The sequence below is a fragment of the Elgaria multicarinata genome, chromosome 1 (assembly GCF_023053635.1).
Source record: "Elgaria multicarinata webbii isolate HBS135686 ecotype San Diego chromosome 1, rElgMul1.1.pri, whole genome shotgun sequence".
Taxonomy (NCBI): Eukaryota; Metazoa; Chordata; class Lepidosauria; order Squamata; family Anguidae; genus Elgaria; species Elgaria multicarinata.
Genome location: NC_086171.1, coordinates 141,055,459 through 141,343,816, shown reverse-complemented (window position 1 = coordinate 141,343,816; position 288,358 = coordinate 141,055,459). Strand labels below are relative to the sequence as shown.

Sequence of the window (288,358 nt, the reverse complement as noted above, 5' to 3'; positions counted from 1 at the left end):
TTAGATCACAGATAAATATATTTAAGCCACAGTTTGAGCATCAGCCTCCAAAGGGGGACAACAAAAATATTGGAAGCCTGAAACAAAGCGTTTAACATCGTGCAAGTAGGTGCTGGACACCAATGTGAAGATTCTTGTTTCATTTTTCAAGAAAACATTTCAGGTCTGCAGTCCCATTATCACAAAGCGGTTCCATTATCAATGTAGATACTAAACAAATCTGTCTGAAGGACAGCCATCCTTCTTGTTTCTCTCTGTTCTCCAGTACTTAATCTTGCCGTTCTGAAGTAGAATCTAACATGAACATCCAGATCCAAATTGAGGAAATATGTATGCTGTTGTAGTGCATCAAAGAAAAGAACCTAATAACTGTCTTGCTGGAAAGGTCCATGTGGTACAGCACTTTGTTGAGAAGTGTCCAAAAAATGATAGCCTAACCTGTTATTTGACCCATCTTTTTATTCATCTATTTTGAATTTATACACCACTTCTTCTGCTCCAGTGGCTCCCAAAGTGGTTCACAATCAAGATCGAATACATAAATGAATCAAATATAATAAATAGTTGTTGACCACACTTGCTCAGGGCACATGCCTCTATACACATCTGCAGCTACTTCTTTTTGTTCAATAAGTAAGCCCTTTCAGAACACAAATGCCTGAGGGGGGGACTTAACTCATCGGTTTGGGTCACCTCTTTCCACTGCAAGCTGGGGCATGTTCTGCTGGAGGATATAAAAATATAAGAAGAGCAATGCTGGATCAGTCCAATGGGCCATCTAGTCCAGCGTTCTATTAACACAGTGGCCAAATAGCTGCCTCGTTTATTTATTTATTTATTTATTTATTTATTACATTTTTTATACTGCCCAATAGCTGAAGCTTTCTGGGAGGTTCATAAAAATTAAAACCATGAGGAACATAATAAAAACAACCAACAATCTAAACCCACAAGCAGGTCATGAGTACAGCAGCACCCTCCCACCCAAGTTCACCAGCAACAGGTGGACATAGGCATACTGCCTCTGATCCTGGAGATGGCACATAGCCATCAGGACTAGAAGCCATGGGTAGCCTTTTCCTACATGAATTTGTCCAATCCCCTTCTAAAGCCATCCAAATTGGTGGCCATCGCTATATCTGTGGAAGTGAATTCTATAGTTTAATTATGTGCTGTGTGAAGAACAACTGTCTGTCCAGTAGAAACTAGCAATTTTTTAAAAAAATACACTAGGCTGTTCACTAAACTTAGTAGAGTGGGCTCACAAGGTACTTGGAGAGTCAACCAAGGAGATCAGAGCTTTTTAATACACACACACACACACACACACACACACGTTATTGGGATACATAGCAGTTTAATGGTTAACTATTGAAGGTTGACCCAGAGGGGTGAGAGTGGGGCATGAAAAGTGTTGCCGCAATGGCCATGTACGCTGCACATGCTTTGGCTCTTGTAGGGAAGAAGGGGAAATGGTTCTCTTGGGCAACTGTACCGTACAGATCAGTACAATTTAAAAAATGACATTAAGAAAATCAGGAGTTTATTGACATATCAGAGCAGGTCTGTCAGCATGGAGTATTGTACCATAGGTTTTCTACCAATAAAAAATGGTTGAAGCTAACGTCACTAATGACAGCGGTGGTATCTGAAGCAAACTCTCTTCAGTGGAGATCGCAACCCCTGAGGTAGGCTCTAAGAGGATAAAGGTTAAAACTAGCATGTTGAACTTGTACGAGAAACAAATTGGTCTTCAGTAAAGATAAGCAAGAATTGGAGTTATGCACACTCTGCATTTTATCATATAATAGTAGAGTTGGAAGGGGCCTATAAGGCCATCAAGTCCAACCCCCTGCTCAATACAGGAATCCACTTTAAAGCATCCCTTACAGATGGCTGTCCAGCCGCCTCTTGAGTGCCTCTAGTGCCCACAACCTCCCTAGGTAATTGGTTCCTTTGCCATACTGCTCTAATAGTCAGGAGGTTTTTCCTGATGTCCAGCCGGAATCTGTCTTCCTGTAACTTGAGTCCCTTAGTCTGTGTTCTGCACTCTAGGATGATGAAGAAGAGATCGTGGTCCTCCTCTGTGTGACAACCCTTCAAGTATTTGAAGAGTGCTATCATGTCTCTTCTCAAGACTAAACATGATCAGTTCTTTCAGTCTCTCCTCATAGGGCTTTGTTTCCAGACCCCTGATCATCCTCAGATACCAGGCGAGCTGCAGTATCCTGACTGAACCACCCAGAGAGCTTTGGCTATTTTGTGAACTGCCCAGAGAGCTTCAGCTATTGGGTGGTATAAAAATGTAATAAATAAACAAATAAAATGAATTGAGCCATTCATGCTGGCAAAATGGCAAATGGAGGGATGGCCCAGGATGGAGACATCCAGCCCTCAAACTCTGCTGTACTTTGTATCTGGTACTTATTGATATACTGATTCTGAACTAGGGCTAGCTATGACAGCCAACATCCATAGGTAGACCTAACCTCCATGAATGTGTATAATTCTTTTAATCCTCTTCAAGAAGGCTCTGCAGACCTGGTTGGTTTTGCTGGCCTTTCCATAATCTGTGGGCTGCAAGTATTATGGGTGTTTTTATAGTGTCTTTATCAGATTTTATTGATACAATATTATTATTATTATTATTATTATTATTATTATTATTATTTATATAGCACCATCAATGTACATGGTGCTGTACAGAGTAAAACAGTAAATAGCGAGACCCTGCCGCATAGGCTTACATTCTAATAAAACCATAATAAAACAATAAGGAGGGGAAGAGAAAGCAAACAGGCACAGGGTAGGGTAAAGAGGCACTGGGTAGGGTAAAACTAACAGTATAAAGTCAGAACAAAATCAAGTTTTAAAAGCTTTAGGAAAAAGAAAAGTTTTTAGCTGAGCTTTAAAAGCTGCGGTTGAACTTGTAGTTCTCAAATGTTCTGGAAGAACGTTCCAGGCATAAGGGGCAGCAGAAGAAAATGTTAGTTTTTGCATATTTTTTGTATTGGTTTGTATCTTATATGCCGCCTTGAGAGGGTTCTGCCCATAAAGGTGGACCAAATATAATTTTAAATAAATAAAATAAAAATCCTTTAAAAAAGTAACCTTACAGGGTAATCCTCATGCTTACTCAGAAATCTCACTGTATTCCTTAGTGTGTTTAGGACTGCAACCTCAAGGGCCATTTTCATGATGACCTCAAGGCGGCTACTGCTAATAGAATGTGCAGTGTATCCCTACAAATGGCCAATTCTATGTGTGTCCTCATTCCTCCTATGACCACTTCTGCTCATGGTAGCAGTTTACCATCAACCAAAGCAGCTATCAACCTGGGAGCTGATTGTGAAAATGGAATCCAAGCCAGTGGCTGCCATCCCATTGTGGATAGGAAAATGTCCATGTGTCAACAGATGATTCAAATTGACAGCCAGATATTTAGAGACTATCTTTTTAGGTTTTAAGCATATCTTGTTATATGCTTTGTTGAGTACATGTGAAAATTGGTGGGGCGGGGACCCATAAAATTAATGACCAAAAGCTCCATTCTAAGTAAAAGTGCCCTCATGCCTTCCCTTTGAGCAAAACCCAACACTGTATGATCAGGCTTCCACTCATACAATGGGACTTGCCCTTACTTACCCTATAGCTTTTCCACCCCTCCCAAAATTTCCTCTGGCGTATCCCCTGAACCCCCACAGCAGATGTTGATGGTGCACAGGGGGCTGCAGAAGGGAGGGAAGTCATCACCCTCCTTGTTACTCTGACAGATGCTGCTCCGTCGGCAGGAGGACTACTTGGATACAACCCTTAATGCTTTATTTAAGCCAGCTTTATTTAAGCCATGGACCCTATAAAGAATCAAGGAAACAGATCTTAAATGCAATGTTGTGATTGGTCTAGATTTGTAATGAAAACGTATATTTTCTACAAATGAATGAAAACTGCAACCATTCTGACCCCTTTCCCACCCTCTTTTATTTCAGTGTAGATTGGGAGAGGGCACTGGGTGTAGTTTTTACCCATGCAGTCTAAACATGGGGCCACAACTCTAGATAGACATAAGCGGCTCTCCAGGCTGCAGGCAAATGCTTCCGTATCTTTTTCCTGTATCCATTGTGCTCTTCCAGTTGTCCAAACAGCCAAAACACGATTTCATTAAATCCGACACTGTGCTTTGCCCTCCTGCATAATGTAACATTTCCATATTTAAACTCACCTTCGGTGTAACTCATTAAATTTGCACTTGAGATATCATTGGCGAAGCAAGGAAATTCCCCTTTGCGCCATATACAGGAGAAGGGACAGATGTTAACCAAACACTAATATTGGGCTTTATGTCTTGCAAATGTTCACAGATTTATAAACAAATTAGCAAATGGATGAGGAGGTAAGGGATTGAACTGGGACACACTTAAACATGCTGGGAAGGCAGATTCAAGAAGCAGCCGATGTGTCCCAGAGTGCAGTAATGTAAAAAGCCATTTGGCGTGAATCGCAAAAAAAGCATCCAAGATTAACTTTAGGCACCTGGTATGTTATCATTCACGTGTGCTGTGCATGCAACGGACCGGGGCTGGTGGGGAATGGGCAGCGTACATGAAGCTCTCACCCATCAAATGGTTAATACGTAAAGTTACCCATCCAAGGAACAGAAAATGAAGGTCCTCACTTTGATGGACAACAGCTCAGAGATCCCTGATGTCCCAAAATATTAGGTTTCTCTTCTAATAATGTTGGAAATATTGCCTACTGTCACGATTAATCTGAGCAGCTGCACAGGCTGATTGCAGGCGACGCAGTCACACTGCAGCGCCGGGGTTGGTTTCCACACACCGTCAAATCTGCTACACATGGAGGGCTGAAGGGGAAGGAACTGTGATACCAGGTTTCCCGGTGGTTAATAGATTGTGACACGAGACAAGGAAACCTTTATTTTAAATCAAAAAACAAAAGCCAAATAGCACAACTTATGTACGTGCTTAACTTCTCTTTCTTCCCAACCATCCCCTCCCCCTCTCCCCCCCCCCCACTCCTGGCCCAGTCGCCTTCTTCTTGTTCTCCCTTTCTCAAGTGGAAAACATTCAAATGCTAACAACTCTTGGCTGGCATCAAGGGAAAATGGAGGTATTTGCAGATGTGGAGGAAGGCACAGAAAACATTTTTCAAATCAAAGGCTTGAATTATTGCATGGGCTTCAAGAAGTTTTGCAGGCAATGTAGACACACCATTGTGTATGGCCTAGAACAAGCCTCCCTTTCTTCGAGAAAGATGGCGGGCGGGGGGGGAACAACTCATCGTCTCTCACAGTCCAATCTGTATGTATCAGGGAGCTATCTATATTTTGAAATTCTTTGCATTGTCTGAGGTCCGGGTGTGCTGTTTTGGCCCAACAATGGCAACATTGATTTTAGAATTTTAGAATTTTGGTGCACAGAACAAACTGCGGAACAAAAACTGCCGGCTCTCAGTAGCACAACAACAGTGCTCTTATATAAACTGGCCTCTCCTTGCCATTTTTACATACTCGGGGATCAATACGCTTCATTCATCTGGCATTATTGAAGCCATTTAATACCCCCCCTTCTTTTGTTGTCAATAAAAAGCATTTCGCCGACAAAATTATGTCATCTTCCGCTCATTCAGTAGCAGCACAAGATAATTAGCTTTGTTGTCCCCTTGTAACAATTGGGCCTTGTTTATGAACTTACATTTATTAAGTGAAAGTATTTGGAAATGGATTGTACATTGAAGTTTGGTTGCCATGGGCAATGATCATCTTCAAAAAGCCGTGACCTCTCTGTTATGCAGCTAGTAACTAATTGAAATGATACAAATTACTCCGATTCTCTGTCTGCCAGTTTAGAGGCTGGTTCTGGTCAAGGGTCAAATGTGCTCCTATTCATGAAACTATGTTTGAAGTGGCTGCTGCCATAGCAAAGGGTATGGCAAGGAGGCTGTGACTCCTCTGGATGCTACCACATACTGTGGAAAAGAGTGTTGTGGTGTTAGTAAGACAATAAGGCCCGCAAGGCTACCTTTATTCAGCACATCAAAAGCTCTGCCTTGTCACTCAGCTTGGGCTTCTCAACAGCAACACTAGACACGGTCTATGGGATTAAGATAAATGTTGCATCCATGTGCTGGGTTTGGTATGAAAAGGTCCTTCATTACAGACTTAAGAAGTGTGTTGGGGGGTCGTGGAAATCATTCTTCATACAGCCTTCTGATTCAAATACTAATTGTTTCCTTAAAATGCAAGTTCTGAAAAATTTTGCCATATTAGGGCATTGCAAACATTACAAGAAGTACCCACAAACGAATACATGAGTGCCTTGCGCTTCTGCTCTTTGTGTTCTCACTGTAGAGTTCAAAGGGACACATGTACAATGGGAGAGGTGTAGAAGAAATGCTTGTATATCTCCTCCAAGATTATTGCAGGAATGCAAAAAGCACAAGTGCGAGGCCTTTACATATCTGCTTCTTGGTTCCTCTTGTAATGTCCAAAGCCACATTGAATCACTAGCCAGCTAGATTCAAGACTAGGATCAAACATAATGTCAGGGAAATAGGCAGGATCTAAACTTTTCAAATAAGCAAACAATTAATTAAATAAACATAAGAAAAGCTCTTCTGGACCTGACCAAAGGCCTCTCTAGTCCCACATCCTGTTCCCCACATGCCCATGTAGATACACATGAGAAGCCCACAAGTAGGTTATAAGGCCAATAGCTCTCTCTTCCACTGTTGTCCCTCAGTGACTAGGAGGGTGCCTTGACAGTGTCACTTTGCTGCTTGTTCCTTCAAGACCCCACGGCATTGCAGCTGCAGTGTGGGAGTGTCAAATCCCCATAGCAGTAGAGATGTGGGCTTTCCAGGCAGCACCGGCAGCCATTCAGCTCATCAAGCCCGTCCTTGGCCTGGCCTTTCCTCTCATCCCCCTGACCAACCATGGGCCTTGATCCCCCAGCCTCAACGCAAAGCAAGGGCACCACTGACAGACGGTGGTGACCTCAGAATAAATGAAAAAGTCACAACAAGTCAGCGACTTTTTAAGTGCACAGTTTTGGGCAGAAAGCCTGCGTTGGGTATGAGTTGGTGGCTGCATCATATAAACCACACAGCACCACTACGCAGCCACTAGGGGTATACAGGGCATATAGACAACCCCTGGGTTTCAGAGGCATGTTGCATCAGATCTTGGAGGTAGCAAACCGTCATCATGACTAGAAGCCATTATCCTTCAGGAATTGGTCTAAAACCCTTTGAAAGCCATCTAAGCTAATAAAAACATCCACATGGCACCTCACCAATTCTGACCTGGCATTTTGGTGCTAAAACAAAACCGCAGACAAAATCAACCACCAAACGAATATATGAAGTGACATGGAAGAATTTCAGTGTTGACAAATTTATTTATTTATTTATTATTGCTTTTATATCCCGCCTTTTTTCTTACAAGGAACCCAAGGCGGCGTACATAATCCTCCTCCTCTCCGTATTATCCTCACAACAACAACCCTGTGAGGTGGGTTGGGCTGAGAGTTTGTGACTGGCCCAGAGTCACCCAGTGGGTTTTCATGGCTGAGAGGTGACTAGAACCTGGATCTCCCAACTCCCAGTCTGACAGTTTAGCCACTACACCACACTGGCTCTACACCACACTATTTTGGGGCATGCAATGACTGCAGCTACAACAGCCTATCTTTCATTCTACATATATGACGGACAGTTCAGAAAAGGCTCAAGACTTAGGTGCCTTGCAGAGATCCGATGCATTTGTTGTATAGACTAGAGCATGCAATCCCTGAGTATATCAGGTGCAGATAAGAACATAAGAACGCAAGAAGGGCTGTGTTGAAAAGTCCAGCATTCTGTTCACACAGTAACTACCCAGTTGCCTATGGGAAGCCCACAAGCAGGACATGAGCTCAATAGCACCCTTGCAACAAAGCACCCCTCACTAAATTATTGCAGCATGAGCTTACATCAGTAACATCCTGTTTCACCAAAGGCATGATATTACTGATGATACCTCAAGCCACAACCAACCAGTCAGGTTCCAACATGCCATTATACGACTTTATTGTTTCAAATACAAGATAAGCAAAAGGTCAGCAACATATATGGTGCATCTTCCTTTAAAAAGAAAAATCCTGATGGGTTGTCAGTTCAAGAGTAACGATGCTAAATGTTAATCTAAATGAATCTGGAGAAGACGGCAATAAAAGTTAATAATTTACAGAGAATCTGTCCTTTAGGAAATCTTGAGTGAATGCAGGGAATTCTGCTCACAGGCATATTAAACATGGGCTAAAAGCAGCAGTTTACAAGATGCAGCATTACAAAACCACTAAAGATATTTTTCCTTTGTTTAAGCACCTACAGCTTTTAAAATGTCTGAATCTATCAATGCTATGATTGAAGCTACCCCACCACATGAACAAGTAAGACTCCTAACATAATGAAGATTTTCATTTTTGGATTTCCACATTACTTTCTGAAAGGTTTGCCCACCAAATTTCATTGGCTGCATGTTCTAATCCATGGGTAGAGTGTTAGGACAAATGTCCATGTCTTTTAACTGTAAGCAATGTGCCAACGTTCCTAGATATAAAAGCGCCTGTAGAAATGAAAACTCTCAAAACGTAAGTGCCTTCAATACATGAAATCAGTTGGCAAATAAATAAATAAATAAATAGTTTGAATAAGCAATGACCCTGTTCAGATAACATGCTAAGCCAGAGTGGGTAAGCATTTTGAACTAAACATTATGGCTTAGCGTGTCGTGTGAACCATGACTTAGGCCATGTCTACACCGGCCTTTTTTCCTGGGGTCCTCCCTATGCTGCCAAATGACACACAGGGGATCCTGGGAACAGGCAGGGACAACACCTCCATTTTCTCGGGATAACCAATACCTCAGTTATCCCAGTTTTACCCGCAGTCCTAGGACGATCCCAAGGATTGTGGGTGGTGTGGGTGCCCATCCTGGCTTCTTCCCTCCTCCCCACGAGTAGTGGGGGTCAGCAGAGGGAAGGAGTTAGGCCGGGCGGAGTCCAGGGACATTGAAGGTGGGGGGAGCGAGGGGGGCTTTTTCTTTCTTTTTTACTCACTTTCTGCTGGAGCGCAATTGTGCTCCCAGCTCCTTCCTTGGATGCTCAGGGAGGATCGTGGAAGCAGGTAAATCCACGATCCTCCCCCCTCCCTCCTTCTACACCCTTAAGTGTGGTGTGAACAATTCCTAACCTTGGTGGCTACATAACCAATGGTTTAAACACGTTCACTAACCATTTGTGCAAAAGGGTTAGTGGACTAGCATGTTGTCTGAATAGGCCCTATGTTTTAATCTCAGTGGGGTTGAACTTCCTTTCTGTTCATTTCCCAATATTTATTATTGTCAGAAGCACCACTGTAGATTGGACGGGGGAGTAAATGTTATGGTTTGGCTGTAATTGCAAAGCTTATGAGTTATTTCTGGTCACAACAAAATAATGTTTTGGTCTGAATTCATGAACTCTTAGAGAAACAAGCTACACTTATCTAACAATATTACGCATTTTTAACTGCTTGTGGTTTATTATTAAACATTTCTATGACTGTCATCACGCAGGGGGAAATTGTGTTTGCTTACTGCCACTTCTCTGCCCACACATTTATCCCTCATTACTTCTTCTTCTAAAAGAGGAAGTTAACAACTTTCATGTGGCCCATTCATTGGACCGTTTTGATCACACTGCTTCCCCTGCACACAGCAGGAGATAGCGGCAACTTCCGTCTTTAAAAATAAGTCAGACTTACTAGGTGTTTTTTTATCACACAAAGAAGGCTAGAAGGGGCAGGAGGCACACAGGAGGCAGACAATGTTGTGAGAGGGACCCACGAAAATCTGTGAGTGCCCAGTAACAAGTGTGCAATAAAACGCTCATCTGATGGAGCTCTAAATGAATAAATAGAAACTTATTTTACACAGCCAAGATTGTAATGCAGCTTATAGTCGGAAATAAAATCACACTTGTTTTGACTGCCCAGTATCCATTCAGTGCTTTAGCCATTCAGAGCCTTAACTTTTCCCATCCAAGGACTCATTACAATGCCATATCAGAGCAGCAGGTGCTATACTGCTGTCCATACTACAAAGTAATAACATAGTGAGGCCATAGATTACCACTTACCAAGTAGTAACTTGCCACAATAAGCAAACAGCTAAAGGGGGAGTTGGTCATGTAGAAACTCCAACTTCTTGGTGAGACTTTTACCACAGCCCCAGTTCTGCCAGAATTCCAATCATTAACATTGTCTGGTGAAACTGCCTTCATTTGGGGGCATATTTTACAGACTATGACTCCCTATGGAATTGCACAATTGCTGCTTCTTATACCCACTGATTTTCTGCTGTATTTCATTTCCATTTATTACATTTTTATCCCGCTCCATAGCCAAAGCTCTCTGGGCAGTTTACACAAATTAAAAATCATGGATCTCTTACAATCCATTCCTTAGATAAACATAAAAGGACAGACATTCTAAAAAATACCCTGTTAAGGCAAAGAAAGCAATAAAGTAAGTATAGGAAACGAAGAGTATGGATGGAGAGACTGGCTACTAGTCCTGATGGCTATGTGCCACCTCCAGTATCAGAAGCAGTAAGCCTAAATACACCACTTGCTGGGGAATATGGGCAGGAGGGTGCTGTTGCACTCATGTCCTGCTTGTGGGTTCCTGGCTGATAGCTGGTTGGTCACTGTGTGAATAGAATGCTGGACTAGATGGACCCTTATGTTCTTATGCATTGGAGTCTTAGGATATCATTTATATTCTTTCCAATCAAGTTAAGGGACTTCTGCATATGTACACCTATCTGAATAAAGAACCATATAAAAAGTTGCTGCATGCACAATTCCTTCCCCAGTCCAGTAGTTGCCCATATTATGTAGCACCAATATCTGAGGTTGCTTCCCCTTTGGCACCATTGTCTATTATCTGACCTAGACTGTGTGCATGTGTATATCTGGGAGAGTATGCAATGTTGGCCAAGCACCAGTGGAACATACCACTTGCACAATGAGGATTTAATACTTTGGATAAAAACCAGAAATGAGCAGAAACATTCTTTTCCAGAATGGGACAGGTCAGCAGAGCTCACATCATGGAGCTCCGCTGACCTGTCCCAATCCAGAAACAAGTGATTTCACTCTATTTCGGGCTTGCATTATGAAGGTATAAGTCCCCATAGCGTGAGTGATGGGCCCACTTGTGCCATAGAATCAGCAGGAGCACAGCAGCTGCATTGGATGCTAACCCTGGATTGCAGCTTCTGTCAGTACTTTAACAGTAATGACATTTTAAAGACATTAACATTTTTCCCATTCAAATTTATCTTGGACACTTCTCAATTGTAGCCGCACCAAGCAAGAATCTTTGGTAATTCTTTTTCATCTGGTCTACTCCAGTTGGTTTTTTCAGTATAGTCTTATGGTAGGTATTTTATTTCACTCAATGGAAGAAGGAATAACCAACCTCAGGATTTAAAAAAGAATATGGTCACATTTGTGGATGGAAAGATAAGGTACTTCCACAAATCACAAAACTGGGCCGAAATCAATTCAGTTAAAAGAGAGGATTTCTAGGTTGATTTCGGTATGAGATACAAATTGCTCCTCACTAAGAAGGGCACAACTCTGCAATCAAGTGAGTAGGGGAGTGAGGATTTGTGACACTTTGCCTTTGTCCAATCGTGGAGCTGTTCCACAGTTATCAAGGAACAACTGTTTCCATGCATCATAAAACCAGCCATGACTCAGAAGCAAATACATGATGTGTGAAAGTCCTGCAAGAGCTCATGAGCTGAGACACAGGATAATAAAACATAAATACATAAATAAATATTCCATGGAGGAGCAATAAGAGTTCAAGAACAATGAACAATGTCCTATACAATTCTCTGATAACCTCCAAAGAAGGTTGATGTTCTATTTGTTTGTGACGGGGAAATCCAAAAGCTGGGATTTTTCTCATGAAGAAATTGACTTTATATTACATTTGGAATGTGCTTCAATCCTCATTTTCAGAGATACCAGCATAGTTTGGTTTGGGTTTCCTGGGCAACCATTCAAGCTTGTAAAGGGATTCTGCAGGAGAGAGCAATGACATCTCCATCTTAAAAACAATCCTAGGGATTAGGGTTTTACTGATGCAGTTTCAATTAAGTTGAGCCCCACATTGGCCATCCAGACCCAGGTGAGGGCTTTGCACTTCCTCCTTTTGGAGAACGCCCAGAGCTCAAGAGGCAGATCATGTGCTTTGCATGTCAAAGGTCATATTTCAGTCCTTAGTACATCTAGGTAGGGCTAGAAAAGACTCCAGTCTGAAACTCTGTAAAGCCATTTACCAGTCAACGTAGGCAATGCTGAGCTAGATATTCCAATGGGCTGACCTGATATAAGGCAGCTTAATCTTAGCCTATCATAATAGATCTAGTATATCTGTACAAAGGGACTGCACTGCTGAGGGAACTGCACTGGCTGCCTATTGGCTACCAGGCCAGGTTTAAGGTTCTAGTACAAGAGTACAAGGCCCTAAACAAGTTGGGACGACGTTACCTGAAGGAGCACCTTCTCCCTTACCAACCTGCACGTTCACTGAGGTCATCCATGTGGAACCATGATATATTCCTGGTGGTTCACCCTGGATACATGGTCTGATTGGAGTACACCAGGAGAGACACACTAGAGGCATTCAAGAGGCAGCTGGACAACCATCTATCAGGTATGCTTTAGGGTGGATTCCTACATTGAGCAGGGGGTTGGACTCGATGGCCTTGTAGGCCCCTTCCAACTCTACTATTCTATGATTCTAAGAGTCTTCAGAGTCTTCCTATGGAATGCCCTTCCTTTGGAGGTCAGGTAGGCACCAATGTTGTATTGCTTCTAGTGCCTCCTGAAAAATGAGCTGCTCCAGGAAGTTTTCAATGAACGACTAGCTATGGTTTTACCAGTATTGGGGTATTATCAGAACTTTGTTCTTGTTAAAAAATGCATTTTTAATATGGTGTTGTTTTTTATTGATAGTCTATTGCTCTATTTTTTGTTCACCCCTCTGAACACTTTTTGGATGGGGAGCAGTACATAAACATAATAAATAAATAAAGACAAAATTGCCAACTCCACATGTAGAGTCCGTTTTGATGTTTTTGAATAGAGGTATTCACCAATAAAACATCTGTTTATTTGTCAATTACACTTTTGGCTCCATGGCTCTAAAATGCATTTAATCCCTAGCGGGAAATGAGTCAGCAGAAACTGGCTTGAAGGAAATAAGTTTTTGGGTATGTTCTGTTTGTATTATTGAATGGTGATGTTAGATTAGTTTGTGTGTGCGCTACTGATGCCTGCCTCTTTTGTAGACGTTGGGGGGAGGGTTTGATATAAAAGAAGAATATATTGATATAAAACTAAATTAGAATATAACTGCACTTAGCCCAACAGAATAACACGAGAAAGTAAATTTGGATACCTAAGGAGTATTTTAAAAAACACCTTAAATGGCCAAAATCAGCAGCATTTCTGTAAAATGCGTAGGAGAAGCAGAAAGCCTGAAACCTTAATGGCATGCTCTCTTCCTGCTTAATGGGAGGGCATTAGCGCCTACTTACTAACTAACAAGCAAACAAACACTAAACACTGAAAACAAGATAAACTACAGAAAAGGAAGCACTAAAAAGAATTAAAACACTTTTCATAAGGATTTTGGCTCTGGAGGGCAGTAACTGCTTCTCTCTCAGTCTAGTCCAGGATTTTTCAATCCAAGCTATCACAGGAGTGCGGAAGCAATCCACACTTTAAACATTACCCCTATACATCTTATCATGATGGACCATAAACTCTTAAAAAAAGACCTGACGAGTCTGTCAAGTCAATGATATTCTTTCACCCTAGCTTCCTGAATGCAGTGCCTAGGTGTCTCATCTGCAATTTAAAGAGTCCACAGGCATGTATTTACACAATAAAACCGTAACTATCTGAAAGAGCCATTACTGTCTATTGTGTACTGTGTCAACTAATCCCTCCCCTTCCCCTCCCTCCTGAGACGCTCTTCTTCATCTCTCCTGGAGACCCTCTTTTCATTTTCATTCCCTAGTTAGTTTCCTCCTCACTCCCCCTCTCCACTTCCTTCAAGCCCCTTTCCTTCACAATTATGCCCTCCAGGACAAAAGAGAGAGAAATCCTTCTTAATGAGTGAGCATGCAAACACCCTGGATCTTGAGTTGAATCTGAATCAATGTTCTTGGAAAGAGAGGGAATTATACCGCTGCTCACCTCTGGAAAGCATAGTGAGATGCCCCAGCCACCTTGTTCTGTTAGAATCCATCCAGGTTAAAAGCCTTCTCCAAAAGAACCTCTGTGTGTGTGTGTGTGTGTGTGTATATATATATATATACATACATACATACATACATACATACATACATACACATACACCAATTTTGGATCAATGGTGACAGAAAACTCAAATATGCTGTGTTCTTGAATCCATTAAATTTTCCATGGTTTGGGGCAGGTGGATGGGGGAAGCATCTATTGTCATGCAGAACTGTTGTGTGCATCGATTCTTTGCATTGTACCGATGAGTTAGTGTGTTTCAACCATTACATAAGTGACATGTTTATATTTTCACACACCAGTTTTTATGACATGATCTGTCGCTCATCAATCCAGGAGTTCAAGGTCAAACTGTATTTATTACCCCAAACCCCTGTTCTTCACAAAAGGTGTGTGTGTGTGTGTGTGTGTGTGTGTGTGTGTGTGTGTGTGTGTGTGTGAGAGAGAGAGAGAGAGAGAGAGAGAGAGAGAGAGAGAGAGAGAGAGAGAGAATTTTGCAATATCAATATTTTTGTTGGTAAGAGATGGTATGAAAAGTATCCTGAAACAAAGGAGCGAGTAAGGATAAAGCTTTGTGGGTGGAGTGGCCATATTTTGAAGATCCAACCAGCATTCCCAATACGACTATGGGAATTGTCCAGTCTCTAATGCTTCTTGTCCTGGAAGGATCCAAAAAGCTGTGTATGATCTACCATGTGTGCAGCTTTCCCTTCTAATAACAGCACCTACATATCATCAAAGGTTGGAGGATCCTCTAGACTGGCATTCCATAAAATTTGCGGGGTTAGTTTGTGAAAGGGGGGAAATGGTAATTTCCCTATCATACGTGCACCTAAGTGCTTTGTATCCCATCACAGGCTTTCCTGGATTTAAGACTACATTTATAAGTGACTGTCTGCCTGTCCATCTCTTCCTCCTGAACCACTTCAGCAGCCTGAGTAGGAGTGGTACCATCAATTAGCTCTCAGAGAAGGGATGGCAGCATGGGTTTGGTCTTCCTGTGACCTTTTTGTCTATGAAAAAAATCCCATAAATACCTCTTTTGGATAGGAACTATAAAAGAGATTAACATGCCTTTTTGATGTCGGCAGCAACTAAACCCATTCATGCTGTCTTCTTTTCACACCTATTTGCCCAATTATACCTCCCACTACTAATTTACAAGCAACCGTTGTACATTCCATGCTCCTAAGTGAAAGGGTTGCTTAACAACTGACTGCCCCTCACTCAGCACTGGCCCTACTATTAGGTAGAGTGGAGTATTGCCCTCAGGAAGCAGATGCTAGAAGGTTACAGCAAAGTGCTGGATGAGTCACTATGTGCCACATAGTCAGCCCTGCACCCCTAAGCTAGCCTGCTGCCATCAGGTGCGATAGAGGGAGCTATCCCATCATCAGTCCAATCAGCTTTTGTACACAGAATGGGAGGAAGTGCCTCCTCCTCCTCCTCCTCCTCCTCCTCCTCCTCCTCCTCCTCCTCCTTCTTCTTCACCTCAGGCAGAAAAAAAACCTTGGGCCACCTATCTCACTTCAGACAAAATTGTTCAGGTGAAGCAGCCTTTAGCCATTTCAAATAACAGTGTGCCATAATAAAATTTGGTACCACAAATTTTGTTGTTGTTTTCCTTCCACAGGCTAATACACCTACGCTTCTGGAAAATATTTGTTGTAATTCTATATTTGTTTCAACCATTACATAATTTGTTGTAATTCTATATTTCTCCCCACCTCCCCTCCTGGTTTGGTTCCTTTGAGATAATCTTCTCTTAGCTCCTGTTTTAATAGCATTAAAATCTATAGTATTGTGTGCTTGTATCAGGGAAGCATTTCACACTGATTGGCTGACGAACATTCAAATTGTTCAACTGAACAAAGTTGTTAGAATCCTGGTTGTTCGAATGAATGCAGTTCACTTTTGGTGAGGAAAGGAAAGTAGTATGCTTAGCTGGAATTAAAACCTAGGGGCAAGGGTAGTTTTATATAGCAGGCTGAGGGCAAGAATCATAACATAAGACAAGGAAAAGAATGAGCAGAAGTGAATGTGTGAATACTAAGGGCATGTCTAGATGGGGCGATATCATGGGGATCGCCCCGGGATCACCCCTGTGGGTCCACATGACGCACAGGGGATCCTGGGGGCAGGGAAGGATGATACCTCCCTTTCCCCAGGATATCACCCTACCCTTCTATCCCGACTTTTCCCGCAGTCCCGGGATGATCCCGAGACCGCGGGACGTGTGGCCGGGCATCCCGTTTTTGTCCCAGCTCCTCACGAGTAAACGTGAGGAGCCAGGAGCCAGGCACTCAGGAGCTCCATACCCATCAGGAGTGGGGTGGGGGGAGCGGGAATATTTTTTTAAAAAAACTTACTTTTTCGTAGGAGTGCTTCTGCGCTCTTTTCCAATAAAAAAACCAAAATGGAGGGCGTGGCATTCTCTTCCTCCCAGGATATCACACACCGCGTCTAGACACTCTGAGATGATCCCAGAAGCATGTAAGTCCAGGATCGCCCCACCTTCCTCCTTCTACACCACATGGTGCAGACATGTCCTAAGTCAAACAACAAGAAGCACAGGGGTACACACACAGCTGAGGAAAGTAGCTTCTCACATAATGACTTGTACTCATGTTGAATTACGCAAGTATAAAGTAAATTGCTTCCACTAAGAATGGTGCTCGTATATATATTATTTGCTCCTTCACCCTCCCTCACATAGGGCTCATCTACACCAAGCAGGATAGTCCACTATGAAGGTGGTATATAAAAGTCAGGAGCCACACTACTGCTTTATAGCGGTACTGAAGTGCACTGACAACTGTTGGGGCCCATGACACATCTACACCAAGCAGGATATAACACTATGAAAGTGGTATGAAAGCGGTATATGGTATATGTCAATGGGCCCCAACAGTTGTCAGTGCACTTCAATACCACTATAAAGCAGTAGTGTGGCTCCTGCCTTTCATACCTCTTTCATAGTGGAATAACCTGCTTGGTGTAGATGAACCCATAGAAACAGCAGCTGTAAAAGGATTTCCATTCCCCCAGCCTCACTTCTTTGAAAGAAACAAGTAGCAAGTTACACTTGCAATTTATCCAATGTGCATGGACTGTTTGTTGGTTGGTTGGTTGGTTGGTTGTTTTAGTATTTCCGAATATAGATCATTGTGCAAGAAGAAGCCACTTGGAATGGTGCAAGATTTAAGGGAAGCAGGGACACAGTTTTCAGGGTTTTAATCAAGCCATAAAGTGAGGATGGGAGGAAAATCCTCTTCTCTGAGCATTATCTAAAGACTTCCCTTCCTGTTCAAAAGTTGATAGTGTTATTAGGTCCTCGATCCATTGCATTATGGGAGGTGTGAATTTGTCCTTCCAATGTGATAGTATAAGTCTTTTGGCTGTCATAAGGGCTCTGAAGATCCATCTGCGCTGACCAGGTGTTAACGTCCAAAAAGCTGGTAGGTAATTTAGGAGGAGATACACATTATTCCATATTATAGATTGTTTCAGTACAAAGTTCATCCTTATTATAACCTCCTCCCAAAAAAGAGTAACTACGGGGCATTGCCAAAACATATGAGTTAAAGAAGCATTAGATGCATTACATCTCCAACAGTTGTGTAAGTTATATAGGCACAACTTGCAAGTGGATAAATACATGTAGCTTCAGCTATTGGGTGGTATAAAAATGTAATAAATAATAATAATAATAATAATAATAATAATAATAATAATAATAATAATAATATCTGGTCAGCTTTTCTTGAAACATTTGTATAACTCCCCCCTTTTTTTGTAATGATGGAAAATGACGATAATCTTATATACGTAATGTGTGTGTGGGGGGGTTTCTCTCATTTTCATGATGTATTTTCTGTTCTGTTTTGTTGATATTCACATTAAAAAAGGAGGAAAAAAGGACTTTCCTTCCTATGGCTACCTGGTGAACGTCTCACCAAGGCTTTAATAAGAATGACATTTATCCTGCTAATTTAGGTACCTGGGTAAACATATCTGGCCACATATTTCAAAGGAATTGACTCCTACAGAAGAAACAAAGGAAGAATCATACAATTCAAAAAACAAGAAGAAACAAGTAATGAATCAGCTAGGTATAGTCAGTTAGGGTCTGGGATTTCTATCTAGAGAATTAACTCCTGTACCGACTAACTAGGCACGATGCATGAGTACATTTTCTTATGGCCTTGCCTGGGGGTTGGCCTTTTTATGTCAGGACCCTGGCATTTTAAGCATATTTCTTTTCACATGGAAGTGCTTGCTGGTTTGAAAAATGGGTTTCCAAAACTATTTTTCTTCTGGATCTCTATTAATTAAAGCATTTCACTAAAATTCAAAGCGAGCTGAAAACAGACACAAAATTAAGAAGCAAGCATTAACGAAGCGACACCCAATCACACCTCCCAACAAATAATGATGGTGTGTTTATGCTGCATTACTCTTGTCTAATCTTCACATCTACTATAATTATTAACTACTAGTCCTAAAATCTATAGAGTTATCATTATTGTTATTATTATGAAACTCAATCCCATTTTCATGTCATAAAGATAAACCAAATCTCATTTCAATTAGTTGCAGCAGGAGGGAATGAACTTTAAACAGACATTTAATTTCTGGAAAAAAAATTAGGAAGTTCTTCATGGAAATGTTATGGCATTTTGAAACAGATTAATAGTTCAGTATGAACACATCCACCCTGCAGCGATATGACGGCTATACTGTGATCAGAAGACAGGTTAAATGAGCAAAGTCAGTTGATACCACTGGCTTGGATCTAATCAAATAGTGTTCATTTTTTATGACTTTTATCTATACTGTTTTCTTATTCCAGGTACAATTTAGAATTGTTACAGTGGGTGACTTGAATTGTGGCTGTAATCTATTTATTTAATTGGTTAACTGGTTTACAAGGATGTTTTAGTGTAACTAAAAGATTGGTGCCATGATATGAACTATCACAGACATATTCCTGTGTCCATTCAAGGATTTTCTGGCCTTTGATATGGTACAAAAGTCTACTTTACATACCCTGCAGCAAAATCCCACAGAACAGCCACTCCATGGAAGCCACTTGTTTTCACTATTTTTAAATTATTATTATTATTATTATTATTATTATTATTATTATTATTATTATTATTATTATTATTAAAAACACCCAAATCATTCATATCTATTTTTTTCACCTAGAGGATCATTCAGAAATATGATACACATGTCTACATCTCCACTTGGAGTATGAAATAGTACAATCCAAAATTTTGCAACCTCAGTCCACCACCTTATTCTGTATAATGTGTATAAGCTGCACATGGCAAACCTAGAGGTAGGAATGTGAGATGCTGGAAATTCTGTTCCATTTAAGCACACAGCATTTCTGTTCCAATAAGTGGCAGTGGACAGTAGTGGATTCCCCCTCCCCCCATTCAGGAAATATTTTGCACATTTTGGGGGTTTATTTTATTTATTTAGTTCCATCATTTGTGCAAATTGCAATTTGCCCAAATTTAAGGGGGGTCTTGAAATTTGCGCAAATTGTGTTCTATTTTTTTTAAAAAAAAAATTATTGGCAATCTTACACAAGTGTGCAGAATCGCAAGTCCGCGTGTCTGCTATGTAGTCCTGCAGAGGTATATTCCCATCTTGTTAATATTCCCATTTTGTCAGTTTCATCCTCTTCCCACACTACTTCCTGTAGCCTATTCCCTGCCTGTCAAAGAACTTGTCGATTTCATTCTCTATTTTAGTGCTTTCAGAGCAAAGGGTGGAAGGAACTGACAAGTTCTTTGACAAGTAGGGAATATGGTTCTGCAGGGATACATGAAGTAGCATGTGGAGAGGATGAAATTGACAAGGATATTGACAAGAGGGAATATGCCTCTGCAGGGTTACATAGCAGACAGGCACAAATTGAGACCATTAAAGAAACCACGGAAACCGTGTATTGGCTCAACACATCAAGTCAATGTCAGCAGGGGGAAATGGAACAAAATCCAGACAGCTGAACTGGAAAAATCCATTCTTTCACTCACCCACCTCCCAATATATATTTTTTACATTTTTTTATTTTTTTTTAAGAATAGAATTCCCATACAACTCTACCTGGAGAGGTTTTAGTTTGAGATAAGTTGCATCCTTGTGTGAAATATCCCCCACTGCTGGCTGCTTTACAAATTGCAAGTAATAGTGGTGGGACTTCAGAGTGATATGCCCATCCCAGTACAATTTGGATTAACGTTCCAAAAAAGAAGAAAGGTGCTACTCTGGTTTCTCTTCAAAACATACATACACACACACACACCATATTTAGTAAACCCTGTGCAGGTGTGTCTTAAAAAGTGAAAAGGATATATATATATATATATATATATATATATATATATATATATAGTGCTACGCACTCTTTTAGAGCTAGGCTTGGTCAACAACCCATCCTGCTCTTAATCTGAATGTAAAACCATGTCTACTGCCATCTCCATGGAAGGGATCAGACAGCACAGTTTAATAAATAAATAAATAAATAAATAAATAAATGTCTGCAATGAAAATAGCACTAGAAGAACTACATGAGAGGGCAGGCAGTGCTTTGTACAGAAGCTTCTGTGGCAGTTGCACATTACTAGAATCTGATTTACAAGATCTCCTTCAGGAAAACATGAGCTGCAACAATACATTTCAAGTCAGCAATAGTCCCCCAAGTCAGCAGGCAGATCTCAGGGAATCACTACAGGAATTACATTACTTTTTTTTTTAATGTCCTAGTCTTTATCCCCACTTCTAAGGACACCTGACACTAATGCTCATGGTCATTTATTCTGACAAATTCCATCAACAGAAACTACAGAGTAGCTCATTTTCAGCAATTGGGAACTTGGGTGGACTTTCCAACTCTGTTGATTGCAGAATCTGATTCCTCTAGCGGAAGACAGGTGGACTGTGTCCCTGTGCCCAGACACCATGAGACCAGTAAACACTCAAGAAGTACACAAGAGAAATACATCAAAGCTTGTGATGCATGTATTTTAAATTCATCAAACATTATAGTGATTCACACTCTTTTTTCTTAAAAACATTACTGACCACAACACAGAGAGATCCTTACGGTATGCCCAAACACTTTCAAACATGCAGTGTAGATATTTTTTTAAATTGAATGGCAGCTATCAAGCTTTGCAAATTTCTCAAGGATGGGATGCTATTCTTTTTTAAGTCTTTTGTCATCTTTTGTCATTCTTAGGAATCACAGTCTAAATGCAGAATAACGTTAATAAATTCAAAGTTTATGTTCAGGTATCTTTCTGGCATACAGCCACAAAAGGCTCCCTGTTCTAGAATTGTCCTTCCAGCCTAGAATAAATCCTGGAACAGATTAATCCAGCATATGTTGCAATACTGATTTTGATTAAGGAATACTGGCTTTGATCAAGGCTGTCGGGACTGCAGCCATTGGTCTTTCTCTCTCTCTCTCTCTCTCTCTCTCTCTCTCTCTGTCATGGTTCAACATGCCATTATTACCCACATTTCAATGAGTAAAGTTCACTTTGCATTTTGCTTTTTTAAAAAAACAATTTAAATGTGTTTTTATTCTGTTTTTATTTTATTTTATCTTGTACACTGCTCCAAAATTTTGAATGGGGAGTGGTACATAAATATTGTAAATAAATAAATTAAATAAATAAATCTACAGAAGGCTTAACATTTCAAAGACTATTTTCAAAAAACGATACTGAAATCTCATTTAAAATTTGCCATTTTTAAAGCGACTGTCTTTAAAAATGCACAACAACCTCAGTCTAGGTCTTTCAAAATCAAGAGATGATTCTGCTGTGAAGGACTGCATTATACTGTTTGAAAAGGAGATTATTCTTATGGCTTCCAGAAAGTTGTTCCTTCATTTTGATAAGAGTGAGAGCTAGCTTACAATGCAGTCAAGTACTGTTTTTCTCCCATGATTTAGACCTGGGTTACTGAGATTATAAAGGCTTATTTACTTGGGCTAATACCTAATAACTTCTGAAATCAGTCCAATGATTTTCTTCAACCGTGTGTTGCTGTACTATTTTACCTTCACAAGACAGAAAGAAAGAAAGAAAGAAAGAAAGAAAGAAAGAAAGAAAGAAAGAAAGAAAGAAAGATTATTGATATATGTGTTGGATTTCCCCCGATCTTTTTTTCTGCTGGGCAGGAAAAAAAGAGAGTTTTATGATACTTACAAACCCCGAAGCTCTAGTCACAGCAAATTGTGATTTACTGTAGTTGTTCAAATAAAATGGAAGGGAAAGTGTTATAGGCCTTGGAAACTACAGAGAACTGCCATTTAAACCTCCATGAAATTTCAAGGGGGAAAAGGGATCCTCCTGAGAATACATAAAGGAATTTCTCTTCTGAGAGAGGAAATGCATCAATAAAGAAAGAGGGTGAAAGACGGCACAGGTTTGTATAAAATGTGCATGTGCTAATTTATATGTATAGATGCAAACCTAGAAATCAACTATCATTTCAACAGAAATATAGGGCCTGTTCAGAAGACACCTTAAACCCTGCAGGTTGAAGCTTTTGGTTAAGCAACAGGTTTTAAAGTGTCTTGTGCGGTGCGTTTTGCTAAACCCTGCTCACTCACTAACCACAGTCGGACCGCGTGCAGTGGCTCTAAATGTGGCTTAAAGTGTTGCGTGCCACATTTTTGCTAACCCCAGAGCCTGAAGTGTCATCTGAACAGGTCCATAGTAGTGCTGTCCAGGTACTAATCATTGATGGGCAGCTTGAAACCCCTATTGTCCTTTCTTAGGGTTCCTTAGCTTGAAACTGAACTTGGACCGGACTGCCTTTCAAGAAGGATACCTTCAAATAGTGTGATATCCTTTGACAGACCTTCAAATAGAAGACTGCTTTCTGTAATGGAGAATACCTGGCTACTCTACTGTTCTTGACTGATTTCTTGAGCTAAATGAGCCCTTTCACAACATACTGCATACTTATTCATATTGTGAATGTGTCATGCATGCCCTTCAGAATCGTAATTAAGATAATGCTTTGTCAATTGTGTCCCAAATGCATTGTATCTGAAAATACCAACATTATTGATCAGTCTGGTTATCAGTTATATGAGATTAGCTGAGATAGTAGGCCCCAGAATGTGTTGCTGGGAGTTTGCTGCTTTGCCTTGTGGCCATTGGCATATGGGGTGCCTCAAGGTACCACCTTGTTTCCCACGCTGCTTAGTTTCAACATGAAACTGCCAGGAGAGGTCATCCAGAGATTTGGGCTTGGATGTCATCAGTATGTGAATGACATCCAGCTCTTCCTTTTTCTACTCCTACAATGAGGGAAGTTTTGGGACTGAGTGAAGGTCAACAAACTGAAACTTCATGAGCTACTGTTGGTTGGGGGTTCTGCTGAGCCAGGAATAGATGTACAATATAGTCCTATGGAGCACAGTCCGCATGACTAACGGGGGAGAGTAGACATTCACCTGCTAGAGCTGTCCTTGAAGAAAGTCCTGAAGCTTCTGCTTGTTCAACATGCAGCTGCCATGGTTTGTCAATCAGATCTTATTATACCAGTTTTATACCAGCTTCACTGCTTGCCAATTTGTTTCCAAGCTCTATTTAAGGGAGTGGTTTTGACCTATAAAGCCCTAAATTTATAAAGTAATCTCCTGGCACCACATTCTGGGTCCTAGTCTTTGAGCTAGTCTCATATACTGTGTTATCTGTACAGCACCATGTACATTGATGGTGCTATATAAATAAATAATAATAATAATAATAATAATATAATTGATAAACAGACTCATCCAGAGCTGACATTGTGGTCTTTTCAGAGCCTGATGAAAACCTTCGTATTCTCCTAGCCATTTTAGTTCTTTAGGTTTAGTTGTTTTTAAATTTGTTATTGTTACTTTTAAATTTGTTGCTTTTATGATCTGCCCAGTGGTATAGAAATAAATAAATTTCCTGGGACAAGATTATCTCAGGAATCACCTTCCTCTATATGGACCTACTGACAATTGTTCTCCCCTTCTGAGACCATCTTAGTTCTCCCCACCATCAGAAATGCAGCAGGTGGGAACTTAATACAGGTATTTTCATCTGAGGTGCCCAAGATTTGGAAAGTAGGAGGATAACCATCAAGTATCTATGTGTATTCTATCCATAGGTGCAAGACCCTATCCAAAACGTGGTAATAATTTGAAGAATCTTTCCTCACATTTATTGTATAATTTGGAGGTTTCAGCTCACCCTTGCATTCTAAGATAAGTTAACTTAGGCTGCAATCCTATACCCAACATACCTGGCGTAAGAGCCATTGAGTTCCATGGGACTTACTTCTGAGTAGATAGGTATAGGATTGCACCTTTAAGGAAGTTAACAGAAGCAAAAAGAACATAAAGAAGGCCATGCTGGATCAGACCAAGGGTTTATGTAGTCCAGCATACTGTTCACAAACTGGCCAACCAGCTGTCAACAGGAAAACCACAAGCAGGACATGAATGCAACAGCGCACACACAAACACACACCATTGCCCATGTTTTCCAAGCAACTGATGTACATAGGCATACTGCTTCTGATACTGTGGAGATAGCATATAGACATCAAGATAAGTAGTCATTGACAGCCTCCTCCAGGAATTTGTCTAATCCCATTTCAGCCACATGCAACCTCTGAAAAAACTTCCCTGAGAGGCCTTCTTGAACAATGTGGAATGGGTGTGTGGGCTGGGGGGGTGGGGGGGTGGAGGGGAATCACTCAAAATTAATTTAAGGCCCCTGCACCCTCATTCCACATTGTTCAGGTGAAGCTATTTGTGAATCTCAGGTATCCACCAGGGTGGGTGGAGGTGGGAGGTGCCAGGAACTTTCCTTCCATGAACTTCCTTAAATGAACTTACCTTAAATCCAAGCCAATGTTTGTCTTGCACAGGTTTCAACTTTGTAGTGGAGAAATGTGTAAAAAATTCTATCCTGTCATTTGCGAAGGACGCACATGTGTATTATTATTTTTTTACTGCAAATACACCTGAGCAGCTTTCACTGCTGTTCAATGCCCTAAGCCTGTGATTCTCAACCCCTGAAAAGAACTACTGAGCAGGGCACTCTGTGGAGTAATAGCGTCAGCTTTGACTGGGGGGATGGTGCTCACAAGAAGTTCTCCCGTATCTGGCACTGTTCCTGGAGAAGCAGTGGTGGTGGTGGTGGCTAGGAGCATCTTCCATCAACCATAAAATTCAAGCAAAGTGGCCACTGGAGTCCAAGAACCTTACACCAAGCATCATGAATGCTTTTAAATACTTTAGGGTCAATAATTTTGATGCATTGTTGACGGGGCTCCCTTGAACACAGCCTGGAAGCTTCAGCCACTACAGAATGCCATATCCCACATACATGAACTTTCTCTTCCCTGCGCTTCCTTGGGCACGGCCATGGGGAGAAGCTTGGAAGCACCTCTGGTTAATTTAAACCAGGGCTGGGGAACTTGAGGCCCAGGGGCCAAATCTAGCCCTCCTGGGGTCCTAATCCAGCCATCCAGAGTTCCCCAGATTACCATGCCCCCTTCCCCCTGGCTCTGCCCCCTTTCCCCCAGCCACCAATCATTTGTCGGTTTCCCAGATTTTGTGCAGTTTCTTCCCCATTCTAAAACATTAAAATGCCTCCCCCAAGGCTTAGTTACTGGCAATAAGAATTTTAAACTATAATACGCTGGTATTTTTTTGTATTTTAGGCTCCACCCTTTTTGACTTTGACCCCACCCATCGCAGGAATATGGCTCCTGAGGGCTTCTCTGAAAGTAGTTTCCTGACCCTGATTTAAGATACAGTTTGTTTAAATAAGCCGGGATCAAATTATGGTATATTATCCTGGCTTATTACCAAAGCATTATTTAAACTAACCAGTGTTCCCTGAGTTCAGGTAAATGGTTAACTATAGTTAGTGTAATAGCAGAAACAAATGCTCCAGATTTCTTCCATGTGGCCACACCAGATGATGAGGGAGGACCAGGGACTGCACAGCAGCCCAAGGCCTTTGCTAGACCAGGTGGGAATCTACACTGGTGTTATTCTAACGTTTTGAATGGGTTACTGTGACACACAGCATCATGTGACCCTGGGTCTCCAACGTTGCAAACGAGTTGTACTTACAGGTTCTATTTTTTAGTTCCAGCGTGGCTACAGATTCATGTGCCTCGTCCTACTGGTAATTCTCCTCTCCCTTTCTCAGAGCTACTGGGTTTGCTCCGCCCACTTCCTGTTCTCCTTCCTTCACCCCGTTTGCTATCTTATCTGCTACAGCAGATAAATCACACCAGCGTTATACTGTGCAATCACTGACAATTGCATGCAAAGGACTCAGAAGTTTTCCACCTTAGAATCTGCTTTGATTGTGAAGTAGTCCCATGCATCCAGCGTTAATTGTGCTCCTTTTGCAAAAGATTCGCCCCAGCCGCTGCTGTGAGCGCAGGATTAGGATTTTAAACAAATGTTTACATCTGCATAAGCTTCATAGATAAAGACACCAAAATTGGCACAGTAATAGATATTAGGGAGAGCTTTAAGCATACCAAATTTGAATCAAATTGGGTCATCCGTTGATTTTTTATGACTGTTTTTTTTTAACATTTCCACCCTCTTTGCAAAGGAGCTGAGGAGCGCTCAAAGGAGCGCTGTAGCTCCCTGCAGGAAAATTAACAAAGGTCCAAAGTCCAAAACTCATGACCAGCGGAGCTTAAATAGGGCTGTTGCTAAAACTTTTCAATTTGGTCTCCCATCCAAACTCTGACCAGACCCAGCCCTGCTTAGCTTAAACAAAGTGGCTGACTCCTACGCATTCAGGCAATTCCCTGGGACTTGTGTTAGGGTGTACTGGGAGGAGGTTTGTGTGTGCTTATGACTATTACCCTTCCAGCTAGGAATGAGGCAGGCAGTGGGCGGAGAAAACCCAGCAGCTCTCACAGAAGAGGGAGAACAACAGAAACAATTGAACCATGTGCCCTGAAGTTCCGTTGCAGCAAAACGTAAGTCACGCTAGTGTGTCCTGTGATACAGAGAAACGATACAGAGAACCACGTTAGAAAGGGACACTAGCAACGTTATAAGACTAGTGTAGATCAGGCCCAGGCTATATCCCAGGGTGATACCTGGGATCGTCCCTGTGCATCCAGATGACACACAGGGGATCCCAGGCTCAGGCAGGGATCAACCCTCCCTGGCCCTGGGATATAGCCTATCCCTTTGCCCCGCTTTTTCCCGCGGTCTTAGGCAGAGCCCGAGAGCGAGAGCGTGTGGCCCGTTTTTGTGGCTTTTCCCAGTTCCGCATGATTACTTGCATGGAGCCGGGAGCTGCGCCCATCAGGGGCAGCGTGGGGGGAGCGGGGAAACCCAATTATTTTTAAAAAACACCACTTACCTTTGCACACAATTGTTCGTGCACGTCGTCCCCTTTAAAACTACCAAAAAATGACAGGCACGATGGCTCTCTTTATGAAGTCACCTCACCTGACACGTAAATGAGGGCGACATCCCACGATACTTGCATCACGGGGTCTCCCCTCATCCATCACAGATTTACTGGTAGCTGTAGCAAAGGCCTAAGGCTTACTGATGCTTGTTCATGTCATTTTAAACTACAGTTTAATGTATATCCCCAAAGAGCTCAATATCTGTCCTTTGACAAGCTCTGAGTTGGGACGCTATTGAGAAGTGCCTGTTTTCGTCTCATTACCACAACACTGGAGAAATAGAAACAACACTGGTGGAACTTCTGTCTATCACAGAGCTCTGAGTCAAGGAACAAAAGTCCATCCTTTCTATAACCTGGCTATCCACCAATGGAGAAAAAAATCTCAAGTAGCTATTCTAGCCTTGTTAAAGTAGGGTGACCAGATACAAAATAGGGCAGGGCAACTGCAGCTTTAATCATTGTGATGAAGAGGGAATTTCACCAGGTGCTGCACGCATACAAATGACACCTGCTGAAATTCCCTTTTCTATACAACTGTTAAAGATACAGGAGCCCGGTCCTCCTTTCCATATGGTCACCCTAGTTAAAGCTACTTGGCATCATTTGCAGAGGATCAAGCCACATCTTTTTTTTACTGGCAAAGGGTTGGCTTTAATTACTGCATGGCAAGCAGAAATTCAATACGTACTGTATATCTTTTTTGACATGGAGATGTCATACTGGGAGTGATTTCTCTGTTAAATGTCTGCCTGTTGCATAGCTCTTAAAAAGACTTCTGCCACAACACTGTACCCACTTACCTAGGAGTAAACCCCATTGAACCCAAAGAGACTTACTCCTGAGTAGACATGTATCGGATTGTACTCGGAGTCTCTATCAGTAAATTTGTTGGCAGCCCACTTCCCAGACAATCCACTCCACTCTATTTACTTAGTGGAATAGCTATTAGGCAAAACAAATTATGATTTTATGGGGTAAAACGGAATATTTGTTTCCTCCAGCTTAAATTATGTCTTAAATAGTCTTGATTTACATGTAACAAGATTAAAGGCCCATTGATTATAAAAATATGTTTGTTGAAGTGTAAGAACTGAAGTTGTTTTATTTCAGTAACATTTTTACTAATCAATTGGCCTCTAATTATCCTATAATAACTCTTATTAATTGAAAATTAAATCTGGGCTCGAGTCACTTAATTTAAACTGACTGCGACAAAAGAGACACAGTTTCAACGTTAGGATAAACAAATCACTTTGAATAACAACTGTTTACTGTGCATTAGGCTGAAATGGCATTGGGCACAATCCACCATGAAGTTCTCCTCTACAAGCCTCATTGAAATAAATGGGAACTATACATCTGCATCCTTGCATGGCGTCCATCCATTCCAATGGAGTTTGCACAGGAACATTCTTAGCCCACTGTCTCTAACTGATAAAGCACAAGGATGCCTGGAGTCTCCATTACACATTCAGTTATTTGGTCGTATTTCACTTCATTTAAATATTGTGCATTTAAATACTGTGGCACAACATATAATAGATTTTGTATGCTATACAAAGGGGAACGTTACTGTGTCAGATGGGCAAACAGTTATCAATGGTGGGAAGGAGGCTGGAATAAAAGTGATGAGAAGAGTGTTACTAATTTCAGGGAGAGCTACAGAGGGTGGCAAGGTTGGGTATTTGCTGGGGGCCCAAGACCAGCCCAGGTCCCACCAACCTAACAATACCACTGTTTGCACTTTGCACTATCATAAGAACATAAGAAGAGCCATGCTGGATCAGACCAAGCCCCCGTCTATGTGACAACGGGATTGCTCCTCATTAAATATAAACCCGAATTTTGTTGATTTGAGTCTAGATAAAGGGCATCACGCTGCAGCAGCAGCAGCGATTTATTTCCTGAATTTTTATAGTGCAGTTATTAATGCACACGTGTGCATTATCGCATATACGATGATACGATGATACAGAGTAGAGATGATGGAAGCTATAAAGTTTATATGCGGAGCTCCACAGATTCATATAACAGACAAACCGGGAGCGGGGGGGAAGGAGAATCAGAGAATTCAAACTAAAAACAGCGCGAAGGAACAAGGCAGCTGATAGGTGGGACATCAGCCAATCACATTGTCCTATCTGCAAAACTCCGCCCACATGTCAAAATGCGATTTAACTCCCCCAAAGACACATAACCATAACGCGATGCAAATTCGGACATGATCCAAAAGTCGCGGTAAGTCGCAAATGTAAATATGCACATTATTGTGTTAAAAACCCAGCGCTACAGCGAATGGACAGCTGCGTCATGTGTCCTGGAATGCAAATATGCGCGTTTAGGTCAGGGCAAACAAGCGCAACAGATGTCATTGTGTGTGCTACGAGGTATACATGCATAAGAGGGATATAGTATCACAAAATGGAGGCGATTCTCCTCTTTATGGCAAAACGTTTCCCCACAACTTCTGACCATAGAGGAGGCGGGGCTGAGCAGAGAGTACTTCCCATTCCGTGTAACAGCTTCCTAGACCGTGAGCCCAACCAAGCACATGGGGTGAAAACAGCAGTTGCAGCAACAGGAAATACTATCAGGGAAGGCACAAAAGGAGCAAAGCACACTGGGATGGGCAAGTCAAGCATATCACCCCCATCAGATCTTAGTATCAACATCATTCTTCCCATATACAAAACTACAGTGCAACCACACAGGTCACCTACAAAAAGGATATTGTAGGTGCAGGAAAGCATGACCGAAATGATCAAAGGAAAGGCTACAAGATCTGGAACGGTTCCGCTTAGAAAAAGGCAAATACAAAGAGACACAGAGGTATAAAAAATTATGCATGATGTGGAGAAAGTGGATAGGGAGACATTTTTCTCCCTCTCTCATAATACTAGAGATCAGGGTCATCCCATAAAGCTGAATTGTAGGAGATTCAGGACAGGTAAAAGGAAGTACTTCTTCACACTGTGCATAGTTAAACTATGGAATTCACTGCCGCAAGATGTAGCAATAGCCAGGGCCGGTGCTACCACAGATGCCACTCAGGCGGCTGCCTAGAGCGCCAAGCTAAGAGGGGTGCTGGGCACAGCGCAGCACTCACACGCGTTGGCTGTGAGCCGGCCTGGCCCGAGGAGTCAGCTGGGCCTGGGCGGGCGAGATGGCGCCCTGCGCCCGCCCAGCCGAAGCAAAGCCAGGGACGCTGGGGTGGGGGTGGGGCAGCTCCACGTTCGGACTTCTGGAATGCGCCCGGAAGAGAGAGAGAGAAAATGTATGGGTGCATGGGGTCTTTGAGTGAATGCATGTGTTCATGCGCGTGTTTGTTTGGAGTGAGTGATGCTGAGTGTGTGTGTGCGCACGCGTGTGAGTTGGGGGGGATGATTTGGAGGTGATATTCCTATTAAATAATGCATTTTAGACCCATAGACGTTCCTTTCCAATTTGTTTGCTATAATTAGCATGACGTATTTCTTGTACTTTAAAACAAATTTAGCAGTTTCAAGTTTTGTGCTTCTTATTTTTTCCAGGAAACATATGTTCTTAAAAATCAAAGTTGGCACTTTGGGGTGGGGAGGGTGAAAGTAGCTCACCTTGCCTAGAGCACAAAATAGTCTGGCACCAGCCCTGGCAATAGCTACCAACTTGGATTGCTTTAAAGGGGTGTTAGGCCAAATTCATGGAAGACACGGGCTATCAATGGCTATTAGCCCTGATGGCTGTGTATTACCTCCAGTATCAGAGGCAATTTCCCCCCTCAATACTAGTTGCTGAAGAACATGAGAGGGAGGATGCCATAGTTTGCTCCTGTCCAGCTTGTGGGATTCTGAGAACAGAAGGCCAGACTAGATAGGCCTTTGATTTGATTCAGCAGGGCTGTTCTTAAGTTCTTGTATTTATCTTTGCTGTGCTTTTATATTGTATTTTATATTATGGTTTTATACTGTTGTTTTGTTTTGAATTGTCATAATAGAGCTTCGGCTATTGGGCGGTATAGAAATGCAATAAATAAATAAATAAAATGTCTCAGCTTAGTCCTCACACAACTTCTGAAATAGGCCGGCATTATTATTCCCCTATTATAGATGGAGGGAAAAGACTGCACCTGAACAATAGCAATTTGCCTAAGGATACTCAATGAGTTCATGGGGACCATTATGGATGTGACAAAAATGGACAATGTGTGCAAGTGTGATTCAGAATGTTTGAGCATACCCAGAGTACCACCAGTGGTCTCTTCAGAAAGGAAGGAATCCCATTTCCCTTGTTTTGTTTTGCCCCTGTTGCGCTAACTTGTCCATAGTTCAGGTTTGATTTGCAAACACATTTTTATAAGAGAGAGGGGGGGTGTGAGGGAGACAAGGGAACATATAGGGCCTCTCTTCGCAGTGCCACCATTTCCCTCCTATCCAAAGTTGTGAATTGTGTGTGGTGTCAAATTAAATTTCCCATGCCTCATGAGATACAAAGGCAAACTTTAATTCTTTCTCCATTGCACTTGTCCCTCTGCACACCGCCTTAGTAAATCATGCCATGGCTAGGCTGTGTCCCAGTCTTGCCACAACTGGCCTAAGTGCCTGCCCTTCACCATTTTTACATCATGATTCATATACTCTGCCTGCACTTTTGGACTGCTTGCAATTGCTCATGACAAATGGCTCTTCGGTGTACTCTCTGCTTTACCTTTTCAAACTGTTGCCATGGTTCAGAGATAAGTCAGCTAGTGTACACTCTGCTGCCTTATGGGAAGTAAATCCCCAACATACACAAAGAAATTGATCCAGCTGCAATGCGTTGGCAGAGTTCCTAAAGCATACAAGCCAGACCAAGATATTTTGGTGGGGCAGAAAAGCCAAATGATGCCTCAATAGTGCTAAAAATATAATAAAAAGGTAAACAATTGATAAGTTACTTCTTATTACTGATAGCCCCAAATCTGCCACGTATTTAGGCCGGTTCACCGTGCCTAATGTAGAGCTGGCCTTATCTCTCATTCCATCGCACTTCCTCTCCTGAATTATCAGCTTGTAGCATCCAAGGGGTATCCAGAGCAAAGATCTAGGGTATTCTGCTATAGCCACCTGTCAAGCATAATCTTATCACAGTTTACATCCATTGAACCATTGAGCATGGTCCCACTCCCCCATCCACACACTGACCTGGTTTGCATGTAATGACAACCCGTGGGTTGTTGGGAATGATTTGTTGTTGGGTTAACTCTTAGGCCTAATCTACTACCAAGCAGGATATTGCACTATGAAAGCGGTATATGGTATGTGTCAACAGGCCCCAATAGTTGTCAGTGCACTTCAATACCACTATAAAGCAGTAGTGTGGCTCCTGCCTTTTATATATTTATTTAGTTAATTAGTTATTGCATTTCTGTACTACCTAATAGCCGAAGCTCTCTCATACCGCAGTATTCTGCTTGGTGAAGATTAGCCCTGAGTTGTTTAACTCCTAAACAAACCAGAGTTCCTGGGTTCAGATGTCGTGCTAACAACCTTTGAATAGGACATAAGTTGTTATTTGAAAGCAGAAGTGACAAGCATGTCAAAGGCAGTGCATTCACTCACTCCAGCTAAATTTTAGCAAGCCGAGTTCCCCACTTAACGGGGAACAGTGAATTGTGAGGCGCGCTGGCCAGCAGTGAAGGGAGAAAGGCTGGTGGAGAGCAGTGGCACAGACCCAGCAGCAGCATCTCCTTCCCAGGAGGGGACTGCTGAGCCAATCAGCATGATGATGGGGTGGGGCAAAAGAGGTAGACCCAGCAGAGTGAGGTCTCTCCATTGTTCTGCCTCCAGTTCAACCTGAGGCTCCACAAGGCAGTCTTTCCACGCAGCTCCAGGATTGCCCTTGCTGACTTCCCCACCCACCCACCCACTCCTGGTAGCAAGATGCCTTGCAGTGGCAGAAGTAGTCACCAATTAATGGGGCTGGGAAGGAATTTTACCTGCATACCAATTGGCAAAGACTGTGCAGGCTTTTTGCTTTCTCCATTGCAAGATTAATTCCATAGTAAATAAGTTGATCTGAACTATCAGTATATTCTGTGTGGATGCTTCATTTTATAACATTTGTCACAACTTACATAGGTGTGACAGACATTGGGCTGGATCCATTGGTGAGGAGGAGCGGGATTGGGCTCTCTGCGCCATACGATGGGGATTCCCATAAGGGATCTCAAGGATGCGTCACCAAGACCAGACCAGCGTGGGGGCTGCGAGCTGGCCACATCTGGGGAGGTGGAAAGGGGTTCACAGTAGCAGTCTATGGTGTGGTGTGTCCCTGGCCGTACCATCCACCACCAGTGCCCCTGGCACGTGGGCCAGGAAGCGGAATTGGTCAGCAAGCGGGCTGGCCGATTGCAGGATCCAGGCCCTATGCTGCTGCCAAGCCTATTCAAGTGAGTCAATAAAGCTGTGGCCAATTCATTATCCAGCTATGCCTGTGTGTCTAATTTGTTCTCATCTCATCCCTTCGCCAACTGGACCCAATAAGTGGTGCTCACACAATTCGTGGGTTAAATGATGTTTGCATGGAAGAAGTCATTTTGAATAGCCCTGTCATGGAATCCAGTAATCTAGTAAAACAGCTTCATTTGAATTAATATGTGTGTGTGTTTGTTGGAGTGTATCTGGTGTCAAATTGTACCTTGATAGAAACCTGAATGTTATGTTTCCTCATGAAAAGATTGGGAGAAACATCAAAACTGTGAGAAATCACTTCTGGGATTTTTGAGAAACAAAATAAGTATCTGAGAGAGCTGGTTTCAATCTGGAGAAATCCAGTGTATTGGTAAAGATTTGGAGCCGGAAGATCTGTGTGAAGCCTGGGTGAGCATAGACAATTATTGATATGTTTATTTCTATATATGTTTTCAGCTAATTCTTTCTGGCTGACTTCAATCTTTTCGATGAGCTTTGATAAGGTAGGATAGACTAACAAACAGATCTTGCAAATTCTTTGGGACCCTGTCCTAAGCTTAGTCAATCACTTGTGCAATTCAAGGTGATTAAACTGAAGTGAGTGACATTATAGAGGCAAGATGCATTCACTTTATATCATACATACTTAGAACTGGCATCAGCTTAAATCAGATGAAGTACTTGACATAATCATTGCATTAGATAAGTCTACTGCATATGCCAGGCACTGCTCATATCAGTCACTTCTCAGGTCCAATTCAACCAGTATGCTGGCATTGTGTTTGCTATCAGGATTGGAAACCATATGGATGTGAAGATGGGTAATAAGTTGATTGTAGTTTGATTGTGATTCAGGCTAATTTTAAGCATGCCAGGTAAATTTTAGGGAAACAATGAGCCCTAATCGCATTGTGTTTCACACAAATGACTTAGCACATAGAGTGGCATCCAAGCTTTCTCCATAGCAGCCACACTATCGGTGAAGCATTTGAACTGGGCCTTAAACAGACAACATGAGTTTTGTCAATGCCCCTGGAAACTGGAGAATGCTCTTGTGGCACCTTAAAGATGAACAAATTTATTACGGCATAATCTTTCAAGAGCACAAGACATAGTGTATGTACTAGTCGTTTAGGTGCGACAAGAGACTTTGTTGTTTTGGCTGCTACAGAATGTCCTGCAACAGACAAAACAAGTGGGAGATCTATAAGGACATTTTCACACGTGGTACTGGAAATGTTTTGCGGTTTTCAGGTGGGTTTTTGTTTTGTTTTTTGTATTTTTCACGTTACCAATGGGAACGTAAAACCTGCTTGTTCAGTTTTGAAATGGGTGTCCTCTGTTTGGGGTTGGCATCAGAAGTGGGCATCATAGGGCACCTGCTGAAGCCCTCACGACAGCAGGGAGAGCCCAGTTAGAATGACCCTGTGCCCTTTGTTACAGAGGACTGTCCCCTATTTCAAAGGCATCCTCTATTTGAAGGACTGCATACAGTCCAAGTGCAATATAAAGATAAAGAACTATCAGAAAGAAGAGCTGGTCCTTGGAGCTGCTAATCAGCAGCCCCTGGACAGCAGATTGAGCAAGGCACCATCTTAATATGGTGAGATGTAATTAATATATATATATATATATATATATATATATATATATGCGTATGTACATTTTATGCAAATCTGTGTCCTTTTGGGAGGGCATTTTTGGGCAATTCACACATGGCCATCCAAGGCTAACAGCTGACCCCTTGCCAGAGCCCCCAGCCCTGCTCTCCCTTGCTGTTGCTGTCTTTCCACCTGCCTTCTCCAAGCATAAAAGCAATGACAAGAGCCAGGGCGAAGAGCATCTTTTCCTGCTCCTCCTGGACAATGATACGGATTGGCTCTAGAGCAGGGGTAGGCAACCTGGTGCCCTCCAGAAATTTTGGTCAACAACTCCCAGAATCCCTGATCATTTGACCTGCTGGTTGGGTCATCTAGGAAATGGTATTCCAAAGCCTCTGGAGGGCATCAGGTTACCAGAAGTATATCATGAAGAGAAGACCAAAAGATTCAAAACGCATAACAAAGGCCAGATCTACACCAAGCAGGATATAACACTCTGAAAGCGGTTTGAAAGTGGTATATGGAATGTGTCATGGGCTCCAACAGTTGTCAATGTCATTGTAAACCATTTTAAAGCAGTAGTGTAGATCCTGCCTTTGTTACATTAGTTTAATTGAGAACAGTCCATGCTGAGAACAGGCAATGCTGAAGAGAAACTGAAAGTACAGCTGACAGGCACTTCCTGGTATGGCAAGCCAGGAGGGCCAATACACTACATTGCCTACCCCTGGGCCTGATCTACACTAGTCTTATAACATTGCTAGTGTCCCTTTCTAACGTGGTTCTCTGTATCACGGGGCACACTAGTGTTACTTACGTTTAGCTGTAACGGTACTTCAGGGCACACTGTTCTTCCTTTCCGTTCTTCCTCTTCTCTGAGAGTAAGCAGAGCTACTCAGTTTGCTCCACCCACTTCCTGCCTCGTTCCTAGCCAGTAATGCATAGTCACAAGCACAGACAAATTCCCTCCCAAAACACTTTAATATCAGTCCCAGGGAATAGCCTGAATGCATAGGAGCCAGCCATTTTGCTGAAGCTAAGAAGGTCTGGGTCTGGTCAGGGTTTGGATGGGTGACCATATTGAAATGTTTTAGCAGCGCATAAGGGGAGGCCTGTTTTTGGCAGCCCCAGCTGTTGGGATTATTCAAACACACCATTGAAGCTCTGCTGGTTAGAGTTTTGGACTGGTAGCAGAGACTCTTGTTAATTTTCCTGCACGGAGCTACAGCGATCCTTTGCTTACCAGGAAGTGATTTGAGCGCTCCTCAGCTCCTTTGCAAAGAGGGTGGAAATGTTAAAAAAAAAACAGTCATAAAAAATCAACGGATGACCCAATTTGATTCAAATTTGGTATGCTTAAAGCTCTCCCTAATATCTATTACTGTGCCAATTTTGGTGTCTTTATCTTTAAAGCTTACGCAGGTGTAAGCATTTGTTTACAATCCTGCTCCTGCGCCCACAGCAGCGGCTCGGAATTAGGGAGAATCTTTTGCAAAAGGAGCACAATTAAGGCAGGATGCATGGGAGTATTTCACAATAAAAGCAGATTTTGAGGTGGAAAACGTCTGAGTCCTTTGCATGCAATTCGCAGTGATAGCACAGTGATTGCACTGGTGTGATAAAGCTTCAACTGCTGTAGCAGATAAGATAGCAAACGAGCAAAGCGAAGGAAGGAGAACAGGAAGTGGGCGGACCAAACCCAGCAGCTCTGCTACTCTCAGAGAAGAGGAAGAAGAAAATTACCAGTAGAACAAGGCACATGGATCAGTAGCAGTGCTACAACTAAGCAACAAGAAAGGGGACAACGAAATAAAACCAATAAGTACAACTCATTTACAATGTTAGAGATACAGGGTCACGTGACGCTGTGCATCACAGTAACCCATTCAAAACATTAGAATAACATCAGTGTAGATTCCCACCTGGACTACTATGAGAGAGCAAGTGCATGGAGAGCAAAGGCAGTGGCAAGGAAGTGGGCCTTGCTCAGGCAAGGGAGCCCACCGATGGTACCTTGCCCTAATGCCCACCAAATTGGCAATCGCCACTTTTTCTTTCTGTCCTACAGTAACAACATCAACACAAATAATGCTATGATCGACATTTAAGGAATCCTGATGTAGAAATGCCCTATATTCCACTTAGTAAGAGTAAAATCAGCAGGTGGCTCCATCCAGTGATTTTCTTGCTGTAACCAAAAGTCATTATAAAGATGAGTGTCTTTTCAGCTGTTCTCTGTAGCTATTTAGGCAGCAAGCCCGCAAACATTTTTTCAGATATAGCCTTTTGCATTTATTTAAATCATTTTTAATTGAAAAAATAGCATTTGTTAGCATCCAAATATATCCTTTTTATGGTGTTAATCTCATACATTGATATGATGAACTTTTTAATCACCAGTGTATATTTGCATTCTTGCACGACAAAAAATAATAATTTTGAGGCCAAAAGAAGTGCTTGTGTAAAACAAAATGTATCAATGTTCTTTCTAGAACTGCAGAAAATCCAACCTCCCTTCCACACAAAAAGAGAGATCCCCATTCTCTCCAAAGTGACAATGTACCTGTAAAAAAAACTTGAATCTAAATCCATTTCTTGTTTTGCAGACAACTTTAGCTGCCATTTGCAGATCCCATCAAACAGTGGTAAATGGTTCAGAGTGTCCACAGCCTCAGCCTATAAACTTGCATAGAACCGTATCCATATGTGTCATTTCAGGACAGGTTTCAGAACTGGCCAAAACATTCGAAACCCAGCCAGGCTGAACACAGTGCTGTTCTGGCTTCTCCCACCAGTTTTTCTCTTGAATGGCCAAACAAGGATGGGAGCATTGAAATAAACATGTCTCCACTTTTAGATAGACAGCCCAATCCTCACCATGTTTACGTCATATTGATTTCAATTGGCTGTTCTTCCAAATAACCAGGCTTAGGGTTGCAGCCAGCATCTCCACCGATGCTTTTTATTTTCTTAGCTTAGAGTTCTTGTTGTTTAATTTATATCCCACTCTCCCACTAAAAATGCGGCCAAAAGCAGCAAACAATAGTAAAATACAGATAGTAATAATTAAATAATACAACATGGAGTTTTATTATTTATGTGGTAGCCTTTGCCATGGTGGGAGAAGCTTAGGACAAAAAGATGCATTGATGTTCCTGGCCACAGTGTCACCTCATGTTCAAGTGTGGTCCTTTGGCCTGGCTTTATTCATGCCCATCTGTTTGTAAGGCACAGTTCCTGCAAGCTGGTTAGTCCCTTGGCCAGACCAGGCAGGGTTTACATGGGCAATCTCTGTAACATTGCAAATGACATCTGCTCTGCAAGTAGCACTTCTCTGTGCTACTGATGGTAATTCATGCCCTATCGCAGTTATACATCCTGTGTGCATTAGTAAAAGAGGCAAAGGCAGCAAAGCAGAAAAGGATAGGCATTTGTGATTGCCCAGTGTCCCCCCACAACTCTTGTGAAACTACAATGGGTCATCATCGTAGTAGCATCACTTGCTGGCCCTTCCACATTTATGGAACCCGTTTCTTCTGCAGGTTTGCCAGAGCCCTAGCCAGAGCAGATATAGTAATCCATGTAAAAACTTTCCATCAACTGAATGGAGGAAGGGTCGATATCTTAATTTGCCATGCTTTGGCTCATGTTGATTTTAATAATTGCACGGCTCAGAACTTCACCTCAACATGTGCAGAGGCGGGAACTGGATTGCAGATGCTCACAGCTGCTGGCCTATGAAACATAAATGTCTGATGAAACAGTCTTTTTCTTTGGTTGCTGAAAATTCTGCTGCACCCTAAATTGGACTGATAGTAGATTGGAATCTATGAGGAATGGGCATTGATATGAAATCTGCTACTGAAAACAAATTTCTAGCCTCAAACTATGCTCAGAGGCACCATGCTCTTTTATTCCAAGTGTATGCCTTGTCCACATGGCTCTAGGTGATGGACATTGAGATTCTAGTAGAAAACAAAGCCCATGTGACAATCCTGAATCTGCCCACCCTCGCCCTAAATAATGCTTTCAGTGCTATATTAAGACCCCTCAAGCCCCAAGGAGTTCAAGGGGACTTAACTGGGACTTAAACCCAGTTAAATGTGAATAGGACTGCAACCCTACAACACGATCCTCTGCATGTTTACTCAGAAGTAAGTTGTACTGTGTTCAATGGGCTGTGTGTACAGATAAGCAACCATAGGATGCAGCCTTTGTGTCCTTGCAGCATCTAGGGCAGGGATATTGAACCTCCTCAGGCCTCTAGGCCAAATATGGTCTGCCTGGAGTCCACATCCAGCCCTCCAAAGCCATGACCCCCCACCCACCCAATCATTTGGTGGTTTCCTAAAATGTTGAAATGCCTATTCTAAGGCTTAGCTACTCTGGCAGCAAAAAAATTAAGTTAAAGTATGCTGGTATTGGAGGGTATTTTGGCCCCACCCCTTTTGCCTATGGTCTTGCCCCTTTAGCCTTCAGCCCCACCCACCACCAGAATGCCCCCTCCTCCAAGAGCATCTCCAAAGTTGAATGCATTGCCCTGCTCTGGAGCGTTTTAAGTGCATATTCTTTTTAGTAAACCTTCCAACAGCCTTGCAAGGCAGGGTGTGATTCTGATCCCCAAGTTGCAGATGGGAACTGAGACTGAAAGCTCCATCACACCAGGGGTTAACACACTCCCCACCTTCGTGTTTTCATTCCTCAGTTACTTCCTCTTTTCAAGAAGAGGAAGTACACAACGAGCACGAGGCCCACTGAGTCCGCTGTTCTAATGGCGCTGCTTCTCCTGCACACAGCAGGAGAGAGAAGCAATTCCGAGTTTTAAAAAAAATCAGACTTAAAGAGGGGATTTTTTTGTCACGCAAGGAAGGCCAGAAGTGGCGGGAGGCAGACGACATCATGTGAGGGACCTGAGTAAACTCTGTGAGTGCCCAGTAATGAGCGTGCAATAAAACGCTCATTGGATGGAGCTTTTAGAGCATCATCAGACAAGAGTTTTATCCCACACTCGCGGCTGGCCACTTATGGATCCTCGTGGGTCATTTCGGCGATGCACTGATCCTGCTGTGCATTTCCCACTCCATTTCCCTGTTTTTGCATCTTAAAATAAGCCACAGAAAAGCCGACTTCTTTGAAATACGTTAGGATTTGTCAGGATGCCGTGTGCAGGAAACTTCCGCTACAAAGGGCACTGTTCCCATTGTTCTGTAGGGCCGCGTGGTCTCTGCACACTCACCCATGTAATCTGAGCATGTCCCCAATGCAGAAGTGAAGCAGGGAGCCGAGGATGTGACGGTAGGGAAACGCGATTTTGCCCCATCTGATGATCCTCAGAGAAACAGTCACTCACCTAAGCTGACCATCCTGGTGAGTCCCTAGCTGAAATGGCATTTGAACTGGGGACCCTCCCAGCTCACCCCGTTCACCACTACCCTACAGAAATTCTTTCCCCACATAACCTGTTGCAAAGCCTTTGGCTGCTACCTGCTAGATTCACTGTGAATTGTTCTGTTTAGGTCAGAATCATCCATTCATGCACATGGGAGGGGCAGGGAAGGGACACACAAAATGCAGACATTTTTGCACAGGTGAGCCAGGTTTTCCTCCTGACTAAGGGCAGGCTGACGAAGCCACTGGTGGCCAGAGTCAAATCATTCAGCCTCCTCTTCAGTTGCACATATTACCATGCCGGGAAGCAATCCAACATGAAAAGGCAGGCTCAAATATATATCACTCCACAACACAAACGAAAAGCAAACCCTGGCAGCTGCAGCCCATGGAGGGCTGTGTTTATGCCAATCATGGCTGCAGGTCCTGCTCTGATCAGAAGCACAACAAATTGTCTCTTCTGCTGATTCATATGGGCTGAGGATAGATGGAGGCCAAAGTGACAAAGACCATTGCTTGCATTTGAATTTCAAAGCAGAGGGGCAGAGCGAAAAGCCCGTGATGCTCAGACATAGGGCATTTTAAAACTGCATTGGTAAATTCCAGATTTCCTTCCCCAAACGTCGAGACCTCATTATTTTTTTAACGGTAGAAAATAGGTTGTAAATTAGGGCTGTAAATTTGGTCTAGATACAACCTAAAGTCTTCCCCATTCATCCACTTTTCCATTAATGTTTTAAAGTCCTGAACAAGATCTAAATTAGCAATATACTGTGTAAAAAACATGTGGTAAAGCTGCCCTCTAACAAATAAAAGCATCTCTAAAAAAGAAAAAAACGGGGGAGGTGGGGACAGAAACACCAACATCTTTATATTTCATGCACAGTAATGTGAGTTATTTTCCACTCGGCGTAGACTTTTTTTAAAACCTTTCTTTCATTTCCCCCTGATTTTTACAGTTCAATAAATATTTTCCCAAGCTCCACTTGTCAAACAAAAGAGTTTAGCCTCAGTGTTACTCCTCTGACAAATATCCTTATGGTGTTGCCCATGTGAGCCATTGATAAACAAATTAAAATTCTGTCCCAGCACAGAGCTCAGCTGGCCCATTTCATCTTGCGGTGTGGGTCTGTAAAGGTCTGGGTGTCTGTCATCCTTCCCTAACCTTGTCTTTGTCAAAGGGATACAAAAGCCTGCCCGCTCGGGGCCTTACGATACTGATTAGTGTGAGTGACAAAGTGGAGCAGCAACTCCACTCAGCCCTTCATAATAAATCTATCAAAGAGTAATAGAATTCCATCAATCCTGCACCATCCCCAAGGGTCGCTATGCTGGGATGGAAAGTGTGTTCCGTTGGGATTGTACAACTGTTATTATTCAATTACACTCTTTTCTTCCTAGTTAAAGACCATGATATCATTATCACTTAATGAATACATATAATTGGATCTGGACTCTATGTTTGGCTGATGAATACTGTTCACTATTCATTCAGTCTCAGCTCATCTTCTGACCATTTATTATAGACTTTTGGCTGAAAAACCATGATGACAAAGGGAATTTGAAATTAGCTGAGGTTTCATTCAATGCTCAGTTAGACACAAAGGCAAAAATACAATCCAGATGCCTAAATGAAGCTGAGACCACATGGAGAAGTTTTGTCTAACTTAATAGCCACTCGTTTATATAAAATAGGAAGACACATACACTTAATCATGTGGAGGTTGTTGGGGGTTTCTTCTCTTTTTTTCTCCCCCTCAAAGGAATCCCTTAACTTTGCAAAATACACAGCCTTAGAATTTTTCTACATCCCATCAGATTCCCCTAAAATAAAGCAATTATTCAAGCCACAATTAGGACAATTATTATATTCACAACTAGGCAAAACAACACACGTAAAACAACCACCACCCAGTAAATGTGATTCAGATCTCCAAAACGATTTGCTATTCCAAACACTATTTTATGGTGAATCAGCGTTTCAATTGGACAGAGCAGAGAGCTTTCAACAGAGTGTATTTATTACACCTTATCACAAGGCCATCATTAAGTTTCATCAAACAGTGTGCCCCCAAAGGAAACTCGCCCTCCTCTTCATATTGTTGGGAGTAAATGTAGCATACCTCCTTTGGATCACTGGTGAACAGGCCACCTCATTAATCCTAGTTAGGAGACGCTGCTGGGCATGTGGAGCAGCCAAATCCAGATGCTACCCACAGAGGCTCTCTAGGCAGTTAGGGAATCACAGAGTATCACCTCAAGCCTTCCATACATCACTTCAAATTAAATTTACATTAAGTGCTACTCCATCAGAGCTGAGAGAACCTGACATCTTTGGAAAATGCAGATGATAATCCATTAAATCCTATTATATACATGTCTTCTAATTTTACTTAAGCGGGCGCATACCAAAGTGTGAGTTTGTGTTAAAAATTAAAGACCCTCTTACTAGAACAAAAGACTTTATGAACTGTTGACTTTGAGAAGGTTTATTACAGGAACAGGCTATTCTGTCAAGACAAGTAGACTTTTTCTTTCATTCTTTCTCTTTCTTCCTTTCCCTCATTTATTCTTCCTTGCCGTAAAATTTCTGGTTAATCATTTGTTCCAGGGATCTGTGTCCACTTCGAGCTCTTTGTTCGCTAATGTAAGAATGCAGCTTCCTCAAGTTAATCAAATGTTATGAATGAAACAGTGGGACACATATTGTCTCTTTTTGCAATTAAGAAAATATTTACTGGCATCCTCCAAACTGGCGAGCGTAAGAAGATGCTATAAAATCATTACAGTGAAAACGCTAAGAATTTAATTACCCCATTACCACATATGTTAATCACTTTTTATTTTCATAGTTCTTAGTCACAGTTACTTTTACTTTGATGAGTCTTTCACTTCACAGCCCTAATTTTATATATATATAAAATTATTTGCAGTAGTTACATTTTTTTTCATTTAACTACTGTATTTTACATCCATGTTTTCTGTCTGAGTTACTTTGCAACTAAATTGGAAAATATCCAGAATTTAAATTAAGGATGATTATCCATTTACGGATAAAGAAATAAGTATTACAATGAACACAAAACTTATGCCCATATGCAATACATAGGCATTAATAGACAGATCACATAGATGCACATCATTAATTTGAATGCAGTTTTATCAGCACTTTTGAGTTTTAAATAGTGCCTAGATTCTCTGCAATAGTTAACTTTAAAGTCAGTGGTCTAAAATGTTTGCATTTGTCTGGTCTGTGCCAAGCAAGAACATTTTAGGTTTTCCCCAAGCCTTTCCCTGCATATATTGTACAAAACAAGGAATCACAAGATAAGCAAGAGTTCATTTTGAATCAGGCCTAGAGTCAGGCATGGTCACACATCTGTCAGGTCCCTTACACCAACCAGGGTCCCACCATTTTCTGAATCCCTTGAATCCAACTGCTGATACTAGGCAGTGGTGAAGAGGAGACTCATGATTCACTCTTAAAAAGCCCAAAGTTCAATCACTGGCCATAGCTAGACGGGGCAATATCCCGGGGCAATCCCCGGGTTCATCCCTGTGCATTCACATGACACACAGGGGATCCCGGGAGCAGGGAGGGATGATCCCTCCCTTGCCCCGGGATCTTCCCCTCCACTTCTAGCCCACTTTTTCCGTGGTCTTGGGCTGATCCTGAGACCGCAGAACGTGTGGACAGGTGTTGCGGTTCATCCTGCTCCTCGTGAGTAACTGCAAGGAGTCAGGCACGGGCCACAGAACTCCTCAGGAGCAATGTGCCCATCCGGAGGGGGGTGAGAGGGGGAAACTATTTTTTTTTTAAAAAAAATGACTTACCTTTTGCACACAAGCACTCGTGCACTCCTTTTTTAAAACAAAAACAAATGGCGGCTGCAATGTTACGTGCCATGTGTAGACCAGTGCAACAATCTCATGATCATAAAATCGTGAGATTGTCATGGTAAAAACCCCTGGTCTAGCTGAGGCCACTGTCATTTGACAATGTAGTATGTTGAACTGGGCGGGATCTACACCTTGAGCCAAATCATTACGATCCCATCATGGTAACACTCTATCCCTCTTGAGCATTTATACTTCGTAGGGCACACAATGACATTTGTTGTGGTATTTTGGATATTGTGGAATAAAAAAACAGGAAATAACACTATGAAAATGGTATAAGGAATGTGTAACATAACCCAAGAGTTATCAGTTCAGTTCAATACCTCTATAAACCAGTAGTATAGATCAAGCCCTAGATTCCCAATAAGCTCCACACTAAGTCAAAGGAGCTTTAATGCCTACATACAAGCAAGCATTTCCCCATGGAGATGGGCCCACAACATTATAGCTAGTGGAAAAGCTCTTGCTTACAAGTGAGGTATTAGCTATATCCATGCAAGAGCCATTAGATTGCACTATGCTTGACTGTTTCAGCAGAGACATAATATGTAATTGTTGTTTCACCTCATCCCTGTTAACTCTACACACAGCAAGGGAGCTTTTTGTGTCAATCAGAGCTTTCAGGTGCTCAAGGCATTGGTGGCTTAGGTTCTATCATATTGTTCCGGTATTTTCACCAGATGTGTCAATCAAGCATAACAGCCATTCCATACTAAGTGTTAGAAGTAGGCTACACTGCAGCAGTGCCAAAATAACTAGCCATCTTTATGCATGGGGCAGGCATAGATGGTATGTGAATGTCCAACAAAGCATTCTTGCATCAGGAGGCAACCTACAATAATTATGCACACCCCACTTTATAATAGTTGTGCATAGATGAATTCTATGAAGATTGATTCGATCCAGTTGTAAGACCCAAAGCCCCTCCTGTCTTCTGTACTTAACACAGTAGCACTTAATTAAACTTCAGAATACTCAGTAGCCTTCTCAGAGCTGATGAACACAGACAAATGGCAAACCCATTCCACTCATGTACCATGCACCTTGGTTCCCTCTAGTGGCTGGCCTATACAGAGACGTTACTGATTAGAGTTGGTCCTTGGCCAAAAATGGTGTATTACTGACTAGACAGATCAGTTTGCTTTGGGCTCATGTCAGATTTGCATGTGTGCAATGGTAAATCCACTCCATCCTGTTTCCACATTAATCTGACGAAAATAACATTACATTCATACACAAAAATAATGTATTTAACTATGAATTTTTGAAATTATTTTCTCACAAAATATTCATTTCTTAAAAAAAAATTCTTTCTCAGAATATTTATAAGAACATAAGAAGTCCCATGCTGGATCAGACCAAGGGTCCATCTAGTCCAGCGCTCTATTTGCACAGTGGCCAACCAGCTATAAACAAGGGACCAACAAAGCAGGACATGGTGCAACAGCACCCTCCCAACCATGTTCCCCAGCAACTGGTGCACACAGGGTTACTGCCATGAATACTGGAGGTACCACATAACCATCAGTGTTATTGATACCCTTTTCCTCCTCATTTCTAGATGTGTTTTTATATCCGTCTTGATATATTTTTCAGCCCAGAATTGCATCACAACATTCAGAGAATTATCCAATGAGATGAGATTCAAAGAGGACTTTTTCTAAAGTGATGTTATACTGAGTTCCCTCAAACATGTGGCACCACATTTTCACCTAAGAACCAGGAAATGCAAGGTTCAGCTTCATCCCAATAACACAACAAGCAGTTGCCATAGGTAAGAACATAAACAGAGCCCTGTTGCAATGTTGCATCAGACCAAAGCATTAGCTAGACCTAAGGTTTATCCCACGATTGTCCCGGGGTCATCCCTGTTCATGTAAATGACACACAGGGGATCCCGGGAGCAGGCAGGGACGACCCCGGGACGATCCCGGGATAAACGTTATGTCTAGCTAAGGCCCAAAAGGGATATCAAGTCCAGCATTCTGTTCCCATCAAGGCCAACCAGCTGCCTATGGGAAGCCCGCAAGCAGGACATGAGCACAATATAGCACCCTCCCACTCATGTTCTATTGGGACTGCCTCTGATCCTAGATATAGTCATCAGGACTAGTGCTGGGATTTGTGGGTTTGCAGGGATTGCTTATTGCAGACACAGTTGAATCTGCCTGGATAACAATCCTGCTCAAGGCTTCAGATTAAAGGTATCTGCCAAGAGAAACATATATTACAAACAAGCGGAGAGGCACAAGGTGGGAGACTGCCAAACAAGGCACGAAGGTAGGGATGGAAAGCGCGATTTGTTACTAGGCAGAGACCGGAAAGTGAGATTGCTTGCAAAGAGATGAGCAGCAGCATTTTAGGGCAATTCTTGATGCACAGCTCTGTAGCTAGACATTCCAATCCATTATAAAATTGCTCTCTGGGTTTGGATGACATACCAACCCACCATAGGTTAAAAAAAAAAACCTACAACAGACCATGGGTTATCAGGGTGGCTTGTTTGGAAAAAACAACCCATGCTGCAAAAGGCTGTCTGGGTTCACATGATATGTGAACCCATCATTGGCTGTTTCAGAAAACAACCCATTGTGGGTTGGCATGTCCTGCAAACCAAGTCATTGATAGCTTTATCCTCCACGAATAGGTCTAATCTTTTTTTAAAGCCATATAAATTGGTGGCCGTCACTACGCCTTGTGGTAGTGAATTCCATAGTCTGGCTATGCGTCATGTGACAATGTTCTTCCTTTAATCTCTCCTGAATCTTCCACCATTCATCTTCATGGGATTTCCTCAGGTTCTAGTATTATGAAAGTGGGAGAAAAACTTCTCCTCATTCACTTTTTCCACACCACGCATAATTTTAGATATTCCTTATCATGTCTCCCTTTACTCACCTTTTTTCTAAGCTGTCAAATGCATCCAGTGAATAATCATATTTTAATGAGGAGGAGGAACCCTGAGGCTGGGAGACAAGTGATTAACATAAGGTCAGCAATGGTTTTAAGCATAAAGTCCCATTTTATAGATGGGGAATACTGAGGCTCAGGTGTGCAACTTGCCCAGCCACTAGGTGCATAGGACTGCAGTCTTTTTGTTGTTGTCATATAGTACCTAGAGTATAGCTAAACAAATGGAAGTCAAAACCTTTTCTGACCTACTTCAAATCATCCAGAGATCTATCAATAGATCACAATCTACCACCTGCCCACCCCTGACTTAGGGTTCTTAAGGACAGATTAAATTCATTGCATTAAACCGTACTATGATCTTTACTAGATTCAAAGCTTCAAGAAATCATCCAGATACAGAGAAAAACAACCCCTCAGCAGAGACTGTTTCTCATTGCACTTCAACTAGTGGTGGAAGTGATTTTGGGAACAGGAAAGAGGAGGTTAAATTTCTGCCTTCGTTTTGTGTATTGTCTTCACAGAGCTAGGCAGAAAAAGTGAAATACTGGCCCATAATACCGAATAAGGTTCCATGTAAATTTTCCTAATGAGTGTCGGATCAGTATTTATATGGGCATAAAAAGTTATTTATTTCTTTGTCCCCATGAATGATTTATGGGCTTCGCTTGCTTTTTGCTTAATTTTAAAAAAGACGCATTTGGGGATTTAGCATAGACAGGGCATACAGCCTGGTTGGCTTTACATGTTTTATGCAAAAAGGCAGAGGAAAAGGGAAATACAGAGTTGAATATGCTTACAACTTCTCTGCTTTCATTTCTTTCTTAGAATGACTAGGTGAGTCTCGTGTTCGAGGTCTAACATAGGCCTGCTTACGCTGAAGTAAATCCCATTGATTTCAACTGACCTTACACTGGAAAAGATATACTTAAGAGTATAAAGTGTAATGTGTAGTTCTTATTTCAGGAAAACTGATTTCACATACTGCCAATGCCACCATGTTCTTTATTTTTGAAATATTGCTCTATCCCTCGTACTTTGTCTATGTTTTCAACAATGCACAGGATATTTATTGTGCAAGTATTTTCCATTAGGTTTTAAGTTTAGCAACATATGAAGCTGCTCAGACTCTGGATCCATCTAGACTAATATTGCCTACTTGGACTGGCAGTTGTCCTCCAGGGTTTCAGGCAAAGGTCTTCTACCTAACATGATCTCTTTTTAAATGGAAATGCCAGGGATTGAACCTGGGAACTCCTGCAAGCAAAGCATGTGCTGAGCAACAACAACAATAACGTGGGGGAGCACATTTGTATTAATGGAAAATTTAATGTATGTATTTATTTGTTACATTTCCATACTTACCAACACTGAAGATGAACTGAGCATTGGTAGCAACTTTAGGGACACTGGACAAACATTCCTGCATTGACTGGAGGCATGTTTTTGATGGTAGATATTTCATGTTTCCACATAAATGGTGCAAGTTCGTCTCGATCTACACTACTGCTTAATAGTGCACTGACAACTGTTCTTGAAGTGCACTGGCAACTGTTCTCCAGCCTTTTTCCTAAGCCTTTGATTCTGAAACTATGGCCCATGGACCAATGATGGTCCATAAGATGACAATAATAATAATAATAATAATAATAATAATAATAATAATAATAATAGAATGAACATTACATTTTCTCTGCAAACATTGATGAAGGCTGAATTACTGACCATTCCAACAGCTCTGAATAGTAATGTCTTGCCTCACAAATAGAACAAGCACAGCCCTAAAAAAGAAAAAAACAACAACTAGAAATCCAGAATGCAGGAAAGGCTGAGTTTAATTTGGAAGCCTTTTAAGAAACATCCCGTATGGTCAACCAAAAAGATCAGATAAATCAGAATACTGGTCTGAAATGCAGCAAACTTCAACCGCTAATTTTATTTATTTATTTATGAAACTTACTGCCCACGTTTGGTAATAATATACTCCCAAAGTGGAGTACGACCAATAAAACAAAATAAAACCATGGGCAGGATCTACACTACTGCTTTAAAATCGTTTATAACAGTTTTGCCAACTGTTGGGGCCCAGGACACACAACATATACAGTTTCCAAAACGTTTTCAAATGTTTTATCCTGCTTAGTGTAGATCTGGCCATCATGTCAACCAAATGGTGGAACAGTAACAAAGATAAATAACAGTTTAGACGGTGCTGCCCAAAACAATCATTCAAAACCCTGAGTGAACAGGTAGGTCTTTAGTTGGCATTGAGAGCTTGTAAGCTGAGACACCAGTTGTATGAGGAAAGAGAAAGTTCCATAATCAGGGTGCCTGTGTCAAGAATGTCCTGTCTGGGTTTGCTGGGTATCCAACTGCAACCATCAAGAAGGCATCCCCTCTCCATCTTAATATCCAGACAAGCACATAAGGGAGAAGGCACTCGCACCAGGTATTTAAGTCCCAAGCCACAATGTAGGGCTTTATATGTCAGCACAAGCTTGGACATGGCTCAATGGCTTACTGGCGGTCAGTGCAACACCTTCGGAAGTAGTGTAATATGTTCCTGGTAGCCTGTCCCATTCAGCACCCTAGCTGCACTATTTTACACCAAGCTGCAAGCTTCCGAGACAACCTCACAGACAGATAGCAATAGCCAAATCTTGAGTTTCCCAGTGCATGGACGATTGTGGCTAGGCTGTTCCCAAATTCTTCCTCCCGGCTCTGGTACTATCATAGACATATAGAGAGATCAGGTCCAGTGTAAGAGCCATTCTGATTCCCATTTGGAAGTATAGAAAACATATCTCATAAGTCTCTTCCTAAAGAGAAGTGCTTCAGCTCAGCAATTTGCTTGCTAGTACATTTGCTTGGTAGTACATGCAATGAAAACACAGAGCTCTGGGTGTACATATCCATTCACTTCAATAGAGGATGTGGTTTGATGTGCACACATAGGAAAAGAGTGGGCATGACTGCATGTGCAGCAACTTTGTGTGCATTGTGATGTGCACGTGCAGCTCTAGATTAAGCCAAGCAGCCATCTGACTGCTGAAACCATCAAATAACATTTTAAAACCAGGAACAGAAGTCTAAGCAACAGGACAGACTTTTTTTTTTTGCTTTCTTGGACAAAGGTGCTCTTCTGTCTCCTGCCTTTCAACCTAGGCTTGTGACTTGACCCAGAACACACACATCTTCCTTTTGTAATCAGTAAAGTTTGAGGCACTTTTGACCCAGTTAAGTTGTTCCCTCCAGCGTAATTATCATCACTGTGATAATCGTGGCAATAATTTTCAAATTATAGACTAATAAAACCTTTTAATTTGTTAGGATTCATTGAGGTCAGTTTTATAGGTTCCTTACGGTACTGAGAGCATAATGGCAATTTATTTTTAAATGTTATAATTACTTTTGCTAGTTATAAATGTATGTAAATAACTTTTTTTTTTAAAGGTATTCAATTGAAAACCCTGGTAGGTATCTAAGAATTTATCAGAATCTTAGTTTTGAGATCCACGGTTATGCTCTTTCACATGTCAGTTTACATTTTCTTTGATCCTATGTGGTTTCTTGTTGCCAAAGAGCAAGGAGGTCCTTTCACTCTAAACCTACTGTCAACAAATACATCCTGTATGAACCTGTACAAGGGCAAAGTCTCATTGACCCTGTTCAGAGAACACTCTAAGCCACAGTGGTTAAGCGTTTTGAGCTAAACATTATGCCTTAGTGCATTGTGTGAACAATTCCTAACCATGGTGGCTACAAAACCATGGTTTAAACACACTTACTAACCTAACCATGGCTTAGCATGTTGTCTCAACAGGCCCATAAATCATTTGCCTTTTACTTATAGTCACCTCCCATCTTGAAAAGGTGATTCATGCATATCTCAAAAACATGAGAGGGATGGAAAAATAGAACAGCCTTCATTCCTAAGATTCCGAGATTGCGTAGCTATTGAATGGGCAGGTCTGGGATCCAAAGAAATGCTGGCACAATGTCTGCTAAGAGTTTGGCAATCCATGCGGCCTGCTTGCTGCTGCCACATGGTATGTGATGAAGTAGCATATCATTTAGTGGGTGTTTCTGTCTCCACAGTAAACATATCCAATAATTTTTATGTAATACACCTTCAATTGTGGTTGGATGATATGTTCACCTGTGCTCTTAGGCTTCAGTGAAACTGGGACATCCTTAATTCTGATTGGATCTCTTGCATGTTCTTTCCCTTTTAGCCCTATTATGTGAAATCCTAATTTTCTTAGGATCTCCAAGTTATATTCCAGCATAGCAGAATCCCTTTGCCCAACTCCCCCTTACTGGTCTTGGCAAAACTCAACATTTTCACACTACGCTTTTCAAAGTTTGACTAATTTCCTTTAACCGGTTGAGCCAAAACCATGTCATTCTGGTTAAAATGTTCTCCTGTCTAAAGCAGAGGCAGGCAACCATTTTGGACTTGTGGGCACTCAGCTCAACCCTGATTCCCATAAACAGTAGATGAGATAGTAAACTCGCTTTGTATCACTTCAAACTGTAAGATGGGCATTCATGTCATTTAGGGCTCCCTAGATATATCAATCCTTGCATCCAGAAGACTAGATCTGAAAGGGAAAGGCCTTCTTTTGGCAAGCCACCTTGCTATGTGCAAAACATTTTTCTATGAAGGAGGACCATTAAATGATTTGAGCTGTCTACACACACACAACCCACCAGAAATCTAAAGTAGTACAGTCCAAAGGTTCAACAAGCTACAGTCAACATGGATTGGAATTTGGAGTAGCAGCAGAGCAATTACCTCCAGATCCCAGCAGTACTGGGCTCTCCTTATCCACCACACCAACAGTAACAGCTAACAGCAATTCATTGGCTGGCATTATGGTGTGATGGCTAATGTTAGGACCACCATCCTCAAGTGGTCTATTGAGGAAGGGAGTGGGCAGAGTTTTTTCCCCCAGTGCAGGCACAGATATGCTATTCCTATAGAATAGGGGTGGGCAACTTGGGGTCCTCCAGATATTTTGGCTTAAATCTTCCGTCAGCCTTAGCCAGCATAACCAGTGGTGAGGAATGGTGATAATTCCGGTCCAGCAACATCTGGGGGGAGGCACAAGTTGCCCACCCCTGCTAAAATGGCAGCACACGCACCACCACTGAGACTTTTGCTGCCCACTTCATTAGGTGCCAAGCTAAATGATGCCATGGCACAATGGGAGAAATCTGTATAGAGTGTATATAGATCTCTCCAAACATGGCAATGGTTGATGGAAGCTGCAGGCCAAAAATCAGGAGGGCCATAAGTTGCCCACCCCTACTGTAGAGGATGCTCAACTTGTGCCCCCCACCAGATGTTGTTGGACTAGAACTCCCATCAGCCCTTGCCAGCATAGCCAATGGTGAGGAATGCTGGGAGTTTTAGTCCAACAACATCTGGGGGAGCCACAAGTTGCCCACACCTGCAGGCCCATTATGTCTTAGGCCAATGCAAGCCGGCCTGCAGAGACAGCTAAAAATGGCAGCACACAACCCACCACTGGGACTTCGGCTGCCAGCTTCATTACATGACAAGCTAAATAATGCCATGGCATGGTGGGAGAAATCTGTATAGAATGTACATAGATCTCTCCAAACATCCCTGTCTTGTACTTTGGTCCCTGGAGAAAAATGTCGAGAAACAACAATGAAAATTAATCCCCACCCCATTGGCTTGCTCTCCTTAATAGGAAATGCCTACAGCTTACATTGAGCATTCTTTTGTTGGTGATTTCATGTTTTAATAATTATGCATAGAAAAAAATAACTGATATTTGATCCAGATAAACCACTGAAATGGTAGCATCTTTTGCGAGACACTGGCACCCCCAACGCTGCCATTTTTAATCCATGTATCTTGTTCTTGATCCATCTCCTTCCTGCTCATCCTTCCTCTTCCATGCCTTTTTATGCTGTTAACATTCTCAACACCCAACAAGGTAGAAATTGCTATAAATTATTAATCAATTTGCTTAAATATTAAGCTTTTCACCAACATTTACCCAGGATGGGGAAATTAAATCATTTTCTGCACGTGATCAGTGGCATGTAATTAAAAACAACAAATAAGAGTCACATTCCATAAGAGCATAATTACGTTCATGTGGGATGGCTGTAATTGAAAGACAGAAGATGTTTCATTCTGTATTAAAGAAGAATTTCTTTCAGTGGGTTTCCTGCAGCTCATTAGCTATTCCCTGGATGGTTCTCCTAAGTAATTAGATTTTAACAGGATTTTCAACAGATCAGAGCAATCTCAGTGGGTGCCAATAGGATACACTCCCTCTGGCCTTACCAGCAGGGCAACATGGATAACATCCAGACTGGGAGTTAATAGGGACCATTACTGGTCTCTCTTAAATGAGTTACATTAATACACTTAAGCTAAATGGCTCTGCATGTGATTAAATATTAACATCTGAAAAATATAAAATCATGATACGCAATCAAGTGCTGTTGTTTTAATTTCCCTCAGCATAGGGTGTGCACATGTTTCTTTCAGTTGCATATGTAAACGTTCGATAGATGGGGAGTGTTAAACTTTCAAATTCCACATGCACCATCTTGGCAAATTGTTTTCTGGGTCTGCTTCGTTATAACATCTTTAGAGCCAAAAAAAAATTGCTAAAGGAAAATGGTTACATTTTTAGAATTCCTTCACTACTGTGAGGGATTGGAACATATTTTTTCCCAAGGCTCTAATAAGGGATGTCTGCCACTACTGTAAATTAGATTCTATCACTGCCTTCATATGAGGCAGTGATAGAATCACTGCCCAGTAAATTAATAATGTTTCTGAGTATATATATTGAAAAACTTCATTTAACGATTTCACTAATCCCTCACTGTACTTGCCTGATTATACAGTGGGATGGTTAGGCAGGCTGACCGGAAGATTTTATACAGGAGTAAAGAAATGGGGCTTGATTCAAATGGGCATATATGCATACAAACTGAGGTGAGCTCCTATGAACTGAGGAATGTGTCTGAGCTGAAATTATGTTGAAGTTTCCCACTGAACTGAATCACAAATGTGCTTGTATGAGCTTATTTGTGCACAAGTGCATGGTGTAAACCAGAGGTCCCCAAATGTTTTGGCCCAGTGGGCATATTTAGAATGTTGAGAGAATATAGTGAGTGCTCTCACAAAATGGCAGCCATGGGGGCTTGCCCATTCATAAAATGGCTACCATGATGGGCCAATACACTCATTTCCCAGAAAGCAAACTGGTGAGACTAAGAGCTTTATCACACCAGCGTTATACCGTGCAGTCACTGCAAATTGCGTGCAAAGGACTCTGAAGTTTTCCATCTTATAATCTGCTTTTATTGTGAAGTACTCCCATGCATCCTGCTTTAATTGTGCTATAAAGGCAAAAGACTCACCCTATTTTGCTACTAGCTTTCGAGCATATCATTTGTTGTTTTCCGAGCGGCCACTGGGGCGCAGGAGCAGGATTTGAAGAAAAATTAAATAAATGCTTGCATCTGCATAAGCTTTAAAGATAAAGACATCAAAATTGGCACAGTAATAGATATTAAGGAGAGCTTTAAGCATACCAAATTTGAATTGGATTGGGTCATCCATTGATTTGTTATGATTTTTTTACATTTCCTCCCTTAAACCCATTTCCTGGTATGCAAAAGATCTTGCCACCCAGTAGCAACAACAACAAGGGCAACAGCTTAGTGCTGTAGGGGATAATTTGAGGGAAACAGGTGAAGCTCTGCTCAAGAACCTAAGTACATGGCAGAGGTGGGGGCTGAGCTCCAAAACAGAAAGGCATTCTTTTGAACATAAATAAAAATTGCAATGGAGGACAGCATGTCACTTTGTTATTTTTTAAAAAAAAAATAAAAAAAAATAAAATTCAGAAGGTACAGGAAAGCTGGAAGGCGCCAAGAGAGGTGTCCACAGAAACATTGTCCCCATGAGCACCCGATAGTGGAGAAGGCTTTTTGTAGTTATTTTGATTTTTTAGGTCGTTGTAGTTCATTTCATATAACCTTTTAAAAATCTTTTGTTAGACATTGTCACAACTTCAAGCCTGTTAGGTAGATCTGGGGATTTCTGTACATACATTTTCTTGCATGCATTTGCCTATGTAATCTTGGTGCCATAAAAGAATAGAAATAGTAGTGATTTCTTCCAATTCTATTCCTTGATTTACAGCACAATCCCAGTTATGTCTGCTCAGAAGTAAACCCCACTGAGCTCAATGGGACTTATTTCCAAGTCCCTTTGGACTCCATGAGGCTTACTTCTGAGTAGACATGCCTAGGATTGTGTTGCTAATGTGTGGAGACACACACACACACACACACACACACACACACACATACATATCCAAAGCAGCCTGTTGCATACAACTAAGACTGAGTTGGTAAATAAACAAAACATAGGGCCATAGCTAAGTGGTTCAATCCCTAGCGTTTCTAGGTAGGGCTGGAAAAAACCCTTCCTGAAATGCTGGAAAGCTGATGCCAATCACTGTTGACAATACTGGGCTAGATTAACCAATAGTCAAATTCCATATAAGGCACTTTCCTGTGTTATTATGTTCTGGTAAGCACAGAAATTTCCCACAAAAACTTTGCCACAAACTTCATAAAACAGCAATTACTGATAAAAGTTTAAACCCTTAAAAAAAGAAGTATTATCATCCATCAAAAGATGGGGGAGAGAAAACCTGGTGAATCTTCTCTGGAGGGAAGTTCCTCGGCTGAGTTGCAACCACCAAGAAGACCCTGTGTCTCGTCCTCATCCACCTGATCTTGTATGTGAATAGAACAGAGTCAGGGCCTCCAACAGAAATCTCAAGGCTAGGCAAGTTCATATGGAAGCAAGCCATTTCTGTCTGCAATCCTTTGGGAGGAATTACAATCTGCTGCATCTCACCAAGTCCAATAAACCAGAATTTGGCCCTCTGGGTTTTCCCTGATGTCCATGCCCTCTTCTGCTGGTCCTACCTCCCTTATCCCCACCCACACATCATTTGGTGGCTTTTCTGCAGTCCCCTTTCCCATTCTAAAAGGTTGCAATATCTATCCTAAGGCTTAGTTACTGCAAGAAAGAGCTTCAAGCTAAAATGTGCTGGTATTTTGGGTATTGTGGCCCCATACCTTTTGCCTTTGGCCCCTGCTGCCACCCCTGGAATGTGGCCTCTGAGAGCTTCTCGAAAATTGAATTATGTGAGGAGATATATTACAGGCTATCTATGGCTGCACCTGGATTTGGTGAGATGAAGCAAAGCCCCATTTCTGCTAATGGGTTACAGCCTGAGACCAGTCCTGCAGTACGTCCTACTGATTTCAGTGAGATTCACTCCTAGGTAAGTGTGCATCGCGTCGCAACCTTAGCCCTTAGCTAGACCAGGCTATATCCCGGAGTGATACCCGGGATCATCCCTGTGCGTCTAGATGATGCACAGGGGATCCTAGGATCAGGGAGGGATCATCCCTCCCTTGCCCCAGGATACAGCCCTACCCTTTGGCCCCACTTTTTCCGCAGTCCTGGGCTGAGCCCGAGACCGCAGAGCATGTGGCCCAGGAGCTGTGCCCATCGGGGTTAGGGTGGAGGGAGCAGGGAAAGTATTTTTTTAAAAAACACACAACAACACTCACTGTTCGTCGCTGGAGCGCTCCTGCACTGCTTCCCTTTACAAATAAAAAATGGCAGGTGCGATGCCTCTCTTGCTGAGGTCGTCGCACCTTACGTGTAACCGGGGGCGAGATCTCGCATGATTCACAACTCAAGGTCTCCCCTCCTCTCCCCCGGACTTTATGATAGGTCTAGCTAAGGCCTTAGAAGCCAGCATTTACAGTGCATAAACAGTGTAACCATCTCAAAGTCAGGCTTCAGCAATAAAGTGCTACGTGACTCTACACTCCATTCTGGGCATCTTTCCATGATCTTCCCATGACTCCCTATGTTTATCAAGGCCAGCTTAGACATTAGAACTGATGCACACACAAAAAATGTTTGTAGCATTTTAAAAAGTTCACTAAATGTGAGATTAGATTGGTATGGAGCAATTTAAAGTTGATTCCATCTTGTACAGGTAATACATACATCAGTTCTAAGCAGGGACTTGCCATCCTTACACAAATTGTACCAAAATATGGTACTCCTTTGCTTTTGGCTTTGCTTTCTGGTTATCATGGTTAAGATGCCTTTTAATAATGTGCAGCTTTTAATAATGTATTAGTTTTTTAAAAAATCCATTCTATGTATTTTATGGTGTTTGCATTTGTGTTGTACACGGAGAGGCGGGTAACAAATAAAATGATGATGATGATGATGATGATGATGAAGCTAATCTTCCTTTGATTATCTTCTTCTTGTAGAATAAACTTGGAGGATAAGGATGAAGATTCCAAATCCTGTTTATTACACAAGCAAGTGTATATACATCGTTCTATCTAGTCTGTCTAATATGGTCTAATCACAGAAACCAATTAATTTCTTTGGGTGTAGAATTTCAGGGGGGATGTTAAAAGAAAAAGAATGAGTCAGAATTCAATGGGGTTTCATTCTGAGTAGACATGTATAGGATTGCAATAAAACTATATATATATATATATATATATATATATATATATATATATATTCCCTTGAATGCATTTTGTATACATATTATAGGAGAAGGACAAAAAAGGTTTTCCTTTCCTGATTTGCTCAAGACTGTATTATAGGAGGGCTGTTTCTGAGAATCACAATTTTCACTGTGTAGGTTTTATTAGTAACACACCTTCTCTTCTGTCATTTATGATAAATAATGTTTATCGATGTTCGCTTCCATCAGTGAAATAAAGTGTCAAACAGCACATCAGCATTTGCCCATTTTCTTTGCACATTTCACGTGATGTGCTTTTTATGTTACATGGCTGATTAAAAATTTAAACATTGTCACCATCAGTGTTAAAATATCCTGCCAGCGTATCTCTAATTATGCTTATTCTGTCTGCTCCAAGCAGGGGCTGACATTTCTGGGGCAGGATTTAGCTGATGATAAGCAGTACAGGAACTATCCAAAAGCCACTACTTAGAGAGAAGTATTCTTGCTTTTGCACAATCTTAATTCACCATATATAGTAGCAGGTGCTGCGGAAACACGGTAATTGTTGGGCCATGGGGATTTTTATTTTTTTATTTTTTTCATTAAAATGGCACTTAAGAATGCAAGAATCTCATTCCTGGATCAGACCAAATCCATTTAGCCCAACCTTCTCTTTCTAACAGGAACAAGTAAAATGTCTCCAGAGGGCATCACAAGCAGGACATAAAGGTGACGGTCACCACCACCCCAACATCTGGTATTCAAAGATGTATTGCTTCTATACATGGAGGTTCCACTTAGGTTTATCAATAGCTAATTAGTTTTGATAGCAGCCTTCCTTACATCTGTAATGTTAGGTTATATGGCATGTTAATCAATACACAACAAAATAAGAACAGGAAAATGTCTCTTTGTTAGCTGAAGCACAGGACTTTCAGTCCATTTAATATGAGGTTTTCTCCTCTGACTCAAGGTCCTACTACAATCAGAGGCATGTCTTGCAGGAACCCACAAGACGACCTTCTCAGTGGCTGTTCCCAGGCTTTGGAATTCTCTGCCAAGAGAGACTGGGGAAGTTCCATCTCTGTTGTCCTTCCACTGGCAAGCAAAAACCTTTTTATTCAGGGAGGTGTTGAGGACTTTCAGACAGGAGGAAATCATATTTCCTTGCCATGGCTCTCTTCCTGCTGATCTTCCGCATATGAAACCAGCTGTAATTACATGGAGAAGAGAGCAGTGACCACGTGGACTGTACATTTGAATGAGACAGCACCCTCTTGTGGGCATTTTATAGCACAACCTCGCCTGCACACACCAGGAAATCCTGACATATCTCAGAAGAGTCGGGTTTCCTGAGGTTTATTTTTTACGCTGCAACTGGGGAAAGGATTGGGAAACACGCAGGTGGTTCACAGCATTGTCAAAATGACCCACAAATATCTGTGAATTGCCAGTCACGAACGTGCTATAAAATGCTCTTTTAAAGAAACCTGTTGATTTGGTGCTGAAGTGGATTTTAATTTGATGGGTGCTGTTATTTCTTTGTTATTGATGTGTTTTTATTGGATGTGCTCCTAATTGATAAGCTTTAACATTTTAATTATAACTTTCTTTTTTATCTGCATTTTCTTGCTAGCCTCCTTGAGCAGTATTTTAGTGGACAGGCTGGGCATAAACTTAATAAATATGTCACCTACATTGGTTAAGTTAATTGTCCAATAGAGGGGGGGAGAGATTGATTTCCAGTAGAACAATAAGGAAACACCTTTCCCCATCTGCATTATTCAAGGGAATTGACAATGATAATGAAATGATCATCATCCAGGAGTTGTAAAGAAAATACTAAGGCTGCAGTCCTCAGCACACTCCCTAAGGAGCAAGCCCCACTGAGTTCAATGGTGCTGACTTCTCAGTGAACAGTCTTCGGATTACAAAGGGTGAACATATGAAAAGGAGGACAGGGCTCCTGTATCTTTAACAGTTGTATAGAAAAGGGAATTTCAGCAGGTGTCATTTGTATGCATGCAGCACCTGGTGAAATGCCCTCTTCATCACAACAGTTAAAGCTGCAGGAGCTATACTGCAGCTATACTGTGACCAGAATTAAAAGAGGACAGGGCACCTGTAGCTTTAACTGTTGTGATGAAGAGGAAATTTCACCAGGTTCTCCATATATACAACTGGCACCTGCTGAAATTTCCTTTTCAATACAACTGTTAAAGGTACAGGAGCCCTGTCCTCTTTTTCATATGGTCACCCTAGATTATACTAAATATCAGAGAGGAACCCTGGCATTCCATCTCATAGACAAGGTGTGGGGAACCTGTGGTCTTTGACCATGTTGGCTGGGGATGATGGGAGCTGAAGTCCAACAACATCTAGAGGGCCACAGTTTCCCTACCCCTGCCACTGACCAAGAGGAAAGATGATCATTAGCAAAGGAAAGATTTTTTTGTAACAATGGCACTAAACATTATTTCAATAGAGGTAGGATGAGTCAAGATATAAAGGGTGTATCTGATGCTAACGGAAACTCTCTATTTATGTCATTCATTTTTTGAAGTAAATTGTTCCAACAGTTCATCCATGTGAAAACTGTAATTCTATCAAGGTCAGGGAGACACAAAGATTACCTGAGAATCACCTTCATTGCAGCAGGTAAATAAAGACCGATTTTTCACAGCATCCTAAGTAGGCACTCCATAGAACAGTTAAATTATGAACACAGCACATATGTTCCATATCATATCATTTACAGCACATTTTAGCATAGTAAGAATACTTAGGAGGAAACGGCGGCATCATTCACTAAATGCATTTCAATAACGTAATTTAGTTCATTAAAGTCAAGACATTTGCAGTAAATCAAAATCATCATAGGGATTGAAGAGAGTATACAGTTGTTTGTTTGAATAGTTAAGCTAGGCAAGTCAATTTCTTCTGAAGGTCAAGGGCGCAGTTGTTCCCAGTTTCTGTTATAAAAAAGATATTGCCTGTATCATAAGATAATATAGTATCATCTCAACAGGATCAAACAACTCCTCCTTTCCCAGCCCTGGTTGGTTACATTTTAAAACTTCCTCATGTAAAATATATTTAATTTAAAAAAAACTATTTGCATAAAACATTCTCAAATTGAGCCTTTTTTTGGCAAGGATTTGTTTCTGCAGTTTCACACTCTATGGAAAGGATATAGATTGCTCCTTAGTTTTACGATCAATTGCTTGGCTCATGGCAATACTGTTATAAAGGGGAAGATTTTCTTTACCTCTGTGACAGGTTCATTCTTGTTTTTTCTACCATAAGTGCACTGTGAGGACATATCTACTAACAATTTAACACTGTTGTCTTGACTCATACATATTAAAAAAAAAAGCACTAACCAGCTTCACTCAGAACGTGCTTTAGTTGTCACTGCTGCATGTGGCCAATGGCCTAATTTCAAAACCCCTCTGCAAGCTTTCAGTTCAGACCTCTGGCAAAAGCAATCTGTTACTCCCATAGCAGCTCACTGAGCAGGGAGAGAGAAGGAGACAGACAGAGAAGGGGGTGGCAGAAAAAGAGACAGAGAGGGAAGAGAGAAGGTGGAGGAAGAGAATGAGAGAGAGAGAGAGAGAGAGAGAGAGAGAGAGAGAGAGAGAGAGAGAGGTGGGTGGCAGAAAGATAGAGTGGGAGGGAGAGAAAAGGGGTGGCCCTACCAACATTTGGATCAGCCTCCACCAATCACTGGCTCCTACTTCACCCACCACTGGCATGTGGCCCCTGACTGATTACCCCTGAGGGAATGGAGCCCTTGACAGAAAGAAAGGTTGCCACCAATCACAGGTGCTTTGTAGGTAGTTGATCAAGACGGGTTCATGCATGATGCAGAAGAACAAGTGCCTCCCAGATAATATTGACTCGTGGATCACACGCAGGTTGAGATCCAAGAGCCTCCCATGGGTTGCAGACCTCACAGATTTCACTCTAGGTGAGAAAGAGTTGCTGAGAATGCCATCAAGTGGGAATGCCCACAAGAAACTAGTATCTTGGGGTCAAACTACATGATATGTTAATTGTATAGCATATAGTTGAATGTCATATCTCTCTCTCTCTCTCTCTCTCTCTCTCTCTCTCTCTCTATATATATATATATATATATATATATATATATATTTACTCTAGAGCACGTATGCATGGCTCTGGTTCAGATTGGGACCACTGCGCCCTGGGAGAGGAGGATGAAACCTTCCCATCACTGCTATTTTCCCTGAAATTCCCTCCTCCATGCTGCGGGCAGGGGGCAAATACTGTGAGAAGTTTGCAATATGCATCATCCAAGTTGTCCCAGCAGAATGGAGATGGAGGAAGAAGCGCTCATCTCTCTCTTTCTCACTGTTAGTTGTGCTCAGCAGAGGGACCATGGTCACCTTTCCCAGTATTTTACACAGGATTGGGAAGCTCTTTCCATTCAAGGTCTGCATAACCTTGAACAAAACCTTTCAGCAGTTCACATTCCAGCAGAGCCCAAAGTGTGGGGAGCTATGAACATGGTTCAATATGCAATAGGGGAACAGACAGGCATTTGTATTCAGCCATTCCATTTCCCCCATGGATGCAAGGTTCCCTCCATCAGCTTTGTTGCTGGGGACAGAGCAGTATTCCCACCACATGATAAGCCACTACCACCCTGCCTCCACATTCAAAATATTCAATATATAAGCCACGGTGGGTTGCAGTGATCATGCAAACCTGGTCCATGTCTCTGAATGAAGTGGAAGAAGGAAGCATGGGTTGGAGATTTTTGCTTAGTGGTGGGCATATAATGGTTAGCCTTAGGCTAGTAATAACTATCCTTCAGCCTTGATTTCCCACTGATAAAACTTGAGTATCATGACTTCCCTCACAGGATATTTGCAAAGAGGAACTGGTGCAGACTGCAGAGCACTTTAGACATCTTCAGGATTAGAAATTAAGAATATTTCATTTGTATCTGCAACAATCAGACAGTAGACTACAAATTGTGTATCTGTCTCTTAAATGGTTTTAATTTAAACAAACTGCCCTTCCTTCTTGCAGGCTGGGGTGCTTTTATTTCTCCACTGAATAAACTTGGCTAACTGGGATGCAAAAAGGACACACTTCCTGACATCCCGCATTCACAATAGGGGAGGTGAAGAAAACCATTTGCATTCAAAATGATCCAAGCTGGTGCCCCAAACCAGTGTACCCTGCATTCACACCACTGAAGACGTGCTAATCGATGGCTTCTTTTCCCCCCACACCTTTGAAGCTCAGCCAGGAACTGGTGGGCTTCGACAGTTGCATGGCAAAACCCCACAAAGGTTTACTCATGCTAATGAGGTTGCTGACACCTCCCCACTTTTCCAAGGCTGTTGTTGTTTCAGCAGACCACACAAGTCTGAGTGCATGATCCAAAACAATGCAATCAGTGGAGGCTGGTGGCTCCAATATTGTTGGGGTGGTGAATCTGCTCTGGGTTTCAGCCAGAATTCTAGAGGAGCTATCCAAGGTGCATCTACATCTTGGATAGCTTCTTTAGAGTTCTGACTGGTTCTGATTGAAACCTGGGGCAGATTCAACACCCCACTGACGTAGGAGCTACAGGATTACACTGAAAGCAATTTACACTCAACCTGTGATATTTGAGTTCGCCTAATAAAGGTATTATGCTATATGGATTTGGGATTTTGTTTTCTTTAGAGCCAACACAGCAGCCTTTGTTTGGTTTCATTGCTGTTGTTGTTGTTGTTGTTGTTGTTTGCCTGACTATTTTGTCTTCTAAAGCATCTAGGCCATCTTCCCACCCCCTCGGTGCCTTTCAGAGTTTGTGGACTACAGCTCCTATCATCCACAACCCAGCTGGCCAGTCGCTGGGTCCTATTGTAGTCCACCACAGTTGGAGGATGCTGGGTTGGAGAATGATGATCTAGGCAGGGAATAATACCTTGCTGCTTAAAGGCACAAAATCTGCTGAGAGGTTGGTCTGTTCAAGCTTCAATGAAATGAATGCTCACATTCACTTCAATGGGGTTTGTGCAGATGATTCCCTGGACTGAGCCTAGTAGCCACTGTTTACAAGAAGTATTGTCATTCCAAACTGGATTTTGGTGGCAAGATATAGGGTAATAATGTGGGCTATTACTCATTCTGAGTCCTTGGAAAGGGTGGGTCAATCGATCAATGCTTGAATTAGTACCTTTCTATATGTCTGCATAGTAGTTTCCATATTTTTTACATCAAATGGATTATGTATTTGTTTGCCTTCTTAAGAGTATATCTTAGATGTATGCCTTTTGATGTATATCAAAAATGTGGGACTTGGACAAAATAATATTCAGGCCCAACCGTTCAGCTATTCTAAAACGCTGCCAACTGAGAAAAATGGCTCCTAAATTGCCATTGAGTGTTCAGCCTTCAACCTGGGTCCAACTGTTGGCTTAGAGATGAACTGACTACACGTCAATATTCTGCAGTCCTGTCTGTAGACGGGACATTATAAGGGCCGATCTCACAAGGTTGTTAGGAGTGCAAACAAGGTAAAGATTATGAAATGCTTTAGCAAACCAGTTTACCAAATGAAGTATTAGCAAACATCATCATTACAGTCATTGTTGGTTATAATTAAAACTTGACGTTAGCGCCTAGACTAGACTGTGAGGAAATCGCCAGTTAGCAAGGCTATTTAGCAGAACACTAACAGCAGGAAACACACTCGAGACCAATAAGCTTCCCCATCTTCCAGGCCATTGGGGGTGAGAAGCTCTGGGCATGCACAAAGGACACAGATGGCAGCTAAAAACTCTTTTTAATCGACGCTCTGGACACAGCTGTCCTGGGATTGACAGCTTGCAAGGAAATGGTCCTGGTACAAATGACCCTGGACACTGATGAGATCCTGGCAGCGCTCACCAAGGCAGGAATGCCAAAGTTTTCAAAAGGCCGGATGGTTAGTTGGTTGCCAGCCCTACATAAGATCAGACTGGGGGGATGATGAAGGATTGAAAGAAATGCCTTGCAGGATTCCAAGACAGATAACCTGAAGAGGTTTGCAGGAAAAGAAGAAGACACTAGAAGAACACTCGAGAGCTGGTATTAAAAGTTACAAGAAAAGAAGGTGGAAAGAACAGCTCTTTCCTTTACTTGCTGTCCTTCAGCCTGACATAGCACATTGCCTAGAACTCAGACCTCAAATGAATCCAGATCTGGCTCCAATAGCTGCTAAAGAAAGGCCACAAGGTCCATTTTGGTGGGGCAATGGTCCAAAGTGTGGGCCTGTCACAAGTCCTATCATACAACATAAAGTCCAGTCATTTTGTTATGGTATAATGCAGGAGTGAGCAACTTGTGGCCCTCCAGAGGTTTTGGCCTACAAATCCCATCACCCCTCACCATCAGTTCTGCTGGTCACAAGTTGCCTGAACTCAGGGCCGGTGCCAGACTATTTTGCGCCCTAGGCAAGCTGAGCTACTTTCACACACACACCCAAAAATGCCAACTTTGATTTTTAAGAACATGTTTCCTGGAAAAAAATAAGAAGCACAAAACATGAAACTGCTAAATTTATTTTAAAGTGCAAGAAATACGTCATGCCAATTATAGCAAACAAATTGGAAAGGAACATCTATGGGTCTAAAATGCATTATTTAATAGGAATATCACCTCCAAATCATCCCCCCCAACTCACAGGCATGCGCACACACACACTCAGCATCACTCACTCCAAACAAACACATGCATGAACACATGCATTCACTCAAAGACCCCATGCACCCCATTCACCCATACATTCTCTCTCTTCCGGGCGCGTTCCAGAAGTCCAAACGTGGAGCCCCCCCACCCCAGCATCCCTGGCTTCGCCTCAGCTGGGCGGGCACGGGGCACCATCTCGCCCGCCCAGGCCCAGCTGAATCCTCAGGCCAGGCTGGCTCACAGCCAATGCGCATGAGTGCTGCACTGTGCCCGGCTCCCCTCTTAGCTTGGCACCCTAGGCGGCCGCCTGAGTGGCCACAGGCCCTGCCTGAACTGGTACAAAGCAATGAGTGGGAATAGACGCAGTCTAAATAGGTGTCAAGGTGCAATTGCAGACACTTTGGTTCTACCTGCTTGCAGTGCCAGTTTCAAGTTTGAAGGGATCCTGGGCAAAGAGCCCTCTGATGGGAGCCAGCCTCTGTTGGTGGGACCTGGCAGGCGTAACTGGTGGTGGTGAGCAGGGCTGGCAGCAGCAGTGCTCTGCGCAACATTGGGCAGCTGTGTCTAGCGGCCATGTCCATATCCCACAATGCCCTATGGCAATGCTATGTTGGTGGCATTGTGGGAAATTAAAATGGCAGCTATACTCAGCTTCCCATGATTATTGGAATGCCAAAAGAGTGATTATAGGGGGGCTCAGAGCAAATACCAGCAAGTACACTGGAGTGCCAGCAATTGCCCGTGGATACCAGGTGATGATGCTGACTCTGCCTGCTTGTGTAACCATGTGGTTTCCCATGGATATGCATTTCCTGAACTCCTGCCTACCTACATCCCAAGCTTCTGTTCTTGTCTGTCCCTGCTCCTTGAACCTCCCCATCACCTCTAGTTCCTTCACCTTTGGATGGATGCCTTCTGTTTAGATCCAGACATTACCATCAAGGTCCACCTTTAAATTTGGTGTTTGGTAGTACAGATCTCTCAGCTGTAAAAACAGATGGGAAAAGGTTGAGGGAAAGCCTGACTTCACCTCTATTTGCCTTCTGGATCCTGGTCTGGTAAAGGTTACTAATAACTCAGCCAGCTGTACCATTCTGATGCTTGATAGATACCAGTTGTGTCAAAGGGATACTATTATTTTGTACCAGTGCCACCCCCGCCACCCAGTTCACAGACTCTGGTGAGACACACATTAAATTTAGCTGGGGGAGGAGCTGGGATGCTTGAGTGGCAGCCATAGATCACGTGCTTTGCTCTGCGTGGTGAACAGACTGAATCGTCACCCAAACGAATGTTTAACAAAGCAATAAACCTGTTCAAGAAATAAATTAACTTACTGCAAGGTTTTGCTTTGAGTCTGTCTGTACTAGAGAAAAGGAGCCTAGTCATTAGGTTTATATACAATGTGGATGACCATACCGCATAGAAAATTAAGCAATTAGTGATCTAAATTCCAAGGAAGAACTGCCTGCTAGTGTATATTCCTGTGGATTTTGCTCAATTAAAATAGTTCACCGTCAGCAAAAACAATTTCTGCTCTGTAATGACATAATGAAATAATTATATGCAAGGGAGGACTTCTGATCTTTTTAATTATTCTATTCTTCATTTTTAAAGGGGCTATTTGAAAACGCACTCTTATAATTGATTGCTATAAATCAGTCAAAAGCATTCTTAGGATCATAAATATTCTAACTTTTAAAAGACAAAGAAATGCTAAATATTCAATGAAATCCTTCAACATTCAGAAAATTTAATCTAGGGTAAAAGGATAGAGTGCTCTTTTGAAAATAAAAAGTAAATTTGTTGTCCTGTGAAAAATGAAATATCTTGAATGTCAGTAACAGAAATTGAATTAACAAGAGATCTTTTTATTGTTTTTTAAGGTCATTAGGCTGTGAATTCTATAATTATGGAAATTGTCAGTCCAGTTCTGTAGAATGTTTGCTCCCATCCATAAGGTATTGGAATGTTCAATCAGTCTCTCTCGTGGGAAAGTTAGGTCATAACTGTAAGTGTACCAGCAAAATTGAATTAAGCAAAGAGATTTCATTAGTATTTATAGCCAGAAGGCATCTGTAAAAGTACAGGGCAAAGAAGTTATGTGGAAGTCAAAGGAGGAAAAAAATGGGTTTCTAGTGACAAAGGCAAATCTGAAAGAGATATAAATGCATAATGAATAAAGGCTATTGAATGCTCTTCTGAAGGAGGAGTTGCAAAGATGTCAAATATTGATTTTCTCCGGTATGCCTTTGGACTACATATGTAATTGTTTGGATTTGCTGTTTCATGATACAACAATATTTATTGTCGAAGGTTAAAAAGCAGGGTGGAAAACCACTCAAAAAGTCAGGAACGTGCTTCAGAATTATAATAATTTACCAACAAAGATTCCAGGAAAGGAAATGTATTCCTTTTCTGTAATTTAACTATTTCTAGAATAACATAACATATAAATCTTTTATTTTTATTTTTTTCTTAAGAGACACAGCATACCAGATAGCATGGCAGCAGCTGTTGTATGGCCTTGATATTGAAGATCACTGCCTTTATTGATTGTAAATGTCAATTCACACACAACAAATTTCCCCCAGTTTTATAGCATATGTGTGCCCACAAAAACATTTTGCGTGTGGGACTTGTGTTTGAACATCGGGATAACTGTTGTAACATAAGAAATACCTAGTAAATACTCTATTTTGTGTGTGTACAATACCAATTATAATTAAGAATTCCATAACTCTGAACTGGAAAAATGCAGTTTAATGGGGTTATTCACACAAGTTAAGGGAAATTATTAAATTCATCTCTCTACTAGTGCATGGACCAGAAACATTGCTCTAGAAGATTCTAGAGTCTAGGATTTGCTACCACACCTCTGCTAATTTTTTCTCCATTATTTTCAATAGCTCTTTAAAACTGTGTTGCTTGATCCCAAACAATGAGGTTTGCTATAAAAATAATTCATGTTCTTGGTAATACTTGAACTTAAAATCAGTAGAACTATTTGTAAGAGAACACAGGTTCAAAAAAGCCAAAACTGAATTGGAGGAAAAGAAGGCCATTTTTATTTAAAAATTCAAAAACAAAAGCATTGGCAAACTTTGTCTTCTTCTTCTTATATATCAGGTATGTAGAGGAAGTTATAAAGCATGGAAAACTGGGGCAGGTGGTGGGGAGACAGAGAAGAAAAATGTTTGTTGTGCATGCCACAACTGAACAAAGGAGACTAGTGGATCTAATTCCGGTAAGGTGGAGATTCCATTCTGGGTTTTAGTTATATCCAGCCAGAAGTCTAAAGGAGCTATCTAAGGTGCTAGACTCATTTTGGATAGCTCCTAAATCCCTGTTAGAATCTCCACCCCACCAAAATCAGATCCACCAGCCTCCCTCGCAACTGAAGTAATGCATATGGCTATCTAAAGTTGGTCCCCCATAAGACAGTACATGATCTAAAATTACCTAGCTTCATCACTGAAGTTATTTTATTACAGATCCAGTAGCCTTTCCTGATGTTAGTGCTACTCTTTTGAGGAAAAGGCATTTTTCCCAGCATTCAATTCACCAAATATTATTGGTAAAATGCAATTTCCCCCATCTCCACTCCATAACCAGTACTCCTGTTGCCATTGTATGTGATATGTGGACTGTCGTTGAACAAGTTTTGCAGGAACTTATTGGACAGTGCCCATAACATCATGAATGACAAATGACGTAAGTTCTACCTACCTGCCCATCAATGGCAATTTGTTCACTTCATAAACTGTTAATGTTGGTGGTTGAGCAATTCTTGCTGTGCTATTAAACCATGGAAGAGTTCATTTAGCAGTTTTGAACAAGAGAATAAAGTAATAATCATTAACAAAGCTGCTTTGCCCATTTAGTAAGGCCGCCATCATTTCACCCTTTCCAGTGTTACAGTGCTCACCTAAATGATTTTAGGATCAAACTATACAATACATGTAGATGTGTGTGTTTCTGTGTGTTTAATACATAGGGGAAAACAAAGCAGCCATAGGTAGCATTCTAAAACAAAACACAAGGCTCAGCTACATGCTATGCAATTAGCATAATGTGTAGCTTGGCTCAGAGAGAAATGCAGCTAGAAGAGTGATCTGGAGCAAATGACTTGACAAGAAAAGGTTAAACAGTTCTTCCACACTGTCACCACCACCACCACCATGTCCTCTGCTTGAGTAGAAGCCAAGAAAACCAACCATGGAACTACACAAAATGGCTGAGTTCAGATGACATGCTAATCAACTGGGCGGGGGGGGGGGGAGTAATAGGAACAGAATGGGAAACAACCATTGATTAGCATGTCGTCCGAACTCAGTCAATGTGTAGTTTGTATCTTAAGCTAGAACATTTACATCCCTCATTCTAATTTCATGCTCCTTTTGGCCTAATATTACCAAGAGATCTATCCCTCCCCAGCAGCCTATTGTGTGGGGAGAGAAGGTGGGGAGATAATATAAGAGAGGGGGAATGGAAGAAGAGAGGGGAAAGCGAGTTATATATAGAGAGAAGGGGTAGCCCTATTCACTTTGGGCTATGACCCTGCCCACCACTGGCTTCTGTCCCACCCATGCCACATTATACATGAGGGAATATAGTCCTCAACAGAGAGAGAGAAAAGTTCCCCAGCTGTGGTCTACAGAAAGAGATTTGTAAATTTCACCTTCTTGCTTAGTGAAAATGTCAAGACATTTCCAAAGCAATCCCTTTCAGTTTTACCATCATACTTGTAAAAAGTGACAAAACTCCACAGCAAGCTTTCTCCATCATTTATATCATGCAGGTAGGCTCTACATCCATAGAAAGGTAGACCTTGCAGTGCTGAAGACCATGGTACCCCGGCTTCCATCTGAACCAAGCAATCCTAGCTGATCTTGAATTCAGAACTGGGCCCTGTGGCAGGCCACAGTAGGGTCTCTGAGCTCCCAACCCAGCAGGGGAATTAGGAGGCAGGGCTTACAAGGGGACAGAGGGTTGCATCCAATATCAGTCTAACAGAAGTCCCACTCATTCCAATAGGTCTACTGTAAGTAGGACTAACACTGAGTACAACTCTTAGTAAACAGCCCATGTTATCAAGCCAGCACGAGATGGGCTGGGAGGACAGTGATGCCAAGTGTAACAGTACCCTACCCAAGCCCATTTCTCACCCCTTGCAGTAGCTGCAGGGACAATTGTAGGAATGGGTCCCAGCTGATCCTCACATGGCAAGGTAAAGCAGCAGAATTAACAGGTAATTCTTTTCCTGGAATGTTCTGCTTCAGGGTCCATGGAGTATTACATGTAGAAATGCCCCCTTGTGAAAAAAGACTCCCTGCCCACATTTGGGGGGGGGGGGGGAAACAGCAGTCCACTAAGACAACTAAACTCAACTCTTCTTTAACATACTCTTTTTTTTTAACCTTCAAAGAGGGTTTTGTATTTGGGGGGAGGGTTTGCAGGGCAGCATTTAAACAAGCAGCTCTTCACCTGCAGCCTGAAATGGTACAGTCCAAGTAGAGTGATTCTCCCTGATTTTGCAACATGCATGAACTGGGCCAAAGAGGACAAGTGGTGATGGTTGCCACTCCCACATTCGTTATAGGTAACTATGATGGGTTCTTAGCAAACGTAGAGGAAATTCTGGCATGTTGATGCTGGGAGAAAATGTGCCTGCTGCCACTGCCTTGCAGCACTTGGTGAAATCCCCTCTACATCACAACAGTTAAAGAGGGCAGGGCTCCTGCGGTTTTAACTGTTATGATGAAGAGGGAATTTCACCAGGTACTGCATGCATACAATTGACACCTGCTGAAATTCCCTTTTCTTTATAACTGTTAAAGATACAGGAGCCCTACCCCTTTTCATACTAGGCTGACCATATGAAGAGGAGGACAGGGCTCCTGTATCTTTAACAGTTATATAGAAAAGGGAATTTCAGCTGGTGTCAATTGTATGCATGCAGCACCTAGAGAAATTCCCTCTTCATCACAACAGTTAAAACCACATGAGCCCTACCCTCTTTTGTATCTGGACACTCTAGTATAGCTCCTGCAGCTTTAACTGTTGTGATGAAGAGGGAATTTCTCCAGGAGCTGCATGCATACAATTGACACCTGCTGAAATTCCCTTTTCTATATAACTGTTAAAGATGCAGGAGCCCTGTTCCCCTTTTCATATACCCAACCAACTAGGGAGCACTGGGGGCTGGGCTGGGATCCCAGGAGGGCCAAATTATCCCTCTGTGCCTGGGGTTCCCCGACCTTGCCTTAAAGACTAAGGGCAGGTTTATATATACCCAGGAGATGCTGTTGTTTTTGCTTGAAGAGACTAACAAGGGTCCTCTTCTGGAAATCCTTAATAGCTGACAAAGACCTGTCTCCCCCACCCCCCACTGCTCACCCCAAAAAACATCCTGGTAGTTTCACCTGTGAAAGAAAAGATGGCTTTAAAGCCCACAAATGCCTCCACTGTGCTTGGCCTGATCCATTTAAGTGGAAAGTTGTGTAATTTAGCAAGCCATCTGATCGCTCTACATTACAATCCTCCACATTCTCTGAGCCTGCTTAATCTTTCCTGCTTGTTCTGTTAGAACTAAAGAGGCTGGAAGTTTTTGGAGGCCTGCTGGCAAAATACAATGTTGCCTAAGCAAGCATTAAGCGATTATGGTAATGATAGGTATGCTTTCCCTAAATATAAGGTTCCATTAATCACACCAGATTGAGATAAACCTGTCAGTGGACAGAGGAAACCAGAAATCAAATACTGTGAAAGTTCTGACAGAGTGTTAAATAGAAACCCTTTAAAATGGAATTTAATTTACTGTGATATTATAGATATTTATGCATCAATAGGCAAGTGCAAATTGAGTTCAGGGGTCAGCTGTGGTGCTTGAAAAATAAAAGCCCAGAATGAAACAAAAGGTGACAGTTATCTGTGACAGAAATTAAGAGTTGACTAACCCAAATATCAATCTCCAGACTGATTAGGATTATGGGAGGCACAAAACTATCTTGTAAATCAGGGTTTGCAGGTAGGAAAACTACAAACGGGGTTCTCCGTTCTGTCAAAATCAAGCACATACCAACATTACCACAAGTGATTGGGAAATGAATGAATGAATAAGTACAATACAAATTAACACAGAAAGACACAATTTCCCTTCTGATGTGCAATGTTTCTGTAGACATGGTTGTGAAAAAAATATCCCTCTCTACTGATAGTAAACTTAGATACTTCTGATATAGCGGTAGCAGCTGGAGTGTTCAACTTTAGGCAGGAAGATCTAGTTTCAAATCTTTGCCTAACTAAGAAGTTTATTTACTGACCTTGGACCACTCCACTCCACCCACCCTGTGCTGCCATCTCTCTCTCTCAGCATAACCTACTTTGCTAGATGATTATGAGGATAAAATGGGAAGAAACTCCTGAGCTCCTCTGGGGAAGACTGGAATATAATTGTGAAAAAGCTGGCTTCCGCTGAAATCTCACCCAAGAAAAACAATGTTGCTGGATTTGATAGTGTAAGGGTGCAATCCCATGCATGTTTAGACATGCTGGCTGGGGGGAAATGGGACTTGTAGGACTTTTTTCTGTCTGAACATGCATATGATTGTGCACTAACTTAGGACCCAGTCATCAAGTAAGGAACATACATGTGAATGAACCATCTGTACAGCACCATGTACATTGATGGTGCTATATAAATAAATAATAATAATAATTGTTTCCATTGATTTCTTGATTTATATCACGATTTCTGTACTTGACTTCTATAGAATCATAGAATAGCAGAGTTGGAAGGGGCCTACAAGGCCATTGAGTCCAACCCCCTGCTCAACACAGGAATCCACCTTAAAGCATCCCTGAGAGATGGTTGTCTAGCTGCCTCTTGAATGCCTCTACTGTGGGAGAGCCCACAACCTCCCTAGGTAACTGATTCCATTGTCATACTACTCTAACAGTCAGGAAGTTTTTCCTGATGTCCAGCTGGAATCTGGCTTCCTTTAACTTGAGCCCATTATTCCTTGACCTGCACTCTGGGAGGATCGAGAAGAGATCCTGGCCCTCCACTGTGTGACAACCTTTTAAGTATTTGAAGAGTGCTATCATGTCTCCTTTTTTAAAAGTTTACTTTTTTCCTGTCACATGTGTGAAGTTAAATCAAAGTAAGGCAGTCTAGTGCCCTCTAGATGTTTTGGTCTATAACTCCCATAATCTCTTACCATTGGCTATGCTGGCTAGGCATAATGGGTGCTGTATTCCAAAATATAATGGGGACACCAGGTTACCCACTCCTGTCTTTTGTTTTATACTTCATCCACTGTTCAACTGCATGAAGTAGCCTTCCCCAATCTGGCACCTTCTAGATGTGTTAGACTACAATTCCCATCATCCACCACCTGTCAATATGTCTGGAGATTATGGGCATTGTAGTCTAACACATCTGGAGGATGCCAGATTGGGGCAGACTGGTGTAAAGAATCATTGAAGCAAAACTGTTGTGAGAGACATCAAGGTATTTGAGTGATGATATGGTGACCTATGATCTATGAAAAATAATCAAACAAAATCAAGCAAAGGAATAACTGAAACCTCTTGCACCCATAACCTGTTTCTGTAAGAAGCAGTCAAGAGACACAAAGCAAACCACTGTTAAAGAATTATCAACGTGAAAAAAAGCCTCTGGAGACTGGCCTATAAAGTCTCATGAGCAGGTAGGAAATAAAATATAGTTTCATGTTCAGACTGATTGCCTGGCATTTCTACATATAAGTCAATTATAGCCAAACAGGCATAAATCATATCATATTGACATGATAAATCTATATTTAATGTGACTACTTAAATCTAGATAAGTTGAAACACTTGTGTAGGGAGGGGGTGTCCTCCATAGGAAATTTATTATATATGGAATTGCAGCTTCACTCTTTCGCATCTCACCAAAATAGTTTGGACTGTAGTATTTACCATGTTAGAGTGTGTGACATAATTTGACAGTCAGAAACAGTCACAGAATACAGGGTGCACAGCTATCCTGTTTTAAAAGGTGGTAGAAATGATCTTAGAGTAAAAGGGCACCCCCTGAAAGATTCAACTACGCACAGCCAGCCTAGCAGGATGGAGTGAGCAGGTCAAAGCAGGTTTAGACTGCCTTTTTGGATATTGCTTTAAAGTGGTATTTAAATATTACATTTCCAAAGGATATAATACATTTTAATAACATAAATAAGAAGGATCCTTGCTTTTTATTACAAAATTGCCTAAGCTTTTGGAGGCAACAACATACTGATGCTGGAATTGGAGAAAGTCAGGGGAATATCAGTTAAAACAATCTCAGACGAAACAATCTAAGTTCTTAAAAGACAGTAATAGTACAAGTTATGCAGAATCTTTATAGTGTTAAAAGAAACCATGAATTCATACAGTCACATTTCTGTATGAAGTCCTGTTCAACTATCTCTTTCCCATGCATTCACACAATATGAACTTCCTTTTTAAAAACAAACAAAAAACAAAAACAAATGACAATCAGTAGTACATCTAGTTTATAAATTTTATAGATTTAATAACTTTTTTAAAAAAATTAAAATTTTAAAATGTAAAAATTTAAAATGTAAAATTTTATAAATGTATTTTTAATTATTTCCAAAATATTTCTAAAAATATATTGATATTGAAACAGATTTCAAAATGTGAAATGTTTCAGTATAAAACATTAGTTTCAGTCACCTATAAAAGATGTGCAACTAAGAATCTAGTGCCTGAATTTGCTTTTCTTTTCTTTTTTTCCTCCTCCCTCCCAATCCCCTTTTCTTTTTGTGTCATGTTTTTTTAAATTGTAAGCCTGTGGGCAGGGACTGCCTTAAGAAATATTTTTGTAAGCCGCCTTGAGAGACTTTTTGGCTAAAGGGCGGGATAAAAGTGCTAAAATAAATAAATAAATAAATGGGGTTTTTTTTACAAAAAAACCTTTTAAATCTATAAATATTTGTGATCATTTGTTTTGTTTTGGAGTGCTGTATCATGCGCATTGCATCACCTGCATATCGGTGACTTCGTTTTTTAATCAAATTTTTATTGTGAGTTTCAACAAAACAAACAAAAGAACAATAGAAAAATTAAAATTGCTAATATAGTTACATACTTTAAAGATTCTAAGAAAGAAAAACAGATTATACATAAACTGCTATAAAAGCAGATAAAATATCAAAATATCAAATATTGACCTTCTTAGCAGCAGGAACTCTGAGCACTGCAACATTGTGTCGAGGGAGAATAAACTAAAATTAACTCATCTTTTTTTTCTTTTGCACATCAAATGCTGACTGTACCGATTTGTACTTCATAATGTAGCATAACAGGAGGTGTGGGGGGAGAGATGCTGTTCTTCTTGCTTTTGTACTAATCTAAGAAATTCACAAATGTATGTAAAGTTATAAAATCTCCCAAAACATAGCATTAAGAACTAAATTTGGTCAACAAGCCTACATAGGACAGGGATGTGTATGTGCTCAACTAATTAACAAATGTACATATTGAAATTACAGTTAAACTTAGAGCTGGTTTGCATACATTTATTCATCACTTGATAAATGCATTATCAGCAGAGAACAAAAGGGCATACAAACTTACACAAAAGAAATGCAAGCAGACAATAAGAGATGCAACAAAGCATATCACTAACCACACCAAGGCCAACAATGCAGAATTCTTTAAATGTAACAGAAGTTGGAAACCAGCTAGGGAGGCAGTTGACTGTTGGATGACAATGGAGTTAAAGGAGTACTAAAGGAGGATAAGGAGATTGCAGAGAAGCTGAATGAATTATTTTAATCTGTCTTCATTGCAGAAGATGTACGACAGATACCTGTGCCAAAACTGATGTTTTTACGAAGGGAGTCTGAGGAACTGAAGTAAATAGTGGTGACAAAGATAAAGTTCTTGACCTTATTGACAAATAGAAAGCTAATAAATCACTTGGCCAGGTGGTATCTATCCTAGAGTTCTTAAAGAACTCAAATGTGAAATTGCTGATCTTCTAACACAAATATGTAACATGCATTTAAGATCAATCTCCATACCAGAGGAATGGAGAATGGCCAATGTAATAACTATTTTTTTAAAAAAGGGATCCAGGAGGGATCCAGGAAATTATAGGCTGGTTAGCTTGATGTATCTTCCAGGTAAATTGATGAAAATCATTGTTAAAGTTAAAATAGCAAGCATATAGAAGGAGTAGCTCTACTGAAAAAGGATCAACATGGCTTCTGCAAAAATAAGTCCTATCTTACTAACTTTTAGACTTCTTTGAGAGTGTAATAAACATGTGGACAGGGATGATCTGGTAGACATTGTGTACTTGGACTTCCAAAAGACTTTTGACTCTTCATAAGCCCCTCACCAAAAACTCCTGAAAAAAATGTAACAGTCAGAGAAAACAGAAAGCAGAGGGTAGGAATAAATGAAAAATTCTCCCAATGGAGGAATGTAAACAGTGGAGTCCCACAAAGATCCGTACTGGAGCCAATGCTTTTCAACTTATTCATAAATGATCTGGAAGTAGGAGTGAGCAGTGACGTGGCCAAGTTTGCTGATGACACCAAACAATTTAGAGTATTCATTTATTTATTACATTTATATACCGCCCCACAGCCGAAGCTCTCTGGGCGGTTCACAAAGCCTTTTAAAACAAAAAGGGGTTATGAAGGACTCCAAAAGGATCCCTCCAAACTTGAAGAATGGCCATCAAAATGGCAAATGTGGTTCAGTGAAATCAAATGTAAAGTCATGTACATTGAGACAAAAAAACTCAACTTTACGTATACACTGATGTGATCTGAGCTATTGGTGACTTACCAAGAAAGAGATATTAGGTGGAAACCTTGATGAAAATGTCAACTCAGTGTGCAGCTGCTGTGAAAATGGCAAATTCCATGTTAGGCAGAATTAGGAAAGGAATCAAAAATAAAACTGCTAATATCATACTGCCCTTATACAAATCTATTGTATGACCATACTTGGAATACTGTGTATAGTTCTGGTCACCACACCTAAAGAAGGATATTGTGGAGTTGGAAAAATTGCAGAAAGAGGCACTTAAAATGTTCAAGGGGCTGGAGCATCTCCCCTAAAAGGAAAGTGTACAAGATGTGGGACTGTTTAGTTTAGAAAAAAAAAAAGAGACATGATAGAGATATAAAAAATTATGCATGGTGTGAAAAAAGTGAATATAGATAAAATTTTCTCCCTCTCTCATAATACTAGAACCCAAAGGGGTCATTCCATGGAGATGGTTGGTGGGAGATTCAGAACAGATAAAAGAAAGTACTTCTTCATGCAGTGCATTGTTAAACTATGGAATTTGCTACCCCAAGAGGTAACACTGGCCAAAAAATTTGGATGGCTTTAAAAGGGATTTGGACAAATTCATGGAGGATAAGGCTATCAAAGGCTACTAGTCCTAATGGCTATATGCTACCTCCAGTATCAGAGGCAGTACATCTATGTACACCAGCTGCCAGGGCACAGGAACAGGAGGGTGCTATTGCACTCATGTCCTACTTGTGGGTTTCTCACTGGTTGGCCACTCTGTGAACAGAATGTTGTACTACATAGACCTTGGTCTGATCCAGCATGGTTCTTCTTATCAAGTTTGACTTGCCTATGTGAATCAGCCATTACATATCTAACACCAAAGATGGAACCTCATACACTGCTTTCCAATGAAGTCCATTTCCAAATCTAGCCTCGAGCCCTTAAGGCTGCAGTCCTACACACACTCACCTGGAAGTAAGTTTCGTTGAACTCAATGGGGCTTACTTCACTGAATAGACATGCACAGTAGCATTGCTCTGTAACTGGTGAGTAATGAACTGATGGGAAGACCATTGAAATCAGTAATGAAGTAGGCTACAAGGAAGCTTATTCCAGTTTGCCTCTGACTGTAGTCAACTTACAATGACCCTGTCCTCTTACAGAGAAAATGAATATTGCAGAGTCCTAGAGTCCTGCTTCTATATAGTTCTGTGTTTGCCTGCCTAGTTTCTAGGGTGGGCATTGTCCCTTGCTTAAGACGTCTGAACAACTTTGAAAAAGAAAATGCAATTTCTAATTCAAAAACAGTCCCAACCAAGAGACAGTAACCAGAGTAAGCATATGAAGCAGTGTCACCAAAACAAGCCACAAACCAAGATAAATTAAAAAGGAAACAGCAAGAAACCAATAAGCAATGAGTTGCTTTTACATCTTCTCAGAACATCTAGGCCTGAGGGCAATTTCAGAATGTGAAAGGAGGATCTGATGCTGCTGATGCTGCTGATGCTGCTTCCTCCTCTTCTTCTCGGGCCTAGACTGAAACCAGGATCACTCCAGCACTTCTCCAGTTGTGCAACAGCTGGTCTGTTTTGAAATCTATACCATCTCCTAATGGTTCTTAACAAACATTGAAAATGAGTGATAATCCATCGCCCTTCTTCCCCAAAGTATTATTTGCAATAATACTGCATGCCTTGACTCCATGAATTACAACTCTCACAGAGAGTTGGTGCTGTCTTTTGCTAATAATGAACAGGCTGACTTATTTTGGCAGTTGTTGTTTTTACCCTGCAATCCAGAAATAGTCCAGGTCAATACTAGACAATAGAGGAATCTACCTCCATATTAGGGCTGTGCACAGCCCCTACCCCACTCACCTAGGAGGACGATTCAACTTGGGCACTTCAGGGGTGCCTAGCTTACCTCAGCATTGAAGCCAAAGCAAGATTTACCCCACCAGAAGTGGGTATGCCTTATGGGTGCCTGGGTACCAGCTGTGTGGCCAACACTCAGGAAAGATGGGCTCAAGGCTTACCAGGAGTCCATGGGACTCTCCACTCCCCATTCCCCACTCACAGTCCCCTTGCCCCCCTCATCCCCCCAACCCACGGCCACTGCCACCAGGATTTACCTGTAAACCGTGTCCTTCTCCCAGAGAGCCAAGCAGCAATTTAAAGTTAAGTTCACAATGACTCTCTGTTTTTACTGTATCTATGAATGAAAACTATGACAGCCATGAAGTGGAATGGCCCTTTATGGCTGCCCTACTTTGTGGCGATAGATATAATAAGAACAGAAAGCCACCATAATCTTGACTTTAAATCACCACTTGGTTCTCTGGGAGGAACATGCATTTTACAGGTAAGTCCCAGCAGCAGTGGGAAGCGATGAGGGAGGACAAGAAGGGTAGGGAGAGAAGGGAAGGTGAGTTTGATGAGATCAGTGGACTCACCTGGACTCACAGCCAGCTTGTGCCACCTTTCCCAGATGGAGAGGAGCATCCCAGCACCATCCAAAATCAGCCCAAGATGCCCTGAGGCTTTGGCACCAATCTACTTCAGCCTTGGGGTGCCTGGGGCCAACCTAGTGCCACCTCGGATCCAGCTCAGATTCAGGGATTCTGCCCAAGGGGATGCACAGCCCAACCCTATATATCTGTTCAGAAAACTCTCCAGATCAGGAATGCACAACCTGCAGCCCATAACCACTCCTGTTGCAGCCTACAAACCCAGTGGCACCCCATCCACTTTTTTTCTGCAGCCCAGTTGATCATCATCTTTGGGCAGGAGAAAAGCTCTCACTTCCTATCAGCAACTGAGCTTTTGCCTGTTGAGCACTGGAAAAAGGCTGACTATCTCAGGGCATAGCAGAGAAAAGCTTTTATCTCCAATGATCTGTTGATCAGAAATAAGAGGTTTTCCTTCTATGGGAGAGACGGCAAGACCTGGAGGGGAAGCTGCTGACTGATTCAGACCTCCATGTTTATGTGTATACATGCTGTTCATGCTTTCTTCTGAGTAGACATGTGGAGGCTTGATATTAGGCATACTATTTGAAAGTGCTTCTGAATGAGTCATTCCTGCTTATTTATGAGTAGAGAAAGGTTCCACATCCTGCTAGTGGACAAAAAAGTTGTGCACCCCTATTCTACATTGTGAATCATTCATCCATAGAGGTCTTGTTAATGTGCCAAACTCTCTGCATACCTTCAGTAGCAATTGGACACCATGTTCTCCAAAAGGCCACCCTGTCTAGGCTGGTGGCTCCAATGTCAGTGGGGGGATGAATCCACTCTGGGTTTCATTCAGAACTACCCAGAACTCTAAAGGGGCTATCCAAGGTGCTGAACCAATTTTGGAACTAAAGTTCCACACCTTGGATAGTTCCTTTGGAGTTATGATTAGTTCTAACTGAAGCCCAGCGCGGACTCAGCACTCCATGGCATCAGATCCACCAGCCTCCACTAGGGTCACCTCCTCCCATCTTCTAAGATTAACCCGTAATGGTTTCTTCAGAGCTTTCAAACTGTCTTTTCTTCTTAATGTTCACCAAAGTCTAAACCTGGATGTCTTCCAGATGTAATATATTTTGTAAGGCAAGGCTGGTGAAGGAGTGTGTCCCTCTGGATGTTGTTGGACCACAATCCCCATCAGCCCAAAACAGCATAGCCAAGAGTGAGATGTGAAGGGAATTACAGACCACACTTCCTCTATCCCTGAGTTAAGGAGAGGGCAAGTATTTCATAACCAGGAAGAAGTAAAGGTTGGATCTGGGTAACCTCTTCAAACCCATGTCCAGTTATGAAGCTCACTAGGACTACAGTCCTATACACCCTTCCTGGAAAGTCAGTCCCACTGAATTCAGTATAACTGACTTCCATATAAACATCCATAGAACTGAGCTGAATGTAGCCTTGTGCAAGTCATTGAACAACTTCACAAGATTGTTGTGTTTTAACCATTGATTTCAATAGGACTTTAAGTGCAGCTGGCTTTCTCTGGATTGGACCCTAATCTATAAAAGTTGCAGTCCTTGGAAATAAGTTCCCATTGAACTCAGTGGGACACATCTGAGCAAACATGCATAGGATCAGAGTGGATCTCTGACTGAGGCTTTTGTGATAAGCGTTTTGAAGCAGCTGATGTTGTGTGCATGGAAATATTTTAACATGAGTTAATATTGATGGTATTGTGTCCATGTGTCCGTGTGTTTGTGTGTGTGTGTATTCAGAATCCTTCTATTTATGGACTTAGCATTTCAACACACGTTCTGTTCTGGGTAATAAAAGAAACCAAGGATGTTGTCCATGTGGCACTGCTACAGGCTTGAAAAAAATGTATTTGGGAACAACGCACACAAAGCTTCCATTGACTCCCATGGAAACAAGGGAACATGTGAAAGGGCAAAGCATTCTGCATTGGAACTTTGGCCTGCCACTACCAGAAGACTGTAGGAAAAGGGCCAGTGAAGATGGGGCGGGGGAGAGAGATTAAAGCCAGCTAAAGCTGACCTTGAAATCCCAGAAGGATATATAAGCATCAACAGTGTTGTTCACTTCAACACAGAACAGGGGCAGAGCTTATGCCCACACAAACGCTGAAATGTGTTTCAGAAACTCAACACGGGGAAGTGATTTTAAATTAAAAGTTGCCAGTAAGGAAAGGGTTAGGTGCTCGTGCTTTGCAGCCACTTTTCAGGTATAAAACACCCCTCACTAAAAAAAAAAAGTGAAAATAACATTGGGGTGGTTCACATGAAGACATGTACAGAGGATGCTACTCAGAATATTATCCATTTAGTCCAATATTGTCTGCTCTGACTGGCAGCAGCTCTCTTAGAGTTCAGGCAGAAGCCCTTCCCAGCATTTACTACACAATCCCTTTTTTTCTTTCCATGTACTCTACTACTAAGCTACAGCCTTCCCTTATGAGTATAGTCTCTCTCCAAATGTATAGGTCAGGAGTGGGCAACTTGTGGCCCTCCAGATGTTTTGGCCTACAACTCCCATCAGCCCTGACTGTTGGCTCTGCGGGTTAGGGCTGATGGAAGCTGTAGGCCAAAACAGCTGGAGGGCCACAAGTTGCCCGCCCCAGTGTAGGTAGCCCCTAACTGCAATGTATATTTCAATGTGTAATTAGCTCCTGATCACAAGTTCTAATGCCAGATCCTGAGTTCAAGCAAAGAGAACTAGTGTAATGTAAATGGTGATCAGGGTGGCCATTGGGTCAAATGCCACCTCAGCCATAAACACATCAGGTGGCCTTAAGGTAAGCCATTATTCTCCCAGCCTCAGTCCCTTCTCTGCTTACACAGGTGCTGCAAGGATTACTTTGATTGCATACATTAAGTAACTTGAATACTTGAAATGCATAAAGGCCATGCATTGTTATTATTCTGTGCTGCGCACATAAAAGCAAAGCAATTGATGTTCAGAACATGACTAGCCAGAAGACCCTTTTAATAGATCTTGCTTTTCCTTCAGCTTACATGGGGCCCATCAGTTTCCTTTCCAGGCATTGATTGGGTGCACACCTGCTTAGCTTTAGCCTTGGGGTGGGCAGACTTCAGGCTTGTAGGACCTACTTCATGTTTTATTAGAACCTCGAGATCCACCAATGGGAGCCTACTGCAAAAGACATAGAATTTGTTTTGAATATCACAACTAAACAGAGCCCACAGTCCTCAAAATCCACTCCTGGTTCCAAACATGCACCAGCTTTCTTCATTTCCACAGAATAATTTAGAACAGGGGGCCTTTTTGTTGCTGCTGTTGCTAAACAATTGGGAGTCAGAAATCCTTGCCAATCTACTGCCGATCACCCAGAGATCAACCAGCAAATCCAAATCTACCATCTGCCCACCACTTTGTTTTATCCAACCAGATGGTATCCAACCTTCTTAAACAATGTTCTGGAAAACATTATTATTATTATTATTATTATTATTATTATTATTATTATTATTATTATATATCCCAGGATCAAAGTAAAGGCTAGAGTATGTGGTCTTTTTTTCTTCATCTTTTATTACATTATATCATTCCAAAATAATGCTTTTGCTACATGGATGGCACTTATGCGCAACAATGGTCAACTCTTTCTATTTTATTATTACAGTGGAGCCTACCATGTCTGGAAGGCACCTTCCTTTTCATGTTCCCCAGCAACTAGTATACAAAAGAACACCGCCTCTGATACTGGAGGTAGTATATAGCCCTCATGACTACGAGCCATTGATAAATGCATGTCTTGTGAGTGACGTGGCAATTTGCATACTACTGATAACCTCCATAAACTAATTTGAAGAAAATTGTCACCTATAGTCATGTTGGAATTTTGCACATCTGGTTCACCACAAGGACATCTGAGTCTGGAGTGACAACAGTCCAACAGTTTTCAAGAAAGGTCAAACTGTTCCGGGGCTACACCACTTCAGACTGCAGGTAGAATTGTATGATGATTGAATGCATGCGTGTGTTCACACATTGTGTTGTATCCAATACAACACTATCGCTTATGTAAATTACATCACACCATCGTAAATGACCTCTAGCACAAGCATTATTGGCATTGTGCCAGAGGTCATTTATGCTAGCGCAACATAATGTATGCTAGCATTAGTGTCACACTTGATACTGTCCACACATATATGCATTCGGTGACCTACACATAGGTTACTGGATACAGGAGAAGGGTTCTAACTTGGCCTTCTTGCTGACATGGTAGTTTTCTCTACGTAGTGATTTTTACCCTAAAGGTACTGGTGTTCAAATATGTGACCCCCTTCACCAGCATCAGTAGTTTGAAGTGCCACAATCCAAGAACAGTTTTGCCACCTCATTTCCTGTTTCTATAGACCAGATTATGTTCCAGAAGCTGATATGTGGCACTAAATAACCCCACTGAAGGAGAGCCACTCTCAGCAATGCACAGAAACAGTCGTGAAGCATACATGTCACTTTTCATTTTTCGCTGCATTATGGAGTGATTCCTGCCCACTTTATTTAAGAATATGTGTTCGCATACAGGGATTTAGCTTAGACAAGATCAAACAAATTACAAATAAATTGTTTTGTTGTCCCAGTGTAGTGGTTACCCCTTTCGTCTCTCAGCAAGACACCACAACCATTCAGTCTGGCTTGAATTCCCACTCCCCACAATGAATTACTCTATGTGCCCTGTAAATCGATATTCTGTATTCAAATGCGAATTGTGCTGCTATACACAGAGCCAGCCCTTCTCTCTGCCCCAACACACCCATTGCATCCTAAGCACAGAGGCAGCAAAGTAGGAATAGAGATCTTGAGCTTTAGCTAGGGCTGTTTCTTTGTTTATTACGTTTATTACCTTATTGCACTTATTTCTCACTTTTATATACTGCCTTTGCTCCAAGGAGCCCAAGATGATGTGTATACGGGCTTCCTCTTCTCTATTTTATCCTCACAACCATCCTGTGAGGTAGGTTAGGCTGAGAGTCAGTGACTGGCCCAAAGTCACTCAGTCAGGTGCCATGGCCAAGTGGGGACTAGAACTCCAGGTCTTCTGAATCCCCGTCCAACATTCTAACCACCATACCACATTGCCTCTCAGTTGGTAACAACTGGCCTCTAGGACTGGGAATACAGCTGTGAACAAGGCTGCCTATAGTGGTAAAATAAAGAGTACAGTACAACGCAGGGAGGCATCAGTCATGAATGAGCATGAATGGTTGAGAGTAGGTTTCTACCAGGATTCAGTTCTGCTGTTGATCATTGTACTCAGCTAGTCCAGTCTGTGTCTATTTGACTAGGAAGAAAATCTTGTTCTCAATTCCAGTGATTCACTGAAGAATTTGTAGGACACGGGGGGGGGGGGCTGTTTGGCTCCCTACAAGAACCCTTCCTCCCTATATCTTCTCAAAGTCCTAACAAAACTCTTAGAAGTGCTTATCTTACAGCACAACATGCAACAGTTAAACTGATCTTTCCTCCTCTCCCAGCTCAGCCCCATGCAAAGAGAAAGAAAGAAAGAAAAACACCTGAGCTACTTCTCAGTGGATTGTACCCAATGATACTCCCTACTAAGATTTCTAGTTTTTTATGCTTACATCTTTGCATATATCATGTACAATTTTCTATTCTATATGGTGTCAGATTGTTATTCTAATTCCCTATTCACATTTTTATGTAATAGTTCTGCAATTTGACTTTTGTAAATAATCATAAAAAACTGTTTATTCTGACTCAGATCAGTTCCCAGCCACGTGCTTTATTAGCATTGTTTTGTTTTTGGTCCAATGTTACACCTACTTAGAAAAGAGCCATTAAAATGAATGGGACTTTTGTTAGACTAACATTGGATACAACCCAGTAAGTCCACGAAACTTTTCATGAGTGAAAGGACTTTAAAATCATCATTACCAGGATCCAAATGGATAGCAGCGGGGACAGTGGGCCGGTCCAAACAGGACATGACTGAGTTGGTTAATATGAAATCTTCTGTTTCGGTGGAGTGTGGAAGAGAGAAAGAGAGAGGACAGATAGACGATTTTCAACTCTTGCCTTGGAAGTGTCAGACGCCTTGGCTCTCAACCGCTTTGGCCCACGGAGGGCTATGCAACACACAGTCACCTTGGTTTTATTGCTGCTGGTGCCCATCAAGACTGGTGGGGCAAAAGGCAGCGCAGTTACTATCTGGCCAAGCCATAGGTAGCTGGAGCCACGGGTCACAGTAGGCAGAGTCCACATGATTGTAGGGTAAAAGTCAACAAAGCACTTGCAAACGCCCATTACGCAGCAGGGAACGGGGTGGTGATGCTAGCTGTGTTTGACAAACCCAGGCACAAAACAGACCAGCTAGCTGCAATTTAAAATCCCAGACAAAAATGGGTTAAGGCAAGCAAATCTGCAGCGAAGCTTACCCCAAAAGCTATTGCAGAGAAGGTAAAGTGATTTCAAAGTCTTTATTCAGTTTTAAAAGAATTCTCTTTCACCACCACCCACTACATTTTCCCCCTCACCCAGAGGGAATAAACAAAATGCATACAATTGCATAAACTTTTTTTAAGTGCTCCTTTTCTAAATAAATTTAAAAAGACAAAACAATCCGTATTTCTGGAAATCACTTGGTTTTAATCCGGCATGCTCCGATGAGAAAGAGGGGCTCCTTTCTCTTGCCCACATTGCTAAAACACTTATCGCTCTCTCACACACACACCAGTCCATGAGAAAAGCTTATGCGCTTCATAAACTGGGAAGAGTCAGAGGCTCAACGTCTCTGGCAGAGGCCCGGACGACAAAAGAAATCGTGGTATTATTATTATCAACCGCCTTGAGCGCCACCTTTTAGGTAGAAAGGCGGGATATAGACCCAATAAAGCAATCAACGAAGAGCGCTCCTTTTTGAGGGCTCCTCACGGGCACGGACGGACCCGCAGCCTAAGATCTCGCTCCCACCCTGTTTGGAAGTCTCCTACACACGGGCCACTCCACCCATAAAAAAATAATTTAAAAAATCAAGCTGAAGTTAAATAAATGTGAATGACTATTTCGCGCAAACATGTCAAATTCTTTTAAACTCTGGAAGGGAGGGGCGGTGGGGACATTAAATTGGCCCCAGTGGAGGCTGGTGGTTCCGGTTCCAGAGGAGCTGTGATTCCATTCTGGGTTTCGGTCAGAACCAGCCCGAACTCTAAAGGCGCTATCCAGGGTGCTGAACCTCATTCCCAAAATAGCTCCAGCAAGTTGGATAGCTGTATTTAGAGTTCTGGCTGGTTTTGACTGCAACCCAGAATGGAATCTCAGCTCCACCGAAATCGGAACCACCAGCCTCCACTGATTGGCCTACCTTCTTTTCCCGAGTCTCGAAAAGTTTCCACTTCGGGAAAGCGCCTTCGATTTGCCTGGGTTGGTTCCCCCTCGCTTTTCGTAGAAGCGGTGTGAATCTTACCAGACGCTCCCGTCTGTGCATCAAGAACATCAAGATCAAGGCTCCTGTGCAATTAAAACGTACGTTTAACTTCGTAACCGAGGCTTAGGCAGGTGAGCGAGCAGGTAGAGGGAAAGCAGAGGGGCCAGGTGCGCCCGATCGTCCCCAAATACGACACGATCATTAGCCTGGAATAACCACCACCACCACTCCTCGCTCTTTACCCACCATCGCGAACGCCTCTTAGAATCCCCAACTGACCCATAACCGAGCGTTGGGAGCGTGGCTACGTAGAATACGTACAGCCTTGAAGCATCTTTTCGGTACCCCGCGCGGCGCGTGAGTGCTACAAGCCGGACAGGAGGAGGAGGAGGAGGAGGAAAAGGCGGTGGAGGGGGATGAAAGGGAAAGAGAGAGGTTAATCCTGAATATATTTAAAACAAAGGCATACCACCACCACACACGTTTTCCTACTGGCCAAAACAAAGGAGGAAAAGTGCGCCCCAATCATTTTGAACTCGAATATAATGTAAAGAAAATGCAACAACTTTGCCACGTGGTTTAAAACAGACAGGAGACGGGAAGGCTCAGGATAGAGTTCTAAAATATTTGGAAAAGAGAACCTCTACAACTATAATGACAACAGCTGTCATCAATTCATGGGCTGAGTTCGGACGACACGCTAATCAACTGCTTTGGTGGGGGGGGGGTGTAATAGGAACAGAATGAGAAACAACCAATGATTAGCGTGTCGTCCGAACTCAGCCAAGGTCGGATTTGTAAACACATGCAAAAGGAAACGGAATCCCGAGCCGAGTCCAAGAATAATTGGGTCTCCTTTTCTTCTCCTGGAAAGAGGCAGTGAAGTTTTTCCTCCATCCGAATCAGCTGAAGTCGACGAAGGGCGTGTGATCCACGCTGGTTGCCGCTGGGACGCTTCCTTCAGGTGCATCCTCCTAGGAAAAGTACAGAAAAACAGCCATGAGTGATACAATGAGCACTTTTATCTCCATTACATAACGTGATACTAAAGGAAGGGGGTGAATATTTTGCCAGCCTTGTTAGAAGAATGGGAAGTTTGTATACCAACAAGATCCCCCTTTCCGCACCTGTTTATTTAAAGAAGCTTCCGAAACCACCAGTCTACATTTCAATCGAGGAACGTGTTTGCTATCTACAGAAAGCCGAACTTCCAAGTTCGTTTCCTTCCGTCGGGGGGGGGGGGGGTCGCTACGCATCTTCTGGTTAAATTAATATTGCAATTATGCAGGGAAAGGAATTAGGTTTCACTGGTGGGCATGTGAGAAGAACTATTTGCCAATCTCTTCATTTAATTCCTCTGCCTTCAGACACAGCTAGGCTGTTTCTTAACTGAGCATTTTACCAGGCTAACAATCGCCCTAAAATGTGAAACCTGCAAGGCATGGAAAAGGACACCTGCTTAACTACCCCGCAAGAACTACCAACACTACCCCGTGACACGCTCTGTAACAGCATCCGCACCACCCATGCGTTCAAAATGTGGAAACCACCCACTTGTACATTTCCATCACCCTTTAATCTACCTTTTAATCACCCTGCCGCTACACATGTAAGATCCCACATTGATACAGAACTTTAAGGAATCCTGTCTTTTAGTCGCGATTACGCCTCTTGATTCCAATCTCCAGTTCTCCCCATTAACAGACATTGGAAGTAGAGTAAATAAAACGCACCGTTTCCGGAGTGGGCAAACGGTGGGCCTAAATCTACTGCTAGATCTCTAGGTCGGACAGGATCTCCTACTCCCTGTGATAACAAAATAACTCCCCACCCCTTGCTATGATGAAGCACGCTTTGGGGTAATTCAGAATTGATTGTGGTATGGAAGTTGGAAGGATAGTGTGTTCCGTTCAATTTTGGTACCCCAAACGCATTCCCTGGGCTCCGAATTCTTTCGTTGTAAGCGTATTTGATTTTATTTCGGCACCAGACTCCGATTAGTGGATCTCAGGGTTCTAGTAAAAAAAACAAAAACAAAAACTACAGTGGATCTCAAAAGCCCACCCCGCTCGAAAGCCTATCTCGTTGCTCAGACCACAAGCATTCGTCGGCAAAGACTGATTTCAGCAGAGGCCTGGGATCGATTTCTCTACTGCAAGGTGGTGTCAATAACCTTATCTCAGAGGCTGCGATCCTAAGGTGTGCGTATTTATTCTGGAAGCCACTGCCATTACATTCTATGGGTCGCCTTTCCAAGCGAACGTGTTTAGGGCTCTGGGTGTTAGTCTAAATAATTAATCAATCAATCAACCTAAATATAAACAAGAGGAATGGACTCGCTCTAAAAATAACCCGACAGCTGCCATAATCCTTAACCTCCTCTTAACCGAGGCGAAAGCAGGTTCTCCAAAGTTTATCTCAGAGAGAGAGAGAGAGAGAGCGCAAATCAATGCACAGAGCCGTGAATTAGGCTGAGATGCTCCCAGGAGGAAGTTGGGCGCCTCTCTCACCTGCTAGCTAGGAACTTTCGGAAGACTCAGCCTGGAATTGACTAACCTGAAAGCCCTGCTGCAGAGCCTTTGTTTTAGATCCGCCCCTTGGGTGTCATAGAAATCGATGGGATCTGTTTCCAAGGAAGTGTTGTGGTTAGGCTGGGGATGCCAGGGGGAACCTTCGCAGTGCATTCCCATCCTATATTCCCATCCTATTTAGAAGTAAATCCAGCTAAGCTCAATGGGAATCACTCCCAGGTAAGTGTGTACTGCAGCCTATACGCACTTATCTGAGATTTGCGGTAGGCCAGCCAGGATCTCTTAACTCCAAATTATCATAAAAGGATAAGTGCGTTTTGCAACCTATATGCACTTAATGGAGTTTGCTGCCGAGGAGACATGCATAGAATTGCCCCGCAAATGTCCAGAAGCCAAAGGCATTTATTAGCGCTGATGAGATTTGGAATTAAACTTTCCTTATATTCAGACTACTGGGTTACAGGAACGGGATTATCTAACTTTAAAGTTAGGAAATGGAGAGGTGGCATCAACCAAACAAAATCAAGAACATTAAAATAAATGAATGTTCTCTTGAAGTTTAGTGACTCAAACAGCCACGATCCGTGGAATGCAATTGTCTGTGTGCACAAACAGGGTAGTGACTTGGAGCCATGGATTAGAAAGGCAGGTCTAACTCACTGACCTTGTTCTCACTGACTTATGTTGGATGTTTCTCCATGAACCATATAATCCTATGCATGTATACACTGGGCTTTACTCACTGGTTAATAAATTTGGGTTTGCAATTTAAAACGGGGAGGGGGAATCCTCCCTAGAGAAAATAAACATGGCAGGACAAGTCAAGAGTCTTCTCTGTGGTGGCGCCCTAGTGGTCTCCCAGGACAAGTCAACTTGATTTTGCCAACTTGATTTTGCCAACCAGGCAAAAACCAATTTTATTTCCCAGAGCTTTTAAAGGGTGATTTTAACTATGCTTTTATATTTCATGTAGCATTTATAATTTAGTGGCTTCTCACTTATTGATTTATTGATTTTGCATTTACATTTTAATTGTTTTATTCTTTTTGTAAACCGCCCTGAGAAAGGCAATATAAAAATAATTCTAATAAATAAAACTTTTTTGTAACATATTGGACTTGTATTTTATTTTAATAGCATGGACTAGCATTTGATCATTAGAACCCCCATATTCAATCTGAAGTGGTACAGTGCGACCCGGGTTTACAAACTTAGTGAAGGGTTTATGTCTCACTGGAGCGTAGAACTGATCTGGAAAAGCCAAGAGGAAAAACACATGCCTGCAAGCACACCCACCCCACAATACATCATCTCCAAACCATTTATTGGTGTAACAAAGAAGTTTTCTTTTTTTAAAAAAAACCACCCTCTATTAATAGTCGCTATTGTTGTTATTAATCTAATTATCATTATTAATAAGCATTTGTATAGACTCTCTGCCAGTGGAGACTGGTGGCTCCGATTCCGGTGGGGCTGTGAATCCACTCTGGGATTCAGTCAGAACCAGCGTAACTCTAAAAGACCTATCCAAAGTGCTGAACCCTACCCACCCACCCCAATCGGTTTGGCAACTTGGATAGCTCCTTTAGAGTTCTGGCTGGTGCTAACTGAAACCGAGAATGAATTCACAGCACCACCGAAATTGGAGACACCGACCTCCACTGCTCTATTGCTATATAGAGCTTTCGGTTCAGTGTTCCAAGTCCTTCATCATTACACCAACCCTGAAAAGTAGGCCAGCATTGTTATCTTTATATTGCAGACGGAGAGAAGACAGGGCCGAAAATCAAGAGAGAGTGGCTTCCTGATGCAATCTTAAACACACTTTCTCGGGAGTAAACTGTATCCAACATAGAAGGACTTCTTTCCAATACCTTAATAAGCTTGTGCTGTTTGGATGAAATCCTAAATGTTCTGACTCGATGGCTTAGCCTATTGTAGCAAAAAGAGCAAAGAGAATTGTGGCACCTTAAAACAGCCTCGCGCCCTTCAGAAGTATTGTACTCTAAATCCCATAATCCCCCGCACAGCATAGCTGTCCAAAGGATTATGGGAGTTAGAGTCCAATGAAGGACACGTGGCGCTGCCATAAATACTTGCACATTTATTCTGGCATATGCTAAGGAGCGAGTCCCTAACAACTCTGTTGGACTAACTTCTCCAGAGACATGCTGAGGAGTGCCCCGCCAGCCGCTAAGGAACGCCAGACAGAAGGAGAAGGGATCTCTGTCAGGTTCAAAGGCGTAGGACGCCTCCCTTGGGATTCACTGTGGCTGATGCGTTCGCGTGTCTAACGTCGGACGGACCAAGCGTTTTGCGCCATCACCAACTCCGAGCGATCAGCTATGTACCCTTAAGGACGAGAGAGACAGGGAGGGAGGGACACGCACAAGACCCCCCAGCCATCTCCGTGGCCGAAGAGGATTTGCACTTGGGTCTGATTTGCGCAACACAAAGGGGCAGGGGTGCAGCTTGGTAATTTTAGACCCTGAACTTAAATTATCTTTTGGGAAGGGGAGCTTTAGACGGTCATGCACCCAATGAACATTTCTCCACCCACTGCCACTCCGTTCTTTAAAATGGCTTCTACCTTCCTGATATGCAAGAAGAACAAAACAATTGGCAAGCCTGCTTGTTTGTTTGTTTGTTTTTAAAAATAAAGATTAAAAACTCCTGAGCATGTGCAGTTTTGCATTTTAAAGCCACTTAAATCCTAGCACCATCTTGACCAAGGGAACTCAACGGAGTTCGCTTGTGGTGCCCCATGCCTCATTACCTGCAGTTCTCTGGGTGGTCATTGGGGTGGGAGGGGGACAGAAAGTGCTCCCTCAAACGGTGATCGTTCGGGGCCCTGGACTCCCCCCTCCCTCCCCCAAGGCTCGGCCTTAGCTGCGCCACCGCAACGCGATCGCTGCCCCTCCGACTAAGCCGGCGTCAGGATCAAGCTCAGGAGCAAGTTCAAGGCTTCCGAACGCGCGCCCATCGCGGGGATCAGACTGGAGAGACGGTGGACCCTCTGTGTCTTTTGGCCCATCTTCCATCCTGATCATAGCGGTGTTGAGTTTTGTGTTTTGGATGGCTTGTTGTTCTTTTTCTTTCTTTCTTTTTTCCTTTCCTTTTTCTTTTATACTCCTGCCTCTGTGTTCCCCAGTGTTACCCCGGCCGGCATTTTGCGAGTGTGAAAGGGGGTTTTGTAAAACGGGACAGATAAAAATGAGCAAGAACATATTGTTTGACAGAGTGATCCAGGATGATAAAGCGCCCTCTCCAAACGGGGGCGGAGGGGGAGGGAGAGCGGGGGGGGGGCATGCGAAAATGGTGAATTCCGAAAGAGAGAGAGAGAGAGAGAGAGAGAGAGAGAGAGAGAGAGAGAGACCCAAGAGGTCTTTTCTTTTCTTTCGTAGCTCTCTGCCCGGAGGGGATCTGCGGGGGGGGGGAGAGAGAGGGGGGGTCCGGGCAGGATCACGTCCAAGCCGCTTCTTGCAATGGGGAAGTCATTTGTTTTGCTATCAAGACAGCTCCGGCCTGGGATTCTCTCCTGCGCCCTCTCGCCTCCCCCCCCCTCCCGGTCCTCTCCTCTTTTCTTTTCCTGACGGCGGATGAAAAGAACAATTTTCGAGAGAAAGACTCGTTTTGATTAAATCTGACATGCTGCTGATAACTCCATGCTAATGTGAAATAATTAACATAATAGCCATAATTAAAAGCACGCTAACAATGCCATAAATTTATCACAGAATTTTACTAGCTTTCTGCCCCTAACTGCTCTCTCATCGTTAATTAAACGTGTTGCCTTTTACAGAATGGATGTTTGTACATTTCCAGTACAAATATATCCGTTTTGGAAACCTCAGGAAGGGCATATTCCTTGTTTGCCTGTGCAACCCATCCCTCCCTTTTACTTAGTTTTATTTACCTATGATCTATTACGATTTCTACGGAGTTTTTGTTTTTAATTATAACCAAATCATCTCCTTTTGGTTTTGATTAAAGAGTTGCTTTCTTTTTAACAGCTTCTGTTTGTGCAAGCCCAGTCTGGATGCACACCAAGTTGTGTCTGCGGCCGTGAGAATGAAATTGGAGAGGGGGGGGAGTGCGGAAGAGCTTCGATTGGATCGAGGAGGCATTTTTTAAGGACACCTTAATAGCTGCCCTCCTTCCTCCACCCCGCCTCTCGCCTTGCAGGAAACCTGGAGAAAAACGGGGCTTCAAAAACGCTTCCAACAGAAGGCACAACCCGCCTTCTCCCCGAACGCCCCAAACACCTGGTCAGTTCCACGATGAGACCAGCGAAAGGCTTCCACTCCGAGTGCAGCCCCCGCTCTCTTTAAGCTTCCATCTTTCCCACATCTGCGCTTGGTCTATTTCTTTTTAAAAAGAAATATTTGTATTTCTCTCTTGGTTTGTTTTTCCATCTTCGATTTTCCTTGTGGGTATCCTTCATTAAAACACACACACACACACACACACACACACACACATTTTTATTATAACAAACCACGATAGAGAACTTATACAGGTCACGACAGCGATTTATACAACTAATTAGTGAAAGTAGTAGGGTTAAGGAGATGAAAGAGGACACCTTTGATTCCCCCTTCTCCTTAAAACGATTACAGCGAGAACGATCTTAGCCCAGCATTGCAATTTGTCCCCTCTTCCCCACCCCCACCCCCACCCCCACCCCTCTTTCTCCAATCCCACCTAGTCTCCGGGTTCATTTTTTAACTCGCTTCGTGGTCAGACACTCGCTTGGTCATATTAGACCCAAAGTGAGCTGTAATTAATTTCTCCTCTTCCATCATAAGTTGTTCAGGCTTCTCTCCCCCACCCCGCGCTTACCCTTTGATGCTAGTTATGTCTCTATCTGATTCCTTATCGATCTGGACTGTACAGTTTTCTTGCCTGCCCTTGCTAAATCTTTGTGTGTGTATATATCATACACATGCAACACCTCTCTCTCTCTCTCTCTCTCTCTCTCTCATACACACACACACACACACACACACACACACACACACACACGAATCTACTTTTACCTCCGCTACGGTAAGCATCTCTCCTTCAGACCCACCCACCCCCTGTTCCACCCCCTTTCGGTGGGGGGGGGCAGCAAACCTTAAACTCTTCTAAATAGGGTGGTTCCCAGCATCCACTCTGCGGAAGTTTACTTGTTATTATACAATGGATTTTTTCCCCCTCTCCCCCCCCCCGGCCCCGCCTCGCCTGACAACCTGGCTAAGCTTAGCGCTGATGATGGAAGACTTGTGGGTTTTAAGAGCGAACTTCAATTAGGCTTAGAACAGGATTTACTTAACACCCAGGCACTGTCAGATGGACTGGCCCGTGGCTTAGGCCCTTCCTTTCTTTCTTCCCCGACATCCCACCCCCTCTACAAATCACCAGGTCCTGCCTAATATTAACCTTTGGAGGCTGGCAATTCTTCAAGCGCTTTATTTTTATTTGGGGGGTGGGTGGGGGACCGTTTCAGTCCCGACTTTCTAGAATAAAAAGGGTGCTTTTCCGTAATTAACTGGACGAGCCTGGGGAAGAGAAGATGAGCCTTCAAACAAGACGTGGCTACGCCATCCAGGCTGACCCGCGATCGAGGTGGCAGGCCCCTGGCTTCCCCCACCCGCGATCCATCCCACCCGCGATCCAAGCTGCCCTCCGATCGAAATCCATTGCAAAAGGAGATGGGGGAAAGCAGAGCCGCGCAGTCTTAAAACTCCCCAAAGCTGATGCGATCTGCCAAAAGGGAGTCCCAAACTTCCTCTGCCTGGAAAGGCTCTTCTTCTCCCCCACCGCTCCCTTCCCTCCCTCCGCGCACCCCACCCCCACCCCTTCCGACTTGCGCCCTTCTCCCTTCTCAGATGGTAACACTGATTGAACAAGAGATTAGCACAATAGATCCCTAATCGAGGGGAAACGTTTCTTTTCACGCTAAGCACCGTAATTAATGGTATGAATCAATTAATTTGACTTTTATTGTGTCGAAAGAGAGAAGGGCGAAAAAAGCGCAACAAATGAATCCGACGCTTTTCAAAGTGGTTTTTAAAAGAAAAAAGAAAGAATGTCTCCCTTTTACATTTCCCTGAGAGATTTCAAGGGGACCGCAAAACAAACCGGACCCACTGGGCGATCGTGTGCGTAGATTTCTAGAGGAGAGAATTCTAATTCTCGAAATGGATGGATGGATAGATGTGGGAGATGTGTGTGTGCCGGGGAAACTCAGCCAAAAGTTTCTGCTCGTTTTTGCTTTTTTTTTAAATATATATATATATATATATATATATATATATATATATATATATATAACCAAATATCCAACTTTTGTTGTGCGTGTTTTAAAATGTCTTTTTGGATTGCACCTGTTCTGTGTTATTTGCATCTATCTATTTATCTACAGATATATTAAAGAAGTGTTTTTAGTCCAGATGGTGCAAAAATTAAAATTGGGCTCGTTTGTGGGGAAAGGAAAGAAAGAAAGAAAGTCAAGCTAAGCATCAATGATAGAACAGGAATGCCTAAAAATGGTGATATAAGGACGTGCACACTCCAGCCACCTGGAGTTTGGGACAGAAGCAGTAAAAAGTTGGGGAGGGGGACTTCACTTATTTTAATCCGACCTGCACCCCCTTGTGGATTGCGCCCAGGCAGGCATTTCCTTACTTCCTAAGAGATCAACATCTCAGCTAAAAGGTAACATTTCTCCATGGCCTTGATCGATATTTAGAAATAGTCAAGCTCCCTCCTTTTTCTTGTAGCAACTTTCCTTCCTCCGACCAAGGCAAAGCCTTCATTCTTCATAGCGCAATCCTATACATTACTCAGAGGTAAGCCCCACTGAGTTCAATGGGGCTTTATGCCCAAGGACGTGGGCCGCGGACGGGCAGCCCTTTGAGTTCTCTCTGAACAGCAGGTGATCAATGGGCGTGAATCAAAACCCCTTTCCTCTGCAGGGGACGCCCTTTCGATAAAAGGTGGCGATTTGCAAAACAAACAGGCAAGACAAAACGCAAAGCACAATATTTTCGGAAGGTCCAGCTTTGCTTGTTTTCACATTCCTGTTCCTACATCAGGTCAGATTTCACTGATCAGGCTGAGATGGATGGAGAAAATAGTCCAGTAGACCAGTCACCCCCAAACCTCACCCCCTGGTTGTTTTTTTAATTTTATTTTTAAAATATATATATATAGATATGAGTTTTCAAAGAGGTAAAACTCCAACGTCAAACCCTCTCGTTCAGTTCAATCCCATGAAACAGATAGCCAGATATACTTGCCCGCTCGCCCTCCTTCCCTTCCTCTTATGTAGACAATAAATCGGTCGTTTCTTTGCCTAGTGCCTTCGGTATAATATTCTCTCGATTTCTGTATTCATCGCTAGTTCCCCAGTTTAGTAACCCCCTTCTCTCCTGACAAGACCGATCCACATTTTTCTTCTCTCTCTCTCATCCCTCCCTTTCCTTTTTTGTGCGAGAATGGGGAAGAATAAAAATAAAAATCCTTCCAATAAAAACGTGGCTTGGTTTATTTGGTCCACTTTCAAATGTTCTCGGAAACAAGAGAGAAACAAGCGAGGAACCAAGGGCGGAGGCAGACGCTTTCTCACGTGTAATTCTTGTCGATATTCAGAAGCAACGGATCCCTCCTTTCTGACGATCAACATCCCTCCGAAATCACAGGCGATCGTTGCAACAATACACAGGATGAACAAACACCAAAACAGAACCACCCACTGAGCGAACAGTTTCATACTTAAAGCCAAAGTTATTGTTCTCCATTGAAATCGATCCCTCCTGACACCAGAAGAGGAAATCGACATTTGCAACAAACTTTGACTGCTCCTTCCCCCCCCCTTCTAACTCCCCCCTTCTCCTTTTGGAGTATGTTTCCTTAGCTTGCCTTGAACTGAAGGGAATAGAGTCTTCACCCATTTCCTAGTTTTGAATATGCTAATACGCAATTATTACATCGTTAACACACCGGCTGCAAAACAGTACCTATAATAATAAAGCCACTAGCTAAAGGTTTCTCTCTCTTCTTTTTTCTCTCCTTTTTTGCTATTTCTGTTTTCTCCCCACACCTTTTTCTTTCTTTTTTTCTTTTAGGGGGGGATTTTACGACTTTTTCTTTTATTTCTCCTTGCAACTGACCTAATAGATTAATCAATAGCCATTTTCTGATCTTCGTTTCCCAGCTGATGCTGTTGTTTGGGTTTGGGGTGGGGGGGAAACAACCACCATAGGAAAGTGATTTGCACATTCCAAAGTTGCTCTGGTACACTGTTGGGTTTTTAAAGACCCCGCTAGCGGGTGGCCCAGGCGGCGATTTATTGGGATTGTCTTAGCAGCGGCTGCACGGTTCAAATTTTACTCGGGCCGGTCTGGCAAAACTGGAGACTTCCTTTTGTTTTTGTTTTTCTTTCAGGGGTGGGGGGCAGAGCCTCCCCCAGTTGCAACAAACTTTTAAAAGATCGAATACCGCCTCTATTCCAAGATTAGCATTTTATTTTTTCAGCTTTCCTTTCGTTCGTAGTGGGATGAAGTTCGTAACCTAGATGGTTAGCATAAAGGCAAAGACAGAAAAAGAAAGGAAAACAGAGCGAAGGTTTCCCGTAGCAAACGGGCCTGTTTTGGGAGTCCCCTTGAAGGGGCTGAACCGCTGATCAAGAGGCTGTGATCAAGAAGGGGGCTCTGATCAAGAGGCTGAAGAGCCACCACTGTTGCCTCTTTGTTGACAATCCCATGAAACAACTTGAGTTTTGCATGGCTTGCCAGTGGGGCGCTGACGTCAGGCCGTCACGTGGCCCCGCCTCCTAGTATATCTTTAACTGGAAAGTAATCTATCAGGCAGCCTTTTAAAAAGGGACTTTCAAAGTGGCCACCGAGTTCCTTATAACGCCCGTTGATTCTCCGCCCGCCCGCCCGCCAGCCTGCCCTCCCGCCCTCTCTCTCTCTCCCTCTCTCTCTCTCTCTCTCTCTCTCGGCTGCAAGGCATAACCTCCCCCCTCCTCCTCCTCCTCCTCCCCCTTTCTGGGAGGAAAAAAGGGGGATACAGGATAGGGGGCAAAAAAACTAAAAAGAGGAGGCAAAAGAAAGAGAGAAGGGAGTCTGTTGAGAGAGGGTTGAAAGGAGGGCGATCCAAGCAGGCAAAAGAGACCGGAGGGCTGGAGGAAAAAGGCAGCGCTTGGAAGAGAAGAGATGGAAAGCCCGACTCGGAAGAGATCTAACCTGCAACAGCAGCGGCGGCAGCAGAAGCAGCTCGGATGAGTTGGGGACGGATCGCAGGTCGGGGAAAACGCGCTGTCAAGCTCCGCCGCGGCTCAAGGCGCTCCGAGCAGAGCAGCTCTGCCCGCGCACCGTCACACCGCCGAGGAGGAGTTCTGGAGCGACCCCAGATGCGAGAAGGAGCCTGTCGAGGTGTCTGAGCCGATCCCAGCTCTTTTCTCTCTCCCCCCCACCTCTCTCTCCCCCCCACGCCGCCTCCTCCTCGCCGCCCCGTCGTTGCTGCTGCTCCTTTAGCGAAGTGGGGGGAGGGGGAGAGCTCCTCGCCCTCCTCGCCACCCCCCTCACCCTCGCCACTGACGGCACGCGGAGCTCGATCCGGCCGAAAGACCCGCCTGGGAGACCGCTCCGACGGCCAGCCAACGCGGAGCTGAAGCGGGAGAGGAGTTTGATCTGGCCTCTGATGCCTGCTGGGGGAGAAGAAGGCGCGGTGGCCGGTAGCTAGAAGACCACGAAGAGGAGGAGGAGGAGGAGGAAGAAGAAGAAGAAGAGGGGGAGGGTGGGGGAGGGGGAGCCTTTTTGCTGCCAGCCCCGCTACCTGTTGGAGAAGGACCTTGGAAGGAGGGGGGATTGGATTTGCTCCCAGGTGTTTTTCGGAGCCCCCCCCCTCCAGTCCCATCCTCTCGCCGACTCTTATCTCCCTATTACCGTCACCATTCTCCTGTTTCTTCTCCCTCGCCCCTCGCCCTCGCACCCCACCCGCCCGTGCGCTGGGATGACCCTGTCCGGCAGCTTGAGCGCCAGCGACATGTCCGGCCAGACGGTGCTGACGGCCGAGGACGTGGACATCGACGTGGTGGGCGAGGGGGACGACTGCTTGGAGGAGCGCGGCGGCGGCGAGGCCCAAGGCGGCGGCGGCGGCAGCAGCAGCCCGAGCGCGGGGGCCGCGGCCACAGCGTCGGGGCTGCCCGCCGCGCTGTGCCTGGACGAGGCGGCCGAGCTGCTGATGGCCAAGGAGGCGGCGGAAGCGACGAGCTCGGGCAGCGGCAGCCCGGCGGCGGAGGAGAAGGGCAGCGAGGAGGGCGCGGCGGCGGGGTCCGCGCCGTCCGGGCCCGCGGCGGCGGCGGCAGCGGCGGCGGCTGCCTCCAGCGGCGGCAAGCCCAAGAGCAGCCTGGTGAAGCCGCCCTACTCGTACATCGCGCTCATCACCATGGCCATCCTGCAGAGCCCGCAGAAGAAGCTGACGCTGAGCGGCATCTGCGAGTTCATCAGCAACCGCTTCCCCTACTACCGGGAGAAGTTCCCCGCCTGGCAGAACTCCATCCGCCACAACCTGTCGCTCAACGACTGCTTCGTCAAGATCCCTCGCGAGCCGGGCAACCCGGGCAAGGGCAACTACTGGACGCTGGACCCGCAGTCCGAGGACATGTTCGACAACGGCTCGTTCCTGCGGCGCCGGAAGCGCTTCAAGCGGCACCAGCAGGAGCAGCTGCGCGAGCAGACGGCGCTCATGATGCACAGCTTCGGCGCCTACAGCCTGGCCGCGGCCGCTGCCGCCGCCGCCTCGGCCGCCGCCGCCTCGTCGTCGGGGCCCTACGGGCGCGCCTACGGGCTGCCCCACGGCGCCTACCCGCACCCGGCGGCCGCCGCCGCCGCCCTGCAGTACCCCTACATCCCGCCCGTGGGGCCCATGCTGCCGCCCGCCGTGCCGCTGCTGCCGTCCAGCGAGCTGAGCCGCAAAGCCTTCAACGCGCAGCTGGGGCCCAGCCTGCAGCTCCAGCTGGGCGGCCTGGGCGGCTCGGGCGCCGTCAAGGCCGAGCCCAGCAGCCGGCCCTCCTTCAGCATCGAGAACATCATCGGCGGCGGCGGCGGCGGCGGAGGGGCCGGCGGGCAGGCCGTCAGCTCGGCCGCCGCCCAGACGTTCTTGCGGCCGCCCGTCACCGTGCAGTCGGGCCTGCTGGCGCACCAGCCGCTCTCGCTGGCCAGGAGCACGGCGGCCATCGCGCCCCTCCTCAGCGTGCCCACGAACATGCTCTCGGGACAGTTCTTGCAGCCCGCGGCCTCCGCCACGCCGGTGCAGGCCAAGTGGCCGGCGCAGTAGAGCCGCGGGCCCGGACCCATCGACGCTCGCTCGCTCGCTCGTTCGCTCGCGCTCTGTCGCCTGTTTTTTAAACGATGATTCGGCTGAGAAACCATCGTGACGGTTTTCTAGCCGTCGATGGAGACCCGGGAGGCCCGACCGCCATCCGCGGCGGACTGACTGCTGCGCTTACGGTCACCGCGCCAAACCCTCGGCCGGGCTTCCGACGGCCGCGGCCAAATGGACGCTTCTTCGAAGCCCCCCCCCCAAAAAAACTGTCACGCTTCCAAAACAAAAACAAAACGGAATGCTGTCTGTCTGTACAGGTAAACCTCATACTCCACTCACGGCGACCGATTTGTACATATTTGTAACTGGGGAGGGAGGGGAAAGACGGGCTTTCCTTTGCAGTTTTTATTTTTTAAAAAACGGCCCACATTTGGAGAAAAAAAAAGAAAAAAGAAAAAAAAAGAAAAAGAAAAACGTTCAGGATTAGGAGGCCCGAACTTTCACTTTTGCTGAAGGTTCATAAACTCCTTGCTACTTTTTTCTTCGAAATAAACATCCAAAACGCACACCTGAGCGATGGGGAAAGGCATTTTAAATATGAAAAGGGAGAATTGAGGGGGTAAAGAAAAAAGAAGAAAATCAAAGGGGGGAGGGGAAATATCCCTGTCATTCTATTATAGAAGTCTGTTTATATATGAATGAATATATGTATTCTAAATGTTATTCCTTCGTGTTGTACACAGCTTTGTAAATAAATTTTTAAAATGGTACTTCGGGTGTTTACTTGCTAATCGCATGAAAGAAGGGTGCAGACTGGGGGAGTCAATGTCGCTAGGTCAGGTAGACCTCGCAGAGAGTAGCTTCTATTTAAAATCAGTGGGTCTTGCTCCCACCCAAACATCTCTGTCAGGAAGCTGGGATGCATATATATGCTGCCGACCTAACATTCCGATGCCTTAAACGTAATGTGTGGACGCAGGTCTCACGAATTCCGCTGGAAGACTTGCCTTTGAGATTTTTTCTTTCTAACATGTATAGACTTCGTCCTTCTTAAATGCTTTTAAAATTGCAGAATGCGAGTTTTAATTAACGGAGCACCTCTTTGGATAGTATAGAGACCTTAATAGCTCAAACCTACCTTAATAAAGAAACATGATCACGGAGGTCTAATTCATTGAGACCAAATGATCTCTCCGTGGCGGGGAAGGCCACAAACCCTTTCTAGTTGGACCCGGGCGGGGGTGGGAGGGTGGAAGAGTCCTATTAGGTGCAATCGAATTAAGCGTGTTTCCCTCTCCCACCCCCTCGTCCCCCAGCACCAGCACCAGCACCAATAAGCAGGAGCCTTTAATTCTTCACCCGGATTTCTTTTCTCCCCTAATTATGTGTTTCCAAGCTCGTTTGAACAAATACAGGATTCTGAACAGCCTGCCTTTATGTAATCTATTTTTCTCTCTCCTGCGATGCATGTATGTTGCGATTGTATCTCACTTAAAACTTCAGAATGCAGTTCTAGAAGGTTGATAACTAATTTCTTTTGAAATACAATCAAAGGTATTGGGGGCGCGCGCACACGACTAAGAATGTGATGTGGGAAATATGTTTTTTTCCCCCTGCCTTTAATTGTATGTCTAATAGGGTTTAAAAACAAAAACAAAAAAAAACCACCTCTCTGTCTATTCCTATATATCAGTAGCCTTGGAGACAGAGATCCGTGGCTAGAGAAATGAGGATATTCGGGTCATATTTTTGAAGTCCTGAAGGCCCTGGCATGGACTCGGAGAGGATCCCACCCTAAGACTGTGATAACGAATTTAGAATAAGCTTGTTGTCATTCTGCACCACGACCACCATCATTATCATCATCAACAACAACATTTTTTATCTAATTGTTTATCTATTTTTATTTATTATTAGAAGGCCGGGGCATCAACGAATGCGGAAACATTTTATTTTATTTTTATTAGGTCGGGGAAATAAGGGAATCTAAATATGCGTTTCCGTAGGCGCACGCACACACACGCACACACACACCTCCTCTCTCTTTTTGGAATGAATAAATAAACACCGGGGGCCTGCCAGTTCGGGAAAGAGCAGGATTTCTTCCTATTCAGACGCTCAGTTCAGGATCTCCGGGAAAGAACCGGGCCTTGGCCTCCTTTTTCCTCGGCGCCAGGGCCGGCATTCGCCTGGGAGGAGGCGTCCTTGCCTGGGTGCACAATTTGTTCTCCAGATCAACCATAAATATTATTCCACCCTAAGTAAACATTTGTACCTCGGGATATGTGGACGAAAATAAAGTGAGCTGCCCGGTGACGGCGAGAGGGGAGCGCTTGAACTTTATAAATAAGGACCTGCTAATCATTTGACACTCCGAGGCAAGCAGGGCGCCTCGTCCAAGGCGGCGATTAGGTATCAGCCGCTTCTCCAGCCAGGCCCCGCATGAGTCCAAGGCGGCTGCTGCCACCCCCCCTCTCCTTCCCAGCCCCGCTCCCTGCTTTCTCTCCCCCCCCCCCCAAAAAAAATCTCTTTTTACAAGGCGAGCAAAACGCATCTCCATTTGCCGGCGCGCTACTGCTGCCCCGGCCGCTGGCTGCTGGCGCTATTAAAGTCACAAGTTGTTTCACAGTTGTGTCTGGCTAATCGGTTTTTACACAAACAGCAAATGGTCCGCTGGCTTGTGCAAAACACGCCGAAGCCGCCTCTATATTTAGCCGATACCCCTGGGAAAAGGGGAAAGGGGGCTCTTCTTGCAGGCGCGCGCTCGCCGGCTCGCCCGAGCTGCTGAGCCAGGCCTTCGCCCTGACACTGGATAACAGGGGGCTCATTCCAGGCCTGATCCTTTGTTACTTATAAAATTACTCACTCATATTTCCGCGCATAGCTCCAATACCTCGCGGCCCTGCAAGGCTTTGGGTGGGTGCGCGCGCCCGGCCGCCCGCGCGCGCCCGCGTGTGTTTAGGGTCAACAGCAGCAGCAGGCTTGGATGAAAAGGGAGGAGGTTCGCCCAGCCACCCCCAAAACCCACCCCAAGCCTTGCCCTGCTTTATTGGGCATCATCTGGTGGTGCAGAGAAGGAGCGGGGTGAGGGAGGAGGAAAAGTGAGCCATCAACTTTCTGCCCAATTGGCTCGATTTGGCGGGGGGGGGGGACCTCGCGACTTCTCGGCTTCGTCCTTTTGTCTTCTAGCACGCGGGAGAGGGAGGCCGTTTCTCCACGCGGGGCAGGGGGGGAAAGCTGGATTGAGATCGCTCTTGGGACCCTGGAGGCCGAGGTTTTAGTAGGGGAGCGAGGGATATTTCCAGTCGCGACAGCAATTTTAGATGGATGGATGGATAGGGTTGGATCCAGATTTGGACAGGGAGGATTCGTTGAAATCAATGGGACTTACGCTAGGCACGATTGCCTTATGTCCCATTGATTTCAATGGGTCTGCTCTATGCACGATTAAATCTGGAGCCAATCCGTAGTGTGTATACCGATGAGTGTATATGTAGGAAAGGATATCCTGTCAGTGATAAACGCCTGATAGGTTCTTGATTTGAATCCCCAACTCTTCCCATTCCAAGGCCTCATGGCGGGTAACACAATACATCAAACCATCGAATACACACACAGAGACACACCTCCACCCCACAAACAATTTATTGCACTCTCGCCATGCCTGTTATGCATTTTTGTAGCATGGTACTCACATGGCCTCGGTCCTGTCCTGCACTCATCTTGCCTCTTCCCCTCCCTTTTACATCCTATTTTGGATTGGGGAAAGTCCGGTGTTTTTTCTCTCGGTGCGCAATAAAGCCGCTCCTCCATTCCATGTATTGCTGTCCTTGCGCTATATCGGACCATCTCATTTTTTGCTGTGTGTGTGTAAGGGCAGTCTCTCTGACAAAAGAGGAGAGTGGGGTGGTTCGCCATTCAACTACGCAACTGTGAAGGGGGAGGGAGAGAGTGCACCCAAACACCCCATGGAGAAGGCAAGGGAGGTCGCCACTGGGTCCCATTAAACTCTACGGTTCTTACTCCTGAGTAGGCACGTCTAGGTTTCCTGACCAGAACAATGTCGGCTTCCAGTTGCCATGCCAACATTGACCATAAACTTCTCCAAAAACTAATTGTAATACTTTTTCTTCACTTATATTGTTTAATATGATCTTAGGGGAAAAGCATAGTGTGTTGTTTTACCGTAATTGCACAGTTTCAGGCTGCCGTACTATTGCATTTGTGCAGAAATAAAAAAATTATTTATATATATATATATATATATATATATATATATATATATCTGCAGGAGGAAGGAGAACATAGGCGGCAGGGTGGGAGATTTCGCAGGCACAGTAGCGATACAGGTGAAAAGACGCATGAGCTGAAATTGCGCAACAGCACACAGACTTGAAAGTGCCCAACGCTAGACTGGCTAAGGAAACGGAGGGGGGAAACGCAGACTCATAGCGTGGGAAAAAGTAGGTGTGATGGAGGAGAGAGAGAGAGAGAGAGAGAGAGAGAGAGAGAGAGAGAGACTACCACTGTGGGACCTTGAGATGGGAAGGGCTAGGCATTCAAATTAAGAACTCACTCGGATATATAATCATGTGTTTGAGGGGAGGTAAATGGGGCTCCAGGGAGATGGTCAATGAGAGTTGTTTATAGTACAATCAAACATATTTTCATAAAATGTTAATATCCAAAGCAAAAAAAGAGGCTGCCAGGTGCTTATCATTCACCGGGCCTTGTTCCGACTTGTTCAAATGCTTAAGACGGATCCTTCCTATCAAATGCAGAGTGAATTCCATTAAATGGCCTTGGGGGGGTTTCCACGGGGATGGAAAGCAATGGTTAAGACCCGCCATTTCATTCAGGCAAGACGAAGAACCCCAATTGGTCACTGCTTGCCTTGTGGGTCACCTGAAAGGGGACTCGGAATTATTGCTAGGCGCATGGCATGGTTGAAAAGAAAAAGGATAAAAGAGATTCGGGGAGACAGAGAGAGAAGGGGCATTCATATTATTAACGGCAGGAAACCGGGATGCAAAGTAAAAGAAGAGGGAGGTGACAGACTGAGACTACTGGACTTTGGAGGGAAGCGGGCGTTGTAGTGGCGGAGTGGTGCCTCTAGGGGGCTTTCGCCGTGCGGCGGGATTTCTGGCTCCTTTGGATCGTTGCCTCTCTCCGGTCGCGTCTTCCCATGAAAACTGGGACAGGACGAGGCACGCCTCGTCGTTCATTCTGGTATCTTGGGGTAAACAGCGAGCGTTACTTCTCAGCAAAACAGATCAGGGAACAGACTGATATTTAAAAAAATATATTTATCTTTTTAGGATCTGGAGCAGCCTTCCCTAACCAGGTCCGGCTCAGATGTTTTGGACTACAACTCCCAGCATTCCTGTCTATTAGTCATGCTGGCTGGGGCTAATGGGAGATGAGGTCCAAACTATCGGGAGGGCACCAGGTTGGGGAAGGATGCTTTACAGGATAAAAAAATCTCTTGGGTAAATCTACTTGAAGATCAGCATCGCAGATAGTAAAAAATAATCATAGTTATTTGGCCTATTATATTTTGTGAAGATGAATAAAACAAGACAGATGGATATAGTTGGGTAGATATATGGATATACAAACAGATGAGAGAAGAGTGGAGTGTGTGCTATATATCAGAGTTCCCACCCTGGCATCCTCCAGATGTGTCAAACTACAACGCCTATCATCCTGAATCCAGCTGGATGGGGATGATAGGAGTTGTAGTTTGATACGACTGGAGGGTATCAGGTTTGGAAAGGCTTCTATAGATAGTCTGTCTCAAATGCTATAGAATGACAAAACAAAAGGAAATCGCGTTCATGGTCAGGGATTGACTAGGCTGTGATTCTCTTGATTTCAATTGGAATATGCTACAGTGGTTGGAGAATCTCCCCCTCCAACCTGAAAAAACCTAAGAAGTCATAAGAGACTTGGAAGAGAAAATGCAGGGGAAAGGGAAACAGCATGGGACCCATTCTTTGTAGACATCATCTTTTGAACATGAGAATAGATAGATTCCCAGGAGTTGCTTTCAAGCCAGCCAGCATATTGAACAGATTCTGGGGTTGTCTGATGGAGGGCTTTTGTCCCTGGGCTTGAACAGCTTGGCTCAAATGCCCACTCTGCCTTGATTTTGGTGAAAATGGACTTATGTAGATAGGTGTCCTTTGCTGTTGAGCCACTGCCGTGTAGTGGCTAGAATGCTGGATTGTGGACTGTAGGCCCACAGATTCTCTCAAAGAGCCATCTTTCCTGGCTTCTCACTAGACCAGTGCTTATTCTGCCAAACCCTTCAATATGATAAGCACTTAAATGGGAAACATGCATGTTCAAATTCACAGCGAACATGTGCCAAGGAGCCACAGCCAAGCAGATGTCCCTAAATTTGTTGTCTGTGCACACATTACATATTTCTTTATATTTTATGGCTTTGCTGTGGCAAACAGTATTGTAAGCATAGTGCCATGGGAAGCATGAAGCAGTTATGGAGGACTTTTCAAACAGACATTTTGAACTAGCCTAAGCGAGTCTTGAGTCCAAAATATACATATGCCCTAACACAAGGAGAGGGGCACGAGGTAGACCGCCAAATGTTTTAGACTGCAGCTTCAAGAAGCCCTGCTAGATGCTAATGTTCAGGAATGCTGGTAGTTGAAGTTTGAAACATCTGGAGATCTATTTTTGCCCACCCTGCCCTAATACATAAGAAAGATGCATGGATTATATATTCCACTTCATGCAAGGAGCAATTTTCAAGGGGGGTTGCAGCGGGGGAGGGAAGGAGTAACCCCTCCTCTCCACATGTTCTAAAGCCTCCCAGCTTGGTAATTAAAACTAGAAAAAAAATATTTCCATTGGTGCCATTGGGAGGTTTCTCCTAAGCTGCCATAGGGTGGAGGTGGGTCCAGGGGGATCACAGTTGGGGAGGGAAGAGTTCATCCCCCTTACCTGTACACTGTGCCCCCTCCATATGGCAATGAAGCTTAGAAAAGGAAATTGATTGACCACTGTGGCAAGCAGCATGCTGGACTAAGTGGACCATTACACTGATCTAGCAGGGCTCATATGTAAACATGTGTAAGATCATGTTGTAAAACAGTGGTGGGGAACATGTGACCCTCCAGATGTTGTGGGACTGCAACTCCCATCAGCCCTATCCAGCAAAGCCAATGGTGAGGGAGATAGGCATTCCAATTCAACAACTTCTGGAGAGCCACACATTCCCCATACCGGTTGTCAAATTATTATTATTATTATTATTATTATTATTATCATCATCATCATCATCATCATCATCATCTCAGGTTAAAACTACTCTTCCACTTTCTATCCAACATTTTAAAAAACAAAAGAAGCATTCCCATGTGCCTATTTGCTCCTGCAATAATGCAGGCAAGCTTCAGACTTTTGGACAGATACTTTACAGTATCATGTATGAAAAGGAGTGTTATCTTTAGTAACTGGTATAGATTTCAATACTATACAGAACTCCAAAGCATCTCAACTATGGGATGTACAATATAATACTACTTCAGTGGTATTGCATCCTGGTTAAGATCATGGGCTAAAAGTCCCCAATTGATTGTTCACTTCAATCATAGGCTCAGAAGATGCTTTTAGGGCCACTTTAGTGGGAAGAAAGTGGGAGGCAGGATTGCAGCATCAAATGAGCTGGGTGGTGGTGGTTAACCTGGCCTTTCTCAACCTGATGTTGTCCAAATGTGTTGGACTATAATTGCCATCATCCCTAGCCAGGAAATGAAAAAGAATGATAGGGAAAGAAAACCAAAAGGCTCAAAGCATAAGGCCATGTTGGCTGAGAATGATGGGAGTTATAGTCCAATACATCTGGAAAGTGCCAGGTTAGGAGAAGGCTGAGTTAACCCTTTTCTCAGCCACTGCAACTTGCCCCACCTGCCTATCTCTCCTCTTGCCGTAGGATTTCAAATTCATTTGCCTGCCCAAATTAATCTAAAGCGACCTCCTGTCACTTATTCCTAACCTTCTCATCTCCAATAAGTGAATCATAATAACGGCCTACCTTACAAGGCTGTTGCCACGACACAGGCTCTGAACAACAGGCCTGGCCACGGACACTCCCTGCTCAAGCGAAGCACCACTGCTTGATATGCCTGAGGCGAGGGACAAACACTGCCTTTCTCCAAACTATGTGGAGAAAGGGGTTAAATGGAGAAGGATTTCAATAATAAAATAATGCACTGTGAATTATATGTGCTGAGGTGAATTATTGTCAGAGTGGGGGTTAAATGTAAACAACTGCAGGTGATAAATGCCAAACAGACACGTGGGATTTTTGTGATAGTTAAAACAAAATAATTAAAATTTATTTTAAAAGTTCACAAGCTTTGTTTCAAAATAAAACATTTAAAAACCTTTTTGAAACCTCTCATCCAATCCTTTCACCCATTCACATACACGCTTTCCTGTCACACACACACACATTCACTCTTGAATTTTATTATCAGTATTGTTTATTTTACACAAACTGTCTATCTGTACACCCCACTCAAAAGACACCACTCTCTATACTGAACCTCAAGTTCTCCAGGACCCAAGTACTCTACACACCAAGAGCTAACATACTGAGCTAACACAGAGAGAGCTCAAGCACTAAAGGCTAAAGACTCTAGGGCTGTAGCTAGACCTAAGGTTTATCCCAGGATTGTCCTGGGATCAAATCTGTTCATCTAAGTGCCACACAGGGCATCCAGCGCTCAGGCAGGGATGAACCCGGGATGATCCTGGGATAAACCTTAGGTCTAGCTATGGCCTAAGAGTACCTAAAAGTCTCTCACAATCCCCTCAGTCATTCCCTTATATATCACTCCTCCCCACTCCTAAGACATTCTAACTCCACCCACTCAGGTCAACATTCTAAGCACCACAGACTTACCAATTGCAGACATGCATTAGGGAACTGACTTGTGGGGTGTAACGCCACAGCTGTTACTACTGAGACAAAAAGCTTTCAACTACAAATATATAATGAAGATACATAATGTAACCCTTTTGCCAAAGCTTAGCATGTTGGGATGCTAGGATGGAAAATGCCCTGGGAACACCACCTTGTACTCCATTATTAATGAAAGGTGTAAATGTAATGAATAAAAATGCTATGTTGATACTTGATTTTCTATCACTTATACAGAACTTTAATTTAGTACATTGCTATGCTACAGTCTTTATTATAGAGTTTACTGAATTACTTATCTAGGTAATGTGATTAATATTCCTGACAAAGAATCAAATGAAAGACACAACACTAGGGTGACCATATGAAAAGGAGGACAGGGCTCCTGTATCTTTAACAGTTGCATAGGAAAGGGGATTTCAGCAGGTGTCATTTGTATATATGGAGAACCTGGTGAAATTCCCTCTTCAACACAACAGTTAAAGGTTCAGGAGCTATACTAGAGGGACCAGATTTAAAAGAGGGCAGGGCACCTGCAGCTTTAAACTGTTGTGATGAAGACAGCATTTCACCAGGTTCTCCATATATACACATGAAACCTGCTGAAATTCCCTTTTCAATACAACTGTTAAAGATACAGGAGCCCTGTCCTCCTTGTCATATGGTCACCCTACACAACACTGGAGACATTATCCTCAAACTATTTGTTATAAGAAACTCTGTTACTGGAGGCATGTGCTACCTCCAATATCAGAGGCAGTAAGCCTATATTCACCAGTTGCTTGGGAGCATTGGGGGGAGGGCGGTGTTGCCGGCTGGGGAATGCTGTGAGTTGTGGGAGTTTTCTCTCTCTCGGTTTAAACATGAATAAAATTGTGCCCTTATGGTGCAAACTCCTTTATATATGTCTACTCAGAAGCAAGTTCCATTATGTTCAATGGTGCTTACTCCCAGGCAATTGGGTAGGTGTTTACAGCCTAAAATTTGGCTGGTACAGAAATGAAATAAATTAACTAAGATGTGTGTAAATGTGGGTGCTGGCCCTATTTCATAGTTTTGTTTGTCTCGAATTCATTCTACATCAGCCTTCCCCAACTTGGCGCTCCCTACCATGTGTTGTATTACAATTCCCATCATTCTCAGCCAGCATAGCTGGGGATGATGGGTGTTGCAATGTAACACATGGGGGTGGGAGATGCATCAGGTTGAGGAATGCTGCTCTAAATTGCCCTTCTAAGCAGGATTGAATAACCCAGAGAGAAATCCCAGCTCATGGCATTGGATTTCCCAGCGGAGAACAGTTCAGATCTTTCAACATCTTATTTACAGGGTTGGCCCTGCCATTAGGCAGTAGGAGGCAGCCGCCTCAGACACCACATTGTTGGCATCTTGAAAGAGCAGCCAATTGAGAGCTGTTACTTTGTTGTTGTTACATTTTGACTGCCAAAGAGGGGAAGAGGGGCTTATGGGATTTTCTCCCTCAGGTATCAAAATAATTCATTTGGTCTTGAATATAGCTACAGACCTTTACTTGCATGGTGGGGATGGGGGGCGGGGTAAACACCATTTGCTTCTTTGTCTCAGGCAGAAAAATGTCCTGAAAATGTCCAGAAAAATTGCCCTGACCAATCTAGGTTGTGGATGTGATCTACTGGGTCTATCACTGCTCTGCCTGCTTTTGTGCCCCACTGTGCAGCTAATGGGACCTGGTCCACTTGCTTGGAGTAGCATCTAGTGTTAGTTCTACATACAGTAAACCCATTGAAATTAATGGGACAAGTTAGTCATCACTAACATTAGATACTACCCTTAGTTCAAACACCTGTGCAGCAGAAGCTGGTAGCTCCAATTTCACACCCACCCAGCAACAAATCCTCTCCAAACCCTTTATTGGACAGATAAGGAAGATAAAAGGATGTACTTCTTCACACAGCACATAGTTAAACTATGGAATTCACTCCCACAAGATGTAGTGATGGCCACCAGTTTGGATGGCTTTAAAGGGGGAGGGGGCTGGATAAATTCCTGGAGGAGAAGGCTATCAATGGCCACTAGTCCTGATGGCTATGTGCTACCTCTAGTATCCAAGGCAATAAACCTATATACACCAGTTTCTGGGGGAACATGGGTCATAGGGTGCTGTTGCACCTGTATCCACTTCAGGGTTCCTGGTCGTCAGCTGGTCAGCCACTGTGTGAACAAAAGACTAGACTAGACAGACCCTTCATCTGATCCAGCATGGCTCTTCTTGTATTCTTATATCTAACACAGCAGTCTAAAAACCTCTAATAATAGTTGTTGTAATTATCATTATTATCATCATCATTGTCATCGTCATAATTATTAATAACTATTTGTATAGACGCTATACCAATGGAGGCTGGTGGCTCCAATTTCAGTGGGGCTGTAAATCTGGTTTCAGTCAGAACCAGCCAGAAGGAGCTATCCAAGGTGCTGAACCCTATCTCCCAAATAGGTTTGGCACTTTGGAGAGCGCCTTTAGAGTTCTGGTTGGTTCTGACTGAAACCCAGAGTGGATTCACAGCCCCACCGAAATCGGAGCCACCAGCCTCCACCGATTCAAGGGCCCGCTTGCTTGCAGCCCGCTGCGTCCCGCGGCTTGGCTCCCGATGGAGCGGCTACTCTGACTGTCGCCTGGGCTGCTGCCGGGCGACTTTGCTCGGTCCATGATTCGGAAAGGCGTGAATAAGAGCAAGTTGGAATGCTGGAGCGAGGAGGCGAGGCGAGCGCAGCCTGGCTTGGGGGACAGAGGGAAGAAAAAGAGCGCCAGATCGGGAAGTCGGCGACTGCCCGTCTCCGTTAACCTTTCGCGGGCTGGACGGCTCGGCTGATGGTCCTCTTGGGCGTTCCCTACCCTGCCACCGGCTGCGATGGGCGCGGGGCCTCAGCCAATCCCGCGCGGGGTGGAATTAAGTCGCCGTGCACCATCGTCATCATCCCTGTGTGTATGGCAGTGGTGGTGGAACTCTTAATAGAGAAACTCGCGAGCGAGGCAGGATGGCAAGAGAGGATCTTTTCTGAGTTGGCGGAGAGGAACACAAAAAATAAAAAATCTGGAGGCAGCAAGGAGAACTTTTCAATGCCGCTTGGATTTTAGAACTTTTTTGTGGTATGAGGACGGAGAACAAAATACATAAATTAAATAAATATGGGCTGGCAATTGAAGGGGTGGGGGAGAACGGTTTGATATGCTCCTTAGGACACAATCCCAGAATGGAGCTACACTACTGCTTTAAAGCGCTTTATAAGATTGTAAGCCTGTGGGCAGGGACTGTCAAGAAATACTTTTGTGAGCTGCCGTGAGAGCCTTTTTTGGCTGAATGGTGGCATAAAAATCCTTAAATAAATAAATAAATAAATATAACAGTTTTGAAAACTGTATATGGAGTGTGTCCTGGGCCCCAACAGTTGTCAAAACTGTTACAAAGCGCTTTAAAGCAGTAGTGTAGATGTCGTGCCAGGCGTGTTTAAAGCTCCATCCCACGAGCGTTTTATTGCACACTAGTTACTGGGCACTCACAGAGTTTGCTCAGGTCTCTCTGCTTCTCGTGAGCCTTCCACCCCATCTGGCCTTCCGTGCGCAACAACAAAAAACCTCATTAAGTCTGATGTTTTTTTTAAACTCGGAATTGCTGCTCTCTCCTGCTTGTGGATTCTCTCAGGGTTCCGTTCTGTCCCCCATGCTATTTCATATACATGAAACCGTTGGGAGAGGTTGTCTGGAGTTTTGGGGTGCGGTGCCACCAGTACACTGATGACACCCAACTTTACTACTCCTTTCCACCTAATTTCAAGGAAGCCGTTTCAGTGCTAAACCAGTGTCTGTCAGCAGCAATGGAATGGATGAGGGCAAACAAATTGAAGCTTAATCCAGACAAGTCAGAGGTGCTCCTGGTCAGTCAAAAGGCAGATCAGGGAATAGGGATTCAGCTTGTGCTGGATGGGGGTTACACTCCCACTGAAGACAGGTTCGAGGCTTGGTGTACTCCTGGATTCAGCCCTGAGCCTGGATGCCCAGGTTTCAGCAGTGGCCAGGAGTGCATTTGCACAGTTAAAGCTAGTGCACCAGCTGTGCCCATTCCTAGAGATGTCTGACTTGACCAGTGACACATGCCTTAGTTACATCCCGTTTGGATTACTGTAATACACTCTATGTGGGGCTACCTTTGAAGACTATTTGGAAACTTCAGCTGGTTCAAAGAGCTGCAGCCAGATTATTGACATGGGCTGGCTATAAGGAGCATGCAACTCTCCTGTTAAAACAGCTTCACTGGCTTCCTGTCTGTTTCTGGGCACAATTCAAAGTGCTGGTTTGAATAAATATAAAGCCCTATATGGATCGGGTCCAGGTTATCTGAAAGACCATATTTTCCCTTACAAGCCTGTCTGTACTCTGAGATCTTCAGGGGAGGCCCTTCTCTCAGTCCCACCACCATCACAGGCACGCTTGGTGAAAACGTGGGAGAGGACCTTGGCTCTCTCACTGGTGTGTTTCCAGAGGCAAGCTAAAAATTTATTGTTCCAGCTGGCCTTTGGGGAGTAGTCTGGACCTCTGTTTATGTGTAGTTTATATATTGGAATTTGTTTAAAATTATTTGTATTTTAAATGTTTTAATATTGTAGTATGTTTAATTTTTTAAATTTGGGTGTATCTCTATCTGTTTTAACTGTATATGTTTTAATTTGTAAAGCCACCTTGAGTCCCAGCATTGGGAAAAAGCCTAATAATAATAATAATAATAATAATAATAATAATAATAATAATAATAATAAGAAGAAGAAGAAGAAGAAGAAGAAGAAGAAGAAGAAGAAGATTGTACATTGATGGTGCTATATAAATAAATAATAATAATAATAAGATTTGCCTTAAGTGTCACAGAACCAACTGCATATGCTTTCCTTGTTTCCCCATCTCCACATCCCTCCCCTCTTGCTCTGTTGTCAAATTTCACACTGTCAACTCCTTGAGGCTGTCATCTTGTACTCTGTATAGTGCCATGCACAATAATATAGAACTAGTTATTATTATTTATAATTTCACATAGATTATTTCAGTAATCCTTACAACAAGCCTGTAAGAGGGGCTATGGTCATTATCCCCATATAGCAGCTGAGGTACTGAGACATGTTGGCTTTCATAAGACCGAGTGAGTTGACAATAGCTGAGTTAGGATTTGAACCAGCATCCTTCCAGCTCACAGCTCATTCCCTTACCCATACCCGCTTTCAAAGGCAAACTTCATGGATCTGATCTGTACACCTGTAGGAATCCAGAGGATTTCTTCACACATCATGTGTTTTAGGTGTAGACTTAAGTTGTTTTTGTTCTCTACAGTGGGCTGGATGAGCACCAATAGACAGAAGCTGAATCCTGATAAATGGAGGCACTGTGGATAAGTGGTTTGCTGGTCTGGGGATTTGGGAGTTTACCTGTTCTGGATGGAGCTGAACTCCCCCTGAAAAAACGGGTGCACAATTTGGGGGTGCTCTTCATTTCCATTAGAAACACAAGTGATTTCCATGGTACTGAATGCATTTTACCCATTTTGGCTGGTACATCAGATGCACCCATTCCTGGCCAGGGATAGCTTAACCATGTGATCTATGCATTGGTAAGCTCAAGACTGGACTACTGTAATGCTCTCTATGTGGGACTACCCTTGAGACTGTTTCTGAAGATGCAGCTAGTGCAAAATGCTGCAGTGAGACTATTAAATGGAGCCTTGCTACACACACATAACACCTGGGCTGAAAGAGCTGCATTGGCTGTCATTTTGCTACTGAGTAAAGTTCAAGGTATTATTATTGACATATCATGCCCTAAACAACTTAGGATCCCCCTATATAGACTCATTAAACCACTGCTATCTTCAGGCAAGGTATTATTGTCTGTGCCACATCTTGCAGTGTCACACCTGGCAACAATATAGCAACGGGCCTTCTCTGTGATTGTGCCCTCTGGAATGACCTCCACTCTGAGATATACTGACAATCATGTGCTTTCAGCACTTACTTTTTAGAGATACTTAATCGTTTATCCTGGCTTTTCCCAATCATTAATTTGTCTAAATGTTATTGTGCTTCTATAATGATGTATCATTTTATAATTTGTTGTAAACTGTTTTGGGTTTTTAAAAATCTAAGCAGCCGGTATATAAATATTCTAAAACAAAATTACAGAAAGGCCACCTTTTATTAAACTTGAAGCAGATATCCACTGAGTACTTAATTGATAAAATGAGGAGAGTTTGGACTCAAGCCTCTCGGGACTTGGAACACACGCAATCCCAGATTGTTGCTATTTGAGACACAAGTACTCTGTGCATACTCAAAGATACTGATTTATTTATTGTATTTATTGTTTGATTTTCCAGAGGGTCTTTAGAATGACATATAATAGGACTGGGAAATATCCTAGAACTGAATGGGGGAAAGTATTCTGTGAGCTTTGGATTCAGCAAGAGCCATTAGTTCTACTATCCACAACACAATGTGAATCAAGTGTGAAATATAAAAGCAGAATCCCCTTGATTCTCATTCTCTCTCTCTCTCTCTCTCTCTCTCTCTCTCTCTCTCTCTCTCTCGTTGCGAAATGTCTTGGTTTTGCTTTTCCACACAGACATCAGCTTTTGATACCAACTCCTCTTAACTGAGCAAAGGAGGCATGTCATGTCTAAATCCAAACCATACACATCTTATTTTTTCCCCAGAAGGACAACACTTAGGTTCTCTGGAATGGTTGGGTTTTACTAGCACTAAAACAGTTAGGGTTATGTACTAAAAAGATACAGAGTTTTGGTATTACATCCTCTGGAAGTATTTTAGTCAGTGAGTGTGTAATGTAGCAGGTAGACATGAAGTTAGCACGTCTTTCCAGACAGAAGTGGGAACAGCCTTTCCAGCCATAAAATGCACTTAACAATCTATTTAATAGTGGTGAGGTCCTTGAAAATGCAATATCCATGCTAATCCACCCTCTTTTTTTTCCTAAATCAGAAATGAAATAAAATAAAAATAGGTCAGTAAGGTAAAGCCTTCCCTCCCCACATTCAATTGTGATATTAAAACAACTTGAATAAACTCGATTAATTCAGCAGAGTTTGGTAAGCAAAGCTGAGACACCTGCACCTTCTTGAATACAAGGTTAAAATTAAATCCCCCCTTCAACCAAAATGGCAGGTGGGGGTAGAAGCAAACAGAAATCCATTCAACTTCTTTCAATTAACTGAAATGTTTTAATTCCCTTCCCAAATTATTTTTGTTCCATGGGAACAAAGGCTGCCATCCTATACAAGCTTACTGGGAAGTAAGTCCCATTGAATTCAGCTGGACTTACTTTTGCGTAAAGTTGAATAGAATTCCCCAACACCACCTTCTGGGTCCGTCCCTCCAGGAAGGAATGGAGCCACTGCAAAACAGTGCCTCCAAGTCCCATCCCAGTGAGGAGGTCCAGAAAGATACCATGGTCAATGGTATTGAATGCCGCTGAGAGGTCCAGCAGAACCAACAGGGACCCACTCCCCCTGTCCAGTTCCCAGCATAGGTCATCCACCAAGGTGACCAAAGCTGTTTCTGTCCCATAACCAGGTCTGAAGCCAGACTGAAATGGATCTGGATAATCCATCTCATCCAGGAATCCCTGGAGTTGGGAGGCCACCATGTGCTCCAATACCTTGTCCAGAAATGGAATATTGGAGACTGGACAGTAATTGTCAAATACATTGGGGTCCAAGGAGGTTTTTTTCAACTTAGGTTGTACTACCACCTCCTTCAGGCAGGGTGGCACCCTGGCTTGGTGGAGGGAGGCATTAACCACTCCACTTAGCCACTTGGCCAGTCCCCCTCTGGCTGCTTTTATGAGCCAGGAAGGGCAAGGATCTAGCATACATGTGGTGGATCTTACCTCTCCAAGGATCCTGTACAAATGGAAATGTATCCAATAATACTGGACAAGCAGGTGCCAAAGTTACATCCACTGGGTCTGCATCAACTATAGCATCCAAGTCAGACTGGATCCGAGTGATTTTGTCTGCAAAGTGCTGGTCAAATTGGTCACAGCAGGCTGTTGAAAGGTCTAAATTCTTTCTTGGGGGCCAGTGTGTAAAAGGCCCCTGACCACCTGAAACAGCTGCACTGGATGGCTCTTTGCAGATGCAATAGAGGCAACAAAAAAAGGTTTTTTTGTTGCCCGTATTGCCACAGAGTAGACCTTCAAATAGGCTCTAGCCTGTGTTCAATGGGATTCACTCCAAGTTTTCCTCCAATGTTACTCGCCATCTCAGTTGTTTCATCGCCGCCAGCTCCCTGTAAAACCAGGGGGCTGGTGTGGCTCCACTTCATGAGAGAGGATGCTCAGGAGCAATTGTGTCCACTGCCCTGGCCATTTCTCCATTCCGGAGATTGACCAGGGCTTCGACAGAATTGCCTGCGGAGGCAACAGGAAAATCCCCAAGAGCCTTCAGGAAACCATTTGGATCCATCAGCCACCTGGGGTGGACCATCTTAATTGATCCTCCACCCCTGCAGAAGTTCTGAGTACCAGCAAGTTTATGTGTGTTTAGACAGAAAAAAAATCCTACAACTTCCAGTATTCCCCAGCCAGTCATGCTAGTGTGGGAATGCTGGTAATTGTAAAAGTTGTTTTCTGTCTAAACATGAGTAGGATTGCACCCTTAGGCTTGATTACAGGCTTTCATTGCAGTACTATATGGGATCTAAGCAGATGGCTTCATGGAAGTGGGTTTTGAAGAAGGAAGATAGGTAGCGTCATGCATGTGTTGTGGGATCCAGTTCGAATCATAAGGAGCAGTAAGGGAGAAAATGACCATTTGAAGGAGCAGATCTTTAGGATCTGGAGAAGCAAAGTTCATAGGCAGGGATGTGTATGAATATGAGAGTAGAGAAGGAATGGAGGGCAAGGCCATGGAGGACTTTGAAGGTAAGAGCAACGAGCTTATATAGCATCCAGGAGCAGACAGGAAAGGATTTAGGGCCAGGATATCAAATGTTCACCTCCTCTGATAATTTAAATGACTTATAAATGAATTTTTTTAAAAAAATGTTAACCCCTTTCCTCCATCTCCTGTAGAACAGCCTTCTTCAACTTGGTGCCCTCCAATTGGATATCCTTGAACAGACCTAAGAAAAAGAAAGTTTCATGGCAAGATCCATCCAGTGTCCCCACAGCTAGTGAAATTAGTGACACAGAAGGGAAATCTACTGGTACAGTGGAGAGCCAGTGTGGTGCAGTAGCTAAAGTGTTGGACTGGGAGTCAGGGGATCCGAGTTCTAGTCCTCACTCAGCCATGGAAACCCACTGGGTGACTTTGAGCCAGTCAGACTCTCAGCCCAGCCTCCCTTACAGGGTTGTTGTTTTGAGGATAAAATGGAGAGGATTTTGTATGCCACCTTGGGTTCCTTGGAGGAAAAAAGGTGGGATATAAATGTAATAATAAAAAATAAATACATCAAGAGACGAGGATTTCAGTAGATGAATGCCTTTGACAGGGCCGGTGCCAGACTAATTTGCGCCCTAGGCAAGGTGAGCTACTTTCACACACACACACACACACACAATGCCAACTTTGATTTTTAAGAACATATGTTTCCTGGAAAAAATAAGAAGCACAAAACTTGAAACTGCTAAATTTATTTTAAAGTGCAAGAAATACATCATGCTAATTATAGCAAACAAATTGGAAAGGAACGTCTATGGGTCTAAAATGCATTATTCAATAGGAATATCACCTCCAAATCATCCCCCCCAACTCACACGGGCACGCGCACACACACAGCATCCCTCACTCCAAACAAACACAAGCATTCACTCAAAGACCCCATGCACCCCAACATTCTCTCTCTCTCTCTCTCTTTTCCGGGCGCGTTCTGGAAGTCCGAACATGGAGCCGCCCCACCCCCACCCCAGCGTCCCTGGCTTCGCTTTGGCTGGGCGGGCGCGGGGCGCCATCTCACCTGCCCAGGCCCAGCTGAATTCTCAGGCCCTTAGCTTGGCGCTCTAGGCGGCCGCCTGAGTGGCCTCTATGGTAGCACCTTTGAGGAAATCACATTCACTTAGTGGATTTTTCAATGATTTGCTCAGGATGCAACAGGATTGAGTTATGAATCTATCATCTAGTAATTTATCCATTAAGGAAAGACAGGTTTCAAATTTAGGGTAATGTTTTGTGCCCACTGCTATAGATGTTATATTTCATATCAGAATAAATTTATCTTAACGTATCTGTTATTTAAAACTTAGGGAATTCTTAGGCAGTAATGATTCCAATCCCAATTTATTCCATCTACATCAAATCCACATATTCAGGTTTACAAAGTAAGCAGAAGTCCACAGGCTTCGCTTCTGATTCTTCCGCCAATGTTATACACACAAAACACCATCCCCTGCAGGAGTACCCTCATTCAAATCCAGGCACAAACTGGGTTAACTGTTCACAAGATCGGTCTGTATAGCAGCCCATCCGTGGGACCTGCTTTGGAATAAATGCGCTCTGTTTTGAGAACACGGCTGTGAAACTTCCCGAATCTGAGGCCGGCGGGAGGAGAAACGAAAACGTCACGACGCGCGCGCGCGCGCGCCAACCGAACCTCCTGCGCATGTGCTCGCCGAACGAGGCGGGCCCGGAAAGCAGGTCGAGCGCGCGCACGTTCCTTTTCCCGCCTGTCAGTCTCGGTGAGTTCCAGAGTGTCCGATAGCGGGGGGAGGGACGGCGGAGTCGCGTTGAGAGAAATGGAGCGAGGGAAGTAAAGGCGGGATTGTTAGGAGCGCGCGAGCTCCTTGGAAGGGAGCGCGCGCCGGATCTGAGCGAGGCTGCTCCCTAGCTTAGAGCGCCCGCGTTTCCTGTCAGGATGGGCGCTTCTGTAGCTCCTTCGGGTTGGGGAACTATGGGCGGGTTTGGTTCCAGGCGAGCGACGCCGCGCTGGAGGTGCCGCCGCGCGTAAGACCAAAGGGCGGAGCTCTTCAGTGACAGTTCCCGGGCGACTTTGCGGACGGAGCGCAGCCTCACTCCAGTTCAGGAAGGGAAGAGGCCCGGCCCAGCCCACACGCAGGGTGCGGATGGGAAGAAGTGGTTGCCTACCACCACCACCCACCCACACACCTGTTATGGGGGGTGGGGATATGACTTAAAGGGATGAAGGCTTCACCTGCTGAAATTCTGCTTGTTGCACTTAAGAGCTCTGCCCAACAAATGAGCAACCCCAGCCGGGTTTTCCCCAATAATTTTGCTAGGTAAACTCAGCTCCAAAATCCGTTTGAACGGTAGGGTTCTGATCTGTTATATACAAAGTAATAAGATACTGTTATTTTTTTAAAAAAAGTTCCTGAGCATGTACAGAATTCATCCCCTTTCCCTACTGAGGCACAGAACATTCCCGCCCCTGCACACACACCTGGCAGCAGGGGAGAGGGCATCCCGATCGATCCCTCAGTGTGCCATTTAAACGGCTTGAATTCCGACACTTCTCTCTCTGTGGTATCAACCACGGGATAGCCGTTCTTCTGCTTTGTACATCTTATGTAAACCGCCTAGAGAGCTTCAGCTATGGGGCATTGTACAAATGTTAATAATAATAATAATAATTCCTGACAAACCATATTTTTTAAAAAAATTATGATATGTGAACCAGGCCATTTTTAAAAATTTCCATCTGAGGCAATTCCACAGAACAACACATCTGTCTTGCATCCTATACTTGATAATTTGGCCCAATGATTCTGTTGTCAAAAGTCTCTGAAAGAACCTTAAAAAAAACCTGTTCTTTTTACCCTCACTTGTTTGGCAATATCTTGTTTTCTAATTCTTAGCTATCTTAGAGCTATACTACTACTACACATTATGCAGAAGCAAACCTGGGTTTGCCTCCCAGTGTATACACACGCTGGGAACTGCAGTCTGTAATGACACCCTGACATACCTGTATGATGTACGTTTTGCAAATGCGTGTTTGTCACATTTGTATATACATTTTTAACTGTATACTTTAAAATGTCACAACAATATAGTGTGTGATGGTGATTCATACTTTTAAGCATTTGGGGGTAAACTGAAACTTGGTTCAACAGTCTTCCTCACCAGGATACCATTGAAAATGATAGATCCATTGTCAGTCACAGATCTAGAACTGGGCTGTATATATAACTTGAGCGTTGTCCTAAACTGTGTATCCATGTGAACAATACTGTGATCAGGGATAGAAAATGTTACACAACCCCTAGGGTGTTTGGAGCATACTTTAAACATTGCACATTTTCTACAAGAATACTTATGTGTAGGGAAATGGTTCAAAATCATTTTTTATTCAACCACTGTGATAATTGTATGCATTCTGTAAATATTTGCAGTCTTAATATATCTAGGTATTCTGGATCATATTTTTTCCAGCTTTCCTATGCTTTAGAGCATAGGAATCAACAGTATACCAACCACTGGTCAGTCTAGCTTAGTACTGTCTGCACGACCCTTTCCTAATGTGATGTCCTTCAGATGTATTGAACCACAGTTCCTGTCAATGGCCATGCTGGCTTGAGATGATGGGAGTTGTGGTCCTACACATCTCAGGGGTGGTGGTGGAAACTAGGTTGGAGAAAGCTGGTCTGCAGTGACAGGCAGCTGCTCTTGAGAGTTTCAGACAGGTGACTTTCCCAGCTTTACCTGAAGTTTTCAGGGATTGAACCTGGTACCTTTTGCATGTACTACTACTGAGCTATGGTTCTTCCCTGTATGCCAGCCTTTCCCAACTGAACGTCCTAGAGATATTTTGGACTGCACTGTACATAATCCGTTATCATTAGCCATGGTTGCAGGGTTGATGGGAGTTGTAGTCTAAAACAGCAAGAAGGTACCATGTTGGAGAAAACTGTTCTAAAGGAAGCGATGTTGAACTCTCACTCCCTGTGTCATTTTCTAGATGTAAACCAAACATCCTCAGCTTCTATTAATTCCACAGTGGGGAAAATCCACATACCTGTAGCATCTTATTTATTTTTTCTAGAATAGGGTTAATGGTTGCTTGAGGGGGATGATTATTTTAAATTAAGAAAATGATGAAGTGAGAAAATCCTCCCTCACATTGTTGCTGCATTAAAAATTGGAGTTCCCCCACCACACCCCCTTAGCTATGTTAAAAACAGGTGTGGTTTGGCCATAAATGATGCTGTTGTTCATTGTTATGGATGTAGACTTGCTGCATTTCCTGATTTGTAGTATCTGATTTGTAAAGGATTTCACATTCTCAAAAAAGAAAAAAAACACTTTGGGTGTGGGCCAAAAAATGGCAAAAAGCAGGGGTAATCTGTAGTTTGCTGCCAAAACTTTGACAGCAAACCACTTTGAAGGCTTATTAAGGTCAAATTTAGCTTGAAAAAAACAAATTTCAGAGGTAAACTGCCATTTTTACCTTTTTTTATGTTGCCTTGCCAAAAATACTACCCACAGGAAAGGGGGTCCAGGAGGGAATTGGCACCCAAGCAATCTAAAGTTGCCTACACCTTCTGTAGAGTAACATTAAGGCCTAGCCAGCTCAGAGAACTGAAACAGGGTGGATAGGGATAGGTTTGCTATCTTCTAATGTTTGTCAAATGTAAACAGGGTTTTTAAATCTTTGTACACATAGGGTTCTAGCTCCTTCTCTGATGCTTAAATCAGTGGAATAAGAAAATATCTTAAGACTGCAACCCTGAACACACTTACATGAGAATAACACATCAGTGGGATTTACTTATGAGTAAACATGCATAGGAATAGGCTGTACTTTTTTATTCTGGCTGTGATTCCTATAGACCCTGTTCAGGTGATTCACTAAGCCACAGTGGTAAAGCATTTTGAGCTGAACATTATTGCTTAGCATGTCATGTGAATCATGACTTAGTGTGTCGTGTGAGTCATTCCTAACCATGATGGCTACATAAAGATGGTTTAAACACACTCACTAACCATTTGCTGCAAAAGGATTAGTGGTTTAACCATGGTTTAGTGTGTTGTCTGAACAGTTCCATAGTCTAGTTCTCTGCTTGCTACAGATTCTATAAAGCAGTACCTCCTTAACCCCCTTCAAGTAATAGTGATGATTAAGTTTGCAGAACTGGGCTATTTATACACTTACAGAATTTATCATAGGTGCCTAGGTTGTTCCATTTTGTTTGACCACACCCAGGACTGTCCCATCTGTACTAGTGCCAAATTTAATCCACTCAACTATGTCTCTGTTTTATGACCAGAGACTTGTAGATAAAGGCCCCATTTCAGTGACATCTCTGGCTGCTGTAAAAGAGCATTTTCTGCTCTAAATTTTATTTTGTTGGATTTATTAATTGCTTTCAGTGGCTTCATCTTACCCATAGTAATCAAAAAGATAATGCTGGTTCAGTGTCCTGTCTTTGGGGTTATCCCCAGGGTCCAGAATTCTCAGTATGTAGAATTAAGGGCCAAAGTCTGAATTGTGTGACATCATTGTTTCTGTTCTTGTTTTAGGGTGCTTTCTGATGTGGCCTGAAGAGCAGCTATGGAAAAATGGAGTTTAATGATAATTACAGCATTACTAGGACTTGTTGTCCGTTGGACTGTGTCACTTGGTTCTTATTCAGGTAGGACATATTTGGAATGTGTCTATGCTAGTGTATAATGATGAAATTTCTTTTACAAGTTTTGATTGTAAAGATATGGTAGTTCAAAAATACAAAGTGTATAATAATAGTTGCATTCCGAACCATGAGTAGCCATTTTCTTTTCTTGACAGGACTACAAACATCAGCATAACTGTTACAATAAACAAAAGTTTTGTATTGCTTTCCCTTCCCTTGTTCTGTCTTCAAAGCACACCATAGCCAGGCTGGTTCAACGCAGTTCAGATTTGAGGTCTGAATGGCCAGAGAGAACCGCATTTGGGGTATTCTTTGTGTTTTCCTTATCATTCCTTTTCATTTCCTGTTTGGGGATGATGGGATAGTAGTCCATCACAGCTGGTGGGCACCAGATTGAGGAAGACTGGATTAGCTAGTTGAGATAAGAGGATGTAGTTAACAAATGAAATTAAGGATTACTGGCTCACTTTTTATGGTTAATAATAATTAACTTGAAATAAATAATTCCCAAATGGTGGTTGTTTATTCTGATGTGAAGCTTATATTATGATTGGGTACCCAAGATACCCACAGTGTTATCTGCTTCTATACATTGATTGTATAGAGAACTAGCTTGAATGCCCTGGAATTTGACTGAATTTAGGGCAATTCTATACTTTTTATACTTAGAGATCTTTTGTTCTTCAAGTGAAAACCTCCATCACTATAATAAAGAAGTACTGGTGAGCACTTTGAGGATCTGGTTAGTAATAACATTTAAAATGTTACTCTTTACAGTTTTCTCCTTTTCCTTCTCTTCTCCCCACTCAAAGGAGTGAGAGTATTGAATCATAATTCTCTTCTTGGAAGCAGTTCCTTATGTATATCCTGCACACAGTCTGCATAAGACCACCAACTTGAATTAAATTTAAGTAGCCTAATTACACAGAATAGCAATCCAAGATGATATATGAAATACAGAAATTAAAATAAAAGGACTAAAACGTTCTATAGTTGTTCAATTTGATATTTAAGTACCTACCACTAGAATTGAGATTCAAGTTCTTCTGACTTCCACCTATCACTTTCTCTCAATTTTTTTTCTTTTGCATCATGCATACAGATATATCCCAAACCAAATGGGAGTGGGTGCTAAAATTTTAATACATTCTGCCTAACTGTTCTTGCAAGGAACACATCAGGTGCTGAAATGCTTACTCTTGCTTTGTTTACTTTTATAACTTCTTGGAAATTAGTGATGTTAAAAGGACTTGCAATGTCTGATTCTAGTCTTGCTAATATTTTACTTTTCTGACATCAATACCATCTTGGTGTTGTTGTGATACTGGGGAGGACATTATAAACTTAAATCAAGAGGAGCCATCATTTGTTGGTAATTTGAGTAGATATCTCAATCCTACCAACAGTACATGTTGAATGCTTGCTGGTGAGTAATAACAGGTCTGCAGTAAAAGGCTCGAGTGATCAAATATCAAGAAATCCAGTTATCCATGATTGTCCCAGACCACCTGTTTCTGGCTGCCTATGTCCCTGCACTCGCTGAAGCAGTGACTCACCTGCAACCTTACCCAAGGGGTCCTTCTATCCAAGGAGTCTGGATAGAAATTCGATGTCTTTTTAACCAGTTTTTTAGTCTAGCCAGTAGGGAGAATCACAGCCATGCCTCCCCACCACACTTCCTCTTTGTGCCTATTGCCAATCCTTCCAAAAGAGTTGGTTGATACAAAATGGGTTCTGGACTCCTAGTGGCTCCAATTGGGAAGCACAGATATTGGAAAGAAAAAACTGGAAGTGTGTTGTGCTTAAGGCACTGGAAATCGGAAATATTTATTTATAGTATTTTATCCCTCTCCTCAGCCAAAAAAAAAGAAAAAAGGCTCCTGGAGCAGCTTATAGTCAATCAGCAAAGAAGATAGTCCCTGCCCTCAGGCTTTCAATCTAAAAAAGATGCAACATACAAGGAAAAGGCAATGGGGAGGGAAGACGAAAGAATTAAGTAGATTGTCAGCAAGGCTGGTGGGATGGCCCTGATCTACACTCTCATCTTCCAAAGGAGGGTCAGTCCAACTGGAGCAAGCCCTGATGTTCCATTTGCTTGCTCCAGTCTCCCTCGCTCCTTCTTACCAACAGGGATGATGATTTATTACATTTCTATACTGCCCCATAGCCAAAGCTCTCTGGGTGGTTTACAAAACATGAAAACATTAAAAACAATATACAGAATTTAAAACCATAAAAGCATACATCAGACAATATACACAAATACAACATACATCTAAAAACAACTTTGAGAATCAGCCAAACCTAAAAAAAGAAGAAGATCTGGATCAAGTAAAATCTCGTTACATGCTGCTAAAAGAGAAAAGTGTTGACCTGGCACCGGAAAGACAGCAATCTTGCAGAGATTATTCCATAACTGGGGGCGCCACCACTGAGAAGGCTGTCTCTCTTTTTGCTGTCTTCCGAGCCTCCTTCAGAGTAGGCAGCCAGAGGTGGCCCTTAGACCTTAGCATAGTGTACAGGTAGGTTCATGTCAGGGAGAGGCATTCTGTCAGGTATTGCAGTCCCAAGCTATGTAAGGCGTTATAGGCTAGTACCAGCATCTTTAATCAGACTCCGAAACATACAAGCAACAAGTGCAAGCGGGCCAGAGTCAGTATTACATGTCCAAACCTCCTTGGTAACATTGCTAACATCTGGCCACCCCATTTTGCACAAACTGCACCTTCTGAACAGTCTTCATTTGCCTAGCCCCAACTCTTGCAACTTCCTCAGAATCACAGCCCAACCCCTTTCAAACCAAAACTCACCACACGTGTTGACGGCTTAGTTTTCCATGCACAGCCGACCTCAGTTCAGACACTGAGCAGAGTGTTGGAGCTATTTCTCCCACATTTCAAATCCTGTCTATGGACAGGTATCTTATGGGTATCCCTGCATTGAGCAGGTGGTTAGACTAGATGATTTCTGAAGTCCCTTCGAACTCTATGTTCCTATTTCTTTTTGCTCTATGCCTGACTTACTTATTTATTTATAACATTTTTATATCGCCCAATAGCCGAAGCTCTCTGGGCGGTTCACAAAAATTAAAACCATAATAAAACAACCAACAGTGTAAAAACACAAATACAAAATACAGTATAAAAAGCACAACCAGGATAAAACCACCCAGCAAAATTGATATAAGATTAAAATACAGAGTTAGAACAGTAAAATTAAAATTAAAATTAAAATAAAGTATTAAAATACTGAGAGAATAAAAAGGTCTTCAGCTGGCGACAAAAAGAGTATAGTGTAGGTGCCAGGCGGACCGCTCTGGGAAGCTCATTCCACAGCCGGGGTGCCACAGCGGAGAAAGCCCTCCTAGTAGCCACCTTCCTCACTTCCTTTGGCAGGGGCTCACGGAGAATATGCCTAGGACTGTTCATCTTATATGAACTGATTTAATCTATATTAGAATTCGTAGAAGTTCCTTACTATGATGATTGAAATAATTTGATTACTGTTCAATAAAAAGCAACTTCTCTGTTTTTAAAAGACTTAGTATGTGCTCATTGGTACAAATCTGCCTAGACGCAGACAAGTGTATCTCTAAATATGTGTGTGGGCATGTGTTTGTTCAAAGATAATATTCATTAACGCAAGGTCCTGCATTATCCACTTTTTTTATTTTTTAGAAATCCTACCCCATAATTTCAAAGCTGTGAGCAATAATATACAAACAAAAGCCTAAATCTATTGATTTTATGAGAGATACCAGGCCATTTTGGCACATAGTAAGCAAAATTGTTATAGTAATGGAACTTAATATAGTGTGGTAGTAAATCTGGAAGGACCCATACCTGATCATATTCATGAAAACTTTTTGGTAGCTCTCTTCCTAAATATCCATTATAGAGGTTTCTCTTAAAGGAAGAACTGACCCATTTGAAAATCTTTTCTGACTGTCCTTTCTTGTCTGCTCTTAGTACTATCTACAATGGGACAAATTATATGCTTCTCTGCTGCCTGTGTGAATTGCTCAAACATAGATCATATGAAATAATTATAGATGGCTTTCCTATATATAAAAGAAACTCTTCAATCTCCATGAAGTTAGAGTCAATACCTTAGCAGAAATAAGTGTGTTCTTTCAATAGCTAATCAGAAGAGACAGGAAGTGAGTAATTTGTATACCTCAGTGTTTAATGTGATAGTACTACAATTGGATTGTTCTGTGGTCCTCATTTAAGAATAAACCCATGGAAGTTTTGCACTTATAAATACATGAAAAATTTAAAGTACTTCTGAGAAGAGTAGTAATTGGAAGGAAAAAATGGAGTGATTCATCTTTCAACATTTATAAATACTGGCTGATGGATAAAAGTAAGTACAGAATAATTCTAGTTAGCCAAAGTGGAGAATAATTCTGTAAACTATATTTAACTATCAAACTGAGCTGCAGCTTCAAAACAGATTTAGAAATAGGGACTTGGAAATGAAGTATATGACATTGCAAATAGCTGTTTATATAAGGACCAAAAGGGAAGAAGAAAACACTACTGGTTCACGTGACAGAAAGATAAGCGGGAATGTTGAAGGATCATGCTTCTAAGGAAGCCAGATATTGTGGGTTAGATTCAGAGGAGCTTGAAGGGAGTTCTACCCATGTTACAGGGCTTTCCCTCTACATCTCCTTGTGGCACCTGAAAATTGGCTCTTGAAGGTCGGAGGACTGGAATTGTATGAGTTTGGGGCATGGAGAAATGTTATGCCAAGGGGAAATCCCACTGACAAGGCACCTTAGGACCGAATCCTTTATGGGTAATATTTCATATTATTTAATAATATGAAAAAAAGGTTTGGTTTCTATATCTGGAACAACTGAAGATCTAAGAAGAATATTCCTAAAAGAAATATTCAGCAAATTGAAAGTTTCCTACTTCTAATACTACCCTAAAATATTGTATCTTGCCGAAAAAGGTTTATTATTGTAAAAGAACCTCTGATGCAGAATATTGGATATACATTTTAATGTTCATTTTCAGACTTGAGTAATTGAATGAATTAGTAGAGTAACAAAGAATAAATTAATACTAATAACAAAACTAACTAATAACAATGAATAAATTAATTTATTTTAGAATGTTTTTAGGATGTTTTTAGGATGTTTTAATCATGTATGTTATGTTTTTAATCAGTTTTTAATGTGTTTTATATACATTGTTGTTCCCTGCCTCGATCCAAGTGGAGAGGCGGTTAAGAAATAAATTATTATTATTATTATTATTATTATTATTATTATTATTTATATAGCAATAAATAAGCTTATATATCCCTTTTTTTTTTTAGGTGCAGGAAAACCACCCATGTATGGAGACTATGAAGCTCAAAGACACTGGCAAGAAGTTACCTACAATCTTCCAGTCAAACATTGGTATTTCATTTTGAAAATTTTATTTCCCCTCATATAAAGAAAGAATAATCTTGGAGTGCACATATAGAAAGCCTCTCAGGGTAATAGTACAATCCTATGAAGTTTACTCAGAAGTAAGTCCCACTGTATTCAGTGGAGATTAGTTGCAAGTAAAAGTGCACAAGATTACTATCATTTAGTATTCCCTTTACCATTCTTTAAATGACTTGGATCAAATTTTTGATTATCACATCTATTTATATTTATCTCAAAATATGTCATAATTATTAAATAGTTTAACATTTAATAACTGTATTTAAATATTTTGAAAATATTGGGCAGAGTAATCCCCAAAAGATGAAATAATCATATAACAATTCCTGCCAACTTTCACTTTAAAAGCCAGTGCCACTGAAGTATAGTAAACCTGTAACAAAATTATTTTATTTAATTTACAACATTTCTGTATCGCTCCACATCAAAGATAGATTCTGGAGTGATGAACATAAAATAAAACATACTTTATTCAAAAAGAATAAAATATTAAAACACCGTATTCAAATTGTTCTTTTAAAACAGAGTACCAATAAAATGCCAGTAAAAGCAGGGGCTGGTCAATTAAGGAATGTTTCCTGGAATAGGACTGTTTTCAGGAGGTGCCGGAAGGAACAACAAGTTGGCACCTGTCTGACCTCCAGGGGCAGGGAATTCCAAAGAGAAAGGGCTCCACAATGGCCCCATTCAGAAGACACCTTAAACCACAGCTTTAACCATGGTGGTTAAGCCAGAAAGATGGGCTGTGTTCAGAAGACACTTTAAACCATGGCTTTAACCACGGTGAATAAGGCAAAAAGGCTTATTCACTGTGGTTAAAGCCGTGGTTTAAGGTGTCTTCTGAACACAGGCTGGCTTTCTGTCTTAACCCCCATTGTTAAAGCTGTGGTTTAAGGTGTCTTCTGAACAGGGCCAATGAAGGCTCTTCTCTGGATGGACTCCAGTCCATGTGGAACCACCATTGTAAAAAATGTTCATTTTTCAAACATTTGAAAGATATTCCCCAGCTTGTCCAATTAAACAACCTTTTCCAACTCTTAATACAGAATTGTAATTGATGTGTCATTGCTGAAATCTGGAGTTGAGACAGTGGATTTTTGAATTTTTACATTTCTGGCCTTGCATTGCATTTATGTCCATGTCAGGCCCTTAGATAAGAGCAGTGCATCCCTCTGAGCCACCGCTTCTCTGTAGCCGATGTGGCAGTTTGAGTGTAATGTTGGGAACTAGACAAGATGGTTGACAATTGGTGTAACACAATCCCATTGACCAATTGGTGACCAAGAGCACAACAGGGAAATACCAGGCATGTAACAAACTCTAAAGGGAGAACTGGTACCTTGGATGTACTGAACATATAAAAGTACAAGATGGTTCAGGTTAGGATAGGAAAATGAAGTAGAGCATGACAGCAGTGGAGTTAATAATGGAAGTACAAAGTGATGCAGGAAGCAGAATTTATGAGCAAGGAATACTAGCAGAAGAGGCTGCCTGAGGAAGGAGAGCACCCATTATCAAGGCATTGTTTTATTCTCCAGTTATAATAAACTGCCTAGTCTAATAAACAGAATCAGCAGCACAAAATAAGCTCCCTTGCCATTGCTCCTCACATGGCCAGGTTGTAATTAATCTTTCAGTAGTGGACCTATAGGTAGAGCACGTAAGGTCTAAAGTTCAACCGCTGCCTGCGTCAGTTAAAAACAAAAGACAATTGCAAGGCTTGAAAGGCCTCTGTTGGGGAAGGTTCACCATCCTGGTGCCCTCCAGATGTTTTGGACTACAAATCCCAGCATTCCTGACTTGGCCTTGCTGGCTGGGGTTGATGGGAGTTGAAGTTCAAAACACCAGGAGAACCAGGTTGGCAAAGGCTGCAGAAGACAATATTGGGATAAATGGGCCTGTATTCTAACACAGTATAAGGCAGCTTTATACAGTAACGATAAACATTTGTGTACATGTATTTATATTCATTAATGAAGAACGTACATAAGCCATTGCCAAATTGTAGTAATGTGTTTATGTCATCCGAATGTTTGGATGGTATGGATGGAGGAAAAGGTTGCTTAAGAACCAATTGTTTTTGAAAGATTAATAAATCACTAGAATTTACAGCCAAGGAAATGAAAACCAATGAGTGTACTTGTTTGTCATCAAAACAGAAGATTACAATTAGCCAATACATGCTTCTAGTTTAATTTTGGAAATTTATACTTTGTACTGTATATTTTGCTGTATATAATAGGTTATAACAGTGTGGAAAGTGCAATGGGAAGTAATTTGGCTATGCTGCGTCATCCACTTTACTTGTGGCCTGGGTGCCATTTTTAGAGAGTTGGTCCCAAAAAATCTTTGCCTTTGGAGAAGCTTCAGTATTAACATTATTCACATATACTCAAATGATATTACCATGTACTTCACGTTTGCTCCCTTTGTTCAGCAGCAAAGTATATTAAAAGGGTAGGCAGTAAACTAGAAATGTGATTTGTATGTAGTTTTCATGCATGTGGTTTTTCTGAGCCAGAGGCGCAAATTTAAATCTTTCTGCCTTTTCTATCTTTCTTTGGAGCCCATGCATATATTTATCAAAGACAATCTTGACAGCATCTTTTCTATTGCCAGTTAGAAAAGTGGTAGTTCTTACCCCCCCCCTTTTTTTTTACATCTTAGTGGAATCGAAGACCAAATAAGAGCACAATGCATGATGAAGTGAGTGGGATATTAACAAGCAAATTGTAGAATATTAAAATGCTAATGAAGGGGTTAAACTCTCCTGGCATGAGAAATCTTGAATGGTGGGATTAAGGGGCAGAGATGCAGCTTTAAGAAATATGATTTATCATGAATTGTTCATAAGATACTTCAGGCTGCTTATAAGGTATTCAAGAAATATCATTTATTGTAATAAATGTCAAAAATTGGCTGCATTTGAGTGGATAGACTGGAAAAGCTAAGAACTTGCCCCTTGGCAATTATAAAATACTAGTCACTCTGTTTCACAGAGATTTAAGGTTCTGATGTCTTATTTTTGTAACTTTTATTTTCATTGAATAAAACCTTCTGCCTTTCAACTTGAAGATGTGGCTAGATTCTGACTGCTCTCCATAGAAACATAAGTACAGAAGAATCATATGAATGAAAATTCTTTGCCGTTACACTTTTCCTACTTCCTCTAGAAGTTACTTACTTTGGCTAGTTTAGAAGGCCAGTTTTGTTATTACTGATATGTTTGAGTAGGTTCATAACCTTTGTTGCCTCTTAGATACAGTTGTTGTTAAGGTGCTTTTAGTTTTTAGGAACTCCTCATCCGTCTGCTAGCCAACAGTACCATCTGGATATGCTTCATATGGACTAACCTTTTTCTCCCCCTGTGGTTTATGTTTGCTGACAAGAGCAAACATTCATTCTTCTTGAGCTCAGATAGCAATGGATTTCAGATTAATTATCTGTGACAATAGTTACTTAACTATTAACAATGATGCATGGTTAATATAACAAGACCATTAGCTTATTCACATTGTTGTTCTGCAATCTGCTGGTGGTAGAAATAAGGTTGGATCCAATGGTGTTATTCCGCTGATGGAGGAAGTTTATTTATTTTATTATATTTTATTTATTATATTTTTCTACCTGTAGCCCCCCATGAACCCTCAAAATCTGCTCTGCATGGCTGGGAACCCCTCTGGAGCAGATTTTCAGGTGGCACAGAGGGATGCAGGGGCGAAGAGAGAAGGAAAAAGACCCGTCACCCTAGCGGGCCTCCACTAGCACAAGGTTGGCTTTAACCCATAGACATGCTTACCAGCTCCTGTTCAAAGCTGATCTTGAGATAAGAAAAACTTCCCTGCAGACAGTGTAGTTTGAATACATTTCTAATCAGCCTCGTTTTGCATTCTCAAGTCTTCATTCCCTTTATGTTGCATAAATTTTTAAAACGTGTCATGCACTTGGCAGACTCATCGCCGGATTGGAAATGTCATCTCATCAAAATCACCCAAGGATCTTGTTAGTTGTTGATACTGGGGTACTTTGTATCTAGTTTAAGCTTACTGCAGAAGATTTCAGGAAAAAGGCTGGTTGAACTGAGGGAAAGAGTCCAAAGTGCATACTGCTGACTGGAAGAGAACCTTGCATCCTTAATAGAATATGTTGGAGAAGAACTAGTGAATCATGGTGTTTAGAATGATAATTACTAAAAGCCTTTTAGCCCAGTAGATTTTGGATTATTCTAGCTCTGTTTCCTAGAAATGGATATTTACTTCCCAGAACAATCCCATCTAATCATAGGCAGAAATTTTATATCCTCCTAAATCTTATTGCTTCCTCTTCCACCTTATGACAGACATTGGTAACTGTATCCAAGGTAACTATGAACTCATTTCTTTCTATTAAAAAAAGGCATCTTCAACAAAAATAGTGGGATGTTCTGGATTTTTTTAAAAATATATTTACTGTTGTATTGAAGCTGTCTATATTAACAGCAGACTTGCATATTAAATCTCTGACATTGACCCAACAACTTGGTTGTTTAACCCTTAAGCAAACCAAAGTTTCCAGGTTCAGATGTCATGAAACAACCAGGAGTGGTTAATTTCTGGGTGGTTTATTGAAAGTGGAAATGACAAGTGTAGGGGAAGTAATGTTTTTGCTCACTGTCATTTGGCCCTGCCAAACCATGATTTAAACATCCCAGGAATTTGTCACCATGATGTGCAAACCAGGTCATCAGATATGTTGAAGCTTTATATTGTTTCAGATTTTCATTTTGTTTTTCAGGTACTTCAACACCAGTGATAATAATTTGCAATACTGGGGCCTTGATTACCCACCTCTTACTGCTTACCACAGTCTCTTGTGTGCTTATGTGTAAGTTAATTATGTAACAATTCTAAAACAATTGTAACAGTTATTTTAAGTGCATCTTGTTTCCTAAAAGTATGAGAAAAATGAAGGTTGATTCCAAGGCTCTTTGCAAGCTTGGGAATTCTGAGATACACACACATATTCCACATACATGATAGGAATAGCAGCATATTTCTGAACACTTTTAAAGGGAGCCCCATGATGTAAATGTAGTAATCAGGCATCGATATTACCAAAGCATTGTGTCTTAGCTGGGAGAGATGCTGGTACCCCAATAGAAATTAGTAAAAGGTACTGCATGTTAAGTAAATCTGGATTTAAAAGCAACATTCATGCTATGAACCTGGACTTTAAGTGGCAGTGCACCCTCTTCCATAACTATCTGAGTCATCCAATGAACTATTCCAGTAATGTTGTACTACAATATATGAAAAGGAATTATTTTTTAGTTCTCTTTATTGCTGATCACTGTTTAATTACTATTGAATGAAGTAGAATCAAGGTGAGAAATTTGATCCCATGTGCATTATCTGTCTTGTTAATAATTAACTGCTGAGAACTGTCTACTTTTTTAATGTTCTTATACTTTGTTTTATAGAGCAAAGTTAATAAATCCAAGTTGGATTGCTCTGCACTCATCTCGTGGATATGAGAGTCAGCCACACAAGTTATTCATGCGTGGAACAGGTAGAAATGTTTTGATCCAATCCTATGCTTTGCAGTGCAGATGGTCCATGTGAGGGGTGTTTTTAGGGTATAAGGATGCAAGGAGAGAAGTAATTGCAATCTGGAGTGGCATCAGCCCCCTCACAGTAATGCTGATAAAAGAATATAGCAAAAGGGATTGTTTGAAGCATGGAATTAGGTTACATGGTTCTCAATGAGTTGCCAGGGATAGGAGCAGACACTTTTGCTTGAAATGAACTTGCTCATGGGCCCATTTTTAAGATCAACTTGACTGGAAGGCACAAGAGGCAAGGCTTTTTTGGTGGGGATCCCAAACCTGTCAAACTCCCTTCCAAGGGATATACATTTGGCTTCATCATGACAGACTTTTAAACAGGCATTGAAAACCCATTTTGGGCAGCTTTTAGGAGATATGCTAGACTGAGTTCTTTTATTATAATATTGTAGTTGTATTTTTAATTTTTATGTAATTTGCCTTGTGAAAGGCTTTGCCCTAAAAGATGGCATAGAATGTTTAAAATAAATTAATGAATTAAGGGCACTATAGTAATAGCTCGCCCATTTGACATAATGTTTTTGCTAATTCCTATAATACAAGACTAAACTTTAATAATATTCGGATGTTCATAGCAGTTATTAACTATGGCCCTTTGCTGGCATATAATCTTAAATGAAATACAAGTTTGGATTGACCGTGTTTAGTTCTCAATACCATGCAGATGCCTTTTTGTGCTAGTATGTTAGGTACTGAAAATGTCTTTGCGAGAGTTTGCTAATTTCAGGAAGTGGTATATGGAAAAAGTCCTAAAGTTAAGCAATATATAGGTTTGAGATTTTAGAATTTCATGACTATTTTCTATTACTTTTAAAGTGAAACAGTTTGAGAGGATGTCATACTAAGAACTCTTTAGTATTGAAGTCATGAAGATATATATTTTTAAAAGTCGCTGGAATGAAGTAGATGCTAATATACATGTGCAAAACCAAATACAGCGGATCAGTACTTTCATTATTATATTATAGCTTGTCCTAACCTCTTAAAACTTTCTAGTGTTACTATATATACAGCCATAAAATTCAGTGCTCACTTTCCTTTACAGCTAAACCCAATGACAAAAAAGACTATGATCATTTTCAGAAGAATGTTAATTGATAAGTTAATATACTGGTTAATGAAGAAAAACATGGACAGCAGTATCACAAGAGTTACTCTCTCATCTCACCCTATTGCCCCGCTCATGCTCTTCGCTCCTCTGATGCCATGTTTCTCGCCTGCCCAAGGGTCTCTACTTCCCTTGCTCGGCTTCGTCCATTTTCTTCTGCTGGCCCTTATGCCTGGAACGCTCTACCAGAACATTTGAGAACTACAAGTTTAACCGCAGCTTTTAAAGCTCAGCTAAAAACTTTTCTTTTTCCTAAAGCTTTTAAAACTTGATTTTGTTCTGACTTTATACTGTTAGTTTTACCCTACCCAGTGCCTGTTTACCCTACCCTGTGCCTGTTTGCTTTCTCTTCCCCTACTTATTGTTTTATTATGGTTTTATTAGAATGTAAGCCTATGCGGCAGGGTCTTGCTATTTACTGTTTTACTCTGTACAGCACCATGTACATTGATGGTGCTAAATAAATAAATAAATAATAATAATAATAATAATAATAATAATAATAATAATAATACTTATCTGACAGCCTAAGCAATACATTCAATTTGTTTATGTCCAGTCTTCCTTTGCTTCACAGGATAGAGTCCTGTAAAAATCCTTTAGAATGTGTATTGCTGATTATCTGGAGCATAATCTGACTCTCCTCCACACCATCTCTTGTTTTGGCCACAAACATTTCCATCTGGTCTCTAGTAATTGATTATATTTTAAAAATCACTAGAACCAAATTACCCTTGAAATGGTCTTTAATAATGCTCAAATCAACACGCCTGACATACCATTGATGTACAAACTAAGATAATGGATAGACATTCTTTTAACAATAGCCATTAAACTAGTGTATCAGGGTTACAAAATTCAATACAGTTAAATGTTGACCATTAGTTTTACACATTTTAGAAAATTCTCTCTTTGTGGCCTATGTGCACAAATAGCAGGCTCTGTCAAAGAAATTACAATATAGGAGTCTGAGAGATCAATCAAACACCATGGTTTGGCATTACATAAATGCACTCTGAGGAGCCTCACGCTCACACATCCCCAGTCGGTTCCTCCCTCTTGGCAAACCGTAGTTTGCCATTCTCTCTAATCTGAGCAAACTATGGCTTGAGCAAACCATAGTTTACCCACGAAACAGGGTGGCTCACAGTTTTGTTGGAACAACCTTTTATTCTTGGCCTTCTAAAATGCATTGAAAACCCCAAGGATCTGTATTGGAAACTGTGCTTTTTTTTTTTTTTTTTTTGGAAACTGTGCTTTTTATTATCATTATTATTATTATTTATTTATTTATTTATTTATTTATATAGCACCATAAATAATCTGAGGTTAGGGGTGAGAAAAGAGGTGGCAATGATTTCTGATCACCAAATTATTCAGGGTGGCTAAACAAAAAGGAACGGCTCCAAAAGAATTTCCCCAAACTGGGGAAATGGGGATTAAAATGACAAATGTAGTCCAGTGTAAACAAGTGTAAAGTGATGCATTTTGGGGCGAAACATCCTAACTTCACATATATGTTGATGGAGTCTGAGGTGACTGACCAGAAAGGATCTTCCAGTTATAATAGGTAGCTTGATGAAAACGTCAGCCTAGTATGTGTGGCTGCTGTGAAAAAGACAAATACCATATTGGCGATCATTAGGAAAGGAATCCAAAATAAAATGTCATAATTCCTTTATACAAATCTATAGTGTGACTACACTTGGGAGTACTGTGTATATTTCTGCTCACTGCACGACTAAAAGGATATTGTACAATTGAAAAAGGCAGAAAAGGGCAACAAAATGATCAATTAGCTGGAGGGACACCCTTGTCAAGAAATGTTTGGGGCTTTTTAACATAGAAAGAAGGTGAGTAAGGGGAAACATTGTTCTATGAGACCAGAATTATCACCTATAAGCACCAGTCCTATGATGCCTCTGGATCTAAAGTTTTGTAGAGTTTTCTTAGCTTTCAGGCAAGCCAGTTTCTGATATTAAAATATTGATGGTACTTTGTCTTAAATTTAAAATAGTAATCCCATAAATTCTTCGTGTCTTATATATAACACTTAGCTATTTGTAAGCACATAGCATTACTGCATAACAATTAGGCTTGCCAGAAACTAGTGCTTAGATCCTTAAATGCTCAGGCACTGAGAAAGAAGCAGCTGAATTGTTTCTCCTTTATATCCCTTCACCCACCTTTCCCCCTGCCTACTATAAAAGTATTATTGCCCCACTGCAGGTGGGGAGGAAGGTGGGAAAATGAACCAGTGGAAAAACAGAGTGGGGAGACCCATTGGCTGCAGCCTCTTTCAGCATCCTGCAGCATTTAAAGCATGGCTGTGGAATCTCTGGCCTGCCAGGCTGCCAGGGCTGGCCTGTTGAGCCCATGACCCCTCTCCCAAGCCCCATTCTTCAGAGTTAATCCAGAGAGGAATCTGTGTGTTTCCCTCTGCATCCCAATTGGGATGTTAAGGGGAAAACCCACTGTTTTCTGTTATCACTGATTGGAGATAAAAGGGGTCAGGAAGGTGTTTGGTGTGTTAAGAGCGCAGTCTATTCCATGTCCTCCCATGTGAACTGAATGACATCATGGGGTGGAGCCATGCCCCAGTGTCATCTGGCCAGGTGGGACATCTGGGCCCCCACAACCCAATTTTAATTCCCCACCCTGATTTACAGGTAGTGGGCCATATCCAATGGTCTTCTTCTGCAGACTCAAATAGTACTAGCAGAGCTCTACCGAATCTTCCCATTGCACAAGTGCTTCTTTCAGTCATACAGTATTACATTTATATCCTGCCTTTTTTCCTCTTGCAAGGATCCCAAGGTGGCTTACATAGCCTTCTCTTCATTTCATCCCCAGAAAAACACTGTGAGATAGGTTAGGCTGAGAGTCAGTGACTGGCCCAAGATCACCCAGTGAGCTTCATCGCTGAGCAGGGATTAGAACCCAGATCTCTCAAGTCCCAATCCAGCACTCTAACCACTACACCACACTGGTTGTGCATTACACTTGCACAAGTGATTGTGCATCAAGTAATGCTCAAGTGCGCTTGAGCAAGCAAAGCTTTAGTTGGATTCTTTTAGTTTGGAATTTAGTTTCTGCTAGCACAATGTCATTTGCACTAGCAGAATAACACAATTGGATACTGCCAATAGATACTACTTCCAGTTGAGGATCTGGTAACCCTAATAAAAGATAATAAATAAATAGTGGTTCCTGTGTTCTCTTGCAGCCATAAGATGTTTGAAAAAGTTATCACCTATAGAAAGCTCTAGTATTAGAATCAGGCTTGCTATTTTAAGTGCTTGTGTAGTCCTGAGTTGAAGAGTGTATAGTTAATGCCTGTATCTGTGACACATAATGGATGGCTTTTGTATTTTAAAATGTTAAAATATTCATTTTATATTTATTTCTTGCAGTTCTTGTTGCTGATTTGCTAGTTTATATACCTGCAGTAATTTTGTACTGCTGTTATTTAAAAGAGACTTCAACTAAGAAGAAGGTTGGTATAATTTTTTTCCACTTCCAAGTAAAACTTTCGTTTTTAGGCGGAAGGCATGAATTGAGTTAGTTTATGCTACAATATTAGAAAACATGTTCTGTTGATATAAAGTGGATAAGAACAAGTATTAGTTTATTTATGGTTAAAAACATTAATTTGGATCCCTCACAACAAAATAGACTGCTAGTAATGTACAAGTTGGGCTTATTTATATATGAGGATTGTAAAAGTGTAATATGCAGCACAATCCAAAGTATATTTATTCAGAAGTCCAACTGAGAAGGATCCAACAGTGTCATGGAGTTAGCACTATTGAAGTTGTGCAAGCATTGGTTTACACTAGCGTAACACCAGTAGCTAACGCTGTGACACTATCGGATCCTTCCCCTAAAGATCAGTAGAATTTAGTCCTATTTAAGATTGCACAGGACTGCAGCCTTATTTGTTATTTATTATTCAGCTTTTTATTCCACTTTCTGTTAAAAATGCCCTTGGCTGCTTACTGCATATTAAAACGTTAACGTACAAAATAACAGATAAAAGAGATGGCAGATAAAAATGATTCACAGATTAATATGCAAGAGAGTTAAAAAATAATCACACGACAGAAAGTTCATTGAAAAGGGTGTGGGGCAAGTTCTCTGGGTAGGGAGTTTTACAGCCTGGATGTGACCACAGAGAAAGGCTTTTCCCAGGCCCTAACCACATGCAATTCAAGTGGTAAAGGAGAGCCTCTACAGAAGACCTTTGAGTAGGCTTAGAGTGGAGAAGGGTCCTTTAGCTTTACTTGCACTTTAGACTCTGTTTTGTACAAGCCAAAGCTGGTCACAGATCTGGCTAAGGCTGGAGATTATGAACTGGAGGTAAATTCAATTCATGCTTCCAAATCCCACATTTAACATCCAGACATTTAAAATTAGAAATGAACTAATTGCACTATTGGCGGTAGTAAAACATAAATTGATGCAGTGATACACTGGACTTCAGCAATGCCTTGAATTTTTTTAGGTGGCAGAAATGAAATGTTTTTGCTAATACTGGTCATATACTCTTTCTGGGGCAAGATAAGCTATTACAAAATTGGCTGGGTTTTTTTTAGATGTTAAATGTTTATTTTTAATTCCTTTCCCAGATTTCTAGTTCTCTCTGCATATTGCTTTATCCAGGCCTCATTCTGATTGATTATGGACATTTTCAGTATCCTTGCATATTCTCTGAAGTCAGATCTTTACACTTTACCAATGCAATTGATTCTTTAAGACAACACTAATCTCTTTACTATACAGCGATAAGGGGTGTAATTTGTATGGCAAAGGAATGTGAATAGGAACGAATAATTCCTGTTTATTGTGTAAAATATATACAGTTTTTCACAAGATCAGTGAAAAAATACATTAACAGCACAACGCTAAACATGGTCTGCTCACACATTAATCTGATTGAGTTCAATGAGTAAAGTGGGTATAGGATTGCAGCTTTAGGCTACAAATTTATGCACATTTATCTGAAAATAAACTCCACTGAAGATAGAGCAACTTACTTCTGAGTAAATATGCTTCAGATTGCACTGTTAAGGTATGGGGGAATGCATTATATAGCTAAATATATCAAATACAGTTCTTATAGAATCTAGTGTTCTTCTCTTATGCACTGAATGTGTTGGTACACATTCATTCAATATGAAGTGGATGATAAATATGTATCTGAAAATGAGTTCAGTCTAGATGACTGAAACACAAGTTAGATGTGTGAAAGAACCATCACAGATAAAACACTAGATATACAAATCTGATATTACCAGACATTGCTTCACAATACAGTCCAATGGAGGGAATTGATAGGCTGTTTTGTGAGTCATCAGTCATTGTACATATTCCTGCTGTTTAAGAAAAACTGGTCAAACTGCCTTTTATCATGATATTTGCAGCTGCCTAAGGACAGACAATGAATTTCAGGGTGATTTTTATGTTAGCTTAGCAGTATAGAAATTGTCCATTAGCATAGCTTTCCTTGGGGCTCCAGTAATGTCAGAACAGGGGAGATATGTGGGAGGCACAGTGGTGTGGTGGATACTTACCAGGGTCTAAGAATCAGATCTGAAAACCCAGCCAAAATTAAGCACTTTGCAGTTACATTGATTTCTTCAACGGGAATATTAAGCATTGTTTAAACCTTCACTCAGATTGCCTAAATCTCTCCCGTTGCAATCAGTGGGTCCTCAGACTTTAGCTGGGTTATATCTACGGCATCGGCAAATCAATATTGGTAGCAGGAGACCATCTGAAGAAATCTCTTACTATTGTATATTCCTTATAATCTTGCTCTTTAAAGAATTTTGTCCTTAAAATAAAAAAACATATATAATTCTGTGAGTCTTGGCTTTGCTTTGTGGGGAGTGCTTTGTCTGTCTTATGATTTGGACGTTCTGGGCTCAATAGCATTTTGCTTAGCCATAAACTACAAGCAAATGGAGCTCTACCATTCTTTGCCCTTCTTCTGCTATCTGCTGGGAAAGTGCTTCAAGAAAGGCTTGATGGGGAAGGGGTGAGTATCTTTAAAATGGTCCTGGAATGCACTTAGGCAGGCTTGCCTTGGGAATTTGTGCATGTCATTCATTTCTCGATTAAGCTTTTGGAGAAGGGATTCATGTCATTATAATTCTTTACTCCCCCTCCCCCAGTAGAACATGTTTCGCCTAAGTCATTAAATAACATACTAAATAGTTTTAAGAGTGTCCATCGTGTATCAAAATACACACAACTATCTTTTCTCTTCAACACCTGTCATTAGTTAAGCACAGGTCACAAATGGACAACCAGATTTAGAAGATAAGAGTTTTGTATGTATTTTTTTAAAAAAACAACATAACAGTTTTCTTATCCCTGATCTCTGCTGGTAGATTTCTCACTTTAGATTTTGTACATGCATGTTTAAATCAGCTTTAAGTTTGAAAGTGCACAAACACTTTTACTTCTTCAGGGCTTGGATTAACGTATTAATTAATACATTAATGTATTCTTTCTCTTACAGGTTATTGTTATTAGTGAAACTGGGGTTTACCGTAGTTGTTTCTTTTACTCTTTGTTGGCTCCCATTTTGTACAGACATCAAACAAATTTTGCAAGTGCTCAGAAGACTCTTTCCAGTTGATCGAGGTTTGTTTGAGGTATGCCTCATGTCCCACCCACCCCCCACAAGCTTCTTGTAAATGTTTTATATTTTTAGCTCCCTTGAGAAACCTTCACTTTGACCCTTAGGGATTTCATGTGGAAGATACACCATAAGGCTAGTAATATGATCTGGCTTCTCTGACCGTCATTTCTTGCCAGTTATTTAATCCAGTGTTTAACCCCTAGCTCAGCTGGCATCTTCCAGGATATTATACAAATAGACAACATTTATCCCATCGGCAGATCTATAGTTCAGACGTACATTTTTCCATTCAAATGGATTCCGTAGTAATTAACAGTGTCCTTGCACAATATTATCTAAAGGATCTAAAAATGAATTAAATCCATTCTGGGTTTTCTTTTTTCTTCCAAAATAGTCATTGGATTGACACTTGAATGTTATATGCTTTAGAAGGCATTAAGAATCCCGATTTGCCATGATGGAAAGCTGCAACTTGCTTTGCTGAAGTAAAGCCCAAAGGTGTTGAGCATAAAGTAGATGGTTTTGTTATGGAAATGACATCTATTAACTGGTTTGCACCAGGGAGAGAGAAATAGTGATACAACTCTCTAGCAGACTTGCTTCTGAAAACCATTAGCATCCACAACAGTGGAGCTGGCACATTGGGTAAAAAATTAGGATCTTATTCCACTGTTGTATGTTGAGATGTTAAACAAAGTGTGAAGTATATAGATATTCACAAGCCAAAGAACTGTCAACCAATTTGGTGTATTTACAGGTGCATTTTATTGGGGTGGGTGGAATTGGTTTTGGGTTTTTTTTTTACACATTGCTAGGTTTTAGTGAAGTAAATCTATGTTTTATAATATTGCAGTGTGGTGTGAGAGCCAGTGTGGTGTAGTGGCTAAAGTGTCAGACTGGGAATCAGGAGATCCGGGTTCTAGTCTCCACATGGCCATGGAAACCCACTGGGTGTCTTTGGGCCAGTCACGGACTCTCAGCCCAACCTACCTCACAGGGTTGCTGTTGTGAAGATAAAATGGAGAGGAGGAGGAGGATTATGTACGCTGCCTTAGGTTTCTTAAGAGGAAAAAAGGCGGGATATAAATGCAATAATAAACTTTACACAATTTGCCCATGAAAGCCAAGAAATTTAGGTCTAGTGTTAGCTGAAATATTTTCAGAGCTGGCAGAGGAATGACTGATTTGGATATTAAGCTGGATAAACTGAGAAAACTGTCTACATAAGCAATATGCAGTAAGTTTAGACTGGGGTGCCTGTGACAAGTTCTTTGACTTGGTTCCCATTTACAGAGATGCCTACAAACGCTGATAGTTGTAAAACTTTGTTGGCTATTAAGAAGGCATCTTATATGTTTGTGGATGCTGCCAACCACTTGTCACCTTCAGCAAATTTGCAGTGTGTGTTCTGTATGCTTGTAAGTGAACAAGGAGGGATGGCTCAGTTGTTGGTAGTAGCTTTCTTGCTGTTATGTCTACACAGCTGTGATTCAAGCAGCTGTTTAGGGATGAGTTTCATGAGCATGCTAGCTGTGTGGTTACAAATTTAATTTGGAAAGTGATCCTAGCACAACTGCTAATGTCTTTAGACTTCTTGATTTATTAGGGGTTAACTCTGTCATTGCTAGCAGCTAGCAAGCAGAGCTAAATATGTTCTAGTAGCAGAATGTGGTAAAATATAGCGTAGCTTCACATTTGGAAAAAAAAGTTTCATGTTTCTCTTTTTTTAAAAAAAACACCCCGTGATAATGCTAGTTTATAGGTGATTTTATAACATTCATGATCTATGGGCTCCTGTATTAAAGAATGTACTTATGTTAATTGAAGGTTTGTTTTAATCAAATGTTGCCCATGGTTTTGAATCAAGGTCACACAGATACATTCAATCTCAAATCCAGATATCCATTCACACAAAAGGGCTTTGCCATTCAAGAAATAAATAATGCCCACCTGCAGCAAAAAATTAATGCAACATGTTAAATATATTTTCAGGACAAAGTAGCCAATATTTGGTGCACAGTAAATGTCTTTTTCAAAATAAAGGCAGCTCTGTCAGCAGAAACCCAGCTTAAACTAAGGTAAGTGAGAATAGAAATCCTGAGCTGCTTTCAATTTGAATTGCACTTATGAAATAACTGCGATAGAATATTTAAAAATAAGGTGAGATTGTTCAAAAAAAAGGATTGATTTCAACAGTTTGTAGTTTAGAGAACTTTGGCTATTAGGCAGTATAGAAATGTAATAAATAAATAAATAGTTTCATACTTCTGCTTTCTGCTTGTTTGTTTAAGAATGTGTTAGTTTACAAATTAGGACATTAAAAATAGGAAACATTACTTATTTTTCTTCAATAAGAATAAAAGGTGATCCATATCAACTATTCCTAAATAATTGAGATCTGATTCAATTTGGTTCAGGTATTTATGAACCCAATGTTAGTGAAATCAACATTTTTAATATGATAAAATTATTATTTTATTTTTAGCTTTGTTTTAACATTCCTGACCGTACTTCCCAGTTGCATAAAACTCACCCTGCAGCCTTCTCTCAAAGGATTTAAATACGGGTTGGTAAGTATATGACAAAAAATGTAAATTTAAAGTTTGTACGTTTTAAAATCAGTACAAAACCCCATCTTTCTTTTTCCCTTCTCCATTCCTACTATGCCTGGATAGAGAGGGAGGAGGAAAGAACAGATAAAGGGAAGGACAGTTCCACACACTAACAGTCAATACAGGCCCAGAACTATGAACTGTATGACCAAAGATATCTAACTCTCTTGTCTGCCATGCACATTTTCTTTTGCAACTAAGTCAAGAAAGTTCTCTAACCAGTGTTCCACTGACCTTGTTCACATTTTCAGTTTGATAGAACAACTGTATTGGGCATATGTAAGGACCCAAAGGATGTCCATCTTCTGAGTGGCCAATAGGTGCTCCATCTCAGGATGGACCAGTCTGGTCGCTCTTTTTTCTTGTCTGCACAGCAAAACACAGTGTTGTGGTATGCCTTCAGACTTCACAATTGGAGTCATCCTTCCATCAGAATTAACTTAAAGCTCTCTGGCTGTATCCTTCCCGCAAGGATTTCTTTAATTTTTAGTCACTATGTAGTTAACGTAACATGAAGTTTGATGCGGAGTCATTGAGTAAATTCTTGAAAGAGTACTGGGCCCAGGGACAGAGCCCTGCAACACTGTATTCCGGTTTGATGAGGAATTACTGATGAGCACTTTTTAAGTACAATTTTACCTGTCTGTAGTTTCCCAGATCATCTCTCTCTCCTCTCCCCTCCCCCTTCCTTTTGAAGATTGGGACAACATTTGCCTATCTCCTATCCATGTTTTCCTCACCTGTCATCTGGATTTCTTGTAGATGATAGACCAAGGTTCTGAGAGTATATCAGCAAGTTCCTTGACTACCCTAGGATGCATTTCATCTGGCCCTGGCAGCTAGGTATTTCCTGATCAAATCATTATGAATCTTGAACTAAAATCCTGACACCCTCACCAGTTACACTACTTATACAAGGTTGCACACTGTTCCTCTTATGGGAGAAGATGGAGGATTTTTCTGTTCCTTCATAAGCACGTTATCAATCCAGTCACTGAAATTATAGGGCAATAAATAATGGATATTAAGGAGAACCACCTCCCCATAGAACATCTATTATTGAGTGGTATATTTATTAATTTTGTTAATAAATAGGTGCGTAGGTGGTAGATTAAAGGATCAAGATCCATTAGTGGGCCTATTGGGAGCCTGGCACAGTGCAGTTGCCTCAGACTTGTCCCAGATCACCTAATAACTTGAGATGGCATCAATAAAACCCATAAGCCAGATTGTTAATACTTCCGGCTCAAAGAGTGAAGCCAGACCATTTTCATCACAGAGGCCTATTTTAAATCGTTGTTACCATATATTGGTGCCCTGGATGCTCAGTTGCCTGGCATATGGCTCATACTAACAAGCTCTGATAAACAGCCAACCAGATAATAAAGGCACCCTTACCTCTGTGCTACTAATTTTAAAATTTACCTATCATTAGATGTCGAGGCTAAGCCAAATAGTCATCCAAACACTATAAATAAAATGATGTGTTGTGCATGTTCATTAAGTACCATTTTGTATTTTTAAAGAGCATTTAAAAACAACACTTTATAGTAATCCTCCAGGAGCATGTAAATGGGATTTTTCAAATTACTTATTTTTCCCTTTTCTACAAATTGTAACATTAGGAAGGGAAATACTTTTAATTTTGTATTTAACAATTTCCCTTCAAAAGACACTCTTTACAGAAAAAATGCTGTTTGGATGAGAGTGTTCCTTTCTCTTGTGCTTGTTGCAAGATCAGTACTACTCTCTTTAAAAAAGAAAAGAAAAACATAGCTAGTTGCCAGATGTAGTAAAAGTTTCCACAATAGTTGTTTGAAGTGACTTAAAAAGGGACACATTTTTCTGCCAAATGTTCAGTTTTTCTGTTGCAGCTTAACAATATTTCAGACATTAGGAAGTGTGTAAAATATCAGTTTAAAATAAAGCTGAAAAAAGGAAAAAGTGGCCAAAAGCACAGTGAAATGTCAAGAATTCTGTGATGCGTACTTGCAAGCTGATATGAACAAGAGCTGCCCCATTTTCTTAAATATTGGGGCATGTTCCACCTGCTGCATGCCCTGGACAGCCCTAGATTGAGACAAATGTCACTAAACTTAAATCTCTCTGACTGTTGGGAGATACTGCTTGGGCTACAGTTTTTCAGAACTAAACAAATTGATTTTATTACAGTTATGATCCAGCACAGCATACCTGCCTTAACACACTAACCCATCCATAGTTACATAATAACTATGGATGGGTTAGCATGTTAAGGCAGGGACACACTTTTAAAACAGTAGCATAACAATCACTTATTTCAAAACAACCAGGACATCTAGAAAGGTATTCTTGATGGCTGTCCTACAGATGCCCAGTACCATGTTTGTATTTGAGTTCCTTAAATTCTTTTCAGCTTAAAAGTATTACTTTAATACTCAGCTTAAGCTTAAGTATTTCAGCTTAAAACATATTGGACCGCTACAAATTAACAAGCCAGGTGCAGTGGCTAAGGTGTTGGACTGGGAGCCAAGAGATCTAGGTTCTAGTCCCCACTCGGCAATGGAAACCCACTGGGTGGCTTTGGGCCAGTCACAGACTCTCAGCCCAGCCTACCTCACAGGGTTGTTGTTGTGAGGATAAAATGGAAAGGAGGAGGATTATGTACGCCGCCTTGAGTTCCTTGGAGGAAAAAAGGCGGGATATAAATGCAATAATAAAATAAATAAATAAACAAATAATGTGATTTTTCTGTACCACTGACAGCAGTTATTTTGCTCATGGACATTTACAGTGATGCTGATTTGGCGTGTTGATGTACTGCTATCTCACACTTATGTAGACCCATGCCACCTGGAGGTGCTCAAGTGGCACTCTATTTAAAAAGAGAAAAAAAAATTATGTGATACAAATCAATCCCATAACATATTCACAACTGAAGCTCTGCCTAGTTGAATCTAGAAGTGCCGCTGCTCTTTCACCATGTGTTTATGCAGTGACAATAACAAGTAAATAAATGTGGATATGAATTGTGATGTGTTTCAATCAGTTCTTGAAATCCTCAAATCTGAATTTTGAGAACTAGCAGCTCCTTTGACTTCTCTGTGTTTAAGACGTGTCCAATATTCAGGATTTCTGGTACTATTATGTAACATTTTTGGAAAATATAATTAAAAGCTAAATATAATGTTCATGCTAATTCTGCATTCAGTGAGGCCAATAAGGGGTTCAGTTTATATAGAAATGTCATAAAATGTTAATTTAAAATAACTAAAATTTATTTGAATTTATGTATTTTAAAGAACATTAGCTACCTTGAGCCTTTTGTATATGGCAGGATATAAACAATTCCTTGCTTCAAAACATGCTTGACTCTATTGGTCAGAGTTCTGGAATGTATTCTTACTTGTAGAGCAATACAGTTTTGTGTACTGACTTTTGCCTTCCACAGTATATGCATAATTAAGTACATTGGGCACAGTTGCTGAATAGCACATTCTTTACATGGTCCTGTGAAAGGAAATAAAAACAGCTCTTGTTGACTGATGTGTTAATACTTGTTAATTTTCTTTTTAAAAGATTAGCTGCGCATTATCCTTCTTTCTGTTCTCATTCCAAGTGCATGAAAAATCTATTCTTCTAGTTTCAATGTAAGTAGTATTTTATACTTAGAAAATATTTTGCAGCCATATCTGGAAATAACTGTCTGGGTAAACCGAAGTGCTGATACAATGGGACATGGGCTGTGATCTAGAATAAGGTATATCTTGTACTGGGACTAGTGCATTCTGTAGGCTGTAGAGATCTTGTTTTCTTTAAACCAACCATGTGGAAGTAGCATGAGGAAGCAGGAAAGTTGTGAAATTTGAGTATGCAGCCTATACATTAAAGCCCATGTGCTCAGCTTTGAGTATGGAGCAGGTTCCTATATCATAATGCTGTCAAGTCCTTTGGGATTTACTTCTAACTAAAGGGCAGATTTTGGCTCAACAACCTGGTTCAGATGATCATCAGGGGAAAAAATGGTTTCCCCCCATTCGTGCTGTTCACACGACCAGGATTACATTAATTACTCATGCCACAGGTTGCTGTGTTGTCGAAACCTGGCACACAGCACAGCTGTAGTTACTTTTCATCCACCCTACAAACAATGGCTTGCAGTAGTGGTTGTAGGGTGGATAAAAAGTTACTGCAGCCACACCGCACGCTGGGCTCGGACGACATGGCAATCCACAGCGCGTGTAATTAGGGTAATCCAGTTCACGTGACTGGCATACAGAGGATGGTGGTGGGGAAACAACCTATGTTGCATTGTTTTCCCTGCTGATCATCTGAACCCAGTCAATATGTCTTTCTACAGACCCACGATTATGTGAGCTTCATGTCAAGCCCTCAAGAAAACATTTTCAGTTATTCATTTGCATGTGTCTTGCAAAATTGCTCATGAAATACGATAAGGACTTGTAGCAGTAATGAGTGGGACCTGGAACAAAATGTTGCAGTCTAGAATGTACGTGTTCATTGTGCCAGCTAGCCATGCCTTCTTCTAGGAGACTCCATTTCATTTCCCTCACCCCTGTTTATTCCACCTCAATATGCACCCAGCCTTTTGTGGCTACTGAGCATGCTCAGTCCTCTTTGGGCTGTTTTGGATATTTTTTGTCCCCTTAGGTTTTTTCCCACCTAAGTTTTTTTTAAAAAAACTTCTGCAACATTTGAGATGCCCCCTATTGTTTCTCAGTGGCCCCATTTTGGTTACAATTTTGATGGTACCCACGAGCTGAGTTCATTATTAATATATATGAGTGCATTAGTAGAAAAGTGAGTTTTGTTAACACTTCATTTATTTCATTATAGTGCAAGTGTGATGTAGCAGCTCTGAAGTTAAATTAATTACAATATTACTTTGATAATGCTTATGTTTCTATTTTCTCCTTAGACCAGTCTGCTTAGTTATAAATGAAATTCCTTTTATGTCTATGTGGTTCCTACTTGTTTCCACCTTCAGGTGAGTCATTCTGAGTTGAGTTTACTGAAGAGTTTTTAAGACATGTTCTCCCTCATAAGTTGTTGGGCAAGTAACCTTAATAGAACACACGTTAATTTAGGTGTCTCTCTCAACAGCATGCTCCCCCTTCTCCTTAAGGATGGCCTACTATTGTCCTACATTGTGACAACATTGGCCTTTCTCACCGTGTGTGCAACTTCATTTTCAATATTTGAAAAGACTTCTGAAGATGATCTGCAGCTGAAAACGCTTTCCACTTTAATTAGAAGATACATTCCTTGGTTTAAAGCCTTACCAAAGGTTATTAAGAGTTTAGTAAGTAATTTTTACAAAAATATGTTCTTTAATTTGACTAAGGGGTACTTTTATTTGCCTGTTGTAGTTAAACATAAGCCACCATATAGAGTTGCCAAGCTTGCCATGAATTCCACTGTGTACAAATGCTGCTGCTGAAGAAACTTGCTGGAACATTAGCATTTTAAGCAGTTCTTCTGGGCATCATCTAACACTTCATAATTAGAACCACCCAAGTTGAACGATAAACCGGAATCTCCCATCACCGTGCATTAGTATTTCCCGTAATGCATGTTAAATGCACTGTCGATATTAGAAATCCTTTCCCCCTTGGAAGTTCAGTTCCTTAATGTGACGGTGTTTGCATCAATAGTACATAAGATGTCATGCTAGAGACACATTGTATTTACTGAAATACCCTCTGCAAGAGTGATGAAAACAGAGCACCTATGCAATGAAACTACTTATTGGATATTGTAAATCAGTAGTAACCAGTGTACCTTTCCCCCTCCCTTCTTTCAGTTCCTTGTCTCAATAACTCTGATGGGCATCCTGACTTTAATGAGTGCTACGTTGGATCCTCCACAGAGGCTACCAGATTTATTTCCTCTAGCTGTCTCTGCTGTATCCTGCTTGCACTTTCTATTCTTCTTGCTATATTTTAATGTCATTGCAATATGGGAACCAAGAGATAGCCGATATCAGAAAAAAACCAATTAATTTGATGTGCCAGCTGCAATATTAATGACTAAAAATGGGTGGGGGGAGCGGTAATATTTTCCATATGCCTATGTTTTAAATTGTTTATAATGAGAGGCATTAAAGTTGCTTTCATACATTCATTCATATATATATACATTCATTCATACATTCTGGGGGAACCCAGACAAAAATATTTACATGTCAGTTTGTGCTGTTTCGGGAAAGTGAATAGCCATTACTGAAATGGGGTTGAAATGAATTCTTTGTCCTTTGTATCAAATAAAAAGGAACCATAATACTTGATGATTTGTTCAAAATGGAAAGGCTACTTATACCCTGAAAACAGTTAAGGAACATCTTGGCGACTTGTACCAGTTTATTTTAAATGAACAAAATCACATTAATTTAATAATATGAGTATCAGTTTAATGCTCTACCAAGAATGAAATGTGTTGGAGATACAGAACTATATGTTACAGCATCCACTCATGTCTGTTGCCACTAAATGCTGTCTCTTATAACCTATTTGATTACATACATTAAACTGCCTTGTACAATATTTCACTATCCTCCATATGATATGCTTAAAATCATCAAGGCCACTGCACTAATATTCATGACTCAGTGTCATGGTTCATGCTTACATGACAGTCTTATTTCAGCATTAACCTCTATACTAGCTGAAGTCCATAACAAGAGTTCCAAGGTGCAATTGTGGCTAACATTTTTCATATATATCAACATGTAAACCTCAGTGATGGAGATCTACACACTTTATAGCCAAAATAACATTATCTGTCTTTGTATATATTTGCATATATTTGTATTCTAATTCAGCACTTAAAACAAGAATGTATAAGCAGCAGATCACCAAGACGAACTCAAATCCTGTTGTAAAGTCCATGTTTTGTAGCACATTCTTGTAATAGCTTTGACATTTCATAGTGCCTTCAGTTCAAATATAGGGAGAAGTTATTACGATACAATTGGGGTTTTGGGGCATTTTATGGTTATTTTCACGTCTATGTATCCCAGAGGATAACACTTAAAATATATATTCAGTTGGATCCACACTCAGTCACACTTAGAGTAGACCCACTGAAATAAATGAGACTTAAGTTAGTCATGTTTGTTTATGTACCATTGATTTCAGTGGCTCTACTCTAAGTATGACTGAATCTGGATTTATTCATGTATAAAAAAATTGGACCTAATTCTACAACCTGCTTATGGAAAAATGGGAACAACATATATGCATAATTGTTAGGGACACAAAGAAATTCTTGTTCCTAGCCAAAGATCCACATTCAACAAGCCTTAATATTCATTATATAGTCATTTTAAATAGATTTGGGTGAGGCATGACTGAGGCATTGCCACATTTTAGTGCAATATTAAACATATTAAGGCAATTAACACTTTTATCAGTACAGGCTTCCTAGTGCATGGCACCGCCACAGAGATTTATTCTTTTCTGCCATTCTGAAAATATATATATAGCCATAAGATAATGCAGTTCAGTCTGAATCTAGCTCTTTGCAAAACTCAAGCTGGCTAGTATCCTATGCAAGAAACCAACATTATGCATGCATGCATGCTATGACACATTATGTAAATAGACCCTAATGTATATCCTTCCCCTCTAGTATGAACAACACCTGAATATGGTTTAGCTTTATAAAAACAGCCAAGGCTGAAAACAAAGGTAAATTATGGTGGCTTCATATTAAAACATTGTACTTAGATATGCGGACTAGTAAACATGAACTTGCCATGGGTGAGATGCACTTTATTCCTTGCATCAAAGTGAAGAAAATTTTATACCAATAAAATTGGAATTGACCACCAAGAATACCTTTCAAGGCTGCAAGTAGACAAACCTGTATACTATATACATTATAATTGACTTGGAATATGTCATCTCAGCTTGCACATTTGAAAAGTCTTACAAAGGTGAAATGTGCTGAAGGAAGTTTCTTTGTACATATACCCTGCTGGATTATGAACTATGCATATAAAAGATTGATGCCTATTTAGTTCCATAGCCTGGATGTTTCCCAGTATTGGATCAGCAACTATGTACACTGTAGTTGGCACTATCAGCTTTAACTGGGCTATCACCTCTTTATTGGATGTGGCCCGAATCCAGCTGAACCGTCAGTGTTGACCATCTGTTGGATGGCTAGTTGCTCACAGATGTGTGCAAGTGAGTCTAGATTGAAGCTCCAGAATTCCTGTAGAATTTGAATTTATTTTTTATTGTAGAAGAGAGTTTGTGTTGAATGTATAGTATTGTAACACATATTAATGAGATCTTGATCCTAAGCGATGAGTTGGATCCAGAAGTGCCTTGCACAGAAGAATATGCAGTTCCACTCATGCAACAGTGTATGATTTCCACTGACTCACCGTTCTGTCAGAAGCCTTCAAAGCCATTTCCCACACTTCCTAAGGATCCTCAGTATTGGCTGGAGGGGGAGCACAGAAGGGAGGGGGGAAGACAAGTCCCATTCTGTAATAGATTCTTTGGGTCAAACCCCATGGACAGTATCCAATAGCAGGACTATTTCCCCACTGGTTCTGTCCCAATTCTGTTGAGCAAGTGGTGGGCCATGCCGACTGTGTTGTACAAGTGAGACCCACCACTTACACAAGGGAGATTTAGCACTTCCTAGGGCAATCCCCCAAATGAGTGGAAACATTCATTTCTGGAAGAAGGCAGGTTAGTGGAGCTCCCTTATGCAAGCTCTGCCAGCCTGCCTCCTTTCAGAAACGAGTGTTCCTGCTCATTTCAGGTTGCCTTGGAAGTACTTAATTGCTATTATGTGAGCAGTGCATAATATAAGCAACTAGGTGGAAGAGAATTGGGGGTAGGTGGGAGAGCAGCACTCAGTTGATTCCGTCCAATGCATTCTTTTGGATAAAAACTTTTAACAATGGGGGTGGGGGGAGAACAGCCATTGTTAACGATGACTCCAAGATTTAAGTTACCACCTTTTAGAAGCCCACATATGAGAGGCCTATCTACAGATGCCTTCCATGTTGAACAGTACCAAGCTTGACTTTGATATCCTTCCTCCTGAGAGGCATGGCTGCAACAGTCATTGAAGACAAGCCAGGATACGGAGTGATTTTAGCCTAAGTCACCTCACTTCACTCAGGGTTATATATCCATTAAAGGAAAGAAGTGATCACCTTGGGTCTCTAATCCTATTGGCAACCACATTTTATTTTAGTTCCAACAAGGGTTGAGTGGGCATTCACTGAAGGTAATTGTCATTCTGCCCAAGAACAGTTTGGTGAATTATTTCTAAGAAGCTGAGGCATTACAAGAATGTTTCAGGGAAGGAAAGAGTGTGAAACAGTCACTCTTGCTGACAGGGCAATGGTCTCATATTTCCATTAGCCTTTTCCCCCTTCTAGTCATCAGAAGACCAGAGCAAGTGTTCCCTAGCATATAAAAACATTAGTTTTATGTGTATCTCTTTTCTTTGTCCTTCAGATGGCCTTCAAGGGTGATAAAGTGAGAGTTATCTGATCTACCTTATGTAGAACTAGGAAATGGTTCTTAACAGCCCCAGCTGTTTTTGAAAAGGGAAAAAGCTTAGTACAAGTGAGCAAGAAGCAGTAGCTGCTTTAATAGCCTTAGGCCGCAATCCTATGCAAAACAAAAAGGGAGTAAGTCTTACTAGTAAATAAACATGCTTAGGATTGAACTATGATGTATGCTAACAACTGAAGAGGCAGTTCTGTCATTACAATAGGGTATTGCCATTGAAATCCTTGGAACTATTTCAGTGTAAATGACTAGCAATTACTTCTTAAAAGAACTGTCCCTGCTTTTCCTACTTTGAAAAACCTGATCCTAAATATATTTATTCTGAAGTAACTAGCACTCATTTTACTGAACCTTACAGTCAAATCATTAGTCTCTGAATGTAGCCTAAAGCCTATACTTCTGATATTGAAATGCCAAAGTAAAAAATGAGTCTATTTAATAACCTGTTAATAGAGAATGATCATTTTAATGTTTTATTGAATTACAAACAACAGTTGTGGCCCAGTATAAGCAGCAATGTCTGTTTCAAAATCAGCGCATGACTTTTCCACATAATCAAAGTATTAACATCTGCTTGATTTCAAATAGCCTCTTGCAGGAGGAGAAGGCACGTTTGCTCCCTAGGGTATGCATATGTGTGTGTACAATTTCCACCCATTTGTTCCCAACCCCATATCAGCTCCCCAGTGCATATTGTAGCTCCATTCACAGTTCTTCCAAGCCATCATTAAGAAAAGCAAATATACAGAAAAGAAAACCAAGTGCACATATAAAGCTCCACACTGCTTATCCTTAAATAGTTCAAGGCGCAATCCTACATGACCCACCAGTAAGCCTTATGCATATCCAGTGCAGAGCAGGAGACAATCCCCACTCAACAATCTCCTACTCTGCATTTTACCTAGATTGGCTTTTTCGCCTGTCTAGCTGAGGTGTTGTAGTGGGAGAAGGAAGGAGGCTGGAGTTGAGGCTTCGTGTAAGTCATCCTCTCCAGTCCCCTCCCATAGGAACGCCTCCTTTACCTCCTCTCTGGGCTTGCTTTTGTGACCTTGGAGAGGCAGCCAGCATAGTTCTTTCCATCCCATTTGGGAGGGGAGATTGGATTCCTGGGTCCATGGTCAGAGCACTGTCTTGAACCTTGGTTTCAGAGATCCGAAATAGCCTGTGGTCCCTCCCCACCCGCTGTCTAGAAGCTGTAGGATTGCTAGCTTTAGCTAGCTTTTTTATGTCAAATGTTTGAGAAAATACATGCTTTTACAAAGGTTAAAAAAAATCTGAAAATCGCCTAAATGTCTATTAAAAATCTTCATATTAAAATGTATTCAAAATATACTCTACTGTCTAAATGTTCAGGATACATAATACTTATTTAGGCGGAAATGTGAGATCATTTGCGGTTCTCAATATATACTACTAGTAGTTTCAATGAATCCCATCGCTGCAAGTACTACTGCACATAAATATTATTTTTTATGGGATTGAGTTAAGGTGTTCAGGCTTCACAAAGCAGAGAATGTGCAATGTTTCCTTAGCAGCAAAAACTAGACTTTTGTGGTATTTTGGGGGAACTTAAAAAAAGGCATTTGCAAATGCTTCATTTGGAACACAGAAGCCTTTGCTAGCAAAGAGAGATGGCAAATTTGCTTGCTTTTGGGTGTGCTGATAAGTTGCATAAACAACGCGCCCCAAGTTGGCAAGCAGTCTTCATTGTTTGTGGTAAAACTGGCACTTCTTCAAAGAAAGCATGGAGCATATAATTACTGTGAAATTTACAGTTTGTTTGAAGGCCTGGGAAATAGTGTCCACCCTTAAGTGCAGCCCTTCTTTCCCAAACATGAGGAAAAGCTCACTGCAGCATTTTACCAAGGTAGAGCAAGTACAGTGCCTGGTCACTAACAGAAGTAGTTCAGCTTGTACCGTTACATATTTGCATAAAGTAGCTCTGGCAAAGTGTATTATTTACATTGAGATTATCTGGTAGTGCAGATTGTAAAGTTTAAATTAGATGCAAGAAACTGTATCTAGATGTGCACCTGCCTAGTGCACTAAGCAATCCTTAGCTGGTATTTGCTGGGGAGATAGTTTTACAGGCGTTTCTTTTCAACCTTTTAAGTAGGATCAGGCAGTTGTAGAATCTTGCAACCAAGCTGAATATATTCTTCGGATAAAGCCTGTGAGGGTTAACAAAAAATGATTAAAATAAGCAGCAATTAGGCACCAATGTTACCGTTCAAATATACTATTTATTTATTTATTTCATTTATATACCACCCCATAGCTGAATCTCTCTGGGCGGTTTACAAAGGTTAAAAACAGTGAACGTTAAAAACGAATATACAAAAATTTAAAACCAACAAAAGCATAAAAACAACAGTATCCATTTAAAACAACTATTCTGGGTATTTATTCTGTTTACAATTAAAGACACATTCAGCTCTAGCTTTACTGTATATATACAGCACAAAAATAAAATACCCTACTTCCTTTAAAATGTGACAATGTATTGGATGTTACAATACAAATGTTTTACAATATTGTTTTAGCTCACAATTTAAGAGGGGGAAAGGCCACATGCCAACTTAACATTTCACAAGAGCAAAACATGTTTAATCAATCACACAAAATACTTTGATTTAGGAATAGCTGGCAAGTTGCTACTACTAAGAACCAATTAGAAAACTTCAGCCTTGGAAGGATTTATATTCTGAAAGGTAGGATAAATTACTGTAATACACACATGCATTCAATTACAAGTTACATGGTATCCTTGGGTTTGTATATGTTCTTTACCTTTCAGCAAACTCCGCTTTCTTTTTATAACTGTTTTTGAATAACTGGAAGTGATTTTTCTAAATAGAGATATATTCTGCTGATGAATGGAAACTAGTGGGAGGTTTGACAGAGATAAACTTTGCATACAGAGTTGAATATTTAAACATTTGTGGGGCAGTAAATGTGTTTCATCTTAAGGGTAAGAAGTAGTTTATCAATTGATTAGGCCAGGTTATGCTGGCCACAAGCTTTTACATGCATCAGTGGAGCAAGAACAATCAGCCACTGTTTTAAGAGAATTTTGGCTCCCATCGGCTAAGTCTTGAGGCTTCAGTTTGCTTCCCTGGCATGAACTTCCTACAGTGTTGGATCCATTAGCATCAAAAGACTTCAGGCATACCCAGTCAATGTGCACGTAGCACAGAACACCAGGGGAAACTCTACACATTAGTACAACTTACTTTTAGATATTTGTGCCAGATGTGTCTGCAATATTTTTATTACTGCGATCCACATTCTTGCCACCCACCAGGTCCCAGTGAAAATATTGGAGGAGCAAGGTACAGGCATTGGCTGCTGCCACCAAGAGCATTGCAGCAGTAACAACCACTAAATCACTCCATGGAGATGCCTCATACAGGTATCTGCCAATGGCCTGGAGTTCAGAGGTTTTCAAATAGCCACTACCAGGTTCTTCTGCTGGTTGCATCTTGTGGAGAGAGTCTCAGCTCTCACTAGTCTCTTTGGCCTCTGGAAGTCATGAATCAAGCTGCTGACTTAGAAAAATACCAAGCAGGCTGTGATTTGCAGTGGAGCTTAAGGAATGAGGGCTACAACTTTGGGAGAGGAGGTGGGCAAAGGGAATGAGGGGGCAGATAGGAACGACAGAAGCAGCAATCTGAGTGAAAGAAATCTGGAAAGCAAATGCAGAGGTGAGAGTGGCCTGTTGTGAGGAATCACATACTGATTTCAAACAATCAGCCAAATCTTTGTCTCAAGCAAAACCCTCTTCCTCATTATGTTCCTCATAATGGTAGAAAACCCATTAATCAAATCAATAGCTGCATAAATTTAATTAGGTAACCATTAATTGAAACTATATTTGGAAAAGATATCCTGCTGTCAAAGACAAAACTCAGCTCTAACACATGCCTGTTCAAAAGTATGTCCACTCAGTTCAATGGAGCTTACCCCCAGCTAAGTGTGCATAGCCTTACAACCGAACAATGCAATCTTATATCTACTCAAAAGTAATCTCCATTGAGTTCAATCAGATTTACCCCCACATAAGTGTGTGTGGTAGAATTGCAGCCTAAACCTCCTAAATCATTTGAAGTATCAAGAGATGTTACACACTGTAGCAAGGACAAAGTAGCCATTTCTGTCCTGCTAGCAATAAAAACAGCAGTATCATGGGTCATCTAAGGTTCATTGATTGACAAGAACAATTAAATCCAAAACTTGTAGTTCAGTTAATATGGAGAATGAAGATGTTTGGAAAAGCGAACACAAAGCTACCATCAGACACAACATATAGACATGGGTCAAGACTGCTCTCTTTAGAAGCATGAGGTACTAGTTCCAAAATAAAGATTAAATGAACCATATGACTTTTGTTATCAACTGCTGTGACAATTGCAAAGTGTCAGTGCAGTAAAGATCTGTAAAAGTGTAAACTCAGAAAATAGAGCCATACATTTTTATGGAATTGCCACTTGACAAATGTTTTAAAGCTTTGCTTGGGATACATGGTTGACATATCTGACAGACTCGATGAACTCTCCAAGGCAAGAACTATGATATCTTCATTATGCTTCAGAAAGTACAGAGTTGCATTAAAATATGCTATGGAGTAGCTCTATACAGCAGGATGATGTAACCATGTTTGTGCCCTACACATGCTGATCTTAAGGTACAGAGACCTACATGCTGTGGGGAACAGGATCATTCTACTTCCACACTTTGCCCTCCGTGAAAATATAGCTCAATATACGTAGGCCCAATCCATGCAATATGCACTCCTCCAATGCAGGGGGTTGGCATAGGGTAGGAGATCACATATCAGAACTACCCAGAGTGGAACAGTGCATAAATACTATTTTGTGACATCCAACTAATAGATGTGAGGCGGGCCTTGGACGAAGTCATGATACTGATCCCACACTGTGCATAGATGCACGTTCTGAGTTAAGTATGAAAAGGGTTTTGTAAATACGAGTACTTAGGCTGCAATTCTATACCAAATTGCCCAGGCTTAAGTCCCATTGAACTCAATGGGAATTACTTCTGCATAGATATGCATAGGATTGTTCCAACTAGCAATTCAGCAAATAACTTCTGGGGTGGTGGTGGTAGGCAAATACTGTAAATGACATAATTTTATGTAAGTACCAAGGCAAAAAGTACTCTAGAATAAAATAATCTGATCAAAACTTGAAGTAATCCTGCTTTGAAATTATCTGTCTTGAGCTCTTAAATAAATAGAATTCCCTAAGTTGGCAGAAAGAAAAATGGTTGAAATACTTGTGGACTTTGCTTTGATACTTGTCTAAAAAGAATAGAATGCACTTCATGTGGTAACCTCCCTGCAAATACTTGTAGGCACGGACGAGAAACACAAAGAAAAATCTTTTACGTTAAGTGTGTTCCATGTAGCCAATGCAAGGATGAATTACATTCTGACATACAAATTTACATCTGGATAAAACAAAGCCTTTTGTAAAACATTATCTTTGAACCAGTTCATTATCTTGACTGTGATACATTCTGGAGGTTAGAGAATCACCAGTTTGCAGAGATGATGATGATATCTGAGTTGCTTTTATATTTACAGCATTGAGTCACTTACATTCAATAAAGTGAACATCGGTGAAAATAGTTGTTTCCACTGTGAGTTATTAATCAAGGAACCAAAGAAATTTACCTCCACGTGTCTGCAATTTCTCACATAGCTTCCAATAAATGTATTTTGACTGTACTATTAATTACAGGCTTCACATTGATCTGTTAAAACATTAAGGCTTCCTCACCTTAGTGAATTAGGGATTTAAGGAACTCGAAGCTGTTGACAGGTTGGGAATAATCTGTAGAACAAAAACATTCACATGTTTTCACTAAACAAGAAAAAACATACCATTTTATAGTGTAGGGTATACTTACAATATAGAAGAGATATGACCCTAGAAGCAAGAAGTATTGGACACAATCTAACAGGCATTTGAGCCCTTTAATTTAAGTGGCACGTGGTCTTTATGTAAAACATAAATTGGCTTTAAACGCAAATAAATGCAAGTGTTAAAGATTCTACCATGTTAACAACTTATTACCAATAGTGGCCAAAATTGATACTTACCAAATGTTTTAGTGTTATTAGTTCCCCAAGCCCTCAGGACTGGGTTGGTTAAAAACTGAAATAAAGAAAACCCACAAGTCTACCACAACCTACCACTTACTAGCCATCTTATCCTGTGTTTATTAAAGCCACACATCACAATATCTGGTCTGCATGTCTCCATACTGGATTTGCTTGTTATAGTTGTATCTCACCATTTTTCCAAGGAGAATTTAATCTCCTAACAAAATAGTCAGATGGAGAGATACTGCCTATTGACAAGGTCATGCAGAGAGTTCCACAGGTGAGCTGGGATTTTAAGTTCTCACAGATTCTACTCACTGCACAGGTTCAGAGTTGAACTGGAATAAGTTGCCAAACTCGAATGGATCTACCCAAGTCATCAGAAGATGCCCAAGTCTTTTGTAGACTAGGCTCCCTCTCCTCACAGAGCCATTACAACCAACTGCCCTGTGAGCTGGAGAGGAAGAGGAAGCAGCCATCACCTTCTCGAATAGGCTTTTAAAAGTTCTATAAATCCTCCCTCTTTTGGCCCTATTCCTTGTGTCATGTCTTAAATTTAGATTGGAAGTCTGAAGGCAAGGAGTGCCATACTGCCTATCTCTGTAAGCCACTCTGAGAGCTTTTTTGGCTAAAGGCTGGGGTATAAATCAACAGAAGCTGGTGGCTTCAAGGCAAAGCACCTTGGATAGCTCCTTTAGAATTCAGTCTGGTTCCAACTGAAACCCACAGCAGATTCACTGCCCCACTGACCTCTGAGTCCACCAGCCTCCACTGGTATAAATGCAGAATATATAATACACACACACACAAACCGCTTAGGTATGTTTCAGTACAGGTTTCAGCTGATACAGGTTGCCAAGCAACAGTAACGTGTAACATCAGCTGATACAGGTTGCTAAGCCCCTTACCCGACTCTTCCGGGCTTTCCAAGGTAATCCTACCTCCCTTTCTGCCTCTTCGCTCCGCCCCCCCCCATGAAGGGGGCAGTCCCACGGTCCGGAGCATGAGCGAGGCACGGCCAGGGCCCTTGGTGGCCGGGTAGGAGGCCGCTCGCCTGCTGTGAGCCAAGGCCCCGGCCTAATCTCATGCAAGCTGGGCGGGCGGCCCAAGGCTGACAGGAACCCCGGGGAGAGGGGGACACCTGCCCTCCCCCCCCCGGTCTGCCAGATGGCGCTATTTCGGCGACCTCCAAGCAGCCCCCGCCCCCGCGATAATTAATAAACTTTAAGATATGCTACAATGGCGTATGTTATGCCGGGTACAGCTAGTATAAATAGCTTTTCTGCTTGTGTGAAATGTAAGAGAAAGACCTTTACCAGCACAAGAAGAGGTCATAGTCTAGCCAAAAGTCTACTCTCTCTTGTGCGTGCGTATGCAAGTTTGAATGCTTTAAACCATGTACAGCTCGAAACTGAAGAGAGGGGAAAAATGGCCACCTGTCTGGTGATATAAAACCAATCTTCTCTTAAATGTGCCAGAATAATTTTTCTCCACCTCAACCACAGTTAAAACCTTTCGCCTATTCATTACTGTCCTTTTATAGTATTTTTATTTAATAAAACCTATTAAGACTACCATACAAATCTCTTTACTTATGCTTTTATCTTTTAACTGATCAATTTTTATATTGCTGACATCCCCTCTTCACCATTTGCTCATTTAAAAATTCATAGTACATGAGCTATGTCTCTGGAGAAAATGTCTATAAAATTTGTTACAGCTGGCAAATGTGTATGAGTCAGTGATAGCACATGACTAAATGCTTCACAGAAAATAAAACTTGTTTCTGTAGTAAGCAGAACTGTTTAAATGTTATTTATTTTTATGTTTCAAAGAAAATATATTGTGAAGTGTTGCATTGATTTAATACGCAACAGTGTCTGTGTACACGCTGTACAAGGAAAATTTATGAAACCTTTGCACAACTCCTTTAATTGAATTTTCCAAATCTCTCACCACACACAAATAATCAATATCTTCTGCAGAGAAAACCAGTCAGAATTATTACAGTCTTTCTTTTCAATTTTGTTGTCATCAGCACATACAGAGCACCTGGATATTTGTAATGTCGGGATAGCAAAGTTATCTATGCCTCTTAAAATGTAATTGCTATTAAGTGAGTCCAAACCAATGTGCCATTCCTTCTTAAAATTTATTTAAAATAACTATATGTCTTAAAGAAGAAATAGGTCTTCAGGAGTATTTATAGTCATGTAAGAATGACTATAAGTAGCACTAATATAATTAATAGTTTAAGTTTCCATTTTACTTGATACTCAAATTTGTGTTATTGTAAAACACATCGTGGGTAGTCTTACGAGAAAACTAGCATGTGAAACAAATGTATCGAAGTTTATAATATATAATGTTAGTGGATTCTCACATAAGGGATGTAGTTTGGCAGGTCAGTATGTGTTTGTGTGTGTGTATGTAAGGTTGGTTGTGTATAGGTCTGCAACCTAACAGCCATATGTCTCACATGCATTTGTATGTTTGCCACCAAAGTTAATAGCTTAATATTTCATCTACATAGTATAGGATATTAAATCATTTGAGAAGTTTGTGGTTTTCCTCCCAAAGATCTATCATAACTGTAGCCTCAGCCTGCAATGTTATGCACACTGAAGGCTGTATTTTAAAATTCACACCCTAATTACAGCTGTGCCATGTATTAAGACAAGTGTCTTTGGGGAAAGAAAGCACTCTTTCTAATAACGAAAAAAGAAGAAGATTGAATTATGCAGTATTTATAGGTCAAAAGAATAACTGCGTAGCAACCATTTTTCTTCCCATTAAGTAGAATCTCTCTACTAGACAGATTAAAGTCTCACCTGAAGCAGAAAACAAAAACACCCTACAAAAATCAATACGGCCAAAACTTTGACTCTTACAAAATAATCGAAAGAGTGTCACAGCCTTCAAGGAAACTAAGTCTGCAATCCTTTACATATTTACCTGGGAGTAAGCCCCACTGAATTAAGTGGGGTCTACTTCTGAGTAAGCATGTATAGGTTTGCACTCAAAGGCTACAATCTTAAACCATGCTAAGGGGATATGCTTACCTGTTCCATTTAGCATAAGCATAATTGAACTGAGTAAATATCTATAAGACTGCATTATTAGTCACAATGGGGATTACATCTGAGTAAACATGCTTAGGATTAGACCACAATAGCCCTAAATCTCTAAAAGAAAAGGATGGAAACTCTTTACAAACATAAGTATTATTTTGCGTATGATCAGGTTGAATTTGTAAACATGTAAAAAAAAAAAGATGGTCAGGCAACATTGATGTCTAGTTTTAAAAAATGGTCAAGATCATTAAACAACAACAGCACCCTATCTCTCCTATTGGTTTATTAATGCCTCACCAAGTCTGTCATGGTCAGTGATTTAACTCTGTGCTTAGAAAGAGGGCACTCCCTGGAAAATTAACAACATGGGTCAGTGGTAAAACGAAGCATCATTCACGCCAACAAATTTTTCAAGTGCAACAAGAAGAGTATGCCCCACTTGGAAGACCCAGAAGGAAAACAACTGGGCGAAGCCTTGCTTTCGTTGTTTTATCTAACGAAGTTTAGAGTAAGTTTCTTTATTTAGTAGATAGTAGATAATGATACCGATACCGTTCTATATCCAATCACTAATAGAAAGGCGAAACTGCTCACTTTAAGCTAGCGTGGGAACACAACCCTGGCCCTAATGAAGCAGCACCTCCGCCCACCTCCACCCCCCTTAGTGTAAATGTGTTACACAAGGACATTTGAATAGTATTAAAAGGGTGCTAATGGCAACCCTTCAACATCCTATAAGTCACTCCGGGATCCAGGAGTAAAAACTGTCATTTTTTATTATTTTTTTTAATGTAACGGAAGTTTGACATGGGAAATGGAACCAAGCCGGATGCTGATTTCACCTGCACAGGCGCAAACCATGGGTTGTGTTGCAACAGCTGAAGAAAAACTTTTGAACCGCCAGATGGTTGGAGCAAACCTTCTGCCTGCAAAGAGCATGGTCCCAGGTTCAATCCTCGGCATTTCCAGGTAGGGTTGGGACAGGCAGAACCCCAGAGAGCCACTGCCGTTAGACAATACTAAGCTAGATGGACCAGTGGTTTGACTCAGCATGAGGCAGCTTCCTACGTTCTCCATACAAGAGTGCCAGAAAGAGGCTGGATAGCCTACAGGACTGAAGTACTCATTAGTACAATGACTGCCAAAATATCAAGCGTAGGCGACATCTGCCTCCCTATTTTCTCCCGTGGCAGAAAAACCTCCATTCCTTCTTTCTCTCCTGGATCAACCAGCCTGCCAATGAGCCACTGCAGGGTTGCAGCAAAGAGCTTTTAAGCCTGCCAAACTTTGATGCTTTGTCCTGCATACCACAAACACATTTTTAAACCAATGTTTTAATCATAGCTGATTAGGAAATAGCCTTGTGAGTTAAAAGTCCCTTTTAGATCTGGGCACAAGACACAGCAATCTCTCCAAGAATCCAAATGTTGCTTAAAAGTCAGCAGGATGAAGGCTCATTTTGTTTGTATTCATTCCTCCAAAATGCTGGAACTGTTCAAGCTCCCCTTTGAAATATGCAGAGGACAACCTACACATACATAAAGCATGCTTTGGACAGCAGCAACATGACCAGATTTCATCTCCTGGCAGCTGGTCCCAAGTTTGCTTACATTCCCTTCAAAAAACATTTTGTTTACTGTAAATGCTAGTCATGGGCAAACAATGGTGCTCTTTTTTATGCTGCTAATGAAAAATGATATACTGAGATCTACATAATGCCATCCATTGAGGAAGGAATGTTCTGAATTAAGTTGTTTTAAGTAGAGGCTGTTTATGTAAAGTAAATAAATTTCATGCCTCACCATGTGATGATAATGTGACATTCCATCTGTATCAAGCCAAAGAATAGTCATAGGTTTTATGTCCTGGGCGTAACTAATTAAAAATAATTATGGAAAGCCACATCCAAAAGTAAAAAGCAACATAAAAGAATGTGTTCATTCTCCAGCCCCTCCTTCCCCTTTATGTTTTTACTTCTGACACTCCTCTTCTTACTAGGACAGCAAAATGGACCCACGTCCTCCGTACAGCAGTGTTTATATTGTTAAAATATCAACGTGTATCATTCTGACCCATATGACTTCACATATTCTAAGTACTAGCTAATGTTTTAGTTGACAAGGTCTTTAGCATTAAAAAATTGAAGAGTTAATCATGATTCAGCATCCAGTAAGTTTAATTGAATTATTGTTTTTGAGCACAAATAAGTCTACAAGTAAGCCTGTGTGCACCAGTTCCTGGGGAACGTGGGTGGGAGGGTGCTGTTGCACCATGTCCTGCTTGTTCATCCTGGCCGATGGCTGGTTGGCGACTGTGTGAACAGAGTGCTGGACTAGATGGACCCTTGATCTGATCCAGCATGAAGACCTTTTTATTTTCTCAGTATTTTAACACCTAATTTAACTTAAATTTAAACTTTGCTGTTTTAATTCTGTATTTTAACATATATCATTTTTTTGCAGTGTGGTTTTATCCTGGTTGTACTTTTTATATTGTATTTTGTATTTGCGTTTTTAGATTGTTGGTTGTTTTATTATGCTCTTCATGGTTTTAATTTTTGTGAACCGCTCCGAGAGCTTCGGCTATTGGGCGGTATAAAAATGTAATAAGAATAAAGCATGGCACTTATGTTCTTACATCTTGTTTCATAGAAATTACAGAGGCACCATCCTGAAATAAGGCTTAGGATACCATGGAGTTCTTTCTCTGATGGATTCATTAGCCAAGATGACTGTGGGCCAATTTTTAAATGATACTGACTTCAAAACTAAAGGTCAATTAAGTCAAATGGAAATTCTTAAATTTCAACGTGCTCCTCCGTTCTGTTTTTATCCTCCATGGAGCCTGAGGACTGTATCCAATTTGCCCAATTTTCTAAACTTGCAGCTGCACGAATACTTATATGTGACCAAGATGAGATTGCCCAGCTTGATTTTAGTCAGATATTTCAGAAGTTTCCCCCCCTCTTGCAGCTATGATACAAGACCATATATGTTTACTTTTATGTTTTCCACTGATCAAATACTCCTTCAATGGGATGGGAAGGAGAAAAAGTGTGGGAGCAGAGGCTCAGTTTACACGTGGGACCATGCCTCAAGGTCTGCATGCTCCCCTCTCCCTTCCCTTCCCTGCTCCAATTACCTCCCTCAATCCTAGTCTGAGCAAACCATGCTTTAACTCCAAACCAGAAATGGCAACTACAAAGTGAACTGTGTTTCCAGTTCTGGTTTGTACAAAAAGGAAGCTTTTATATCTACTCCCTAGCTTGTATGTTTTTGAATAGAGTTTCCAAAGCAGCTAACAATAAATATTAATAGCAACAAAGCATGGGAAAATATAAACAGCAAATAAAAAATTGACCACAGCAAGAAATTAGAAGAATAAACGCCACATCCATTATTTTATTTATTTAATGTATTATTGCATTTATATCCTGGCTTGTTTCTTCCAAGGAACCCAAGGCAGTGTACATAATCCTCCTTTCCATTTTATCCTCACAACAACCCTGTGAGGTAGGTTGGGCAGAGAGTTTGTGACTGCCCCAAAGTCACCCAGTGGGTTTCTAGGCCAAGTGGGACTAGAATCTGGATCTCCCAACTCCCAGTCCAAGACTTCAGCCACTACACCACACTGGCTCCCAGTCCAACGCCTTAAGTCACACTACACCACACTAAAGTAATATCATGGCAGATAAAACAACCTGTGCAAAGGTCACACTGTTCACTGAAAGCTCAACCTGGCACTTAACTCTTAACAAAGAAAATCCAGGCAGACCTCTTTAGGGAAAGCATTCCATAAATAGGTGACTACCGCAGTAAAGGCCTTCTCCCTTTGAACTTGGGGACACCCAGAGAAAGGCCTCTGGCAAAGGCCTTAATGACTAGGCAGGTTCATATGGGAGAAAGTGGGTGTTCAAGATATTTATTTATTTATTAAATTTATACCCCTCCTTTCCTCCAAGAAACCAATGATCTCTTTTTCTCCATTTTATCTTCACAATAACCATGAGAAGTAGATTGGACTGAGAGTCAGTGGCCCCAAATCACCCAGTGGCTGAGTGGGGACTAGAACGTGGGTCTCCCATGCCCCAGACTAATACTCTGACCAGTAAAAAAAGAAAAAGAAAGATTTCCCCCCCTAAAAATTAACGTACTGCAATAAGAACAGAAAATGTCCTATTTTCAAGAACCTTAAACACATACAAAGCAAATAAAAAAGTACATAACTGGGGGGTGGGAGGGAACCAAACAAGTAAATAATGTCATTTGTTCACTACTTGTTAAAAATAAAGAATGAGAAAACACCACTCGACACATCTGACACTCGGCAAGCGAAGTCTTCATCATTAAAATGTCCTTTATGCCATTTCTTTTAAAAACTAAATCATAACCATGAGGGAAAATTAATCTATTTGATCAAGATGTGTGGCTGCCTGTCTGGCACCAAGAACACACTGCTGAGCTACAGAGATTTCAGATCATATCGATATAAATGCTAAATGACTTCAAGCTTAGGAGAAAGGAAGTATTGCCTTGAGTTTAAGACACAGGACTGGGAGTCAGCTGTCCTCTCATTTCACACTTTACCTGGGAGACCAGACAAGCCACTCATCTTCATTGGCTTTAACCATAACTTTGTAATAGAAGACACACATGCTCTCTCCTCCCTCCAGTCGGTGGCATGGTTTAAACTCATAGTTATCAGCTAGCTGGTATAATGCTCAGTGCCTCATCTTGGTACCAAGCTCAAAGATGTTGTAACTGCAATTGAAAATGCTGTGAGAGCAAAGCTACGTGGGACAGCCTCTTAGTTAGCCACCTGTGCAGGGTGAAGAATGGTTCCTTCTGAGTGAGTAGCTTACCAGAACCACTACTCAGTCCATACTGTAAACATGGATAGGATAATAAAATGGCATGGTGAGATATATATCTGCAAGCCAGGCATGGGTCATGATGACCTGGTTCACATGACATGGCTGGGTCATCATGGGATATTTAACCCACGATAAGCCATGGTGCATGCCAGATGTAAAGTGGTCGCATTTTTAATAGGGTTAAACAAACCTCACATAACCCTCAATTAGTAGTAGGGTTATGCGAGGTTTGTTTAACCCTTAATCAACTGATGCTGGCCAGGTTTGCACGACAACACAAACCCCAATTGCATATTCAAAATAGTACTAGCATAAACAGGGGGTCATCAATAAGCAACAATAATTCAGCCATCTAATGCAAACCAGTTTGATATGTAAGGTGTGACATTTATATGTTTGAAAACGTTTTTTTTTTTTTAATCTGTCAAGTTTAATTTTATAATTTTAAAAAATCTCTGAAAAGAGAGCAGGCAAAAGACATTCCACAGGGACGCCTTCAGGAAGCCCATAGGACTTCATAGAAGTAATTCATACAAAAGGTTTATAAGCTCATTATAAGCCACTCAGTTGCATAACACATAACTATAGTGTAGCTGTTTTCAATTAAGATGTGCCTACACTTCCACTTGGGCCCCAACTCAGAGAAGCCGCGATGTCAGTGATGCGTCTCATGTGCTTAATGCAAGGCATGTTCTTAAGCACCTTGCTGAGATGGGACTTTGTAAAATAGAGATCATATGTCTTAGGGATGTGGCAAGGCTGTATTCATAAATGTTTGTAAAGTGCTCTCAGGTCCTCCAGTAATAGACACTAGAGAAATATTATCATTATTAAAGCCTTGAGATGCATCAAGGCTTTATTGTTCACTCAAAGACCCGAACTTAAGACAAGGTGATGTGGATAAGGTAGAAAGGGTGGAAAAAGTCAAAAGATGGGGTCAGCCCACATCCATAGAAGTAAAATAGATATTCCTGTCTGATTGGCAGTGTGCTTGCATAAGGATACCAAGAGCCATTTTGATTCTAATCTTGTGCCATTTCATATTTGTTGCATGCTGCCCAGAGAACATATATACGTACAGTGGCCTTAATGACACGTTACTGGGTGCAAGACTTTCTTAAATGGGGTTTGGCTAGTAAGTCAGCCTCAACTAACCTATATTGAAGGCTAAGGCTGTGCCAAGCCATGTGAAATAAATAGTAAAGGAGAGAACTAAGCATGTGTAGAGTGCATTCTCCTCACCAAGATGTCTGTTTCATCATACAAGACTATTTTCCTGCATGAATGTCATTTCTGGGGGCGGGGGAACACCTTAACCCACCCACCCATGCAAGTACAGTCACATGTGGCAAATGCTGGTGTCTATTTCACCTTGGACCTGTTCAGACAAAATGCTAAGCCATGGTTAGGCCAGTAATCCTTTTGCAGCAAATGGTTAGTGAGCATGTTTAAACCATGGTTATGTAGCCACCATGGTTAGGAATGGTTCACACAACACCCGAAGCCATAACGTTTAGCTCAAAATACTTAACCACTGTGGCTTAGCACGTCATCTGAGCAGTCACTGTGTACTGGCAGCCCGACCACACCTGCCAGTTGTGGCTTTGGCCCATGTGTATCCATGGCAAAATAGGCATGTAGCCATTTGTCACACATTATGGTATACATCTGGCTTGCTTTCATGGTGATGGCACTATGCAGGAAAACAGTTCTGTATGAAACAGTGTTAAGTAACACACATGTCTTGGATCAGTGGGCAGGGCTTTCAGAAAACACAGGGTTTTATCCAAGCATGTACACCTCCTCCCAATTTCTCCCAATTCCAGCCTCCCATTCCAGCTCCTCAGCAGACATCCCAAGCCTTTGCTGAGGGTCTCACAACCCTCAGGAGAGGCTTTCTGGAAGATGCAGAGGGAGGAGCGTCCTTGCACTTGTGCCACCCTGGATACAACTCATCATGGCTTCTATGCAGCCTTAGCTCCCCCTTTTAAAAAATTAACCACTGCTAATTTATATTAGATAGAATAAGACTCAATAGTTACTTCTCGCTGCAGTCAAAGAAAGAAATAAAAAAGCAAAGAGCTACCTCTGCAGCAGACAGGCTCCCACAGAAATGCTTATATTAGCAAAAAATAAATAGCAAATAACAGTGCTAGCAGGCTCTCACCCAGTCTGACCCTCAAAACCAGCCTCATTCCCCCAAACTAGAAAGCAATGATCAATTCTGTGTTAAATTACTTCCCAAGGTGCAACAGTGTTTCTACCCGCAGTGAATTACTGGGTAATTTATGGAAATTGGGTAGGAGAAGCTTATTGAAAGACAATGGTAAGGAGCGGGAAAACTGGTTCCAGGTGGGAAGTTCCATTATCCCTACTGTGTGCAGTACAGAGCCTCTTCTTCTGGAGACTTGAAATGCTCAACTCTATACCCCACCTCCACTGGGTCCCTAACGAATACATTTGCAGAAGAGCTTCTCCTGTACAATCAGCTCTTGACACTCAACACGCTCCAGAAGGTAAAAGCAACAGCTCCTGCAGTAGGCTGCTTCCACAGCAGCTAATGATCCTTTCCGCAGAAAGGGATTATAGTGGACAAAATGAGAGGGGGCGCAAGTTTCACCCATCTCTGAATCAAACTGCCTCTCTTCTTCTCTCTCTGGACACTTAAGCATGTGCTTAAACCTGTGCTCCAGCACCTTGGGTTCCATTCTTTGAAGTCACCAATGAAGGGGCCTCCACCTCACCTGTAGATTGCTTCCGGAGCACTACCAATCAAATGGCATTGTGCTATTTATTCCATCTTACCCTGCTTAATGGATTTTTTTCTAGTAAGAAAGAAGTTGGAAAAAGCAGTGGGAAAACACAGGAAAAGTACAAATGGACAATGATGATGTCTGGACCCTCTGTAAAATTCCATGAATGAGGCAGGGCAATGGTGTGACGAAAACGTCATGTGGAAGCACCCGTAGTTGCAAACCCCCCTGCACTTCTCAGGGCTAGCAACAAGAAGTAGATAGAATCCATACTTACAATGCAATCCTATTCACGTCTACTTAGAGATAAGCCCCACTGAATTCAGTTGGACATATTCCCAGGTAAGTGTGTATAGGATTGCAGCCATATAGTCAATACCATATCTTGGAGTTTTAGAACTGAAATCAGTGTCCAATGTATGTGTACCCTGTTGCTTTTCAATAGCAAAGTCACCACTAATACCAAAAGGGACGACTTATACTGCATTAATATTTTGTTCAGCTAGGCACTTCGATAATCTGAAAGCAGAAACCAACTGTTGTCTTTATCTTGTCAACTAGCTTAAGTATTATATAACCAAAGAGAGCAGCAGCAGAAGACATTTTGCTGCAAGGAAAAAAGAAATCCGATATGGTCTCTTGTAAAAGGATGTTTCAAGACTTTCGGAGAAACTCACTAAATGGAACCCTTTCATAACTCTTTGCCACCAAAGCAAATGCTACTCAATCCTAATGGGGGAGAGGAGAAAGTTACCTTGGGCAGGAAGAAGTCTTATGTTGCTCCGTTTCAGCAGCTTTCGCTTTTCAGCTTGCTGTACTAATGAACAAAATACATTTAGATATTATGAAAATGCTACTCATGTGGTTTTAATGTCCAAAAAAAGTCTTCTCTTTAACAATTCAAGGAAATTATTGGATTAAAAAAATACTGAATTGGATCCAGTTATGTGAGAGTTTTGCTCATGCCCTTGTAGACCCCTGGAAAAGCATGGGAGTCTAATGGTGGAAGGGCGGAAAAAAAAGTATCCCTCACACAAACACACACACACACACACACACTTCTGTTCACAAAAACAGTGCTGGATTCAACCTTGTATCTACATGACTTAGGCAGCCAAGCCAAAAATTAAAATAATGCTACCCTACCCAAGATCTCAGAAGTCCTAGGTTTGGCAGTCCCTAATGACCTATATCATTTCTCTTGCTGGCTTGTCAAACAGCTACATTCTTCACATTATTTTAAATTTTATTGCAGTTTGAAGATTAACTTGAGGAATAATTGCAAATAATTCAATGGAAATTCTCAGAGGCAATCTCAAATGTTGGGAGGAAAACTGATATTCATTTTTTTCATCAGTTCCAGTAACTATCTCCATTTGTGAATTTTAGGGAAAGCTATCGTGAGGTGTTTATACCAACTCAATAAATCCCAAAGTTGGCAATACAATCTTACAAATGTTGTGGGGGGGGGGAGGGGTTTGCACACATGGGCACGCTGACCCTTGAGTGTTTTGGAAAATATATATTCAGTTCTTTTTTATTATTAATATAGGCTCAGTTCAGACAACACGTTTCTCAATGGTGGTTTTAGAACTCCACGGTGGAGTTTTTACACCACCGTTAAGAAATGTGTTGTCTGGCGGGAAAACTCCATGGAAAGGTGGAGTGTTTTGCGGAAAACACTCCATGCAGAAAATCCACACTGTGCAGAGGAGAGTTCCTGCACCACTATTGTATTGCATATTGTGTGACGGGCTCCATGGAGTTTTCTGTTGCGTTGCATTGACTTTTCCCACTGTCTACAGAGTTCCCTGGCAAGAGCAGTGAAAGGAGTGAGTGTCACTCTAGGAGAGCCGCCAGGATTATTTTTTAGCAGCAATGGCTGATGGGATACCATCGGGAAGACTGGGGAAGGAGAGAGGGCGGAGGAACTGTCAATCAAACATCATGATGGATTTTACTCAACTCCACAGTAGCCCAATCACACAATGGTGGAGTTAGAACATGTTGTGTAGGAAGTACCCCCTAAAAACTTAAACGTTGAGTGGAGTTTTCACACTGCGTTGACTAACATGTTGTCTGAAATGAGCCACAGTATACCTTTCTAGACACAGTGATGAGTGTGTTAGGAAATATTAAAGGCTGTATAAAAATCTACTATTAGTTAGAAAAATATGCACAAAATACTGCTGCCCCCCACAAAAAATTGATATCTGTTAAATGAAACTCTAAGTAAAATCTTTCAATGTACAATGGCTTAAAGTTGTGGAATATAGCTAATATTACCAAATTGAGTATTTTCATTCAACTAATAAATTCAATTCAACGTGGAGTTCCTTTACAGTATCCTGAATAGGGAGCCATAATCTAAGGCTGCAATGCCATACAAACATATTTGGAGTACGGGGAATACCTGGGATTTCCTTCTAACTAGACATATGTAGGGTTTTGCGAAAATTACCTTGAGTTATACCTGCTGTGGTCTGTAATCTTACCATGTATATATTTAAATATTTTGCTTAAGATGGAGTGTCTTTAGAATCTTCTAGTTTGCATGATAGCATAATTCAATAGATTGTGAGCCATCTGTGTTGCAAATGTAGCATCTCCATAATAGTTGAGAGTGTTCATGCAAAACGTAAACTTTATTTATTATTAACATTTATATACCACCGTATCTACTAGAAAACTACCAATATGTAAAAGAACATATATAAATTCAACCACAAAAAAGGACATTAAGGAAAGTCATCCTTACTTAACTTCCTGGTTTTTCTCACTTCGCTTTTTAAGTTACCGGAGTTGTCTAAAACGCCTATAATATTTTCAAGCTCTCTGGTGCCCTCTAACGCCTGAAAGAAGAATTTTTTAAAAAATTAATCTTCTTGAAGAAGCTCTTAAGAATGGCATTCTCCAAACCTTCCGCTCTTTTTTAGGTTTGTTAATTTACAAAATGTACCATATTACTAATATTACCATTAGAATCTAAATGCTTATATACACACATTAGAAATGAAATGATTATATACTGTGGTTGAATGTCTCGTCAACCCCCCTTCGGTCTGAGCAAATTACTGTTGAAGGAAACTAACAGGCAGCCACTTTGCATTTCCAGACTGTTTGCTTGATTCCTAATTTTGCCTCCCAGTAAGTTTCCTTGTTTGCCCAAACCCACATTGGCTGAGTGGCCAAAAAGACCACCTCTCCTTTCCAGCCATTGGAAACTGATTCTGTCAGCACTCCAGTGCAGAGCATCTGGCAAAATAAGCCTAAAACATCTGGACTGTAATATGCTACAAGCAGTGAACAAGGCAAACCAGCAAGTACTGCCTGCTGAGCAGGATAACTTTAAGACACAGCTAAGCAAAGAGACCTTATCGGCATTTAGGTTCCTTCTTGCATCATTTGTTTGTCAATGCTAAATGTACTAATTATTAAATCAACGGTCTACTAAAGGAAAGGAAAGCAAGAATTCAGTCGATTGCAAATTTGGGGGGAAACTAATTGGCAACACATGTGAAGTAGAACAAATTCAACTCACAATTGAATCAATGTTATTATCCCACTTTTATAAGGTGTCCTCCAGCAATAGCCCTGGAAAGCCAATGCCTCATAGTTTCACCACAACGGGGTTTGCCTTTCAAGAAATCACTGCTAAGACTGGGCTAGACTAGTTTCCCCATAGCCCAGGAGTCCTGACTTTTTGTTCATGGGCTGTAGGCTCTTGCATGCCGCCTGATTGCTCTGACTTGGCTCCACCGGCTAGTGGAAGTGGCTAAACAAACCAAGAACTCAGCAAGGAAAAGCTTTGTGCTACGTCCAAACCCGACTCCCAAACCAGCCAGGAATGGGAAACCATCTACAAACCCTGACTCTAGATTCTACCTTGTTAAGGAAGTGACAAGCCAGGATACCTAGTTCGGACGTAACATTAAGCTTTTCTTTGATGGTGAGTTCCTGGTTTTTTTTAGCTTCTCTTGTTGACAGGAAGAGCCAAGTGGGAGCAATTGAGTAGCAGAGGCACAATAAGTCAGGGCTCTCCAGTCGTCTGGCTTATTGTTATATGTGAACATGGCCACTGTGAGATGAGAGCACACCACTGGCCCAAAGTCACACAGCGAGTTTCATGGCTGGGCAGGGATTCTAATCCTGATGTCTTGCCCCACTGTCCAAATCCAGCACTCCACCCACTAAACCCACAGTGCCCACCTCAAAGAGATGGTAATCTGGAATGCTGCAATCTCCAGCATTGTTTCCACACAACAGATAATGGAGATGACAACGACTGAGCTATAATGAAGAAAAGAGATCAATAAAAAGAATCAACTAAATGAAAACAAAAAGGACCAAGACAGGGGGCAACAGACCTGTAAACTGGTTAGGTTTCGTCTGATTTGCAAGAATTGCTCTAGGGAATCTTCAACTTCAGAGTGCAGCACCAAGAGCCTACATGAAAGAGGGAAACAAAGAACAAGAACAAAGTAAACAAAGAAGTTCCACCTTAAAGATTACCTAGAAATAATTTTAGAGATAGATATAATGTAACATAATGCCCGATGGCCACATGTAAGTGGAAGTCTCTATGAGAGTGATGTCAAAGATGCTGGTGCATTGAACATTGTTGTAGTGTGTAGGGTTTTTATTAATCCCTCTTGGGGATAGCTCTTTGCATTGTCTCTGACATTGCACTGAAAAAGGAAGTCTATCTTTGCAGAAGCTCCATCTGTACATCAAACTAATAGGGTGCAATCTAGAGAACTGTTGGTGCGCTTAGATCTCACTGATGGGGTTAGCCCTTTCCAAGCCACCACTTCACCAAAAGTGATGGTTTCAATTGCTCTCCCCAGCCTGTCCAAATCTCCTCAGAAGATGTAAATAAGAAGCAACAGGTGATCTATCCAGCCCAAGTCAGCTTTGCATCTTCCGTCAGGTACTTGGCTACTTTGGCCCTCTGAACTCCAAAATTGCAAAATATAACCTGCAGTGGTTATACCAGCAAAACAACAAGTGACATATGAGATCAGTAATTTGTTCTCCCAATAATTGTATTACTGTAAATCAATAATGGGCAACTTGTGGTCTTCCAGATGTTTTAGCTTATAACTCCCACCAGTCCTAGCCATCATAGCCAATGGTGAAGGCGCATGGAGCTTTTGGCTCTTCAGATGTTTTGGCCTACAAGTTGCCCACCCCTGCTGAAAAGCAAGTGTAGGAGGCAGCAAATTTAACAGGAACAACAGTGTTAAAGGAAGGTGGATTTAATCCTTCAGCCTGCACCACTATCTTGATTAAACTGCTTTCTAGTAATGCTTAGTCCTATAGCAAAAGCCCCTTTTCCAGAGGCTCTGCTCCCAGCCCCCCAAGACATATGCACTCTTTGTTAAGACTAGTAAAAATAAACATATTGGGTGATCTGATCACATTATTGTTATACCAGTGGGTAACCTTACTTGTCATTTTCTTCCATTTCAGCTTGCCTCTTTCTGGAGGATATGATTGGCAGGCCTGTGGATTTATCTCTATTCCCTAGATTAAAGAAATAAGAATACATTATTTTGTCCTTTGCATTCACTAAAGTAAAAATAAATAAATCACAACATCCAAATAATTTCCTGCCTTGTACACAAGTCAAACATGAACTTTTCTCTCAATTTCATTTGTAACTGTTTACTTTTTTCATAAAACAATGATGTATTTGTCAAATATTTGATAACCAATAGTTCCTTCAATATAAAAACAATTAGTTGGAAATGAAACAAAGGGTACTAAGAGTACAGAGAGAAAATGGAAATGGGCAATTTACAGAATTAATATAATACTAATACTAAAATAGTGTAAGATGCTGGAGGCGAGAAATAGGTGAACCAGAAAAAATGGTGCAGCAATGGCATAAGAAATAAGAAAACAACCAAAGAGCCAGCAGTATTAGACAGACTGAAAATACCAGATTTTAGAGAGGAAACAGGAAGTTAAGACTACATGTTTTGGTAACAGATTATTTCAGAAGAGCAAAGGATGACTAAGAATCAAAAATTACACCTAGCTTGTGACTCCATCTGCTTCCTGCCCCCAGGAGAAAGAGCCTAGAACCAGAAGATTTTGCAGATCAATGTAAGGCCTGTTCCTGTGGGCTGGAATCTTTACCATCAGCCAGCCCCTGAACTCATATGGCAGCAGAGCTCTGTACCCTCCCTCCAAAGGGAAGAGTCTGGAATGGGGACTATGACACGTGCCATACACATTCACATGCATCTCTATTATAATTGCACCCTAACCCTACACCCACTCACACACATATGGTTAGATTATACGAAATTCAAAGAAACAAAAAGGCAAGGAGGATAACCAAGACATTCAGCTTTATCTTGGTTAAGTCTGAGAACATAAGCAAGGCAGAGACCACGGAAAGCATGGAAGTAAAGGAAAGAGTCGCCTCATAACACACACACACACACACAGGCCTTAGCTAGACCTAAGGTTTATCCCAGGATCGTCCCGGGGTCATCCCTGTGCATCTAAATGACACACAGGGGATCCTGGGAGCAGGCAGGGGCAACCCCGGGATAAACCTTAGGTCTAGCTAAGGCCACAGAGCTTGCTTTTACCCCAGTGCCACTGCAGCACTCCCCCCTCCTCTCTCTCTCTCTCTCACACACACACACAAAGTAGATTATAGGGGGTTGTTTTAGCAGTCAGTCTCATTGCAAGGGCTGGGGAAGGGAGGCAAGTGCTCCCCAGTCATATATAGCAGGTGAGAGATTTCAGTGCCCTACTCCAGACAGCACACAAAACCTGAAGAAGAAATACAACATTTTGAGTTGTAGAAGATCTGGAAGTAGGTAGACCTGGAGACACGTTCCTCCCCTCAGCCACCAAAATTGCTCTGTTAACCATGAAAGTTGCAGCGAACAAGCAGGAGCTTCAGCCCACAGCCAATGCTCCACTTTTCACCTCTTTCTCTGGTTGATTGGCTTTAGGAATTAGTCAGGCAGGGCCTGTTTTGGTCCTCTTCTAACGCTAGTGTTGGATAAGGACCCTTAAGCCATAAATCCTTATGTGTACATCATGTGTGTTGTGTGTGCTCATGTGTTTCTATGTATATGTGTAGACATAATGTGTAAGAATTTCATATGCCTGTCTGATGAAGAGATTGCTGCAGCAGGACTCAAAAAGATAGACTTTAGTGAGGAGCTAAAAAGATTGGGAAATTTTGCCTTGAGATCCATCTTGTAAGCAAGCTGAACAAGATGCTTACAAATGTGCTGACGCAGGATGTGATTGTCATGACGGATAAAGCACTGCGAAATTAAGTCGAAAGCAATTGGACAGCTTGCATTCTCTATTTGTCCACTTCTTCAACTGATCATTAAGAAGTGTTGCCACAGAGTAATAGTTACAAAAATAAAATCCCATCACTGCCACAGTGCTTGAATTACTGACGGGTGGGAGCAGGTTACTTCTTACCTTTCATTCTAGCCACCTTAGTCAGGGCCAGCACTACTGGGCATCTGCGAAGGCCCACATCACAGAATGGGGGCCACTGCCAGTCCCTGGGTGCTCCCTGTTCCTCTGCCCTGTCTAAGTGTACAAGAAGAAGAAGCAGAAGCAGTCACCTCTGTATACTACGTCATTTTCCTATGGGAGACGGTGCAGATTGGGCCCAGAAGGAGAGGCAAGAAAAAGGGTATTTCCAATAATGGCCAGGAGAATGTGGATACACTAAGAAAGGGGCTGGCCCAGTGAGAACAATTTTTCACAAGGGTCCTCTGAAACCAGAACACATCCTTGTTACTATTTAGAAGATAAAAAGGAGGGGTTGATTTGGCTGAAATTTATGGGAGCCAGCAGTGGGGTTTGTCAATTTCATTAACGCTCCCACTACCTTTTCATTCATACTTTGAGCACAGCACTGCCTTCCACTGACTGTATTTGTTTTAATGTGATGCCACCCACCCATTCACGAAAAATCTATTTCATTAAAAACAGCTTCTATGTTGTTGTTTTTTAAAGAAAACTTGATCATGGGTAAGTTGGTAACAAAGTATGCAAGCTGATTTGCTACAGAATATTCAGCATGGCTGGCTCCAGTGTTTGTGGGGTGGGGGCTTGGGCAGAGTGCCTTCTGGTGGGACCCTTCCTCTGCTGATGGGCCCTGGTGGGCTTACTGGCAGTTAGCGGGCAACAAGGTGGCTGAGAGCTGCCATTTTGATTGCCCTTTAATGCAAAAAAGAAAAAGAAAAAAAGGAAGGCATAATAGACTATCAGGAGACAATAAGGTATACCTATAGAGTGTTTCAATTCCTCTGTTGGGTTGCTTCCAAATTATTCCTTTTCTCTGGAATTCGCATCTTTTGTTCATGCACTTTTTACAGTGAATCCAGTCAACAACTATGACAAATTGTTGCAGCCCAGTGTTTTCTGTGTTGTCCTCCTGTTTTTCAGACATGATTTGTGACATTTTTTGTAATAAAATGCAACTGTAGTATCAGCCTGACCAGTATGGACAGGCAAAAGGCTATTAAGGACTTTTCAGAATCCTATACATTCAATTAAACGCTGCCAATTTGGAGGTTTACTCTGTTTTATTGCTTACTGAGACTATGGCTGGGGGGATGATTATACTGTCATTTACTCCTTGAATAATCTCTCTCAATTGTCCCAATGTCAGTTTCTGTTATCACAGTGAGGGAGGAGAGCTTTAATTACTGGTTTTCTTGCATTATTTTTAATTTCTTCTTTTAAACAGCAAAAGTTCATTAGTGAATGATAGTGCATTTTCTTAAAGTGAAGCATAGAAGCTTATTTTATTTCTTCTTCCAACTAATTGTGGAAAAACAATGCCTGTGCACAATCAACAGCTCTATTGTAGTAACCTTGTTTTTCTAAAGCAACCCATGAAATGGGTAGGGAACCTGTTTCCTATAAAGGGCTGCTGACCCACAGGAAACCCAATCAGGGTTCACAGCCAATAGTGGATGTAGCCAGAGCTAGGCCCTACTTCAGTTTAGATTGCCTTCTAAATATTATCAAATGGAGTTGATTTAGAAATGAAGCCTCCTCTCATTTTAAGAAAATAAATATTCTGGCTAATTGAGTGATCTTTCTAGGATATATTTGATTTACCACTCCATTGTAAGCACATATGTGAGAGTTAATTCTGTTTCTCTTTCGTACTCATTGGAAACCCTTTTTGTTATTATTTATTTATTTATTATTTGCATTTATATCCTGCCTTTTTTCCTGCAAAGAACCCAAGGTGGCGTAAATAATCGTCGTCCTCCTCTCCACTTTATCCTCAAAACAACAACCCTGTGAGGTGGGTTGGGCTGAGAGTCTGTGACTGGCCCTAAGTCACCCAGTGGGTTTCCATGACTGAGTGGGGACTAGAACCCAGATCTCCCAACTCCCAGTCCAACACTCTAGCCACTACACCAAACTGGCTCTCCTGTGGGGATACCTCAGGTGATGGGGTAGTTTCTATGGCAGTGCTGCAGTTCCAATTTCTCTAATTATTTTTAAATGCTACTTTTAAAAACAAAATAGGGCCAGGTTGCTCTCAAACGGTTGGCAGCTTTGGTGCTTAGTAGTTCTTGGAGGCTGTTTGGAACTGTGTCTTCCTTTGGGGGAGGGTCTGCTTGAGGCTTTGGGGTGAGGATGTTGGGTGGTACTCACTGGCTCAGTTTAGACAACACGTTTCTCAGTGGTGTTTTTAGAACTCCATGTAGAGTTTTTACACCACCATTGAGAAACGTGTTGTCTGGCAGGAAAACTCCATGCAAAGGTGGAGTTTCTTTGGAAAACACTCCATGCAGAATATCCATGCTGTGCAGAGGAGAGTTCCTGCACAACCGGTGTGTTGCATATTGTGTGGCGGGCTGTGTAGAGTTTTCTGTTACGTTGTGCTGACTTTTGCCACTGGCTACAGAGTGACAAAAGGAGCAAGTGACGCTCTAGGAGAGCTGCCTGGATTGTTTTTTCTTTTGTAGCAATGGCTGGTAGGATACCATCAGAGGACTGGTGAAGGAGAGAGGGTGGAGGAACTGTCAATCCAACGTCACGATGGATTTTACTCAACTCCACAGTAGCCCACAGTCACACAATGGGGGAGTTAGAAAATGTTGTGTGGGGAGTACTCCCTAAAAACTCAACCGTCGAGTGGAGTTTTTTACACTGCATTGACTAACATGTTGTCTGAACTGAGCTATTGTTTTCTGAATATTTTACAAACAGTCATTAAGAGATTTTCCTAACAAAGCTAAATATTTTTTTAAAAAAGTTAAAGCTTCCAAAAGCACTCAGATCAGTATATTACATTTGTTATTGACTCCAATAACTGTGTTCATCATAAGATATATTAATTTGAATGTTAAGTACATGATAATACATAAAAGAATATGAACATTAAGCATTATAAGTAATGCTTTATTACTTAAGGATTATAATTTTCATTAAAAAGTGGAATTATACTGGATTTGTATGGGAATTTTTATAAAATCCTATTGTCAAGGCTCAAGGTCAGGTAATATGTCAAAACAGAGAGGAAAGAGACACGATAAATGGAAAAGCCTTTAGGATTAACAAAAAAATTTTTTTGTTGCAGACTCAAGCTGTCTATTGTTATACCCTTACCATAATAAAACACACACAACTTATTTCAATAACAAATTAATCTTAATATTAGACTTGATAAGAAATACAATTTAATATTTAAAATATATGAGAAAACGGAGGACTTTTAAGTGAGAACCACTGCCACCATTTTGTAGCTTGGTGAAACTAGAAAAGGGAAGCTTTTGCTACTTTGCTGAATAATTATCCATCTAAATGTCAGCTCTGAACATGTGATCTCTCACTTTATGTGCAAAACGACTGTTCCCCTATGCCCATATTTAATTACAATATGGAAATATAGCACACACTCACCTTTGCCTTTGACATCCCAATACACAGACATTTCAGCCCTTCAGGCATTTCCCCCCTTTTCCCTCAGAAATAAGGCACATGAAAAAATCCAACAGATCTCTCTCTCTCTCTCTCTCTCTCACACGCACACACACACACGCACACACACGTGTGTGCGTGTGTGTGTGTGTGAGAGAGAGAGAGAGAGAGAGAGAGAATTATGAAAGCAAAAACCATATAATCTAATCTTTAAAAGACTTGTTCAGGAACAAAGAAGGTGCATAACCATCAACTGCAGCATTTGTAGTTTTAAAGTTATACATTGCATTATTGCCAAACAGGTCTATTGTCAGCATTCAGTTAACAGGACAGGAGCAAAGGCACACCTTCATAAACTCCCAAATTAATCACATTATTTTCTCTCAACCTAAGTGGCTGTTTTGTATAAAATAGTTGAAGTTTGTCACATGGTCTGTGATGTGCAACCAGTATAGATCTTCCTTGTCTTTAATTGGTTCAAGTTAAGCAGATGCATTCCTAAACCAGTTCCTCTTCTACAGCAACTTCTTGATAGTATAATACAGTCAAACAAACAAAATACACACTCAACCTTGGTAAAAAGGGAACTGGGATAGGAATTTAGTGTGCCTAAAAGAACTTTGGTTTGATTCTTGACTGCTATTGAAAGTACTTCATTTTTGGCCATGTTACACACACTGAGATTTAGACCAGTATCTAGAGAAAATAAGTATACATACACCCTGTCAAAATAAAGGGGATAATGCCCTGAGCGTTCTGACTGCAACAGAAGGATGGGACATTAACTTTCTAAATAAATAAGGTAGTTATAACCAACGGGAATTCCTCAAATAACTTTCGCTGATTGGGGCTTACACTGGAACACTCAAATTGATACATATGTTTCTTTCACTAGTTGCATATTTGGTAAATATGTATGTTCACCTCACATATTATAGGGCACATCAATCTGTAATATATGACGTTGTCCACAGATACACTCTATGCAAGAAAGGAGCTGCAGATCAGTAAGAGTGCTGAATGCCAACTCTTGGGAAAATAATCCTAAGAAAGTGTCTTTTTTGCCTATTCTCAGGCCTCTTCAAATAGCTCAGAGACCTAGATCCATGAGAATGAAAGACCACAAAGAAAAAACCTATGAAGTGGGGTGGGGAAGACAGAAGCGAGACCTATTTCAAGCTCCAGGAAAGAAAGCAATGTAAATGCCGCGGAATCTATCTGGAAACCCCAAATCAACAAAGTTTATTACATTCCCTGGCAAATGTTTAGAAGAGTAGGAAAGGTCATAAGGAAACATGGTAATGAAAGGGAGAGAAAGGAACCAGGCCTGAGACCTAAACTAAGATCTCTGGGGAGGTAGAATTGTCCAGCCACTGAAAGTATCTTGTCACTGGCATTTATCTACATCTATGCAAGCTTCTGTCCCTCCTCTATCTGTCTTCTTCATACTTTTCATTGAAAGTTGAGAGCTATATTACTTATTCTATTGGAATTATCCTACACCAGATTTCCCCAATCTCCTGATGCCATCCAGACGTTTTGGACAACTCCCAGAATTTCTGACCATGTTGGCTGGGGCTAATGGGAGTTAAAGCCCAAAACATCTGTAGGCCCAAGGTTGTGGAAGGCTGTCTTTCATATTATTGTGTGCCTGACCAGGATTAGGTGGCTTTAAACCTGAAGGAGTCCCAACCAAGTTTCTACATTCCCCACTCAACCACTTCACTTTTGTCAATATTGTTCTTCTTGAAATGTTAGTATTCTTTTGCAACACTGTAACTCAGGGGTGGGTAGATTTAAGGCTAGGGATGTCAGAGAAATCCATAATAGGATGAAATGAGTTTGAATTTCTATGAATCCAACCTGAGGATTCCACAGTGGACCAGATTTTTCTGAGCTGTGTGGACTTGTGGATCTTTTTTTTTACTTTTGGGGGGATTTGTACACATTTGCCTTAGGGTAAGTGCACATTTGCTCAAGTATGCATTAATGCTAATGCACATTTGCGCAAGTAGAATACAATTCTTGTACATCCACCCCAAAAAGGCAGATTCCATCAAGGAGCGGACAATGGAAGGAAAGATGGCTGAAAATTTGCGAAACACAAATGGAATGGATTTAACAAAATCTGTACATCCCTACATCAGTCTTGTGGGATCTACTGCGTGTGTGTTTACTAGAACCTGGAGATCAAGCAGAGAGCCTCATGGAAAAAGACATACATATAATGGGGGAAGGGGAAGAAAATCTATAGAGCCTTTAACTAAGTTAGGATAAATCCTATAGCCCACAACTAAATTATGAAGAAAGGAATGTCAGTCACCCATAATCTCCTCATACTGAAGGCACACCCCCTACAATTGAAAGGAAATGTACAGCATGTTACATTATTTATATTTCACCCAGTTTATCATCAACTTGGGATAAGGTGGCACGATGGTTGCATTGCCAATTTGCCTGAAAAGTAAAGATGACCACCATTCCCTCACTGAGGTCTGAAAAGAGGTGTGATTACCTAGATATAAGCTATCACTAGTATTATAGAGGGCAAAGAGGCAAGAGGATCCACCATGAATGTAAGATTGCAATAGGATTGACGAATGCCTACAGAACTGTAAGGTAGAAGGGTAAAAGTTGTTACCCTTTGCTTCAGTTTTATGCAGTATGTTTGTCCCATCCCCCTACCAAGAGACCTATCCTAACACTTTTCTGACACTAGGGGAGAAAGATAGTACATAGGATACAGGAAGCAAATGCAGCTGTTTCTAGCAGTCTGAAGGACAATGGAGGAAATGCAATTGACAGATGACAGGTTCTCTATCCAGGCAGGCTCCCACCTGAGTCTTTCTGGTTAGATGAAAAGGACTCCAATCAATTTCATGGCTGAAGCTGTGTAGTCGTGTAACAAAGTGTCCAAATCAGAATATTTAAGCCTCTGCATTTGCAAAAGAAAGGGTATTCCTACACACACAGAGCTTCAACTATCAAGGATTTGAGAATTAATTGATACATCTACTATAAATGGTTATTCTGTGTCATCAAATGAAGTCTTTACCGTGTTTTCCAGACAATTAGAGGTAATGCATGGAGGACAAAATTAAAACAACTGCATTATATAATAATTGTATGGCAATGTATTCTGCATATGTTCATTGTGAAAAACTTGCATAGATCTGGCAACAATTATGCATGTAAAATGATGTAGACTATCTGCAAAAGGTTAGATGATTTACACAAGATCAGTGACAAATGAGAAGATAAATTAATGCAGGGTTAGACATTAAAATATGACTCAACATCATTACAGAGCAGCATAGCTTTTCTTTAATTTAACAAATACCAATATTAAATCTATTAAATGTGATAAAATTTCAAATAATACTTAAAAAGAAATAGCACAAAACTTACTGTATTGACAAACTCTGGCCTATACAAATTCTATTCAGAAGGAAATCTGGTCTCTTTAAAATCAATTTTTGATTCTCTTCAGTGAATAAATGACAGCAAAACCAGAGAAGAACATTTAAATATGTTTATGGTTATAAAAAAGTTGGATTTCCCCCCCAAGATCCAAGTTCACACTCAGGTAAAAAGAAAAAAGAAATTAGGACTACTATCTAAGACATAAATTACTGAATCAAGCATTTGACTTGGTCAATAACCAGAAAAATTCTGTAGTAAGTAGAAGAGAATGTTCAACTAACCATTTGATAGGCCAATTCTGTGCTCTTGTACATTATTGCTCCTGGGACTTGAAAATGGACTCATTAGGCATGTTCCTGTTGTTGGTGAGTAAGAACAGAGATTTTTCTTGCTGCTCCCAGAACTTGTTGCTGGGACCTAAACAATAATAAAAAACAACAAAGCAACCTGTATGGACAGTGCAGTGAAAGGCACCTTCACTTTCATCCTTGACATTTCTCATTTTTGCCTCTACCCTTCCTCTCAAGACATGTTATACAATTATCCTAGAAGACGGGGCATTATGCCTCTCTTGGTGCAGGTACCCCCCCCCCCCTCCAGACTTTCGATTAACATCCAAGAATTCCAGTTCAAAGAATAAACTATGTTTCTAGCCCTCATGGTGATAATATGGGACCAAGGTTTAGTACTATGGCCACATAAAAGAATCCCAGTGCTTTCAAGCCTACACATCTATTTCAAAGGATTGACAGGTTGTTATTATTTATTTATTTATAAAGCGCCATCAATTTTCATGGCGCTGTACAGAATAAAACAAAACAAGACAATCTGCCATATGACTTACAATCTAAAATTTTGACAGGTCTTAACTTTTGGACATTTAACAATCCTTGTTTAAGAAAAAAAGACAGCCACAGATGTTGCATCAATCAAATTAGTAAAAGCCACAAGCATAATATAGTGTCTCTAAAAGCTGAAGTCCCAAATGTGTCCTATAGCACGTATGGTGCATGAAAATTCATGTCCGCACGCCACCTTCTTCTGCACAATCGTACTACCACCAACCCATCAAACAGTTTAAATGGGGAACCGCTCCCCACCTTCCTGACTGTTCAGCTGGGGAGGAGAGGCAATTGATCTCACCACATGGGGAGGATTTAAAGCTTCTTATTCCTATGTGCTAAGATCTCAGGGGATAGCGTATGCATGTGTCAGAGTGAGAGGTAAGTAGGTTGTATATGCATGTGAGAGAGAAAGGGAGGGGAAGGGAGATACTGGCACTGGCCACATCTATAGCCAGCCCAAGACAAACCCATGGCTGCCTTTGGCTATGCCTACCACTGGCATGCGATCCCCAACCCATCACTGCTATAGCCCAAGGAGGCAAAAAGGCTGTCCACCCCTGCCCCACAGTAAAACAATAACATTCCACAATAGATCACATGCCAACTGCAATTCTGTTAAATTTTTAGCAATTCCGAACTTTGAAAGACAGCATTGCTGTGTGTTCTAAATGATCTGAATGCATACTGGGTTTCAGTGTGCAAAGCCAAGCTTCAAAATCTGGTCAATCTACAAATCTACCCATTACAATGCAGCCATACTGAGCTGAACAGCCTATGACACATTTGGGCTACTCCACAGATGAAGACCCAATGTAACCATTGCCAGGGAGGTTGACTGCTACTTTCAGTGGATCCTACATCACAGAGTAATGACTGAATGAAAGAATCTATGGGAAGCAACAATGTCAACACCTCCAGCTCCCAGGATGTCCTTGCTTCACGCATGATCCACTCATCAATAGGATCCTTTCGTTCAACTGCTCACAATATGACAGGAAATCCAGGAAATGTGCTGTATGTGAAGAATCACCAAGTGTTGGGCAGACTGATGGACTTATTTTTATATAAATTCTTCATACCCTGGTTCTCAAATTAATTTTTGGAAGCAACATAGTTAAAAATAATCAAGTGAGACCTGCAACAAATGTTGTTGAGTGCTTTTGTTCAGGATACTCCACCCCTGCTCTCTAAGTATCCACACCTGCCTGCTACAACAGTCAGGGCAGTATACAACTGTGTCATTCCCCTAGCGCAAATAACGTTGCACTAGAGGAAACTAGGTTTGTGTATCTCGAACCTTGGGGTTCACCTGAGCCTGCTGGTACCTCCCTCTTGTGTTTGGATGGTGCTGTTTTGACTACGTAAGGACCAACAATCAGAGAACTGAGATCACAGTTAGTATATATGATAAAATATAATATCAAAATGAATTAAAGCACTAAAATATTGATCAGAATATTGTACAGTCACAAGTTCAGGTATATAGTAGTGCTGTTTGCAGTGTGCTATATGGAGTTGGACCAACTGAAGGAATATTTACGGTTCAATCATACATTCATTTCCCTAGGAATAAGCCCTGCTGATTGAAGTGGAAATTTCTTCCAAATAAAGATTGATAAGATTGCACTGTTAAGTCATTTATAATAAGAAATAACCTTTGCATATCCCAAAATATTTTGCCCTTTTCCATTTCTACTCTGGATGTTCCACCTCAAACCCTAGTACTGAAAAGTGGTTCTAAGACTCTTGAGCCTGGCTTAAATAATGTCCAAATTTGCAAAGCACTTAATCTAAGAAGTCAAGCAGATGAATTGTATAATGCGTGTAACATTGCTTCATTCATATATTTTTTAAAAGAACAATTCTGGATATATGAATCAACTCAGCATTGAAAAACAAAAAATAGACACCATTTTACATCCACCAGCTTTCATCCATCCTTTTTTTTTCATGGGTTCCACAGATCTCATCCTTAACAGGGCTTTCGGTTGATTAAGGATGCACTCCTAAACACACTTACTTGGGAATAAACTCCATTGAAAACAGTCAGACTCGTTCTAAGTAAATATGCATAGGACAAACCTGCATAAAACTCTCAAGATACAAATCTATGCATGTTCCGACACTGTACAACACTGGCTGGGGAATGGTCGGAGTTGCAGGACTTTTTTCTGTCTTAACACGCATATGATTGTGCCCTTAGTTGATCAATCATATCAGTTTTACTTGATTAATTAACTTATTAAATCAGCATACATGTACACATGAATAAGAAATACTGAAGAAACATTTGTTTTTCAATACCATATATACATATTGAAAGTAAGCACCCATATAGAAGAGGCATTCTCTTGTATGAGAAATTAGAAAGAATGCCTCTTCTAAGATGGCAACTGCCACTGATAATTTTTGTAAGTTATTGCACTAAAATATGTATCTTTAAAAAATAATCTGGTGGCAGATTAATCACAGTCCGTCTTTAGTTGATCAAAAGTTTTTAATCTATTAATATAACTTCCCCTCTCTTACAGTGTTTCATCATATGGCCAAAAAAAAAAAAATCTTGTTCAGGCAAGCGTTTGTCTTGTTGGATGGATAGGTTCTATCTGCTGCATCTGTCTGCTTTTACTATAGTATATACAACCGTTTTTGTATTTTGGAATTTTATTGTATTTATTATTATTATTATTATTATTATTATTACATTTATATACCACCCCATAGCTGAAGCTCTCTGGGCATTTTATGGTTGATGTTAACTGCTGTTAGCTACCCAGAATGGTGCATATGCACAAGAAGGGTGAGATATAGTTATATAAATTAAATAATGACTAAACATTGCAACCCTACTGATTAACAGAAGAGTTCATATTTTCATATTTACAAAAAGCTTACAACATTTATTCAAAAATGTATTTAAACACCTCACCACCCCATGAGATAATATTCATATCTCATTCAAGGCAACAATGCTATTGGAAAATCTCCCTGCCACAAACAAGTTCACTAATCTTTGTAAATTGTTATTATTATTACCATCATCATCATCAAATCTAGGAAGCACCTAACACTAACCCCTGTACAGAGATTAAAAAACAAGGAGGCCCCTGGCCCCAGGCTTCCAATAGACACAACACAAAAGGAGACAGGGATGTGGGAGGGAAGAAAATATACTAATTTAGGTCTTAACTGCTACTCTTGACTTTATCTGTACTTCCCCTTCTATGTATGCTATTCTACATATGTTCTCAAAATTGTACATGTAAGACATTTTTGGACTACATATACAATATAAACTCTGTATTTCTTCAAATTGTTCATGGTTGCCTTTCCTTTCAACAATTTCAATAATCCTAAAGATTTACACTAATTCTCCCATCTTATAAATAGATTTACTGATTAGTTCTATCACTGAATTTTTGGAAACTTGATAAAATTTCAGGTTTTCAATGGAGAAATGTTGCTACTACAAACATCCTAAATAGCTATTCTCAAAACAAACATTTTTCCCCTTTTAATTTCCATTTCAGGAGGACAAAACAGCTTTAGGGTGGAACAGAATAATTTCAAGCTGGACTGCTCACCTCCAAAAATGCTACTTTAACCAAGGAAACAGATGCAAAATTACAGTCACAGCTGTATTCAGAGTACAACAAGGTGGGTAATGGAAAACTAAATTGCTAATTAAATTGCTAATGATTTTTCTTAGTGCCACTACTGTATTTTGTCGCCTTTGTTAAAACACAAAAAGTATACAGAAGATTCTTAACACTGCCAAGTTTCCAATTTTGCCAAGTTACACTGAGATCTCTAAAGATTACCATCTATAAAGAAATCATTGATATGTGCAGACAGAACTGGGGGTTCATTTTATTGACCAGCCATTTAGGTATACATGCTCCCCTGTTTATTTAGCTTCCTTTAATGCTACGTGCCTCATGAACTCTTCAGCATTAGTGTTCATAGCAACACCCACAGTTAGTATTGGAAGATAATAAACTGGCATATGTCGTGACATGATGGCATTGGAAATATGTGATGGCCACATTTTACAAAAAAGAGAGAGAGAGAAATCAGAGCAACAGTACAATTTTATTTTTATTGTGATAACTGTAGGGGAAATTTATTGCAGTGTTAGTATTTTATAGTTTCATTATGTTAGATTAGCTGAGAGAGGTAATTACATTCTCAACATAAAAATGTCTTTAATGTTTTCATTTCAATTTTGTAGTTTATAATATGCAGATTACAGCATTATCATAATCCCATATTGTTACATGTACAGTAAAATGGCAGTGCATTTGCTTCACCAATTATGGAAATAATTTCTAATAAACAATTTCAGAAAGGTCCTCAACTCATTTGGTGTTTGAGAGAGGTGTGTACATAATAAAAAACAACAACACTGCAGTTCCTTCAGTTATAGCCAATTGCTTCATACAGACAAAGTCAAAATATTATGCAAGAACAGTTTTTTCCTCCCAAAGATGTCTGGCAGTCACTTCTTCTCCAGGGATGCTTTATTGCAGATTTCTCAGCAAACAACTGAACATCTCTCTCTCTCTCTCTCTCTCTCTCTGAGATCTATCTATCTACCTATCTCTCTCCTAGGAAATAATTTCGTCATAAAAAAGGAAACACACAAAAAAACTCACTTTTCCCATGGCAAAGCTGTCCCATTTCAGAGCTCTCTTAACACTAGAAGAGAAAGGAGGAAAAACAAGTTTTATCATTCTGCAAAATAATTTTCTACTGAGAAAGCTCCTTACCAGTAGTTATCAAATCACATACAATTAATGTATTGTTATACAACAGAAACAAAGCTCATACAAGGCAAATATATTAACTAGGTAGTAAATACAGCTTTGAAAACTGAATCCCATCCTTGCTTGTCTACCGCACAAAACCCCACCCCTATGATTATGCCAACTGGAACAAACCACTTCGACTGGGATACCAATGTCACACTAGTGCCTGAAAAAAATGAAAAACATTGTTGTTTCAAATAAAATACTAATAATGAATATAATCCTACAGAAGTGCATAACTTACCTTCTGTGTAGGTGCTGAAATTATTTTGCCATTCACAAAAATTATGTACTAGGTGCTTAGAACACCAGTACATTCAAGGTGAAAAAAGTAGTAGTTCTCATCATTTTAGCTCTTAACATGATTCAATGCTGCTAGACTATGACTTAACTAGGGAACAGATGCTCTATGTCTTTACAGGTCCCCAAACCATAAGAAACTATTTTCCTGTGTTCTTCACTATACTGATTCAGGAACATGCCAAGCTTCCTCTGTAAAATCTGTTCTGCTGAACTGGATGCCCAGCTGTTAATGGCAACACTAGGAATGGAAAGCTGAATATTTATAATACTTTACATCGTACAGCTGTCTTCTAAAGAGCAGTCATCAAAATTTTATTGAATGCAGACTAAATACTCAAAGGAAAGAAAGGTCAACATAAATTAAGACTATTTTTCCCAGAGACAACTCCAACTTTTAAAGTACATTCTTAAATCTTAAACAACAGTTAAAGACTTTTTATATAAAGCAACTAAAAACCTTTAAAATCATCCAATAAAAACTTCAGAAGATTATTTTAGATTAAACAAGGTTTGCAGAACCATTTCATTTCAGAATAGAACAGCACAAGCACCATGTTGGAAATAGGCCATTTTGATTTAGTAACCAAGAGCTAAATGCTTAAAGGATTTTATCAACACTGGATTCTACAAACATAAATGGCCAGCTATTCTTGCAGGGCCAGAGCCTGAACTATCCTCTTTCAAAATATATTTATTTTTACATTGACATTTTTCAGAGTGAATCATAGAAAGTTTTAAAGTATCTTTGCAAGATTACTATATTATCCTATTTCCAACTTTAGAATCTTACATTGAAAAGAGATTACGGGGAGGGGGGTTGTCTTAAAAAACAGACAAGCTATGCAAGATTTACATTTTTAAAAGATATTAAAAAGGCACCACATTCTTGCCAAGGGACAATCAAAGCTGAAACAGTTTGACAAAATTCTTAACAGCATGTTTCTTTTTAAATATAGTCCCCCATATTGCTTAAGGAATGCAGACTCCATTACATCTTCCACCCCAGTGGCAGCAGAGAAACATTTTATACGTTAATACATTCACTCCGCAAAGGTGCTCTAGGGGACCATGTATTTGCATGCTACACTAAGGCATGTTGTGATGGAAGTTTTTATGACGGACTTCAAAGGAAGCTGGAAGCCAAAGTACAGAGAATCTGGACTCAAGGTAGCTTTATGATTAGGATAAATGAAAAACTACATGAAAATCCCATTAAATTATAGCAACCTGGGAAAAAAGTCTTGATAAAAAATGGCAGTGTGGTCAAGCACTGTGCTATTTAAAATCTGTCAGTGACGTTGGATGGCAGTAGAGTTACAGTGCGCCCAAATTTTCACTCATTTGCCTGTGGAGACACTAAACTCTGAAATAATTCAGCTGATCAGCCATTCATATTCCAAGGAAGAACTATTTCATCAGAAGAGGCAAAATCATGTTGCCAGTGCATCTGCGTTATCTTAGGGTCACAACTGTGCTACAGAAATGTTTTCCATGGGTGCAAAGCTCCCCAGTGCACTATTAGTAAGGATCAGCAAGCACAGGTAGCATTGCAAATTTAAGAAGTGGGGCTAAGTGGGGGAATGGGGGTGAGAATGAATTCGGGGTTCAACTGTTTAAAAAAGAAGAAGTCTTATTTGGGGAGAATTTGTTGTACTTCTTTTGTAGAACTGTTCGCAGCTTTTAAAGCTCAGCTAAAAACTTTTCTTTTTCCTAAAGCTCTTAAAACTTGATTTTGTTCTGACTTTATACTGCTAGTTTTACCCTACCCTGTGCCTGTTTGGTGCATTCTCTTCCCCTCCTTATTGTTTTATTATGATTTTATTAGAATGTAAGCCTATGCGGCAGGGTCTTGCTATTTACTGTTTTACTCTGTACAGCACCATGTACATTGATGGTGCTATATAAATAATAATAATAATAATAATAATAATAATTGGATTTCACTAGGAGGAAATACATTCTATTTAAGATGGACTGGCTTATCATTCAAACTAGATATTCAAATGAGAAGATGAACAAATGAAATACATAAAAATGTATACTATGGGTTCTAGTCAAGTGAATAAATACATGGATTATTTGGTCTGCTTTTCTTGAAACCTTTGTATAACTCTCTCCCTTCTTTTTTTATGAACAGTACACATGATGGAAAATGACGATGTGTGTATTTTTTTTTTCATTTTCACAATGTGTTTTCTGTTCTGTTTTGATATTCACAATATTACTTTTTTAAAAAAATCAGTCATCAACTCTGGACTAGGTAAAGCCTAATAACACAATCCTATGCATGTCTACTCAGAAGTCCTACTGAGTTTAATATGTAAAGTCCCAAATAGGTCTGCATGGGACTGTAACCCATTTTGGTTGAACTTAGTGCCCAGTGAAATAAATGGGACCCAAATCATAGCTAACTTGCCCCATTGACTTCAATAGGGCATAAATTCAATTAACTTAGTCCGAAGTGGATTCAACCCTGCGCATGAGCAGTAAAAACATGTGCCTTCCTTCGAGAAATGGCTACATGAATTGTCTAATAACTATACCAAATATTTAAAGATATGACAAATGGTCCTAACCATATATTCTTATGAAATAAAATGCATAAACTGACTCATTAGATGAGGATGGGTGTTCTCCATACTTTGTGTGTTTCTTTGAGCATTACCAGATAGCTTTTTGTGAAATGTATATTTTGCTTTGCTTTGTTAGGTCAAATTTGAGGCTCAGACCCCACTTCTGCCTTCTACCCAGTACCTTGGCCAAATTGTCTCTGATCCCCACCAGTTTGCCTTCACTGTAATGGGTATTGGAATGGAGAACAGTGGGTTTCAAAGAAAGGTTTTGTGTTTTGGACCTCACACTCTGCCTTATACTTAGGTTCTTTGACAATTTACTCTTCTTTCAGCTTCACTAGTTTGTCTTCAGGAAAATGGCTGTTTTGTGACTGCCCTAATCCAGCATGGCAGCCATTTTGTGAGAGTGCCCATAACACTCTCAAAATTCCCATTATGCCCTATAGCCCAAACAGTTTGGGGACCCCTGCATTCATTCTCAAGCTGATCCTACAACATTCTACCACATAATATATTTTGGTTTCTTAGCATTCCAAAGCATATTAGCCATGTATCATGGTTGCTTCTTTGGATCACTCAGGGATAACATGCTCAAAAACATCAATAGCTGGTCCTTCTGCCTATTATTCTGTGCCAGACCGTAGGACTATCTAGGTCTCATCTACAATGACTGGCTGTGGTGCTCCAGGATTTCAGGCAGAAGTCTTTCCCAGGCATACATAGAGACGCCAGGAATTGAAGCTGGAACCTTGTGCTCTACCCTGAGCTGCGGTCCCATCCCTTCTACTGTAAGAATCTTACTGCTCTCTACACTGAGCAGGTTAGAGCTAGACTTAGTTATATATTAACTCAAATCCTGTTGTTTTCATTGGGTCTAAGGGCTCAGCTACACCAAGCAGGATATTGCACTATGAAAGCGGTATATAAAAGGCAGGAGCCGCACTACTACTTTATAGCGGTATTGAAGTGACCTGCAGGATCTACACTACTGCTTTATGGTGGTACTGAAGTGCACTGACAAGTCTTGAGGCCCATGACACATCTTCACCAAGCAGGATATAACACTATGAAAATAGTATGAAAGTGGTATAGGGTATGTGTCAATGGGCCCCAACAGTTGTCAGTGCACTTCAATACTGCTATAAAGCAGTAGTGTGGCTCCTGCCTTTTATATACCACTTTCATAGTGCAATATCCTGCTTAGTGTAGATGAGCCCCCTGTCTGGATTCATCCCCATATCTATACTGGGTTTTAAAAACCATTTTCCTTGCTTGCCTGGACAAATTGCCACTGATTTATATCTACTAGGCCCTCAGTCTCTCAGTACTTAGGGAACAAGTAGGACCTTGCCTCAATGTGAGAGTTAAGCTAGCAGAGTTGAAATGAGGTGGGAGGTGGGCCCTTAGGGTAGCTACTTGCCAGAGGCTTCTCCAAAAAGACCCTCCCTGAGATGAAGTGCCTGTTGGGACTGTGGGGAAACTGCCCAGTTTTAGTTGAAAGGCAAGCTATTGTGATTCCAAACCCTCCTGCCAAAATGTGAGTCAATAAAGAGGTCTGCTGTATAATCCACAAAGCTTTATTCAACAAATAAATATATCTTCACATCTGAGGGAGCGTGAATGCTAGGAACTATCCTCTAAGCCTAATTAGCCTAACAAAGCTAGGCAGTTGCTAATTTAGTCCCTGAAACCCCTTTCCCCACACTAGGGAGGGCAGGCCTGATCCTGACAAAGACTGAGAAAAGGACAGAGCTGGATTTTTTGTGACTATTGGCTGTTCCCCTACAGTTTTGGTACAGTGAACTTTGGACATCTAATGGGGTGCTTAATGCTATAACTCAACCTATGTTCAACCTGTATGTTTGTAACAAAAGCAGAAATATTACAAAATGCTAGCAAGGCTCCAGTGCCTCATTCCAAAAAAGATATAAAGAAAATTAGCAGTCATTATCATTGCACAACAGGAATAACTAGCATAAATAAATTAAAATGCCTGGGAAAATAAATAAGTTTTGACTGGTCACCGAAAAGTTTGCAATGTCAGTGCTAGTCATACCTTAATGGGAAAGGTATACCACACAGTGTGTCACAACAGAGAATAGCACAGCACAGCCTTTTCCAAGCTGGTGCTCTCCAAATATGTTTGACTGTAACTTCCATAACCACCATGCAGCATGCCACTGCTGACTGAGGATGACAGCTGTAGTCCAACATACCTGGAAGACACCAGGTTGGGGAAGGCTGGCGCAGAACAAAGAGAATGGTACATAAAAGCAGTCAAGCTATCTATGTTACATCACTGGAATGCATTGACGCTTTCTCTGTAATTCTAGGGAAATGCAAAGCATATGTACTTACACCATTGTGCCAATTAACATAAGTGTCTATCATCTAAAACTGAGTATCTGTAAAACTTATTTTGCTTGCTCATGAGCTTAGCTTCTATGATTCTGCAGTTGCAAACACTTTAAATGTATTGTCCAGGAACTATTTGGCAATACGGCAAAATTATGATCAATCACACACCCACTATCAAGGACCACAGCATTAAGTACTTCAGATACTTTCAGGAAAGACGCATTTTAAGATGCTTTAAAAAAAAGTGGGGAAAGTAACAGCAGTCTTGTAGCTGCTTCACACTTAACACAGCAGACAGATGAAGAGAATTCATGTCTATGCCCCATCAGATCCATGCCTGGTACATGACCCTTTGTATTCAGAAATGCATGTTCCCTCTTCAAACTTTATGCATATGCTATGGCAAACACTGACATAGAAACCCAGCTGCTACATCGAGTGTGAGGAAGCCCTTTTCAGTGTGGCTGCCACTTTGTGAGTAAATCTCAAATACTAAGAGCTTATGTTTAATGCTTAAACTCAGCATTACTTGAGATGTTTTGGTAAGATAGCAGCTTTTCAGCCCACATATGGCAAATAAGCTATGGCTATCTATGTGTATGTATGAAATGTATGGAATGTATGAAATCGTTGTATATGAAATAGCCATTAGGATGCATCATCATGGGAACTTCTAGTGCTTCCATTTTGGTGCTATACTACATGGTGATCCTCTCTGCGCTATCATATTTAAGCTAAACAAGCTAATAACCTCGCTGTTGTACTACCCCTTTCTATCTTTTCCAAATTCCTGTAAGACATGCACTCCATCCCACAAGTCCATGTGCATAAACATGCCTGGACACTGGGGAGTTCAAACTATTGAACATGCAAGCATATAATAACCAAGGCTTGCAAATAACAGAAACGGCTGTTCCTCCCTGCTTACTTTGCCTGCACACTCCAAGCTAGGATGGCACCAGGGATCACCACGTTTGTGTGGAGAGTTTTCTTGCCAGCACCAGGAGCTATTATTATTATTATTATTATTATTATTATTTATTTATATAGCACCATCAATGTACATGGTGCTGTACAGAGTAAAACAGTAAATAGCAAGACCCTGCCGCATAGGCTTACAATCTAATAAAATCATAGTAAAACAATAAGGAGGGGAAGAGAATGCCAACAGGCACAGGGTAGGGTAAGCAGGCACAGGGTAGGGTAAAACTAACAGTATAAAAGTCAGAACAACATCAAGTTTTAAAAGCTTTAGGAAAAAGAAAAGTTTTTAGTTGAGCTTTAAAAGCTGCGATTGAACTTGTAGTTCTCAAGTGTTCTGGAAGAGCGTTCCAGGCGTAAGGGGCAGCAGAAGAAAATGGACGGAGCCAAGCAAGGGAAGTAGAGGCCCTTGGGCAGGCAAGAAACATGGCATCAGAGGGACAGGAACGAACATAAAAACATAAGAAGAGCCATGCTGGATCAGACCAAGGGTCCATCTAGTCCAGCACTTCGTTCACACAGTGGGTGACCAGCTTCTTTCTCTCCCTTCCTAGCCTCTAGTCTCCTACTCATCCCTCCACCTTTCTGCTTCTCTCCACCCAGCCAGCCTCAGCCACACTCCTTCTCTCCCCCTCTACCTTGCTATTTCCCTCTTCTTCTTAGCCTTTGGCTTTTCTATTTCTCCTCACCCCCGCAAACCTCTTTGGACTAGCCAAGACCTCAGAACAGAAATGTGACTAGGCACAGCCTCCATGGTACTATTTGTAGTTGTGCCCCAGCCGTTTCCCAAATTGCCAAATGTGCCCATGGGCCTAAAAAGACAAACAGAGGTACTTTTTCTTTCTTCCTGTAATGCAACATATTAAAATGATGTTATGTGTATAATTAACTAAGCAAGCAAATAAGCAAAGATGTAGTGTGCGTGTGTGTATGTGTGTGTGTGTGTGTGTGAGAGAGAGAGAGAGAGAGACAGACAGACAGACAGACAGACAGACAGACAGACAGACAGTCAGTCCTAGGTACAACTGCAATTAACCCAAGTAAGCAACATAAAGCGAAAAAATACATACTGCAAATATGGGTGGCACATATGATAAGGGTCTCAAAACTGGTAGGAAGTCTTCTCCTATTCCCTTTTAATTCTCTGTCTTCAAACACTGATGTGTTTTTAAGGCTGAAAACCTAAACAAACTTACAGGAAAGTAAATCCCATTTAACTCAATGGGGTTTACCCATAAGAACATAAGTGCCATGCTGGATCAGACTGAGGGTCCATCTAGTCCAGCACTCTGTTCACACAGTGGCCAACCAACCATCAGCCAGGGATGAACAAGCAGGACATGGTGCAACAGCACCCTCCCACCCATGTTCCCCAGCAACTGGCTTACTGACTCGAATATTGGAGACAGCACACAACCATCCGGGCTAGTAGCCATTGATAGCCTTTGCCTCCAGGAATTTATCCAACCTCCTCCTTTTAAAGCCATCCAGATTGGTGGCCATTACTAGATCTTGTGGTAGTGAGTTCCATAATTTGACTATGCCCTGTGTGAAGAAGTACTTCCTTGCTCTGAAAAACATCTCGTTTCGTCTGAAAACCCTACTCTCTACACATGCTCGGGAGCACAGTTGCCATCGTCGTTTCTTAAGTAGTTCAGGGCTGAGCCCTAGCATTCTGTCTATATAAAGTCACACAAGGCTAAACCCTGACTCTACCTAAGTGCAGTTCACACGCACCCAGGCGTACAACCGACGCGATGAAGGACACCCATCCCACCCTCCGGCTAAGGCGTCGGGTGCCCTGTTGCTCCATCAGGCTCCGCACTCACGAGGTATTTGCACGCAGCAACACCCACTCCCGGGCCCGGTACTTACGGCATGACGAGCGCGCGAAGAACCGCTTCGGCTTCCCCGCCCCTCTTCGCTCGCACAACTGAGGCTCCCGCCCAGCGCTATCGCTGTGTAGCGCTCAAAGTCTACCGGCCAGAAACACCCGCCGCTGGGCTGCGTGGAAGAAGCCGCGGGAAACTCAGGGCTCGTCCGGGCCTGGCGAGGCGAAGTGGGTTACTAGGCGACCGCAACAAAGGAGGCTGGCTCGGGTAGAGCCGAGGCCCCAAAACGTCCATGGCCAGGTCGGAGCCGCTTGTCATTTATCTCACTGGCTTGCTCTCCTCTCGCCTGCTTTTTACTTTCTCATCCTCATCATGATAATAATTGCTGTTACTATTACAGGAATGTAATGCGTGGCAAGAACGAGAAAAAGCGGAATGGCTTCGAGCCACAGAATTATGAACTAAGGTTTGGGAAGGGCAAATAAAGTCTGAGATAGTTAAAAGAGCCTGTGGTCTCCTCGGTACTTAAATTCCAACAAGAGAGGTGGGGCTGGCGTTAAGATTGCCTGCCCTCTCCCCATGCCCTTCAGGATTTCACAGAAGTAAATAAGAACACTCTTGTGTATTTATAAGAATCCATCTTTCCCTCCTTAGCTAATTTTTTGTTTGGTGCTTCCAGACGATTCCATTATTGTGCAATTGCCCTGTCTCATTCACAGGGTGATTGCACAATATGCTTTCCATAGCTGCTTCTGCATTGATTTTCTTTCTACAAAAAACATGTTAAGGAGGAAAAGATGGAAGAGCTGCATAATCAGTGTTGTCAGAAGAGGGTGCCTAGCACTACCAATTAAAAGGTATTATGCAGTTATTCCATCTTTTCTCCTTAACAGATTTTCTATGGTAAGAAAAAGAATGACGCTGTGAGAAAACGTGGGAGGATTACGAGTGAAAAGTAACAATGACGTAGGCTCTAAAGATGGCACAATAACAGCCTTGTCTGGAAGCACCCAATGCCTTAATTAGTGGTGCTATGTGCAATCTGTGTGGTAAGAAAAAAGATCAAAAACACAGGATTACAAATGAAAGTGCTTTGTGTTATAGTGGTAAAAATTGTTATTTATTCCTTTCCTGTAGTATACATGGATATACGCTAAAAAAAAAAAAAAGTTTAAAAGGTATCTTGTGCAATTCTCCAAAAAGCAAATGAGGGGCAGTGCTTTACCAGGCATGGGTATCAGAAAATCGCAACCACACCTGGTAAATAGGGAGTGTATGCACACTCTTGCAATCTTATATGCCTTGGGGATACCTATGTTTATGCAGAGATGACACAAAGGCTCTCTGCACATGTCTAAAAGTTCTTGGTGTACTCGTGGTGTACTTTTCAGATTCCAAGCTCAAACCCTGACATTCAGTTGCAGAACCGAACTCTAGCAAAGAGTCTCCTCTTCCCCACAATAAGTCCAAAAGCATTGTGGCACATTAGAGACTAGCTGTTTATTGGAGCCATTGGGACTTGATAACAGGTTTTCATAAGGAATACTGTCACCCATAGCAAGAAAACTACAGAAGTAGTTACTAGATGTACCCTACTTTAGGGTGTAATTTGTTTTCCATCCTTGGATCAAATGATTCACTACATTTGACCTCCCAAGCCACATATCATTTATCAACAGCCTACACTGATTTACAGGTAGTCTGCATGGCACTCTAAGCAATTGTGAAGGCTGTGCAGATGACAGTGTCCCCTTAGACTACGTAGCATTATTCAGATGTTGGAATTGAGCTGGATATGCTCCCACTACCCCCACCCCTGTGTTCCAGGTGCTGACTGTTCCTCTGAGCTTGTGCATATGAAATGTGTACAGTGCAAGTTGGGGACCCGGACAGAAAGCATGGTTCCACTTCTCTCTCCACGTATCAAGTCTACACAGAATTTGAACATCTGAGTAGGGCTCATGGGAGCTATTTTGTTTATCTGGAAGTCAATCCCATAAAATTCAGTGGGTCTTACTTTTGAATAAACATGCATTGAATTGGTCTATAAAGTCCAAAGTGTATTTTGCACAGGGTATATACCTGGGTTACTACATTGTTGAGCACAATTCAAACAATGTTTCTCTTCAGGACTTCACTTAAATGGTTTCTAAAATGAGTTGCTGGGGTATTCTTTCTCCAGCAAGCAGCCGGCCTTATCAATGTTTCCTTTAACTGTATTTAAATGAGGCAATCGGTGTCCTACCCTATTCCACCACTGATTCCACCACCCACTGTTCTTCCTGTATGCAATGGAGCAAAATTAGATTCCTGGTCACAGATTTTTGTTTTGAATTCAGATGCACCAGAAAACCCTGGAGACCTCCAGAAAAATGGAGATCTCCAGTACTGGGCCCCAATTTACTGGGGAAAAGGGCTGGAGTGCAGGTTCCCGGACTTCTGGGAATGCGTCCTCCCACCCCTAGTGCCGATCTGGCCTTCCCCTGAGCCGGCGCAATCACGCAGGCCAGGAGAAAGCCAAGGACTAGGTCTAGATCGGCCCTGGCAGGTGCTGGACAACACATTCCCAGACTTCCAGCTCCCCCTGGGCTGATCTAGCCTTCTGCTGGGCTAGCGCGATCGCCAGCAGGAGGAGGAGGGGGAGGAGGAGGAGGAGGAGAAGCAGCAGCAACAGCAGCAGCAAGAGAAGAAGCAGCAAGTAGCAGGTAATGTGTGTGCGTGTGCGAGAGTGTATGCGTGAATAGGGTGTCTGATTGAGTGAATGGGTGTGTGTGTGTGTTTTGGAGTGGGTAATCCTGAGTGTCTGTGTTTGTGTGCTGGCAGTGTGTGAGTGTATTGATGTGATGATGTCTAAATGGGATGCCTTGCTTTGAGTGAAAGGATACATGTGCACGTTTGCAGTGTGTCGGGGAGGGCTGTAGTTTCTGTGTGTGAGTGGGGGGGGGATGATTTGGAAGTGATATTCCTATTAAGTAATGCATTTTGACCCATAGACCTTCCTCTCCAATTTGTTTGATATAATTGGCCTGACGTATGTTTTGTAAAAAATTCTGATAATTGTTCATCTTTATTAAAAAATATTTTTAAAAATTAACAGGGTTGCCATTATCACCATTATCATCATTATTTATCTCTCTTTTCTTGCTCATGGTGGTTTTCTAGATGAACATGATGGGCTTTGCCAAATCATGCTGTCTTTTACTGATTCAGAAATTTCCTGACTATTGAACGTGGTTTTTAGATATGACCGCTTTCTGGATGTTGGCATGCACGTATTTTGGTAGGCCTAATTTCTGAAGGTTTTCTGTAAAAAATATAATGATGTGATGCTGGTGACTGATGTGACTAATGGAATAATTGTAACTTTTTCCTGTTGCCATAGTTCTTTAACTTCCATAGCCAGTGGTGTATGTTTTTATTTCTTGTCCTCTTCCTTTTCTGCAATATTTTTGTCATTAGGTATTGCTACCTCATTTAGATGTGTTTTTCTTTGTTGTTTTTGACTGTTATGTCTGGTTGAAATTGAAACAAGCTAAGAGGTGCTAGCCTTTAGTCCATTTTGTTCCATGGCTAATATTTGCAGGGTAATAGTAGTTTATACTCTTTCTGAATGCTTGGTTGCTTGGTTGTTGTACTAGATTTTTCTGTAGTTGTCAACTGCTTCATTTGTTCAGTGGTAGCAGTATGCTGAATGTGTGAGTATTGATATGAGAAAGGTGATGGGGGAAAAGTGTTAAATGTTAGGAAAGGTGAGACTATGGTCATCCAGTGAAGGATTTGCAGTCAGAAAAGATATTTGAGGGAAGGGGAGACTGTATCCCACAGAATATAGCAAAAGCTTCAAAGTACGTACAACAAAAGCTACAAAAGTAAGAATGAGTGAAGTTAATTTCAGATACATTGAATGTCTCACTTGTTCTTTATTCCAGTGATTTTAACATTAAGATGTTATGTAGAACAGGTTTGTCTAAATTGTGTGCTGTGAAATCAGACCTGTGACCAAGGCTATGTTTGGGTGGCTACACCCCCTTAGGGGTTGGGCATGTTGGTGAGCACACCCGTTTGGAGGCTGGATATGTTGGTGAGCATGCCCCCTTGGGGGTAGCTAGGTTGTCCTCCTTTTTGGTTTCCAAAATATGGTCACCCTAGAATTCTAGGATGTGGTCTTTCTTACTAAATGTTTCTGATGCTACACCTCAGTCTCTAAAATTCCAAATGAACATATTTGCATTTATATATGCGTTTATAAGATTGCACACACATGGTATAATCCAAAGTGTAATACAGACATGTCCACACTGATTGCAACATTAACTTGAAAGTGAGAATGTTGTAAACAGTGTCTGAGGAAAATCTCATAGCAGTACATGGAAGTTTTTATTCAATATTCCTCCCTATCAGCTTTGCAACAAACTCTCACTGATCCTGCTATGCTTCAAATGTGCCGTGTGGATATATGTGGGGACTGGCAAAGTTTCTCTTTGTGGGAATTAGATATGCTGCATTAAAACATGTAAATCTCAGCAAGATCCCCATGTAGAAGCTTTCTTATTTGGAAGTACATTCAGTTTAAATTGATGCATGTGTACAATTGTGTTCCAGTCTTGCTGCAATAGTTCAGAAGAACAATTGGATGAGGAATATAAATAATGGAAAATGTATTTACCTAAATAACAAAATATGTGAGTGTGAGATTTTTAATTTCATTATTTTGTGCTGAAATAATAGATTAGAATTTGAAAATTCAGTCAGATTATCTTTATCCAGCAATGTTAGATTCTGCAACATTTTCCCCTTCACTATATTTTTGTAGTGCACTATCAGGGCAGTTTATATTTTAATAACCTTAGCAAGAGACCTTCCATCTACTAAATAACTGTTGCATACTGTGCTTTGAATAACATATTGGAAACATCTCTCTACTGCATAGCTGCCCAAATAAGAAATGGTTAAGTAATGAGAGAGTTGAGGAGCATAAACAAGTGTTCATATTTGATAAAACTGGCTACTGGAAAATTAACATTTATTCTCTTTTTCCCTCATTGGCTAGAACTCACTTTCCTTTGTGTGTGCTAACACTGGTGCTTAATTATTATAGTGACACCCGTTTGCAGTAACTGGACTGTGTCCCTGTGGGGTCCTTCTTATGCCACTGTAATATGAAACTGTCAGGCAAGGCGGTCTGTGTATTATAAATAGGGTACTTCATCCATGATAAGCGATTATTATCTTTCTTTCCCAAGTGTAAAAGGCCTATATAACTCAAGAAGGTGCGAGTGATTTAGGCCTCCTGAGTAAGGCTCCAATGAGTCCTGAAGGGGACCCTACCTATGTTGTTGTCTTGTTATTGAACTTGAAATATTCAATTTATTATACTGGAATATATTTTCAGAAGTCAGCACTGGATAAAATAATGTTTCAGGCTGTTAGACCAACAGTACAACACGATTTAATGCCCCTCTGTGATGGCCTTCTAAAAACCCTCATCACCTTTAGTAAAGAAGAAAATTACTATTGACATTTATTAACCATATGTGTGGGAAAGGCAGTGCTGCATTATTTCAATTATTTAAAAAGAAAATGTATTTCCATGGTCCTTTCATTCAGTTGAGTGCAATTTTCTTCTGTTGCACTATTAGGTTCTTCATCCAGGCAACCGGAGCACATGATGGGCTTCCCAATCCACAAACCTATTAGGTCAGAATACTTGGATTTAAATCCACTTGGCTCTCTTGAAATAACTGCACTGAAGACAACAGACTGCCACCCTGTCATGCTTGGCAGAAAGTACTACTAATTTCAGTGGAGCTTACTTTCATATGAGCATGCATAGAATCTCAACCTAATGACTCAGCTGAATGTAGGATCAGATGTTACTGTTTCATGGCTATGATATCACTGCTTATCACATAAAGGCTGAAATCTTAATCGCAGTTCCTAGAAAGCAAGTCCCATACAGTTCACTGAGACATACGTGATGGAACGTTCATGGAATCGGGCAGCAAGTCAGCGTGTGGAGCAGCAAAGCCCAAGAACCTGCACCACAGTAATTTCTAGCTTTAGTGTACTTTAGGGTGACCAACTGTCAGGATTTCCCCGGATTTGTCCTGGTTTTTGTTCTTTCCATGGTGTCAGGGGGGATTTTCTAGAATTTTCAATAATGTCCTGGAATGACACACCTTCCTCTTTAAGGCTGCCATTAGCATGGCAGGAGGGAGTGACATGCTTTCTTGAGGCACATCATTCCCCCACCCCGAGCTCCAATTGAGGTCTTAAAGGGGAAAGTGGGTCATTCGTGGACATTATAGAAAAGGCCCCAATTGGAGTGGATGGTGGTGGTGCAGAATGAAATCCTTTCCCCTCCTCCACTCCAATCGGGTTCTTTAAGGTGGCGGGGGAATAACGTACTTTCTGCAGGACTCAGAAAGCTGCTTCCCCACACACACACTAGGTGTCCTCTTTTTTGGTTTCCCAAATATGGTCACCCTAGTGTACTTGCAAGAAGCTTCTGCTTCCTGTGATGTATTGGTGAAGCAGAAAAGGGGTGCAATGGACAGCTGCCCCTTTATGTGATATTGTAAGGTCCTTTTAGCCCACTGGAGGTCTAGCACAGCCTTGCACCAGGTTCAAGTTTTTCAGTTATGTTTTGAATTGATAAAGGTCTCACTTAGAAAAAATGGAAAAGAATGTTCAAAATTAAAATACATTAAAAAGTTAATATGTAAATAATGAATTTTGGTAGGGCTTTGCCTTTTCAGGTATCACTGCTCATTTTTGCCCTGATCCTTTGCGCGGGGGGTGGGGGTGGGGGTGGGAAGCACAGCAAATATGGCTTGAGTTCCCCTGCTATCATTTATTCCTAGCAGTCACTTTAAAAGGAAGCAGGAAGAAGCCATATATGCTTGACCAGGGCCTCAGGGCCAAATTATAGATTATGTGGGGGTCTGTGATAGGATCTCCTTACAGGTTTATCTTTATTTTAAAGCAGCTGGGGTTCAGGGAAGCTTCAACACCAGGGGAAGGATGATTTAACCTTCCATACTGTTTTCCCAATCTAAATCATTCTTCTTTCACCCCAAATGTGCTGTTTGTTTTGAGGAGGAAATAAAACAGGTACCTAGGGTAGATGGACCAATGGCCTGGCTCACTATAGGACAAAATCATGTGTTCATGTGTTTCTTCTGTTTTTGTGAGCATCCTATCTGACCTGGATCCTGCCTAGTCTGTATTTTTGCTTGTTCCTTGACTGTCTCAGTTTTTTTTTTCCTAATCCCCTCCTCCCTCCCAATCCCCTTTCCTTTTGTGTCATGTTTTTCAGATTGTAAACCTATGGGCAGGGACTGTCTTAAGAAATATTTGTGTAAGCTGCCTTGAGAGCCTTTTTGGCAAAAGGGCGGGATAAAAATGCTTAAATAAATGAATAAATAACTTCACAGGCCCCAATCTAGTTATGCTGCTTATAGTCCTGTTGTGGCCCCAAACATTACAAAGATGCTTCTTACGGTCCAACACACGTTTTATTGATAGAAAGAAAGCATTTTACATTGCAATGGAAGAAGACATTATCCTTGCCAAGGAATTTTTTCTCTGAGGATTTCTGGGTGTGCCTGCTATTTTTATTAGTCAGTTTGACAAAGGAACTAGAGCATGTTCAGATAATTGTTTACAACAATGGAAGTCTTTAGCTGAACACAGCTTTTCCTGTAGCAGACCTGTTACTCAGGCAACTAGGTGAAAGAGGAAATTCTGCCTTACCACAAACTCTTTTCACAGAAGCAAGAAATAATTTCTGTATGTGTGGATTTGTGGAACACCAACAATTTCAATGCTCAATGTCTGACTTTTCTATCTGGATTAATCACATTTATCAAATATGGCTGTTCTTATGTCAATGGATTAAATTATGCTTATGATATGTTTATAGATATGCTTATGGCTATCACAGTCCTATAAACCTAGACTAAGTCATTTGAATGTAAAGGACAAGGAAGTAATTTTCTACCCATTCCCTCCAATTACACTTCTGTTATGCACCTTAAAACTCAAATGGTGTTTGAGTTTGTTTGGAAGCTCATCAGGTTTCTTTGGTGAAAAGATCAGAAAAGGTTGATAAATTTCCTGAAATACAGGTTGCTGGAAAGTATTGATTTCCCTCTGCAACAAAGAGCCACATGGAAGTGTTGGGTGTGTTCTAGATCACACCACTGGTAAGCTACAGGAGCATGTCTAGTCCTTCATGTAAGCTGGTTTCACTCTAGAATGACCATGCTCCAAAATCAGGCTGGTCCATGGTAGATGCTCAGGGATTCTTTGGCAGACAAAATAGTGTGGAAAGAATACCCTGACAATCAAAGGTTTGAAAGCCACTGTCTTTTAGACTATACGTTTTATGGCTCCAAGATGTATCTTAAGGCAAAATTTTGCCTTTTGGATGTGACAAAAGTTCCTACACATCTCATCAAAGCCAGGACTTGAGCATAATCAAATTCACTTCAATAGGATGAAAAGCTTCTTCACATGACAAGCCAGCATATTCTGGCCACTTGCCCATGGGCAGCTGGTCAAGTGCACCTGTCAACCACATGCAGGATTCATCTTTCAACATGCGCTGGTAGATGCTGAAGAAATTACATTTCAGAGGTGTGCCAAAGGCTGAACCTGGTGTGAGGCAGCAGAAACACAACTTTAGGGAGCTAGCATGTACAAGAATTTCAGGTGTTTTTCCCCTGTAACTACCATTCATCAAATAATCAGGCCTGAGATGGATTTTAAAAACAAATTTAAAAAGATTGAGGTAATAAGAATATTTTTCTCAGTTGTACAATAAGTATTGGGTAGTCATCATGGTACATACTATCGTATTTCTTCGATTGTAGGACGCCATCAATTGTAAGACGCACACTAATTTCAGTACCACCAACAGAAAAAGAAAACCTAAGACACACCAGCGATTCTAAGATGCACCCCATTTTTAGAGATGTTTATATGGGGGAAAAAGTGTGTCGTAGAATCGAAGAAATAGGGTATGTAACCATCATGCCTCACTTTTCAATACAAAAATGTAAATAATGTGTAAGCATTTGTCTAGTAAAGATAGTTTCCAGCTGTTGAAGATCTCCAGGTCCTCTAAAATAACTGTATATGACGATGATGATGATGATTGATTATAATACAAAAGCTCAATCATTATAAGAAATACTGTTGTAGCATGTTTTTAATTTATGGACCAAATGCAAATGGTTGATATCCATACAGAGACTGAAAATTCCCTAGCAACTGAAATCTAACCTTGATGGCCTCATAGAGATCACGTTGCTAGATATGATGTCTTAGAAAACTTGCAGCTTTGATTTCCACACTCACAGGACATGATTCATCCAAAATTAAACTCTTTAAAGCCCCATTGATTTCATTAGTGCTGGGCGAGGCGGAGCCATTGATACTATTTGTACAGAACAGCAGTGGCAGCAGGAAAAACATGGCGGACTGGGGAGAGGGCTCTGCAAAACATCTGTCCATGGGGGCTCCATTTGCTGTCACCACACTTGACAGGAGAAGAACAAATAGCTGCACAATACAATGGATCTACCATTGTGTGGGCAATATAAACCACATACAAATCTGATTTTATTATTATGAACTGCTTTAAAAACCATTATGGTTGAAAAGAGGAATGCAAATATTGCATTTAAAAAACAACGCCATGCATGTCATAGCATATCTGCAAACTCTTTTAATTTTTACAGAAACCGAAGCACACAGAAAAGTTCAGTGAACATTCCTTTCACCTTAGGGGATGGACAGATGGTGATGTGATATTGAAGTATGCAAATAAAAGAAACAGGCTCTAAATATGTTTGCATTATTCACAGGATGGCTGGCAGTCAGAAGAGCAGTTCATCTCTCTTCAATGAACAAACACCACTCTCAAAAAGTTCTCAAGCAAAAAGATCCGAGAATTATGAAGAGGAAACATTTTATAGAAACTGCAGAGCAGCCTATTTAGCTGTATTTAAAAGCAGTTTAGAAAACATTAAATCTAAAGAACAATTGTGTTTGGGTAAGTGTGGCTTTTCTTTTTTTAAAAAAAACCATGTGATTGATTAGAAAATAAATCTGCAAGAAATGCATTGATGGATAATATATTTGAGTGCTTATTGTGGGAATGTGGAGTGCGGGAAATAATGACGTGGGCACAAGATTGGGATTTAAACAGGGCCACATTTATTAATAGCTCTGCAGACAGGGAAAACCTAAACAGGCATCTTTTCTAATCCGGCCTCATGCCATTGTTTTATCGGGTGAGACATTCACAGCCTGAGAGTAGTGCCTCAACTTTCGCTATCTCCCGGGCTTCACCCTTTTGGGGTAGGGAGGCCTTCCGTGTCACACACACACACACCCCGGTGCCGCAAGGCTCCAAGTGGGTGAGAAAGGTTGGCCTCAAAGGTAACCCTTATCTCTGCCCGCTGAACCAGTGTGCAGAGCTACCTTGTAGGAGCCAGTATACCTTCATTGTTAGTGTTAATTTTTTAAAAAGTTGCTATTTTTAAAATAAGTTTTTAAAAAAATTCCGGCATGTTAGCTCACTGTCAATTGTTCTCATATTGTGGGATATCATCCCTTGGGGAAAGCATCTGGAAGGGAGAGTAAGACACAGAATTCCAGGAAGGTATAGGATGCTTTGTCAGCTGCTGCCTTCTTCCCTGTCCAGCTAAGACCTGGCTGAATTGACTGCCTCCTGGCAAAGGACCTAACTGAATTTGTGCGGTGACTGAACTCTTACTGTTCTATAATTCCGACATGATATGAGAAGAATGGAGCTCAGAGAGAGCTGCTGCTTTGGTCTTACGGGTGTCTATATGATGCTGCTTTGTAGCTGATTCCCTCAAAACCCTGCAGCATTGCTGCTGTGAGGCAGGAATAATAAATTTAGACAGAGAGTGCAGGCTATCCGGCCAGGAAAACTGCAGCACCGGCAGCCATTTGCCTTGTCAAGCCCACCCCCTGCCCTGTGTTCCCACCTTATACTGGACTTGGATCTGTCCCCAGCAACGCCCACTGGTTTAACCCAAACTGAGGCCACCATTGACAGATGGAGAAACAATGTGGTCACTTTGGAGCAACAAGACACTTGGTGTTTCTTCTAAATCCATTCCAGTTATTTCATTTATTTCTCTATACACCATTTTCCATAATTTTTGTACAATTTTGAAGAGATATGGAAATTGTTCCTAGAATATGTTTTTTTAAAAGGGAGAGGAAGAACACCTCCAGAAGATTCAATGCAATTTTGGAAACTAGAATAAGATCCCGAAGGTGGGGGGGGGGGCACTTATTAATGTGAGTCAGTTAAGAAGTAGAATGTATAACTAAGAAATAAGAATGTTGTGTTATGTATGTATATGATTTATTATGTGTTGTTGTAAAATAAAAAGATATATTAAAAAAAAGCACAGTTTCATGGTAAAAGCCCAATGCGGCTGCGAGTTGGTGGCTGCATCATATAACCAATGCAGCACCATTGCACAGCCATCACAGGGTAAATAGGCTATAAACATCCAGCTTGTGTTTCCATGTGGATGGCTTTAGCAAGAGGTCAGGGAGATCCTGCTCGGCTTGTCTTCTAATGGCAGTGCACAATTGCTACCTCAGTCCACAGATCCTCTCATGCACCAGCTGACTGTGTGTAAGAATGAATGTAAGGATCTCTGAACCTTTAGCTGTGGATGATTGATTGTAGGTTGCCCCCCCCCCCCCCCCCCCGATGCTAAGATAAATTTACAGCAAGTGCAGCGGAAACTAAAAAGTTTGAGAAACACATTCTGTGATAAATGTCCTAACAATGTCCTAACACTGGTCCTTTTTTAAAATATTTCTACTAATATACATCAGTGGATAACTGTAGTGTACCTATTATTTAATCGTCTACATACTTACATTGTACTTCAATGGTTTCTGATTGAAAATTCTTTTATAATATCCTCGCATGATATGTGATTCTATTAACCTTTCAGAACCACTGCTTATAAAATCTCAGTGTTGGCTTCAGCTAATATGGATTTTAAATATGAATGGTGTGAACAAATGCTTTCTTTCTTTTCCATGCTATTTCTTTCATCTCTGTCCATATGTCACTTGGGTACATGGCAAGTGTTTGGTCATTTCCATTTCAAGGTCAGCTTAGGAAAGACAATTGAGAGTTCAAGCTCTCTGTATTCTTAGAGATATGTGGGCCTTTTTTAAAAAAACAAAAACAAATGTGCCGTAGCCCATTAGATGCTTGTGTTAAAGTTTAGAATTCAGTTCTGACAAGGAATCAGATCACAGAGTGGCATTAGTTATATGATTTTTGATCAATGACAAAAACTCTACTTTGTAATTTACAACCTGGTTCTTCCAACCTTGTTCACATGAATTGTACTTATTTGCAGAAATGTAACATAATGTCCTAAACTGAAATGTCTCTGTAGGCACTTATCAGAATCCAAGACTTTTTAAAAGGTACATTTAAAGGGTAAGGTAAAAGAACCTCTTCTAAAAGTAGTCTGAGGAGACTAGTTAGCAGTTCACAGCAAGTACTGATTTCCCAGTAAGTATAAATAATACAACAAATAGCAGAATTTTACAATATATCTCTTGAGAGTTTGGGTTTTTTTTTTTTTTTAAGAAAATGAACAGAGTGTTAGAAAGATGCCAAGTTGCCTCCACAGGAAGCAAAAATATCCACATAGCAAAAAAGTACCTTGCAGGCATTTACCACAATCCAGTAACCCATATAACTAGATTCAAATACCCACCAGGCACTTTAGAAATACTTTTAAAAAATAAAGGAAGAAACACTCTGGCAAATTATGTTGGAAACTTTGCAGTGTTCAAAAGTAGTACGTGACTAAGCATTAGGGGCTGCTATACAAAGAAAAAAAAAGAAGCTAAATGTTCCATTAGCCAACTGCAAGCCCTTAAACAAATCCTAAAAGAGCTTCCTGGATTGTGATCAATATTTCTATAGATGATTTTGAAATGTTAATATCAATTGTATGTAAGTTGAGATGAAAAAAAATCATATTGTTTGGACTGTATTGTTATACTCTGTTTTGAAGGGACATCTACTAAGGGTCAGAGATGAAAAACCTCCATACTAATCTACTCAATACTTTATCTGTTAGCATCAGGTATATCACTTGTTACACCTGTGAACTAGCAATTTGACTGCTCCAGGATTCAGGACACTGATTGAGGCCGATAGGGCAGAGTCGGCTATGGCTTCGAACAGAATACAAGAGTTGTCATTTCAGTAGTAGAATCCAGGATCTCATTTCCAGGAGAAAGTGGAAACTGTAGGAAGATAAGTCAGTATAATTCTTGTACCAACAACTGTTAGTTCAGGAATGATTGCATAAATATTAGCTGTTAAATACCTTCTGGTATTGCACCAATGGTCCACAGTAGTGTTAAAGAAGTATCTTCATTCAAAAAGAGCAATTTACATCAGTATATACTTAAAACTATTTTGAGAGAGCCTTCTATAAATACTCAGACATGCACATGTCAGTATCAATGAATGCTAATACTTTGCTTTATTGTGCAGTACTTCAGCAAGCTGGAAGAAATCCATCTCAGAAGATAGTTAATAAATACTGGACTTTCCAAACCACCACACTGAATTTTGATGATTTTTGTTTCATCTTAAAACAAGAAGAACCTCTTAAGAAAACAGAGCTACTCAAAGCATTTGCTGAAATAGATTCAAATAATGATGGCTGTATTTTGCACAGTGAACTTCGTAAAATTCTTACAACCGTAAGTGCCCCAGTGGGTAATTAGAAATCTGGGTTGGTATAATCGTTGATACTTTTAACAATTCAAATACCATGCAAATGAATTGTATTTAACGTTTATTAATTATTGCTAATTTATCTGTCTTTATCAGCAACATAAACTGACACTGTTTTGCAGAGAGGCGAAAAAATGACTCTTGATGAAGTTAATGCAATCACTGAACTGGCTGAAGTGAACGATGATGGCAAGTTTGACTATTACAAGGTATAGTAACAAGATCACATAAAATTTGTTACTGAAAAGCCCTCAGTACATTGGCAACATCCCTGTGAAGCATGCTCTGCTGCATTTACATGATATCCATTTCAGTGGAGGTGTCAAACCACATCGGAAGTTCAGCTGCCTATCTTGAGATGCTGGACGTCCATTCTGCAAGAACAACTGCATTAGTGGGGTTTTGGATCATTGTGGGCTCACCCTCTTGGACCTATAGGGTAATGTCATGTCTCGCATTGGGAGTAAGCACTGTGACACTTACAAATTATGGGTGTAAACTCTTTGGTTTCCTGTAGCTAAGCTAAGAACAGAGGGTGTCATGCTAGGATTTCCATAGAATCCCATGCCACATACATCTGACACTTAGCTAGCTTTCCTCAGACCCTTGCCTCTGTCAGCTTAATCAGGTATTAAGGATAGGCATTGCTTTATTCCAAATTCTGTTTGTTTACAAACAATTCTGCACAGTGCAGGCCTCAGGGATTTCAAATAATGGGTTAGTCTGCCATCATTGCTTATATCAATCAAGGTCTTCATGGGAACGAAGCCAATGTACATAACAGCACTATTCTAACACATGTATATTGCCCCATTGTGCATGGTGAATTGGTATCCAGAAGCCCCGAGAAGTACAAATAATCATTGCTTACTGTGCCTGCAACCAACCAGGAAGTAACACCCTTTGTGTTCTCTTTCCTCTGAAATAGATAACACTTGCTTGCCTGCCTGCCTGCCTGCCTCCCTCTATTATAGCATTCTAATTCTGCCTATTCTCCACCACTGAAACTTGAGGGACCTTGTTACACTTAGGCCTCCGAATACCACCTCACCATTTCCATGGTGCCCTCTCCAATCCTTAGTTGTTGAAGCATAACTCCCATCTCTGTCTTCTCTCACGTTATTTATTTATAGTATTTCTATTTCACCCTTCTAGACCAATCAAGACAGTTTACAAAAGGTCCAAACCATAAAAACTATTATCAGATATATAGTAAAACATTAAAAACAATGTTAAAATCATAATTACAATTTTAAAAGCCAAGTTAAGATGTGCCTTGACCCCTTTTCCTGAATGCAGAGAGAGTGGGGGACCAGTCACAACTCCAAAGGGAGTTAATGCCAGAGTTTGGGAGCAACCCAGGAAAAAGCCCTATTACTCCTATTAAATAGTCTGCCAGTCCAGCTCTAGGGGATAGAATTATAAAGTTAGAAGGGGGCATTTAGGCCATCGAGTCCAACCCCTTGATCAGTGCAGGAATCCAGTTTAAAGCATCCCTGACTGATGGCTGTCCAGTCTCTGCTTGAATATCTCCATCACCTCCCTAAGCAGCTGGTTCTGTTGTCTGAGTGTTCTGACTGTTAGGAAGTTTTTTCTTGATGTTCAATCAAAATCTCAGTGTAACTTAAGCCCATTATTTCCTGTCCTACTATCTTGGATGACAGAGAACAGATTGCAGCCCACTTCTGTGTGACAACCCTTTAGGTGCTTAAAAAGAGGTCTTCTCTTCTCAAGGCGAAGCATACCCAGTTCCCTCAATATTTCCTCATAGGATTTAGTTTCTAGTCCCCTACATGGTATTCTAATCAATGCTTTACTTTCTGTAAATATCTGTGATACAATAGAATGTTTCAAACATAACCTTCATTGATGTCTTGAGCTAGTTTCCCCACTCTGTCTAAATAAAGTGCACAATCTGCTGTGTGTGTGCCATGACTCTGCAAAAGATCCCAATAGCTCCGTGTTGGTTGACTACATGTATATAGATACGAGTTCATCTACACATGTGAACAAGGACACATGGAAACAAGCTATATCCAAAAGTCCTAGTGGAACTCTGCTCATGCAATGGGGCTTTTCAGTCCCTTTCTTCCCCCTACACTCTCTGTGCCCTCCAAAAAAACCCTCTTCTGGGGTTGGCAGGCTCTCAAGTAAGGCCTTGTAGCTCAATGAGAAATGGGAGTCAGTAAAAATTGGCCAGAGACAGCTTGCACAAAGAGAGGTGCCTGACCTCAAGAGAGGCTTTTCAGGGACTGCAGTTGGCTGCAGTAGGAAAGAGTGGGTGGGAAAGTCCATCCATGAGCCAATTTCTGTTTGCATGACTTTGGATACAACCCAAATATTTGATTTCATATTAATCGGTTGCAGTAGATGACCACTGATTCATGTTGGTAGATGGAAGGGTTCCAGTACTGCTGTCATTTTAGGATTCAAGTATGCCAAATGGTGAGACAGAACAAGTGAGAGTGATTGGTTCTTAAAGGCCTGTTGGAATAGAGCCCTATATGGTGACAAGAATTCACTGGTCACCTCTGAGTTATCTTTTCAAAGAGGGTTGTAGTGTATGTAGGTATGAAGATCTAATAATCAGTGGGGGTAAGGATGGCATGAATTCAAAGAACAGATAGTATGTCAGACACACACAAAATAGCACGTTTTAGCAGTGATAAATTAAACTATTTCTTCATGCTTCAGTCTTGATCAATAGATCCCAATGTAGTTGGCCTTTGACAAAATAGAGGTAGATAGGATTGCAACCTTGAGATATGCTTATTACTATGGTAATGTGGCCGGTACTTATAAATATCTTAGTACATGCTGTGGCTTGGATGCAAAGTACTGTGAGCAGAAGGCAAAAATGTATGAGTGCTGTTCTGTGAACTCTTATTTATTTATTTATGTATTTATTTAGATTTCTATATTGCCCAATAGAAGCTCTCTGGGCAGTTCACAACAATTAAAACCATAAAATACAGCATGATATGTGTGTGTGTGTATTTATTTATTATTACATTTATATACCGCCCCACAGATGAAGCTCTCTGGGCGGTTTATAACCATATATATATATATATATATATATATATATATATATTAGTGTGTGTGTGTGTGTACGTACTACAAATCAAAGTAAAAATCAACAGTATAAAGATTTAAAATACAATAGAGTTAAAAACAACAAAAACTAAAGAACTGAAATGTCTAGGAAAATAAGGAGGTCTTCACCTGGTGTCAAAAAGATCAAAATGTGGGTGCCAGGCAAGCCTCTCTGGGAAGGTCATTCCACAACTGTGGCACCACCACTGAAAAGTCCCTGTCTTTAGTAGCCACCTGCCTCACCACATTTAGTGGGGGCATCCAGAGAAGGGCCTCTAAAGACAATCTTAGGGTCCAGGTAGGCATATATGGGAGGAGATGATCCTTCAGGTATTTTGGGACCATTCTGTTAAGGGCTTTAAAAGTTAATACCAGCACTTTGAATTGGACTCAGAAATTCCGGTCTCAGAAAGGGACTGGAAGCCAGTGTAAATCAAAAGCATTGCCAGTCCCTGTCAACAATCTCAACTGGACAAGCTGAAATTTCTGAACCAATTTCAAAGGCAGCCCCACGTAGAATGCGCTGCGGTCTTGGGCAAGCTAGTCTTAAGTTTTCTCACAGTAGTGTCACAATGTATCAGAACTTGCATTACAGGATGGCAGACATGGTGAATAAAGATGATACATGCTATAGCATATAACTAGAGAGCTAAATAAAGAACTTGAGAAGGAGTTTGTGCAAAGCCTTGCACAAGAATGTGCACAAATGGAAGCGCTTCTCTGGATTTAGGATCACTTTTCTCACATGGCAGTTTTACAATAGGCTAGAAAAAGAAGCTTTCAACTAACAGAGGAGCACCTCTGTATCTGAGCCTCAACATATTCATACATCTATATATTTATAGCTCACACAGCAAGTTTAAATAGCATAGTCATAGAGCAGATGTCTCCAACACGGTACTCTCAGGTGTCATTGTGTCCATAAGGCCAAGCTGATGCACCTGACAAGCTATTTCCCCCTCTGCAAGTGAATGGAGCAACTCCTACATTCACTTGTATGGGCTTGCGGGGGAATCCTTCCTGCAAAACAAAATGGCTAAAGGGGTGTGTGTGAAGTTTGCCCCCCACCAAGGACCCTTGGGGCAACAGGTTCATTGGTTGGAGGTGATATTCTCCCCGCCCCCCATGACTTTCTCCAAGGAGGGCTTTTTCTCACCCCATGCAAATGATTGAAGAAAGAGCAACCAGAGAGAAGGAAGGAAAGGAAGAAAAAGCAAGAGAGAAGAGGAGAGAGCAGGGGGAAGAAGGGAGCCGGTGTGGGTGTGGGTGCAGGGGGAGCCAGAGAGGACGAAGAAAAGAGGAGGGAAGGAAGGAAGGAAGGAGCCAGAAAGAGAGGGAGGCCAGAGTGAGTAGCATATACTCATGTTGCACAGTCATGTGTGATATATATATATATAAACATTTTTGTGATCAGTGCTCTACCCCTCCACAGCATCCAATTTGTGGTGGTGCTCAGGGAACTTTTTCAAAATGCCAGATATACCCACAGGCTCAAAAATATTGGAGACCCCTGTTGTAGAGAGTATTTCAGCTAGAGAAATATCACATCAAGCCACTTTGTCACTTGCTTCAACGGTTAATAATGCAGAAAGAAAACCCACTCAGCCTTAATAACAAAGAAGAATGGGAGAATTTAAGAGATATTGAAGGCTGTTGGTTACAAATAATTATTTTTGAAAACCCCGTGCCAGCAATTACGATATTATTTTTCTGGTTGTAGCTTAAGCAATATATATATAACAGTTCATTTAATCTTGGGTTTGTTTATTTTATCTCAGATTTTGCCTTGTCTGAACCAGTACTACATTGTTCATTAAAGCATCTAGATCCATAGAAAATAAAAGAAAAATATTATTCTATTAAAAATTACACATAAAAAAACCAGTCTATCCACAAATGTGTCTGGTAAATATAAATCTTATGTTGGGGTAACTTTTGTTTTTATTTTCTCTCAGATGTGTAATCACCTCACTGAATCATGGCTCCATTTTACTGTGTCACTGGAGAGTGGTCAGTGTGATTCATGAAAATAAAATGAGGATTGTGTTTCCAGAGGAAATATTCCTTACCTATTGATCTTTTTTCTTGCTTAGTAATGCCTGTGTTTATTTTTCTTCTAAAATACTTGAGAGACCTAGGTGTGTGTTTGTTCTTCTTTACAGTTTTGTAAATTGTATATGACAACCAATGAGCAGTGTCTGAAGAATGCTCTAGAGAAACTGGAAGTTGACTGTAAACTGAAGCGTCAGCAGTTTGGAAGTCAGCTTGAGGCCTCATCAGAAATGGCAACATCACCAGTTTTAAAATCATTACCAAAAACTGCAAGGAAAACAGAACCTGGACCAATGCTAAAAAGAGGTGTTCATTTTTCAAATATGGGAACTCCGTTCTATAGGGTTTCTGTTTTTCTCCCCATAACTGGATAGCATACTTTTTCTATTCTGAAAATGTGTGCTCATCCATTTCATTAATAATTTTTGCTGCTTTATCATCAGTACTGTAAATGTCTCATCAAGATTTCCAGAGCCTAAGGCTCAAAAGGATTTGGCTGCATTTCTCGCCTCAGTAAATGTATAGAATGCCATATCATCAGTATGTTTATCATTTCCTTGAATCAGTGAACAAATTTGGTAAAGGATTTTAGCAATATATCTAAAGATGCAAATATTGGTCACAATGCAGCCAAAATAAACACCTTTAAAGTCCCATTGATTTCAGTGGGACAAATTTAAATAGGTGTTTGACTCTCTTACTAAAACCGAAGTGAATAAAACCTACTTCACTTTGACTTGCTAGTGGCTACCACTTTGATTTTAATTAGTTTACTTGTGATCTAAACATTACTCATCTACTTAAGTATTGTAATAGTAGCTAATGTAAAGGCTAAAAGATTGAGATGTAAGTAGTGCCCTGTTTTGATTATTAAACAATAATAATTATGATATTGAAAAGAGATATGAACATAGGAATAGAAGCGGCCTTATTCCAAGTCAGCCAGTTGAGCCATCTAACTCAGTATTAACTATTCTACACTGCCTGGCAACAGCTCTCCAGGGTTTCAGGCAGGAGACTTTCTTAGCTATACCTGGATTGAACCTGGGACCTTCTGCTTGCAAAGCATATGCTCTGAGCTATGTCCCTTCCCCTAAGATGTAGAGGTAGGGAACCTGTGCCCCCTGATGTTGGGACTTCAACTCCCATCATTCTCAACCATTGGCCATGCTGGCTGGGGCTGATGGGAGTTAAGAGTTAAACAACATCTGGAGTGCCCTACCCTAAGTGTTAAAGAGTGGAAGTTAATGCAGTATGAACTGTTCTGGATTGCAGAGATGAAAAGGAGTTCTTTAGCTTGCAAATAGTAAAAGGTGATGTCTTGATTGATGTGGACAAGTTCCCAGCCAAAGTACCTTTCATGACAGCTTTGTGCAACTTGAAAATCTGCATAGTCTCTTATCAAAAAAAGTCGATGCAGAAGAAAATATATCTTTCCCTAAATTATGTTTTGGCAAATGAACTTTCTCTTGCATTATGAATAATTTGTTCTGAAAGCAGGCAGAATGCCTGTTCGATTTCACTGGGGAAGTTGCTTAGTTTCTTTTTCTATCCTTTCCACTCTGTTTCAAATTATTTTGGCAATATCTGTACAATTAGTCTGTCATTCTGTAGTCATTATAAACTTCCCTGTGATTTAGAAATGAAGGATGGTATATAGATATTATAAATAAGCAACATTACTATACAGATGGTAAATTCAGACAATTGCATAAATTGTAAAGCAGCCACAAATATGGCAAGAATTGTGGCCATTGTTACTTCAATTGAAATTTTAGTGAGAATCTGAAGAAATTTTGGAGGTGGAAATCATTTACCCTGATAAAAATTTAAAACAGTATCATATGGCACTGACTACAAGATACAGACTCTAATGTGTGAGTGAACAGGTAAGATGAATTCTCCTATGTCTAAGTGTAAATGTCATTTGGTAGATAAGGCTTGGAGGTTCATTATAAATCGATTTGGTAGGTTCAGTGTAAATACAAGTAGATACCAATGTCGTAGCCCAACAGAACAGAATCATTTTACCAAACTTGAGTAATTATAACAGAAGCCTTTTTTTTAATGCATTGTACTATTTTCTCATTTTTTGAATGTAACTATTCATAAACAAATACCAGGTAGTATAAATATGCCTCTATGTTACAGGTCACTGCAAGACTTCTTTGCGATGTTCCTCGGCTCCAAGTTGCAAAACTAGTGTTTCTTCCATTATCAGTATGGATGCCAGCAGCAACAAAAATGTAAACTTCATTGAGGCAAAGGTAGCAAAGGTAGACATCATTTGTTAATTCAGTTCGACTTTTACTCCCCACCCCTGGTATAGTTACTGCATTTTCTCTTTTGTAGCTTACATTTTATTAACTGCTTGTCAAGGGCAGCAATACTGCACGCAAATTTCTGGTTGCAAAATACTATAAACATTTTTATATAATGTTGGTTTTGCTGACATCCTATTATTTAGGATCATTTTTCAGGTGTGAAGGTTTGCTAGAAAAACATGTTTTTCCATGAAGGAAAGCACTCTTGGATAAAATTGTTAATCACTGTTTGAGAAATGCAAAATTGAATAATTTATTAGTACTTTAAATGCTTAAGTAGCCTGAAAGATTATGTATCACAGCCCTCTATAGGAAAGGTAATTAGAAGTAAATATCTTTAAACCTACTCAGATCAGAAGACATTAATTGGTAAATATACACTGTAGTCTGAAAATATTGACTGTTATTTAGACTAATAAGTTTTACAAGTAATTTCTTTTAAATAAGTCATTCATTCAATATCCGTTCCTGTGGGAGAAAGACAACAAAGTCACTTTGCTAAGTCAATATTTGTAGAGTGTTAATATTGATCTTTTCCCCTTTGTTTTCCCTTTCCTGATTCAACCTTTACTAGTTTTCTTTCAACAGAAAATAATAGCTGGAGAAATATAAAACATTAGCTAGAAACTGCTAAGATACATTAAAAATGTGCACCTTGAGACCTCTGTGTAAGGGAGAAAGAATGGTTATGACCACATAATATAACTGCAGCTAGAAGACTGAACTGATTGTTCTCTTGAGTTACATTTTTGTTTCAAATAACAACTCTGTATTTGTTATTGAACTCTGAAGTCCTTTATATCTTTAACATTGCTAGGCAGTGACATTTGTTCTATATTAAAATTTTAAAACATCCTCTCTGAGGATTTTTTTTCCTGTGTGTTTAGGTATCTGAACCCCTATGCAATTTAGCCTGTAATTCCAGTATGTTCGGAGATGATATGTTGTGTATGAAAACATATAGTTTTCTACAAGTAGTAACTAGTTCTATTTCAACAGCCTAATAGGGTAGTAATGAAAGCTACCTTTCTAAGCTACTGTTAGTGAATGATTAGGTCAGCCCAGATTTGATTTTTTAAAAAACATTAATTAGTCAGCAATCCTACAGTTCATCAGCTGGCCTCCAGTGAGCTGTAGCATGTTGCAGAAGTGCCACTTGGCAACTGGGGTGGCACTTACACCCCCAAAGGATCCTCCATATGCCATCAGAATATATTTACCACCAGTATATTTTGCTTGCAGTAGAGGGAAAGAAGCATGCCAGGAACAGATCAGGGGAAGTCTCAGATCCAAAGGATCCAAAGCCCCCTCATTCCTCTGACATGCCCCCCAACAAGGATGAAAAAATTACACCAGCTTGAAGCTGGCATAGTGAATTTCCCTTCCATTAGTATCAATGGGAAGGGATTTCTTTAAATGAATGGAGTGGGGTGGGGGGATCCTCTCCTTCTTGGCCAGTGCAAGCCAGCAGGATGTAGAGAGAAGCAGTTCCTCTGCCACAGATTCCCTTCCTCCTGTAGGATTGCTCTGCTAGTGAAGCTCCCAAAAATTAGTGTATTGTTCTGTGTAATTTCTCCCCAACTTTTGTCTTTGTTTAAAACTCACACACATGTATCCATTACAGCACACTGACTAGCATCCAAAGCTGTTAACTACGGAATAATAAGGTTGCTAGACTTTAAGGTAGGGCATAGTTTGATTTTCACATCTTGTAATGAAATATATCTGATAATAAACTTCATGAGAGATGGCTGTGAAATAAAATAATATTTCGTGGATAGCTCTTGGTGCATGAGGTGGCACTTTTTTTTAAAGATCTGGGATAAAACACAATGGGCATGTCTACACCAGCCATTAAATCCGGGCTGGTGTCTTGTGTGTCCCTGTGTGTTCATATGATGCACAAGGAATCCCAGGGGCAAGAGGGAATGGCCATGGGCTTTCCACGGGATATTGGGAACCCGACAGTCTCGGGAGCATCCCGCGGACCATGGGTGGTGTGGCCTCTGCTCCTGCCTCTTTTTTTCCTACCCATGAGTAGTGGGGCTCTGAAAACTGGCACGGAGCCGTACGGGGAGTCTCTGTGCCCATGGGGGGGGGGAGTTAATTTTTGGTTTTTAACTCACTTTTTGGGGGCGTGCAATTGCAGTTCGTCCCCCCTGTTATTTGTTGTTGTTTTTTTAAAAAAAAGGCGGCTGTGACGTCCCTGTTTCCTTCCAGGATGTCAAGCAGCCATCAAGATGCTGGGGGAGGATCACGGAAGCAGGTAAGTCCGCGATCCTCCCCCTCCCTCCCTCTACACCCTTAGGTGTAGACATGCCCTGAAAATAAAATAAAAAGGTATAGACATGCCCGATGTTTATCCTGCGATTATCTCAGGAAGTTACTGGGTTTGAATGTTTTCCCACTTCTTGTGTGGCCAAAACAGAAAGTGACTCTTTTCCCACACAGAGAAATGTGTATTTCCCAGCTTCATATGAGGGAGATGTTTCCTTTTCTATTGCAGCTTGCAATAGAGAGTAAAAACCCAATACTTACATGTCTGCTTTTACACTGATTTTTGCAACATGCAAAGCCACTGGAAAATTTAAAAGTTCAGGAGTGCAAGGTAAAAATCAAAAACACAGCAACTTCAAATTGGATGCATCCAGTCATGACTCATTTGTAAATATGGAGAACATTCATCTACAAACTTAACAACCCATCCCGATGGAACTGTGGGGCAGACAACTTTTTTGCCATACAAGTGACAAGATGTCATCAGATCCCATCATTCTAAAAAGAATTTGTAGCAACATTTTCACTGTGTGTGGCAGTAGCCACATACTTTATAGTCACTTCAAGTGGCACTTAGCTGTTTAAAGAAAGAAAAAAGGCAGCCCTTGCTCGAGCCACTTTATTAGTATATTTTTAAAAAATACCTTAATTTTTTTAAAGAAAAACAGTCTCCACATTAAATGTAGAAATTCAACAGGTTGGACTTAGCTTTGGACACATTCAGAAACATAATGGAACAGACTTTGATATGTCCTATGCTGTAAAAAGTTGAGCAGCGAGTGCTATATGTAAATACGTATCTGAAAACTGAAATATTTAGTCCACAGTCCTGAACTGAGGAAAGAGAGCTCATTAATTATTGGATATAAAAGGGCAACAAAAGCTATGATTCCCTGTATTGCAATCCTCTACAAATAGACTATAAATGGCCTAAGTGCATGTAGGAATAAGTTGTTCTCCACAAATGTGGAGAAATATGTGAGAAAGTAAAGTATATCTAAAATATTAAAGCAAGTAATTGAGTGCCATGCGATTATATTTGAATTTGGGGCAAATAGTACCAGAGGCCAATGTTTATGATTTGTCACTTAAATTCACTTTCCTGTAGATTTAGGCATAGGCTGTTCTACCATCTCCAATACAATGGTTTAGAATTGTGGTGTCAATTAGCAAGGCCTGGAGAAAAAAGCCTTCTAGAGTAAAATAAACAGTTAACACTGTGCAACACAATCCTGTGCATTGAAATAAGTTCCACTGTGTTCATTGGGGCTTATTTCTAGATAAGTGTATATAGGATTTCAGCCACAATTTCTATTCATTTCAGTGGAGCTTGTATGGGAAATCCTAGGTAAGATGAATGGCAGTTGTGCTGGCTGGATTGTGCCCAAAGCTGAAAACTATCACTATCTCACAAATATCTTTTCAGTGCTTAACATTATAGTTTTGGTATTTTCCTTGTTATTTCAAAATTTTGTATTTCCCATATCATGAATTTACTGCAAACTAAAATAAGCTACAATAGGGGTTGGGCAGAAAGTAGATTGAGATCTACTAGTAGATGAGCAGGTAACTTGCAGTAGACCAGCAAGGATTTCTGACTCCCAAATGTTTAACAATAGCAACAACAAAATGATATTGTTGATTTAAAAAAAAATGCTGCAGAAGGGGGTAACCAGGAGTGAATTTTGTGTGGAAGGGCTGTAAGTTCAGTTCTGGTACACAAAACAATTGTACTCAGAATTCAGATTTTTTGCACCAGGTTCCAGATGATGGATCTTGGGATTCTAGTAAAAATACCAAATAGATCCTACAAGCCTGTAATCTGCCTATCACTGAGGTACACAACGTACAAATAACAATTGGAAAAGCTCCAATCTTTTATTTCCTGGTCTAAAAGCAGATTTAGGGACTGCAGCACCACCTTATGCTTTCTAGGAGCATAGCAGGCAAGGTTTCAGATTTTTGGAGCTTCCCAATACTTTCCACAACATCAACAATGTTTTGTGTTGAATTATTGCAACCAAACTTCTTCTGCTGTTTGAAACACAGTTCAATGTGTCTGGGAATTATAGCAATTGCTTGTATTTCACTTTCAGTGTTAATTACCTATTTAAAAAATTAGAACTGATATGCATAGTCACAAAGTGGGTAAACTGTCAGCTGGAGAGGTGAAATATTATCTCTGCTACAAAATTACGTGGTGGCCTTAGCCAGCTATTGATCTCTCAGTCGCCATCCTCCATCTGCAATGTGAGATAATAATACTGGCTTCCCTTACAGCAGGGGTGGGCAACCTGTGATATTCCAGATGTTTTGGCCTACAACTCCCATCATCCATCACCACTGGCTAAGCTGGCTAGGGCTGATGGGAGTAGTAGGCCAAAACATCTGGAGGGGCAAAAATTACCCACCCCTACCATACAGTATTGTTATAAGGATTACTTGGCTAATACATGTAGAGTTTTAAAAGGGGCTATGTAAATGTAAGTATCGTTAGTGACAGTAATTTGCTTAATTGCATTATGTTTTAATCATGAATGATGTTTTAATCCAGGGGTCAGCAATTTGTGGCCCTCCAAATGTTTTAGCCAATAGCTCCCATCATCCCTGGCCAGCATAGCCAATAGTGAGAGTTGATGGGAATTGAGGGCCAAAACATCTAGAGGACCACAAGCTACCTATACCAGTTTTAATCAATCTGGCATGGTAGGAGGAAAAAACCTGATTTCATTCCTGGGATTATTCTCTAAATTTAAAAATCATGCTTATTGAGTGATATTTCCTAGTTGGACGATCATAGGTAACTAATAAGAATAACAATTTTCTGATTTCGTATTTGCACTGTTCTTAAAAGTTGATTTATATCTGAAGTGTCATCAATGTTCAAGGTGCTTTTATGAGTAAAAAAGAGGTATCCACTATCCATTCAATGGGACTGACTTCTAATTAAGTTCTTTAGACATGCTTTCTAATTCTGTGTGTATGTTTAGGATTGTGCCTTAAGGCACTTCTCTGATATTAAACTTATTTGAATTCAATGAGACTTACTTCTTAGTAGACATGCACAAAACCATTATACTGTAAATTTCATGTAAAAACTATGCACTTAACTAGGCACTTAACTTTGTTGCAACTTAGGAAGTAAAGGCATGAAGGGAAATGTTAAATGGAAAGTTGTACCAAAGAAGTAGATTTTGAGAAGGATATACACAAACCTGCATGTTAAGCTATACATGTTTTTTCATTGACTTCATAGATGTCCCAAAATCACTTCCTAGAGATTTAAGTAACTTCTTCACTGGGTTTGCATGACACATTGATGAGTCATGATAAGCTGCAGCATCCATGGGCACCATCCTGAATATTCAACCCTTGGTGATGGGTTATTGTGTTGTGTGAACCTGGCTGGCGGGGGTTATTAAGCAATCCTCGCATAACTCATGGCCCCTCACATCACCGCCACCGGCTGGATTTGCACAACACAACAAGACACAGTTGGGAGTTGAACATTCAAGTTGGCACCACAGCTTAAATTAGCCACAATGAGCCACAGTGTGTCATGTCAACAGTCCCCTTATGTGCTAATTATCTTATTTGTTTGTAGGAATGGCAATATGCACAATCCAAAGGATGCTTCTACTTACAGAACAATGGAGATATAATTAGTCATAAATATAAGTTGCTCTTACCCCAGAAATCTGCAGTATGTATCACCATTAAGCCTGTAAACCTTAGCCAGACAGAAGGTAAGAATACTTATGTTTTACCATATAATGCCCCTGTAATTTCATAGAATTGCATATGGGATGGACAATGAATGGCCTTTCTCATGGAAACAAGAGTAACTCAAGGTAAAATGTAATACTTGCAGTTCTGGTAGTCACATTTTTAAAAGCCTGTAAATGTTATCTTGTTTGCAATACACAATCACAAATGTAACTTTCTACATATTGTTTTCCTAGAATATGAGACCTTTTAGAGAAAGTGAACAAAACACTATGGATTACTTTCCCATATGTATTCAGCTGCATCACTGAATTAAAAGGATATCTTTGATTATTAGTACAAATTTGCCACTTTTTTTGCAGGAAAACCCTCCTCATGGTTAGCAGTGGACACAGTTTTGTATATGTTAAAGGAAAATGAAACTGAAGAAAATACGCAGATTCTGAACTTCACTGAGCTACAAAATAAAGAGGTCGGGAATATGTTTAGGTCTGCTATACTGACAAGAGTATCTGTTTTTATATATGTGGTAAAATAATTCTAAGCTAATATTTCAGGCTGCCCAGTCTTGAAATAAGTGATATAGCAGAATCTATATACAACAAGTCTGCAATTCCTTTCCCCCAAGAAGAGGAGTACATCACTACTAAAGTAGTCAATGTTCTTCCTTACAAAAATATTTTAATTCTATACTTTTCAAATATTGGCCCAGTAAACGGAAGATAAAAGGTGTATCAAACAAGCACAATCCGAAGAATAAAAAGTTACTTATGTGAGTTAGGCCTGAGAGGAATGTTAATTCCCTACACAGCCCAAGAGCCATGCAGTGTTCTAGAAAATTCTTGAACTTCTTCCATGATATTTTCCAAACTGCGGAACTACAAACTAACTGTGTAGCTGAAACACTGCAATATTAAACTAATGATTTATTGAGCCTGTTCAAACAACACAGTAAACCGTGGTTTAGGCTGCTAACCCTTTTGCAGTAAATGGTTAGTGGGCGTGTTTAAACTGTGGTTATGTAGCCACCATGGTTAGGAATGGTTCACACGACACATGAAGCCATATAGCTCAAAATCCTTACCCACTAGCATGTCATCTGAACTGGGTCATTAATCACTTCCATTTCCCCACTATGCCAGAGATCTGAGTACACTGAATAATTCTCTCCTATCATTAATTTCTGTACCAATAATAGTCTAAGGCCAGTTATGTGCAGTTACGGGCCTTCTCTGTAGCAGCACCCACTATCTGTAAAACCCTTCCTTGTGCGGTTTGGGAGGCAGAATATGTAACATCCTTTAACGCCTCTTGAAAACACATGGACTTGATTCATCAAATACAGTAGGGGTTCCCTGATTCAATTTTGGCATGTTTGTTTCACACAGACTTTCCCTGGACTGTAACTTATTTGTTTTATATGGCATTTTTAACTTTTAAAGTTTTACATTTATTCTGACTTGTATTTATTTTATTACTTTATTTGTGCACTGCCAAGACAAATAAATAAAAATGTTTTAAGCACCAGATTTGTTATTAATTTCCAGATGACTTAAGTTAGGTGGATATTGCAGTATTGTTTTTAAGTTGCAAACTTCTGCATGGATATAATTTCTGCAGCATGGTTATTCTCAGAACCATTATATAGTGATTGGATATCACAGCAGTAGCGCTAGATCATCACTTGTTAGAATATCATCTTAGATTTTGGTTTGGGGCCTACTCCTGTTGATGGTGTAGAAATGTCTTAAGTCTCCATGGCTTTAAAGTGATGAGGAGCTAGACCTATGGGGCATGATTCAGCAAGTACAGTAGCGATTGCCGGACTCAACTTTGACAAGTTTGTTTTTTTAAGTTATAATTACAGGAAATTAATTATAGGAGATTAAGGGGAGTTATAATTACAGGAGGCTAAGGGAAGACACGATAGAGGTGTACAAAATTATGCATGGTATGGAAAATGTAGATAGGGAGACATTTTTCGCCCTCTCTCAAAATACTAGAACCCGGGGTCATCCCATGAAGCTGATTGATGGGAGATCCAGGAAACAGCACATAGTTAAGTTATGGAACTCACTACCACAAGATGTAGTGATCCACCAATTTGGATGGCTTTAAAAGGGGCTTGGATAATTTCCTGGAGGCAAAGGCTATAGCCCTGATGGTTATGTGCTATCTCCAGTATTCGAGGCAGTAAGCCTGTGTGCATCAGTTGCTGGGGAACATGGGTGGGAGGGTGCTGTTGCACCATGTCCTGCTTGTTGGTCTCTGGCCAGTGGCTGGTTGGCCCCTGTGTGAACAGAGTCCTGGACTAGATGGACCCTTGGTCTGATCCAGCATCAGGGCACTTCTTAGGTTCTTACGAAGTGGTGCATATTTTACAAGCTACACAGTATCCACCAACTCTCACATTTATATCCTAAGTCCTTTTTTTAATCTGAGGTTCAGACACAGAAAACCCATGTTCAAAATCTTATTCAGAGCTATTTCACACTTTACACAGCAGACTTGGATACGCTGTTTGTTATTGTAATCATGATGAGAACATAGTAAATATGATGAGGACATGCTTGCCTCCAGACATGTAAAGGACACTTGCCAGGGAACTGGAGCCACTCTATCCCCAGAGTGTTTGGGAATGTGCAACTCTCATTCACACTTTACACCTTTACTACAGCAAACACTGGTATATCCAGCCTGCCACATATAGGATGAATCTGCCCTGGGTTTCCCATTTTAAGCCTTACACTATTTAGTGCACTAAATTGGCTCCTACTTTATTATCTTTGGTTCTTTTTTATAAACTTTTTGGTCTAAATGTGTGGAAGGTGACATCCAAATACTTAGGAATATAAATAATGATGGTGGTATTGGAAACCTAGAACATCCCACATTTATGTTTTCCTTTGCGGTAGGCTTTTGGTTGGAAAGGAGAACTTGGAACTGGTGTCTATTGGTTAATCCCTTTCACCACTGGCTGTAGATTCAGGAAAATGAAAAAACAAATTAAAGAAGAAGCCAAACTTGTGTATGAAGATGGAAATGGAGGTTTGGCACCTACCAAGGAGTTCAGGTAAGGCAGGCTTGCTTTTGTGAAAGTTTAGGCTCTCACTACTCTTCATATTTACCAACAGTATTCTCTTGCTGATTTTTATTTTATTTCCCAAAACCAATCTTCTGAAGTGTACATGAGTCCTATGAATGAAATGAAGAAGAAAGCCGATGATTTGTTGAATTGCTTTGTCTCTTCAACCTTTCAGAACAGTCTTATCAGAAATATTTGAAATGATTGATTTGGATGGGAATGGCCTTCTCAGCCTGGAAGAATACAATTTCTTTGAAATGCGAACCAGTGGTGAGAAGTGTGATGAAGAAGCTTGGGCCATATGCAAAGGTAAGATTGAAAAAAATGTGTATATATAACCTCTCTATACACACACATGCAGCCTCATTTATCTGAATGACTGGGGAATATTTAGATAATATTCACATAATTAACATTTGATTAAATAGAAATGCTGATTACATAAGTCATAGTACATTAACATGAAGCTATATGGATCAGAGGAAACACAGAAATAGATCATTTAAGTTTCAGTTAACTGTTAATGTGGTTTGAGTGCATATCTAACCTTATTTTTCTAATTGAAATGTAACTCAATATAACTCAGTATCTTAAACTGTGTATGCCAGATGTTCCCTCATCATCTTTTTCATATTACTTTGTCCTACTCTTACTACTTCTTCCTATTTATTCATAACTTCATTAACTTTCCTTTTCCTTGTTACATTGTATTTCTGTTGTATCAAAGGCAGTTCTTTCAGTCCCCTGACTGTCATTTTCCATCTCTCCTCTAGCTCCTCCATTTCTTTTTGCTTTATTTTGCTACTGCCTGAGGTCAGACTGTCAGACATCCTTAATAGGGGGTTATACTGGAAAATAACAAAAAGGGAAAAAGGCAAACCTTCCACTGCTTTATCTTTTCAATGGCCTCTGCTCATGCAGCTCCAGTAAGTCTCATATCAGTTGTGGGGGGCATTCCAGGTGGTCATTTTATTGCACGATAAATGTACAGTTGTTATTCAACCATTGCAGGGAATCTAAATGTCTTTTCCCTAAAGTAATGTTTCTTTTTCATTTCCCCAGCATTCAAGCTGCAATATTTTGTTAATGAGGAAATGTGATGTTTTCTAACACATCTTTTACAGTTGGAAGTGCTTTGTGGAATATGGTTGTGTCAGCACTAGTTGGCCAATGCCCATTCCCTCATCCATGATGACCGACATGCTTTCAATCTCTCTTTCTGCATCATTTTGTATGCTTTTGAAAGGCTTATTTTAATTTTATTTTTTATTACGTTTGCAGTTGCATACAGGAAGAGCTCTCCAGCAAGCAACCTTGCTAAATGAAAAAGGGGGTGGGGGTGGGGTGAAGAAACCTGCTCCACAGTAAGCCTTGCTATTTAGTGCCCTTCAGGTCTTGTTTTTTGTTTTGTTTACATTTCATTCTACGTCCAGCACTTGTGTGTATTTTCACCTTTTTCAAAGAATAGTGCTATCAGACATGCAACATCCCTAATCCATTGTGTGGAGAAGGAATATTGGGTTATTAGCATTTAAAACAGGGAGGGCTCTTATTTTTGTATATTTCTGTTTATACACATATATTTCATTGTAAATCTAATTTCCAAAGCTTCACGTTAAACTTGCTTAAAATTATACATATCATCTAGCATGTGCACATATGCACGGCAACTCATTCTATATAATTTGGGGAATGGGTTTGTGCATGAAGATTGCATTTCCTGACATGGAAGAAAGTAAATTATTCTTGTTTGTGCAGAGCTCCATATGTTCTCGGAGCACCATGGAGTTTTGGATTGTAACACAGTCTATAAAACTATAGCCATGCATGCCTTGTGAGACTTACACTTTTACATAATCTGAAGATATAGTTCATTTCATTGTCACTTTTTATTTGCCATTCAGTATCACAAATTAGGTGACGCGCATTTGCACATAGATGTCATGCCGGTAAATTCATTAATGAGTACAAGAAATGTAGTTATTACAGCACAAAAGAGAAATTGCAGTTAATGAGCTGTACCAATAGGATTGTGATGGCTTAAACAGAGATTTGAAGAGCTGCAGTGCTTTGCTAATTCTGGCTAAAATATCCCATATTTGACAGATCCTCTTCCATATCACTCTGTAAAATCTTCAGGGATTTTTATGCGCTCATTAAAAAGTACAAATGCAGACACCCTTTTAATATAATGGCTTAAGTCCAAAAAGAACAGTGTGACTAATTCCATATGCCCAAGGGAGATTGAAACGGAGCGGAGTTCCAAAAGCAGTTTGTGATATGGCATGAAGATCTGTGGTTCATTGGGGGGGGGGGGAGAGAAATAAAAATCCCACTGGACACGCCCAAGCCCATGGGCAGACTTAAAACTTTCATCAGGGGCTATGCATTTTGTACATTTGTTTTTTTATACGTTTGAGTAGGAGACAAGAGAAAGAAGATATATCCCTTTCTCCTTTGTTTCACATTTTCTGGAACAACACTCACAACACATTTGTATGCATGTCAAAAGGAAGCAACAGCAAAAGCTGTGGATGGATTACTTGACAATTAATCAGCTGGGGGGGGTTTCAGATGGACATCATAAATCTTGAGAACAACATTCAAGCAATTTATAATAGCCCCTGAACCTTTAAGATTTATTAAACTGATAAACTCTTTTAAATAATACATAGTGAAGAAGTAGCATTGTTATGAAGATGAGAGAACAACTTTTAAAATTCTGCATCGTGAGAAGGTTTAAATTTTATGTTTGCTTGCTGAGACCAAAGCACTTCATTAGCTGGTTTTCTAGAAATATTACTAATCTAGTAAATATTATTGGAAGTGTATTCCTTTTCAGAAATTAAACTATTTTCATATCTGAGATATAGAGCTCACAGCGTCCTCAACATAAAGAGAGGTTAGCTTTTGTATACCCTGCAGTGCTTCATAGATAAAAACAGGGACATGCTTGTAACCCAATTGTCCTCCCAAGGAGGGGGGGGACTTCCACTATTATACATTGCTGGAGGCTCTAGCAACCTTTTCTATGCTATATTCATTTACTTTGCAACACCTTGGGCTTGTCTACACAGGCGCTTTGCCCCTGGAATTGCTTTGGACTGGCGGCAGGTGACCTACATGACGCAGCCCTCACTCCAAAGCAACCCAGGGGCAAAGCCCTGAAGCTCCGCAATAAAAAAGTCAGGTACTTACCCCTTTTTAGAATGGAGCAAGGCGCCTCTGCGGAGCCTTGCTATGAAAAAATTAATAAAATTTAAAGCGGGGGTTGGAAATCCTACCAGGGAGGTAGCACCCCGTTCCTTCCCCCCTTGTTCACCCCCGTTAGCTGTAAATGTGATCCTTCGCATTTCCAGCTAAAAAAACAAACACACACGTCAGTCCCCTTTTTTCCTTAACCCCCCCCCCACTAACCATAAAAGAGGGGGCACGGATGCTCCCAGGCACCCCCGGACTGGCCACATGAGTGCTCGGGTGGGCGGTGCGGCAGCGGCAACACCAGTGCCTGGAAAGCCCTCAACTGCACTCCTTCGCATGCAGCATTATCCTTGTCGTCCAGATGAGGGCCTTGTCTTCCACTGATTTAAAACCAGGAGGATGTCTGATTTTTTCATTAACGAAAATCTAGAAAAACATAATTATTCTAAAATAGGTTATCATTAGTTTGACAAAAATGCCTCAGCAGCTGCAGTGTATGAATTGGCATGGTGCCTTAGTGTTCATTTGCATGCATTGACGCTAGAAATTATGCCTCTGCTCTCCCCACCCCTATGCCATGAGTTCTTAGAGTTCTGGGAAGATCGCTGAATACGGAAGCATAACAGCACAAGCTGGGCTCACTAAAATAATAAAACAAGACAAAAAACATGTTATCTGTAAAATGCAAAAATGGACAAAAATAGGGGCAGTGGTTTATGAAGGACAGGTAGTGGGATTTATTTATTTAATTAATTAAGAGCGTAATCCTATGCATATTTAGACCGAAAAAGGTTCTACAACTCCTAGTATTCCTCAGCCAGGAATGTTGGGAATTGTAGGACTTTTTCTGTTTAAACATGCATAAAATTATGCCCCAAAGCATTTTACCCCACTTGTTAGCCAAGAAGTCTCCCAGGGCAGTTTTCAAAATTCAGTTGTACAGCAGTCCCTGCCCTCAGGCTTACAATCTAAAAGACATGACACACAAGGGGAAAAGGATGGGGAGGGAGGAAGAAAAATATAGGGACTGACCATGATAAGTAGGACAATTGAGAGCATTTGGAAATACTTGGGGTGTGGGGGTGGGTGGGTGTGCTTTCCCCCTAATAAATCTCTTATCTCACTGGTATTTCAATTTGAATAATGAATGTGAGTAAAATGTTTTTCTGTAATGTCATGTTTTGCCATTGTTCTGTACCTCTTCATTCCTGTCCAAATTCTGCACCGGTCCCTATTTTAATTTTCTGCTCCCTTCATGCAATCTTATTCATGCCTGCTTAGAAGTAAGTCTCATTGAGTTCAACAAGATTTATTCCCAAAGAGGTTTTCTAGCATTGTAGCCTTCATTTTGGGATGAAGTAGGATTTTGAGAAAGCATTTTTTCCTAAACCCCATTACCTCAAATGCCTTGTGTTTTCTTATTAAATAGACAATTTTGATACAAAGAACAATGAACTCACGAAAGAAGGATTTATGGCTCTGAATCTCATGGAAGCCAGTGAACCAGGTGGGGATCTTACAGGCCTCTGGGAGAATTTGCTGTCAATGGGCTACAATAAAGCAATGGAATTGACTGAGGTATGATAGATAATTGGCAAGAAAAATAAGTAGCCACAGTGTTCAATTGTAATATTATTTTGGCATTGATTAAGTTGTTCTTTCTTTTGATTCTGTTGAACCAGTTATGGAGTCATAGCTTAACTATGCACTTCAATGAGCAGTCATTGTATCATAGCTTGGGATATATCAGATATTTGTGTCCAAAATAAAGGCATCACATTTGTTATCCAAAGGAAAAGCATTGATATTTTCTGTAGTCGGATTGGAAAAAGAGACCATTGAGATTGGCAGTATGGAATAGAATCCAAAAAATAGTGTTATGTTCTTGCAGGAAAGAACTGCAGGTGCAGCTAGCCTTTTGTTGTTTTTGATGACAGCTGTTCTCATTGCCAAAGAGCTGAGCAGCTGTTTAACCAAAGGAAAACATGAAGCTCTAGACGTTTGCACAGTTTTCTCTGCATGCGCATTTCACCTCTTCAGCTCTGGGCGTGGCCTTTTAAGGATAAGCAGTCCCCAGTTTTAGCTTGAAATGAGACAAAGCTTTATTTCAGTCTTAACCAGGCCCAATCATCAAACTGTGATTTAGTGACCAGGAGAGCCCAGAAGTTCTTTCCTCCTCCCCTGAGTAGCATTAACTGTGCTGTAGTGTTATGTCTTCATTGTCATAAGCACAGTTAACACTAACCAGGGAAGTGGAAAGGAGCATTCTGGGGTTTTATAACGTGTTATTGTTGCTATATTACGTTTTGGGTCACCAAAACAAGCAGGTCAAACATCACTTTCAGGTTTCCCCACACAAACATCCTTTGTTTTCATTGAAAAGATCAAAATATTCATTTCATTTTGGGGGGGATAATCAAAATATTGAAAATCAGTCATTAATCAGTAAGCAACGATGTATATTTCGATGGATATAATGATTTCCCCCCCACCTTCTTTCACCATAGGCATGCCCCTTTTCCATTCATATCTATGCAGAAAACTGCAAACCCAGAATTAAGCCTGTTTGTCTGGAAACGGGTGGTGAGCAGCTTAAGAATGCCATTTGTATGAGTGTGGTTAATAAAGGAGATGCCAAGCCAATGGATCGCAGTGAAAATATAATTATTCACACATACAAAAGTGATACGCGAATCACCTCTATCATTGAAAACAAGGTATTGTATAATTTGCATAATGGGAACAAATCGTATAAAAGCTGCTTCTTACAAATATATATGTATATTTTTACTGCCTACTTAAGTTATCAGGGTGAGACTGAGACCAGACTTGAACTTTCCAGTTCAGGGTCCCTGACATCAGTGGCTTGACCTGGAAATTGGAGCCTGATGTGCAGCAAGCAAAAAGGGCTGTGCAGGCAAAGGCAAAAAAACTAGGTGGTAAACTTAGAAACCAGGCCTGGACAATCCAGAAGTTCATACTGCCTAGCAATCATAGGTGTATTAGAGAAAACTCATGTTAAACACACATATTCCCTTCTAGAAGAGGCCCCTGGAGCCCTAGTGTGCACTGTCCATGGTAGTTCAATATGGTAGGCCTCCGCTGTAGAGCCTGGATCAAACTCTGGGGCTTCTGACATAAGCATTTGATGACCTTTTTTAATATAACCCTTCAGTGCATGATGTAGAAATATGTTTTTCTACAAATTTGTTTTTGTCCTTTTTTTGAAGCTGGATTGACTTCCCCCATGAATTTAGTAATCTAAGCTCCATAAACTTTCCCCTTATAAATCCAGTAATTTGAGTTGATTACCAAGATCCTAGATTGCTGGTAAACCTCTGATACTACTGTTAGTTTTACCCTACCCAGTGCCTGTTTACCCTACCCTGTGCCTGTTTGCATTCTCTTCCCCTCCTTTTTGTTTTATTATGATTTTATTAGAATGTAAGCCTATGCGGCAGGGTCTTGCTATTTACTGTTTTACTCTGTACAGCACCATGTACATTGATGGTGCTATATAAATTAATAATAATAATAATAATAACAACAACAACAACAACAACAACAATACACTAGTAATTGTGCCAAACTGGGCTCCTGGGGAGTTTGCCTAAAAGACCACTTCCCCACATACAAATTCAAAACAGGTTGACAGAAAATAAATGGAACCTGTTTGAATGCCAGTCTCAAAACTATCAGTTTCTTCTTTTTTACTCCTGTATCGGCGTAGGAAGGGCATATTGAAGACACAAATGAAGTTGGGAGGATAACAAGCTCCTTCAAGGTCGCTGTGTAGATTACACACAGTTGGCCCACAGGGCTTAGGGGGAAAACTTTTTTGTTGACAGTGGTGAAAGACTGCGGGATGTGTGGGGAAGAGACTGCCGAGGAAAGAGAGATGGCTCAGGCCACCACAGTTCCATTTGTTGCTAGGCAGAGTTTGGCAAGTGAGATTGCTCGCAAAGAGAGGAGCAGCACCATTTTTTGCCACTCTTGCCAATCACTGCCACTCACAATAAAAATACTCTCCTGGGTTCAGATGATACAACAACCCATCAAGGGTAAGAACAACCCATTGGTTCTCAGCATTGCTTCTTCCCCAAAAATAAGCCACTCCAAGGAAAATGCTCTGAGTTCAGACAACACAACAAAATTTTTAGGTGTTCTGAGGAGACAGATATGTCGAAGTACACTGAGGATCACTGGTAGTCCCTGGTCTACAATGTGAGATTTATTCACCTAGAGCAATAATGGTTTTCCAATACATTCATATCCTCATTGGACATTCAGCCTCTAAACCAGCCTTCAGCAACACTTATCTTTAACTGGTGGATTGTGTGACCCAAAACCTGAATCAATATTACAACCACGATTTCCTTTTCTTTTAGTTCTGTGTTTTATTTTTAATATAGATATAGTTTTGGAAACAGAGTGGCTGAAGACATTTTCAAAGTCAGTATTAAAAGAAAAGTTAGTCTTATGTTGTAGGTTGAGTTTAAAGGCCGGTTTGAACTAAAGCAGAACTCCTGCACTAATGCTTTTCAAGGGACAGCCATTAGAAAAGTTTTCTCACTTTTTCATTTATTGAATTGAACCCTCTGATTGATACAGCTATAAATGTCATGATGCTAATGATTCTTTTCTCTTAACAGTCTGAAAGCAAAGCAATCATTCATCTCAACAGCGAGCAAAGTAAAAATTGTGTAAATAATAGAGGGCTCAACGTTTTTGCCATAGAAGTGGCACCCAAATCCATGATGGTAATTGAATTTATTTATTTGCTTAAAATATTTATATTCTGTCATTTCACTTACCAGGATCTGGAAGGCAGCTTACAACACAGTTTTAAAAATATAACAAAAGAAATATCCCAAACAAACCAGCAATAATGAATACTCTTTAAGGCTGTTCATTAATGTGTTTAACTAAAAGTTCAAAGACAACCATTTATGTCCTGTTTTTGAAAAACATTCTCTTGCCATCTTGGTAGGAAAAAAGATAACATCATAGCTGCTAGCTATTGAAAAGATACTCTGCTTGCATTTATCATAGCCAGATAATATATTTCATGTTATTGAGATATTGCTTTCCTATTCTACAACTTTAACAATAATGCCAAGTGTAGCAGAACATTCATTTAATGTCTAGAGTCATGCCCATGGAATTCTCCGTAAGTATTTTAAAGGCACAATTCTATGCATGTTTAGACTGAAAAAAGTCCTACAAATCTCATCATTCCCCAGTCAGCCATGATGGGAGTTACAGAACATTTTTCTCTCTAAACACACATAAGATTGCTCCCTAAGTGTGTTGTTTCCAGTGAGCATTTCTCTAGAGAAACACCCAAAGTGCTCTTTAAATATTGAGATTTTTGGAAAAGAACAGCTGATAACAGAAACTGCCTCTGGTGTCCATGCATATGTATTATTACGACTTGTGTTTCGTTATTACTGTTACCAGAGAGAGTCCTAGCTTGAGTGAGGGGAGAAATTCAAATTGAGAAAAAATAATAATGTTGTAATTCATATATGCCAGATAACTATTTTTTTTCTTATTTTTATATATGCAGGTGTGTCACCATGTGATGCCTTTGAATGACAAAGAAGGATGGATATATAGCTGTGCTTATTCTATCTTGTCTTAATTTATGGTTACAAAACTGCACGCTCTTGTTTCTTGTACAAAAGGTTCCATTTTGGACTGCTCTCTGATTTGGGGATGGCTTGATTTAGCTCATCATAATTCAAAATCTGTTCCTTATTTTGGATCTGCTCATGGATCTTGTAGTACCAGTTACATTTCAACCTTTCTGTATCACAAACCATCTTTTTCTTGCTTGTTGTTTTTCCCTTTCTGGACAGCTTCACAATAAGAAAGAGAGCTCAAAGTTCCTACATACCTCAACGTTCTTACGCATACTAGACATTGCTGTGCATAATGTACAAATACAAAAATGATGCTTAATTTCGCTGTTTCTCAGTTCCTATTCAAAACTGGAGCGCTCAATGGTTAGATCTTTGTAATGAGTTGGCTCTGACCCTTTCTCTGTGACTTCCACCTAGCTATGGTCATTAACGCCTTCATAAACTTGAATCTTTACTATTGGTGTGTGTTCCACATACTACTGGTCTTGAAGACTGTGCAGGGCCCCACTCATTTTCCACCTGGTGTATGATGGGTCACCAGGAAAAATTACAGCAGTGCACCATTGGCTGCAATGTCTTCTTTAAAATGCTACCCTCGATCTACAAAGCTCTCAGAGATTACTGAAAGATTACTTTCTCTCTCCATCACCCTTACAATGACTAAGATATATTCTTCCTTGAGCACCATTTTCTTGATAGAAAGGTGGAGCACAAATCAAATAAATCAAGAAATAAACCAAGGATGTCCATCTGATCATTTCAGGTATATGCTGAATACATAGAATGATGTTCTAGAGCGATATTCTCAATGGCCCATCTACAAGAATGGACTTCTTTTTGTGAAGTCTAGCCAGAGCCCAAGCCAGCCATTTTTTGGAAGCAACGCAGAAACATTTTATTATGCTGACTTTGGGTGGCAAGGCATAACTCGATATTAAGCAACATTCAGTGTAATTATTTTTATTGTAGTCTAAGAGCGCAATCCTATGGGTGAGGTGTCCAAACAGAACAGTGCTCCAATCTCGCAGGCTCCGTTAATCCAAAGCCCTCCCAGGCTCTTGTTTTCTCCCAGGGAAAATCAATTAGACAAGCTTCAAAGCTACCCCTCTGTGCCAGGGACTTTGTTGGGGGCTGGGAGGGCTTAGGATTCCTCAGACCCTCAGCCACTTCCTCCCCACCCACTCCAATACACCCATTTCCCTCTCTTTAAAAGGTCAGAGTTCTGACCTTATAAACATAGTCCCTGCGGAAACCTCCACCATGTCTGGGAGGTGCCTGGAGGAGGGCTTCAATGACAGACAAAACCCTCCGAAGTTGGAGTTGTGTCTAATTTATTTATTTACTTATTTATTACATTTTTATACCGCCCAATAGCCGAAGCTCTCTGGGCGGTTCACAAAAGACCTCGGGGCGGTATTCTGAACAATCCTATGGCCCCTGGGACATTGCCTTGGGTGCCATAGCTGTGTACATAATTTATATATAATTGTTTGTTTGAAGTTCTGTTCCTTACCCTAAAACTTCAGGGTAAAAGGTCCTTAAATATGAATAAAGAATGTCAGCTGGGTTGTGGAAATTTTAAACTTATTTGTACAATCCGCCCCGCACATTCAGGTCCTCTGGGAAGAATCTACTTCAGTCAGCCAAAACAATTACCCAAAGGACCTTCTCTTCTGCTGCTCCCAGACTGTGGAATGGCCTCCTAGAGGAGACTCGTCAACTTAACAGTCTGTTAGCATTTAAGGAAGCAATTAAGACTCATCTTTTCTGGCAGGGCTACCCAGTGGAATTTTAGGATGTTTTAATAATGTGTACTATGATTTTAATCAATTTTATGTATTTATACTTCTTGTTGTTCCCCGCCTCGATCCAAATGGAGAGGCGGATAAGAAATTATTTATTTATTTATTTATTACATTTCTATACCGCCCAATACCCGGAGCTCTCTGGGCGGTTCACAAAATTATTCACCTGAGCTGAAATAAACAAGTAGGCATTCACTTTTAATCGTTTTTTCCACCAGCTTAAAGAGTATATACTATCAAAGACCTCCACCCATGACTAAGTGCTAAGTCCTCCAGGCAAATTTTGTAATTTCTTATACCCAGGTAAATGTAAAGCAACCAAATCGCTAAGGCAATCATTCAGGAACTGCTAGTTAAGTAGCCATTCTATGTTTATCAAGGAGCAAAGTAATTTTGTACCTCACAAAATCGACAACACTGAGTGTGGCAAGGGAGCAAGCCTACACTTATTCAATAATATTTGAAAGTGGTCAAAGCCAGTGAGTTATCTTTTGCAATAATTGCTCCTAGTAAAGGCATTGAAGGTATTTTAAAATACCTTTTCAAATCAAATAGAGTTATAGTATATAACTAAGCTTAGTATATAACTATACTGTGCACTTAGTATACAACTAAGTATATAACTACACCTAAGCTGTGGGTTCTCAACGAAGGAGTCCTAAAAATTGTTGTTCTGTTCAGGAGTTACGGATCTCAAATAAGTCTCTGCTCTCATAAACTACAGTTCCCAGAATTCTTTAGGGAAACACACAACATTCAAAATGGTTTAAAATCTCTAGTGCGGAGATGTAGCCCAGCTTAATGTGGGTTGTTTGAATGTTCCAACTTCTTGTAATTTCATATTACACAATATAAACTAGTTTATTTATTGTAGCTGTAAGACAAAATAAAGGGGGAAGACTTAAGAGTGTGGGCTCATCTACACCTAAAGGTGTAGAGAGGGGAGGTTCGCGGACTTACCTGCTTCCACAATCCTCCCCTAGCGTCTACACAGCAGCGCGACATCCCAGAAGGAAAGAGGGATGTTGTGGCTGTCTTTTTTTTTTTAACAGAAGAGGAGCTGCATGTGGCCCCGATCCACCAAAAACAGGTTTAAAAAATGTGCCCACTGGCGAAATTGCTCCTCACCCCCATGGGCACAGAGCCACCCCCACGCAGCTCCAGGCCCATTTCAGGTCCCAGGAGCATGTGGCACACCAGCCATGGTCCTCAGGATGGTCCCAGGACCGTGGGGAAAATCAGGATAACTAGGGGACCAGTTATCCCAGGAAAATGGAGGGGTTGTCCCTGCCTGCCCCAGGATCCCCTGTGCGTCGTTTGGACGCACAGGGACGACCCCGGGGGGAAAGCATGGAGTAGGCATGCCCTGTGTTTTTTAATTCAGTGCTCTAAAGATACTTTACGCCTTGGACATTTTATTGGTTCTAAGATATCAGATTTATGTGACCTTGTCTAACAAAGTGCAAGAAGTCTTGAAAAGCTATATTTATCTCACATCCACTCTTATACTCTAACTTCTTCTGCCGTAATGGGATACTAGGCAAGTAAATGTCACTTCTGAAATCAAAACCATGCTTAGTAAAGTGCAGAGAGGCCTGTGTAAGTCTGGCTGAAACTGTTCTTATTGGTGCTTGATTGTACAGATAGATAGATAGATTTCAGAACACAGAAACAAAGCCAACATTTTTAGCAAGCAACATATTATATAGTGTCCATAGGTCGTTCTTAAAGTGCAAGTCAGAGCTCAGATTAAAGAAGGAAGTAAATGGATCATTCAAGATGTTGATTTTGACCTTTTTTAAAGCCATAAATTCCAGGGTACAGAGGAACTGTACAATCCAATGGACTGCTTACACCTTCGCCAATTCTCTTGCAGACCGTTGATTCTGTTGCGTAAGCAGTGGGTCCTCCCAATCTCATTGCACAAATGGGCCCCACTACTTGTGCAACAGAGATTTATTTATTTATTTATTTATTACATTTTTATACCGCCCAATAGCCGAAGCTCTCTGGGCGGTTCACAGATTTACAGCTTTCCAGAGGAAACCCTAAAATAAGTTGAAACACTGGTTTGTTAATAGGGACAGGTCAGCAGAGCTCCCTTATGTGAGGTCCGCTGACCTGCCCTATTCCAAAAACGAGCATTTTCACTGGTTTTAGTTTGCCCTAAAAGTGTTAAATCTTTGTTCCACAAGTGGTAGGTCTGACTTGCAGATGGGAATTGGTGTTGCATAAGGGTTGGCAAAGGCATAAGCATCCCATAGGATTCCGCACAAGGTATCTTAAATATTGACTTGGTTTGCACATAACAATCCAGAGTATGGCTTGAGTATGAGGTGGTGTTGAATCATGGGTTGTTGTTATGTGTAACCTTGCGCCATGGTTTAACTATTGGTTGTTAGCCATGATCCAATCATGGGTTCTTCCTGGGTTGTGCATCATATCCAAAGCTTTCTCATTTCACTGATGTGCCCCTGGACTGGGGGCAGGGGGGACTATGCCAGAACTGGTTTTCCTTCTGTTTTACTTGTTTTTGCTCCTGCTGCTACTTCCTTCCACCATGCCAGCACAGGGCCTGTAGGGCTTTGGATATAGCATGTCATGCCCTGGTTGGAGAAATTCTCCTTAGAGGAGAACCTAGAGCTCCCAAAGAGCACCCCAGAACAGCCCATGTCAGAAGATCAGGAGGAGCCTGGGCCCTCAGGAGAGATGGCCACAGGTCCATCCCCACAAGAGGCAGGTGACTCCACCTTTGAGGCTGAGTGACACCCTGGCCCCTAAGAGCATTGCTGCCTCTAGAGGCAGGGCAGCAAGGCTCCTCTGAGAAGGAGTGCTCAATTACAAAAGGACTCATGACCAAGGCTCTCCTCATGAGCAGACTTTTGCCAGAAGGCTATAACAAACTGCAGCTGAGCCCTAACTATATAAGTCTTCAGTTTCAGCTTAGCCAGTATCAGAAAACCTAGAACTGTCCCTAGGGCGGCTGGGATGAAGACATAAAATATGCTGACCCCCACCCCCAATTTATGAAAATTTTAAAACCCAGATGCCTGGCTCTGGCTCCATCCTAAGGTGAAACACACACATTCCTTGGCAGATAGAGAGGGATTAGGCAGTTTTGTATTATCAAAGCAAGATATAATTGTAAATGATGTACTAGATAAAACAACAAAAGAAGTACAGTTAAAATAATTTTGTCATGGAGAAATTGGCACCTCTGTGATGATGGCAGAGTTAACTATGGAAAAGTGATTCAGAAAAATGGCTGTGAGTAGTAATAGGGATGGGACTGTATTCAGTTACCAGGAATAGGGAGAATGGGTTATATCCAATACTATACTAGTGGGGAAAGTACAAGAACTAGCATCATCATCATCATCAATTGTACAATCACTACTGGAACAATAAGTACAACAAGTGCAAGAAACCATAACCTAATGAAGTCATAAGGCCTCTTCACATGACACACTAAGCCATGGTTAGGCTGTTAACCCTTTTGCAGCAAATGGCTAGTGAGTGTGTTTAAAATATGGTTATGTAGCCATCATGGTTGGAATGGTTCATATGACACACTAAGTCATGGTTTGCACAATACGCTAAGCCATAATGTTTAGCTCAAAAATGCTTAACCACCGTGGCTTAGCATATCATCTGAACAGGGTCATAATGAGTTGTGGAATGGCTTGTGAAACAATTAATGCAATCCGTTGTGCAACAACTAGTGGAACAGTTTGTGAAAGCAGAATTGAAGTACTGGATGAAATGGGATTTCCACAATTGGTAGAAGAATTTGGCAGCGGAATGATAACCATTGGATATCACCCAGTGCATGAAGATAAATGACAGCAAGCCTCTTCCTTGTTCAAGCCAGGCTACAGAGATCTAAGCTTTAAGTGTAGCCCTTCTCTCCCCCACCTTTCTGCACAACCATCATACAAACAGATTCATCCCTGTGACCTGAATATAAACCTGGGGCACTGATTTTGCTCCCTATTTGGGGACATTGCTAGGCACTTAAAAGATTTGGGGTACAGGCCTGTAGGACACAAATTGCATAAAATCAGTATATTCTAATTTATATCTATATGGACATTTAGAATTGATTACTTGAATTTATTTAAATTTCACAGATGCAAAAGCTAGACAGTTAATTTCCTTTACAAACTCCACCAAATGAAATAAATTATTTAATTTGCAACCCAACTCCAAATCTGTAGTTCTTCAATTGCAAGGAATTTACAATGGTTGTGAACAAGTGCATAGGTGTGTGCATGGGGTGTGCCCAAGCACACCCTAATTTCCCAGGGTCACCTCCGCTTTCCTCCCCCCACCTGCTCCGATTGGAGCAAAGAAGGGGAAAGTGTGCAGTTCCCCCTGCCACACTAATGACAGCCGTCACTAGTGGCTGGGGAAGAATTATGCACTTTCTGGAGGCCCTGGAAAGCATGTTTTCTCACCCCCCACTACTCCTTAAGGCCCCGATTGGAGCAGTGGAGGGGTGAGAAAGTGCACTTTCCCCTCCTCTGCTCCAATCGGGGCCTTTAAGGTGCATACCCTAATGAAATGAGCTGCAGTGCACACATCTATGAACAGGTATAGAAAAATGCACAAGAGCATGGCTGGTAGGTTTTCCATGAGCCCCCCATCCCTACAATGGGAACGTCCACATCAAAATGGAATTTTAAAACGTTGACAGAGCATTAATTCAAAAGCAAAACAACAAGCTACCTCTAATTAATGTTCTAATTCCCACCCAGATCCTGCTCCAAGTTTTAATCAATCCCCCTGCAATTAAGTACCCCCATTCATCAATCATCATTACCTCCATAAATTCAGCTCAAAAATAAAGCGGTGTAGAATACTCTTGTGGGGCAGGGTCAAAACGCTGGGTAGGTGGTGGGAAGTGTGGGGCACAGACAGTAGATGAAAAGGGCAAGGAAGAAGAGTCAATGTGGAGGCTGGAAGGAAGGAATGGCCATATTTGGGGATCAGGTGAAGACTTGAGACAGGTAGAGCCTGGAAAGAGAAAAGGTTCTGTTCGTCTTTCTCATATCTGCAGTTTCTAAAGCTATCTCCCTATATCACAGGGACTTGTGTCTGAACAGGGTCAATATTGCAAAGAAATAATAACTATTTATACCACGCCATCAGTGTGCATGATGCTTTGCAGAGTATAAGAGGACAATTTCCTACCCAAAGGAACTCAAAATTTTAAATTCAACTTAGGGGTCAACTGAAGAACCACATCACTTCCCCAAGTGAAGATGGATAAAATGGGGAAGCAATACGTGGCTGACTAGGGGCTTGTGTGGTATTTCAGATACTATTAAAAACATAGCTAAATAAGTGACTTTACCAATAGCGGCTGGACAGGTAACCTTCATGCACCCAAACTGGTTCATGCCCTTATAGTTGTTAACAGTACAGGGATGCAGCTGAAGAGCAAAGGTGATGGGCAAACAAAAGTGTGCACTTTGTCCTTGATAGTTTAACATCTCACTTAATGATTAATATCTTACCATTGTGAAGGCCACTGGGTTCCTATTTTAAATACAGGAATCTCTGAGGAGCATGGAAATTATTCTGAACACCCATCTTTTAGATCTGCTACCACTTATTAATCCTTGCATATCAATAAATGCAAATGATAGATTTATCACAAAAGTCCAGGGAGAAGATGGATAATGAATGTTAATACCCTTCAGAACTGGGATATGGCACATCTTCCATGTACAAATGAGCCACTGGGCATCACATTAATTCTTATTCTGGCACTTTGCTTCTGAGGATTATTGTTTGTAATGCAGTTGAAATCAGCATGAAGTTATTGTTGCATTTCTTTTGTTCCATTATACCCATGTTAGCAACCTGTTGGCCTTGGCTGCTTTTGGAGACCCTAATTCACTATTCACTGTAGCCCATCTGATCAGCCATTGGCTGGGTTGCAGGGAACAAATAGCTGTTTGCCAATCTTGATCATGATTGCTGGGGGGTGGGCGTGAGGAGAAGTGTGCATGTACACACACACACACAGAAATCCGGATCCTGAATGTGCATGTATCTTGGGCCAACCCACAGCTGCCCCACTAACCACCAGCTATGCGCACTCATGTGACATTTTCTCAGGCTCAGAAGCCAAAAGGGCACCCACCCCAAGAACTTCCAGACGTATGCTTGTTTTGCAGTACTGTTACCTGTTAATCAAGAGTTGACTGCCAGCGCCTCCTATTGCTCACCTGTCCTCCTTCTCCCTCTGTTTGCTTCTGGGAGAGTTATTTATTTATTTCTATACCAACTTCTCTGCCTGCTCATGCCACTCCATGGCTGAGTTCGGACGACACACTAATCAACGGTTGTTTCCCATTCTGTTCCTATTAACCACCCCCGCGTTGATTAGCGTGCCGTCCGAACTCAGCCCATGTTTCACTGAATGGTGTGGGCTGCGCTACTTGGGCCCAATTCCCACCACCACGCTACTTAGAGAGCGTGAGAGCGCGCGCTTAGGGCAGTGAGCAGATGAGGCGCGCCTTCCATGACCTCTGCCACCTTCCTCTAACGTGGTGCCCGCCAAGCGTTTTGGATGTAGTTCCCAGGATTCTCGACCATTGATCATGCTGACGAGTTGATGGGAACTGAAGTCCAAAAGTCTCCCTCGACCTTTAACCAGCACGGTGGGTGCCCAAAGAGGGGGAGCAAGACAGTGTAGGAGGAGCCATTGCACGCTCCGGCTTCCACTTCCCTGCGCTTTCCCTGAAGCGGCGTTTCCCAGCCTCTGCTGAAAGGCGCCTTATTCTTTCTAGGCCAGCCTTGTGGCTTTAAGAGGGCGGATCTGGTGACAGCCGTAAGCCCTGCCCAGCCGCTGCTCACTAGAGGCGGAGGAAGAGGCGTCCTGCAGCAGCCCGGCTCCTCAAATACCCCCGCAAGCAGCAGTGGCAGTCGCCCCCCTCGCCACCATGGTGAAGATTGTGACCGTCAAAACCAAAGCCTACGCCGACCAGAAGCCCGGCACCAGCGGCCTCCGCAAGCGGGTCAAGGTGTTCCAAGACAACGCCCACTATGCCGAGAATTTCATCCAGAGCATAATCTCCACCATTGACCCGGCGGAGAGGCAAGGGGCCGCTTTGGTCGTGGGGGGCGATGGCCGCTTTTACATGAAGGAGGCCATCCAGCTCATCCTCCGCATCGCTGCCGCCAACGGAGTAAGTAGGTCCGGCGCGGGAAGAAGCCTCGTCTCTCGGCTGTCTGCGTGTTTGCAAACACGTTGTAGGAACTGCTCCGCTGTGTGTTAACTCATGGTTTGCCGGGTGCTATTTGGACTGCAGCAGCAGCCTCTTTTCCTCGCGGTATCGATCCGTGCAGGCATGTGAAGCGGTGGGGGGAGAAGTTCTTTGCTTGGGGAAAAGGGGGATTATGGGATCCACTTGCATTCGAAGAAGGAAGCAGACTAACGCTTTACAATATGATTCATTCTTCCCATTCATACTTGGGCCTACTAACTACACTTTTGCTTGTGATTTGTGAGCACACCCAGGCTGGTGTGTGTACAGGATAATGCTGTAGTTTTGTTTTTCCTAATCCCCCCCATGCCCATTATTTTGAATGGGGTCTTGCTAAAATTTGGGGGTTAATGGAATATTGAAATAAATACATTTGGGAATCTTTAAAAGCCTTCTCTAATTTGGGAGGAGGAAGAAAACGCTTTGATTCCACAATAGAAGCTTTAAAACACACACACTGCGCTCCAAACATAACTCTGTTTCTTGTATCTGTAAATCTGAGAAAGGAACTACATTGTCTGGAATGTGCATTGTTTGAAAGTAGCTCTCTCCCACTTTAACAACAATACTCACAAGTTCTTTGCATCACTTACGAAAATGCTTTTTATGACACCGGTAGAGTTAGGTTGAGCTGGGATTGAGGTACTGCTTAGGTAACTTAATTATTTTTACACACAGATTCATAGCCATTAGAGGGGGGTGTTTGTGTGATGGCACTCCTCTTGCCTACTGCAAAAGGCTCAGCAATCTTTGACATTTAAGTTAACCTTTTGGGCATTACAGATATGGTTTCTCCTGCTTTGCTGGAGGGATACGTGCAGCTCTTACTGAGCCAGTCCAAAGGCCACTTTTTTCAAAACTTCTTGAAACTTTAAAGAGTAGACTATTTCTCCATATCCTTCTTGATAGCAGGAATTGCTATTCTTACTACCCCATGTGTATGTTTGCACAATTGCAACATTTTGCACAGATCTCGATGGTGCAAAAGCCTGCAGTTAGGTTTCCAATGACGGTCAACAGTGCAGACCTGAAGTTTTAAAAACTCCAAGGATTTCCACTTTCCCATCTCAAAAAGTAGCTTTGGTGCCAACTTCATTGCTAGGTGTATGGTTGTAAGAAGTATTTGCTTCTCTGTCAAGAATCACTGGTTTCTTGCCAGGCTGGAACTAAAATAATACTTAGCGGTAAGTCAAAGAAACTATGCTCCAAGTGTGTATGTCACGCAAGGGCTAAGAAGGCATGACCAAGAATTGGAATTTCCTGCTCTTTTGAACTCTGCTTTAAGGTGAATTTGTGATGTTCCAGAGGAGGGGGATGAAGTTTGATATGTTATCTGGGCGTTATATTCTGTCTATGTGAGGCCTGCCCTGGACAACCTGTGACCTGCCTACTTGGGCACAGCCCATGAGCCATATTTTATGGCCTCCAGGCCCTCTTGTTTTTTCAGATCAAAGTGGGGAACAAAGACAGGAGATAGATGTCCCCTGCAGGCACAACAAACATGAGTTGTGGGCTGTGTTTGAAGTCATGGGTCATAGGTTGTGCATGCACAGTGTATGGTGATTAAGCACTTTCATTTCCTAGTCAAAGTGTGTGCATCTAGTTATAATCTGTGTAGGATACATGGTGATGAGTATGAGCATTTGTTTGACATTTGCAAGGGTTCAAAGTGCTTTACATGTGTTATCTAGTTATAATCCTTACAACAATCCTGTAAGGTAAGTCAGTTTTATCCCCGCCCCCTGCCCATATTGCAGATGGGAGGACTGAGGCAGGGAGGAGAGAGAGGCTTGCTTAAAGCCACCAAGGGGGTATCTTCATGGTGCCAAATCAGCACCACATTCCCCCCCAAACCCTATGCTTTCGCTCCTGTGGGGTTGTGCCCCGTTATCTCCACAAAAAGGAGCAAGCGTGGGGTTTATATGGATCATGGGAGGGGGAGCTGCCGCCTCCATCACTGCTAGCCCTCTCTGGCTTTTTCCTGGGAATTGAAGCCTGGGAAAGGCTTCACTCCAGCAAAAGGGAGAGTCTTCTCCCCACGGAAGCAGCACAGGGGCGTTCTGACGGCCACTTGGTTCGCCCCTCCCCCTGCTTGGGCAGACAGTGACCAATCAGTGGTTGCTGTCCGCCCAGCCACGCCTCCAATGCGACCTTGGAGCAGTGGCGACAGACTGCGCTGTCCTTGCTGCTCTCCAGACAAAAAAGTTGGGATAGATACCCAACTTTTTTGCTTCAGGGGAAAGCCCCAGGATGCCTGCACGGTGACTTCTGTGACTGTCCTATAATTGACCCCGCACCATTGTGCACTCACCCTGGGGCTTTTGTCAGGTGTAGACAACCCCCTGGTGAGTTCACTGATTTGTATCTCAGGCTATTTCTACACCTACCTTTTTTCCAGGGATCATCCCTGTGCATGCAAATGACACACAGGGGATCCCGGGAGCAGACAGGGACGATCCCTCCAATTTCCTGGGATAATCTTTAGGTGTAGAAAGGATGTGTGTCTCTTGGGGCACAATCTTATACATGTTTAGCCATGTATTAGAAGGGCATTCTTGATTGAAGTTGAGAATCAAAGGAACTGAGGACACAAGTGACATTTTAGGAATGTTGGGCCACTTAGGTTTCAATAGATCAAAATCCAGCATCTTGACCTGCTCTGGAAGTTAGTTGGAAACCAATGTATATATGCTGGAGCACTAAGTGCTTACTGTCTGCAGGGACTGTACAAATGGGGAATCATTGGGATTGGCTTCAGCTAAATATAAAGGCTGGTTTGTCTAGATTTTGGAAGTGTACCCAAAGGATCTTAATGGAACATGGCACATTTCCAGCAGACTGAGCAGCACTCCAATAGCAGTGAGTTTGTTTGCATCTGAGTAATGCCAGGACATGAAGGATGAGTAAGAAATTGGGTCACCCAAGAGTCCTCATCTAATGTTTCTTTAATTTCATACTGGAACCATTTCTGTTCTTAATCAATATATTGGCTGCAATCCTAAATACACTTACTTGGGAGTAAGCTCCTTTGAACACACCTGGATTTACTTGGGAGTAAACATAGATAGGACTGGGCTGCACATTTCTAAATATGCAGTAGAGATATCTTTAGATTTAGAAAAAAAAGATTCCCCTTTAACACGTCCAAAAAAAGTGTTGTGTTTACAGAGAACTCTCACTCTCAAATTGCCAGTTGGGAGTGGTTGAAAACTAACATTGTTAGTTTGAAGTGGGAGAGAGACAGGTTTGTTTGTAGTTCAGTATATGCAGGCAGCTTGTAGTTGGTTTAGAAGGGGTGTTTAGATTTTAGTGTGTTGAAGAGGATTTATACATTCTCAAGATGGCATCCAAAATTGTGACTCTCCTAAAACTCTGAATTTGGACATGATGAACCATGAAATAAACACATTCATAAGAGTAATTCAGCATAGTGGCTTTGACTTTATGACATCTATAGGATTGCTGTGTAAGGCACCTAATTTTGTGTAGAGAGTTGTTGATGTAAAAGAATGACAACACACTAAGTAACTAGATCAGCAGTACTTGGCTCGAAACCTCCTTCCACCCCCATCACTAAAGTGCCTTGTCTGGGGGTGAGCCTGGATTCATTGCTATGCATGGCAGTGGTGGCTAGGAATATGTTTGACTGCCTCCAGTTGGTGAAAAAGTTGCAGCCCCTCAGCATGTAACTAACCTTGAAAACTGTTTGAAAATTTTAGTTCCTTCAGAATCTAATGACTGTCTCCTAACCAGGCTGGGTCTGAAGTGGAGACTGAGAGTACATCACTTGGTGCTCCAGCATATGTATTGGTTTCCAACTAACTTCCAGAGCAGGTCAAGATGCTAGATTTTGATCTATTGAACCCTAAGTGGCCTAACATTCCTGAAATGTCATGTGTGCTCTCAGTTCCTTTGATCCTCAATTTCAACCAAGAATGTCCTTCTAATTTACTAGTGCACCATGTCAGGACTGTGTCTGCAGAGGCTTTCTTGGTGAAGTCCCCATAATTGGAATTTTAAATATACTGAAAGCCAAAGGCTCCATGGCTGTGCTGGAGAACAGCAGTTAGGGCCATCTCCAAAGTATAGTATGGGAGGACTTTGCACCACCTTCAGGAGAAGTGGCTAACTGGCAATAGCTGTGGCTTTAGTACAGGGGTGGACAACTTTTGGTCTTCCAGATGTTTTGGCCTACAACTCCCATCAGCCCTCATCATCATGAACAATGATGTGGATTTTCTGGAAATTTTGAAGACTTAAGGCCATAGGCTGGGGTGGACAACTTGTGTTTTTATGTTTTGACCTACATTCCCGATCATTCTTCACTCTTGGCTATGCTAGCTAGAGCTGATGGGAGCTGCAGGCCAAAACATCTGGGGAGCTGATAGGAGCTGCAGGCCAAACACCTCTGCTTTAAGAAAGGACCTGGCTTCAGAAGTAAAAGTGACACTAAGCAGAAGTATCCCACTGGCCTTGCATCCTGACTGTAATAACTTTTACTGTAAGCCACATGCAGTAGTTGGAGATTGCACGGTGTGTGTGTGTGTGGGGGGGGAATATTAGTAATTAGGAGTTGCTTCCATCTGGGTCATTCTGGCACAGTAAGGAATGACAGGAAAAGGTAGTTTACTACCTGAGATTATCCTTTATAGGGAAACATCAGTGCCACAATACAATTTGGGCTGTAATCCTATTAGGGGTGTGATCCGCTTCTCCTTGGATTGGAGAAGCAGAAGTGGATCGGGGTGATCCGCCTCCATTACAGGTGGAGGAGAAGCGGATCGGGGGGCTGGAGAAGCATGGCGAAGAGAAGCAACCATAAGCGGATTGCTTCTCTTTTCGCGGAGCACTCCACCCGCCATTTTGGATTTTTTCGCCCATAGGATTGCATTGCGGAAAAGATGGATAACTTTTTTGTTTTTCAAGCTATTTGAAACTTGCTGTGCTTAGAGAGTCGTGGGTGGGGGTAATTTTGAGCCTATTTTCAGCACTTTGCATGCTGCGTTGCTTGCTATATTTTTTTAAAAAATAGGGTAAAAAAAGCGTGAGAGGTACCTTTGTCAACCCCACAAGCCTCCGGCATGCTTGCTCCCAGTGCTGCCTGTCCTCCTCTGTGCCCGGCTCACAGGGATGGTTTGCATTACTAGCTTTGAAACAATCCTTGGCTCACTTCATTGTGCCCCCAGAAATGTCTGCTCCATGCCTGCCTTCCTCCTCCGCCTGGGTGCTGTTGTGGTGGGGCATCTGCTGGGACTGACTTCCCCATAGATCTCTGGCATCTCTGCCTGTCTCTCTGCCCGCCTGGTGCCTGGGAGCTTTACTACATGATGGGCTTTGTGGTTCAACCCCACAAGCCTCCGGCATGCTTGCTCCCAGTGCTGCCTGTTCTCCTCTGTGCCCGCCTCGCAGAGATGGTTTGTGTGTGTCTTGCTTTGACTCAGGGGATAAGTCCTTCCTGCGCTCACTTAGACTTTTTGAAGTTCCAAATAAATTTTTCAAGTGTGGAAGAAGATTCATATTTAAGTTTATCTACTCCCCAATTCATGGCATATTGGGATGTCCTTTGAAATGGCCATAAAGGAAAAAGCCCATTGAGCTGTCTGCAGCTTTAAAAATCCCTGAGATACTGGGGTGTTGGATTTTCAAAAATGCCCCAATAATCAGGGGAGGTTGGATTTGGTTGGGGCTTGGCATGCATGTGTATACATGGATCAGCTGTCATGGTGCCTAATTTGAGGTTTCTAACGTGAAAATTGACGGAGTTCTAGCATAAGACTTGAATTGGGGTGAGTTAAAAGGGAAAAAAACCCGCCAAAAATCAGGGGATGATGGGATTTGCTTGAAACTTTGCCATGAATGTGGATCTAGATGGCATCTGTGAGGGTGCTCACTTCAAAGTTTTTATCTGTAAAAATGTTGGAGTAAATCCCATTTCTGAAAATAGGGTGTCAGATTTTCAAAAATCCCCCAATAATCAGGGGATGCTTGGATTTGCTTGAGGCTTGGCATGCATATGTATACATGGATCAGCTGTCATGGTGCCTAATTTGAGGTTTCTAACGTGAAAATTGACGGAGTTCTAGCATAAGACTTGAATTGGGGTGAGTTAAAAGGGAAAAAAGCCGCCAAAAATCAGGGGATGATGGGATTTGCTTGAAATTTTCCATGAATGTGGATCTAGATGGCATCTGTGAGGGTGCCTGCTTCAAAGTTTTTATCTGTAAAAATGTCAGAATAAATCCCATTTCTGAAAATGGGGTGTCAGATTTTCAAAAATTCCCCCAAAATCAGGGGATGCTTGGAATTGCTTGAGGCTTGGCATGCATGTGTATACATGGATAAGCTATCATGGTGCCGAGTTTGAGGTTTCTAACATTAACAGAAAAAAAGTTGTAGGCGTTTTTGGATTTCAATACAAGTCTATGGGCGAAAAAGCAGAGCTCCGATCTGGATCCAGAGCTTCGCAGCGAAGCGGAGCGGACCATAGGCAGAACGGACCCAATCTGGAAGTTGCGAATCTGGAAGAGAAGCGGATCGGGGGGTCCGTGCACATCCCTAAATCCTATGCAGACTCTTTCTGGGAGTAAGGCATTGGAACATATTTCAGAGTATGCATGCATAGGATTGCACTGATAGGACTGAAAAGTTTAGTTTCTTGGTAAATGGAAGTTGTTGTGAGGATATAATGGAGAGGAGGAGGATTATGTATGCTGCCTTGGGTTCCTTGGAGGAAAAAAGTCGGGATATAAATGAAATAAATAAATGAAGGGTCTATTCAAACAACATGCTAAACTATGGTTAGGCTGCTAACACTTTTGCAGTAAATGGTTAGTGAGTGTGTTTAAACTGGTTGGCCTGGTTCAGACAACACGCTAAACCATGCTTAACCACAAAATGGTTAAGGGAATGCATTAACCTTAATGTTTAGCATGTAGCCAACATGGTTAGGAATGGTTCACATGACACACTGAGTCATGATTCACCCGACATACTAAACCATGATGTTTAGCTCAAAATGCTTAATCACCGTGGTGTAGCGTGGCGTCTGAACAGGGTCGTTATGCCTTGGGGTTTGTTAAAAGTGTTTTTGATTTGGTTATTAAAATATGCAACCTGTGTGACATAATGCTTGGTATGCATGAGTTTGTTACTTGAAATGGTCACTTCAGAATATAAACCAGGGAATGTTCGAAGCAGTTATCTATGGAAGCGTCTTGCCTTGTAGTTGGCTCAAAGAAAGTATTGCATTAAGCCATGAGCTCTATTATCATTTGCTAGGCAGTCAGAACAAAAACTGGGGGTGAGGAGAAGCAGATGTTCCTGGCCATGGTGAAAATCCCTTGCCTGAACTTTGTAAAATGTAGTGGATGCATGACTACTCAGAAGTAAATCTCAATTGGTTCAATGGGGCTTACTCCTAGCAAGTGTGAATTAACTTTACATAGTAAAATTACTACATACACATTTGCTACTTCTTGGTGTTTGTTCTCCCTCAAAAGTTCTGCTAAACTTTGGTGTATCTAATATATTTTTCCATTCCTTTGCTAAAAGGGATCATCTTTTGGGCAGAGACCCAGATTGTGCTACCATCACTTCACCTGTTGTATAATTCAGGAATGTTTATTATACAACCATCACCTCTGTTTATCTTATCTGATGTCCTTTCCTTCTTTGGACCTATTGTTCTGTCATCCACATTCCAACGTACTCTAGGCAGCTTTGCACATACACATGCCAATATAAATTTCCCGTTCTTCAGCTTTTTTCCTTCAGGTATCTTTCCTTTCAAGAGGAATCTATTCACTCCACTCCATTGTTTGATTTTGCATGACATTACGAACTAGAATTTGAAACAAACAAGTTTCATGTGTTTGGATGTCATGGGGAACTGGTTTGTTTAAAACTGGAAGAAAGAACTTCCAATGTCTTCTTCAATGTGAAAGAAGAAAGTGGTTAGGGTGTGAGCCTGAGGCTCACCACAATTGGTTCACAAGGTAGGAAATAGTTAAGATCTTCATCTGAGGCCTTTCTCCAGGTGCCTTCACCAAATGTGGTGAAGTGGGTGGGGAGGAGAGAGGGCCTTTTCAGTGGTGGCACCCCATTTGTGGAATGCTCTTCCCAGAAAGGCTCACCTGGTAACTATATTATAGTATTTCCAGTGCTGGCTGAAGACTTCTTTATTTGCCAAGGCATTTTAAGGACTGCTTATAGTGATTTTAGTACTCTATTCTGGTTTAATTTGATTTTATGATGATATAATGGCTTTATTCGTTGCTGCTGGTTTTATCTTAGTTTTATTCTGCAGTGTTTTTTGTTTTGTTTTTTTTTGTGTGTGTGTGTGTGTGTGTGTGTGTGTTTAATGTATTGTACACCACCCAGAGAACTTCAGTTATTGGGCAGTTTAAAATTACAGTAAATAAATAAATGGTTTGTGATTTTAATTTTTGTGGACTGCCCAGAGAGCTTCAGTTATTAAGTGGTTTAAAACTGTAAGAAATAAAGAAAGCATGTTTTGCCATTAACTCTGAACTGGACCTGTTTTTAAAATTGTATTTGTTTCCTGATCTCCTTCCAAGTAGCTCAAGGTAGCAAATATGCACTTATGCTATTTAATACTCACAAGAACAGGCAAGGTAGGTTAGACAACGAGAATTACTTGCCATAGGCCACTCGGTGATCTTTTTGACTGAACTGTCCAACTCATTCTACTACACCAACAACAGCTTGCTAAATTTTCGTGTTACCTGTCACTGAGAATCTATTCTTGTGTTGCTGATCACAAGGAATAAGTGAAGGAATAGTGTTTAATTCTTCTATGTGGCTTGTCAGTGCTCTGAGGAGTACAGTACTGCATGCCTTTAGTCTGAGGCACACAGTTAAGGCATTTATACCCTATATCTCATTTGTGGACCTATGACAATAAGATGCAAATTCACTTTTATCCATTCAACTATGACTATCCAGTATTCCTGAAGGAAAGCAATTGTGCTGTTGATCAATTATGGCGAAAGACTGACAACAGTGGAATTTGAAACTAGCAGTTGGTGTATAAGTTCAGTTTGTTTTATGAATGAGAATGATAAAGAGCAAATATTCAGGATGGGTAGTGCTCCCATCTTTTTTTTTACAATCCAAGGTCTCTTATGGAACCACGTGAAGCTACTGCAAATGCCTGGTAGTGAGAGCTACATGCAGAACAACAAGAAAAGGACCAGCTTCGTAGAAGCAGCTTCATAAACATATGGCAAAATTTAGGTTTCAGAATTTCCACTGTTTTTTTTTTATTATTGCATTTATATCCCACCTTTTTCCCTCCAAGGAACCCAAGGCGGCGTACATAATCCTCCTCCTCTCCATTTTATGCTCACAACAACAACCCTGTGAGGTAGGTTGGGCTGAGAGTCTGTGGCCTTTGCTAGACCTACCTGAAAATCCGGGGGAGAGGAGGGGAGACCTCACGTTATGAATAACATGAGTTCTCGCCCTCGTTTACATGCAAGGTGCGATGAGCTCAAGAAGAGAGCTGTCATGCTCACCTTTTTTTTTTTTACTTTTAAAGGGCCGGCAGTACACGAGCGCGTAAAGGCAGGGTTGTGTTTTTTTTTGTTTTTTTTTAAAAAAAACATTTCCCCTCTCCCCCTACCCTAGCCCCGATGGGCGCAGCCCCGATGGCCCCTGAGAAGCGCTGCGTCCTGTGCGCGGCTCCTGGCTCTGCACGAGTAATCGCGTGGAGCTAGGAAAAAGCTGCGGAAATGGGCCACATGCTCGCGGTCTCAGGCTGAGCCCAAGACCGTGGGAAAAAGCAGGGGGAAAGGATAGGCTTATATCCCGGGGCCAGGGTGGGTTGATCCCTGCCTGAGCCCAGGATCCCCTGTGCGCCATCTGCACTCACAGGGGCGATCCTGGGTATTAGCCTGGGATAACCACTGGTCTAGCAAAGGCCTGTGACTGCCCCGAAGTCACCCAGTGGGTTTCCATGGCTGAGTGGGGTTTAGAACCCAGATCTCCTGACTCCCAGTCCAACACTTTAGCCACTACACCACACTGGTTGGCTGTATCTTTTCTGTAACACCTGTAAGGCATTCAGATGCCTGAAAAATGCAGTCAATACACTCTTCGGAGCCACTGTCAATGGTATGAAGTGATCTATATTTTTTCAGTATGTTTTTAACGAAAAAGTAGAGGTATTTTTTTATCATTAACTTGTGCCTGTACTTAATATGGAAATCATCTTTAATGGCAGCAACTAGTGAAATTAAATATCTGAGATAACTGTCAGATTTCTAGAAGTAGTTTGTTATTTGTACCAGAAGTGTAGGCCATCCTCCAACAAAACCTCATTCTCCTTCAGATTAAGTTATTGTTTCTTTTTAAGACAGTATAAGAGAAGACATACTTTTGATTCCTTTGAGATTATTCTCACAGTATTTAATGGATTGGAATTCCTCCTCATTTTAAAACTGGAAAAGAAATATGAATTGGGGTTTCAAGGGGTTGGTGGGGAGGACTATGGGGTCATCCCCAATGTGTTTTGTGGAAATTGAATTGCAAGATCATTTAAAAAAGAGACTAAGATGGAATGCTGGTTTACTCCCTCAAAATAAGCTACCTAGGCTGAGGTACACTAGCGTAGAGTAAACCAAGTTAATAAGAACTGAAGGTAATGACACTACAAAGCACACCCAGATTGTTGGATAGTAAACATATGCACAATATGTAACCAAATGTGAAATAAATACTGTTTCTTTCTACTAGTAGGTGTAGATCTCTCACATTTTCAGACTATAAGGAAGACAGTCAGTTTTGTTAATGAATCCCAGTTTGCAGCCTCTTGTTCTGGTTAGGTTCAAAATGGTCCTTAATCCACATCAGCCACTCTCGGAGACAGCCGAAATAATGCTACTTATGCGAGAATTGAATAAGCTGAATTGCCACAGAAGAAGCGTTTTGAACTGAAAATGCATTTGGCTACAGTATTTCTTCTTCCTGGCAGCGGTTACAGTTTTGTGCTCTTGTTTCTTCCAGTCACTGCTGCTGCCCTCTACCTTTTGGGCTTTTTGAGTGAGTGAGAAAGAGATGGTTTTTAATAGTAATTTAGTGTCCCAATGCTAATAGAAAACCATATGGGAAATTCTTTTTCCAAAGTTACAGCTTCAGTTATAGCTAAGTTTTATTTGTAAATCCTCAGTCTACAGAAAGCAGGAAGGAGTCCTGTTGTGTGTCAGGAATGTACTTGGTTTTCCTCTGGGATGTGCATTTGCAGTATTTACCACAAGAGGGAAGTCTCTATCTATGAATTTAACACATTGCAAGGATTTTATTATTTTTATGAAGGCAGGATTTTATAAATACAACATTATTTTCTCCTGTTGCACTCAACTTGTCATTTTCTGTACTATGCATTGTGCCAGCTTTCTTCTCAGAGGTGAAGCTACAAAGAACAAATAATAGAGTGCTGTTTTAAATTTATCTATTCTTGTTATATTTTATGGTTTTTAATTGTGCAGTGCCCAGAGAGCTTTGGCTGCTAGGCAGTATAAAAATGTAATAAACAAACAAACAAATATATACAGAATACTATCCTGTAAATACATTATTGATTTCCATACATATACCAATCCATAGTTCAACAATCCATATTTTGAAAACTGTAAATTTTGCCCTAGCAAATAGGATCGACTTACATTTAAGTCATGCTGTGATTTACATGTACTTTGGGTTTACTGTGAACACTTTCTTTACCTCTTTCTCGTTTTATCAAGTGACCTTTTCACCCAGGCATTTTGGTTTTGGAGCGGCTCCTTCTAAATTTTCCATGTTTTTGCCAGGTTGGTGCCTGGTTTTGCAGAGGAATAGGAAGCTATATGTGAACTGCCCATTATCACACATAATTTGTGAGCAACGTATTTGGCCTGCCCCAATGGTAAGAAGGAACTTCATAAAAAAAAGCTTTGCAAATGATTATAAGAACATAAGAGTCATGCTGGATCAGACCAAGGCTCCGCCTAGACCAGCTTCCCATGGGAAACCCTCAAGCAGGAAATGAGTGAAAAAGCACCCTCACACCTATGTTCTGTAGTAACTGATGAACATAAGCATTCTGCCTATAGTACTGGAGGTAGCATATAGCCATCAGGACTAGTACTCATCAGTTCAGCATGCTACTGTAGGAATTTAAGTAGAAGGATGACAGGTTTGTCCTAATTGCTTGTGCAAAACCCTTTGAGCTCGGGGCAAAAAGGATATGGGACAAGATAACCATTAAGAGATGGTTTTGCATATCCCAAATCTTTTTAAGGTCAAATGTTTCAAGTCAGTTCTGTGAAACCCATGAGTTGCTTTAAAAAAAACACCAAAAAAAACCCACACCACATCATTCCAGATCAAAATATTTTTAAAAATGGAATGTTCAGAACAACAGACTCCCATCACATGCATTACAATACATTTTGTAAACCAGCATTTCTAATAAAGATGCTGTGATAAATTACCTTGCTTAAAATGAGGTGAATTTGACACAAGCCATTTGAAATTGTATAAGTTTTACTGCACTGTGTCCAAGAGCGGTTGAAAATCAACAGCAAAACTTGGCATTGTCAGGTAACTTCTGATTGTTGCATTACTTCAGTTACAGTTGGCATTATCACACTCAGGCGCTTAGAGAGCTTTCTGGCTATTAAAATAACACTGTAAAAAACTGTAGGTAATTGAGAAGTCCCGACTTCCATTTTAAGAGTGACCTTTAATTTGCTAGGCGCCACAAAATAACTGTAGCGCTGCATTACCACACTTCTAACAAGGCTTACCTTCTCGGCATTCACCTCTTCATGAGGACTGTTTAACCGTGGGAGCCACTGCTGGGCACCAGGCAGTCATTTATAAACCTGCTTATCTGGCTAAAAGCACTCTAGCTTCGCATTGGTTTGGAAAGCACAGCTTGGTGGTGACAAATCAATCATTGCTTCCGACTGAGCAGATTGACCTCCTGAACAGCTTTCTGTACCCATCTCCTCCACCCAAAAACGAATACCGGGCAGAGTTCAGCACTGTTGAATCCCGTCGGTGGTGACCCTGGAGTTGCAGAACCCTGCTGCTGTAGTGATCAAAAGGCTTTACAGACCTCCACAACATCCATTTTCCTGAGGGATTGCAGTGTGGAATTGTATGTATTCTCTCTGACAGTGATCTTCCAGAGCAAGTGCAAGAAAAGTTCTTCAGTTACAGAAACCACATTGAGCTAAAGGTTCAAGGAGCTATTTTAGGGTACAGAACTACTTCACTGAACCTCTAACCAGGAGATCTGCTAATGCCATTTTCAAGGCTGATTTCAAATATATAATATATATTCAATATTGTTATAACTTTATTTTTAATGTATTTGTCCGAAAAAGGATCATGGAAGACGGTCCACTGCCGATACTGACCTTGCCAACAGCACCTTATTATGACCAGAAACCAGGAACTAGTGGATTACGGAAGAAGACATACATTTTTCAGACCAGGCTAAACTACCTGCACAATTTTATCCAGAGTATATTTTTTTCCATAGACCTAAGAGATCGACAAGGATCTACCATGGTGGTTGGAGGAGATGGGAGATATTTTAATAAGCTTGCAATAAAACTCATAGTTCAGATGGCCGCTGCCAATGGGGTTGGTATATCATAACTATGATTACGCCACTAATACCTAACAGATCTCTGATATGCTCATCCTTAGCATGTCAGATGTTCTCTGAATTTTGTAATGCACTAATACACATTTTTACCAGGATGCTGTTAGTTGACTGTTAAGGATCGTAAGAAACAGATTTCATGGGGGGCGGGGGAAAGCTAATTTAGTAGCATCGAAAACATTTACTGTTCTATGTTTTTCTGTGGTTTAGCTTTGAAAAAAGTTGAACTTGAGAGGAAATGTTTGCAAGTATAGAAATATTTTGTTACTTGTTTCTATGTGGTCTACAGCAAGTGACTGGTTACAAATTCTGTTACTAGATTACTATGTCCAAATATAGTGGTATAGTTAAAAAAAAAACAGGCTGGCTTGAGAAATAGATCTTGTGTTTTGTTCTGTTTTATTCTTCTTAGAACAGTCGAAGCGCTTTCATTCTTCATCTGAGCCACTCAGTAGATGAACCGACAAAGCATGTTTTCAGTTTCTCAATGGATATAAATAGCTGTGTCATGAGAATAACTAGAGTGTTTGAAAACCATGATGTTGGATAGGTTAGAGTAATGCAGGACCTCTTTTACACAGTAAGCTTCCACTCTGGCTAAATTCCATATGTTAGAAATTATTTCTAATGTTCAGTACAGGGTTGTTAAATTTATAGTTGATTTCATGGTAAAGTTTAAATAGATAATGTTAAAAAGTGCATTTGAGTTTGAGCCTCTCTTCTGCTGTTTGTACCACATGTGAATATTGTAAACACCAAAGAGAAATCAAATGTACATTCTATCCAGTGTAGGTTTAATATTTCCTATATGAAAATGCCTGCCAGTTTCTCTTGGTAGTTTAACTATTTCATTAGCAGAAGCTATTCATTTGAGAACAAGTAGTTCAGAATAACCTGTCGAGAACAATGGCAATGTTCAGGCATCATAGTATACCATTTAGTTTGACAAGAAGAACTCATAGCAAGTCTTGGGCTCAGTTGCTTACCCTTCTCCTCCTCCAGCATGGCCACGAGCAGAAGATTGTCAACAGTTCCAATTAACTACAGTTTAGTGTGTTGTTCAAATTGTAAACTGTGGTTAATGTTAACAGTGTGTTGTTGTTGTTTTTAAAAAACACACAAGTTAGCTTCATAACTCATTGTTTGAAGTTGACTTGTTTTAAAGAAATCATAGTTCATATTAGCCCATGTTTGTTGGGTTCAGTTAACACAATAAGCTGTGATTAATCTAAACTGGATGTGAATGCTTCTGAACTCCCTGTGAAAGGCATGGTAAGGGGGAGGTGTTAGTCCAAGACTTGCTGCAGCTTATTCTTGTTATGCTAAACTCAGGTTTAGTATGATATATGAACCAGACCAATTTATTTAAAGTAGAGATATGCCATGCTGCCTGTGGATGATGGGAGTTGTAATGCAACACATGTGGAGGGCATCAGTTTGAGGAAGACTGGAATGCATAGACTTTCACAAATCCTCTTGCCAGGAAAATGACCCTGGACCTCTGCTAAGAGCACCTGTTCATTGTAAACTTCATTGCCCCACCCTCCAGAGTCAGAGGAGGTGTATCATGCATCTCACTGAGCTTTAGAGCAAACAGCTTTTCCCTGCTCCAGAGCTCAGCACAAGGTGAGAACCCCTTCTTCCATTCCCCAACACATAAGAGGGGGTGAAAGACTTCTCAATTCATGCTGAATTTTGGTAAGGATTTGAGACAGGGAAAGCATCAGAATCAATCACAACTGACTGCCTATTAAGTCAAGCCAAAATGTGTGGGTCCCTGAGTATGTTGATATGAGAACGTAAAAAGAGCTCTGCTAGATCAGACCAAAGTCTTGTCTAGTTCAGCATCCTTTTGCTACAGTGGCCATTCAAATGCCTATGAGAAGGCCACAAACAGGACATGAGGGCAATAGTCCTCTTCTGCTGATGTTTCCCAGCAGCTGATGTTCACCAGCATGCTACCTCTGATACTGGCCTTCATGACTAGTAGCTATTGATAGTCTTATCCCATTCCACGTCTTATGGCAGCAAATTATATATGCGCTGTGTGAAGAAGCAGAACAAATATTGATATGAAAGGCATCTTCTCAAAACCATTGAAGTTGACCTTGTGTTATCAAGATGACCAAAGATCTCTTGAATTAGACATTTTCCAGTTAACATCTCAGAAAGTTAAATGCTTAATTATAACTGCTTACAAAGATGTTGGAAGTCTCAGCTTTCATCACTGTGGAGGAACCATGCTTAGCAACTCAAATAATTAGGCAGTTTCTCGTTTGATGCACAAATTGTTTGGGGATGTAAATGAATGATAAAGGTATGCTCTTCCCTTCTCACAGTCTAGATGCATAGGTGTAAACATCTGCTCTGGTGTATCTGTGTTACACTGAATAGCTAATATCCACAGTTAAAGGCACTCATTTTTAGTGAAGGTGGAGTCGTGACAAGGCGGTAACTTCCTGTAAAATGTTGTTGTGATGTAGGACACAATCCAACACAGGCTTAAGCATGTTTAAGCTTGTTAAACTCAATGGAGGAAAGAGTATTCAAGCATACACAGACCAAACAGATCTCAATACAAGGATATAAGTGGACGCAAATCCAGATATTTTAAAATAGTAACACAATTTAGTGTTACGATTTAGTGGAGTAGCATTTCAGTCTCCCAGGATATTCTGTAACAGACCTTAAAGTCATCATATTCCCCCCCAAAAAAATAATAATTCAAAGGGAGAATCTAGCATGAGGCTGCAAAGATAAAATTCATTAATAAATTGATCTTACCAAATCCTGTGAACGGTAATTACAGAATGTAATTTGCCTCCTTCAGGCGTTTGCTGATACCACGATGCCTTTTCATTATAAATGGTGCTAGTCAGAAGTGGGTATGGTGTATGAATCTTGTATCCACTTGACTGGATTTTATATTCATTCTTGCTCTGCAAAGGGTTGTGACCCACTACTACTGTTACTACTGTCTCTTGAGCTTTTATTTACTAATTATTTGTCATCTATACATGAGCTATGCATATTTCCCACTTTGGCCACTTCATGCATCTAATGAAGTCATAGATGGGGCAAAATCCCAGAGCAATCCCTGGGATCGTCCCTGTGCATCCACATGATTCCTCCCTTGCCCTATACTTTAGGCCCACTTTTTCCACGGTCTTGGGCTGGGCGCCGCAGTTTGTCCCTGTTCCTCGTGATGAGCTGGGACTCGCGCACGGGGTGTGGAGCTCCTTAGGAGCACTGCGCTTATCGGGGTGGGATGGGGGGAGTGGGGGAAGTATATTTTTTTAAAAAACACTTCCCTTTTGTTTTGTTTTTCTTAAAGAAGAAGATGTGCACGAGTGTTCGTGTGCATCTGCTTTAAGAAAAACAAAACAAAATGGCGGGCGCGACACCTCTCCCTCTGAGGTCGTTGCGCGCTGCATGTGAACAGAGGGGGAGATCATCACCCCTCCATCCTCCTAGACCAGTAGGTCTAGTTAAGGCCATAGACTGTGGCCCATGAAAGCTTATACCAATATGAATTTATTAATCTGTAAGATGCAGAATGACTCTTCATTGCTTTTCTGCAGCAGACTAACACTGTTATACTTCTAGAATTTGCATTGGATTGCGGGTATGATGTTTTAAAATTGTTTTGCATCCATGGAGCTGTAGAGTTCAGGACAATGGGCAGAAGGAACCCATTCCATGAATGGAAAGAGTCCTTCTGTTCATACAAGGCTGTTGGATCCAAGGAAGGCTAATGCTAATGGAGGCAGGAGGTAATATTTGTCCATTTTCCCTCCCCCCTGTAGTCTTCCACATCAACTCCCACACTCTTCCAGAGCAGATTTTGTGGGACTGCAAGGGGGAGTGGAATCGGTGACAAACGCTCTCCCCCACAGGTACAGGAGGGCCCTTTCTGTGGGTAAAATCTTGATAGGATTTTTAGAATATCATCATCATCATCATCATCATCATCATTATTATTATTATTTAACCTGCTGTTACATGGGCTCCTATGGATCTCCCATCTAGAATACTAATCAGTCTAACACTTGCTTAGTCCTCAGACCGTGCAATAGGCTCTGTTGCTATTGCCCATCTTGCCCAAAACCAACCTAGAAAAAACATAAAATGCAGGACTATTTCACTGCAATGTAATCCATAGTACATGTGTTTATAGCCCACTCAAGCTGGTGGATATTTGTTGTAAGTTACTTGGCATATAGTTGCTACCCTAGGGCCTGGGGAATGCTGCGAGTTGTGGGACTTACTTCTGTCTAAACGTGTATAGGATTGCGACCTTAGTTCCAGAATGGTCTAAAAAAAAGCTATTTAGCAAGCCTAAATAGGAAACTGAAATTTAAGAAAAAGATAATCTCATGATTTCATTGCAAGTTTGTCATACCAATATATTTTACTTAAATGTGATTGTATTAAATGTGAAGTGTGTTTTACAAAACCTCTGAATTTAATTATTATGGTTTTCAGTCATTGATAGCTGTGGGAAATACATGGTATGCTTTCAAGGAAGTTTGTAAATGTGGATTATGAGGTGAATAAGCCACGTCTTAGATGTGAACAGCAGTTTTGCCAATATGTGATAGAGGCAGGTACAGTTATTACTTTAGTAATGATGAATCAAAAGATTTCCAAATCAGACCATAAATAACTAGGAAAATGATTCATTACCTCTTACACTGTTCCTTGCTGACTCCTATGAGAGTACGCTATATTAAGTGGTTGGTCAGTTAAGTAATGCATATTCCATTTTTTACATGATGATTTAGTTTAATTAAAGGAAAATTAATATGCTAGTAGCTCCCTGGCTTCACATGCCTAGATAGTGATACCCATAATTAGAATTGTAATTATAGCATGGTTAAAGTGCTGCTGAAGCCACATTTAGAATGCTGATGCGTAGTTCCGGTTCCCTTCCTGTCCGCTAGATGTTCTAAAGAAGAAGATGGTACTGCAGACAGCAGTTAGCTTGATTAGGGAATCTGATCTTTACTATTTAAAGTCCCAAGTGCCAGCATTATGGTTGGAAAAGGAGAGATGTACCCTGTTCTGAATTTTATCATAGCAGATGATAAACACAGATGATGTAATTTTAAATGACAGGATCCATCAAGGGTATACAGTGGATCTCTTTTGAACTGGGATCCAAAACAATCCATTTCTTTTCCTTTACAGGAAATACAGCACATGAAATATGTTTTACTTAAATGCTTTTTTCTTGACCTACAGAAACCTCTCCTGTGGTACATGATTTTGAGCTGGTAGAATGCTATAATCTGGATAGTGTGATTTTGTCTTTTAATAGTGTTTCAAGCAATTTGTTTTAGCTTTACAATTTGACAGAACTATCTTTTTTATGATTTTATTTATTTATTTATTTATTTAAATCATTTGTATCCCACCCTATATCATTAGGATCTCAGGGCGACATACAGATAAAAGCATACAGTACAAAACAATAAATATACACAGCTAAAAACAAATTAAACCATGAACCAAGTTAAAACAATGTAAAAGTAGTAAAAGCAGTTAAAACAACGTGCCATCTTGGTGAATTTAACCCTTAAAGGCTTTGTTAAAAAGCTATGTTTTTACTTGGCATCAAAATGAAATCAGTGATTCCCATGGTTGTATTCTGCTAAGAAACATCCTTTACCTCTGAGGTTGCACACATGAGCTATTTGGATAGCTGGAGGAAATGGGATTGTAATGTGCATGTATAAAGTCCGAGTTGTAACTTAACACCAATTTCCGCCCTCTCTTTCTTCCCCCACCTAACCTTATCCTAATTGAGAAAGTTCCTATTACCTTACATAGAGTCACAACAAGCTATCAGTGTACTCTGTCCCTTACATATTGCTACTGAATATGGCTGGCTGAGTCGAAGTTCACATAGCTCGCGTCCCAAGGGGCACGAAGCTCTTTTTAACTCTTAATAGGAAAGCACCAGAATAACTAAGTGGGGGGAAATCGGCCCCATTTATCTAAATTACCTTGAAGGCAAGTAGAAAACATCTGAATGCTGAGCTTGGCTTGGGATTAAAGCTTCACAAAATTGTGCACTCTAAAAGGGTGAACTTTGCTCTTTGATTAATTTAATAGCATTGCTTTGTGCAAAACCTGAGCCTGTCTGTCTAAGTGAGACCCTGCCTGATCAACTGGGAGGCATTGATTTACCCTCAAATCAGGATAAACTAGAAATGACTAACTAGAAATGACTAACTACTGCCAGTGGCATGTGTATGGTATTTGATAACTGTGCTAGAGACTTGCCAGCAGCACCAGAATGGCAAGTTAGTACATGATTCTAAAAGTTGCCTGAACTCACATAGCCACAATACAAGTTGCTGGGTCTCTAGCCCTTCTTTGCTTGGACAGTCATGTGACTGGGGGCTGCCTTTATGGTGGTAGTTCGCCGCTGTGATGATCCCAAACCCCGCACTTTCGCTGCTGCAGGGTGGCGACAACTAATCTTGATGCCTCAGGGAAAACATGGGGTTTCCAGTGCTGGTCACATCCCCTGCCCTCTGCCTGGGTGGACGGTGACCAATCAAGGGCTTAGGGGCTGTCTTGACATTTTCTTATTTTATGATTGCATTTATGTCCTGCCTTTTCCCCCATCCAATGAACCCAAGGTGGCGTACATCCTCCTCCTCCTCTCCATTTCATCCTCACAACAACAACCCTGTGAGGTGGGTTGGGCTGAGAGTCTGTGACTGGCCCAAAGTCACCCAGTGGGTTTCCATGGCTAAGTGGGGACTAGAACCCGGATCTCCCGACTTGGAAAGCCCCAGAGTGGTTGTGCAATAACTGCTGCATTGTATAATCAAAGCCACACCACCACACACCCACCCTGGGGCTTTCCAAGTGTTTAGACAGCACTTAGCTTCAAATAAAGTACGGTATAATGTGACCTTAGTACCGTAATGAGAATTGATAATATATAATAAATTAAGGAGAAATGTTAAAAGTCCAGTAAGACAAACTTCTTGTCCCATGTATATACCAAGTGAAGTGCAAGTACCTAACAGTGCAATCCTATGCATATTTACTTATAAGTAAGCCCCATTGAATTAAATAGGTCTTGCTCCAAGGTAAGTGTGTAGAGGATTGAAGTTGGAGATGAGCAAAAATGGTAATGCTTTTAATTCCAGAATATTTCTAATATCACCAGGTGTGAAAGGGGATAGGCATCCTGCACCTTTAATAGTTGTGTGAAAGAGGGAATTTCAGTGTGTGTTTGCATGAGAAGCTACACTGCCTAAAATTCCCACTTCCATACAACTATTAAAGATGCAGGGCACCTGTCCTCTTTTGGATCCGGCCACCCTAATTTCTAAGAGTCTAAGAAAGGGTTGGTACATATAGAGCAGTCTTTTTTTTTTAGTGTTAATAAGCTCTATGTCTCTAAGCAGTGTTGTGCTCCCCCCTTTTTCCTTCTTTTTAGATTGGCCGTTTAGTAATTGGGCAGAATGGAATTCTTTCTACCCCAGCTGTGTCTTGCATTATTAGAAAAATAAAAGCGATTGGTGGTATCATTTTGACTGCAAGCCACAACCCTGGTGGACCTAATGGAGATTTTGGCATTAAATTCAATACTTCAAATGGAGGTGAGTATTTCAGATCCTCAACCCCACTTCTCCCCTCTGAACATTTCTCTTGCTATTGGCTGATATATAGACACTGTCCACACAGTGTTCATTTGCTGTCACTAGTATGTTTAACTTGGCTTACAATTGTCAGAACATGAAACAGGCTTACCTAAGGAGACCAGCTTGACTATTGGGTGGAGCAGAAGAAGAGGAAAAGGACGGGGAGAAGAGGGAGCTTGAAAGGAAACAAGGAAAGAAGGACATAAGTGGAGCAATACTGTTAGTATACTATCCTCTTTCTGAAGACCTGCTAGTATCACTTTCTGTCCAGTTCCTTCTCTTAGAAACATTAGAATGACTTAAGCAGTTCCTTATCCAGACCCATGTACACTAAGCTTCAGCAGTGGATGGTCCTACGATAATGCTGCATTCACTATTTACCCAGGCACTTTTTATTTGAGTAAACAAGCAAATATTCATCTTTATAGGGTGGCCACTTGCAAAAGAGGAGACCTTTAATAGCTATGTAGAAGAGAATTTCACCAGGTGTAGCTTGTCACGCTTGCTGAAATTCCCTCTGGTACACAACTGTTAAAGTTACAGGAGCCTTGCCCTTTTTTGCATCTGGCCATCCTACTCCTTAAATTCTCCATGACCTATAACTAATGACTGCAGTGAATTGCCCACTTTTGTCTGGGTGCTCACGAGCACATGCATACAAATACCTTGGTATCATGGGCTTTGTGTCTTGATTGTGCTATCTAGACAGTTATGGTTATGATCACCTGAATTAAATCTCCCTCCTTTTAGCATACTCTTCACACTCATTCCTCTGTACTTCAAAGCTAGCCTATCTCTGGTGACCAGTCGCTAAAATCTGTTTTTCACACTAGGGCCTGCTCCTGAAGGTATTACTGATAAAATTTTCCAAATTAGCAAGACTATTGAAGAGTATGCTATATGTCCAGATCTAAATGTAGACCTTGGTACCATTGGGAAGCAGCAGTTTGACTTGGAGAACAAGTTTAAACCATTTACAGGCAAGTAAAAATCTGTTTTCTCTCTCTTTTATCAATGAAAGCTCTCACTTGCAGTAGCTAGCTATTTAAACATTATGGTAATATTTCAGCAGGATGGCCAGATGCAAAAGAGCATGGGCCCGTGCACTACTAATGGTTGCATGGAAAAAGAAATTTCATTAGGTGTTGCTTGAATGAGAAGCCATACCTTCTGAAATTTCTTGCCGGATATAACTGATGTGTTTTTGTAAAATTGACTGTGAGATATTACCGATAATGTTGTGTTTGAAAAATTAACTGACTGCCTATAATTGTTAGGGTTGTTTTGAAGAATTATTTAGCATAATTGTACCATTATAAACTTTGCAAATAATAATAATAATAATAATAACAACAACAACAACTTACTGGTCTAGTGCAGCTTTGTCAGGTTTCTTACATTTAGAGAGTTTATTTTGAATTTGTTACTAGGAACCTTGTCCTTTCTGTTCTGTATCCCCAAAATTTCCTCTTCTATACACCTATTAAAGATGCAGGAGCCCTGTCCTCTTTTTAATTTATTATTTTTACTTAGTTTTAAATCAGGTTTACAATATTATCAATGTAGATTCTGTAGATTCTTTCCATTTCTTTGCTATTAATTGATCGGATGCTACCATCATAAACGTTAGTATTTTTGGTCTAATAATGTTTATTACGGGTCCCTAAAGATGGTTGTTCCCATTGATTTCATGGTTAATAGCCTATATATGTTGGATATGAGGCCTTTGATTGAGGAATCAAATACAGGCATCAGTTGTTCAAATGCTGTTAATGGTCTAGTGGACTATTTTCAAACTATAAGGTTGGAACTAAAATAGAGTACCTGGTATTCTTGAATTCGGTTTTCCTCTATGTCTTCTGACTGGTCCTTCAGCTGTGGACCTATTTGGAGGGTAACTCCTACAAATAAACACATTAACCTAAATAATCTGACCTGTTTCCATGTGCTAAATTGGCATCATTTTTCTTTTCATAAAAAGTTGAATGTAGTAAGAACAGTATAAAAGTGATAATGTATGTTGCCATTTTCTCCATACTTTAAGTGTTAGATGCAATAATGGATTAGTAATCCACTGGTGAGAACCAGCGTGGTTCGGTGGCTAAGGTGTCGGACTGGGAGTCGGGAGATCCAGGTTCTAGTCCCCACTCGGCCATGGAAACCCACTGGGTGACTTTGGACCAGTCGCAGACTCTCAGTCCAACCTACCTCACAGGGTTGTTGTTGTGAGGACGCTGTTCATATTTTGTAGCCTTTTCCCCCTACAAAATACAAGAAATGGGGCATGTTGTAATATTCAAAAGTTGTGCTATATACAAACATAGCCCATTTCTTGGTTAATTTCTCTGTTGCTCTATCAAATAATGGTTAAAGCATTTACTTGTATTACCTGCTTTTATTGAATAATAACTTTTTATAAATAATGTTATCTGATGCTTCAGATAATTGTATTTCTTCTTGTTTTTCAGTTGAAATTGTGGACTCCGTAGAAGCTTATGCCAACATGTTGAGGAATATTTTTGACTTTAGTGCACTAAAAGAACTACTCTCGGGTCAAAACCATCTAAAGATCCGGATAGATGCTATGCATGGAGGTATGTAGTGGAATAAGAAGTACAACTATTGTGCTGCTAAATTGCTTGAATATGTATTTCATTTCTTGATGACGAGAGATTCAGACTGCAGTCCTATTCCAATTTACATTGGAATAAGTCCAATTGAACCTTGTGGGGCTTACTTCTAAGTAGATACATATAGGATTGTCATATCCATTTATTATTTTCAGGCTTTATCACTTGTTAAATCAAAGTAGTAGCAGCGTTAATGGTATATCTTCATTTACTATCCCTTGTATTACAATACTATCAAGTTCTCCATCTACCTCCTTTTTCCATTGGCATGAGAAGGGGTTCTCTTGAACATCATGCACCAAAGCAATTTCAGTGCATATTATATTTTGAAGTGCTTGTGAAAAGCATACCAATGACTTGTAGGTTTTATACCCAAGAACTCTCTACTATATTCTGTTAATAACCATACACATTTCTTAATAACCAAACTTTGCAGCAACATCTTTAGAGAATGTGGTTATTTTTAAGTGTCAAATGTTGATGCATTTCTATTTATCTCTACATGCAATGCTGAATCAGTTGTTGGCCCTTATGTAAAAAAGATCCTCTGTGAAGAACTTGGAGCACCGGCAAATTCTGCTGTGAACTGCATACCTCTTGAGGACTTTGGTGGCCACCATCCTGATCCAAACTTAACCTATGCTGCTGATCTGGTCCAGACCATGAAGACAGGAGAGTATGATTTTGGAGCAGCCTTTGATGGAGATGGGGTATGTTCAGGTTTTCTCCCCCTGGTTTTCCTCGAAAATGCAAGCACAGTTCCTGCCAATACATGACACTTGAAATAGTTGACGCATTCATAAGTAGTTGGACTATACCTATCCATGGTAGAAGGAAATAGAACTTATATTGAAATTTCTATGCTCCAGAGTGGTGAGGGAAACTTGTTCAGTGCTAAATGTTGCTTTAGAAAACTATTCAACATCTAAGGTCCTCCTCTGAGGGAAGCTCGGAGAATGGCAACAAGGGAGAGGGCCTTTTCAGTGGTGGCTCCTCAGTTATTGAATGATCTCCCCAACAAGGCTTGCCTGGTGCCAACATTATTATTTTTTTTGGTACCAGGTCAAAACTTTTCTCTTCTCTCAGACATTTAACAGCATATGCTGGGTTTTTTAGTTGTTTTAGTTGTTTTTTAGTTGTTTTAAATGGATATTGTCTGTTTTTGTTTGTATTTTATGCTTTTTATGGTTTTAAATTTTGAATATTTGTTTTTAATGTTCACTGTTTTTAACTTTTGTAAACTGCCCAGAGAGCTTCTGCTATGGGGCAGTAGATAAATTTAAATAGTAGTAGTAGTAGTAGTAGTAGTAGTAATAATAATAATAATAATAATAGCTATAGGGTCACAATTTATATATTTTATGAGCAAAACAGGGAAGAGAGATGGTCAACATGTCAGAAAATATGTTATGTTTTCCCTCATTAACTAAGGCTTCCGTTCATTTAAGTTGACCAAGATGTTAAATTGAGCATCAAGATATTCCAAGTCATATTTATATTAAAACATCAAACCCTTTCCTACAAAATGAGGTCTAGAAAGATCGTATTTTAAAAAGAGGGGTGAGATTTCTAAGACCCTGTTGAAATAAAAGGGCGTACTATATGCTTCATGCTATATAGGAGGAGGGCTTTCTCCGCTGTGGCACCCCGGTTGTGGAACGAGCTCCCCAGAGAGGTCCGCTTGGCGCCTACACTGTACTGCTTTCGTCGCCAGCTGAAGACCTTTTTATTCACTCAGTATTTTAACACTTAATTTTAACTTAAATTTAAATTTTACTGTTTTAACTCTGTATTTTAATCCTATATCAACTTTGCTGTGTGGTTTTATCCTGGTTGCGCTTTTTATACTGTATTTCGTAATTGTGTTTTAAACTGTTGGGTGTTTTACTGTGGTTTTAATTTTTGTGAACCGCCCAGAGAGCTTCGGCTATTGGGCGGTATAAAAATGTAATAAATAAATAAATAAATAAATAAATGCTATATTCCATGTTCTCCACATGGTGGGAAATAATAATATTCCAGCCACATATTATGCCAACTAATCAATATCACTTGAATCCTTGATATGTTTGTATTTTGATCTTTCTTCTGATGGTGTGTGCTAGTTGTATCTGGATTTAATGTCATTGGAGACAAAGTCTGCATAGTAAATTTCCTGACAGCTAAGCAGTCCATTAATATGTGCAATTAATAATTTAAGAAAATTATTTAATTATTGTAAAGATGGCTATTGTGCTTATAAAGACTTACAAAATATATCTACTCTTTAAATGGCTGGGAATACCAGGATATTCAAGAAAATATATAGTGTGTAGAAAAGAAGAGTAGGAGGAGTGAATTTCAGCAAGTGTAGTTTGCATGACAAGCTATAGCCACTGAAATCCCCTTTTCTAAACAACTTTTAAAGGTGCCTGGAGCCCTGTCTTCTTTTGTGTATGGTCATCCTGAAAATATAATAGAATTGATTTAAAGGACTTGCAGTGAAATCCTCAAATGCCTATTCAAAAGTAAATCAACTTGCAGCCTTAGTCTGTTCAAACCTGGTTGTTTATTTTGGAGGTCCTGGGGAGTTCACAGTTATATTTTCTTCTGGCCATCTGTGTCAACAATATAAAAAAATCTCAGAGCCTTGTGGCATCTTAAAGGCTAGAAATTTATTCCAGAATCAATGAATAAAACAAATATGAACCAGAATAAATTTGATAGTTTTTAAGGTGCCATAGGATTCTTCGTTTTGGCTGCAACAGGCTAACATGGTGGCCATGCTGGAAAAAGATTAAAAATCTGCTTCTTCTTTTTAACTGTCTTTTATCAGGATCGCAACATGATACTTGGAAAACATGGATTCTTTGTTAATCCCTCAGACTCTGTAGCTGGTATTGCCGCCAATATTTTTAGTATTCCTTACTTTCAACAAACAGGAGTTCGAGGGTTTGCCCGAAGCATGCCTACGAGTGGAGCAATTGACAGGTAGGACTTAACAGGTGGGATGCCTTCCTTTTGGGGCATGTTCAGACAATCGCAGTGGGGGAAGAAGCCATCATGGCTTCTCTCCCTGCATGCTGCACACGTGATCAGCATTTGCATTATTCACCACACTACAGCATGGCTCGGTGTGTCATCCGAACCTGGTGCACAGGGCTTTGTACCCACCCTACAACCTGTACTGCATGTCATGCGTTGTAGGATGGCAATGACACCCGCCATGCCGTGCACTGGGTTCAGATTGGATGCAGGGTTTATTCTAATGTGCAGCTGGACACATTTTGTGCAGTTGGAAAAAATAGGCAGTTGAAACTAAGTTTTTGTGCAGTTGGGAATATGGATTTTAAAAAGAAACAAGGTTATTTCTTAAAAGAAATAGCTAAGAAAATAAGATAAAGAAATAGAACATTAAGATAGAGCACCTTTTATCAGCTTAGGTTGATATACCAACTACGCCCTTATCTGGACAGAGATAGCCTAGCTACAGTTATCCATGCTCTGATAACCTCTCGTTTGGATTACTGCAATGCGTTATACGTGGGGCTGCCTTTGAAAACGGTCCGGAAGCTTCAGCTGGTACAAAATAGGGCAGCCCGTTTACTAACAGGGACTGGCCGACGAGATCACATTACGCCAGTCCAGGTCCGGGCCCAATTCAAAGTGCTGGTATTGACATTTAAAGCCCTAAACGGTTTGGGGCCAGGTTATCTGAAGGAACGCCTCCTCCCATATGTACCTACCCGGACCTTAAGATCATCTACAGGGGCCCTTCTCCGTGAGCCCCTGCCAAAGGAAGTGAGGCAGGTGGCTACTAGGAGGAGGACTTTCTCCGCTGTGGCACCCCGGTTGTGGAACGAGCGCCCCAGAGAGGTCCGCTTGGCGCCTACACTGTACTGCTTTCGTCGCCAGCTGAAGACCTTTTTATTCACTCAGTATTTTAACACTTAATTTTAACTTAAATTTAAATTTTACTGTTTTAACTCTGTATTTTAATCTTATAATCAACTTTGCTGTGTGGTTTTATCCTGGTTGCGCTTTTTATACTGTATTTCGTAATTGTGTTTTTAACCTGTTGGATGTTTTTTGTGGTTTTAATTTTTGTGAACCGCCCAGAGAGCTTCAGCTATTGGGCGGTATAAAAATGTAATAAATAAATTTATACTATGTGTTGGGAATAATTGTAAGAACTAGATAATGGAATAACAGAAATGAAGATTATTTCTGTTCAGCCAAGTGAATTGGTTTATTGCATCCCTAAGTGGCAAGTGCTGCTCTTTGTTCAGATCAGCCATCCCCAGCTTGCTCTAGATGCTTTGGACTACAACACTAGCATTCCTAACCATTGACTATGATAGCTGGGGCTGATGGGAGTTGAAGTCAAAAACTTCTGGAAGTCACTAAAGTGGAGAAAAATGGTTTAGATAGGATTATCTACGGGTGTTTTGCTAAAGCCACACAGAAAGCAGTAGAGGCATTCCTACACCATGACTTGTAAATTGGTAGTGGCTGTTGCTAACCTTTGCACCTGCCGCACTAAAGCAGAAATAAAACAACTGTGACTCCTGGGCAAGTCAAGTGCAGCTCCTGTTCAGTTTATGAAAGTGAATAGAGCTAGAAGCTGAATCTCTGTTGCCTGAGGCAGAGGAGAATCAGGTATGCGGATGCCTAAGAGGGAGGACTGGTAATAAGGGACTGTTGGGGAGGAGGAGGAGGAGGAGGAGGAGGAGGAGGAGGAGGAGGAGGAGGAGGAAATGGCATTGAGGATTGTTGAGGGTTTAAAAGAAGATTGCTTGGTTTCAGGCACATGGAGATGTTTACTCCATAGGTGCACCTTCTGTTGTGACTTATTGCAGGGGTGAGCAGAAAGTAGGTTTCCAGATGTTTTGGACTTCAGTCCCAGCATTTCTGACCATTGGCCATGCTGGCAGTGATTTCTAGGAATCTTAAGTCGACCATGTGGAGATGACCTTTTGCCCACCCCTGGCTTACTGTAACTGCAGGTGGGTGGGATCAGTGAAGGATCTTGCATTGTAGTAGGCTGTTGAACAAGATGGCCTCATGGAAGACACAATTTGTGAGTTGATGACAAATCTTCATTGCCATATTTTGTAATATCTTTCATGTAATAACAGTGAGATGAATCTTGCTGTTTTCACCTAGCAATAAAAACATGTGTGTGAGGCAAAAATACATAGTCTTTCTAGCCTGCAAGAGTGAACATGGAATTCCTGGCCTGCATGTTAACATAAGAAGAGCCATGCTGGCTCAGGTTAAGGCTTATCTAGACCAGCATTCTGTTCCCACCGTGGCCAATCAGATGCCTGTGGGAAGACCTGAACAAATAGCACCCTCCTGCTCATGTTGCACAACAACTGCTATTCAGAGGCATACTGCATACTGCCTCTGATATTGGACTATGACTAGTAGCCATAGATAGCCATATCCTCCATGAGATAAGGTGCTTGTTGCATGTTTCAATATTTATTCTTCCCTGAGGAGTTTTTAGGAATTTTCAATACATGTGGCAGGTTGATCTCTAGTTGAGGTACATACAGCATTAATTGATTGCCCCTTTCTATAGAACTCACTACCTACTAGAATTATCTGCCTGGCCAACTCTCTGCCTGTATTTAGGGAAGGTAATGAAACCCTTTCCCTTTAAGGTGCCCTCTCCACCTTTAAGTAGCATCTGTTGTTTTACCTGCCTGCTGGCGTTCTTTCAGTCTTGTAGTGCCATTGAAATCGATTTGTGTTTTAGCACATTTTAATTGTTTTTGTTGTAATGTTATGTATTTAAGCCATTTAGAGGTCCAGTTGGTTAGCTGAGGAAGTTTTAAATGTAAAGAAAATTAAACACATCTTCTGAAAAATGAAATATATTTATTTCTAAATTTTAATTCTTAATATACTAAGGGTGCAATCCTATGCATGTTTAGACAGAAAAAAGTTCTACAATTCCCAGGATGTCCGAGGCAGTTGTGCTGGCTGGAGTATGCTGGGCATTGTAGGAATTTTTTCTGTGGGAATGTGCATAGGATTATACCCTATATATTGCAGAATATTGATGAGGATCCAAGATCTTGGACATGGCCAATGAGATTCTGACATTTTTCTTTCTCTCTCATTCTCTCTCTTTTTTTTAATAACAACAGAGCTTGGCAAACAATCTGCTTTTGAGACTCCTCTCCAGTTTCAAAAATGGCTTGTTGTGCAGCATGAGGGGGTTCTATTCAGGAAACCAAGTCAAAAAAGTCCTTTTTGGCACACAGGTCAAGTTACATGTTCCTTCGGGAGCTGGCCTTGCTTGGCAATGTTCTCTAAAACTTTGAAATTTGATTACTTTCAGCTCACCCCCTTCTTAGCTGATGCTCAAGTAACGTAAATGTGCCCTCATAAGAGAAGACAACTTCTGAAACGAGACCTGAATCCCTAGTTTATGAAGTGGGATGACTAATAACAATTACTCTTTTTCTACAGTAAAGTATTGATTGGTAACACTGACTTTCTTTTGCCTTTTTTGAAGGGTGGCCAAAGCTACAAAGATTGCTCTGTATGAAACCCCAACAGGTTGGAAGTTCTTTGGAAATTTGATGGATGCAAGCAAGCTGTCACTGTGTGGAGAGGAGAGTTTTGGTACTGGTAAGCAAACATCCACGACATCTATTTTTATTTCTATGTTTGTATCCCATTCGTCCTCCCAAGACAAAGACCAAAGCGGCTAACAATAACATGTCAAATCAAATACAACAATATTTAAATATTTAAAAAATAAGAACCGAACAGTATGAAACATATATCACAAATTAAAATGCTACAATACAATTAAATTCTTTAGGTGTTTCAGTTCAACACCTAAGGCAAAAACATAACAGGTCAATTAATAGAAAACAAAACAAAATCCCTAAATATTAAACCATGAAATTCCTACTAACAAGGTGATAGGAAAACACAACACATACTTTACTCAGAAATATACATTCTTGTACACCCACTCCAGTGCCAATTTGCCAAAATGTTGAGACGCAACATTAAAGTAGACCAGTCTTCCCCCAACCTGGTGCCTCCCAGATGTGCTGAACTACAACTCCCATTATTGCCAGTTAGATGGGTTTTGGCTTGGAGATGATGGGATTTGTAGATCAGCACATGGAGGGCACTGTTTTAGGGAAGGCTGAAGTAGTCAAATCCAGCTTGGATCTGGCTAGCCAGAGCTGAAAGAGAAGGAGCCTGGTACGTACCCATGAATACAATAACACTGCAGAATAACTAAATCCATCATACTCCAACAAAACTTTATGTCAGCCTTCCCCAACCTGGTTACCTGCACATGTTTGGGACTAGTAGTTCTACTTGCATGATTTTTGTATGTCTGTTGCAGGATCTGATCATATCCGTGAAAAAGATGGACTCTGGGCTGTCTTGGCGTGGCTGTCTATCATTGCTGTCCGCAAACAGAGTGTGGAGGAGATCCTGAAAGATCACTGGCAGAAATATGGGCGGAACTTCTTCACAAGGTAAGGATTGTCTCATTTCACAGAAGAATTGCTTCATGCCAATTCCATACGTTTTATATGTGAATATTATTGCAGGCCTATCCAGTTGAATTTAAATGTTTTTAAAATGTTTTTAGGATGTTTTTTTAGGATGTTTTTAACAATGTATATTATGTTTTAATTGAGTATTGTGTATTTTATCGTTTATTGTTGTTCAGAATGGAGAGGCGGGTAAGAAATAAATTACTACTACTACTATTATTATTATTATTATTACAACAACAGTTTATTGCAGTCAATAGTCCATTCCAACAAAATTACATACAAAAGGACTGAGCATACAATTAGCTATTAAAAAGACAAGTAATCATAGAGGATCTAATAGAAATGGCCAGGTTCAAAAATTAATTATTATTAATTCCATTATCATAACGTCTGTCAAAGAAATGATCATGTAAAGAACTGGTATGATCTGAAGTTCCAGATTCTGCACCAGTTTTTAAATCACATTATGTAAATTGTATACAGATTTCCTCCATGAGGATTCATGGGGTTCTGTTAAATAAAACATTGCACATAGCATATGAAGACCATGAAAACATGACTATATGGAGTTAAGACTTTATTCAGATGCAGAAGTCCATACAAGCCTACTAAATGCTTATTCTTTGGATTTTCAATACATGATGGGTCTGTGTTTCTTTGGGTGCCTGGTAATCAAAAATGATTGGGTGCCTGGTAATCACATATTGCACTTTATTAATAAGGATAAAATTCTCGTGTAAATCCACCTCCTGTTTTGCACAGAAGACCTACCAGAATTCATTGCTACAAAAGCTGAATGCCTTCAATGCCACTGTAATCCAGAGAGCTTCAGCTATTGGGCAGTATAGAAGTGCAAATCATCATCATCATCATCATCATCCTGGTGGGAAGATATGAAAACAGAAACGATCAAACATCACTTTGCAGCCACTGACTGGAAATTATGGCCACTATTTCTAGGATGTGCTTTGGCCTGTTGCTCTATATTGTCTGGAGCACTGTGCTTGAGTGAATTAATCTGATTTAATTCCAGACTAAGATAGGGATGCTACTGTCCTGTCCAAAATAAATGGGATCTAAGTTAGCTGTGGCTAACTTTTCACATTGATTTTCAATGGGACTCAAGTTCAGTTTACTTAGTGTGAATGAATCCAGCTCCATTATTGCAGTCCTAGCCAAAGTGTCTGCTCTCCCTTATGTATTTTCCTGGCCAGAGCAATCCTTTGGTGGGGAGAGGGGTAGAATCTCTGGAGTAGCTTCTGTTGTTTCCTATGCCCTGCTGGTTCATTGTGCCCAGAAAGTGAGGTGAGGTGGGGTGGGTGTTGTTGTTGTTGTTTTTGGCCTTTTCACTGCTGGGGCTTTTTTTTAGTCCCCTCCCAATGTGAGAAGTAAGCCTCATGTGGCGTAGAGCGGTAAAGCAGCAGTTTCTGCAGCTGAAACTCTCCCCACGGCCTGAGTTCGATCCCAGCGGAAGCTGGTTCTCAGGCAGCTGGCTCGGGTCGACTCAGCCTTCCATCCTCCCGAGGTCGGTAAAATGAGTACCCAGTTAGCTGGGGGAAAGGTAATAACGGCCGGGGAAGGCAACGGCAAACCACCCCGCAATAAGGCCTGCCAAGAAAACGTCAGCGAAAGCTGGCGTCCCTCCAAGAGTCAGTAATGACTCAGTGCTTGCACGAGAGGTTCCTTTCCTTTTCCAATGTGAGAGGAATGTGCTAAACCAGTTCACTGGATGGGGGAATGGAAGGCCTTTGGATTCTCTGAATCCAAGGCTTCGCTCAATCCATCCTGATATGCCCACATACTATGTCAAGATACTAACAGTGAAGAAGTGGTAGCAGTGTGGTTTCTTCCACCACCATGAGGAGGCCTCCACCATCAGATTTCCTTTTCCACCCAGGGATATCGACCTATGGAGGGGGAATTGTGCAGTATCATAAGGCTCCTGGGATGTCCACCCATGGACTATAGAGGTTGGATCCAGAATGGTTCCTCTGCCCACAAAGGGCTACCACTGATGGAATGGGACTTCCGCCTCTCCTTCTCCATGTGCCGGCAGTGTGGGCGTCGGGTCAGCTTCCCTTGCGAGAACATTCCAGAGGTCTACAAACCGTAAAATTGAAAAACCCACAGAATGAGGAGTTTGCTGCCCATATTTATCCATTTTTATTTTATTAAAGATTCCCTGATTTCTTCCAGATATGACTATGAAGAGGTGGATGCTGATGGCGCCAACAAGATGATGAAGGATCTAGAGACACTCTTCTTTGACCGTTCCTTTGTGGGGAAGCAGCTATCAGCGGGTGACAAATCATACACTGTGGAGAAAGCTGATAATTTTGAGTACAGTGATCCTGTGGATGGGAGCATCTCAAGAAACCAGGTAAGAAAAAGACTGAACTTGCTGTAGCCTTCAATGGCAGTTAAGGTATGTCTTGCTTCTATAAATCAGTTTTATGAAGATGTCCATAGATATATGAATAGCTTTTAATGTTAAGATTTTGCTTTTCACTTGTCATTTTGCCCTTTGTAATTACCAGAAAAGCAAAGGAGGAGCCCTCACAATTAGTTAAAACATGCAAACAGAGAAGCGCCTTGTGAATAAATTACCCAACTGAATTGAGCTGGAATGTTATGCAATGAAAGTTGAATGCTATATACACTTTATTACTTAATAAATACACCTGATGTGTTACACAATGTAAAAGATATACTTTGATTAAGCAGAATAATAAACAATATGAATACAGTTGATTCTACCTAAATGGGTGTATAATAAACCCAATTGTTATAGAAAGAAAACTGATTACAACACTGAAATTAATTTTGATAGGTTAACAAATAATGCCTGGTAAGTATTGAGTAGATGAAAACTCTGGATTGTGTTGTGCGTTTCAATACTTCATCAGTGAAACTAATTATATTCCAGGCCACGCTCTGTTTCACACTCACTTTCATTGCATAACGTTCCAGCTCTATTCAGTTGGGGAATTTACTCACAAGGGCTGTCTCTCTTTGTGATTACTAAGCAAAATAAAAAATGGAGGGGCCTTACTATTCTCAGTCTGCCTTACATGTCATTGTGCAAGTTATATTCACAGCTGACTAAAATTAGGAGATAATCTCCTTCAATCATGACCAAACTGGCTAATCTAATCTTTACCATTATTATTTGGGCGGATTTAAGGGTGGGATTCTATGGGATATTTAATTTCCCATATGTTGTTTACATTTTTTAATGATTATTTAGGGATAGGTTTATAGATTATTCTCTAAACAATGGGAGAGAAAGGATGAAGAAATAGCATTATCAAATATTTCAGGCATATTTCTTAGGATTGTTTTGTTTATTGTGCTTCATTTATGGCAACATATGACAATGTGTCATTATATTGTAAAACTGTTGCGGTTGTATGTTTTAGTAATTTAAGTATTTTCTAAGATTAGTGTTTCTGTCTTTATTGTCTTGTTATGTATGCATTGTGATTGTTGAAGTCAGTTCTGATATTGACGAGGAGACTCATTTTAGGTTTGTTTCATTGATACATATTTGCAGATACCTCTTCTCATTTGTCATCTATTTAAGGCATTGTCCTGCTTATGCACAAATGACATGCAGCTTCCAAGCAGCTTTTTGTTTTGTTTTGAGGAAAATAAATGGCACAGCTTTTTTAAAAAAATGAATAGCTTTTTACATCTTTTTGAATTTAGTTCCATTTTGTAATAAGACCATTTTATACTATGCCACCGTATTCCAATGTCTGGTGACCAGTGGGAACCATAGAAGACCTTCTTTTTCTGTTGAACTTTCCATGGCCACATGAGGCTATTTTGCTAAACTTTAACCTCCAGAATCCAGGCCCTTACTGCCATACTATCTCTGATTGGAAGCTTGGTGGAAAAAACTTATAAGATCCTCTCGTGTTTTATTCCATCTCCTGAGGACCTTTCTATATGATATGTGAAAGGATGGAAACATATATCCTTTGGGCTTTGGATCTTCTGAAGATCTCTGACATATGTGGAGTTAACGCAGACTGGTCAGAAAGAGCGAACTAGTCATTGTGATCTCTGCTCTGTTCGTGACCTAATTAAATACTTTTTAAAGCTATCTTGATATAACTCTTGTCAGTTCGAATGAACGGTAGTGAAAATGGGTAACTTCTATGTTCAGTGTTTTAATCTTTGTAAGCTGCCCAGAGTGCTTTGGCTATGGGGCGGTATATAACTGTAAATAATAATAATAACAACAACAATAATAATAACAACAACTGTGAAAACCTCTGCCATGATGGCTTTCAATTTAGTATCACTTGGGAATAATTTGTCTGCCCTAGTTTCCTTGGGCTCAACCTCTAAATAGCCCTTCTAAAAAGAAACAGGAGAGCCCACTACCAGGCTTGCTGATGGCTTGTCAAACTCTTTGGTTGTGTGACCATATCTCTGAAGTCAGTGGTATTTTTTCTTCCTTTTTATTTCTTTCCTTCTCCTTGTCCCTTCCCTTTAGCTCCTTGCCGAAGCCTACTCCCTCTTAATCTTGTTTGGGTCTGTTTGTATGGTGTCTCTTGTCTGAGTTTCCCCGCTCTGAACAAACTTTTCTTCCCAAATGTTGGTCCAGCTACTCCACTCAGGTCTTAGCAAGCACTAATTGAAGATTTGGATCCAGTGAAATTTAATAGTGTTTCCATTGATTACAACACATTATGTATGTGTGACTGTTTAAAAGTCAGAAAGGCAAGCCTTCCGTCCTTTCATAGTTTTACATTTAGAATAGTGGCAGTAATTCTCCTGGCTGAAACATTCCATCTTATGACTTTTCCACCTATCCATGGAGTTCAGGCAGCTCATCATCCTGTTAACTTCAAAGCAGCAGCACCTGATAATTGAGTTTCAGCCTCTACAAATCAACAGAAGATGGAATATCTCTCTGTATCTGGCTCAAATAGATAGTTTCATAAAATATGAAACAGAATCCTGAGTTTCCTGAAAAAGTCTGGATGAAATGTGTAAACGTAGCTAAGAAGTTTATCTGAATGGTAAAGAAGCTATGGACAAATGGAGTACAAGATGTATAATATCATGACACAATATTGTTTAATTCATGCATATTTTGGATCAAAAATATGCAATATTGTTTAATTCATACATATCTGTACAGCAAAATGAGAATGTTTTCTAGTCAGGAATATTAACAGGTTTGCCAACGGTAGTTAGCCAGCTGTCAAACAAATTCTAGGTTTTTAACCACTTTTTGTATTCAGAAAGGTTTAGTGAGGAGTGGCCTGCCAAGAAAACTGCTCATTTGTTGTGTGTTTGCTCTTTTAGGGTCTGAGGCTCATCTTTGCTGATGGTTCTCGCATCATCTTCAGACTGAGTGGTACAGGAAGTGCTGGAGCAACTGTGAGACTGTATATTGATAGCTATGAAAAAGATGCGCCAAAAATCTATGAAGATCCACAGGTGGGTTTTATTGAGAAGCTGTGCCTCTTGTTCTATCCCATTCCGCCGAAAGAACCTATTCATTCCTTGCAATGAAACTGAGAGTTCCATAAGTATCAAAGGGCCAAGAATCTAATTTATTTGCATTGTAGACACTGTGATGAAAAATAAATAAGAATATCGTATTCTTGGTAAGGAAAGGAAGAAACAGGAATACACGTGGCGTGCACACACCTATATATAAAGGAGTTAGGGAGAGGAGTCATTGTGAGGAATGCTAAATACGAAAATCCTTCTCTGTTTAGCCCAAGGAACTAGGAGCTTGCTCATAAATAAATATATAGAGGAATGCTTGCAAACTTCAAGCGGATACTTATCCACATGCTTTCAAGTTTTTGGTTTTGGTCATTGTATACCTATGAGTGCTAGAAACTTGTTTGTTCAACAGAAACCATGCTTCCATAGACTTATGCATGGGCATAGGTTCTGCAGTGCATACTGTGACTGTGATTATTCAGGTTTCTAGATCCCTTCGGTTGTATCCAATGTTAGTCTAATTTTAGTTCTATTTATTTCAATGGGTCTACTCTAACTAGGACTAACATGGGATACAACCCCTAATTTTATGTTTCTGTACAAGGTTTATGACCAAGATATGACTTTGTTAGAATAATGAACACTACATTGTTTCCAGGATTTTGACCAGCATTTTTCTTGTTCTTCCTCATTTCCCTTTTTCTCTTTCCCTTTTTTTTTTTGTTGTTTTTTTGCAGGTCATGTTGGCTCCTCTCATCTCCATTGCACTGAAGCTTTCACAGCTTCATGAGAGAACTGGCCGCACTGGTCCCACCGTCATCACATAAATGTAAAACTTGAAGCCATTGGAATAGACGCCGCGGAGTGATTGGCCGCTGTCAATTGGAATCAGCTATTCTTCTTTCCTGTTATCAAATGTAGTCCCCAAAATGCTAACACTCTTTCAAAAGCACTATAAAGTAAAAAAAGGATAGATGTGATATTTTTAAGAGTTTACACTATGTGTATACGGATATGCATTGCCTTTTTAATGTCATCTGTTACCTTCCTAATTTGTGTGTACTTATTTAGTACAGTATATGCTGCCTTTCAGTTTAGCAGGAATTTGAAGGACGGCTGTGTAAAAACAATAGGAGTAAATCCTGATATAATGCTACTCTTTCTTGGGAGTTCCTCTGAATTGCCTCTGCACAAAAAGTGTTTTAGGTTTTTTGGCAATGTGTAAGACTTCCTTTTAAGTTTTGTGCCACAATATGTACAATCACTGTGATTTTTTGTGTCTCTCTGATCCCCGTGGGCTATCGCCTTTAAAACAACTACAACAACAAACTATCAACTGAGCTCTGTGCCATAATCTGCTGTACGAAGCCTCCACTGCTACTCCCGCACAGAGTTCACCATAAAAACAAGCATTACAAGATATTAAAATGAAATGAAGCACTATCCCTATAGAATGGCTCTATTCTTTACAACTATGGATTATGTATATAGCATGCATTAACAGATTTTAAAAAGTACATGCTGGAAGTGGAGCAAAAAGTTAGACAAGATTTTTTTAAAATTTATTTATTTATTTACTTTTCACCATGGACTTCCATCTCATGCTTGTTAGATTGCTCTCTCCATTACTTGATCTTCTTTTCATCGCTAGATCAGCCTTTCCCAGTCTAGAACCCTCTGGATGTTTTGGACTACAGCTCCCATCAGCCCCAGCAAGCA

At 41.1% G+C, this 288,358-nt stretch overlaps 5 protein-coding genes across 9 annotated transcripts; 4 read left to right on the top strand and 1 right to left on the bottom strand.

The window, feature by feature from the left end:
* Window positions 1-100,421: 100,421 nt before the first annotated feature.
* On the top strand, window positions 100,422-101,942 carry FOXD3 (forkhead box D3). Its single transcript, XM_063118125.1, has one exon. The coding sequence runs from the start codon at window positions 100,611-100,613 to the stop codon at window positions 101,934-101,936; it is 1,326 nt and encodes a 441-aa protein (XP_062974195.1). The 5' UTR covers window positions 100,422-100,610; the 3' UTR covers window positions 101,937-101,942.
* A 19,586-nt stretch (window positions 101,943-121,528) lies between these two features.
* ALG6 (ALG6 alpha-1,3-glucosyltransferase) lies at window positions 121,529-153,874 on the top strand. The gene is made up of 15 exons (XM_063137958.1): window positions 121,529-121,585; window positions 125,385-125,497; window positions 130,826-130,910; window positions 135,717-135,806; window positions 136,402-136,490; window positions 141,067-141,149; window positions 142,282-142,346; window positions 143,508-143,693; window positions 144,180-144,315; window positions 146,295-146,380; window positions 146,788-146,872; window positions 150,473-150,543; window positions 151,833-151,901; window positions 152,018-152,216; window positions 152,718-153,874. Exons 2-15 carry the CDS (start codon window positions 125,416-125,418, stop codon window positions 152,913-152,915), a joined length of 1,524 nt encoding a protein of 507 aa, XP_062994028.1. The 5' UTR covers window positions 121,529-121,585; window positions 125,385-125,415; the 3' UTR covers window positions 152,916-153,874.
* A 4,161-nt stretch (window positions 153,875-158,035) lies between these two features.
* On the bottom strand, window positions 158,036-201,434 carry ITGB3BP (integrin subunit beta 3 binding protein). Of its 2 annotated transcripts, none has more exons than XM_063137941.1 (9): window positions 198,233-198,389; window positions 193,148-193,190; window positions 187,929-188,064; window positions 178,734-178,809; window positions 177,651-177,729; window positions 176,042-176,135; window positions 174,038-174,100; window positions 162,258-162,311; window positions 158,036-158,627 (listed from the first exon to the last, which is right to left on the bottom strand). In XM_063137941.1, the coding sequence occupies exons 1-8, from the start codon at window positions 198,343-198,345 to the stop codon at window positions 162,259-162,261; spliced, it is 657 nt and encodes a 218-aa protein (XP_062994011.1). In that variant the 5' UTR covers window positions 198,346-198,389; the 3' UTR covers window positions 158,036-158,627; window position 162,258. The 2 variants fall into 2 exon arrangements, with proteins under 2 accessions (XP_062994011.1, XP_062994018.1); XM_063137948.1 differs by lacking the exon at window positions 198,233-198,389 and adding an exon at window positions 201,391-201,434 and having other exon boundaries at window positions 158,045-158,627.
* Window positions 201,435-201,554: 120 nt separating this feature from the next.
* EFCAB7 (EF-hand calcium binding domain 7) lies at window positions 201,555-241,306 on the top strand. 3 transcript variants are annotated; one of them, XM_063137909.1, is made up of 14 exons: window positions 201,555-201,647; window positions 211,220-211,407; window positions 214,939-215,150; window positions 215,307-215,393; window positions 220,443-220,638; window positions 222,484-222,608; window positions 228,538-228,679; window positions 229,022-229,131; window positions 231,575-231,732; window positions 231,920-232,053; window positions 236,375-236,523; window positions 237,453-237,662; window positions 239,598-239,705; window positions 240,515-241,306. In XM_063137909.1, the coding sequence occupies exons 1-14, from the start codon at window positions 201,640-201,642 to the stop codon at window positions 240,587-240,589; spliced, it is 1,902 nt and encodes a 633-aa protein (XP_062993979.1). In that variant the 5' UTR covers window positions 201,555-201,639; the 3' UTR covers window positions 240,590-241,306. The 3 variants fall into 3 exon arrangements, with proteins under 3 accessions (XP_062993979.1, XP_062993962.1, XP_062993971.1); XM_063137892.1 differs by lacking the exon at window positions 201,555-201,647 and having other exon boundaries at window positions 210,958-211,407; XM_063137901.1 differs by lacking the exon at window positions 201,555-201,647 and having other exon boundaries at window positions 210,963-211,407; window positions 222,484-222,599; window positions 240,515-241,305.
* Window positions 241,307-249,304: 7,998 nt separating this feature from the next.
* PGM1 (phosphoglucomutase 1) lies at window positions 249,305-288,084 on the top strand. 2 transcript variants are annotated; one of them, XM_063137929.1, is made up of 11 exons: window positions 249,305-249,594; window positions 270,810-270,972; window positions 271,848-271,994; window positions 273,483-273,608; window positions 274,164-274,354; window positions 276,460-276,614; window positions 280,153-280,268; window positions 281,008-281,143; window positions 283,364-283,547; window positions 286,490-286,624; window positions 287,377-288,084. In XM_063137929.1, the coding sequence occupies exons 1-11, from the start codon at window positions 249,349-249,351 to the stop codon at window positions 287,464-287,466; spliced, it is 1,689 nt and encodes a 562-aa protein (XP_062993999.1). In that variant the 5' UTR covers window positions 249,305-249,348; the 3' UTR covers window positions 287,467-288,084. The 2 variants fall into 2 exon arrangements, with proteins under 2 accessions (XP_062993999.1, XP_062993991.1); XM_063137921.1 differs by lacking the exon at window positions 249,305-249,594 and adding an exon at window positions 263,053-263,325.
* The last annotated feature ends 274 nt before the right edge of the window (window positions 288,085-288,358 follow it).

Coding starts and splice junctions, on each gene's coding strand:
- ITGB3BP (XM_063137941.1), bottom strand. CDS start 198,345: ATGGTGGTTATGGAAGTTACAGTCAAACATATTTGGAGAGCACCAGCT. Junction 193,191..198,232: donor GGTATACCTTTCCCATTAAG/GTATGACTAGCA, acceptor TTTCTCTTCTAG/TGTTAAGAGAGCTCTGAAAT. Junction 162,312..174,037: donor AAGACTTCTTCCTGCCCAAG/GTAACTTTCTCC, acceptor TTTGTTCTACAG/ATTATTCCCAACCTGTCAAC.
- EFCAB7 (XM_063137892.1), top strand. CDS start 211,173: ATGCAAATAAAAGAAACAGGCTCTAAATATGTTTGCATTATTCACAGG. Junction 222,609..228,537: donor TTGAGGCAAAGGTAGCAAAG/GTAGACATCATT, acceptor ATTTGTTTGTAG/GAATGGCAATATGCACAATC. Junction 237,663..239,597: donor CCTCTATCATTGAAAACAAG/GTATTGTATAAT, acceptor TTCTCTTAACAG/TCTGAAAGCAAAGCAATCAT.
- ALG6 (XM_063137958.1), top strand. CDS start 125,416: ATGGAAAAATGGAGTTTAATGATAATTACAGCATTACTAGGACTTGTT. Junction 136,491..141,066: donor GTTATTCATGCGTGGAACAG/GTAGAAATGTTT, acceptor TATTTCTTGCAG/TTCTTGTTGCTGATTTGCTA. Junction 146,381..146,787: donor GAAACCCAGCTTAAACTAAG/GTAAGTGAGAAT, acceptor TTTTATTTTTAG/CTTTGTTTTAACATTCCTGA.
- PGM1 (XM_063137921.1), top strand. CDS start 263,068: ATGGAAGACGGTCCACTGCCGATACTGACCTTGCCAACAGCACCTTAT. Junction 270,973..271,847: donor ATTCAATACTTCAAATGGAG/GTGAGTATTTCA, acceptor TTTTCACACTAG/GGCCTGCTCCTGAAGGTATT. Junction 283,548..286,489: donor GGAGCATCTCAAGAAACCAG/GTAAGAAAAAGA, acceptor TTGCTCTTTTAG/GGTCTGAGGCTCATCTTTGC.
- FOXD3 (XM_063118125.1), top strand. CDS start 100,611: ATGACCCTGTCCGGCAGCTTGAGCGCCAGCGACATGTCCGGCCAGACG.